Source organism: Anastrepha ludens, chromosome 6 (assembly GCF_028408465.1).
Source record: "Anastrepha ludens isolate Willacy chromosome 6, idAnaLude1.1, whole genome shotgun sequence".
NCBI classification, from domain to species: Eukaryota; Metazoa; Arthropoda; class Insecta; order Diptera; family Tephritidae; genus Anastrepha; species Anastrepha ludens.
The window spans coordinates 70,651,736-70,940,093 of NC_071502.1; the positions used below are offsets into that span (position 1 = coordinate 70,651,736).

A 288,358-nucleotide genomic window follows, 5' to 3' on the forward strand; every position below is an offset into this window, starting at 1 on the left:
TCGTACTTAGTTGCATTAATGTTGATAGCCAATCATTTGTCTATTTAGTTGTATATATACATACATACATAAAGATAGAACTAAGTCGGTCTTATTATATTATTATTATTATATATATATATGTATGTATATATTTTTTAGCTTTATTTGATCTCCGACGGCACAGACCTACTCTTTATAGAGGTTTTCATTAAGAGTGCTCACATTTTGAAATTGTCATTTTGTTAAGAGGAATATACAAATGTAAAAGTTAACATAAAGGGGAGAACAAGCCTCTATAGCTATCGACTTGTTCCCTTAAATACGAAAAATTAAAAATATAAGAAAAAGAAGCCTTAAAATATGCCTTAGTTTATTACAAACAATTATTTCAATGTAGGTGTTTTTGATTATAGCAATAAATGTGTAAAATATTTCAAATTATTCTATCTTATCTAACATAATTCGAGAATGTAATTAAACAATGTTTTAAATTGGCACAGGATACAGCTTTTAACATAGTAAAAATTAGCATTCGTAAAGGAAGTGTTCCATTGATACGATTTGGGAGCAACAGAATTCGCAATCCTTTTTTTTTTTGTCGGGACAACTAACAAGTACAGCACTCAGACACAATTAAGTCCCTTTTACTGCACTCGGATTCCCTTTTAATTTTCTTTAAATCTACCCGATCTACGAAGAAATTTGAGCAGATCTTGTGGTGCCAAAGAGCCAAGGTGGTCGCTTCTTAGCACATCAGTGCCAAAAACCTCAAGCCTTATTCGAGTGAAAGCGGGGCAGACGCACAGGAAATGGTGCGCCGTATCATCCTCCTCTCACAAGCTGGGCAGGGGACACTGTCCGAGATGCCCACCTTTTACATGTGCCACGCCCACAAAAAGTGACCCGTCATCAGTATACGTTGGGTATAACGTATACGTTGGGTATAACGTCTATTGGCGTAACTGAAACTGTTAATTTCAAAATGTCATAACTTTTTTTTAAAAAATCGTACAATAATTTAATAGACCAATAGACCAATAGACGTTATACCCAACGTATACGTAACTGAAACTGTTAATTTCAAAATGTCATAACTTTTTTTTAAAAAATCGTACAATAATTTAAAAAAATGAGCTTTAAAGCTAAAGAGTTGTACCATGCAACCTTTTCGTCGAAAATTGAAAAAAAAATTTTCTATTCCAAAAAAAATTATCAAAAATGGCTAAAATGGCCATTTTTTGACCTTTTAGGCTTCATTTACCAAAAATCCTGACGTGATGGAGCATTTTGAAGGTCAGATTCGTTTTCAGCGCATAAAAAACTACAAGAAACAAGTACAGCCATTCTAGAAACTGAAAAAAGTTAAATTTCGCAGGCCTGTGTTATTTCAACCCTTCCCACAACAACTTGCGATAATGAGAAGTGCGATGTCACAAAAGCGATTGAGTGGAACAGCACATCTATCATATATATCTATAGCGACTTAACTCTCACGGCGCAAAGAATTTTATAAAAAGTTGACGAAAACGAGCGACGAATTCAAATAGTAGTTATTTAATTTATTTATTTGGACCACTAATATTAGGATTTAATTTTTTTTATTAAGAGTTTTTTTTCTTTTATTATTAAGTTTTCTTTCTTATTTCCTTTTATATGCACATACTATATAGTTATGTATGTATCAATATTGCTCGTTGTGTGCAATATATTTATGCATGTACTATACATATACAAACAAAACACAAACAGTTTTTGCCATTCCAGTAGAGTGCCGAAATTTCTCTTTACTCTTAAATAAACTCTTTGTAATGCATTTTAATTATTTTTACCAGAAAATTCTATAAAAAGAAAGTGGAAAATTGGAAAAATTAGTAAACTAGTTAATGATTTTCATATATACACATGCCCCACAAAGTCTGCGTTCACCCGAATAGTCTTCTTAAATTTATTAAAAACAAAATAGAATATCTATATATATAAAAAGAAGTCACATTTCCTTGGTAATCTTATAACTCAAGAACGGGCTTACCTATCCAAACCAAATTTTTAGGCTTTGTTTGGACTATTCAGTAGATGGTTTGTGTTTTCAAATTTTAAGAATCGGATACCAGGGTCTCGAGAAATAGGCCAAAACGTGAAACCGGGTAACCCTAGGATGTGTTTGTACAATATGGGTAGCAAATGGAAGCTGCTGATGATTCTATAGTATAGAGTATTTTTAATGCCCCTCCGTAACTAGGGTCTCGAGATATAGACCAAAACGTGGACCTGGATAACCCTAGGATGTGTTTGAACCACATGAGTATCCATTGTAAGTTGTTGATAAATGCTAATGAAAAGAGGACTTTTCTTTTCGCTGGGTAACTAAGGACTCCAGATATAGACCAATTGGGAACTCGCCTTCAGGTTAAGAGATTGCATTCTTATGTACTACAACCAGTTAAAATGTTTTTAAAAATTCAGATCCGTTATCTACATATATTTCTAGAACTTTACAGATTCAAGGTCAAATATACCATAGAGCTGGGTCTTTGCTACCATTCCCAGATGGTGACCATCAATTTTTGCAAATATATTTTATTGGTGATGAGAATCGTGAATTAAATCAGCGCTGTGCAATTTCGACGAATACGAGAAGATCAATCGTGAATGAATTGCAAACAATGTTCCATCAACACAATGAATTGGTGAAATTGTTCAAAAGGGCACTCGATCTGATGCCCACCGATGGCCACAAAATCATAATAAAAGCCGATAAAACACCAATTGGGAGCACGCCAGACGATTCAATGTACCAACGATTGATGAAGTAGCTATTGTTGTGGTTGGTGAACAGTTTCAGCCACGAGATATTGTTTTGTATCGTAGAAATGAGCAATAACAACGTATTTCAGAACTCCATCGCTGTTATGATGCATTGCAATACCCCATTTTGTGATGAGGTGAGAGGGGACGATGGCTATCATATCAACATCCCAATGATAAATCCAACAACTGGTACATACACATTTTATTTTTGTTTAAATATGATTTTTAAATAATTTTCATACCCTTATTAATTTTTGCATCGCAGGTCAAAAATTAACGAAAACCGTAAGTGCGATGAATTTTTATTCGTATCGATTGATGATTCGCCCTCAAGAAAACAATTTTATTTTGCGATGCAATCAACTTTCGCATAAATTTTTTTTCGAATTGCAAGTCATTTTGGACGCAAATATAATAAAAAATTGAATGCTCCAGGAGGAACTGGAAAAACATTTTTAACTTTATTTATTTTAGCATAATTTATTTAGCGTAAAAAATTGAAATGGAAATTAAAGAATCAAAGTTTAATTACAAGTTTTTATCGGCTCTTTCACCTTACCTGTATATATGTATATATATATATTTTCCCGTGGTTCCTAGGTGGAACAAAGGGCCTCGATAAACAAGTTAAAGTTAAATCTATTAGAAGCTAGGAATTTTATTTGCCGCCAGGAGCGGCCTGCTTGTTGCACTTCTGTTTCTACTAGTCGCCTCCACGTGTTAGATGGTCTGCCAGGTCTGCGGCTGCCTTGGGGGTTCCAATCCAGGGCTGCTCTAGTGATATCACCATATGGCTTTCGAAGTGTGTGACCGATCCATTTCCATTTGCGGCGTCGAATTTCGAGATAGACTGGTATCTGTTTCGTTATAGTCCACAGATCGGAGTTTGATATGACGTTAGGCCAAAAAATGTGCGTGATCTTGCGAAGGCTGCGGTTGATAAATACTTGCATTGCTTGTATGTCGCGTGTTGACGCGTTCCACGTTTCGCATGCATATAAGAGGACAGATTTCACATTGGACTCGAAGATTCTCAGTTTCGTGCGCCTCGTTATATGCGTTGCTCTCCAAACTTTATCAAGCATGCCAAACACTACGCGAGCTTTCGATATCCGGTTACGTATGTCAGCCGCTGAACCGCCGTTTTTATTTATTACACTGCCTAGGTAGCAGAATTCATCTACAGCTTCGATGTTAGTGCCGCGTATCTGAAAGATATGTGAATCGGTGGTGTTGATGCGCATTATCTTTGTCTTCGCAATGTTTATTTTCAGTCCAGCCCTCGCTGCGAATTCGCTCACCGCCTCTATTTTTGCTTGCATATGTGAGTGTTTGTGTGATAGCAGGCAAATATCGTCAGCGTAGTCTAAGTCCTCAAGGTTGCCGCTCAGGCCCCAGGATATGCCTCTGTTCGCCGCTGAGGCTTGTCGCATCACTAAGTCCAGTACCAGATTAAATAAGAGCGGAGATAGCACGCATCCCTGTCTTACTCCTGTTCGAACTCGAATAGCGTTGCTCAGGATGCCCTCATGTCTCACACGGCAGCTTGCTTCACTGTACAGTTCTTTGACAAGTGAAATGATTTTTTCAGGTACTCCTTTGCAGTAAAGTGCTCCCCAGATTGCCTCGTGGTTAAGAGTATCAAAAGCTTTTTCAAAGTCGATGAAGCAGAGATAAAGTGGCGAACGCCACTCGACCGATTGCTCGACAATCATTCTCAGGGTGTTGATTTGATCGACGCAAGAACAGCGTGGTCGGAATCCCGCTTGTTCATTCCGTAGGCCACTTTGCAGTGCGTCGGAAAGCCTTTTATTAATTATATGCGCTATTACTTTATTGACCATGCTTAATAGTGTTATGCCTCTCCAATTCTTGCAATCGGATAAGTTGCCCTTTTTCGGTATGAGCGTGATGACACCCTCCTTAATGTCATTCGGGATCTTCCCGGACATCCAAATGTTTTGCAGTAGAGGGAGTAGCCTTCGAGCGCTCACCTGAGGGTCAGCCTTAAGTAGTTCAGGATTGATGTTGTCTGGTCCTGGCGCTTTATTGGCCTTTAGGGCTTTAATTGAGTTCATAACTTCGATCTCATCAGGCGAGGTGGTGGGGATATCGCGTCTTACCAAGTGACGTGGACATTCACATGGCTGTATTGCTACGGATGGTGTTGGCGCAAGGAGCTTCTCGCAGTATTTTTCCCAAATGCGTACTTGTTTAGTTTTGGACGTCGTCATTTCGCCATGCTCATCCTTAAGCGGCTTACTGGACTTCTGTGACTTGTTGGTTAAATTGCGTATGGCGAGGAAAAGATCACGGGTGCGATGCGTCTCCGCCGCGGACTGCGCGTTGCTGGCTATGTTGTCGTTCCAGATCCTTTTGTCCGTTCTTGCACTTTTCTTAACCTGCTTGTCCATGTCGCTGTATCGCTGCTGCAGGACTGTCTTAGATAGCCTTGTTTTAGCACAGTTTAGTTGGTTTTTGATGTCTCTGCGATCGTTAATTAGGTTCCAGGTTCTGTCTGATATCCAGCACTTGCGCTTGATTGCCTTAAAGCCTAAATGAGTCTCTGCTGAGTTCAGGAAAACTTGCTTGGTTCGCTGCCACTCATTTTCGTGTGGTGTAGTTGGGGCAGTGGTCGAGATTAGTGCTTCGACGAACCTAGTGGAGGCCCTCTCGTCCTTCAATTTTTCCACATTGAAGCGGCGTTGCGACTTTTGTACATATATATATATGTAGGTGACCACAACAATAAAATTTTAAAAAAGTACAGAAAAGGCTATTGTGACATCTTTAGAAAGTATGTTGAATGAAAAAATCAACTAATTCAACTGTTTAAACATTTTACGAGTTCTATAAAGAAAACTTAATATGAAAAATTTCTTGCGATATAAAAAAACATTTTATGTATGGTGGTGCGAAGCCCACTGGGTAATGCTAGTAATGATTAAATTGAAATCTTTACAATTTGTTTATTCACTACATTCCCAGCTTTTAAGGGCAAAAAAAAAAAAACCAAGATTCCCCACTTCACTTTTTAGGTAACGGGAAAATAATTTCAGTAGCACGTACTACTGTGAGCAAAAAGTAAGGTGAATTTATTTGTCAAACTTCGCGGGATTAAAATTTCGCTCTAGTTATTTTTTCATGAGTTGGCAGCACAGTTAATAACATCTGGGCCAACTTTCATGTGAATGTCATTATCAGTAATATATTTACGCTTGTGTTTACCAAACGACCAAGAGTGCATTTTTCGATTTTTACAATGTCTGATTTGATTGAGCAGAGAAGTGCCATCAAATTTTATTTGCGGAATGAAATTTCGGCTGCGGAAACGTTTAGCATATTGCAGAAGACATTTGGTGGTTCGACCATGTCGCAGAAAAATGTTTATAAGTGGTACAAAGACTTCAAAGAGGGTCGAGAACGTGTTGATGATTTGGAGCGCTCCGGACGACCATCGACGTCAACAGATGACCAACACGTCAATAAAGTGAAGGAGTTAGTGCTCAAAAATCGTCGGTTGACTGTTAAACACCTTACTGATATGATCGGAATATCTGAAGGATCTGCGAAAACCATTTTGAAATACCATTTGGGCCTACGAAAAGTCAAATCTCGTTTGGTACCGAAAACTCTCAATTTCTTGGAAAAAAGTCGTCGCGTTGATGTGTGTGAAACAATGCTTTCAGACTATCAGGACGAGCTCAAATGCATCATTACGGGAGATGAGACTTGGATTTATGGCTACGACCCTGAAACAACCGACCAATCAAGCGAATATCGTGCTAAAGGCGAGGCCAGACCGAAAAGAGCACGTCAAAGTCGTTCAAAAATAAAGGTCATGATGACAGTTTTTTTCGATTTTCGTGGTGTGATGCACTATGAATTCCTTCCACCTGGCCAAACTGTTAATAAGGAATATTATTTGAGCGTTATGCGTCGTTTACGTGAAGCAATTCGTCTAAAAAGACCAGAATTAAGGGCCGACCACTCTTGGTTTTTGCATCACGATAATGCACCGTCTCACACTGCACTCGTTCTTCGTGACCATTACGCCAAAAATTCCACGCATATCGTTCCGCAACCACCGTATTCGCCTGATTTGGCTCCGTGTGACTTCTGGCTATTCCCAAAACTCAAGAGAGCACTCCGGGGAACGCGTTTCGAGTCGATTGAGGAGATAAAAGCTGAATCGAAGAAGGTGTTGATGGCTATACCGAAAATGGACTATTTGGCATGTTTCGGGGATTGGAAAAATCGTTGGCATAAGTGTATTTCATCGAGAGGGGATTACGAGTATTTTGAAGGGGATGAAATTGATTTACAAAAAAAAATAAAGATTTTTCATTTTACAACCAAATTCACCTTACTTTTTGCCCACTAGTAAATGTGGCATCAAAAAGTCTGCGTTCAGCCTGTTTATTTTAATGATACCGTTAATTTTAAGATATTTTTCCTTGTTTATATTAACTTTTGATTGCGCATTACTTCGACTGAATGTTAACAAAGCTTAGTTGAACATTTTATTTATAACTGGAGATAATCAAAGAACATAGAAGGAAAGGGAAAAGAAATAAGGGTTTCTGAGAGAAAATAATTATAAATATGTGGAAAGACGGAAAAAGTTTCCGAAATATTTTTATATTCAGCGAGTTGTAACTAATTTTCGGCAAACTGGATTTTTTACATCTAAGCCCAGGTCAGGGCGTCCGAAAAAATTATCGACCCGGGAAAAGCGTTCTATAATCAACTTGGCAAAGGTTAACCCCCGGATTACATCATCAAAATAAGTTGAAAACATAAATCAAACATTTAAAAAAAGTATTTGCGCTGAAACTGCCAGAAAAGTTCTATGCCAAGCTGGATACCAGGGTAGAGTCGCCCGAAGAAAGCCTTTCATTTCCCTTGTGAACAGACGTAAACGCATTCAGTTTGCTAATGAGTACATAAATAAGCCTCCCGAGTTCTGGAAAAAAGTAATATAATATTTTCAGACGAAAGTAAATTTTGTATATTCGGAATAAAAGGCCGTCAAATTGTTTGGCGAAAACCTGGAACTGCTCTTGAAAAGCAAAATCTTGTTGGCACGGTTAAGCACGGAGGTGGCGGGGTTATCATTTGGGGCTGCATGCCGGCAAATGGGGTGGGTCTGTTGGAATTTATTGATTTGACGATGGATAAATGGGGATACTTGAATATACTATAACGGAATTTAAAGCAAAGTGCAGAAAATCTCGGCTTATCAAGAACATTTTGGTTTCAACAAGATAACGACCCGAAGCACACAGCCGAGATCGTTAAGCTTTGGCTCTTGTACAACGACCCGAAATAGCTTAAAACACCGCCACAGTGCCCAGCTCTTAACCCCATCGAGCATCTGTGGGATCTATTGGAAAAAAGAATTCGTCAACAAGTGATTACTAGTAAAGAGGTTTTGCGGAGTGTCATGCAGGCAGAATGGAGAAAGATAATAGCAGAGGAAACAGAGAAACTAGTAAGTTCAATGAAGTCCTGAAACAACGTGGATATCCAACTAAATATTAGATTTAATTTTGCATATAGCATATCATGTTTTTGTATTAGACTTTAAGACTGAACGCAGACTTTATGGTCGTTTTATTTACTTGTTCCAGCCATTATTCACCGTTATCTAAAAACTTATGTGAGGAATCTTGAAATTTAGTTTTGTTTTTGAAACTTTAACATATAATAAACATATAAATATGTACAAATTTATAAAAATAATAAAATCAGGTTGTGTGTTTCATTCACTAAAAAGTTATTGTAGGGTGAACGCAGACTTTGTGAGGCATGTGTATGTCTTTGATACTTAAAAAAAAATGTTAATACTTTTATTTAACTAAAACATAATTTTAATTAATATTTCTATGTCATGAATTTTACTTGCTTTCTAAACACATAAGCTGTTTGAAAAATGTATTTGAGAAAAATATATATTATTTGAAAAAAACGCATATCCTTTGGGATAGCAAATTTCCTAAACATCGAGACACCCATTTATTTCAGCCCCCAGTCCATTTTTTTTTTAATTTGGCGACGTGAAAATAAATACATTGATAATAATTTGACAAGTAATAAAATTCTATAGCGGTACTTGTAAGAATTTGAGGTAATAAACTGCGAGTGGGGTTCATTCGCCCAAGAGCTGCAAATTAAGATGTAAGCCGACGAGTTGCACAAACCCAATGAATAATTAAAACTAATGGCTTTCCATTTATTTTAAGTTGTATCCTCTTCTAATAGTTCAAATCATTCAGACGCAAATAGTTAAAATTGTTTTCCCAATTAGATAATTAGGTAATTCATCGTTCAGAGTTGCATGTTGAGTTAACAAAAGTGGCGGTGTAATGGCAAAACAATGCGAAAAAAAGATTGGCAAAAACACTTTTCTTTTTTAGTTTTGTTTTTAACATGTAAATATAAATACATACATAAGTACAATATAAATAATTTTTAGTTAGTGCGTCTGTGAGTTTACACGAGTACTGTAAGTAATGGTGATGAATTTTGTTTTTGCTTGTATTGGCTTTGTTGTCAGCAAGGCACCACTTTTAATTACAAACACCATTATTGTTGTTGTTTTTTATTCTTTCTTTTCATTCTAGCATGCAACGCTTGAATGCGCACACTAATATTATTATTTAATTTGTATGTCAATGTACACGAACTACCCCGCACCGCCCCTTTCCTGCGCTGACTTACAACCCAACTATTAGTATGACCTTTTGCTGCAAAAAGCTCCTACTGCATTGGGGAAAAAATACAAAAAATTAAGAAGACCACTCAACATAATATTACAGCTATAAGTATATTATGAACACCAACAACAACACTTAATACAATATAATTAAGATAAAATATTATATAGGCAGAGTAATGCTACACAACTCATAAATAACAAATGCCAATGAAAATATAATGCACACACACACACACATATATAAAATGAATACATTAACACACAAAATATCTACTTGAATAGTATTTCCCTTATAAATGTAATTATATTATTATTCGCCTATTTGCAAAGACACTTATTACTATACACACACATACTTACATAGTTTTAAATAGTTATACCTATATCTAAGTGGATTTGCTGAGCCTCCGAGTTGGCTGTTGCATGGGAATTGTAATTCATCTTATGAATGATTAATGATTGTGGTTATTGCAATGTTAAACGAAAATACACACCCAGGCATAAGTACACTGTACTATAGCACATATAAACGAATGGAAATTAGGTCAATAAGCAGATACTTTGTGGCAACTTCATTTTGTGTATTGCTTCAAGTTGTGGGCGGAAGTGCGCTGCTTTCGTTCATTTCTTCATTCATTCATCCATTCACTCATTCATTCAGTGAACCAGTCAGCCAGTAAGCTAGTCAGTTATTTACAAACTGCAAATATATATTTAAATGTACGCACACTCCATACCCACATATACCCAGCAATTGAAAATTGTATTGATTTAGTGTTTTTGAACATTAAGCCAAACATACACATGCAAATTCGGAAATGTTGAAAATATTCGAAGTATACATATACACACACACGTATGTGCAGACACATGTGACTGATTAGGGTCAGTAACATTCGGATAGTGGTCGCAACTAATCTTAATCGGCAAACAGGATACCAGCTTAAGAGGCACATGTATCAACAGGTACTAGGTTGTTCAATAAGTTTTGATATAAGTAAGAACGGGCATTGCTACTGGCGTTTCCTTGTTATGTTGTTACACCTTTCATATGAAAGTCTGGGAAGTTTCATTTCAATCTGCCAATTCATTTTTGAAGTGAAAACTTCTTTAGAATCGTTGGGAGTGATTTGAGACTCGATGAAACGAAAAAGCGACACTAAAAAGAGACATACATATAGATCTTATAGTATATAGCCTGCGTGAGAATGAGATAGAACACAGTTATACAGCGTTCCCTATTCTCCGTATCCTCTTTATGCGGTGCTTCGTAGCCTCCCCACTCTTGGCTACGAAGCGTTATATGTTGATATACGTATATGTGTGTGGCTGCGTACTGCTGAGCCACGCTAGTATAGTGAGTATTGTAGTGTGTACACTACACTACACTGCCTATTCCTTGCTTTGGTGTTTAGTTCAAGCGTCATACGTATGTATGTTTGTATGTATGCTAGTACGTATTCATTCATTCATTCATTCACGAAAATTTAATAAAGTATGCACCAGAAGTATCGCGGATACTTAGAAAAGATTACGATAAAGTTCCCATGATTTTAAGTGGCGATTTTAACGTAAATTTTGCATTGGACACAGCGGTTCATTTAATTGACTTTCTCATTCCATTTAAAAATGTGTAACAATCGCACTGAATCGACAACACGATCAAAAACAACAATTGACGCGGTATTTCGAAGATATGTTGACAACATTGAAACCAAAGCATTTGTATCATATTTTAGCTATCATAAGGCCGGCGGGCCAATTAAAAGGTCAAAAAAATCGATTTTTTTTCCCCCTGAAATCAATAGCTTAGATATTCAAGAACATGAGACACAAATTTTCAGAGTTAAATTCCAAGTATTTGCAGAGCTACAGAGGCGAGCGTAGTGCGGCGTCGAGCAACCGTGCGCTTATTGTTGTAGTTTGAAGCGCGTTTTCTCGGCTTTTCATTTTCACGATTTTACCTAATTTATGTACACGATTGCAAAAAAACTAAACGAACTATCTATTTCATTCAAAATGCGTTATCTTCAGTATTGTTTTCTCTTCTATGTGAACTAAAAAAAACATCCAAAAACTTTTTTTAAGCGACTTTTTCCCCCAGTTGAAGAGTTTTTTTTTTTCCTTGAAAAACCACTTTTTTTTCTACCTTCCCCAAAAATTCGAATTTTACGTGTTTCTCCCAATTTTCTTAGTTCACATCGAAGATAATTACATCAAAATTAATAATCTTTTTCAGATGAAAATTGCAAGCTGTATCTTGTACAGAAGTTGGATACTTCAGTGGCAAGGCACTGTGGGAATCTATTGATAACTCGGCCTACAATATATTGTTGGAGATTGTACAAATTTTTTTTTTTTAGTTCAAATATATATTAAACTATCCCCAAAACTTCATTTGGCTAATTGTTTTTTTCTCATCCTACAACGCTTCGCGAAAACTACTGAATTTAGGACATCTAATTGGCCCGCCGGCCATAAGCCACTCGTATCATTTGTTGAAATTGAAAACATTGAGGATGAATAATAATAAAATGAAGAAAATAAAATATGAACTTTATAGCAATATTATCATGAACCTATAATTATCCCGCTCCTAATGCTGCTTTCGTCTCATTCTCTCTCAGTTTGTTTTACGGAAGGTTTCACTTCTATCGCGTCTAACCGTTAGACTGGTATTTTTTTTTTGTTGACAAACCATTTAGTAACGGCATGTCAGTATTTTCTGCGATAGAAAAAAATAAATACAGTTGCACTCATTGAATTTTTTTTTTGGAAGGTTTAAAAGCAAAGGAAATTTAGGAACGAATGTTGAAAGTGTAAAAGGATTTTTCGCCCCCAATTAGTACAGCAGAAACATGGCAACAACGCCAGAAATCGTAGAAAAAATACAGAGTAACGTATTGGAAAACCGTCGAGTGACTGAAAGAGTTTTAGTAACAGCCTTAGGCATCTTACGAGTATTAGGCAGTGTAAGCAATATTTTGACTGAAGTATTGGGTTTCAGAAAGCTGTGTGAACAATGGGTGCCACATTCACTAACAATGTCACAAAAACACATTCGATTGCGACATCCTCAGCAACATTTAAAGTATTTTTGAAATGATAATGTGGATTGTGTACATCGATTCATCACTATGGATGTGACTTGAGTCTATCAACATGGCCTTAAATCAAAAGAAGAGGCTAAAGAATGCTGTGAACCTGGTTCTTCCGCTCCGAAACAGTTTTTTGGGATGCGAAAGGAATTTTGTGTGAGAATTGCATGCAATAGTAAAACTTTGTACACCTTCTTCTTCTTAGCTTCACAATCCATGGTGGACCATAGCTTCATCAACAATTTTTCTCCATTTTATTCTATCCATGGCTACAACTCTCCAGTTGTGTACGTTCATTTGCTTAAGATCTGATTCGATGTCACCTAACCATCGCTTTCGTGGGCGTCCTCTTTTTCTTCCTCCAATGGGTGTTAAAATAAAAGCTTTCCTAGCATTTCGCTCTACGTGTCCAATCCATCTAATTCGTTGGGCTTTGATAAAACGTATTACATTTTGTCTTTGTAGGCCAGCTGAAGGAAAAAGGTCGTGCAAAAAGTCCCATTTGGCAAAAAAAAATCCTTTTCATCAGGAGAGTGTACCGTGTCACAAGAGCATTTTGACAATGGCTAAAAGCGATGAATTGTCGGAGCATCCACCGTAATCACCAGATTTAGCCAAATGATGAGGTCATAACAGCTGTGGATGCGTGTTTTGCAGCCCTTCAGGGATGGAAGGCATGTGTATTGTTGTTCTAGGAGACTATATTGAATAATAAAGTGTATTTCAAACCATACAATTGTGGTTTTCTTATTAAACTGCAAAATTTGTTGAACAACCTAAATATTATATAATATTATGCCAAATAAAAGGAAATAGACTGCCAAACTATAGCTCGGCGGATTAATATTGGGTTTTATTGTCAACTTAGAGATTTCAACTTTATATTTTGCAAAATATGCTGGGAACTCGTTTGAAATTCTGAGTAGCATCAAAACAGAGCTGTTTATAGTAATTCCCATTACTATTAATAATCAATAATTTTTTGCCATTTTTAATTTTAATGATTATTTTAATTTTCTAACACAACCCAGAAATTAATAATTAAAAATAATCGAAAAGTAAGCCTTGGGCATTTCTATTGTTAACAGGCTCCTGCTAACTTTTAAAAGATAAAGCTTGACATATTTTACCATAAACGTACTTTGAACTTCTTGGTGGACCATTTTGAACATTTTTATGTGTATAAGCAAGGCAAATACGCATCAGTAAACTGAAATTGTTATACCGCGAGTAAGCGCCATCCTTTAGCACCGTAAAAAACGGGTACAGTGATTTTGTATTATATTGTAATTTCCTGTTTATACACCGTGGAAACTTATGAGTTCGTATTAAAGAACTGAAAAGAAGTTCAATATTCGTGTAAATACGTACACTGTAGTACAGGAATGATATGAGGTCTTACATTTCATTTACTTACTTAACACACTCCTCGACAAAATGGCAGCACATCAAAATTTTGAACCATTTAAACTACGTTCCCTTTTTTAATGTTCATTATTTTTGTATGAAATTAAATATTATTTTAGCTTCAACTTTCAAAATGTATACTATACTAGACAAATTCCACAAGCTTTTCATTCCAATTCCATTAGAATTCTTTAAAATATTTTTTATATATTTAATAAATTTTAGATAACTACTATAAAGTGCAAATTTGAAGCTGCTGTTTGTTTCTTATATTTTCTCCATATAACGAATGGCTGATATTTCTTCTCTTTTTTAATAGGTGTTTAATTTAAATTTAAAAGGAAAACTGAAGCCTAGAAGACCCTGCTGATAAAATCTAATTCGCAACAACTTGTGTTTCTCCGTATTTGGTTTTAAATAAATTGATGCTCCATTAAAATTTTAAGTTTTACTTAGTTGAGTAATACATTTGTAGTGTCATGCCCTTCTAAATTGTATTTAATTGTCTTTTAAGTTGACTTTTAATAAAGCTTAAATTAAAGTTTGGTTGTTACTAAATATTTCACAACTAAAAGCTTGGTGTAGTAAACACTTGATTTAGTGCATTATAACCAACCCTGATGACTGACTACAATTCGAGATGTGCCGAGTTCGATACCCATTGGAGGCATGAAACACCAAATGACAGACAATGGCAAGCCTGAGATGGCCTCCGTCATAAAAAGGTGTCTCATTACAACCATATGCCATATTTAAGTATATTCAGAATGTATGTATGTTCCTTTCGACGAAGCCATAGCTTGCCAGCTGAAATAGATTGAGTTTTGTTCATTTTATTTCCGTTTCAAAAGGTTACTTGTGTTGGGAAATATTTGTATAAAAGTTTATATTTGCTTCAAAAGGCGTTACCGCATTAATTTTCTCATAATTTTCTGAACTTTTTAAACAACTTCTAAGCATCTATGCATATTTAGACGTCTTTCAAATATGTAGTAACACCCAAGCTTAAATTAAAGTCAACTTAAAAATCAATTAAATAAAATTTAGAAGGGCATGAAACTACAAATTTATTACTCAACTAAGTCAAATTGAAGATTTTAATGGTGAATCAATTTATTTAAAACCAAATGGAGAGGGGTACAGGTTCGTGTGAAGTAAATTAAATTAACAGGGTCTTCCAGGCTTCAGTTTTAAATTCATATTAAAAACAAATTTTGATGGGAATTTTTTACTTATTTATTGTCCAGACGTATGTCGAGAGGATCTGGAATTTCTGTATAACGAATGATATTTCCTCTCCATTTTGAAGGAATTTCCAAACAAATTTGAATGCAATTGAGGATCAATCTCAAAAATGTCGGTTGTTACTTTAAAAGCTTCAAGATTTTCTGGCTTATACAATTCTTAAAGATTAAGATGGTTCCACAAAATACAGTGCAAAGGGTCGTTTGTCTAGTATTTGAAATTTGGACTAAAGAATTTTTGGCTTTGGCAGCTAATGGATAGGCATTTATAAAATTAGTTGATTCTCTCTTTTACATTGGATAAAAAAAAAGGCGTCCAATGTCTCAAAATTGTAATACATACGGAGCAATGATAACAAGTCTATATTATTAATAGATGAGTTATCCGAGGAAGCCGCAGAGGTAACGAATAAAAATCCATTTTGCGAGAAAATGTTCAAGTGAGCCGCAACTGAGATGCTTTGGATAAATTGTTATTAAGTTCAAACCATTTCTGAGCTCCTATATAAAAACAATTTTTTTTTTTCAAAGAACCTGCCAAGTATATACAAAGATGTTCCCTGCAGTGGTCATGCAGAAGAAGACTCAGACTATAATGCTCAAACTAATTACGGAAGTTAGTTAAAAGTAAGGAAAATTATAAACGCAAATGTGTTTTTATTAAATGATTGGTTATCTTTAATGATATAATTTAGTTTTTATTTAATTGAAATCTCCATATAATCTCTAATAAAAGAAGTAGATAGGAATTCTCCATAGAAGGGAGCAGGCTTTCCATTTTTTTGTATGAATTTTGGCCGTTTGTCGAGGGAAAGGAATGTAGTGATGTAGAATGGACGAGTCCCAATACATCAGACCAAAAAGAATACCATCTAATTCTAGTGACAGTCTGGCAACATCCGAGAAATAGATGAATGGAATTGATGCATTTTCGATGATATCAATAGGTACCGTATGTCATACCCTTTAGACGTCCATCGTTTGCGCACTGTCTTCGAAAATCGAATAATAAGTCGAAATTTGGATGTCAATTGGTCGCACAGAAGCAACAATTTAATTCCAATAGACTATTTTTGGTCGATCATCGGAATGTTACGCCAAACATCAAGAGATGAGTCTGGAGCTCAAATATGAAATCGAAGTTGCCGTTTGTGAGATATGCGTCGAAACTGTTAAAACCCTGCTGAAAAATTGACATCCCACAATTGGCTTCTATAAAACCCGCTTTGGAAGAAACTGTTAAAACCCTGCTGAAAAATTGACATCCCACAATTGGCTTCTATAAAACCCGCTTTGGAAGTAATTTGAATGAATCTGTGTCCCATATTAATGGCAGAAAGAGTTATCTTTCCATTAAAAAATAAAATAGTAGAAAAATAATAAATATTGAAACGGGCCGCCACCGTAGCCGAATGGATTTGAGCGTGATCACCATGCGGTAGAGCCCGGTTGTAAAACCGCAGTGAGTATTAAAAATGAATTAATAGGAACGTGGAATCGCGAACCTTCAAGTGTACTTCCGCCACGAAGAAGCTGCTCATGAAAAACCCTCTGCCGTTCTCAATTTTTTGGAGCAATATGAAAACACATGCAAAAAATTGGAGAGGAAGTTCGGGCAAACATCCAACAAAGGATGTAAGCGTCAAATATTTAATATATATGAGAGAAATATTCATGTGCCATTTATTTTTATATATGTATATAATTGGCGCCTACACCCTCTTAGGGTATTTGGCCGAGCTCCTCCTTCTATTTGTGGCGTGCGTCTTGATGTTGTTCCAAATGTGGAAGGACCTACAGTTTCAAGCCGTCTCCGAACGACAGATATATTTTATGAGGAACTTTTTCATGGCGGAATTACACTCGGAGAAAAAAACGTTTTCTTCTTTGTAGTGTTTCACGGAGATTTGAAACTACGTCTTCCGACTGGTAGTCACGCACCAACCCGTTCGGCTACATCAGCCGCATTTATTTATAGCCCAATAATATTCAAAAACACAAAAATTATTAAAAACTACTTGGAAAATTGTAGTTTACAGTCACCTAAGGATTAGAACCTCATGTCAATTTCGCTATGGGCTGGTTTTAATCTTTGGTGGACTTTGTCGATTAACCTTTTTTATTCCCAGCTCTATTGCACCATTTTAACATAGGAAAATAAACAAAATTTTCCGAAACTTTAAACTTATACAGATCAGCCACTTTCGTAGTAGAGATTAAATATTTATACGCGGTTCTCTAGTAAATCGAAGTTATTTAAGTAAATTGTGGATTTTCTTCTCGACAACTGTCAAAAGGAACGCCATCGATATGTGGCTGCTGTCAAAATAAAACATTGCTAAAAAATAAACGTCAACTTAAAAGACCCTGTACCTATTTGTGTGTGCGATTGTATAACTTTTCATAACAACCATGCGCAACAACATACTCGAATGAGCGAATTAAACAATCAAGTCGCCGCAGAATGCACTTGGGTGTCGCCAAAGCGAATCCGCGAAACGACTTAACGACGAAAGAAGTGATAGGCGCTTTGCAATATGCGCTGTTGCACTTGCAAGCGTTAGGTGCTTTGAATGTGTGCGTGTGTGTGTGCATTGGTGGTAATAGTGGTAACGTCGTCGATGTTAATGTTGGCCAAGTCGCGATTGCCTGCACAGCGTTTTTGTGACTGCCGGGACAGTTCACATTCATTGCCACCAGAAAATGAACTTAGATTGGCTGGCTATGACGACTATTGGCTTCTGTGCTTTTATTGAATTTTTAGTGAGTTTGCTTTTGCTAGACATGCTATTACTTGTTTAGCGCCACGCAGACTATATAACTAAGAGCATATAAAGAGATTTATCCGCTTTTATTACGAGCACTTATGCATTCACATATTTATTTATATATATCTTTGAATGTTCACGAGTTGCTGAGGAAAAACAAGAACGCAAGAGATATGATTTTAATTCATATAATAAAATGTACATACATAAATGAGTTGATATGTAAGTATGAGTCCAGTTAAACCAGAACACGGTCGCCTTCAAAAAGAGTGGTGCGCATGCACAAAACAAGCGCGATACTCGCATAGCAGCCAACAGGCCAAAGTACAAATATTTTTTCGGAGATACGTATGTTATGTACTTACTTGTATATGTTTTGTATGTATGTTTTTTTTCGGGATGACGCCCATGGAGAGGAAACTCTCATGATTACTGCTATACCGGCAAAGCTGTATGCACGACTTGTAACCTCACATCTACACCCACGTACTATACACCTCTCCACTATCTACCACTCTCCCCGCGGAACAGTCCAAAAAAGGAATAACCTCACATGGCTGGTTAGCTCATAGGCTGCTAGTTATTTCGTCTATGAACCTCAGCGCGCCTTAAATCATTGTGAAAATATTTTACATGCGCGAAGATTCGCTTCCAGTTATTACCCGATTTAGCATAAAATCTATAATATTCTCCCGTTAAATATGCCACAGGTTTCAGGGGCATAGCGTGGGCATTGAAACAAGACGTGATCAGCGTCTTCATCACTCTCCTTGTAGATTGGGCAGTTTGGTGAACCATCATGGCCGAATCTATGGAGATGTTTTCGAAACACTCCGTGCCCACAAAGTTTGTTTCCCCCTGATTCCATTCTAACTACGTCGAAAGAATGGGTATCAGCCCATGTGTCCATCTACCTTTCTATGATCTGTTCCACTGGTCGTGCCAGTGGGCGATCGAACGACGCCTTTCATCTTCTGCAGTAGTTTTACGACGATATCGGTATTATGCTCAGCTAATTCCAACTTCATAGATCTTAGCCAAGCCTTGATCATGCTTACTGATTCGGATTTGCGGATTGCTTTCCCACCATATTCCCCGCAATGTCATCAGCGAATCCAGTGACTTTAGGTCTAGGGGGCATAACCAGTCTTAGAACACCATCATACATTAAGTTACATAGCAGTGGACCCAGAACTGATCCCTGAGGAAGCCCTGCTGTCACGATATACTCCTCAGCGTCCGTGAAATAGCTCTCAATTATTTTGATAATATAACTAGGCGACCCTATTTTTGCGAGGGTTTCTAGTATACGTTGTCAGTGTGTCAGCTGTGTTAAAAGCATTTCTAACGTCCAGAGTTACCAAAGCGCAGTATTCTTTTTTCCCGTGGCGCCATCTCTTGCCTTCAATGGCTGTTGCTAAATCTACCACGCATTTGATAGCATCCACTGTTGAGCGGGATTTTCTGAAGCCAAACTGGTATGGGAATAGAATATCTTTATCTTAAGCGAAAGATGGCAACCTGTCGCAAATAATACTCTCTGGAATTTTTCCCATTGTGTCTAGTAGACGACCGACCAATATGGTAAGACTCGGGCTCGCCAGACCTTTAGTTTCCCTTGGGTAAAAGCACCTCTGTTTGCTTCTTCCACATCTTTGGGAAAGTGCCTTCGTTAAGGCAGGTTTGAAATACTACTAGAAATATGTCTAGACGTTTGGAAATCGCTAATTTCAGGGCTCTATTTGGTATACCATCTACACCTGGAGCTTTCTTAGACTTTATTTTATTACACGCCGCTTGGAGTTCTTGTTCGGAGACACGAGGGATATCACCTGCTTCGTGTTGTGTGCAGAATGGCAAAATGTTTTCAGGTCTTTGAGAAAAAAAAGTAGTAACAATTTCGCAAAGCTTTATTGGGCAAGTAATTTGGGATGTGTGTACGCTTTTCACTTTGAATAATACCACCCGGTACGCGGTGCCCCAGGAGTTGATATCAGCTTACTGAAACTTTCTTACTTGCTAGTTTTAGTTGCTTTTTTTAGCGAGTACTTGGCTGATCTAAGATTTTGAACAGTTTCTACAAAATCAGGCCTCCCTCTACTGCGCTGCATCTTGCATCTAGCGCGGAGGCATTGGGATCATAGTAATTTGATGTTTTCGTTCCAACAGTGGCATGGTTATACGTGATGGCGCATAACTCGCCTGGACATGGAGGCATCACAAGCTTCTCTTAGTCCTTCTGCTAGGAGTTTCGTCCTATTCTCGGCGGAACCAGTAGGGAGTTGACCTTTGGAGCTGTCAGCTTAGGTGCAATTTTAAGCCTCCTTTCAGCTCACACTCCATTTGACCTTTTGAGCAAGGGAATCATTTGCCAGGGCAATATCTATGACTGACCCCATTCCCATCTTACAGTAGGTATAAGTTGACCCGCTATTTAGAACACTAATGTGAAGTGGAGCGAATGCTTTAAGAAGCGTCTCTCCTCTTTTGTTCGTGCGCCGGCTGCCCCATTCGGTTGCCCAGACGATTTCCCACTAGCTTCCAGTACAATGTTTTGAAGAAGCTGTTCATATTGCACTGTTGCCAGATTGGGTGTTGCGTAGCAACTGACGAAGTTGATTCCATTTATTTTGGATCGCACGAACCCTTCACCAGCGCTATGATTCTCTTGGAGAGCAAGCCCTCCACAAAGCCAGATAGCCGCGCAGTTTTTCTGTCGGAGGCCCATGTGCTGTGGTTTTCACACTTGTAGGGCTCACTTATAATGTTTGTATGTATGAAAGTATGTATTTATGCATAAATCAGAATGTATGTTCGTATGACGAAAAGAATTCGCAAGAACATACATATGTACACGTACATGGTACACTTCCATGCTATATATAGCCCCCAACAACTACACAGCAACTCTACAAAAGTTACCGTAAGCACCTTAAACGGTTGAATGTTGAAAGCACACCAAGCGACAAGTTGGTCGGAAGGTGCACTGAGTGCGGCAGCGAAATGTTGACAGGCAGGCGTGCAAAGTACGAGAATTGAATGTTCGTATGTATGTAAAAATGCATACATATTTATAAGAGCTAATGGGAATACCGCCACCAAAGATCAGGGAGGTTTGGATTTATGCTGGCCTGGGAGCCGATAGGCGGCAGAACAAAGAACGATGATGAGTGAAAAGTCGCCGAAGCAGAACGCAGAAGCAGAAAAAATAAAATGCTGAGAAAGCAGGAGAATGGGAAAAAATAATAACAAAAAGAAACCGACTGAATAAAATAACTGTTAAGCAAGCAAAAGTTTTCATCAAGTCCAGTGGAAGAAGAGTAGTCAGAATGTTCTTAAAAAATACAGAAATTAAAAAAAAAAGAGAAAAAATAACAGTCAACAAACAACAAACAGTAAAACAAATAATAAATGTGTATAAAATCGAATCAGAAATGAATGAACGAATTGCTAATGGAATGAGGAGGAAGGTGTAACAAATGTGTCCATGCTGACGCTGAAAATTAAAAACGAGATGTAATGCCATGTACTATACACATGCGTACAAACATAACCACATAGCTACATATACCTGTAAACATAAGTATAAATAATATAAAGATTTATTCCCAACAAACATTTTGGCGAACGCTTGGAAATTGCCCTCGCTATTCAACATGAATGCGTCACTGAGAACGAACTCATAACCAAGCCTAGTTTTCGAAGGTTCATATTATATTGGAAATACGATCAAAATGGGCTAAAAAATAGCGCCATAGTAACAAGAGAGAAAGAGAGTATTTTAATATTTTCGGAATTCCACGGTTCTTATTATGTTTTAGTTTTCTTACTAATAGTGTAATTATCCTAGACGTAAACATTACTTAAGTTACGTACGAGTTTGAAGATGTTTACTCAAGCTGCCGAATAAGTTTACCTATACAGAATCATGCCAAATAAATAGGAGCATGCAATTTTTTCATATGTTTTTCTGCTCAGTTCCATTGAGCTCGATACTCCCAAAAATAAATATTCAGTACCCCCGGTAACTCAATCTTAACTCTACACCTGATCTCCAACTCTCCCTCAGATGGACAGTACTTTTAATCCTAGATGACACTTCTTATTTTTATACGCTAAAGCCCATCGCTCGACGACGCATATTTTAATTGGATTGCGAAGCAAATAATTTCTTTATGTGTTTACTCGTAATCAACTACTATATTGCTGGTATATAATAGCTAATTTTTTTCTTCTTTTTGCATACGTTTTTAACCTATACATTAAATAAACAAACAAAACCGTTTTATGCTGCCCTTAAACTCAACAAATTGCGCCGTTGATTCGACGAAGGAATGCCATTAGGACTAAAGCATTCACATTTATGGTAAGCATATACTAGGCCCTAACTAACATTACAACATACAGCATATGCAGCTTTTAAGGATGCCACATCAAATAAATTTAGGAAAAAAATTAATTCCAAAACGGTCAATGATATTGAGTAGATTCAGCTCCCTGCCTAGACTTTGCTTTGCTTGCTCTGGAAACTTGTCTGCTATACTCTGCCTTGCCTTTTCTTGTGTTAGGCGGTTGTTGTGTATTGAAAAAAATTATTTAATAAAATAAAATAAAAGTAACGAAATTCTGACGACTGACACTTTCCATCGCATATGGCATAAAACACTATGAGGGCCTTATATTTTAGATGTATGAGCCATTCATCAGTGCTGTTTAAAAAACAACGGCAAATATTTTTGTGGAATGAGTTCGTGCGTGACTAAAATTCGGAATTCAGAGAGAGAACGTCGGTTCGAATTTTGGGTGGAAGATCAAAATTAAGAAACGGTTTTTTTCTAATAGCGGTCGCCCCTTGGCAGGCCATGGCAAACCCCCGAGTGTATTTCTGCTATGAAAAAGCTCCTCATAAAAAATATCTGCCGTTCGGAATCGGCTTGAAACTGTAGGTCCCTCTGTAACAACATCAATACGCACACCACAAATAGGAGGAGGAGCTAGGCCAAACACCAAAAAAGGGTGTACGCGCTAATTATATATATATATCCCTAATAGGATTTTAATATCTCTATTTGGGCGAAAGTGCAATAAATACTAACAATAGAAGGATATAATGGTTTAGAATGTACCCCAAAAATATTTTTCGTAAGGTTATACAAAAGTGTCTTGATGAACCAAAATTCAAAGTTCAACTTAAATGCCAGAAATAAGTCACAACGGAAAATATGTTTAACAGCTAATTTCGTCAGTGTGTATGACAAAATAGTTTTAGTAAAATTTCATTGTAAATTACCGTACAAAAGAAAGCTTTAGTTATAGTAGAAACTTGGGTATTAAAGAAAGCATTTATGAATTGAATGCTTTAGGCAATGAAAATGATATAGTCTTTTCGGGGCATGCATCAAATTGTGGGCCTAGTCAAGTCGATAAAAACTGCATACTCGGACTTTGGAGTTGACACTTAAAATCTGGAACTAGGGCAATTGGTTTTCAATTTTTCATTATTAAAAACGTTTTAAGCGATTATTTTGTTTAACAGTGTTCGTATATGCATATGGGAGAATGAACTACTTTGAATCCTGTTTTCAACGGACTATAAACTATCCAAATCCATTCTTCGTCGTAACAGGAAAATCCCCATTCATATTCTGAAAAGCATGGAGAAAACTGGGAATTTTTAGATTTATTATGAGGAAGTAATATAGAAAAATTTAATAATTTCTTATGTTTTACTTTTTAGCGCCGGCATTTCTTATACCACTGTAAGTACCTAAATGGTCTCCTTCTCAAGGGCATGTAAAACTGAAGAAATGTATATAAAGTTAAGGCTCTAAGTTCACATTTAGAAGACCATTTTCATATATGCATGCACTTAGCCTGGAAAAAAGTATGTCTACTAAAGAAAAAAATTTGTCACACACCCTCTTACATCATTTTTTAGTATTGAGTACTGAGTTGTTTTTCGAATACATAAAAGAGGTAAAATGTTTTAGATAACGACGCTTCCATTTTGCAGAAGAACTACCTAGTTCTCAAACCTAAGACTAATCATTCATTATCGCAGATGTGACTTGAGAAACAATTTTATTTTCCAATTATGTACGAACTGCTCGCTTAGCTTAATGTTTATTGGGTAGTTACAATTCACAATTTACACGTGTACATACACACGTTTGCATGTACATTGTATTCTTATCTGTATATGCACTTATGCATATGTATGTATTTATCTTTGTAGTTCAAAACTTCCCGCTTTGTTGTGCACCTTTCGCGGCAGCAATTCAAGTCGCATGCATGATTGCAAGAAATTGCAGCATCATCCACTTGCAGTGGTCAGCCGTATGTAGCAGCAACAGAAACAATAGTAAGAACAATAATAAAAATACCAAAAAAGCACAGAAAACAATTCCATAATAACATTAACATCGCTCAGCAAATGGAAACAATAATAACGGCACATCGCAGATGAAATAATAATCTTGATATGCTGCCCAACAGTAAAAGCAACAAACAAACAAATAGGTACATATATAATAGCAGCAACAACCACCACAACAACACGATGTAAGTGCAAAGTTACGATAGTCATTTCGAAAATAATAACAGCGAACAATCATTGAAGGCATTTTACAATATTTTCTTTTGTTAAAGTGCAGACTTTAAGGCGGCTAAACAGGCAGGTGGGCTGAGATGAGTAATTAAAATGGAAGAAATAAGCTAAAGAAAATAATAAGAAATGTTTATAAGCTATTTTTTGTCTACTCTTTCAAAACTAAATACTAGTTTATTCTGTTCGTAGTAGAAAGCGCTCGCAATAATACAAGGGAACTATGTACATGGTATAAATAACTTTTAGAGTACCTTTTCTTCATCTTATCTTTGACATTTCTCAAATACACATGTGTACACTTTTACACTATAGAACAACTTGATAAAGTTATTGCAACTAATTATGAAAATGGACGATCGTAAAAAACAATATATGACAAAATTCGTGATTTTTTGATGAAAATAACCGTCCGAATGATTCGACAATTCAAAAGTTGGTGGTTTATTTTTTATAAAAAACAGGTTTTTCCGTTTTAAAAGTTTTGTATATATATTATAAAGTATATAATTAAATATATTGAAGAAAAGGGCGTTTAATTATATTTATAACAACAGTATTCTTTTTTTTTATAGGTACGTTTTTTTTTTATTTTCGAAGATCTGATCTTTGACCCCTAATATTTTGTGCGTAAAAAGTCTATGCTATTTAAGGAGGTGGAATAAGCGCATCAAGACCACAGACATGTAAAATTTGCTTTTTGAATCGGCTATAAAAAAAAAATAATCAATATTTTTTCAAACCTTTTTTTTTATTTTGAAGATTGAACATTCTCATTTATGAATCAAAAATAATATCGTTCAAATGACTGCCACGACTGGCTTTACAGTAGGCCATTCGATCAACCCAATTTTTAAGCACATTTTCGATTGTTTGGGCTCCAATTTCATGAATGGCAACTTCGATTTCGTGTTTTAAAACATCAATTGTCTCTGGATGGTTCGCATAGCGTTTGTCCTTAACGGCTCCCCACAAAAAATAGTCCAACGGGCTTAAATCACAGCTCCGAGGCGGCCAATTGATATCGGAATTTCGGCTGATTATTTGGTTTCAAAAACAGTATCCAAAAGTTCGAGTGTAACTTTGGCAGTGTGACAGGTTGTACCGCCCTGTTGAAACCAAATTTCGTCCATGTCATCCTCTTCAATTTTTGGAAACAACTCGTTGAGCATGTCACGGTAACGCTCGCCATTTACTGTAACCATGGCTCCTCGCTCATTTTCGAAAAAAAATGGCCCGATGATGCCGCCAGACCAAAAACCGCACCAAACAGTGACTCGTTGTGGATGCATTTGCTTCTCTACAATAACGTGTGGATTTTCTGAGCTCCAAATCCGACAATTTTGCTTATTGACGTAGCCACCGATGTGAAAATGAGCTTCATCAGAAAAGATGATTTTTCGGTAAAAATGCTCATCTTCGGTCAAACGATTTTCTGCCCATTGAGCGAACCGAAAACGCATTGGATGGTCATTACGCTTCAGTTCTTGCACCAATTGAACTTTGTAAGTCTTCATACCGAGGTCTTTATGCAAAATTCTCCGCAAAGGAGCACGTTCTGTAGGAGCACGTTCACGTGTTGTTTTATCCATTAACGAGCCACTTTCACGAACACGATTAACAAATTGATCCACAAACTGTATTGTTGGCAAATCTTTTTTTTTTTTGGAATTTTAAATATACACTCTGTGTCAGACAAAAAGGAGCCGCGATTATTCATCAAGTATAACAGATATATATTTAAAAAAAATTTGACATGAAAGTATGCACAAAACTACGTGTCACAATTACTCAGTAAGCCGTGTAATCTCCATTGTTGTCGAGTATAGCCTGGCGTCTTCTTCATGCTTTGAACCAGCTTTTCTGCGTAGTTCGTCGACAAACAGGACTAGATTTCGCGAACGTGACGCACGATTTGCTTTAAATCATGGACTGGCAAGATGCGTTTTCATAGTTCCCCACACATTTTCAATGGGGTTGGCGTCAGGGGACTGGGAACGCCAGTCCAATACTGTGACGTCATTTTCTTGTTTTGTTGTTTCTCAATATTTTTTTCTGAGAGCAGTGGGTTTGATGATGTGGGACGGTAGGATATGTTCGCCTCCTTCAGTCGGCGTTCGATGGTGTTGGTACTCGTACTCGCATCTATTCTCTCTTTAGTAAAAACTGGCGTAGTCACAAGGACTGGTCACGCTTAAAATGTTGGATGATCACTTTATCCTGCTTTTTTGTACACCTTTACCGCTGATTCCACATCACAACAACCTTTTTTGTGATGTAAGATAATTTTCGCCCCTTCGAATGCGTGCATAAAAATACCGCTTCAAAACTCTTCGTGTACTTCTCACTAATTTTTTTTTATTGCATTTACAGGAAAGTTTCGAACGATTCTAACCTGAGTTAGTACTGGCGTCGTACCCCTTGAGTGGGAGTATTGTGCAGCAAAAGCAGAGCGAAATATATCTTGAAGGTACAAGAAAAAACCGATTCTTTTCTTTTGACACAGACTGTGCAATGCGCGGGCTCATAAATTTTTTTGGACCCGAAATGTTGCCCAAAATATTTATATACCTATACATATCATTGGCGCTTAAACCGTGTTTGGGTGTTTCGCTTAGCTCCTTCTCTTATTTGTGGTGTGCATCTTAAGGTTGTGCCCCAAATGGATGGACCTACAGAAGCTTTTTCATGGCAGAAATACACTCGGAGGTTTGCCATTGCCTGCTATTAGAAAAAAACTTTTTCAATCACGTTGATGCTGTTTCGTGCACGGAGATTCGAGCCTACCCACTTCGAATGGTAGTCTCATACAAATCCATTCAGCTACGGCGAGCGCTACACAAAAATATCCTATCCTATAATTTCCCTAAATTTTATACTCTAATTAAATATTAGTGTCTTATTTCTTCTATGGCAGATGGTCGATAATTACTTTTTTCTCCCGGGCCCGGAGTTTTCAGAGGGGCCCGGACTCGAGGGTAATTCCAAGAAATTTCCTGCTTGAAAAAACAGAGTTCCAAAAGAGTGTTAGAGTAGCAGCAAGGCTTGAGGAACAAGGCAAGCCCGTACTCAAATATTCCGGTCTCATCTCCAATGACTGCCAACTCATCCAGACTCTACGTCGCTCACATCGACTTGTTCCACATTTTCATTATGCCACGGAAAAGTCCTATTAACTTCAAATATTGTCTTACCATAGCTCAGCGTTGTCAGCTTCCGCGTTGGTTATGACCCAAAACTTAATTGGCTCATCACGTACAGTCGCTCACACCTTATTTGATAATATACATATACGATTTTTTGGTAAAGTGTTCAATATTTTGCGAAAGCGAAAAAAAAAGAGTGTGCATTTCTTTTATTTTGTGTTATTTCAATTCTCAACATAAAACACAAAAAAGTGTTCACTCATTTCATTGTAATGCAAAAAAAAAAAAAAAGATGTACAGAAATTCATACCGCAGCTTAAATAATACAGTTAGAAAAGGCAGCTATTTATTTATATTTATAAAATTTGAAGGTATTTAGTGCCTTGCTAGCACGGAGTCAACCAATTTTTTTGTTTAAGATCAGATTTATTATGGATGTCATATTTTCTTATACCGTGACGTATAGAATAAGGTGTGAGTCACTGTATTTGCATTTTCGGGTACACCCTTTTATAGGTGTTTGGCTGGTTTCTCGATATTTTCTATATCATTTGTTGTGCTCAGGAAAACCTCAATAATTCCATGCCTCCAGTGAGTATTAACAGCGCACGCTCGACAACTGAACACTCCAAAACATGAACACCCCAAAACGTTAACAAAATTTTTTGTGCATTGACTACTCGAAACAGGCGAGAAAGCTCTATAACATGAACAATAAGCGTTTCGAAGTTTGCAGTGGACTCAAATAATTCTGAGCTTGGGGAATTCGCTAATAGTACGTTAGGCTCTCTATTTGTAAAGCGCAAAGCAATTCAGTGACAGTTTTGGGCTGGCATGGCGTGTTTTTCTTTATATTTGCTACTTAAAATAGAGTTCTAAGAAACCTGTGGGCTTCACTTTCACAGAAAAGGCTGAAGCCCTCGGTTTTTTACCTAAGGGACGACAGAGTGTTTAAATTTTAACATTTTTTTTATTTACATAAAATGTGAATTTATTTACGTAAATACAGGGTGGCTGATGAATTTTGCTACATTAAGAAACTCAAATAACTTTTTTTTTAGTGTATGGAATTCATTTATTTTTTTTTCAAGTTGAAGGTCATTAAATTTTATTAAATGTAGCTTAACTAGTTTTAAAAATAATTGAATTTAAATGCCCCCCATGCTCGTTGAAACAAGTGCGGCATCTTAGTAAAAAGTTGTTAATTGCTGCTTTGAGAGTTGCGACAGGAATAGCCGCAATTGTTGCCCAAATTGATTGTTTTAGTTCATCCAAATTTGTTGGCTTTGTTTTATAAACTTCTTGTTTACATAAACCCCACAAGAAAAAGTCAGGTGCAGTAAGGTCAGGCGACCTGGGGGGCCAACGAAATTCGGAGTTTCTTGAAATCAGTTTATTGGGAAATTTTCGTCGCAACTCTGTCATAACAGTCTGGGCTATGTGAGAAGTTGCCCCATCTTGTTGAAACCACACAGAGTTGAAAGGAATTCTTTCAGCATTTTCAAATAACGGTCTCCAGTAACCGTAACAGTGTGACCATTTTCTTCAAAAAAATAATGCCCGACAATACAGCGTGAAGAAACCGCACACAACACTGTCACGCGAAGAGGATGCAATTCCGTCTCGTGGAGTATCTGTGGGTTAAAAGTACTCCATATTTGACAATTTTGTTTGTTCACATTGCCGTTTAAATCGAAATGGGCCTTATCAGACATGAAAAGGCAGTTTAACATGTTTTGGTCTTCTTCCACCATTTGCAGGATCTTCTGGCAAAATTCCAAGCAAATCGGCAAGTCTGCTGCATTCAGTTTGTTAACCATTTGAATTTTGTAGGGAAATAAGTCTAAATCTTTGTGCATTATTGTTTGCAAAGACTGTCGGCTGACACCAAGTTGAGCAAATAAGCTTCTTGTTGAAACCCTTGGATTGCTTTGTATAGCTGCAGCTACAGCAGCGATCGATTCCTCCGTCCGAACTGGTGGGTTTCGGTGATAAGGCCTTCTTGCGACTGTTCCTTGCTCAGCAAAATTATTCACCAGTCTCATTATGGTCCATCTGCTCGGGGGATCTCCGCCAAACATCCGCCTGTACTCTCTCTGTACCAAAACTACGGACTCCAGTGCGTGATAGGGGCGGACTATCCAAATTCTTGTTTGCGTGTCCCAGTATCCATTTTAATAAATTTTAAAGATCAATCTGCAAATTAAAACAAAAATGGAACGGATAACTTAAAAAGAAAAAAAGTTATTCAATTTTTTTTTGGTAGCGGCTTTCATCAATGTAATGACTTTATATCTGTTTGGTATTCGAAAAAGTAAACACTTTTGTTGATGTGAACTCTTTGTAATTGGTTCACGTTATCGAGCGTGCACTGTATAGGTTTTTGATTAAAGAAGGTATTCCAACCTTGCCGCATCCACTCAAAAATTCCGATATAGCCCCATGTGACTTTTTCTTATATTCTAAATCTATGAAGAGCACCTCAACTACGAGGGTGGATTGATAAGTCCTTAGAATGAAAAACTAGACATTGGTTTTTTAACAAAATATTGATTTATTTTTCAACATAATCTCATTTTAAGTCAATACATTTTTTCCAACGCTTTCCTAACATATTTATTTCTTCTCTAAAATAAGTTTTTTTCAAAACCTTCAAAATAAGCATTTTTTTCAGCTATAACTTCACTATTTGACACAAATCTTTTTCCGCCGAGCCATTTTTTCATATTTGGAAAAGGAAAAAAGTCACTGGGAGCTAAATCTGACGAATATGGCGGATGAGGAGCAATTCATAGCCTAACTCATTTATTTTTTCCTGCGTTTTCCAAGATGAATGTGAAGGAGCGTTATCATGATGAAAAAGGATTTTCTTCTTCTTCAAATGTGGCCGTTTTTGCTTAATATTTTTGTTCAATGTATCCAACAAAGATGAATAATATTCAGCTGTGATGGTTTTACCCTTTTCAAGATAATCTGTGAAAATTATACCTTGTGCATCCCATAAAATAGATGTCATAACCTTACCAGCTGATGCAACGACCTTTGCCTTCTTTGGAGTATTTGAGCCACGTTCTACCCATTGTTTGGACTGTTCTTTAGACTCTGGTGTATAGTGGTGGATCCACGTTTCATCCATCGTTATGAAACGACGCAAAAATTCCGATGGATTTCTGTTAAACATGTCTAAACCAACTTTTGAAGTCGACATTCGGTTCATTTTTTGCCGGGGAGTTAGCAAACGCGGCACCCATCTTGCTGAAAGCTTTTTCATACCCAATTCATCATGTATTATGTTATGCACACGTTCATAACTAATGTTCAATTTCTCTCAATTTTATTCTTCGATCTTGTCTGACAATTTTGTACACTTTTTCCACCGTTTCTGGAGTCGTTACCTCTTTTGGCCTCCCAGAACGTGGCTCATCTTTGGTGCTTATCCGATCACGTTTAAACTCGTTTACCCAATTGGGCGAACACATAAAGTGATTGGCTAAAATTATTTTATTTATTGTACACTGACGTTCATACTCATTCATTTGATGTTATTTACCCTTTTACATTCTCGACAATTCGGTGGGGTCCATACTTTTCCTTCTGACTGGTAGAGCATCGTGTTGGATTACAAATATCATTCAACTGTAAAATAATTAAATTCTTCTACCACAATTCTCTCCAATAGACAATATAGCTAGAAATACATAGTAAGAACGCAAATAAGTCGGTAGCGCACCCAATAATTAATTACGCAGTAACAGCTCAACTATAGAGAAAATGAAAATAAAGAGATAAACACCGCCAGCAATTTTCTGCAGTAGTTCGCGAATTACTTGCAATAACAACAACAGCTATAAATATCAAACGGGCAAGCCTACAATAGCAGCACAGGTAATAATAAAGTCATTACAACAACACATACTACAAAAAATGTTAATAAATAATTAACGGAAGCGAAGCGATCTCACATTTGAGAATCTATGAATGGATTTTGCAATAATGTACCATGAAAGTATTCTTTATACTTTATATGTATGTATGGATGTATATTTATATGCATATTTATTAGTAGTATATATGTATATCTGTATATTAGTATTAAACATTGTGCATATGTGTGTGTATTGACTAATTTCGTGAGCATTCAAGCAAGCCTATTGCCCAACTCATTCGTCGACTAGCCTTTGACTTAAGGTTAGACGATGCGCTGTACAATCAAATGCTTGCATTTGACCGATCAACCGCTAAAGTGACCAGAGCCAAATCAATTGCTGGTGAACCACGCTGCCTGATAGCAGTAACGTTTACCCATTTACTAGTTAATGTTGCATATTTTTCCATCAATTAATTTTATTTCTTTGAATTTGATACAGCAAAGCTTCAAGCAACGACAATTATACAGCTTCGTTTCATTTTTGGGAGCGTAAATTGGTGGAGATTAATACATGCAAACAACATTTCAGTATCAACTTCGCCTTTTGCGACATCAAAGCCAATATTCACGACTTTCATAATCAGTTGAGTGATTTGTCAAATTGTTGCACTATCGTGAATTTTAGTTAAAAGCTTCCATTCTTTTGCTTAGTTGATTGTGCTATTTAATGGTCTTTTGCACACAATATGAATAAGAATGGATCTTTTTCATTAATATTTGTGTGATAATTAATTTTATTAACAGCAAAATTGTCTTAATTTAATATAAATTTAGATTTAGGTCAAAGGGTGAATGGCAAAGCAAAAGCAATTAGCAGTTTTTGAATTGATACATTTACATACATTTTTAGTTCTCATACCATAAAACCTAATTTTTATGAGGTCTCAAAAAATAATAAGTAAATAAAAAATTAATGCTATCGCCTGCTTCATATAAAAAAGTCAGATATTAATTAAAGTTAGCAAGCATAGATTGAACTACTTTTATTAAGCATTTTAGACAGAGTCTTTCCAGTACGTGTTTATTTTCAAAATGTATACAAATTAAACTCAAATTTTGGAAGACCATTCATTATCTGATAATTGAAGTACACCTGTGCGCAATTCCATGTCCAAATACTTTGGGCATACCCTTACATTTTTCTGAAAATTGGTTTACTTGTAAGTTTGAATATAATAAGAAGTAAAACGAAAATATTTTGAAAACAATTCAATAATTTCGAAATTAGTTCAATGTTGAAGATATTGCCACACAGTTTTTAAAGCAATATAATTTGAAGTTAGCCATGTGGAATGCCAACGGTCTTAGACAGCATACACTAGAAGTTAATGTTTTTGTGAAAGAGAACGATATTGAAATTGTACTGATATCTGAAACTCACTTTAATGACAAAAGCTGTAAGTAGGTATTTCTAACTATATGATATACAGGGCCCGCCATCTATCGTTACGGCTTTGAACTAGGTATTATTTGAAGAATGGTAACACTTATCTGTCATCTGATTTGACAGAAAATTAGTTTTATTCTTCCGCTGAACGAAAATGGTTGTGTATACGCTCAAAGGACCGACCACTCAATGCGTTTTCGCTTCGTTTCATGGGCTTGGGATCGACTTGAAGAAAATGAAGACTTTTACCGAAAAATCATATTTTCGGATGAAGCTCATTTCCATCTCGGCGGGTATGTTAACTAGCAAAATTGCCGCATTTGGGGCTCAGAAAACCCGCACGCGCTCGAAGAAAAACCGATGCATTCACAACGAGTCACTGTTTGGTGCGGATTTTGGTCGAGAGGCATCATTGGTCCATTTTTCTTCGAAAATGAGCGAGGAGTGGCCGTAACCGTCAATGGAGAGCGTTACCGGCCATGTTGAACGAATTTTTGTTCCGAGAAATTGAAGAGGAGGATATCGGTGACATTTGGTTCCAACAAGATGGCTCTACTTGCCACACAGCGAATGCTACGATCAATCTTTTGCGCACTGTCTCCGAAGATCGCATTATCAGCCGAAATTCTGATATCGTTTGGCCGTCTCGGAGCTGCGATTTGACGCCGTTGGATTATTATCTTTGGGGTGCCGTCAAAAACCAGTGTTATGCCAACAAACCAGCAACTATGGACTGAAGACCAACATACGCGATGTCATAACTGAAATACAGCCGCATACAATCGAAAATGTGTTGAAAAATTGGACCGATCATATGGGATGGTGCATGGCTAGCCGAGGCAGCCATATGAATGAAGTTCTGTCCCATCATTAACCGGAAGGATTGTACTTCAAAATAAAAAAAAAACAGTTTGGAAAAATATTGAGTAGTTTCTTTTTTATAGCATTTTTAATTCCGTAAAGTTATATGGCGGACCCTTTATTATACTAATCACCCTGGAAAGAAAGCTTACGGGGAATTGGCTATTATTATTCACCAGAATATAGGTATTATGCGTTGCGAAATAGGAGAGCATAAAAATTATTACTTTATTGACAACTTTGCCCCCATTACTATCTCAGCAATCTACTATCCCCTAAAGCACAACAATTAAAAACTCAGTATAGGGACTGCCTTAAACCCTAGGATATGACATAGATTTATAGTCGGTGGAAACTTCAATGGATGTCTAGGCTAAATAACACCGAAAGCAAAGAATTACTTGACGCAATAAGAGAAAATAATTTTTATTTCTTCGAAGTACTGGAGAGCCCACATACTAGTCATCTAATACTAACTAAGTTCCGGATCTAAGACTTTTTTTTACATTTGAATAATTTGGACGTGACCAAACGAAAATTAAATCTTGCTTCGAGTTTTCATCTGATCGCCCCCCAATGACTCTACAAAGCCCACCACAGCAAAATTTTCATTAAAATGCCGTATAATCGCCACACAGATTGGAAGGCTTCTGTGGATTCCTTGAATAAACTGCTACCGATATCCAGACAGCTATTGCGTTCTTTCATGACACAATAATAAATGCAGTAAACGAATCAGCTGTAATTCTCTCATATAAACAAATAAAATGTTTCATTCTTGACTCTCTTAAAGAGAAAATTCGGCAAAAAAGAAAGCCAAGAAAAAGATGGTAGACAATGAGATCATCAAAAGAACAATCTCAAATTATTGGGATTATAAAACAAATTAAAAATACTTTGATACAAGGGTATAACAGAAAGCTGTAGGCATATTTAAAAAGCATTGACTCACCAGAATTGACAAACTACTTTCTATTGATTGCAATTAGAACATACAACGGAGCTGCGATTTATCAGTCTCCAATCAAAGCAGAGAATGGCAAAGAACTCTTCGGATAAGGCAAACCTACAATCAACTCATTTCAAAACCGCATTCACAGATTAAACCAGTTACCAACCGACCGAAATAACATATTATAAAAACCCGGTTTCCAAATGATAACTACGAAATGCTGAAAAGCTACATATATAGAGGAAGCGTATTAGGAGCATTGTTATTCCTCATATGCAGCAGACATATCGACTCCGACTACCAGAAACAGCACAACTGCTACATTTGCTGACGACACAGTTCTATTACTTTCGGACAGTACCGAGGGACACGCCACTCAGAACCTACAATCAGAGCTAAACAAATAGCTTAGCTGATTTAAAAAGTGGAGAATCGAAATAAATAGTGACAAGACGGGCCAAAATACATATAGCAATAAAAAATGAATAAGGCCCTCATTAGAATAGGTAATACAAACGTGCATATCGGCACTAAGGTCAAATATCTAGGAATCACAATAGACGCAAAGCTAAATTGGAAAGTCCATATTATTAAAAAACGAAATGAGACTAAAACTCGCTTCACACAACTCTAAACAACTCACTAAATAAAGAACTTCTAAAATATAAGACTATAATATTGCAAATATGGAAGTATGGCATCGAAGTTTGGGAAACTCTTGGTTCTATTTAAGTTCCTCCAAAGAAAACACTATCGCGCTTGAAAGACCTTGTACATGTATACATTTAAGGCTCACTTTTTGTTTTTAATATGTTTACAATGGACCTTAGTCACCTCATAAATTCGGGAATGTTTTTTTTTTGTTACTGTGTTATAGTATAATATAATATATATATAACTGAAATATCAACGAGATATGTGTCTACACTAATATTAATTGATGAAAAATACGTCATGGTAATCAAAAATTTGAAGCTAAAAATCGTCAAATGCAATTTGAAGGCGTCGCAGATACTCGTACTTTTAGCTATTTGTGTTAATTTATTTTAAAAAAAGTTTTTGAGTAGTTTTGGGTTTGAAAAAAGTGATATGTTGTTTTCTGCTACAAACACTCAATTCCAAAGCATTTCGCTAAAAATTTAATAAATTTCATTCCAGAGTCACCAACGCCGTTTTCTGACCACCGCATGACTTCTGGTTACTCCCTAAGCTCAAAGAGGCCGCTTCGGGACATTACCTCCATATGCTTGAGGTGATAAAACCGAAACGCGGAGCGCGGAACGCTTTGAAAGCCATTCTGGATCTTGAAAACACACCAAAGTTTGCCATTGACTGCCTGATAATGCCAGGACTCAGTTCTCTTTTCTTCGGTCCCCGCGAACGAGTTTAAACCTATTGGCGCTGAAAAAAGGAACTAGAACCTTAATGAAGATTGGACTGGAGATTCTTCTTGTAAAGGATAAGGGATTCATAAATTTCTCGCCGGAATAATAAAAGGAATGCATTTCAAGCGAAATGCACACTCACTGTCACCTTGAATTAAATTAAACACAAAAGAAAGCGATAGAATCCACCTTCTGCACGTTACCGGATCGACCCGGATTTATATAGGTATGGCCAAGGACTGTCAAGCTTGCAGCATTCCCCGTACATGTAAGTATGTGGTATGTTTATACTGCTACAACAACAAAAACAACCTTCTCCCTCAAGCGACTTTAATCCACTTAATAAAAAGCGGGAACTATAAGAGAGAAATGGGACAGACAAGTTTAAAGAACTTAGCAAATCTTTAGCAGATCTTCACAAATTCAAGAAACTTCTTATCCCGTTATATTCTTGTAATAGCAAATTTGTAATAAGGTCTCCAAATAAATGAAGTACATATATTCCAGTCTAGACTGAACAAACCCAGTAAACAGCAATTTCATCTTCTAAGTGTCTGAGAAGTTTGAACTATTGCGTTTAACAAAGCAAGATCGGATATGATTTTAAGATAATATAACTGATATGGAATGTAAAAGTACTCCAAGCTATTTGATCTCATCCACAGATTGAACGTCATTATTAGGGGCATTATAAGTATGACGATTGGAGTACATCTCGGAATGTAGAGTAAGTGACTTATAAACAGTTTTTAAAATTTAAAGAGATACGTGAATATGTACACCAAGAATCGAGTTCATTAAGGTCAGCCTGGAGCTTAAGCAGATAGGTACTTTGGGTTTCTTGCTTGTATAAATTAGGGGCCCAAAACACTACCTTGTGCTACTAACAATACCATATCTTTCACTTAAATAAGATTTTAACCATAGAAGGAAAGTCGAGTGAAAGCCAAGAGAGCTCAGTATACAGAAAAAATTACATATATGTAGCACAGTGTCAAGAGCCTTGGAGAAATCACTATAGACGTAATCAACTTGAAGAAGGAAGACCACCAAAACGATGAGCAGAAAGTTGGATATTTACTTTAATAGAAACTAAACAACTAAAGAATGATATGAGATTTATCCATTATATTGTACAGGAATGTACAATAATTTATACGTAATTTCTCTAAATATTAAAATGTATTGATGTATCTATGTACGAGGGGTTCCTTTATGTTTCGGGATTTGGCAACCCTGGTGTTGCAATCTGGCAACTGACAGCTGTATCGCAAAGTTTGACATTTTTTGGCTTTTACGTACTCAGAACGTTTTGAAATACCAGCGCTATTTGTGTTGTTTACAGTAACTTAAAAGATTCATCTCGGTCCAAAAATGGAATTAAATCGTGAACATTTTCGTGCGATTATTTTTTACAACTTTCGACGTGGGTTAACTCAGCAACATTGCATGGATGAACTTAATTCATTTTTTGGCGATGAAGCTCCATCAAGGACCAGTGTTTATCGATGGTATGGTGAATTCAATCGTGGTCGTAGTTCACTCCAAGACGAATTTCGTGAAGGTCGTCCAAAATCAGTTGTTGTTCCGAAAACCATTGATGCTGTGCGCGAACTGATATTGCAAGATCGTCATGTGACCTATCGTGAGATTGAGACAATCTTAGGCATTACTGGGACCAGCATACATTCAATATTGCATAAACATTTGACTGTCAAAAATTTTGTTCGGGTTGGATCCCACACAATTTGTCAATCGCTCAAAAAAAGGCTCTTGTCGATTGGTCGAAGGACATGCTCAAAAAATACGATCGCGGGGCTTCGAAATACGTCTATAACATCGTGGCAGGTGATGAATCATAGATTTACGCGTATGAGCCCGAAAGTAAACAGCAGTCGACTGTATCGGTGTTTCAAGATGAGCCAAATCCAACAAAAGTTGTTCGCGCACGAAGCACTTCCAAGCAAATGGTCGCCTGTTTTTTTCGGAAAAACTGGACATGTCGCAACCGCACCACTAGAACATCGCAGAACAGTAAATTATGAGTGGTACACAAACATTTGTTTGCCAGTTGTCTTCCAAGAAATTAGGAAAACCAATCGCCAAAGACGGATCACTCTTCACTAGGACAATGCGAGCTCTCACACATCGGCTCAAACAACTGCATTTTTGAGCACCCAAAACATCGAATTAATGGGTCATCCGCCGTATAGTCCTGACTTGGCACCGAATGAATTCTTTTTATTCCCGTACGTAAAAAACAAACTGAGAGGTCAACGTTTTTCGACACCTGAAGAAGCGGTTGCGGCATTCAGAATGCATGTTTTGGAGTTACCTCATTCAGAGTGGCAAAAGTGCTTCGACAATTGTTTCAAACGCATGCAAAATTGTACAGATCTTCATGGAGAATATTTTGAAAAACAATAAAGTGATTTTCGATGATTAAAATTTGTTTTTGTTCTGTAATCCCGACATATAAAAGGCACCCCTCGTATACATGTAAACTTTAATATAAATAGGTATGTATTCTAATATTTGTGTAAAGAAAAACAGGTAAAGCCTATAATAAAATATAGAAAAGAAGAAGAAATTTCAATTCAAGAAAGCTTTATTGAAAGAGTATTTTCAGTATGATTACACAAGTCTAGGAAATTCATATTTGGTGTCTTGATTTATACTAGACTGGTTTCTATTGTATTTTTGTGCGATGAACACGATTCTGTAGTCCAAAAATTGCGTACTCATCAAAAACTTGTTTTTAGGATGTGTTTGCTTCTCTTTTCTCAAAAACCAGACACTATAGCTACTTCATTCTATTATCAAATTAAAACCTGAATCCTAGACTATTTCAATAATATATTAATTATGAAAATATCAACCGTTTTTAATGATTGGAATTAACCCTTATTACAATAGAATTAATTGCTGCCCTTGCGGGGGCCAACTTGAACAAATTTTCAAAAGAAAGGGAAGGAACCAGACAGGAAGAAGAGGCTGTGGATTAGAGGGTGACGACCAACGGCAGCGCACAAACAAAGAACCAAAGGCCTTATTTGCCGCTTGGCTTTCGAAGTAGAGCTCCTCACAGATTACTCCTTACCAACTCTTCCGTCCAACCTTCGAACCGTAACTGATTAACTAATTGAGTACGATCTAATTCCAAATTATCAAACTCCAATTGAGTTATACTCTTGAAAATGTATACTCGGGTTTTTATGGTCGCTGATTAAAAATCTAATGTATCCATTGATCCAAATCCCAAAATCATATTCGGCGCACAAAAATTCATCAAAAACTCTCAACGGAAAATGGTGAATATTGAACAAAAAATGGTGGCGAAGCATTGTTTTTTGGTGTTTTAATTATTAAAAAACTAGTCTTTATATGCAAGTAAAATGTAATGCAGTGAAATCTATTTTATAAAGGAGTTTTTTTTTAAATGTATACCTATAAAGTTGAAAACATTTTTAAATTTCTTATTTAATTACTTCTTGTCATCAAGTAAAAGTTGCCAAGTTTATATAAAATAATCCGAATCACTTTGGCTTGCGATTTAATACAATTTATTTATCGGAGATTTAACATCATTTATGTACTATAATTAAGATAAAACGTGGAATGTTTTACTTGAGAAGTGCAGCACATTTACTAATTAAGTATTGGATTCATCTTGCCTAGCGACGAAGCAGCTCTGGTTACAATTGTGTTATGAAACAAGAATTTTCATTCCGCCGGTGGAGCTAAGCATCTATCTGTATATTTTTATATTTATGTAATAAAATATACGGCGAAATTTACGTGAATAAACCTAAGTAATGTTGCAATAACCATTGGCAAATGTCATAGTGGCAACAACATTTGCACTCAAACTCAACATTTTGACCTACTGTCAAAACGCGTGGCACGAAAAGCAAACTACATCAACAGCGTCTAGGCGTGAAGCAGCAACAACCCCACTTGGCATTAGAGTGTGATGCGATGCAATTGCGGCAGACAGTTACAATGACAATAACAGCAACAGCAACAACAACTAAGTAAAACACGAGTCACAATTGTCACAACCAATTTTGTTATAATACTCAGTGGTGACTTTGGATATGCTATCAGCCAGGGAGGGCAATGACAAAAGTCACTGATAAACCAACGCTGAGTAGTTCTGATAATTAAAATTGAGTTGAATCTAAGTTTTTTGCATAAAAAACCAAATTTACTTTTCAATAAAACACGTTAGAAACTTTGTATGTTTCCACATTTAATTTGAAAATTAATTTATTTGTATTCGCGCTGCGGGTGTTGCAGCAACTTTTTACTGCATTTATCTGCAGATGAATGAATTAACATTTAAATCTACTATGTAGCATTATGCAATAATTACACATACATACATACATTCATAAGAACATTTGTATATTGCTACATGTCCACCTAACTGGGCCGCTTTGGGCGTCAAGTGGCCGACCGTTCACCACGGCAACAACTATCATCACCTACATACATACATACAAGCACTTGCGTTTAATTCTGTCGTATATATGCATGTATACGTTTGTCTGTTATTGGCTAGTTGACCAGCCTGTCCGCCTCAAGTTGCATGCAATAACACAAGGACGTTCGCTTGTGCCTCTTACACCAGACGAAGTAGCGCGCTGATTAGTTGACGTTGTTTACATTTAGCCTAAGAAGCATTAACGGTTTTTAGCCTATACTAAATTCGCATAATTTAGTCAGCTAATAACTGTTCGCCAGTTGACGTTCGTTGCTGTGTTTATCAGTTTTGTTTTTTTCTTTTTTGTTTTTTCTTCAGATACATATTTTATGTTCTTCGTTCGCAAATGTTGTTGTTGTTGGTAATTAGGCAATTAGCTGATGTTTGCTTGTCTGACTGTTGGATCATTGATTTGAAAAAAAAGATACACAAATTAAGCATAGAACACCTACGTATGTACATACCCATACATACATAACTGTTTAGCTGCGCTGCTCAGATGCGCGGACTTTGATTAATTAACTGAAATGTGTTAATAAACAACAATAGATGAGAATGTTGCAATCTGTTTCATGCCAAACTGTTTTGCAAAGGAGAGTGAAATCGCCTGTTGACAAAATGAGCTGCATTTTTAGAGAGTGTCAGCCATCAAAATTATCGGTAAGAAATCATTCGGATTAAGCAAACTGTGCGGTACACTTTTTGGCACCAACACTACTGCAAGAAAAGAGCTTGACTTGTTTACAGTAGCACAGAAAACAAACTATGTGACATATCACGCTGAAATTTGCCATGTAAGCTTATAACAGTCCTACCAAAAAACAAAAAAAATATTTTTGCCATATGTCATCCGCGGACCGTTTTATTGATAACGTCTCTTTCATATTTGAGCAGAAGGTATGTATAAACATGTGCATATGTTTTTTTTTTTTTTTTTTTTTTTTTTTTTTTTTTTATGGAGGTGGCACAAAGCATTGAAAGCCGAAAAGTGTGAGACTTGCCTTTCGGCTCACCCACTAAAAACTCACCCCAGCTCCGTTTCCCTTCCGCGGGACAACCGTTAAGTAGTACTTCACGGGAGGGGGAGCGGCCTATTGCCTCTTCATGAAGATCTGCGCTGTTGTTCAGCGCGACGCAGGTTGGACATTACTATTTTTGCCATATTACATACAGCGGACCAATGTTCTTCTGACTCTAACATAATATCCACTAGGTTATCAGCCGAAATTGGCTTTGCCACCCTAGTGCCTAATTCCTCCCTTTCGAACACAAATCGCGGACAGACAAAGAAAACATGTTCTGCGTTTTCTACAGCTGGTGCACAATGAGAACAGTACGGGTCGTCTTCGTGCTTAAACCTATATAAGTAGGATTTAAAGCACCCATCTCCCGTCAGTATTTGGGTCAGATAGTAATCTAATTGTCCATGTTCACGGTTAACCCATTTGGAAATTGTGGGAATCAAACGGTACGTCCAGCGTCCGTCGGGGGACAAGCTCCATTTTCCTGCCATGAACATGAACATGTGCATATGTGTGTAGGTAAAAAATTTCTTCGGAAGAGGACCACTCAATAACGACTATCCTGATTAAAACATTTTTATATCATTGAAAAGCTTATAGGTCGTAGATAGTTTTGGTGTACACTCTCTTTAGTACACTCACTTTAGCATGGCGTTGTCACCTGTTTGCATTCCAAAATAAATATTTTTTAGTGTTGCCAGCTGAACTGTATTAGAAAAATAGCAACTTGCCTTAAGTTTACTTTAATATTAAGATTTATTCATTACTCATTTAATTATTCGCGATTTTGCCAATTTCAATGACTTATTACTGGACACCAATCGGGATAATTTATTTGCTGAAATTGACACATCTAGTAGATTTTCTGAATTTAAGTCCATTTTGTCTAAACTCAGCTTAAGTAATATTCAGCTCAGAAAGAAAAAGTCTTAAAATTCAACCTGTTATTCTAAGACTTTGAAAAGGCTTAATAATCTTAAACAAAATTATATTAAGAAATTTAAATCTACGAAGAATTATTTGTATTTCGTTAAAGATAAGCCAACGTAAAAGGATTTCAACGATTTAAATAAATCTCTCTATAATAGCTGTATTAACAGCATGGAGTTAAACATTAAGGCAAATCCCAAAGCCTTCTGGAAATACATAAAATCTAGAAGCAGTAGTGCCAGTATTCCAACTGGTATCTTTGTCGATAATAATCAAGCGCGAAGCCCAAATGAAGCGGCAAACTGATTTGCTGAGTTTTTTAAATCAAATTTTGTTGACGAAGAACCTCCTCCGTCTAAAATTTCATCTGACCTAGTTTATGCCTTGAACTTTGGAGCTCTTTGCCTTTCTGCTGGGGATATTGGAAATGCTTTATTTAAATTGAAATCATCCTCTCAAAATGATGGTAATGGACTTTCAGCGGTTTTGTTAAAAAATTATTTTCAACAAATCTTTTTCATCGGGATGTTTTATTGACGCATGGAAGCTCTCTTTCATTACGCCCTTCTTTAGAGTGGCAATAAAAATTACATTAGAAATTATAGGCCTATTTAAAAGCTATCGACTATTTCCAAAATTTTTGAGCACGCGGTCAATGCAAAGCTGAGCCTTGCGGTTAAATATTTAATTTGCCTAAATCAGCATGGGTTTGTTACTGACAGATCTACAGTATCTGATCTGGCTGTTTTTAGTGAATACTGCATTGATTCTTTCTCGGCTGGTTTACATGTCGACTGTATTTACACTGACTTTTCGAAAGCCTTCGACAAAGTTTTTTATAGGATCTTAGTAAAAAAAATTAGCTTGTTTTGGTTTTTATTCTGCATTTCTGCAATGGATAAACTCTTATTGCAGCAATAGACGTTGTGTTGTAAAAATTGATGATATTTCATCTACTCCCTTTGCTGCCACCTCTGGTGTTCGGCAAGAAAGTATCTTGGGAACGCTTTTATTTGTGTCATTTATTAATGATATCAAAAGTTGTTTCTCATTTGCTAAGTTTTTGCTTTATGCTAATGGTCTTAAGATCTTCTTAGCGATCAAGACTGAAGAGGATGCCATTAAACTTCAAGCAGATCTCGATAGGCTTAACTTGTGCTGACAGAATTCACGTCTTTCTCTGAACTTATCTTAATGCTTTCAAATATCTAAATATCTACCAATTTGTGCACTAAGTACACGCCACTAAGTTCTCTGATCCCTATGCCATTAAGTTACTGTTTACATATTTTGTTAGGTCTCATTTAGAACATCCTGTTTTTATTTGGAGATCTTGTAGTCGAGCTATTAATAGAATCGAATGTAGGCAAAAAATATTTCTCAAATATGCCCTTCGCTCTTTCAATTTTATTGATGCCATGGCATCATATTCCGCTCTTCTCGCGCTCAAGTACTTAGAAATTCTTAGGTCTATACTGTGCCTGACTTTCACTCATAATATTACTACTGGAGTAATTGATTGTCCCTACTTATTGGAAAGGATTCGATTTAATGTTCCCCAGCGATCCCTTAAGAACTTCTACCCTTTTTATGAGGAAAACTTTAAAACTAAGTATGCCAGTAATGCTCCCATTACTCGATTTTTCGCTTTCGAGAGTAGCATTTTTAAACCTCTTGAATTCTATGTCATAGCTGTTTTTAAACACATGTAATACATCAGTAGTTTAATCTAAGCAACTGCTGTGTCCTAGTCTGTAAGGCTTGCAAATTCATAGACTTAATTAAATAATTAAATTTGGTTTCGTTGGTGCGTATTGGTATTGTTCCACAAATGAAGGGAGCTATAGTGTTATGCCGCCTCCGATTGGCAAATATTTTTTATGAGTTGCTCTTTCACGACAGAAATACCCTCGGAGGTTTGAAATTGCTTGTTGAGCGGTGATCTCTATTTGATTAAACTTTTCCTACCATGTCGTGTTTCCAACAGCTCAAGATAGACCGCTTTGGAGGAGCATTTTGAAGGAAGCTTTAACGCACCCCGCTATGAAAGAAGAAGAAGAAGATATAACTGCATTTAAATAGAATTTAAAAATAATGAAAAAAAGAAAAAAAAACTGTAGGAACTATTTTGCGGAACATTATGGAAAAGGTTCGCTTACTGATGAATTGGTTGAATGCACGAATAACCAGGCCCAATCGAAATAAATAGGTTACTCCACGTGCATTCATACATATGTCCGATATTTTAAGCATCCTGCATGACACTGACTACAAGGCCTACTTAAACCTTCGTTTAGTCCCATTGTACTCAGCCCGTTTCCAGACCATTCTATTCCTGGGTAAACAAAACTAACAACCAACCCAAATTGTATAAATTTCGATCACTTTCAGACCAATTTCATTACTTATTTTCATGTAACTATACTAAAGTTTCTATAGATATGTACTTTGGGTATTATAAATGAGAAAAAAAATATTTTTTCAAAAATCGGTTTGGTTTTTATTTCTTAAATAATGGAATATGAATAAGTTCGTGCGGTTTTACAACAGATGGCGTAACTTGATTATTATTCCATCGATCCACATTTCCAAACATTCATTGGAGAGCTACTGTCGTAAGGCACAAACGTCAGTATAAGTTTTTTATTTGAAGCGTAAACAACAATATTTTTACCACACTTGAAAATGTCGAATTTCGTGCCAAATAATGTGTTTTTGCGGGGAACTCTTCTTCATTATTTTAATATGAAGAAAAAAGCAGCCGAAAGTCATCGTATCTTGGTGGAAGTTTATGGTGAGCATGCTCTATCTGAGCGAACGTGCCAGAAGTGGTTTGCACGCTTTAAAAGTGGTGATTTTGGCTTGGAAGACGAAGAACGCGAGGGTGCGCCGCCAAAGTTCATGGATACCGAATTGGAGGAATTGCTCGATCAAGATCCGGCTCAAACGCAAGAAGAGGTTGCAAAAACTTTGGGAGTTGATCAATCAACCATTTCCAAACGTTTAAAAGCCATGGGAATGATCCGAAAGGTAGGCCATTGGGTGCCGTATGAATTGAAGCCAAGAGACGTTGAACGCCGTTTTATGGCATGCGAACAACTGCTTCAACGGCACAAAAGAAAGGGTTTTTTGCATCGAATTGTGACTGGCGATGAAAAGTGGGTCCATTACGACAATCCAAAACGTCGGGCAACGTATGGATACCCTGGCCATGCTTCAACATCGACGTCGGCGCAGAATATTCATGGCCTGAAGGTTATGCTGTGTATCTGGTGGGACCAGCTGGGTGTTGTGTATTATGAGCTACTGAAACCGAATGAAACGATTACGGGGGATGTCTACCGACGACAATTGATGCGTTTGAGCCGAGCACTGCGAGAAAAACGGCCGCAATACGCCGATAGACACGACAAAGTTATTTTGCAGCATGACAATGCTCGGCCACATGTTGCACAAGTGGTCAAAACATACTTAGAAACGCTCAAATGGGATGTCCTACCCCACCCGCCGTATAGTCCAGACCTTGCGCCATCCGATTACTATCTCTTCCGATCGATGCAACATGGCCTGGCTGACCAGCACTTCCGTAATTACGATGAAGTCAAAAAATGGATCGATTCGTGGATTGCGGCAAAACCGACCGAATTTTTCACAAAGGGAATCCGTGAATTGCCAGAAAGATGGGAAAAAGTAGTAGTAAGCGATGGACAATATTTTGAATATTAAATTTGTAACCATTTTACGTCAATAAAGTTTCAAATTTCGAAAAAAACCCCACGAACTTATTCATAGTCCTATTATAAATAGAAAACTTTCATATTTTTGCAAAGCAAGCACTTTTTTAACCTTTTGTAAATATATATATTGAGAGAATAATTAGATACAAAAGAAAACTTTTCTTGCTTTGAACAGTTAACGGTTTCTTAAAATTATTTTTCTTTAATCCAAAACCGACCGAAAAGAATTCATATGTGATAGATTATCGGCTACAATAACCGACTTTTTTTGCTGAAAGCTATAGACTTTGATAACTGAACTGCTTTAAGCAGATCCGCTTTTACAACAACAAAAACCCAATCAAACTAGACGCATTGGACCCTTTTCTTCCAACCTTGGTGGTAAGCCGTTTAGAATCAAAAATCAATTAAAATATATACGTTTCGTGATTTTATTTAACGAAAAAAAGTATTTTTGAAACAAAACTGCTAAAGATATTTCTGCTAAAAGAGTGCTGATTACTTAAGCTTTTTTTCTAATTAATATTAATAAGATTAATATATTTGTTAATTTGATCATTTGCAGAAGCAGTTGAACTTCTTCTTCTTCACATATTCCACTCAAACCATTAAAGTAACGTTTCACTCAAAACAAATAACAAGCCGAGTTTTGTGGCGTAGCCAGTTTGCACAGCTCTGCCAACAATCACTTAAGGCGTGATCATACTGCTGTCGTCTCTTACACGCTTTCGATTTAAAGAGCTTCATTCGGTTGCTCTCGAAGTCATGCTCTTTGAGCTGAAAGCTTTACACTTGCGCTTTATCACGAATCTTGCCGGTCTCTCGAGCATCTTGACCATTCTCAGCTACCACACCACAGTCAGCTCAGTAGTAACGTGCTCTTTTATTATTTCGCTCTCTGTGTGATTGAGTGCGCGCAACCTCACTTCCTGCCTGCCACAGATGGCAATTTGGCTACTAGTTCTTTTGTGGTCATTTGGTTATGACCATTTAAGAAACAGAAACTCTTCGGTAGCTGCACTTTCTTGTCTCACTTTGCTCATTAACTTCATGGCTTTTCTCAATTTTTTTGTTTATATTTCTTTTACTTTACTTGCTCGCTTTGGCTTTGACTTTTAGTTACATTTCTTATAGCTTATTTTGCCGCTGCACATAACACATACATACAAATGTACTAACTTGACTCGCTAGCTGTAAAAGATAGTGTCTTATAGAAGAGTCCAAGTCCAAACCGCAGCAATTGTTGTAGGCCGTTGTTGATCGTCTTTGCCGTTGTGGCTGTTTGGTTTTTGCTGCTTAAATACGACGTCGGCGCCAGCGTCTTGGTCCGTTGCATGTCTACGAATCAACTTTAATGTGGTTAAAAGTCTTTTAAGCCAAACGAACCACATGAATCAGTTTGTCTTATTCGCTGAAAGCGTTTGGTGCTTGTCCACGGAAAATGCGGCATCTGCAAGTGATAATTAAGTGCAGCTAACCCAAAACGCAAGGATATTACACTGCTGGCAATTAATCGAACTTGAAGTTTTCGCTGCTTATCAAAGTGTTCAAAGAGAGGTTGAAAAAATTATTTTTTGTGTAAATTAAAAAAAAAAACAAAGATAGAATAAAATTTCGAAGAAAAAATTAATTTCACGAACAAGAAATATAAACAAATAATTTGTGTGAATAACGGCACATACATTGATAGAAAACCCGAAACGGGGAAAATGGTTTTTTTCTAAACAAAAAAATGTTTTATCATAATTGAATTGAAGGCAAAACTACAAAAAACACAAGAAAATAAAATAAAAAGCAATAATCCAAGTGACTAACTAGTTTGTTGACGTACAGAAAAATAAATAACTCGCTGTACTTATTTACAAATTTCTGTTTTCTTCGTTATCCTTGCCGCCGCGCATACGAGTACTCGCCCGTCACAGCGCGGAAACTAGCCAACTACGTCGACTACGGCCGCCTAGCTTATGCTAAGCACATTTCGAGAAAAATTCTCAATAGCAAACTAAAAGAAAAAACTAAAAGATAAAATTAAATAAACACAAGAAAAAACAAAAAAATTATATGCAACGATAAACTTGAAGCGAAAGACAAATTCCAAAGTGTACTCTGTGGATGCTGTTTTCCTATGAAAGCAACAGAAAAACAAGAGCAAAAATTTGATACAGCTTTGAAATACACAAGCAGAGGCACTACGGCCAACAGAGCAACAGGTGAGTTTTGCTGAAGGCTACATTTCTACTCACGTACTCGTGCGTCTTCGTCCCTTTGCCATTGCAGTTTGTTAGAGTATTGAAAATTTGCTATGCCAACAATGCAATTACAGCAGCTGCTGTAGCAGAGCAAACAAAAATAACTACATATAACTGCAATAACTGCAAAAACAAGAACAACAACCACAACTAAGCAGCTTGTTGGTGGCGCAATGTTGACTTTATACGGGTTTTATTCTTTGTTATTGTTACCGCCAGCATATTGCAACAAAAATATTTGCCGATGGATTTGAAAAGGATAACAACTAAAAATGTTAATCTAAAATAATATTTAAGTAATTCTCTCTTCAAATATCTAAAGCTAATAAATGCAGCAGTAATATGTTGCAAATTGTTGGCATAAAAATAAAAAATATACAAATTAAATAAATTTTAACAGAAAGCTGAGGGGAATAAATTGGTGAAATACCGAATCAAAATGTTTTAGAATTGTGATGAAATATCAACTAAATTCTTAGCCGCATTTCAATTTTCATGTTTAGGTGCTAAGCGATTAAGGCTTTCATGATTTTTAAATTTTTAAATTTTCAAATATTGAATTTCTTGTTTGTCAAACATCTGGCTGCTAAATCGCGAATGCTATTTTTTATTGCTTTTTACTTCTTTATTTTTTGCTTTTGATTGAATGATAATGGAGGATAGTTGGATTGAGGTTTGTGGCACTTCGTTTGTGGGACATTTTAAGCCTTAAAAAATTTATAACTTTTTCTCTGGAAAATATTTATTTAAAAGAGTTAAAAAAAACACGAATGATTCAAAAAATTAAGAACCAGAAAATCATATACATTTTTTTAATACTCAACATTTTTTATTTTTGCAATCAAGGATTTAAATAAATTTGTTTTTATTTACATTTTTTTATGGATATTTAAATCTACAAAAAATAAATAAAAAACATGATGGCTGAACTTATAATTTAAGCGGTTACATGGGTTTCATTGGTTCAAAAAATCGATTTATTTTTTTGGGTTATTAATTTCTACAATATCTCAGGAATATTATCCTAAATTTTCAAGTCGATCCGAATAATAAATTCAGAGATACAGCCTTTGGAATGTGTGCGCTCCAAGCCACTTTTATTGTTACTCAAAACTTTAAACGCGTTTTTCTCGGAACCGTGTTTTCAAAGTCGGTTGTCAAATGTTCTCGAAAACTACTCAACCGATCTTGATGAAATTTCACAGGTGTTCGAAACACAATTTACTCGTGCTTCAACCAAGGATTTTGTTTTTTTTTCAATTACAACTATTTAAAAAAAAACAAAATGTCAAGCGAATTTTACCGAAATTTTCATTTTTTTGGAAAAATGTTTGCCAAAATTCCAATTTTTACTTTTTTTTCTTTCCTTCGTTCAAGCACGAGTTTATGGTCTTAACTAAAGCACTAATTTTTTTTGTTTTTTCATTTTTGATGAGTCTGTCAGGAGTTATGCTGACAACGCGGACGCACCTTTTTTTCGAGGGGTCACCGGAAATGACGTCACAATGGAGGAGTTTTCATTTTTTTTTGTTGAAAATTTCAGATATTATTCTTTAAATATGTATCTATAAGACAGAAAAAAGTTTGAATTAAATAAATAATTTTTTTCATAGAAAAAAAAAATATTGAAAATAGGCCTTGTTTTACCCGACGAAACCCATGTAACCCCTTAATAAATCAATAACTAAAAATTGAATATTTAGTAAAATCTGTATTCATTTAAGTTAATTTATTTCAAATTGAATATTTAAATTTATTTGAAGTTTGAAATTTATATAAATTTATAATTTTCTTCACTGAAATGTCCTTTAAATAGGAAACGATTGCGAACTTATCCAAAAAAATTATAAATGAATCTTTAAGCCTCAATAAATCCAGAACCATAGAAATCTATAAATTTATTTAAAAGTAAGGACTTAAATTTATTTGATATTAAAGATTACAGTAAATTTATAACTTCCATCATTTACATAAATTTACTATTGTAGTTCTTACTGGATAATATTTCCAGCAAGTAAAGATCATATTAAGAGAAAACGAACAATAAAACCATTTAAAAATATATGCATTACCCTTTTTTTATCTACTCAGAAAATTTTAATCACCAATTCGATAATATTTATGTAAGTCGATTTAAGTTAATATGTAATAAAATAAAATTTAAAAAACTTGAAAAATATTTGCAAAAATTTTTAACTATAAATTTGAAACAGATTTAAGTAGAACACACTTTTGAGAAAATTTTAGTTAAAATATGCAGATATTTGTCAAATAAAAATTCGTATTTAATAAGGATAAGTAAGGGATATTAAGCCAAGATGAGATTTTATAAAATATTTTTTCATAAACCCATTTTAAAAGTTTAATATCTACTCATTTCAAGACTTGAAAAATATGGAAAAGCGCATAAAATTTTTGAATTGTATTAGATAATGTTTAGGTCAATAAAGAGCATACATATTTTATAAAATAAACACACACTTAATGAGGAGAAATAGGTAATTAAAGCAACTGGAATAATTTTTTTATACAAATTTAGAACCACTTAAGAGTAAAATCTCCAAAAAATCTAATCCAAATTGGCTAATATTTCAGTCCGATAAAGATGATAATGAGAGAGAGAGAACATTACAAAAACATATTTGACGTGGTCTATGAAAAGGTACCTTACGTGACAAAAAATCATTTTTCACTTTTTGTTGATTCGAATAGTGTGTGGAAGGCTCTTTAAAATTTTGAAAGCCAGAAAGTCATAATTTGTTTAAAAGTTTGTTAAAAGTAAAAAAAAAGAAAAGTACAAATACGAAAATACAAAAGCTAACTTATTTTTTAAAACGATTTCTGCGATTTGCATTAACTTTTTCTTATTCATTTATATATGTATACAAAAAATGTTTTTCACTGCTTCTTTGATTTTATTGATACTGTGATCTATGCTGAAGAAAATAAGCCAAACCGGATTGAAAAATATTAATATTTAAAAAAGTTATAAGGATTTTTAAAAGTTTAAACTTTAACTGCTGTTTTCTCGAAAACTTGTTTTCGCACGTAAGGTACCTTTTGGTAGACCAGGTTTCATATAATAATATTTCCTATAATTTTTTTATATGCACTTAAAAAATGTGAAGTATAAAAAATCCCATAAAATTGTTTCATAGAAATTGCTTTAAATATAGTTAATAATATTCAAATTTCATGAAAGCTAAATAAAAACTAGGATTTGCGCACATGCAAAACTTTGCCTTGAAGTAGAAATCAGAATTCCAACCTTTAAACTGACTTTCTAATTAATGGTCACTTCACGGTGCTTTTTTATAGAAATATCGGTCAGTCCATAAGTTCGTGCGCATTTTACCCATAATTTCACTTTTGTACGATGCATACAAAAAAGACGATAACTGCTGATTATTATTCCCAGCAGCTATCAAACCTGAATGAGGCACTTAAAAAGAATCGACCGTCTTTAGTGAATAGACGCAAAGTTTTGTTTCACCGCGACAACGCAAGACCTCATACCGCAAAGCAAACATTAGGCAAGCTGAACGAGCTCGGATGGGAGCTAATGCCACATCCACCATACTCTCCGGATATTGCACCCTGTTATTATCACCTTTTCCGTGGACTTCAATCCCATATGAGTAACAAGAACTACTCCTCAGAAGAAGCTATGAAAAGGGATATCGAAGCGTATTTTGGCTCCTAGAACGAACAATTTTTTGAGCAGAGAATTAAAAATTTGCCTAAACGTTGGAAAGACATTGTAAATAATGAAGGAAAATATATTATTGATTAATAAATACTTAAAACATCTATTTTATTAATTTTAAAACCACCTTTAAAAAACGCACGAACTTATGGGCTGATCTGATATATTTGTTAGCCTAGGAAATCACAGAAAAGTTTTGGGCACGTCCAGATCAGACGTGTACATTTCCTTAAGTGATGGAAGTGATTTTACGCCAAATCCTAAACGAATGCGCAACATTCGGGTATCGTCTGATTCCATTTCTGACGATGTAAATTTATTTTTCGATTCTGACGTTTCCTTAATAAAGATATAATTTTCAAAAATACAATTTTTTGCTCATGCGATTTTATTTAATTATTTCAGATTCATGCAGTTCTTAGCACTTTTGAAACGTATCTATAGTTTTACTATAGAACTGGTAGCTTTTTTTATGCTGTTTTTTTTTTATGCTGTTTCTTGCGGAACGTCCATATATACCCCATAAAAACAGAATCTACTGTATATAGTAATTGGCGCGTACACCCTTTTTGGGTGTTTGGCCGAGCTCCTCCTCCTACTTGTGGTGTGCGTCTTGATGTTCTTCCACAAATGGAGGGACCTACAGTTCCAAGCCGAATCCGAACGGCAGATATTTTTATGAGGATATTTTTCATGGCAGAAATACACTCGGAAATTTGCCATTGTCTGCCGAGGGGCGACCGCTATTAGAAAAATCTAGTTACAGAAAATTACTACAATATGTTTGTATCGAAACAAGGATGTACCAGAATTTCAAACCAAAAGTCCCAAAAAATATGATCCATTTTTTATAAGAAAAAATAAGCATCACTAAAACCAAATAGTATATAAAATTCTGCCTGATACTGAATCTCCTTACACCAACCTTTTTGCGTCGACGCCGTGCACGTCAGTTGTGTACCGAACAAAGTTTTGCAACAACAACATATTAAAAGAAGTATTCGTGAATACATAGAGGCCAATTGCCGCCAATAATTTTAGTTTAATCAAAGCAGTTGCAGTTACACCCAGCAAATCAATACGAATGGAGTGATTTTAAGAAATGAAAAAACCTCATAGAGTTTTCATTGCCAGACGCCTGCGTAGGAGCCAGTAAGGAGCAGCCAATTAGTATTGTCAATACTTCCACTTAGGCACCAGCCAGGTGCTGCCACTGCATATTTTTCCCCTGTTTTTAGTACAACATTTTTCTTATTTCTTTTAATGATGTTTTTCGTTCCTTGTCTGTGTTTTATATATGTATAAGTATAAGATCATACACATACTTACACATATATTTCCTTTACCATTTCTATTCTGTCATTTCTTGTGTAAAATCTTTTCCGCACACCAACTGAAAATCGGGTGGGGATTTAGCAAATATGTACTGCAAGAGCTTTCTAAATAAACACTCTTTAATTGAAGAAGGGGGTGGCAGCCTGCAGGCGGGCAAACTAGAGTGGCCGACATTGAGCGGAACGGATGTGCTTACTTCATAAAAATCTTTACGGCGGAACAGTGCTAACAAATGTATAAAACGATAAAAATAGAAATACGAGCGTACTTACATACATCCGTATGTTTATATGCAATTACATACAGGGTGACTGATGAATTCGAATTGCTTTTCCTAATTCATAATTCATTTTTCTTAAGTTCAAAGTATCCACAAATAAACTTTGCCATAAGATGTTTTCTATTCTCTAGAGTCTACTATTTTCTAAATTGGTATAGTCATTTTGATGGAGCCAAAATTCGCGATTTTTTCGCGTTTGAAATAACCCTTTTGTAACAAAATCTTCAAGGAAATATCATAATGTTCGCTTCGAGATTAACAGCATGCCTTTACTGAAATTTGAGAATGGCGTCATGAAATTGGCCGCCAAATAAATTATATGTAGATCCTAAAGAAAATACATAAGTTTGTGAGAATAATTTTCTTTTTAACTTTTAATTTTTTTAACACATATATGGAATTTGAATGATTGATTTGTTTTCCAGACAACTTTTTTCACTTACCTTTGGTTTATTTTTATTGGCTGATGAGTAATGAATTTATATGCAAAATCCAAGTCTAAATGTGCGAGAAAAAAGAAAATTCGGTCTAAAGTGCGTTGAATTTCCCCCATGCTGAGCGACGTATTTGTGGAATATCGCCATAAAATTATATATAACTTTCCGCGCAGTTGAAGTTGAAATCACCCAAATTATTTATAGAGTATATTATTGTAAATCATTAAGATTTGAAGGTTTGGTTAAGTGAACTTCTGTTTGTAATAGTCTTAATAGTTTAATCAGGTTTAGAGGTAAGGGAGGTAAACTAAAAGTGCCATTTCATAGTAGAAACTCTGCCAATAACAAGCCTAAATTCTGTTGTGCGCTTAAATACCGCTCTCCAATGACTAATGCAGTGCAGCCGTTTTCGGCAAAAAAGTATGGCTCGTAGAGGGTTTGATGTAACTGCATGCCACATTGTGACTCGAGCAGCGTGCAAATACATTTCATACATTTTGTGGGTTAGAGTAAGTCAATTTTCGACGACTTTGCTTACTTTCATGGCCGTTTAGGACTAAATGAGCTTTTGTCTGACACAAGAATGGGGTTGAGCTTGATTTCATCCTGTTCCTCTTGTGAAATGGCAAATGTTTTTTAAGTTCATTTTCCGTGTAATTTGAGCTTTCATGTGAAATAAATGACGCTCCTGATATAATATTGGTCAGATAAGTTCCTTGTCCGAAGACCTGAACTGAACTGTAATTGTGCAGCAATTGTATTCAACTTTCACGCTATGAGATTACGGTGATAAGGACACCGGGGAGCAAATATCCCACGCTAGAGTTGAAATATTTTCAGTTTACTTCCTCTTATATCAGGCCTACAACTAAGCCAAGAAAACTTGAAGACCACGTCCAAAATACTTAGAACACTTGACTAGGAATCGATAACCTCCGTTCATATTAGCCCGTGGGCTGTCACTTTAGCAGCATTCTCCAGAAAAGTAAGTAGGTATGTATTACACTCTTAAGTACAATGGCAGCAACACTTACGTGTCTATTGTTTTGTTAGCGCACTTCGTCAGCAACCCTCTACAGATAAATATGAATGAGGAAGTTTTGGTTATGAATTAATGACCGCAGCTCATTTTTTTTTTGCACTCGTATGTATGTTTCAACTTGAAGTTAATGTTGGCTTCAGTTTTCGAAGTTTTTCGGGCATTTCTCAATTAAGTCAAACTTGGTTTATATTGCTATTTAAATAATTTTTGTGAGTTTGTTTAGTTTTTGACTTCCAAATTTTTAGCAATTAGTTCTAATAGCTGCATAAATTCTTTTGAAAAATCCACAAACAATGTGGTTTACAGTAACTCGCACAACGCAGAAAATTTATTAAAAAGTATGTGGCCAAAAATTGAAAGGGCGTTCTCCTTGCCACCGGAAAATTCAGCCTGCACAACAAAACATCCGGTAACGGATAGAGGCTGATCGACTTCACCGGGGCTCGAAACATGGTAGTCTGCAGCACCAGATTCCAGCATAAAAATATCCACCAAGCTACCTGGCTGTCCCCTGATCGAAAAACGCGATGATGTGCGTACGAGGACCCAATAACGACTCGCATCATTACTTTGTTGCAGCCAAACTGCGCATACACCTCTGTGCAGCAAAAAACGTGCATCTACCTACGCAAAGAATGTTCGATATCGAAAAGCTGCAATCACAACAGACAGCCAGAAGATTCGCCACTCGACTCTCACTCCTGCTCTCAGAGAGCACTGCCCAACAAACCGGCATGCATGAGCAATGGAGCAACATTTCTCGTTCTCTACGTACCGCCGCCGAAGAAGAAATCGGATTCCGGCGAGCCCGAAAAAACAATTGGTACGACGAGGAATGTCATGCTGCCGCAGAAAGAAAGGATGCCCCCTATAGAGCCAAGCTGTGATCGGGCGCAACGTGAGCCATGTGGGATCGCAACAGAGAGCTAAATAAGGAAGAGAGACGTATTATTCGACAGAAGAAACGAGAAGCCGAAATACGTGAGTGCGAGGAGCTTGAGATGCTGGCCAATAGGAACAACGCCCGAGAATTCTACCAGAAAGTTCGGTGGCTTGTGCTCTGCCCAATCCATATGAAGGGGATCCTGCAATATGTGCCAATTACCGTGGGATTAGTCTTCTAAATATCACCTATAAGGTTCTAGCGAGCGTATTGTGTGAAAGACTGAAGCCCACCGTCAACCAACTGATCGGACCTTATCAGTGTGGATTTATACCTGAAAAGTCTACCATCGACCAAATATTCACAATACGCCAAATCTGGGAAAATACCCATGAAAGGAAAATCGACACACACCATCTTTTCGTCGATTTCAAAGTTGCATTCGACAGTACGGAAAGGAGTTACTTGTATGCCGCGATGTCTGAATTTGGTATCCCCACGAAACTAATACGGCTATGCAAGATGACGTTGCTCAACACCAGCAGCGCCATCAGAATTGGGAATGACCTCTCCGAGCCGTTTGATACCAAATGAGGTTTCAGACAGGGTGACTTGCTGTCGTGTGACCTGATGTTGGAGAGCATCGTACGAGCCGCAGAACTTAATTTCTCAGGCACAATTTTTTATAAGAGCGTACAATTGTTGGTGTATGCCGAAGATATTGACATCATCGGCCTTAACAACCGCGCTGTTAGTTCTGCATTCTCCAAACTGGATAAAGAGGCAAAGCGAATGGGGACTGGTGGTGAACGAGGACAAAACGAAGTACCTCCTGTCTTCACACAAACAGTCGGCGTACTCGCGTATCGGCACCCATGTCACCGTTGACAGTTATAGTTTTGAGGTTGTAAAAGACTTCGCGTACTTAGGAACCAGCATTAACACCGCTAACAATGTCAGCCTTGAAATCCAACTTAGAATCTCTCTTACCAACAAGTGCTACTTTGGACTAAGTAGGCAACTGAGTAGTAAAGTCCTCTCTCGACCAACAAAACATACACTCTACAAGGCTCTCATCATGCCCGTCCTAACGTATGGCGCAGAAGCGTGGACGATGACAACATCCGATGAAGCGACGCTTGGAGTGTTCGAGAGAAAGATTCTGCGTAAGGTTTTTGGACCGTAACGGCGAATATCGCAGACGATGGAACGATGAGCTGTATGAGCTTTACGGCGACATAGACATAGCGCAGCGAATAAGGATCCAGCGGCTTCGTTGGCTGGGTCATGGCGTCCGAATGGATACAAACGCTCCGGCTTTGAAAGTATTCGATGCGGTACCAGCTGGTGGTAGCAGAGCAAGAGGAAGGCCTCTTTGGACTTCATCAAGGACTTGGCTTTACTTGTTGTGTCCAATTGGCGCTGGTTAATACGAGAAAGAAACGACTTGTGCGCTTTGTTAAACTCGACCAAAATCACGTAAACGGTTATCGCGCCAATTAGGGAGAAGAAGAAGTAATTTAAGGAAAATGTTCTTGAATTTATTGCTGCTTTTATCTCAGTAGCCTTTTCACTTCCTCAATTTGCACAAACATTAACGGTTTATTACGTCTTTTGCTGACCCGTGTGTGAATTTGATTCACATTCTCTAGCACAATCGACTTCTGCAGCTAATTTTTGCCATAAAAAAGTTCGCTATTTTTCTTCCTTTTTCACGCGCATTTTTGTGCTTCCTCTTTTGTGCCACAATTCTTGTCATTGCTGCAGCAGTTGTTGTTGGCCCCTTACGCTTTTCATTTTTCCTGTTGAATGTTTTAATTAAAGACAAGTTTTCATTTCATTCTTCTTTCACTTGTAAATCTGTTAAACGCGGCCAGTTTTAGCAAATACCAGCAGCAGCGCACCGGCAGCGACTCCAGTAGCAGAAGTTAGCAGTGAAGTCACCACCAGTGATGGGTGTAGTTGGTCTTGTGGTTTGAGAATTCTTTTTGTTGATGTTGTTGTTGTTTGTGTACTGTTGTTGCCGTGCTTGCACAGTAGCATATGTGTAGTCTTTTCAAGCCGGGTATTTGCTGAGCTTGTTCTTGGACACTGGCACTACCACCTCCTCTACCGCTTCTTCCCCTACCAATTCTGCCTTTGCCACTTTGACTTGAGCTGCAATGCACAATCGTTGATGCATGCTGTTCTAGCTGTTCTAGCTTGCTCGCTTGCTGGCTGTTTTGCGTATGCCATTGTTTGCAGCACATAACTAGTTATGTTTGCAAGAAGAAAATGAGCACAAATAAACCAAAGAATAAAATGAACAAGTAATTTGGTATGAATTGGCGTATTAAAGTACGATTTTTGCTTAGTGAATGCTGCAGCCGTTGTTTATTTTCTGCTGTTAATTGTATTTTTTCCTTCTAGAATGCTCTTATTCCACTTTGAAAATAATTGACATGAAAACGTATTTATTACTTACACACATACGCACAAGCACGTACACAGTTAAATAGTGTCAATGGAGCGAAGCTAAAAGCCAGATAATGGTGACTTGAAGAAAACGCACACACATGCACACGTATATTACTTACCTACATATATGAATTTGAAAGAAGTATTAGAAAATAGAAAACTAGCTAAACAAAAATGAGTCTTCAGTTTTTCCATAGATGGATTTCTTGACTAAACGTTTGCCCCATCTTTCGATTTGCTCTTTCTCCCATATCCATTTTTTGTTCTTTTTCTTTTTCTTTTACGAGTGTCTTTTTCAATCAGCCAACCTCATTTGTGCAGCTTCAGTATTGTTTCGCCAGTTTTTTCGTTCGCTTTCTGCTATACATAACTCTATCATTCTATTAACTCGCAATAAGTGTAGAGCAATTTCATAAAAACACGAGGCCCAACAATGAATTGGACAAATGCGTAGAAATTCTTATATGTTTGTTTGAATGTGTATTTTATGAGCAGCATCATTCCTAGAAATCCTTTTAATTATTGCTTTAAGAAGTTGGCAATGCATGAGTGAGTGAATGCCAGCAACAAAAATCAATAACAAGAATCTGCAATTGCAACATCTACACACACACACATACAAACTCGTACATACTTGCGCAGCAAAGCTGCCTAACATTGAGAAGACACAATGATGCTATGAAACTCCATTGCGTTCTAATGCCATCGGCCTGGGTAAGATAACGAAAAAAAACAACAATTCATTACATGCTTTGCTGTATTCTTTACGATCTTTACGATCTTCAACTAAATAGTATTTTCACTTCACTGAGGCCATATACACATCTATGCACGCGCGCGAAGACGAACGAATTCTACATTCTTCACCTGTATGAATGCACATCTTCCATCTGTTCTACTGCTATCTGTGTTAATGTCTATTTGTTCTGCCGCTTTTACCGGATTTCGCCTTTGATTGAGTACTCGTTACTATTTACCAATAAACGTAGAATAACGACGTACTGCTAGAAATATGTACTAACTACTCTGCTTTTAGTACAGTTGCAAGTAGCACATTAAATTGTGGCAATATACACTTATGATCTATATAATAGGACTATGAATAAGTTCGTTTCGGTTTTACAACAGATGGCGTAACTTGATTATTATTCCATCGATCCACATTTCCAAACATTCATTGGAGAGCTACTGTCGTAAGGCACAAACGTCAGTATAAGTTTTTTATTTGAAGCGTAAACAACAATATTTTTACCACACTTGAAAATGTCGAATTTCGTGCCAAATAATGTGTTTTTGCGGGGAATTCTTCTTCATTATTTTAATATGAAGAAAAAAGCAGCCGAAAGTCATCATATCTTGGTGGAAGTTTATGGTGAGCATGCTCTATCTGAGCGAACGTGCCAGAAGTGGTTTGCACGCTTTAAAAGTGGTGATTTTGGCTTGGAAGACGAAGAACGCGAGGGTGCGCCGCCAAAGTTCATGGATACCGAATTGGAGGAATTGCTCGATCAAGATCCGGCTCAAACGCAAGAAGAGGTTGCAAAAACTTTGGGAGTTGATCAATCAACCATTTCCAAACGTTTAAAAGCCATGGGAATGATCCGAAAGGTAGGCCAGTGGGTGCCGTATGAATTGAAGCCAAGAGACGTTGAACGCCGTTTTATGGCATGCGAACAACTGCTTCAACGGCACAAAAGAAAGGGTTTTTTGCATCGAATTGTGACTGGCGATGAAAAGTGGGTCCATTACGACAATCCAAAACGTCGGGCAACGTATGGATACCCTGGCCATGCTTCAACATCGACGTCGGCGCAGAATATTCATGGCCTGAAGGTTATGCTGTGTATCTGGTGGGACCAGCTGGGTGTTGTGTATTATGAGCTACTGAAACCGAATGAAATGATTACGGGGGATGTCTACCGACGACAATTGATGCGTTTGAGCCGAGCACTGCGAGAAAAACGGCCGCAATACGCCGATAGACACGACAAAGTTATTTTGCAACATGACAATGCTCGGCCACATGTTGCACAAGTGGTCAAAACATACTTAGAAACGCTCAAATGGGATGTCCTACCCCACCCGCCGTATAGTCCAGACCTTGCGCCATCCGATTACTATCTCTTCCGATCGATGCAACATGGCCTGGCTGACCAGCACTTCCGTAATTACGATGAAGTCAAAAAATGGATCGATTCGTGGATTGCGGCAAAACCGACCGAATTTTTCACAAAGGGAATCCGTGAATTGCCAGAAAGATGGGAAAAAGTAGTAGTAAGCGATGGACAATATTTTGAATATTAAATTTGTAACCATTTTACGTCAATAAAGTTTCAAATTTCGAAAAAAAACCGCACGAACTTATTCATAGTCCTATTATATGTATGTGAATGGATGAACGTGTGTCGATATGTATGTATATAGAGATATGCGCATACCTAGTTTTTATGAAAAGTAAGTGGACTTCAATGCTAGTAAGATTAACCAACTTAAGTTTAATTAATTTCCTGCACACATAAAATTAAGTACAAGAAGACGTTTCCGTGAGTATGTATGGTGGGACCTCAGTATATGTCAATACCTTGCAATGAAGAATCAATATACTTACCTAACATTGTAGTTCCTGAGCTGGTATTTTAGAAAGACTAGTACCGCCCTAGTTCCAAAATAGACAGCGCTACTCACATTCGAGTTTAGAAATTGGTATTTTATGGAATACATGATAGTAGTTGGAGGGAAACTAGAACTGAACGAGTGCCAAAATAACAAATTAGAGATACTTACCTTTTAGTTCATGAGCTGATAAGCTGGTGGAATTGGCCATACTAGTTCAAGAGAGACTAGCGTAGAATCAGACCAAGAATAACCAATTGAAGAGCGGGTATTTGGTGTAACCAGTTACACTAGCTCGAACGGGACTGGAATTGCATTAGCCCCAAAGTGACCAGTTAGAGATATCGGCAAAACAAATATTCTTCTATCAGTATATAAAGAATTCATCGAACTTTAAGAATAACTGAAAAGAAGAATATCCAAGAATATGCACTTTGCTTGAAAAATAAACGTTAATTGAAGATGAGAAATTTTTTAAAGAAACTAAAGGGTGATTTTTTAAGATCTATAGGAAAGTGTTTCAAAAAAACACACTTAAAATTCAGAAAAATTCATGAAATTTTTATTTAAATTTATAGTACAGTCCATATAATTTAATGTTTGAAGATTATTTCATGCAAATGTTGACCGCGACTTTGCTTCTAATGGTCCATACGCTTAGTCCAATTTTGGCATACTCTTTCCAATGTTTCGGCCGGTATCTCACATATTAATGCATTAATGTTGTCTTCCAATACGTTAATTGAAGTAGGCTTGTCTGAATAGACATGAGCTTTACCATAGCCCCACAAAAAATAATATAAAGGCGTTATATCGCACGATCTGGGTGGCCAATTGACAGGTTTCGAACGTGAAATAAAATGTTCACCGAACTCACCTCTCAACAGGTGCATTGTTACGCGTGCTGTGTGGCATGTGGCACCGTCTTGCTGAAACCACATGTCATGCAAGTCAAGCTCTTGCATTTTGGGCAAAAAAAAGTTGGATATCATTTCACGGTCGCGCTCACCATTCACAGTTACGTTACGATTCGCAGCATCTTTGAAGAAGTGCGGTCCAATGATACCTCCAGCCCATAAACCGCACCAAACTGTGACCTTTTCTTGATACATTGGTAGCTCTTGCAATTCTTCTGGCTGATCTTTACTCCAAAATCGACAATTCTGCTGTTGTTATCAATGTTGTCAATGATAATATTGATCCCAAAATCCCATTGATCCAAAAATGAGCTTCGTCGTTGAACATAATTTTTCAATAAAAATGTGAATCTTCGGCCAACTTTCCAAGAGCCCATTCACCAAAAATTCTGCGTTGCGGTAGGTTGTTCGACTTCAATTCTTGCACCAGCTGTATTTTGAAAGGCTTCACACGTAAATACTTTCACAAAATTTTCCACATTGTTGAGTAACAGAGGCCCAATTGCTGCGAACGGCGACGAATTGAAAATTGGCACTGGCCGATACAGCTGCGATATTTTCTTCAGTTCGCACTCTACGTAATCGTGTTGGTGGTTTGATGTCCAATAATGTAAATTTGGTTCTAAATTTAGTCACAATAGGTCGAATAGCCGCTTCAGTGGGTCGATTAAACTGACCATAAAATGGAAGAAGCGCGCGATAAACTTTCTTAATAGAACACGCATTTTTATAATAAAATTCAATGACTGGCAAGCGTTGTTCGTTTGTAAGACGATTCATGGTTAAATTATAGACCAAACTGAAGATGCTGGACAGTGAAACAAATCACGAAATGTGAGTCAGCTGTTTAAAAAGATAATAGCTAAAAAGACACCCTTTAGTTAAAATATGGAGTACTCCCACACTTGAAATGCCTTTGGCACTAGTAATTTCAGGAAAGAAAGGGTCTTTGAAAGATGTGCCTAGATGTTGTTTTAAAATAAAATTGTAAACTTAGATTATTTCAGGTTTCACTATTCAAATTGCGGCTCTTAGAAATTATATGTGAAAAATTAAACAATTTAAATATTAACCATGAGCAGTCATACGAGAGTTAAAATTTTGTAGGAGTCGTTCGCACATTATCGGATTGGAATTCAGCAATTTTGATCCGAATGTTGTGTTTCAGCTCTGGAATCTTCGAGGGGTTATTCAAATAGGCGTTACTTTTCGACTGCAACAAAAAGTAGTCTATATCTAGAGCAGTGCTGTCCAGAAAGAAAAATGTGAGTGCATAAGTGGGAACGAGAGAATGGGAGCAGCCCAGTAGGAAATTTAAACCAAAATAAATTAATATTGGATTGGAGTAGAAAATTTGGAACGTTATGTAACTCCTTATATATATTTGGGCTTGTAAATCTATATTATATCTCTAATAAAATCTTTAATATGAATACTTTCGTGGCAGACAAATGTTTTTAACAAAAACACCATCTATAAAAGACCGGCCTTGTTTAGCAATATATAAGCTGATCTTGGATGATAGCTCAGCTTTAATTTTTATATTTGATTGCTTAACAACTTCCCCATTTTCAACTTTAGCCAACCACCCTTTGAAGTTTCTAAAAGTCTAACTTTTTTTCTTCATATAATCCCTGACTAGCTTTTTTGTCTAAAATTTGTATATTTTTGTGGGAGGAATCGAAATGCCTTTTGATATTACATCTATAGTCTCCTTTGAATGACTTGTAACATAAAAGGCATTGCAAGTCGCCAAAGGCATTTTCTAGCATAAAAAGTTCTCACAGGCCATTGTATTGCATACACTAAGCGTCGCGGACAAACTTGGTGTTTATTCGTTGCTGGTTTGCTAACGACTGAACGATGGAGAGTAAGAATACGCGTGATCAATTGATCTATGGGATGGACAGCACTGATCTAGAGTTAGATCAGATGTTCTAGGTGGCCAGTTTACATCACCAATACAAGAAATTAACTTAGATAACCGGGAAATTTGTATCGTCATTATTCATCCTGTGCATTGCGTGTATCCTGTTGAACCAATTCTCGAAATTGCATTGATAATGATCTGTTCGCTTCAGTTCTTGTGCTAATTGAATTTTGTAAGGATACAAATGTGAATCCTTATATAAAATCCATTGATTCATGAATACCTAATTGTTGAAAACGGTGAGACATCGATATTGAATGTTGTTCAGCAAAATTTTACGCTACAGCAGCAAAATTCGCAACTGAATGTCCAGTTTTTGGTCAGTAACTCCTTTTTCTGTTCTTCAACAGAACCAGTTGAAATTTTTTGAAATTTTTTCAGCAAATGAAGCAGCAGTTTTCTCTTATACTTTTACCATTTTTCTCGCAAGCTGTTGCTGCTGATAATTCTTCCCCAAAAAATGATGTTATCACTGCATTCAATTTTTTCCAATGTGAAAAAGTATACATGAATTGTGAGAATTAATTGACAGATCAAAGTAAACTTGTGTGTGTATTTAAATGAAATATGAGATATTAAAATGGTGTATACATGTTAATGGTTAATACTTTTCAACCAACCTGTTTGTACAATGATGATAAACTCAATTATCTGCGCACTGAATCTTAAAAATCTTACTTATCGTTATTTCTAATATCGTAGCGCGTGCATTCATCAAACTATAGGATAACAGAATTTAAATTTAAATTGAATAAGATGTAGCATTTTTAAATATAAAGTCGTCTTAGGACAAAAAGATATTTCAAGGTGATCATAAATTTAGTTTGTCACTTATTCAATTGGTGATATTCGCAATAAATTGGACTAGACTTTTTTGTACTTTTAATGAACCATTTCCCTAATTGATATATCTATGTTAAAAATACTAGTAAGTGGCACTGAAAAATTAGAAGACGAACTCTTTTAGCTGCAAAGCAAATGGCTTTTAAGATGGGTATTTAGTGCCGAATTAGCAGACTTTTGACGTCACGAGGTATCAAGCTTTCTTACTTTTACATATACATACTTATTATTTCAAATAATTACTTTTAGACATTTAGAAATTGCTGCTTGTGTTGATCTAACTTATTTTGCAAGTTCTAATTGATTTTGGCATAAGTTTCATTGATTTATGCCTGCAAGTCTTCATCTGCGAAAATTTCCGTGTTGCAATATAGTTTTTTTCTTCGTTGTCCAAATTACTAATTTTATAGCGTCAAAACCAAATATACCTTCTGCTCAAATATGAACGAGACTGATTTAATAAAACACAAACGGTTAATTATTGTTCAATTTTTATTTTATCTCCTTCAAAGTAATCACCATTGGAGGCGATACACATATGCCAACGTTTTTTCCAATCATCATAGCATTTCTGGAAGGCCGATTTCGGTATGGATTTCAGTTCCTTCTTCGAATTCTCTTTTATGACTTCAATTGTCTCAAAATGTTTTCCACGGAGCGGCAACTTGAGCTTGGGAAACAGGAAAAAGTCACATGGAGCCATATCAGGCGAATACGGTGCTTGCGGAACGATATTAACATTATTTTTGTTCAAATAATCGCGAACAAGACGTGATGTGTGAGCTGGTGCATTATCGTGATGCAAGAACCATGACTTGTTGTCCCACAATTCCTTCCTTTTAAGACAAATGTTCTCGCGCAAACGCTTTAAAACGTCTAAATAATATTCAGCGTTAACCGATCGGTCTTGCGGAAGGAACTCCGAGTGCACCACACCTTCGTAATCGAATAAAACAGTCAGCATAACCTTAATTTTTGAGCGACTTTGGCGTGGTTTTTGGGTTGATGTACGGCCCTCTTTGAACGATTTGTACCACTGGAAAACACGTGCACGCGACAGAGCAGAGTCCCCATAGGTTGTCTGCAACATTTTTAAGGCGTCTTGTTGGAATAACAAAATTTCAAACAAATTCTTTGTTCAACTTGAATTTCCATCGTTAAATTCGAAGAACACACTCGAGCTTGACTTGTTTACAGTAGCACAGAAAACAAACTATGTGACATATCACGCTGAAATTTGCCATGTAAGCTTATAACAGTACTACCAAAAAACAAAAAATGTATTTTTGCCATATGTCATTCGCGGACCGTTTTATTGATAACGGCTCGTTCATATTTGAGCAGAAGGTATTTTTATGTATTTACTTACATACGAAGTGTGTTAAAAAAATAAGGCGAATTTTCAAATTTTGCGGGCTACGTACATTCGTCATTGTACTGCGACGTTATTTTTAGTACAAATTCAGCAATTTTGGAACGAACTTCGCTGCCACACGCTTCATGGCCAAAATTTTCGAAAAGTTTGGATGACATGAGCCAACCGATATTCGGACAACGTCAGTAACTTCTCCAATTGTGATTAGACGATTTTCCATAACAATTTTCTTTACTTTCGCAACATTTTCATTGGTGGTTGATGTGCTAGAGCGTCGAATTCGAATCTTCTCGACCTTCTGTGAAAAGTTTGCACCACTTGTAGACATCTTTTTGACTCAAAGTGCTCTCTCCGTGTGCCACTATCAACATTTCAAGTGTTTTTGAGCACTTAATTCCATTTTTACACAAAATTGTATGCAACTTCTTTGATACACTTTTTTCGATAGCAGAAAAAAACCGAACACGCAAATCACTTGTTTCATGTATGTCTCTCCCAAACAAACTAAAAATCTTATAATGATAAAACCGTGAACATATCTTCGAGACGAGTGTATCAACATAAAAATAATAATAATCTAAAGTCGAATGTTGGAACAACGTGGAGGGTCTTAGACACTACAAAAAGTTCCTAAGTTTCAACGCTAAAAGAGCTAACATGGCCCTCACGTTAAACAAAAAGAGCATTCGCACTCTCATAGGCGCCCTCACGGGTCACTTCACCTGCAACAAACACTTACATAAATTAGGCATCACTAACACCAGCACCTGCAGATTTTGCTGCGAAGATGAGGAGTCTATAGAACATCTCATTATCGAATGTCCGTGGTTGACGCATAGAAGGAAAAGGTTTTTAAACAAGTTCATGCTTACAGATGAAGACCTTCAATCACTCCCTCAGAAGGAGCTGGTACAATTCATAAGCACACTTAACAGTCAATAGACAGCATAGGGTGCACAATAGATCAATATGGTCGCAGTGCTAAAGGGCCATACCTTAACCCTTTACAACCATTAACCATTAACCAAAGTCGAATGTACGTAGCCCGCGAAATTGTAAACCTTCACCTTATTTTTTGAACAAACCTCGTATGCGTACGCTAATAACTATTTACAGATTGCTTCGATTTGCTCCGAATTCTTTGTATTTTGAAGACAGTCCGTTTAGAAGGACATAAAATATTAAAACTTACAAAATGAGCCTGAATGGAACCCGAAATGTGTTAACAATCATTAAACTAATTTTCAAACTGCCGGAAATTAAAAATTACTCTTTAAATTTTCGAGCTGTTTTTCCTTTAAAATTCCGGAATGCTTACTAACCCTCTACATTAGCCAAATTTATGACTTATTGAACTACTTATGATTTTGTTACCTACTATTAAAATTTTTAAAGCAATTAAAAATGTGTGTCAAAAATTTGTTTCTATGGGTTCCTTCGCTGTATACCAAAGATGAAAATCGTATGCGCTCTGATTTCTGTAGCCATATATGTATATATAATTGGCGCTAAGCCCTTTATTGGATATTTGGCCGAGCTCTTCACCTTCTTTGTAGTGTGCGTCTTGATGTTTTATACACCCACACTTTCAAGCCGATTCCGAATGGTTTTTTATAAGAAGCTTTTTAATGGTAGAAATACACTCGGAGGTTTGCCATTGCCTGCCGACATCCGATGAAGCGACGCTTGGAGTGTTCGAGAGAAAGATTCTGCGCAAAATTTTTGGACCTTTGCACGTTGGCAACGGCGAATATCGCAGACGATAGAACGATGAGCTGTATGAGCTTTACGACGACATAGACATAGCGCTGTGAATAAAGATCCAGCGGCTTCGTTGGCTGGGTCATGTCGTCCGAATGGATACAAACGCTCCGGCTTTGAAAGTATTCGATGCGGTACCAGCTGGTGGTAGCAGAGGAAGAGGAAGGTCTCCTCTGCGTTGGAAAGATCAGGTGGAGAAGGACTTGGCTTCACTTGGTGTGTCCAACTGGCGCCGGTTAGCACGAGAAAGAAACGACTGGCGCGCTTTGTTAAACTCGGCCAAAATCGCATAAGCGGTTATAGCGCCAATTAAGAAGAAGGAGTTTCATACACAGAGATTAGAACCTACGCACTCCCGAATGGTAGTCACGCACCAACCCATTCGGCTTCGGCGGCCGCTGCTGATTTCTGAATCTACTGATTTGTTATTATCTCGCTCTAGCAGCTCATGCCAGGTGATTGCTAGTAATACCTACTATAAATTTATGTTAAAAAAACAGTCTAATTTAAATTTACAACCATAAACTATTCAGCTATTCAGTTTTTATGGCAGCTTGTGAATAGCGGCTCATAGCTTATTTCGCAAAATTCAATAGCATTTCACGAAAAACTTGATTGAATACTCTTAACCTCAATTCAATCAAAGAGGTTTTGCGATGTAAAACACAATAGCAAATTCGATTCAAAGTTGGACATAAACTTTACTACACCTTCACAGACATTACATGGCGCTCCTTTTTGTGTTTCTTTTTTTTTTTTTTACTTTTTTATAAAAAATTCTACATCGCTTTTATAACATACTTTTATTAACAATTTGCGTCGTCGCAATAGGGCAATAAATAAAGTCAACTTCCTGGTGTCATCCCCCGATTTGTGGACACTCACACTACCAACAGCGTGACATTCTTTTCATCTGAGCCACCCTTTTATTTGCGGGCTGCATACTGTGGTTGATTTTTATTACAAATTCTGTTGCTTTTTGTTGGTTGCAGATGCTAGAGTGACCAGCATGTGATTATGAAAATTTCAAATACAAAACTATTCGAAAACAAGTGAATAAAAACAGTTATAAAAAAATGTACAATGCTAAAAAATATTTGCGCTGTGCAAAGGGAAAGGGATTGGACGCGTTCGAGTGGACGAACAGTTGCAATGTGCAGTTGTTGTTGTGGTTGTAGCAGCTATTTAATAGTTTTGCAGTTTTAGAAAACTTTGCTGCTGTAATGTAAGTTTGTTTAAATTTTTTGTTTTCTTTTTTTTTTTTATTTGCATGTGCGCTTCTCAAATTTGGCTGCGATAATTAAGTAAAAAGCAGGCGACAAACTCAAATTTTAAAATTTTATACATGCAAACACATATGTGCATATCTAGGTATCTATCTGTGAATGCATATGTGTTTGTGTCGCACAAAATTTGGTGCGCTCTTTTGTTATGCTCTTGCAACACAGATATAAAAATAAACTATAAAACAATAAAAACTTAAGGCATACATATAATATAAACTATAGTATAAAAGCTTCACAAGAAGTGACGAATTTGGCTGCCTTAAATTTGCACACTTCATGGCGTTAAGATGCATATGTTTTCTATGTGTGCGTATTTTTCTTATGCTCTTAAAAACGTAATGAAGTACACTTTTATGAAGCATTTTTATGCGACTCAATCTCTCTATTTATTTAATAATTATAGACTATTTTTTCTCCACTTACTTTGCAATGGCGCAGCTTGCGCAAAATTACTTTTGTTTTGAGCTGATGAAGTAATTAGTTGGCTTTTTCACAGAAAATTTCTGAAAAGCCAAGTGGAGACAAAAAACTTAAAATAAAATTAAAAAAATGTAAATAAAATGAGGCAAAAATATAAAATTAAAACTATTATAAATAAAAAAAAAAAGTATCAACACGCCCATGGAGTCACGTTTCTTTGTATGCCCCATACAAAGAATGTTGCGCATGCTTGAAATGTTGAACAGTGAAGCCGTTGCCGAACTATTAGTTCCCACATGTTATAATTACTAGAAAACAAGTTTGGTATAACAGGGGCATACTACTGCCTACTTCATATCTAAGGCACATTTAGACTACTTTAGAAAAAGTACACGTTCTTCAACCTTTTTTCGGAATATTTTATTGAAATTTTTGAACATATCAAAGATAAATATTCGATAAATATTTTGTGCAATTTTCATCTCACAGCTTTGAGGGTTGAGACAGAAAAAAGAAGAAGAACAAGAAAAATATGCACAATTGGCGCGGACAATCTTAGTTAAGAGTTCGGCCGGGACCCTCCTCCAAATGTAGAGGCCAACGGTTTTACATGGCTTTTACATATACTCAGAGGATTACCATTGCCAGCTGAGACGTCACAGCTTCGAAAATAAATAATTTCCATAATCTCATGTCCACAATGGGACCCGAACTCAGACCAGTCGCATGATCGGAACTCCATCAAAATCCTACTCTGCTACGGCAGCTACCAGAATTGTTTCATACAGATTCCCCAAAAACAGCGTCATACCATCAATCCAGTGAGTGTCGTCTCTATGCGATATGACGAAGTTCTCGAACCTCTTTTCTATGATTAAATATCAAGACTAAATAAGTAGTAGCGCCAAATTTAACAGTTATAGCTTAGCCAAGGCGGCTGCTATGCATTATCAAAGTTCGTACTGGAAAACTTTTATTATTAGAACTGCTTACTGAACGAATGCAAATAATTTAAAACGAAACTGATTCGCAATTTATATTATTTGAAATAAGCAGAAACATTTGAAAAGGTAAATTTAAAGCCCGGTGTGCGACTCAAGTAAAGAAAGCGGAACGATCCTGATTTATATCGGGCCAAGATCTGTCACTTCAGCAGCATTCCCCTTACATGTACAGAGAATGTGTATGCTACTACAACAACAATAACTGAAATCTAGAGGGTTCTCCGATCAGAAGATATGCTGATATGAGAAATTGAACAATTCCAGAATTTGTGGCGTTAAAGCTTTTGAAGTTGTTAAGAGTTGGCAAGATTTCTAGCTTGCAAAAATGGCAATTCCATATGATAATTCACGCGCTGAATGCTTATCCGTATATAGAAATGTAGGTGCGTGTCTGGTGGCTACAGAAGCATAGAGTTGAGTTTTCCCAAGTCATACATTATTGACTAAAAAATCTGAAAGCGTTATAATAAAATTTTTTATGTAATACAATTTTTTTTTTGTTTAGTGTGTAAATTATTAAAATCAAAATTCACTACCAACAGAAATAATAAAAATAATTTTAAATATTAATTTTCTTCGGATCAGTTTCTTTGCTAAATTTCTGTGAAGTCCTGGTTTTTCCAAAAAATTACATTTTTGCTTTCAACGTCTCTTATATATATATATATATATATTAGGCCGGGTCGATTTGTGGGGAGGTAAAAAAATCGCCCATTGCTCTGTGAAAATCATATTCTAGGGATCAGAATAAGAAACTTTGCCGAAAGAACCATACCTCTAAAACGAATTCTGATGTCCCCCAATTTGGGTCGAACTTTTTAGTTTCTTTTCTCATGTAAAGGCCAAAAATGGTGATATTTTGAAATGATTGTATGGGGAACCCCCCAGGGGAGTTCCAGGGGGTGTGCCACTGGCTTGGGTGGATCGGCCGTCCAAAGTTAGTGGGGGTCGGTCATACATTTGGATCAAAGTGGGATTTTTCGTTCGACCCGAATTGGGGGACATCAGAATTCGTTTTAGAGGTATGGTTCCTTCGGCAAAGTTACTTATTTTGATCCCCAGAATACGATTTTCACAGAGCAATGAGCGATTTTTAAATAGACCCGCCGAGCTCCTCTTCCTATTTCCACAAATGAAATTCTCTTATAATATTAGAAATAACATTTGAAGAATTTTGACCCAGAAAAATATCTATATATTTTACTTTCAAGGTTTCGTGCAAGGCTACATGGCAGCGAAATTTAAGCGCGCTTTTCACAGCATTACTTTTAGCTGAACCAATATCTCGTACTTTTTCAACCAGCTAGGTTCAAACTTTACACACATCTTTAAGATTTTTTAAGGTATGACCTAAGATTGTTTTTTGTATTTTTGTTATTAACAATTTACTTACGCTTTGCCGTCACAAGCTATTCTAGCTATTCTAATATATTATAAAAAATTAGGCATTCGACTTCACTCAATAACGCCATTTCATTAAAAGTTATTAATTTTTTTTGAGATAAATATATTTTTTCATGAATATTAATTTCTTACAGCCTTTCTCGGGCACAACGAAAATTTTTCAGTTTATTTTAAAATATATCTTCTTTTAGTATTTCAAATTATTCCCCCACAATTAAGATACTATTTGACGCTTTAAAGCGGATTTACCTCTTTGGTTCCTTATTCAAACTTTTTTACAACAGACGACTGCTCAAAGAGAACTTTTTAGTCTTAACTAATTAATAGATTAGCTGTCAAATCATTTCATCATAAATATTCCAATGGCTTGCAAGCCATTCCCATGCCACTGTGCACAGTTTCTCACTCTCCTTCTGTTTCAGCATCTTTACATCTGCTGCTGTTGCTGCTGCTTCGGCCACTTGCTGCAGCAGATAATTTATGCGCTTGCATAAACTGGCCATAATTTTCATTTGACACACTTTTAAGGTTTTATCTGCTACTTCGTTCACAACACCTGGCAATCAACTTCCCCAACTTTCCCAGAAGCTTCTGACTCTTCAACACTTGTTTCCCTTCTCTCTTCATACACCTCTTCTTAGTATAAACATTGCCGCTGGTTTTTCAATTGTTTGCTTGCCTCTTTAGTTGTTGGCTGTTGGTTGTTGGTTATTGGCTTATTGGTGTACTGTCAACACATTCTCATCGCTCGTTGACCATCTGCAATGCGATGATCATTGCTTTCAGCTACTAGAAATTTCCACACGATGCTCTGACTTTTTCTTATTAGTTTTCTCAAATTATTGTTTTTTTGTTTTGTTTATAATATTATTCTTTTACTTTTTGCGCTTTTCCCAGCGCATAGTAATGGCACTTGCTTGAAGATCGTGGCTTGTGAAACCTGTATACTCCTTTCTATTTAATAACCGGCTGTCAGTTGTTCTGGGAAATGTTTTTTTTTTTGTTGCTTTTGTAGTTGATTGTTGTTATTGCTGCTATTGTTGCTTCTTTTGATAATGCTGTACGAAAAACATAAAAAATAAGAATGTGCACTTGCTAGCGACTGGTATTAAATTTATTCTACTTAAATATGACTTAGTTGGGTTGGGGTTACTGTAAAAAGTCACAGCTACTTTCTAAATTAAAAAGTACACATTTCTTGCTTTTGTTGCTCACCTATGTAGTATGCAAGTAAGAATGTGTACAGCGTGAAGCGCTTAGTTTTTGAAATCGCTTTTCTTTCCTTCTAAATACAAATAAGTACATACATACCTAAGTTGCTGCAGGATTTTTTTTCTATTTTTTTATGTATTTCTGACACATGACTTCGACGTGGTCAGTTTAAAAATGAACAAACGCATTGAACCTTTTATTAAGCATTTTTTTATAATTAATTAAAGTTGGTGCTTTATCAATTGCTAAGTCTCTGAAAGCAATTGTAGTTGACCTACTAAACAATGATATTAAATTTTATGAATTTTTCTAACAATGATCACGAATTGTTGACAAAATAAATAGTATGAGGTGGTTTGTTCATTAAAATATACTTGGACTCTCTTTAGTAATAGATTACCATGAAGTAAGGTTACTAAGTTCAAACAACAATACAAATATTACAGGATTTGCCAAAGCAGACTTGCACATATCTTGAATTTTCTGCCATTTTATTTATTATTCAGCAAATCTTTTAAGATATTTCATATATTCCTCATATACGAAGTGCTTTGAAAACTTTAGCACAATTTTTAGCTTAGCTAAAAATACCAACTGAAGAACTACGAAAGTCATGTGCAAGGGTTGCGATGCAGGACATGCTTAGTAATTTCTTGTTACCTTGTACTCAATATTTCTTTCATGAAGCAACTAGTTTTTTACTCGGTACTTTTTTGCCGTATTTGCTATATGACAACGCAATAACTATCATTCATCTTAAATTCATTCCATTAACTCCAATAAACTTGCAGCCTGTAGTAAAATATAAAGTATTCAGACTCTTACAGAAGACTTTTCTCCAAACGGGGAATATCAGACTAAGTTAGAGAAATTGTATTGTAGTTTTAATGCAAAACCAAAAGCAAAAAATTTAATTTTTGGGCATTTCGCATTTAAACAAAACCTGAACAATGAATTTGTTGTTCAATAATAAAATTAAAAACAAAATCCCTGGTTTTTATAATTTGAAATTTTGGTCGATACTTGAATAGACGCGATACTTTTTACCGATATTTCTTCAGTACTCGACAATTTGACTCCATATCAGAAACAAGCCGTGTGGTATCAGGCCTGATTCCTATTATGTTGGTGTAAGACTGAAAATTCTGCAATATAAGAAACGAAATTTAAGTACACTCAGTTATATATATATATAATTGGCGCGTACACCCTTTTTGGGTATTTGGCCGAGCTCTTCCTCCTATTTGTGGTGTGCGTTTTGATGCTGTTCCACAAATGGAAAGTACACACAATTACTTTATAAAAAATGTATATTTATAGTGATAATAGGAAAAGAAATGTAGCCACTTGATTCGTTGCTGTCTGGACGCCCGGATTTTTCTTATGAGACCCACCATCAAGTTTTGTACAAGGATTTTGTGCGTTGTTAGTTAAGTTGCCCGTTCCATTCTTTATATTTCTAAAATAATTTTTGTTGGTTTCAAAAGTTTGGCCTTCATCAGAGCCAATTATTGCTCAATTTGTTGAAACTGGGGATTCCAGTTTTTCCTTATGTAATACACATTGTTATCTTCGAACTATTTTTGTGTGACATTAGCGTAATGTACCGGAGCCAAATCGTGCCAAAACATAGTTGAACCATTATGATGCCCAGGATGAGCAAAAATCATCTGAATGTATGCCTGAATTCGCAAATGGCCTGCCAAATTAAAAGTTGTTTGCCAACCTTTTCTATTTGGATGTTTTTTCTGAATAGAAATATTATACTCTTCTCCAACTGGGTACCTGCTAATCCATTTGATGGGCCACTGCTTTATTCATCCACCAAAAACTTGTCAAATTGTTGAATTTGAAATTATGTTTCAGTTCTTAAGGTTGGAGGTTCGTGAAAATCTTTCTGTACAATATCGACTATACAAAGGCGGACAATTTTTTTCGAATTCCGCACAAATTATTTCATGAAACATCAGCCAGCTATGATAAGAATATCAAAATAAAAAAGAATAAACTAAATTATACAAAGGACTAAAACAAGAATAAACTACCACATCTCCGAAACTGCTTTGGTCATGCAATTAAACATTTTACATTCTTTTTAACATCCTTTATAAACAGCTGCTGAGCCCGAATGAGTACAGAATGAGTCTTGAACGACATGCACCATCATGTGTTCACGAAAACGCCGCTTAAGTCCCGTCACGTTGCGCACGTAAGCCTTCACAACAACTACCAACTCGGTTTGAATGAATACGAGGGCGGGTCAATAAGTCCGTGACTTTTTGTATTTCTAACCTCTTTACTGAAAAACAAAATACTGCTCCTGTCAACAGGCACCTGTCAGTTGACTCCTGTCAAAATTTGAACGTGTTGCGTCAGTTAGTTTGAGTTTTACAGCTACTTTTATCAGACTACCCAGTAATTTGAGGAGAAAATGGAAAAAACTGAATTTCGTGTGCTTATTAAGCCGATTCACCCTTAGAAACCCACTGTTTCGACTGTTGTTTGGTCTCTGGTGTGTGGTGATGGATCCATGTTTCGTCCACGGTTATAAAATGACGTAGAAAGGCCTCCATATTGCGATTAAACAACGCCAAACCTTCCTGTGAAGTTGTTACACGATTGCGTTGGTGGTCGACTGTGAATTACTGGGTAGTCTTTATATTACCTGTTTCGAAAGTATTTGTTTATTTTTTTTTTTTAATTTGGAATAATTATTAACAATACATTTTTAATCTAACGATTTATAGTAATAAACTTAATATTTATTGGGGTCTTTATGAATGTAAAATAATTTCGAATTTCAAAAAAATGTAAAGAAAGGTTTTGTTTTTAATTAAAATTATTTCAGAAGAATATAAATTCTTTATTAGAACAAAAAGATGAATGAAAATATTTTTTTTTGTTTTTGGTTTATATAATAGCACTCTCCAAAATGTGGTTACTCAACAAGAACAAGTACTAATAATTATGAAAGAGGAATAGAGCAGCTTTGCCTAAGACGGTAATAGATCGGATCTTCTTTTCAAAAAGGGTTAAAGTTTTAAAATTTGAGCCGAAAGAGCTGTTAGTTTATTGACAAAATCATGTATAAGACGACTTCAAATAAAATTTCTGTTTTCAGACTTCTGCAGCAGAATTTAACGAGACATGTTTTGTATTAGATTCTAACCCTCCGATTTCTGAAAGGTCGTAAAAAACGGCAATTAGAGAGTTTAAATATTTCACGAAATTGTAGGTACGTATCTATGCCAAATGTGTAAACATTAGCTTGAAATAAGCTTTGTGACGCACTTATCTTAAACCGTATACCGCATTGCGGGTTCTAACTGAGGTCTTTCAGACCTGCATATATAGCTTTTTACAAAACATTCCTAATTATTACCGCGACACATACCTCGGTTAAGGACTAAGACGGTTTTTAACAAAACGACAAATTTTTGCAAAAATATAATAGGACTATGAATAAGTTCGTTACGGTTTTACAACAGATGGCGTAACTTGATTATTATTCCATCGATCCACATTTCCAAACATTCATTGGAGAGCTACTGTCGTAAGGCACAAACGTCAGTATAAGTTTTTTATTTGAAGCGTAAACAACAATATTTTTACCACACTTGAAAATGTCGAATTTCGTGCCAAATAATGTGTTTTTGCGGGGAATTCTTCTTCATTATTTTAATATGAAGAAAAAAGCAGCCGAAAGTCATCGTATCTTGGTGGAAGTTTATGGTGAGCATGCTCTATCTGAGCGAACGTGCCAGAAGTGGTTTGCACGCTTTAAAAGTGGTGATTTTGGCTTGGAAGACGAAGAACGCGAGGGTGCGCCGCCAAAGTTCATGGATACCGAATTGGAGGAATTGCTCGATCAAGATCCGGCTCAAACGCAAGAAGAGGTTGCAAAAACTTTGGGAGTTGATCAATCAACCATTTCCAAACGTTTAAAAGCCATGGGAATGATCCGAAAGGTAGGCCATTGGGTGCCGTATGAATTGAAGCCAAGAGACGTTGAACGCCGTTTTATGGCATGCGAACAACTGCTTCAACGGCACAAAAGAAAGGGTTTTTTGCATCGAATTGTGACTGGCGATGAAAAGTGGGTCCATTACGACAATCCAAAACGTCGGGCAACGTATGGATACCCTGGCCATACTTCAACATCGACGTCGGCGCAGAATATTCATGGCCTGAAGGTTATGCTGTGTATCTGGTGGGACCAGCTGGGTGTTGTGTATTATGAGCTACTGAAACCGAATGAAACGATTACGGGGGATGTCTACCGACGACAATTGATGCGTTTGAGCCGAGCACTGCGAGAAAAACGGCCGCAATACGCCGATAGACACGACAAAGTTATTTTGCAACATGACAATGCTCGGCCACATGTTGCACAAGTGGTCAAAACATACTTAGAAACGCTCAAATGGGATGTCCTACCCCACCCGCCGTATAGTCCAGACCTTGCGCCATCCGATTACTATCTCTTCCGATCGATGCAACATGGCCTGGCTGACCAGCACTTCCGTAATTACGATGAAGTCAAAAAATGGATCGATTCGTGGATTGCGGCAAAACCGACCGAATTTTTCACAAAGGGAATCCGTGAATTGCCAGAAAGATGGGAAAAAGTAGTAGTAAGCGATGGACAATATTTTGAATATTAAATTTGTAACCATTTTACGTCAATAAAGTTTCAAATTTGGAAAAAAACCGCACGAACTTATTCATAGTCCTATTAGATACGAGTTTTTTGCGAGATTTTTCCAAGTCTCCAGTCAGATTTCATAAACTCAAAAGAGGTGAGATTTTTTTTAAAACAAAACTTGCGAATTCGAATGAAACTCATTCATTGCTTAAGTGTTTTGTGGATAAAAAAACGTGTATTGTTCTAGAGTTGACGCAACCAACCAAGAAAGCGTAAGTTTTCTCAGAATGGAAACAAATGCTTGAACTGAGCGAAGTTGGTGTAGTTGGCCGCCATTTAGCAACAAAAGAAACAACTGGCGCACTTTGTTCAACTCGACAAAATTGCGAACAAGAAATTTGTACTCTGCCTAGCTAAGTATGTTTTAAGATAATCAAAATAATTAAATACTGCCTTTTTAACATTTACCGACTGAGGGGTCCCCTTAAGCCCATTAACAACTATAATCCAATTCGATTTTTTCAAAATATTTGGAAAATGTTAAAAAATGCGCCATTGAAAAAATTCACTGTGGCAAAAAATAAAAAATGCTGCAACACTCAACGCCCAACCACAGTTTCTTAAAAAAACAAAGAAGAACAATAACAAACAGTCGGTCTTTTATTCATTTACCTTTTTAACATTTACCGACTGAGGGGTCCCCTTGAGACCATTAACAACTATAATCTAATTCAATTTTTTTGAAAAATTTGGAAAATGTTAAAAAATGCGCCATAAAAAAACTCACTGTGGCAAATATAAAAAATGCCCAACCACAGTTTCTTAAAAAAACAAAGAAAAACAATAACAAACAGTCGCTCTTTTATTCTAGAGCATAGCGAAATAACCCAGAATTGGAATTTACAGTAAAACGTGTAAATTACACACTAAAAATGTGAAGCAATTATATAAAATCTCAATCTCTTTAGGGTCGCAATCACATACCCACACAATCTGAGCCAGCACAGTCAAAAGCCACATGCCACAATCAAATGTTTCACATACGAGCACATTTGACCTGCTCTATGGGGCGTTTGCGTCAAACGAGCGCGCCTGCTTGCGGTTTGCAAAAGTTGGAGCAGTAAGACGGCAAAATAGAAAAAGCAACAGCAGCAGCGACAACAACAGCACCCAACAACAATAGTCAGTGTTGCAAGTGCGACGTGTGAGAATTAACATTCAACTAAAAATTAAGTTGCAGCGCACACAATTAAGTTGTCATACATTGTGGCAGAGCGCAGGGGGATAGAAGGATGCTACGAGAAGCATGAAAGGCATGAAAAGCGGAAAATGCGAAGTTTTATTGTATTACAATTAGAAGAGCATCAAAGTGTTAACGAAAACCGCTCGATTGTAGCATCTCCGAATGGCAGCGCTGTGCTGCAAACTTTTTATGCAACACAAACTATTTTGAAGCACACAACTCGTACTTAACTATTGTAGACATGTATGCTTGTATGCGGATGTACATATGAGGTTGAATACATTTATATGTGAATGTGTGTATGTGTGCATGGATATACATATGTAGGTTTGTGGAGTGAATATCTATTTATGCTCAAACTGTTATAACGGCAAAGTGCTTGCGGAAAGTTTGAATGAATTGGAGCTTGTTAATGTTAATGCGGCCGCATTGTTCGAGCCAGCCTTCAAATTCCATTGCTTCAGCCAACGCATCATCCATTATACAATCGCTAAATTGTTACACCAGCCAATTTGTATTTAAATAAAATATGTATTGCAAATTTTTGCGTCCATCTACATGTGTTTGTTGGTGTGCGAGTGTGCGCATGCTCGCATATTTAATGAATGGCTTGCCGTAAAAGCCAGTGTGCGTGCATTTCAGAAAACCGCCTATCTACACTTCCTCAACTTGCTACAACTTGCTGATGCAAAACCAATTGCAGGAGTGATGCTTTTGTTGCTTGCGTCCAATCACTCATTCGTTCATTCATTCTGCCAGAGATGCTGAAAATGGGAATAAATTTTAATGCAGTTTTTAATTAATGAAGATTTTCTGCACTTCACGCCACAAATTAAGATGATACAGATACCAACCAATGCATTGAATGCACCACAATACGCATACATATTTACAAACGATGAATACAGTTACATACTACATATCGAATACTATTTGAAAATTAATGGATAGCTGGTGGTTTCTGAGTGGTTGGCAGTGAACTGCGTCTGCTATAAAAATTATGTACAAAGCCTACTTTTATCGGCGTATAACATTTTTAGCAGGAATTGGTGTACCTCAACTGTTTACAATTTATTTTTTTTTAGTATCCAGCTGTATATTTAGTATTCAGTCCATTTCTGGTATACCACTTATATTATAATAAGGAGCCGTAGGAGAATGGTTCCATATGTAGAAGTCCACGCAAGTGGGGAAAGTTACTGATCACCATTAACTTGGGAGTAGCCAGGATGATTCTTCTGCACAAGGTTCAAACAGCTCACAACTCCCGGGATTAGCCTGACATCACTGCCATTCAAGAGATGCGATGGACGGGTCAAGGCAAGAAAAACATAGGACCTTGCGACATCTACTACAGCTGTCATGTAAAGGAGGGCAAATTCGATGTCGGATTTGTTGTGGGATAGAGACTTCGTCGCCAAGTACTGTCGTTCACTCCGGTGTACGAGCGTCTCGCAGTACTCCGCATTAAAGCGCCATTTTTTAACATCTCGCTGATTTGCGTCCACGCCTCAACGGAAGAGAAGGTCGATGCGACCAAAGATTCCTTCTATGAGCGCTTGGAACGTTCCTATGAGCGCTGCCCCCGCCACGACATAAAAATCGTGCTTGGCGACTTCAACGCCTGGGTGGGCAAGGAGGGAGTTTTTGGTCCCACAGTCGGAAAATTTATCCTACACAACGAAACATCTGGTAACGGACAGAGGCTGATCGACTTCGTCGGAGCCCGAAACATAGTAGTCTGCAGTACCATATTCCAGAAAATACACCAAGCAACATGGCTGTCTCTTGATCCGAAAACGCGAAACCAAATCGATCAAGTTGTGATAGACGGAAGACACGCTTCTAATGTTTTAGACAAACGTATAATCCGAGGACCCAACATCGACTCGGATCATAACCTTGTTGCAGCCAAAATACGGACACGCCTCTGTGTAGCAAAAAGCGTACAGCTACCTTCGCAAAGAATGCTCGAAGATTCGTCACTCGACACTCACTCCTGCTCTCAGCGAGTACTGCCCAACAAACCGGCATGCACGAGCAATGGAGCAACATTTCTCGTACCGCCGCTGAAGAAGAAATTGGAATTGGATTCCGGCGAGCCCGAAAAAACAGTTGGTACGGCGAGAAATGTCATGCTGCCGCCGAAACAAACGATGCCGCCTATAGAGCCAAGCTGTGATCGGGCGCAACGCGAGCCATGTGGTATCGCTACAGAGAGCTAAGAAAGGAAGAGAGACGTATTATCCGCCAGAAGAAACGAGAGGCCGAAATACGTGAGTGCGAGGAGCTTGAGATGCTGGCCAATAGGAACAACGCCCGAAAATTCTACCAGAAAGTTCGGCGGCTTACAGAAGGTTTCAAGATCGGGGCGTTTTCCTGTAAGAACAAAGACGGCGATCTGGTGACTGACCTCCACAGCATTCTTAAATTATAGAGGGAACACTTCTCGAACCTATTAAATAGTGATAGCTGCGCAAGTCACAGAGAATGTGACGATCCCGATATCCCAATCGTTGACGACGGATCCGCTAACCGACCATGACGAGGTGAGAATAGCGAGAACGCGGCTAAAGAACAACAAAGCCGCGGGTGCCGACGGACTGCCGGCTGAGCTATTCAAACATGGCGCGAGGAGCTGGTAAGGTGCATGCATCAGCTTCTATGCAAAATATGGTCTGATGAAAGTGTGTTCTGCCCAAATTGTCAATTGTGTTCTGCCTAAAACTTAGTGACTTTAGACTGGTAAAAATTACTATACAGCATAAGAAGGATCTAGCGGGAATAATATGAAATTTAATATGAATATAATATTAAAAATGCTTCTCTTTATATATTCTATATCTGCTGATTTGATACTGTGTTGTTCGCTAGTCTGGTGGGAATTTACTAATTTTGCAATATTGTGAAGATGGTTACGATAAATGACCGTGTTTGAATAAGCGAGGATCCTCTTTTAATGGCGGTGGGATGTATAAAAAAATGTTACCTTCCTCTTAAACTAATTCCTATACAAAATGTACCCATGGTTTTTAAAATTGTTTTCGAGAAGGCGTTTCCTCAACAGCATCGGTGAAATATCGATGTATTAACCTTTCCGTTTATTGTGTGAAAATACCTAAAAGCTACTTTAATAATTTTCAAAAAAATTGGCATGATTTTTCGGTCTTCCACCATCTTGCGGTTATTGTCACATTTTCTGCGTTCATGCGCTCCTTCAAACAATTATTCGTCAGTAGTTTATTGGTGTGGAATATAAGGGTGAGAGAGTTGGCATACTATTGGGAGGTTGAATTAGTTTTAAAGGTTTTTTTCGAAGATTTGGGGCTTTATTGTGAAAAAACGGTACAAAATATTTTATTTGAAGTATTGGCCATCGCTAGCTACAACTTTCGCCCATCTTTCGGGCAATTTCCGGATGCCGTTTCTCCAAAATTCTGGCCGCTGCTTGGCTATCCATGACTCAACCCATATTTTGGTAGCCTCGTACGAGGAGAACCGCTGGTCCGCCAAATCGAGACTCATATGCCGGAACAAATGATAATCGGAGGGAGCTATGTCTGGACTATACGGCGGGTGGGGTAACACTTCCCAGCCAAGCGTTCCAAGGTATTTTTTGACAGGTTGAGCAACATGCGGCCGAGCGTTGTCATGTTGCAAAATAACCTTGTCGTGCCTTTTTACCGTTTCCGGCCGTTTTTCTTTCAATGCCCGGCTTAAACGCATCAATTGCAGTCGATAACGATCCACCGTGATTGTTTCGCCCGGTTGGAGCAGCTCAAAATATACGACGCCGACCTGATCCCACCAAATGCAGAGCATGATTTTCTTGCCGTGAATATTCTGCTTGGCCGTCGACGTTGATGCGTGGCCGGGCAAACCCCATGATTTTTTGCGTTTTGGGTTATCGTAGTGGATCCATTTTTCGTCGCCAGTCACCACCCGATGCAAAAAACCCTTCCGATTTTGTCGCTCGATCAGCAATTCGCACGTAAAAAGTCGCCGTTCGACGTCGCGCAGCTTCAACTCGTACGGGACCCAATGTCCTTGCTTTTGGATCATTCCCATCGCTTTTAGACGCTTGCAAACGGTTGATTTATCAACGCCCAATGATTCAGCAAGCTCTTCTTGGGTTTGGCACGAGTCCTCGTTTACCAATTCCCCCAATTCCGCGTCCTCGAACTTTTTGGGCTGGCCAAGACGCTCCTTGTCTTCGGTGTGAAAATCACCACTTTTGAATCGTCGAAACCAGTACTCACATGTTGAAATCGACGGAGTATGGTCTGTGTAGGCCTCCTGCAGCAATTCACGGGCTTGGGCTGTATTTTTTTTCAAATTGAAGCAGAAAAGCAAAGCTTCCCGCAAATTGCGTTTCGACGGCACGAAAGTTGACATACTCGGAGCACGAAAACATTGCGTTGTTTATACTTCAGCGAAATGACAGATACTGATAAACAAAGCCTAGGGATGAGGCTTTGTCATGAATATACATTCAGTATTGCCAACGCGATAAAGTGATAAATAGCGCCATCTGTGTGTCACCTTTAAAACTAATTCAACCTCCCGATATTTTTCGAGCTTTTAGAATTTGACACAGAAAAGTGTTCCTTTAGTTTCAATTCCCTTCAAGTTTTCAATTTAGTATGCCTCCCTAAGTGAAAAAAACGACAAACACCCACGGACAAACCAAATCGGACACGATTTGATTGATACACTCCTTAGGTGTATTTTTTCAAGTAAAATTTACAATATTCATTACCCAATTCAGTGGCTTCATTTCAACCGCCCCCAGGCTTCTTCTTCTTCTTTCAGTAGCCTTTTTCCGCGTGTTGCCTACATTTTTTTCCATTTGTCTGCACGACCTTTGTTATAAAACTCATTAACCAAATTAAAACTACTCAACTTTCGATGCGTAAGTTGCGCGAAAGATGCTGTCGACGTAACTGCATATAAAAACTGCGCATAAAGGAAATGTGGAGAAGAAAATAAGAAAAAAAGAACAACAATAACAAACTCGATGTATGGAGTACAGCTGGAAAATTGATCTCATACTCAAACGCGTTGACGGTCGTAAAATTGTAAGTGATTGTGGTAGAGAAAGATTTTTCGCAGTAAATTGCCACAATGCTCGATATGCGAAGCGCGTGCGAGGCGCGTAAAACAGTAGGGGCGTGATGTAATGAAATAATGCCATGAAGTTTTATTGTCTGAGGCATTTCGAAGCTGCAACACGTCGCTGCCACACCGGGAGTTTTGTGATGTGCTTCGGTTGGTCTGTGATAGTGTGCCACAGCGAGCAAAAAATAAAACTAAAAACAGATTCGTACATACTCGTACATGGTATTTGTTTACACGATTAGAGCGCAGGCGTACAAGCCTCAAGAAACCACAAAGGATAAGCATTATTAGCACTTACTGGCTGCGGCAAAAAATAGTGACTGCAAACTATGGTTATGAATTTACAACAACTTCGTTGCATTGACTGCAATTTCTGGTTTTCTTGACTTTTGCAGATTTTAGATATATTTAACGTTTTTTTTTTTCACTATGCAATGGTTTTGTATAAGTATTTATTTAAAAAATTGTAAGCTAAAGATGGAAGCATTTGGTGAAATTGTAGTTAAACTCTAATATAAATGTTACGTAAATGAAAGGCTTGGCTCTGCTTCACAGCAAGTTCGAAAGGTCAAATTACTATTTGATAGGAAAATCACGGACTTGTTCAACGAACGGAGTATCTAGAGGGGCCTCAGAAAATACTTTCTCGAGACAGCAAACAGTTATTTATTCATCGTTCGCTAATTTTTTTAAATTTTGTGTGTCTCTTTGTATACACTAATCTCCGAAATGGAGAAGCAAATTTCCCAGCACTTTCACTGATAGGTAGAAACATCTTCTGGGCAGGTTATAGGGTACTTTTTATTCCGAGTATATCACTCTCCCGGTGGCGTTGGCATCGAAAAATTTATATGAATCGTGCTTCTGATCTGATTTGACTCATATTCAAAACCCGCAAAGACTTTTGCGAAATACAAAATCGGATATTTAGTTTGATTTAGTTCAACTTCAGAATATATTAATTTTAATATTGTAATAATAATATTTAAATTTAATTTTGCTTTAAAGCCAAAATATAGGCTACTTATGTAGAAAACTATAATAAATACCAGCTGAATATTAATCTGGCGGGAAGTTTCTGTATATGTATTATATAATAGTTGGAAAAATTATATTTATGACTAGTTGTAGTAAAAAATCTTAATCGTGCATGTGCTGCATAATCTGGAGAGTTTACAGAATACTTTCCATTGATAGAATCGAACGTATTTGTTTTCTACAGATAATCCCTATTTTGGCCTTAGTTCCTTAAAACAAAGTGAGCTTCGAACCCGTTCACTACGAATCGTAGACACTCAAGAAAACCATTCCACTACGACAGCCGCTCTTATTATTATTTTTAACATCAAAAACATCAGTGCGTATAATGAAATGGGTGTTCCAATAACGCCTTCACTTCGAGAACTAAACAAGGTTTCATATTCTATTATGCTCGATTTCTCTTTGCCGAAAAATATGTATTCAAAGCCACTAAACTCAGTCTTTAATAAATCTTCGTGGATTTTTGATAAGAAAAACATATGCAATCCCTATAAAACTACAATACGTACCAAAAATTCTAAAATACCAAATTTCAATTGAGACCCGTAAAATCGGGATGCAATAAAATAAAATAAAAAAAATCATTCCGCTGCTCTGGCGGCATCATTCGGTCTTATTTCTTTCGAAATGAGGAAGGAGCTGCAGTTATGGCGAATGACGAGCACTATCGAGCTATGCTGACTGGATTTTTGTTTCCACAAAATAATCAGCTAAACATCGACGACAACAACAAAATGTCGCAACTTGAGATACAGCGTGCTTAACAATCTATTTATTGTAATATTCAAGCCACCAAGACTTCGTTTATTTAGGAACCAGCATTAACACCGATAAGAATGTCAGCCTTGAAATCCAACGTAGAATATCTCTTGCGAACAAGTGTTGCTTTGGTCAAGTAGGTAATCGAGTAGAAAAGTACTCACTCAACGAACAATACTCCCAATTTATAAGGCTCTAATCACGCCCATCCAAAATCGCGTAAGTGGTTATCGCGCCAATTAAGAAGAAGAGGAAGTCACCATTGACGCCATACGACCAGATTTATTGAAAACTGTAATCAAAAATTGGACTAACCAAATGAACTATTTAGTTGGTAGTCGCGCCGGACATGAAACTATTTACCACCATAAACTAAATAACAACTTAATTCCAACAATATTTCTGGTTTGTCTTTGTTCTCAACCTCTTCAAAAACACCCTTTACTTATGTAATATGTTAATTAAATAATACAATCCAGAATTATACAAGACATATCTTTGACAGATATGCTCCTTTATTTCGTAACATCCAACTTAAACTGAAATTTACAATATATTTTCCCCACCTACTCGAAGGAGTGGAGTGCTAACATATTTAATATTGGGTAGTCGAAAAAGTCTTTTCGTATTTCTAATCAAACTTCAACTCATTTTTTTTATATTTATAATGAACTCTATTAAACCAAATATGTACCATTTTGGTCGACCACCTTTTGCCATTTTTCTTCTAGAGACATTATTCCATCAGTGTAAAACTTGTGTGGCTTCTCGGCGAAAAACTGTATCAGTTTTTTCACAGGCTTCTCTTAAAGCCAACTTTACTCCATTAAGGAGTTCTGCATTGACCGAAACAAATGGTAGTCCGATGGTGCAAGGTCAGGGCTATATGGTGGATGCATCAAAACTTTCTAGCCAAGCTCTCCCAGTTTTTGCCGAGTCATCAAAGATGTGTGTGGCCTGGCCTAGCGTTGTCCTGATGAAAGACGACGCCCTTTCTGCTGATCAGTTCTGGCCGTTTTTTTTCGATTGCTTGCTTCAATCTCATCAGTTGTTGACAGTAAAGAGTAGAATCAATCGTTCGAGCAGGCTGGAGCAGCTCATAGTGGATGATTCCTTTCCAATCCCACCAAACACACAGCATAATCTTTCGAGGCGTCAATCCTGGCTTTGCGACTATTTGTTGAGCTTCACCACCCTTGCACCATGATCTTTTTCGCACATTATTGTCGTATTTGATCCACTTTTCGTCTCCTGTTACCATTCGCTTCAGAAATGGTTCGATTTCATTTCGTTTCAGCAAAGAACCGCAGATGTTAATTTGGTCCATTAAATTTTTCACAGATAATTCATGTGGTACCCAAACATTGAGCTTCTTTTTGTAACCAGCCTTTTTTAAATGGTTCAAAACCGTTTGATGATGAATGTTTACTGCCTTGGCGATGTCATGGCAGCTTATGTGACGGTCCTGGTCAGTCTTTTCCATAATTTCATCGACTTTTTCAACCATAGGTCGACCGGAGCGAGGTGCATCTTTCACATCGAAATTTCCAGAAAGGAAGAGAGCGAACTATTGTTGTGCTACACGAACTGATACAGCATCACAAATTTCATTGGTGGCGTGCGTGGCATTCTTCCCTTTTTTATACAAAAATTTCAAAATATAGCGAATTTCTTCATTATTTTCACTCATTTTTGAACAGCTATAACTTTTTTTCAACTTCTCTGATTTTAATTTTTTTTTGGTTAAATGAAGCTTAAAATGTCACCTTTGTAACACCATATGATATGACACAATGTGATTGGTAGCAGTGGAGATAGATGACTCCAACGACATCTATTGACAAAATACGAAAAGACTTTTTCGACTACCCAATATATACACATATGGATTTAGGATACTCTTACAAAAAATTATGAATTCATATATGTCAAAGTTGTCAACTTTGATTATAATAAAAATGATATATTTCTGGTCAAATTAAAAATTAATTTTTTGTTGATTCAAAATTTTAACCTTATATTTGCTATTTGCTTAACTGAATCAAAAAAAAAAAATAAGAAATTAGTTATTACGTAATTTTAAGTTGTTTAGATATACTAATTTTATTTAGCTTCCAAATAAACTATGCAGCAACTTTTTTTATAAAATAAATAATTTTTTTTTCATAATATTAAATTATACAATTGCATATTTTATTCAAGTAGAATTACAACAATATGCCGCGTAGTGGTCAACACGTGCTTCACGAATACATTACAACATACACGAATATATATTCATACATACTTACATACATTTACATTGAAATATACCCACAGATATACACACATGCATACATAAGTAAATACATAAATGAGTTTATACATACATACAAACCCTTTTGTCAATTACATTCGTGTTAAGTCACAAAAGTAATTAAATTAAGTTTCTCATAATTGAAATTTTCTTAAATATTTAAAGTCATTGTAACCAATTTTCGTTGGAAATAAGTATTCCAATTATTTTTGCTCTGAATTTTATTGTATCTTTTTTCGGCCGAACAATACAAAATGTTACAATGAATTTTATTAGCAATTCATTTATTGTGTCCAATTGGAAAACTGTTTTTTTAATTGAATTGATTGCACAAACAAACAATACCGCTATTTATATTTCAGCTGGCCAATCAATTGTTTGACAATTTCACCAAAAACAAAACAAAAATACAAAACCCAAAACGTACAATAATTTTAAGAAATTATGTTCAAGTTATGAAAAATAGCATTTGTATTTGTATGTGTGGGTGGGCGCGAAAAATTTCGAAGTAATTGTTATAAATTTGTACTAACGCATAGAAATACGCATACATACGGGCATGTGGGACAATAACACATATATATATATTTATTTTAGAAATTCTTTCTCGCGAATTTCAATTTCAGTACACTTGAAAAATAGGCTGTGAAAATTAAAGGAGTAGAAGGCCTTATGAAGCGCATTTGTATCTGCAACGCACATAAATATGGAGCAAAACTCATCAAGCGTACCCGCCCTACAATTTGGTGAAGATGCTCTACTGCATTTGTTTATTTATTTAGTTTATTTAACCCTTAACTGGTATCGTAAATTTGACTAACGAAACTAGTATCGTGGGGGCCGCGCGGCCTCCTATTAAAATTAGATTCTAGGATACAAATGTCTACAATTTTTTTCAAGAATTATTTTGATAGGACAAATAACAAGCTTGTTTTATGAAATTAATAAGTTTTTATTCATATACTTCTTTTAACTTATTTACTACAAGAGATCACAAAATTTGGACAATTTTTTGGTATTTTTTTCTCACCACTATAAAAATAAAAAAAAAACTATTATTTCGAAAGTCTTTAGCTAACATATGTATGTTTTCTTATTTCTTATAAAATAAACTTTGAAAAAATAAACTAAAACATAAGTATTTCAACGTATTAGAAAAAAATCAACACAAAATTAAAAACCGAAGTGTTTAGGAACATTATAAGTGGACTAATTTCAGTCTTGACAACTATCACACAGTACTTTTGTGCCACTGTGCAATTTGCAAATGAAATGCTTGCAATTATTGCATTTTGTAACAAATTTCCCGTCTTTTTTTCTATCACATAAGTAACAGCGCCCTCTTTTTAGATCATTTCGGCTCGAGGTGGCAACTTCAGGCGTGGAATTAGTCACAGATGTTGCAGTTATATTATAAGATGCTACTAAACGATCAATCTTTTCTCGCAGTTCTCGTGGGTACATTGAATACTCAGCTTTCCGATTTATGACATGTTCTTTTATTAATTCCATCCCTGCTGATTTAATGTAGTTCTTCCCTTTCATTTTTTTTTTCAGTATTTGAACTTTTCCATAACACATAGCCGTTCGCACAAGCAATATTTAGCATTCCAGCAAACACTACACTTGGCCAACGTCGTGTTCTGCGAGCTACAGAGTAATTAGCGCACTTTTGGTCTAAAGCATCAACTCCACCTTTTGTGGAATTGTAAAACCCTATTATTTCAGGTTTCCCAGATCTTTCATTGACAGTTTGGTCGTGGTGCATTGAAGAAATCATTATTGCACTCTGATTCTTTTTCGGTACAAAAGAAGCTAGTGTTTTGCTCGCCGTAAATCCAAAGATAGTTCTTCCAGGTTGACGTTGTTTAGTTGGTTGAAATTGGGAGGGGATTTCACGTTTATTTTTTCTCAATGTCCCAACATAAGTCAAACTCTTTTCCAGCAATGTATCTACCAGCTCCACTGAAGAAAACCAAATATCTGCTGTTATATTTCTGTTTGATCCAAAAATTGGAGTAGCTAACTGTAGTATGGATTGTGTTGGTATGGATTGTTGACACCTGGTACGATCATGCTGTTTCCCAGTATATATGAAAGCATTATATAAATAGTGAGTCTTAGCATCACATAGGCATAATATTTTGATGCCATATTTAGCTGGCTTTGATTTCATGCAAACCCGGAACAAACATCGGCCTCGAAATGGACATAACATTTCGTCAATGGTTATATATTCCGAACAACTGTAATTCTTCTGACAATTTTCTATAAATCTGTCAAACACTTCAGAAATCAATGCCGTCCGATTTACAGCCTTTCGTTCCTCCCTTGATGCAATATCATCAAACCGTAGATTTGCCAAAATGAACAAAAATCTTTTCAATGTGATGCTTGTTCTAAAAATTTCACGACCAGTTCCGTCTATGGCCCACAAAGGTTCTACATCTTCATGTCCAGATTTGAATACTCCGGCCAGTAACATAAGACCTATAAAAGCTTTCATCTCCGTTTCAGAAACATGATTTGTCCAAAACGCCACTGTGGAATACTTTTTCTGAACACTCTGTAATATTTTCGCTTGTATAGTAAGTATAATTTGTATAATATTACCATCTATAAGTAGTTCAAATGATTCTTTGGTAATCATCTCATTTTTTGACGCGGCTGGACCAATCAATCAAGGTCTTTGTCTAACGATGTTATGTTGACGAGTTCGTGAAGCTGTTGGTGGATTTTTAGACCATTTGTATTTATTTTTTCCATAGTAACTGCTCTGACTCGGTCCTGCAACAGGTTCATCTTCACTCTTTGAAGAACATGCTTCAATTTCTGGACCCAGATCCTCACTGCTATCTGAGTCTTGTGTTGGCGGCTCCTCACAATCGCTAATTCCATCATTGTCACTGATTTGTTCTTCTAGATGGCCACCGAGTACTGATTCGGAGTCAGAATCCTCGTTCAGTATTTCTTCTATAGTCCTATTACTCAAAGGTCTCGCCATCTTAGCAAAATAACTGTAAAACAAACAAATAAGTTAAATAAAATATTTACTAAAAACTTACGGAACTGGTATAGTGGGGCCCACACGGCCCCCGCAACGTACGTAGCTCCGCTTTGGTAAAAGCTTCAGCGCCAAATGTCCGACACCCGCCGCGTGTCGCGACGTAATGAGATTACTCAAAATGGCAGCCGCGTACTATGCGTAGTTTTTAAGAAATTCAAAAAAATAAAACGCTTGGGGTCTGCGCGGCCCCCACGATACCGGTTAAGGGTTAACTTAGGAATAAAATTATATTCTTACCAGCTAAGCACTTATAAATAGGATCTCTGAATTTGAATACAACTTGGGACTAAGTTTTTAAATGCCACTCCAGTAAATAACTTGTCGATATCTTTAAAAATATTGAGTTCAAAGCTCAATAAGTTTGTTCAATTACCTACGAAATATATTAGCACAAGTTTCTAACAAGTATATTGAGAGATAATCTTCTCAAGGTATCAGTACAATCAAACTCACTTTTTAGAACAGAGGGGAAATAAATTTCTAAAGGGGATGGCTGCAAGCTAGAAAATAAAGTAGGCTATGGAGTTTTTTCAAAAGGGTTAGAATTAAAAGTCTTAGTCATAAAGAAGGTAACTGTGTACATTAATACACACGCCGTTACAAGAACTACGGTAAATATCTTCTCGGACAGGCAGGCGGCCATCAAATCAATGTAGGTAGTTATACTAAGATCAAAGGTTGCTCAGGAATGCCTGGCAGTTCTAAATGATATTAATACCGTCTTCAAGGTCAGCCTTACCTGAATTCCGGAACATGGAGATATTGAAGGAAATTGCAAGGCGGATGAGTTAGTCAGAAAGGGCACTAATCTTCCACCGCTTGAAAACAGAGGCAATATTGGAATCCCTTAAAGGAGATCAGGAGAATTGCTTAACCTCTCAATAGAGATCATCTCGAAGGTCGTGGCTTGTCGTACCGGTCATTTGCTATTGTCTCTGGCACTCTTCTAGGCTAGGAGAATCATTGAAGGCAAATCAAACGAAGAGGCTAAAGAGTGGTGTGAGCCTAGTTCTTCGGCTCCGAAATAAGTTCATGTGCAGAAATTGACCACGAAGTTGTTAGCATAATTTTTTTGGGATGCGAAAGAAATTTCGTTTGTGGATTACTTGCAAACTGGTGAAACAATAAATCCTAAATATTATTGTAACCTTTCAAACCACCTGAAGGAAAAAAATTTAATAATAAAGGGTATTTCAAACCATAAAACTGCATTTCTCTTATCGAGTCCCAAAACTTATTGAAGAACCCAGTAATTGCACATTTTTATTTCGGCACTCTTCAGTCAGTCTTCACTCACCTGCCATGCCAATGCATCCACAAAGAATGACAGTTCAGTGGGAATTCGGTGTGTAGCAGCCATGTTCCAAATGGCTGTTGCAAATTCTGAGAATATTTTGGGTATCTACTTCACTTTCGTGAAATGCACAAAAGCTTATTTCGCTCGCGAACTGAGGGCTGGGCATAATTGGTGTAGAGGCTTCATGAAGTCAAGCAAAATATTGTTCCCGCTATAACTAAAACGTAGGCAGGTGAATTTACCTTTCTACCTTTGAGGCAGCTAATTAAATGAAATTATATACCAAAATATAAAAGTATATTGTAAAATATCTTTAAATAAAATAAGTGAGGAAGTGCTAAACTCGGTCCGTGCCGAAGTTTATATACATCCGCGCGAACCTTATATACATCCGATTGTTAATTTCTCGAATCAAGCTCAATGACATTTATGTCGGACCTAACTTAGGTAGGGTGCCAAGTTTGGGCCGAGTTTTATTGGAATATATTAATGTTTCTCGTGTTGTCTAGCATACAGATGGACGGTCGGACAAGCAAGGCCATTTTAGTGCAAGTTTGAAGTTGTAAAAATCCTTAAATTTTTATTAATTTTTTTCGTATAATTTTCCCCATGTAACGATTACGCGAGATTTTTTTATGATATTCTAATTAAAATACTTGGAATTGAGATAAAGAGTTAGTGATTTTTTTCTAATTTTTGCATAAAATTTTACACTTGAATTTATATGGTTTTTGGTAGATAGTGAGATATACTACATTCAAAAATTATGAACAAGAACAACCGTTATGTGAACAAAATTATAATACCCCTGTGCACGAGCTCGCGCAGGTACAAAAATGTATGGCCATTGATTTGTTATTGTGTTATCCATCTTTCGTATACAAAAGATTAGATGTTGTTTTAAAATAAAATATGTAAAAATTTATATTCTTTCGGGTTTCACTATTTTTATTCAAAATACGGCTCTTTACAGTTATACGTCTACAAGTAAAATCCGCCAAACATTGGATTCATATATATAAATGAATGTCTAATTGAATTCGGCCGCCGTAGCCGAATGGGTTGGTGCGTGATTACCATTCGGAATTCACAGAGAGAACGTAGGTTCGAATCTCGGTGAAACACCAAAATTAAGAAAAACATTTTTCTAATAGCGGTCGCCCCTCGGCAGGCAATGGCAAACCTCCGAGTGTATTTCTGCCATGAAAAAGCTCCTCATAAAAATATCTGCCGGTCGGAGTCGGCTTGAAACTGTAGGTCCCTCCATTTGGGGAACAACATCACGACGCACACCACAAATAGGAGAAGGAGCTCGGACAAACACATAAAAAGGGTGTACGCGCCATTATATATATATATAATATAATTGTTGGAAACGTCAAGATGCCGATGCTGAAGGTTGTTCAGCAGCACTTTGTACTACAGGAGCAATATTCTCAACAGAACGTCAGTTTTTGGTCTGTCAGTCCTTTTTTTATCCTCGATAGAACCTTCTTTTTCAAAATTTTCACCAACCTTTGAATTGTCGACTTATGCGGATAACTATTTCCCCCCAAAAAAATCACGAATTTTGCGATATGTTGTTCTTAATGATCGATTATTTTCATAACAAGTTTCAATAACTTTTACGCGTTGTTCTATTGTGCAAATGTCAGAAATACAGAAGGGCACTGTCTAGGGAATATTCGGTACTTAAATCTAGGGCCAAATATTTGCGTAGTTCAAAGTAGTGATGATTGAAAGTAGTCATGATTAAAAATTAGTACTTCATTCTGTCTTAACTGCACAAATAGTTACTTAAGAAGATAAGGAACTAAAAACTCAAATCGGAAAAAGTTTCCGATATTTTTGTAATTTGATATACAGTAGGTTCTGTTTTTATGCGACTTTTTTTTATGCGGTTTTGAAATAGTGCGGTTTTTTTTTAAATTACAAAATGCATGTCGACCTATCGGGAATTGTACATATAAACAAGATTCTAAACCACCTAAGCAAAAACTCATCACAGATTACATCAGAAATGCTAACCCTACAAGTATGGAACCGCCTGCATAACTATCTAGATCAGACGTGTACATTTCCTAAAGTGACGAAAGTGATTTTACGCCAAATCCTAAACGAACGCGCAACATGTGGGTATTGTCTGATTCCATTTCTGACTTAAATTTATTTTTCGATTCTGACGTTTCTTAAATAAAGACATAATTTTCAAAAATACAATATTTTGTTTATGGGATTTTATTTAATTATTTCAGATTCATGCGGTCTATGGAACGTATCTATAGTTATAATATAGGACTAGTACCCTTTTTTATGCGATTTTATTACATTATTTCAGATTTATGCGGTTTTAGCATTTGAAACGTATCTATAGTTTTACTATAGAACTAGTAGCTTTTTTATGCTGTTTTTTTTTATGCTGTTTCTTGCGGAACGTATCTACCGCATAAAAACAGAACCTACTGTAATTTGAAAGAAGTGTTATTATTATACGGAAAAATCATGACAATTAACACCGATTGATGTAAATTCTTAAATTCCTTTAAATTACATTTTTTTTTAAATATTTGCAAATGCAAACAGTTCCATGTTTATTTACTTTTTTATACATAAAGTTTAAATTGCAGTAATTGTATTCGTTATTAAAGTCTAGTATCGATGAGAAAAATAGCCAAAACAATGGAAAGAACAGAGCTCCGAAAACATAAGCAAATCCCTGAAAACATTCACATTTGAACTTGATTTGTTTCAATTTTAAATTTTTATACTATTAGTCGTCAGTATGCTTTAATTTAGAAAACTCCGATGTTCAGTGAAACTTTTTTCTGATTGTATTTCATAACAAAATTATGGAAAAATATTTTTCTTTTATATTTCAAAAATATTTTAGCTTATTATTTTTAATAAAAACGTAAAACAATTCGAATTTGGCATTCAGAAACCAGACCCAAAATCTTGTGAACCAATGCAATTTATAATTAATATGTCGAAACTTCAGATATACTTTCTCGTGCAATAAAATACAAAATGTGCTAAAATTCCAAATGAAGCAAAGATTTTGAATTCGTGAATTTGGCAGGGATTTCAAAACAAACATAACAAAATTATCACAACTCTTTTATTTTCAATGTGAATTGAAATTGAAAATTGCTATATTGTATAATTAGCAGATTGAATGAAAAATATTGATGTGATTAGCTAACTTTTCCCCTTGGCTCTGAAATTTCATGTGTGATACCTAATCGGCTTAAACCACTGGATTTGCCGCATTTCAAACTGAACTCAATATTTGTGCACATCCACTACACCCTCATGCATATTTGTGCGAAATTTCTAAAATTACATATTACAATAACAACAACCACTCAACTATTCTGCTTTTGGCATAATTTTAATGATATTTACCATAGCCAGATTATTTCAATGCTAATTAGTGGCATAGACGTGGCATTGGAAATATGCTTTTTCGCATTAAAATTCAATATCAAAACAATTACTTTGCATCCATGTAATCATAGCAGTTGTCATGTATGCACGCACGTGATCGTAACAAATCTCACAGCTTATGTATTCGTGTGGTCAATTTGGGTGCATGGCATAAAAATAAAGAGAAAATTGCTTTGCTGAAAATGCAAACACTTTAAAGCACATATATCCATACATATGTATATGTAAGTGAAATCCACGCTCACGTAAGTGAAGAAAAATTTGGAGCGAGGATATGGAATCAGTGTTATTTTTATGCCACCCATTTGCAAGTATTTATTATTAGTTATTATTTCATGCAAAATTAATAAAAATTTAAAGTTTTTAATTAACCAAATATGCTGGCGAATATTTATTGAGAAAGGCATGGAAATTAACGGTCTTTTTTACATATTTTACATCCGGTATTCATTAATGATTTATTTTCCATGCCCATGATTTTTTACTTCGTCTTCGAACAGCCCAGGGAATACAAATATGAAAATAATTAGTTAATTTTAGGCAAAAATTCAGCGGCGCTCAAAAGACACTGCAAGTTTTATTGTTACTAAATAATGTCAAGTTTTCAATTGGGACTTAAAAAGAAACTAAATAATAATTATAAAAAACCAGCCGCCATTTGGAGGCCGTATAAAAGTGTACGTACCTCAATTTATGGAAAAAACATCAATATGCGCACTAAAATATAACTTAAAGATATAGGGTGAGCCATGTAAAATTTGCTTTTTGAATCGGCTATAATATTTTTTTCAACTTTTTTTTTTATTTTGAAGATTGAACATTGTCATTTATGAACGAAAAATAACATCGTTCAAATGACTGCCACGACTGGCTTTACAGTAGGTCATTCGATCAACCCAATTTTTAAGCACATTTTCGTTTGTTTGGGCTCCAGTTTCATGAATGGGAACTTCGATTTCGTGTTTTAAAGCATCAATCGTCTCTGGATGGTTCGCATAGCATTTGTCCTTAACGGCTCCCCACAAAAAATAGTCCAACGGGCTTAAATCACAGCTCCGAGGCGGCCAATTGATATCGGAGTTCAAAAACGGTAGCCAAAAGTTCGAGTGTAACTTTGGCAGTGTGACAAGTTGCACCGTCCTGTTGAAACCAAATTTCGTCCATGTCATCCTCTTAAATTTTTGGAAACAACTCATTGAGCATGTCACGGTAACGCTCGCCATTTACTGTAACCGCGGCTCCTCGCTCATTTTCCGCACCAAACAGTGACTCGTTATGGATGCATTTGCTTCTCTACAGTAACGTGTGGATTTCCTGAGCCCCAAATCCGACAATTTTGCTTATTGACGTAGCCACCGATGTGAAAATCAGAAAATAAGAAGAAGACTCACCACTTTGGAAATAGGTTTTCAATATTACCCAATTTTGTTCAAGCGTATAGCGTCCCATTTCGTAAATATCAAACCTTTAAGTAAATTATGAATACATTTGACATGTCATTTGTGTTATCATTCTCAAAAAAATAGGTGGTTCAAAAAGCAAACGCTATATGGCCCACCCTGTATATGCCTTGACACTTTTTCATTTTTACCGCCTTAAAAATTGAAAAGTTTTATTCTCAAAATAAAGCCATAATACATTTTTATGGATTCAATTTTATTATGAGAAATCACATTTTATTTAAATCACTCCACTTAAGAAACAATATTATTTGAAAAGTATACAGACTCTAGTATTCGCGAGCAAATGGCTGCATAAGATGGTAAATGTTTTTTATAGGTATTATTGGTTTACGAGTATATTGAGGAAGTAAAAAATTGTGCGCGTTTTTTATCCCTAGCTACCTTAAATGAGCCATATCTCTTCATAAGATCGGCGTTATAAAAGGTTTTCTGGCCAATCTTCAATTCCTGTGCACGACTTCCATGATCTCATCGATTTTATTAGTGATTAGCCAAGAATGATAAAAAATGTAATCGTTTCTTCCGGTCATCAATGCTTAGTGGGACATAGGGCATTAAGACTGTGTATTCATAGTATAAATAAGCAAAAAGATACCAGAAAATACTAAAGAATCCATAATAAAGTTTTTACAAAAAGACTACCTTATCTAGTTACATAAACTCAAATATAGCAAAAAAGTCGTTCTTTTAACAAAAGAGTTTCGCTTAAAATCAAACTCATAAATTAAATTGTACATAACCATAACACACTTATTTAAAAAAACGCACATTTTAAAGACAATTTGTCACACATAGAAAGATCTTTACGTAATTCAATAAAAATTTGGTGTTTCATTTTCTTTAAATGGGTATTTTATTGCGTTTTTATATCCAAAGCTAGGCAACACTGCAGTAGCGAGAGACCCGACTAGATTTACAGTAAGGCATGCCGAAGAATCAGTTAGGCCCGAATTAGGCAGGCCTTACTGATGAACGCCTCACTATTACCTTACCAGGCCACGTAAGGCAAGGCAAAGATTGGCATGCCAGAACAATACCAAATTTTGTTGGGGTCACGAAAATCTGTGGCAGTGTCTCACTTAGGCATAAATTGGAATCCCTAACTGATTTGTAGAAGGCCATCCGGAGTATTACCGAAGTTCGGTTTTTCGAACCTGCGCCTAATAAGGCAGATGTGTGGCGATACCTTTCGGGACTTGGGCCTAGTTTGACTGCCTTATGAGGCGCAAATTTGGAATGCGGTCTGCCTTATTTGTGCCTAATCACCGCCTTACCAAAATTTCTAGACGGGAGAGATTTGACTGCTAAAAGCAGAAGAACACCAACAACAACTGCAATCGCGGGCAATGCTACCAGATGTTAAAAAAAGTAAAGCTAAATAAAACTGAGTGAATTATTGAACTATTTTTTTAAAAAATTTTACAAAATTATAAACATTAGGTACTTTTAACTCAAACAGGCTAGAAAAATGGCATGAAGAAAGAACTAAAACTCCGAGACTATATAACAAAAACAAATGTTAAATCAAGCTACGAAAATGGTACTCTGGCCATACACGTACTAGCGCAAAATAACGGTACCATGATAGCTGCATCTCATTATTCTTTCCATCATGGTGATTAGTATACTAGAGCACCTATTTAGCAGCAATTACATATTTTTATAACGGAACTCTACTTAAGTATCTAAATTCGTGTTTTGATAAATTGTATGTAAGTAAGCACAAAACTCGTTTAGCTGCAATTTAAAACATTTTTAAAAGTTTCGAATCAATTTCTTCAGGCTATGCCAAGATTTAAGCACGCATTCCAGCCTATCTGTGAAGTTGGATTCACTCTACGCCATCGTAGTGAAAGCGATAGACGATTGTGTATCTCTAATTTTTGTAGTCCGCTAATGCATTTTTTCTATAGCTACCCGGTTTAAGATCACGACGCTTAAAAATCTATCGCCTTTCTTGGCTCAGCGGCAAAACAAAAATGTTCTGTACGTCATGCAGACTGCGCCCTGTAAAATCCATGTATCCAAAAATTCTCTTATTGTTGGTATAACACCGCACATTCTCTGCTGATTGTAGCTTGTATGGTTAGATAGGTAGATTGATGCTTTAGTAATAATAGGCATTGTTCTCCTTTCTCTGAACACCAAATCTAAATACTTAGTAAAAAAAAATATAAAGGATACGTTGAAAGACGCGCCTAGATGGTTTTTTTTAAATGAAGTATCAGATGTTTTGAGGTTTCACTATTTTTATTCAAAATATGGCTCTTCACAATTAAGTGTGAAGGATGGCATCATTTAAATGTCCATTTTCAGCACGTCTACTGCTAAAATCCGCCAAACAGTCGATTCATGAATGTCTAATGGTTGAGATATCGATGTTAAAGGTTGTTCAGCAACACTTTGCGCTACAATATTCTCAACACAATGTCTGCTTTTGGTCAGTCAATCCTTTTTTTTTCGACAGAACCAGTTTCTTGAAATTTTTTCGTCGACTTGTTCGGGCTGTTATTTCCACCAAAAAAAATTACGAATTTTGCGAAATGTTGTTCTTAAGGAGCGATTATTTTCATAATAAGTTTCAATCATTTTTACGCGTTGTTTTATCATGTAAAATTGTACATCTGCCTTGATAAAGTAGACATAGGGAAAAGCAATTCATGTTTTCTATTTAATAAAAATTCCAGTTTGAAAAATTGTTGGATGCACGCAACACATTTTCGTTAATATATTGTTTGCTGCTTTGGAGCAAATGACAAACCAATTTTCATTGACTCAAATCATGAAATTCATAAAGCTTTCTACCTATACCCCATGAATGTCTTCCTTTTAGCTAACTGCGCGATGCCATCGCTCCTGTTATAACTGTCAACAACACCTGAGTGATCTGTTCAGGATTATTTGATGTTTACATCGCGAGTATATCAAAGGGATAAAGTCCTGCGCAATACTCCGCTCATTCTACTCATAAGGCTTAAGGCAGAGCCCTGAAAATAATAAGCAAATAAACCTACATACGTATCCTCTTCTCCATTGATTTAATTTTATGTAATTTATATATTAGAATTCCAGTGCAGCATTTAATGTTAGACTTTTTAATTTTTATCGTTTCATGGCCTAATTATCGAAACACTTTTATGTTAAATGGAGCATTTAATTGATACGAAAGGCACAAATCACCAAATCAAAGCTGAATTGATTAGTCACAAATTTTTCCACCAGTAAATATGTAGTAACAGTTGAAACTTTAATTAATCATTTCAGTAAAAGGTGTAATATATTTACTTGTACATACCTACATGCACGCTAGGCCGGGTCGATTTGTGGGGAGGCAAAAAAGTCGCCCATTGCTCTGTGAAAATCATATTCTAGGGATCAAAATAAGAAACTTTGCCGAAGGAACCATACCTCTAAAACGAATTCTGATGTCCCCCAATTTAGGTCGAACTTTTTAGTTTCTTTTCTCATGTAAAGGTGGTGATATTTTGAAATGATTGTATGGGGAACCCCCCAGGAGAGTTCCAGGGGGTGTGCCACTGGCATGGGTGGATCGGCAAAGTTAGCGGGGGTCGGTCATACATACGGTCGATTGGAGCACTCCAAATGGGTCAAAGTGCGATTTTTCGTTCGACCCAAATTGGGGGACATCAGAATTCATTTTAGAGATATGGTTCCTTCGGCAAAGTTTCTTATTTTGATCCCAAGAATACGATTTTCACAGAGCAATGAGCGATTTTTAAATCGACCCGCCCTAATGCACACATATATACATTAAAATATGCTTGTATGTCATTTAAAATTTAGACTGCTTAATGTGTTGTATTATAGAAATACTTTCAACTGATAAGCAATTAAAATTAATTTATTTTATTTATTTCAGAATTTGCTTAGTTACGCGATTTAGCAGCCATTCGTCATTAAATGTAGCAGTTAATAAATTTTGGTAAGCCAATTAGCTTTTGTAAAAATAAATTTATTTTACTAGATATTTAATAGCATATTTTAGCAGAATTAAATTTCATAAGCAAAAATAATTAGTAGATAACTCGCATGTTCGTATATGCAGCAACAATTGAAATGTGGCTTAAAACGATACAACAAACAGGATAGACTGAAGATAATAGAAATATAGGTGGTATGGTGATAATTTTCAATAAAATAGCTGGTTATAACTAAAACTAAACAGGCGTTTTTTTCTTTTGTTTTCTTGGAAACAGTAGGTTTTAAGACCTTTGAATCAAGCTGTTAAAAACCACTTAAATATAGTATCGAGAAGACCTTTTCCTTTTCAAGACTCTACCTTCTACCTTAATGGATATTTTTAATCCTTTACTTTCTATGATATTTAAATGCACATTTTTGACTCTCAGAAAGGCAGTCAGAGGGTTATATTGTTCCGCAGAAATGTTAAGCAGGCGATTATAATGGGAGTACGGCCAGGAGACGAAGAGCTCGGAGTGGTTAATATGACTGAATCGAATTTGAAGACGATCGATTTATGTGAAAATACAATTTTTGACTTACTGTCTCGCATGGGTTGATCTAAAAAATAATTTAAAGAAATGTTTCCAAGGCAATACAACTTTATGCTTTGAATTTCTGCAGAACAGAATTAGTTTTAATGAGCTCACTTTATGGATGATTTAAATTACCTTTCAATTCTCACACACCTTTCATAAATTTGGCATAAAGGGTTCGTACATACATACATACTGCAAATACAATTGTCTTTGGAGTTTCATGCCTGGAGATTCGAACTGCACATGAAGCTAAGGTCAGCTAACTTAACTTGACTCCTGTTTAAACTGTGGTTTGATTCTTTAGGTTCCTGCTTTTGGGGAAGATAAGCCCAATAATTTTACTGCTAGGTCAGTTGCAAAGATCTTTGCTTGGTAATGTAATGGCCTGAAACCCAGAGTGTTGTTGAGCTTTGATAGCGCGTTGCATAAAGACAACACCAGATTCTATCTAAATACTTATTTTACGTCTATCCGTTAAGATTGGAATCTTGCCATGGCCTTGAATAGGCACAACTACAGTTAATCAATGATTTATTCAGCAGGTAAGCTCTGCATTAAATTTTACGGAATATGATTTGTTAAAGTCTTCATCAGGGATATATTTTATTAAAGTTCAACGACTCGACAAGGAAATCGAGCTTTCGCGCGTTTTTATAAAACACTATCTTCTATCATGTATATATGTACAATATATAATATATAATTGGCGCGTACACCCTTTTTCGTTGTTTGGCCGAGCTCCTCCTCGTATTTGTGGTGTGCGTCTAGATATTTTTCACAAATGGAGGGACCTACAGTTTCAAGCGGACTCCGAGGGGCGACCGCTATTAGAAAAATGTTTTTCTTAATTTTGGTGTTTCACCGAGATGAATTCCGAATGGTAGTCACGCACCAACCCATTCGGCTACGGCGGCCGGCCATGTGTAGGTAGCTAATATTTCTGGGATGACGGATTATATCTACCATTTAGGTATTATTTAAATTATATTTATCGTGTATGTTAAATCAAAATATAATTAAATATAGAAGAATCAAAATCTTCGATACCACTTGCCCTCAAATTAAATTGCAACACAACAGTTAGCAGCCAACCACCCACTCAATATCCACAGCGCAGCTAGACAAAAATGCCTTCGTTAAGCGAAAAGTGTCATTGACCAATGCGCTCAAGTGGCTCGAATGTCATTAGCGCACACCAAGCACTGAAGCGGAGACGAGTGGTAACTCAACCAGGCGGGAATGACATTAATTATTATATTTTCAGCCATTTCGTTGGCATTTTTTGGTTTTATTACTTTTGAGACTCTTTGTCGGATTAACCAAGTGAATGATGATTTATTGTTTTTTAACCTTTTTTTGTCGTTTTTGTGCTTTTGCTGTCTTAATTATATGTTGCACTAACTGAAAACATTGAGTTTAAGGTCATTGAAGTTTAAGGTCACAAATTGCAGTTGCGTGTTTATTAAAGAAGGCACAAGGTACGATTGTGGAGAAGAGCGTATGAACGGCAGCGATGCAGGAGAGAGAAGAGAGAGAGAGGAAATTAGTGGAAAGCGTAATCATTTTTGAGAGCCACTAGTAACTGCGTAGTACTATTTATATAAACAGCGATATCTTATGATTCCTCTAAAAAAGATTTCGACATTTGGTTAAGAAATAAAATGGCAAATCTGAGAAAATAAACAATTTTATCTTAGATTAGGTTAAAAGGACTAGGTTTGACAAACTGCTCTTGAAAAGGGTTCAGTGACTGCTATAGCAATAGTTATACTTGGATCGTAAAAGAGCAATTATACAGCAACACAGACCCATGCGCACGGGAGGGGGAGGGGCGGTTAGTAGGATTCAAAAACAGCCCCGACCCCCCCCAGACGAAGTTTTAAAAAAAATTTTGACATGAATTGATATGAAAAAAAAAACATAAATAATAGGCACTGCAACAAAAGTTGGAACCCCCTCCCCTAAATCTGAGGGTCTGCGCACGGGCCTGCAGCAAAAGTCCAATGCCCAACGATTATAGTGATATGTCACTTGATCGTTTTGAAGATCCTCAGTAACTTGCATATTTCTAATTTGCCATGTACTGGCTTGGTTATGTTTAAGTTAGGTTGAGTGATCGCCCCCTAGGAGGCTCACTTGGCATCCAGGTCTTTTGTAATACATCTGTCGACTAAAATTCATTCGTACTCAAAATGCGTTTCTCATATTCCTAATATTCTTGGAACTGTAATCTTCATGTTCGTTAAGGGCATACTCACTAAGCGTTTGAGCACTTCGCCTAAAAACTGTATGCTATGGAATAATCCCAGTCTTATCCACAACTTTTAAAGGAGTCCTTACAACGATAACACAATCTTGCAAGCTAATCAAGTAGTGTTCAATAAAAACCACAGTTATGAAAGTTCTTGTCGATTGAAGTTGAGTAGATATTTCGTGCGTTAGGCAGAAATTCTGGTTCAAAGTCACCGAGCTACTTGAAAAGTGGTCTCTACAAGTCAACTTTGCTCCGCAGAGGCGGAAGTTTGCTGATTTGTAGCGGAGCATCTGATGTGTGCCTGTCCAAAGAGGGGATGGTATTCTGCAAGGTCCTAAGTCAGCCTACCATCTGTTAGCCATCTATTCTTATTAACTTATGAAAACAGAGGGATCAGTGTGCTTGAACTCGATTTATCCGTTTATGCAGGCATCAATATCCTGGATGTATCCTATCAATAGGCTGTAGAGATCTTTGACGTTATTAAACATAGTTCGAGTTAACCTTTACCAAGTCAAGTATTTTCTTCTTTATTAAGGGCAAAATATTATTTTATTATTGCTGTAAATGATCAGATCGAACTAAAGCTTTTGAAGATATCTCTACTACTATAAAACGGCCACCGTAGCCAAGTGGATTTGCTCGTGACTACTCTTTGGCTCACTCAGTTTTGAAACACAGTTGACATGAAACATCAAATATTATAAATTTTATTTTATTTTTTCAAAGAGCGACCACCTCTAGCCAGGTAATGGCAAGCCTTTGAATGCATTCAAAATATTATTATAAAACCAACCAATAATTCGAAGGCGACATAGAACTGTGTGCGCCTAAATTTGTAAAATAAAGCACAGACCCTCATCAGAAAAGGAAAGAAAACGCCCACAAAACACCTAGCAGAACAGATTCGAGTTTACAGAAAATATGAAACAACGATTTTTTAAATTATAATTATGTCCCTTTGAATGATATTGAATTCGATCGGTGGGAGAATGTTTGGTTTGGGGTTAGCCAAATTTGAATTTAAAGCAGCCGATGATGCTTTTGAGAAAAGCAAATTAATCGATTTCTCAATAATGGCATTTTCAATTGTTTTTCCATTCATATATAATAAATAGAAGACAACATGCTGGATATCACAACTCTTTGGCCGAGTTTAACAAAGCGCGCCAGTCGTTTCTTTCTCGTGCTAACCGGCGCCAGTTGGGCACACCAAGTGAAGCCAAGTCCTTCTCCACTTGTTCTTTCCAAAGCAGAGGAGGCCTTCTTCTTCCTCTGCTACCACCAGTTGGTACCAACTCGAGCTGGAGCGTTTTTATCTATTTGAACGACATGACCCAGCCGGCGTATCCGCTGGATCTTTATTTGATGCGCTATGTCTATGTCGTCGTAAAGCTCATACAGCTCATCGTTCTATCGGCTGCGATATTCGCCGCTGCCAACGTGCAAAGGACCAAGAATCTTACGCAGCACCTTTCTCTCAAACACTCCAAGCGTCGCTTCATCGTCCACGCTTCTGCGCCATACGTTAGAATGGAGATGATGAGAGCCTTGTAAAGTGTTAGTTTTGTTCGTCGAGAGAGGACTTTACTACTCAGTTGCCTACTTAGTCCAAAGTAGCACTTGTTGGGAAAAGAGATTCTACGTTGGATTTCCAGGCTGACATTGTTATCGGTGTTAATGCTGGTTCCTAAATACGCGAATATAACTGTCAACAGTGACGTGGGTGCCGGTATGCGAGTGCGCCGACTGTTTGTTTGTTGACAGGAGATACTTCGTCTTGTCCTCGTTCACCACCAGACCCATTCGCTTTGCCTCTTTATCCAGTTTGTAGAAGGCAGAACTAATAGCGCGGTTGTTAAGGCCGATGATGTCAATACCAATTCTACGCTTTCTCATATGGTACAAATTCCGACTAACCCTTCAAAATGGCAATGGAGTCCGAGAAGATGTTTTTTAATTTAAATAAATTACAATAATAATGGAACAACTTTCCTTCTTTTTTCTTGGATGGATAGTATATTTTGGAACGAGTAGTAAATACATTTATTTGTGCATGAAAAGGTTAACAAGAGTTAAAGATTTACCGACTGTATAGTAAAACCAAATTTGGCAACCATGTTGTGGCAGTTTTGTTTTCGGTTTTACCGCCAGCGGAATTTTCATAGCGCAGGCAATTTAATGAGCATAAAATGAAGACTTAACTAGCAATTAGGGTTGGTTTAATTATCTGTTGGTTACAAAAACTTTATCAACGAGCTTAAACTCTTTGGGTCAGATTGCCCATTTTTATGGAGCAGTAAAATGTACATGTATACATGCTGATTATACATCTACTTACATACACATATTACATTACTAAATATTTGCTAAGCAATGTGAGTCCAATTTACTTCAAGCCACCATCAATTTGGGAAAAACTAACTATTTTGTGATGAATATTCACAAATATATTACAACAATACATACTATAAGTGTATGGATATGCACACATATATAAGTACAGTATCTATGTATCTGCAGTTCAACGTACAAGTTTTGCACTACCCATTTCGTAATCAGTTTGATTTGCCTACAGTAGTTCGTAGTTTGTCTTTTTTCAATGCTAGCAACTCATATTTTCAATACGACGATGCCCTACGAAATGCCAGTTGTCAGCCTCTGCATCAGTGTTATATCATTTACTAGTTTATTATAGACACAAATAGTTCTAGTCCATTATTGCACCACCTGAAGTAAATAAAAATTCATAAACGAAAATCTCAAAAATATTTTATTTCGAAACATTTTTTCCCCTTTAGATTCACAATCATATAATTTAATTCTCAAATATTATACAAGAGTTCATATTTATATTCTGGGCAATGGAAAAATTAACATTGGGGTTGAAAACGATTTTATTGTTTTTCAAAGAATTCTTCATGAGGATCAAAATACTTTGCATTCGTTTGAATGAATTTTTGAAACACCTTTTGAGTCTTTGTATAATAAAATTTGGGAACCCTAGAAGTTCCCAAGTTCAGAAATAAGGCGTTTTTCAATAGGTGCGCTTCAACTTTTTTCCGATAGGGAGGGCGAACAACGCAATATGTTTTATTTTTTGCTAGTCATTTGTAAACTTCATTTGTATACATATCATCATGGAACGCTACACACTTGAGCAACGATTGCAAATCGTGCAAATTTTTTATGAAAATAATCGTGCAAATTTTTTATGAAAATTTATAAATTTTCCAAAAAATCATCTTCAGTGATGAAGCTCACTTTTGGCTCAATGGCTTTGTCAACAAGCAAAATATGCATTACTGGGCAGAAGGCAATCCACACGTGATTCATGAGGCACCGTTGCATCCCGAAAAAATCACTGTTTGGTGCGGCTTACATACCGGCGGCGTAATTGGCCCATATTTTTTCGTTGACGAGAACGATCGCCACGTTACTGTGAATGGAAATCGATACCGCGACATGATAAACGATTATTTTTGGCCTCAATTGAATGGTATGGACTTAGACGACATGTGGTTTCAACAGGACGGAGCCACAAGCCACACAGCACACGCTACAATTGATTTGTTGAAGAGTAAGTTCGATGAGCGCATTATTTCCAGAAATGGACCGGTCGAATGGCCGCCGCGCTCGTGTGATTTGACGCCTCTAGACTATCTTCTTTGGGGTTATGTGAAATGATTGGTCTACAGTAACAAGCCGGCGACGATTTGAGAGCTCAGATCCAATATTGAACACGAAATTGCTGGAATTTCGGCCGATTTATGCAAAAGAGTGGTCGAAAATTGGGTTCAACGATTGGACTTCGTAAAACGTGCACGCGGTGGTCATGCAAAAGAAATCGAATTTCATACTTAAATGTATATGTTCAAACTCGATAATAAAAAAAAAAAATAGTTAAAAAAGTCAAACCGTTTGTGTTTTATTCAAAAAAAAGTTGAAGCGCTCTTACTGAAAAACGCTTTATAAATACGAGTCGTCGCATATTTCAAAATTTTATTTATTCTAAAAGTAAATCAAGTTTTCGTAAACTTTGTTTATTTAAACTATTTAAAAACATAACAAAAACAGCGAGTTAAAACAAAAAAACTACAAACACAACATATTTGTGTTTGCATATCGCTCGAACTGGTCGCTTTGCTACTAGTCCAATTCTAGTCTCTCTAGAACTTGTATAACTTCTTCCATCATGTGAGGTATATGATGGATTGCTTTGATTTTGTACAGCAGCGGACATGTATGATATGTAGATAAATTTCCATGTGTGTGGTTTATGTCTTCAACAGTGACAGCAAGGCTAGGAATGCAAATTTAAATGACTTTTGTTAAGTCACTTTAGTCATTTGGAAATGTTGTTGTCCAATACGGTATATAAAATGTATACATTTGTATATTACAGTTGTTGTTTTACGATAAATATGATATTCTTCTATCGCATAAGCAAATAAAAAATGTATTTGTAGAATTTTGGGCAAACCTTGCATTCAACTTGATTTTTGGTATAAATTCTTTATATTCCATCTCTAAGTAAATATTTTTGAATTAGCTGTTCTTTGATATTTTGTAGTTCTTAGAAAGAAAACATAACAATAGCAATTTTCACAAAATACTCCCCGAAGCAATAACACAAACTAAATTTCTATGCGAAAATGTTTATATACTGGGTCTGTATAAAATGTAGTGAAAGTCCTTTGATGACAATATATTACTATATTTATTTCATATATTACCATAAGACTTTAAATTTATCCTTTCAAGTAAATCTCTTGAGCGTCGATACAGACGCGGCTTTTCCACTTCTCAAAGGTTCTCCGAAAGGTTATTGAGGGAATGCGTGCAAGCTTCTTTGCCACAGCATTCTTTGAGAGCGCATTTTACTTTTAGGCGCTCGCGAGTTATTGGCGCATTTTGAGGTTCAGAAAGTCCGCCACCAAGTCCACTCGATGTGCTCGTACTGTGTACTCTCACATTAGGAAAACATTTTTGCTGACGCTGTTCTCACAAACCCTGTTTCTCGTTTATATTATCAGTGTATGGATGTTGGGGGAGTCACTGCCAAATAACTATTTTGTAATTTCTTTAAAAGTGTAGTATTTTTTAATTTATTTGCGTCAAAGCTGTCTCGTTTCCTTTGATAGATCAACATTTCATTGTTAATCTTTTTCTACTAAATTGAAATGAACATATACATATGAATTTTGCATATGATGAACATTTAGTAAACCGCTTTTCTTGCTACTGAGCTTTTCTTTATACATTTTTGTGAATTGCATACTTTTAGTTTGTTTTATCTGTGCTCAGTATATATTTGTTTTGTATTAAATTAGTGCCCAAGGCCTCTAGCAATACCTTTTGTTGTTTATCATATTTATGTCAAAGCACGCTTTTTTTTATTCTTTGACTTTGCAGAAGCATATTACCCTTTGGAGCTCCAATAATAACCTGTATAAATCAATTTTCTTTCCACAGCCCTAGGAATTCCTCCTAAGCAATATATTGTATGGACAAAGGGCGAAAAAAATTCAAAATTCAAAATGCATAGTTACAGCCAGGAAATGCATTACTGTTCTATCAACATCAGTGATACTAATGATACAGAACTACAGAATTGTTACTCGGTTTACTCCTTGAGCTGATAAATCAGAGGCATGTCAAGCCGGTCTGCAGTTATCGCTTATCCGATTCCAAATATAGCTATAAAGCAGCCATAGCAGCCAATAAGTTGGGTCTCCTTGCTTTGTATATGTTGAGCAATACGTCGTTGTGAAGATTGAGTTAACTGTAATTTTTACATTACGCCTATACCTGTGATACACTACGTAGCCTCATTGCATTTTTGAGTGTATGACACGTACACCTCCCAAGCTAATAAATTGAGTGAGGAAACCATTATTATGATCAAGATCACGGTTCCAAAAACTATTCTGTATAGTTTGAGAGCAAAAATGCAATATGTAGCAGTAATACTCCGAATATTGGTGCAAAAGACACGTTTTAATGCTTTTAACGTAAAATAGTTTAGATGTAATTGTAGATGAGGACTGTGAGAGAACTCAAAATATCCAGCGTCGGATATATAAGGGAGAAAAGTCGTATTCACTAGAAACCGAGCGGCGGTAGAGCGATATGCGTAATTTTATGAACTCTATCAATCGCTATATTAGGTAATCGCCAAGAATGATAGAAAGAAGATTGAGCCCGTCAGAGAGTATGTGACGTCACGTTTTTCCAAGTTGTGCAGTATTGCCAACTATTTGCTCTTCGCAATAAATTTAAAAACCAAAAATGCGAAAATTTTGAAGTTTCGTGTTTGTTTTTTTTTTTAATTTAAAGCTATCGAAACTTTAAGTTAAAAAAAAACTATATTAATATATTATACAAAAGAAGGTTAAAAAAGGCCACTCTGAGAAGATTTTAGTGATAATGGAAAGTAGTTGGTTCTTATAAAATTTTATATTTTGAAAGTGTGAATTTAATGTTTTGCTCCTTTTAAGGTTATGCAAAAAAATTAAATGCCTTCTCTCAACTCTTCTTAAGATTAAAAACATTTTTACACCTTTTAAAAGGCGTTTGAATTTACTGAATGTGGATTAAAACCATAGATGTGTAATCGTTCCTCCCGGCCATCAATCCTTAGTCGGACATAGGGCATCAACAGGTGTATTCATTGTAAAAATAAGCCTCAAAATACCAGAAAATACTAAAGAAACCAAAAAAGAGTACCTTTCCTAGTTACATAAGCTCGAATAAAGCAAATAAGTCGTTCCCTTAACAAAATAGTCTCGCTTAACAAAAAAACCTCATAAATTAAATTGTACATTAGCATAACACATTTATTTAAAAAAAAAAATCATATTTTAAAGACAATTTGTCACGCATACAAAGTTCTTTAAGTGATTCAATAAAAATTTGGTGTTTTATTTGGGCATTTTAGAGCGTCTTTATATCCAAAGCTACGCAACACTGCAGTAGCGAGAGAGAGATTTGACTGCCGAAAGCAGAAGAACAACAACAGCACCAGAAATCGCGGGCAATGCCACCAGATGTTAAAAAAAAGTAAAGCTAAATAAAACTGAGTGAATTATTCAAATAATTATTAAAAAATGTATATTATACAAAATTATAAACATTACATTTTAATTAGAACAGGCTAGAAAAATGTCATGAAGAAAGAACTAAAACTCCGACACGAAATAACAAAAGAAATGCTAAATCAAGTTACGAAAATGGCAATCTGGCCATACTGGAGCTAAAATCGCGTAACTCGTTGTCAAATTCGCTGAAAGCAAAGTAACGGGATCACGATAGGCGCCATCTCATTATTCTTTCCATCATGGGTAATAACAAGGCTGTAAATATCAGAGTATTTAAAGATAAAATGTTCTCTTAAGCTCCTTAACCAATAGCGTAAAACCAGCAATATTTTACTTTTCCTCTTTCCTATTTAGCAAAGAATTAGAATTGAAGAGCATTTACTCAAAATGGATTATCAGTTTCAAAATAAAACTATTGTTTTACTAGTTATAAATGTAATGAAGTCAAATATTTTTTTTTCGTTTGGTTTTCTGTGGCTTTTTGATATTTTTTTGTTAAATAATCCTTTTTTATAAAATTTTTAAAATTTAAAAAATTGGACTTTCTTCTGTTTTTTATAAAATTCGTCAATCACTGTTTTTATATAATTTGTATTCAAGATAAGACGACGCAGCGTCGAGTGTCCGTGCCAATTATTTTTTTTATTTTTTATTTTTAACTAAATAAAATAATATTCGATGTTTTCTTCGGCTTTCAAAAAAAATTGTAAAACATAATTTTTTTTATAAATTTTTGTACCACATGCATAGTTTTATTATAAACAGTTTTATCTAAAAAGTTTTGTGTAGAGTCCTCTAAAAATAAATATAGTAGTAAGCCAAAAAAACATATTATTTTAATGAAAAGAAATAGAATTCAATTCACAATGGAAAAAAGACATTTAGAAGCAAGAAAAAAACTATTATAACATTTCGTCTCTCCGCTTGTGTTCAAAAATTTAGCATTCATTTTCATTTCATTTTCTAGCATTCATTATCACCTATAAAGGTGTTCTTAACCGTAAAATAATTCAAATCCTTTAAATCCATCAAAAAATATATATTGAGCAATACATAGTAAACCTACAAAATTTGTCTATGTTTTATGACATTTCGAAATAATCTCACACAATAACCTTGCATAAAAGTGGGTGAAAAAGCAGAATTGAAGTACAAGTAACTCATTTTCAAAAAACGATAACAGCGTAAAATGTAAGCACCTTTTGATAAAACAAAATATTTTCAGGGAGTTCACATACTCATCTTTCTCGACGGATAATAATTTTCTACAAAACCACGTTTGTCAATTCTGCAACGAAAAGACACTTTCTATCCAACACATCGTTACAAATTGTGAAGCATTACATTCAATAAGACAATCAATATCAAGCCACACAATAGAAGAACTTCTGTCCGAAGCTAACGCAGAAAACATTAAAAGTTTAATACACTTTATTTACAAAATTAATTTGTATTTTGAAGTCTAAATTATACACGAATATTATTATATAAATACTTATGTTACGTAAAGCTGATGGCCTAGTCGCTAATGCTTTTTAATTTCATTGTGATTGTAATTCATTACTTTTCCAATTTTCAAATAAACAAAAAAAAAAAAAAAATAATTTTCTAGCTTTTCAACTGTTTTCTATACTTTACAACTAGTTTTTATATATGGTGCCGTAAATCAACCAAAATATAGAACTCTTTTACTCAATTTTTTAATAAATTTATTGATAATTAAATAAAGGTATTTCCATGCGAAACATCTTAATACTGTGCATGACCACCATTCTTTACAATAAGTAAAAAAATGTGATTTAGTACAGAGTCATAAAACGATTTAATGTGAACTTCATTATAGGGCGCCAATCTTGCAATTGCATGAACTGATAAAGTTTTATTTCTAAATTTGTTTCTTTCTCATACCAATTTGCTTCCATTTTCGCAAGTTTTTATGGGAATAGGTGCTGGTATAGTTAATAACTTATATGCATATATTCGGAATTGTATGTTTTCACACACTTCACTGAATCAGAAGTTTGTTTTAACCTCAAACCAACATTAAATTTTACCCAATTTCTGTAATAGGCAACTTTAAGAGCGCTGTCAGGATCAGGCGGCAGGCCCAAATATATCTTTAAACATACTTATATGTACATATATAAGCTTGTTCACGTGTCTACTTCTTATTAATTACAACTCTTTGCTTAAAACAAAAAAAAAAAAAAAACAGCATTTTAAAAATCTTTTCACAAAAACATGCCACCAGAAATTAATTAAATCTGCTTTCCTTTTTAATTCTTAATGAATGTGTTTTTTTTTTTGTTTGAATGTGTCACTCCACCTCCTCCCTTAATGAATGTATCACTCCACCTCCTCCGAGCACTCATAGTGGCACCTCATATCGTTCGGCAGGTTGGAATTCAAAACCAAACGATAATTTGACATCTTAATCGCCTCTGCCATTTGCTGCCTTTCCATTTCGGTGCCACAACTGAGCCGTCCCAATTCAATGGCATGCCCTTCTTTTCACCGCCAAATTTTGCTTCCTCAACGACGTGTACTCGTATCACACACTACTTATATATATATACGTTTGCCTAATACTCACTCACTCAGCTCATTCGTATGTGCAGTTGATTGTTTTATGTTGTTTTTTGCTTTGATTTGAGAAAACCTCCCGTTTTATATTTTTGCACCTTTTGTGATGCTAATAAATTTCCTCACCTACAACCAGTTGAGCACCAGCTTAGGGCTTAGGAACAACGGTGGCTGGAATTTTTGTAAAGTTGCTAAAAAGCATCATAAATCATAATTTGTTGCCGCTTTGCTAATGGATTATGAAAAAATTACAACCGTAACATTGGAAGCACACACACACACACAAAATATGAAAATATATAGAAATCTTTTAACCCAAAAATCGGCAGGGCTGATATTAAAGGCTGCTTGCTTTGTTGAACGACCATTTGTTGTTGTAACATAGTATATATTCATGTACATTTAAACATATTTATTGCACATACATGCATGCATATATAACATACATATATATGCAATACATATACAATGCCACAGCACTAACGGTAGTATTGGGAAGAGCACAGGAAGCAAACTCAGCGCACATCCTGAGGAGAGAGAGATGATTACAAATAAGGCTTCGCCGATTAATACTCAAAAGTTCATACTATAGTATGCACATAGACACACATACACAAATATACATACTTACAAATTGAAGCGCCCAGTAGTATTAAGTGAATGAATGAATAAAATATGGTAAATTACACTTTGGGGATTCATGTTGGCCATCAGCGAACTGACCGGCTCACTACAGCACTGGTTGGCTGGCAGCAGCGATAGCATCGGAAACAGCAACAGTGGTAGCGACAGCTCTCTCGTGATCTGCTTTCAAATATTTCAATTTCAACTTTTTCAGTTTTGCATAAAACTTCACGCAAATTTTGATTAGTGAATAATTACGCACATGTGTATGTGTATGTGTTGCACATTTTGCATACCAAATAGGTTTCGCGCTTATAGCGAGCTGGGAATTGGTGCGTTGTGAGGAATTAAAACTAATTTGTTATATACAATATTATATACACATAAAATCATTAATATTACAGCCATGTTTGGCTTAAACTTTCTCATTAGCACGTATGTACGTACGTTCATGTTCACGCATACATACATAAGTAAATGTTTATTGTTTTTGAATGAATTTTTATTTTCATTTTTAAACTGTTTAAATACCCAAGATTTTGAAGGTCTACTTAAAATTCTAAGTATGTAGCTTTTTTCTGCTGGACTAGATCTACTATTGAGTGTATATGCCGAAAAAAGTACATTGTCATTCTCACACAGTGTAATTATTCAGAAATAAAGTTTAAAAAATGTGAGCCGTCATGGGACGCCTGGCAGATATGAAACATCGTGTGTGTACAAGTAACATGCATGAAAGATAATATTATTACAGGAATTAAATATAGCCTAATGAAAAAATGAAGTATTACGAATTTCTTACAGAAAATGGTAACTTTATTTAATAAACATTTATTTACATGTGATATCAAAATTCGATAATAATATCAAGCCACAATTTAAATATTTTCATCTGTGACTTCAGTAATAGTTATATTCGATGTTTCCTCTGCCGGTATTACTGTGACGATTGGTCGATGATAACTAAAGTACGTTACAAAGGTATTGGATGAAATATTATCAAGATATCTCACAAATACAGCTTCTATTGTTGTTCCATATTTGGTAGTAGATTCTCTTGGATTGTTGTTGACTTCCAATTGAAATTCTTTTTGAAGTGTGCTTGGAGTGCTGAAATTTTTTGAATTTTCAGGTGGCGCAAAATTAATCATCCAGTTTTGTATTTGAAAATTATTAAATAAATTTAAGAAAAAAAAATTAAATAAAAAAATGACTTTGAGTGCTGAAATTTTTTGAATTTTCAGGTGGCGCAAAATTAATCATCCAGTTTTGTATTTGAAAATTATTAAATACAATTAAAAAAAATTAAATAAAAAAATGACTTTGAGTGATGAAATTTTTTGACGTTTCTGGTGACGCAAAATTAATTATCCAGTTTTGTACTTGAAAATTATTAAATAAACTTAAAAAAATATTAAATAAAAAAATTATTTTGAGTGATGGAATTTTTGAATTTTCAGAATATAGAATAAAATAAAGAAATTATATTGAGTGATGACTGTTGACCTTTACGCCCGCCATTGCTTGTCTGTTTTTATACAGCAGCTCTACACTTCACAAATTTCAATTATGATTGACGCACTGCACTATTTGTAAAAAATATAAATAATCCGATAGCATGATTAATTTTGTGTCACTTTGTATGATAATCAAAATGTGTCTTTAAAATATGCCTTCCTCCATAGGCTTAAACTTTTTATTCAAATTCAACTTTTGCTCATTACGAGCTGGCATATCTCGAATTTGCCATTAAATAAGTTTGCACTTTTCATTTCGAATTAATAAAGCAATAAATTTGGCATTGCAAAATAGTTCCACTTGGTTTAAATAATTGAGTAATGAAACTTCTTTCCACTGTGGCTCTGCTTTCTGTGACCTTTTGATATTTTTCAACTCAAACACTGACCTTCGTCATTTCTTCGCACAGAGAGCGCGCCTCAAAAGTGCCCACTCTAGCCAGCCTTCCAGTTTCCCATGAATTTTCTGTAATCGAATTCCTATTATCTACATAGCAAATTACCGAACACATTCAAAAACACATAATGCACCAACATTTATTAAGCACTCACGAGCATCCAACTTGCCGCTCTTTAGCAACTCTACATTTGTCTCTCTAACATGGCACACATAAGTACTAACACACTTTAACCCACATCATTTGTGAGTTGTCCCTTTGAAATTGGCTTAGCACTTCTCATACTACTATACATAAAATATATATATGTATACCTTAGTATAGCGTGGCGACCCGTCGCCACGGCAAGCGTCGCCACGTCAACGATTCGGTTTACAAGTGAGCCTATAGATGTTTCACATCAAAAAGCAAGAAATTTCAAAGATCTTTTACAAATCCTGTAACAAAGTACCGGACTCCCGTACTTCGATTCTTGAACTTTTATTACGCCAAATATTTAGTTAATATCGCTGAAGTTTCAAGATGAGAGTACTTTTCTTTTTTTTAACGCAACGATTGCTCTCTTACCGACAACCGGCACGTCAGCAGCAGGAGCTTATTACTGCTTCATTTGAGAACTATCGACCAATTTAACCCATGTGTAGCAAAGCTATTGAGAACTCAAACAATTTCTAACGTAATATAGATATGGCCTCATCTTCGTTGTTCACTGTACATTTTAAAGAAGCAACGAGTGTAAGCACATTTTTTTATGATACATACATACATATGTATATATTATGTATCTATCTTGTCTGTCAGTCTGGGCTTAGGAGACAGCCTAAATGTGTTGGTCTAAATTATTTGAGCATCTCATTTTCATAATTCCTCTTGAGGTAAGTTTTGTTTTGCGGGTTTTAGCCATTCTTGATTCACCCGAGTTTTGTGAGACGGTGCCGAGTCCTGTTGAAACGTCCATGGTCTGCCATCGAAATCTTTGTCTGCCCACGGCTCCAAAGCAACCTCCAAAATACTTTGCCGATAATATTTCGCATTTACCTTGACGCCAGGCTCGATATAAACGATTGGAGAGCGCCCATCTGCGGACCGCTGTCCAAACCATTACCTGCGCGGGTACTGCCTCCTGATAGCCAATCGATGACTCAAATTCTCGTATGAACGGTTGGCGAAATAAATCAGAAGGCACAAAGTTTGAAATTTGGCCACTTTCGGCCAAGCGAAGCAACTTCTGTGCTCTCTCAAGTCTGACTAGTTGCTGCTTTAGTGTGAAATAATGCGCCTTTTGCATCTTGTAAGGCTTTACGTTGAGATCAAATTTCAGTAAGTGGCGGATGCCATGGTCAGATAATTTCATTTCTTTCGTCATTTGATTGGCACTTCGTCGGGTATTACGCTCAAGTAGCTTCTTCACTTTTTGACCATTTCACTAGACGTTGCAGTGTTTTAATGACCACCTCTATGACGTTTAGCGATGCTACTGGTAGTAGTATCATTGTATCGAGTAGTGGTACGATAAACAAAAACTTTATTTACTTTAAGGTGCTCTAGCTCACGAACAATCGCTGATTGTGATTCTCCAGCCAAATATAATGCAATCGAACTACATATTACGTTTGAAATCCATTACTGATGTTCTTTTTTCGCATTTACTCTCTGCAAAATGCGTCCGCCTTGTAAACAATACTCTGGACCTCACTAACAAACAGCTCATACACGGGCATCAGCTACGCGAGCGGTCTGGAGTTGGTTATACTTGGAGTACCGGACCCTGTAGGCTAGATGACAGACACGGTGAAACCTTCCATCCAAGCCCACATAGCTTCTGACGTTTCGTATTAGTTATATGTGTGACCCGACATTGTTGTAATGGAACACTACATATTCCCTATTCGCCTATTCTGGATATTTCTGGTCGATGTTTTGCTTTACTATGATTCAACAGTTGAGAGTGGAGGCTCGAATTGGGTGTTTGGTTCGATGTGAGTAGCTCATAGTAGATAAAAAAACATCCCAAGGTCGGTCGTTAGCTCGGGCTTGACGGTTACTTGAACCGGCCTAGCAGATTTGATCACAAATCTATTGTTCTCGGATGTGACTCAATTTTCATCAACAGTTGCTACATTCTTCAAAACTAAAACCTTCGTTAGAGGGAGACTTCTCGAAAATAGTAGTTTTATGGTGTAACTCGCAAACAATTTAACTGTAAGTATCCCTGGGCATGGTTTTTCCTCACCAATTTTTCACCAAAAAATTCACCTTCGTTAAAAAAAAGGGTTAATATGTTATTCTAGGTTAATGATTGTTATTAAGAAAGCACACCATCTGCTGAATTATGCGAAGAAGTGCTGTGCAATATGCCTTCATTTAAGAAATAAAATAAAAAAATTAAAAAAAATTCTTAAATACTTAATCCCTTCTTCAATCAATTGGGTTATAATACACTTTTGCATAAATTCGTGTACCACTAGTATGTCGACCTTCTTTTTGAGCCGAGTCTTAAAAAAATGTGTGGTTCTCAAAGGACTCTCCGGCTAATTTGCAGTTTCTTGGCTATTTAAGAAGTGCTCATATGCCTGTTCCACCTTCCGATTTCCACAATTTTCTCGACATTTGAATGATTTTTGTCATTACTACCGTTCGTTGAAGCTACCGCACTGTTTCATTCAACACTGTATAATCAGATACCTGCGGATATGATAATAAAGCCTCCAAATGCTGTTTTTATCCTTGCTTCCGCTTATTCTTCCTCTTTATTTGGTTTGAGTGTGACCTGATATGGCCCATATAGCCCACTAAAGACACCTACCAGAAAATGGTTAGAACTGTTTACTTGACCAGAAATATTTTGTTTGGCGTCCCTTTGCAAACTTTTTGTTTCCTTTCATATTTCGATTTTTTTTTTTTTTTGCAAAACTGAAACCCACCCGTTTTCAGTTAGGCGAATATAAAATTCGTATATGCGCTGTGTGAAAGTTTCGAAAAAGGTGCTTAACACACTGTGTAGTAAAAATCTATCTTAGGAAAATTTTCAATTTTAATTTACAATAAATTTTAAAATAGGAAAAACCGAATTTCTTTGCTACAGAAAGTTGTGTGAAAGTTTCAATTACCAGCTTCTTGTGACAAGCGACAAGAAGCCATGACTCGCGCAATTTCAAAACTGCACAGCAGTGAAACAAAAAAACTTCAATCATACTGCGAAACCTTAGATTGAATTTTATTTATTTCTTTTCCCTAGGCTCAAAAAAGTTCTTTCTTCTTTCTTTTACTCTTAAAATTGCATATCATTCTCATTCATGCTTGCTTTCGCTAATTGTAAAAATACATTTTCGCATAAAGGCATAAAACTCTCACTTTTACACTCGGTACACAGATACATATGAATATAATATGAGATATATGTGTGCGGCAACACCCTCGCACTTAGCTTCGGACCCACTTTCGTAGTGGCCGATGAAATTTTATATAGGATGACTGATTAAAATTCGCATTTTAAGTGCCAAGCCATAAAATCAAAAGCGGATTTTTTTTTCGTTTTTATCGATTATCATTTGCACATTTACGACAAAAAGCCGTAGAATAATGTCGAAAGAAAAATAACGAAAATCAGAGTTAAATTCAAAGGCAAAAGCAAAGTATACGTAAACTGTGAATCAAGTGAAATGTGCAAATTGACCTAAATGATCAAAAATTGGGCTAACAGACATATTTACCTTACTTTATATTTCGATTTATGGACAGCAGAACAGCGCGCGACCACGTCAGTAAGCACTTAACTATACACACATAAGTAGATACACCCGCACACAGTCATACAAGCGTAGCAGTAAAAAATTTACTTTCGCAACTAAATTCTAGGTAGATAGATGTGAGAGCGCTACCGCTGGTATTGAGGATGGAAAAATGGCCGCAAAATAGTGTAAGTGGCCAGAAAGAAGCGTTTTTTTGCCAAAGTGAAATCTGTCACACAATAAAATTCTTTAAAAGCTTTTTTCTCTTTGTTTGCCCAAGCATTGATCAGCTGCCGGATGGAATGGCTCATTTCCTTACACTATTTCAAAGCGATGGCGAGTTGAACGCACAAAACGCTCACGGCAACATGTTAATGACCTTAAAGTTATTAAAAAAGTTTTGAATTTATAATTCCACTGTGAAAGTGAATGAATAATAATCATTGCAATGAGTAGGTTAGTCAAAGAAAAAAGAAAAAGAAAGAAAAGCAAAAAAAGTCCCAAATAAGTGTAAATAAAGTGGCTGCTCAGCACGTGGGATGTATTTCAAGTAGCTCTTACAAACAGACCGTTGGTAAATAATAATTTGCTATTTGAATAACAGATTATAATAAATATATGTGTGTATTTACTCTATCTCTCTTAATGTCAGACAAATCAACAGGTTGTTACGATGAGTCAATGACTTTGCATATTTACATGCTAAATTCTTACTTATCTACATACATTATAATGTATGATAGATATGAAATAGGAATTGTTAACGCCTTTGGCTAGCAGACATGCAAGAAGAAACCTAGACGCGGCCGTAAGCTTTGTTTGAAATACTGGCCCACTGCTGGGTAACTGTAAAGCTATGGGCAAAATGTGAGAGAAAAGAAACGCGGATCATTTTTCATATACATATAAGCACAAGTTTGCTAAAAAAAAAAATAAGAGGTGACTTTTCAAATTTCGTTCTTCATTCTTTGTTTTCCGATTTCTTTAATACTGGTGGTATGTTGACATTAAGCCTCTTCTATTCGCACCTTCTATGCTTGCCATCTCGCTGCTCGACTAACTTGACGAAACATTTGCATGTGAAAGCAACAACAAAGTTATCGAACACGATTCGCCGCTAACGAGTATGGTTATACCTCATCAAACTGGTATAACTCAGAATCTTACAAACAAATGTAATTTAAGGCAGCTGTATTAAAGATTTGCCAAGATATGTTCATTTATACCTGTTGCTTTATCTATTCACCACTCGATAACGCTTGGCGAAAAGAAGAGGCATCTTATCAACCAATTCGCATCTTTTGCTTGCTTTTGACAGATTTAAAGATTGTACTTATTTTGGTCTGCTTGGTGATTGTTTCTCTTTGGAAAAAAAAGCATCAAAGATTCTGAATTTTTTTTTACCAAAAGCAACGCAGTTTGTATGTCTCAGCCACAATATTCACCGAGCTTGGCTTGGAAGAGCTTAGGGTCTGAAAAGGTGAATATTAAAAGCTCATCAAGAATTAAACCAAAAATTCGCACAAGTGGCGGGCGACCTACGCGGTATAATATTACTTTGGAAAGGACAAAATAAATATTGATAAATAATTCGGTTATTTTTCTACAAATATAGAAAGCCATTTTGGTAAGCTTAAATGTGCAGTGTGGAATATACATTTATATACTAAATATAAGTATATGTGTAACTGGTAGTGCCGCATTCAGAACCACTGTGCACTTGTATAAAGGATTAGGAGGCTACTGTAGCGGCAGAAAAAACGAGGATTTTTTGGGAACGTTAGGGAAAAAGAAACTGATATCTGATGACTACCTGAGGCAAATGAACTTTGAAAGAAAACAAATTTTATTGGCGAGACAAAAACATCGATATATCATGCTTTAAGGCCCTACTCTAAATGCCGAATGCCTAAATTTAAAATGGCAACATTTATTTTCGGCCAAAGACGAACAAATGCGTTTTTTAAATTGCATTGCAAAACTACCTTCTGCTCAAATATGAACGAGACTGATTTAATAAAACACAAACGGTTAATTATTGTTCAATTTTTATTTTATCTCCTTCAAAGTAATCACCATTGGAGGCGATACAAAAAATGCCAACGTTTTTTTCCAATCATCATAGCATTTCTGTAAGGCCGATTTCGGTATGGATTTCAGTTCCTTCTTCGAATTCTCTTTTATGACTTCAATTGTCTCAAAATCTTTTTCACGGAGCGGCAACTTGAGCTTGGGAAACAGGAAAAAGTCACATGGAGCCTTATCAGGCGAATAAGGTGCTTGCGGAACGATATTAACATTATTTTTGTTCAAATAATCGCGAACAAGACGTGATGTGTGAGCTGGTGCATTATCGTGTCCCACAATTCCTTCCTTTTAAGACGAATGTTCTCGCGCAAACGCTTTAAAACGTCTAAATAATTTTCAGCGTTAACCGATTGGCCTTGCGGAAGGAACTTCACACCTTCGTAATCGAAAAAAACAGTCAGCATAACCTTAATTTTTGAGCGACTTTGGCGTGGTTTTTTGGGTTGATGTACCGATCTCTTTGAACGATTTGTACCACTGGAAAACACGTGTATGCCATAGAGCAGAGTCACCATAGGTTGTCTGCAACATTTTTAAGGCGTCTGAAGCCGAAATTTTGTTGGAATATCAAAATTTCAAACCAATTCTTTGTTCAACTTGAATTTCCATCGTTAAATTCGAAAAACACACTCGAGCTTGTCTTGTTTACAGTAGCAGAGAAAATAAACTATGTGACATATCACGCTGAAATTTGCCATATACGCTTATAACAGCCCTACCATCCAACAAAAAATTTATTTTTGCCTTATGTCATCCGCGGACCGTTTTATTGATAAAGTCTCGTTCAAATTTGAGCAGAAGGTATTTTAGACTCATATATATTTTTTTCTTATCTTCATGTGCAGTGTGTCTTCGATGGAGTTTGTTTTTTTTGATTTTATATATTATATAATTGATACTTTGAACAAATTTCTTTTTTCGATAATATGAGTAATCTTAAGATCATTTCAATGTGTGAGATACTTTGTGAATTCATTGAAAGTTATTTATTATTAATTACAAATTTTTAATATAGTATAATATCCAGTTTTCATAAATTAATAAAATTTGTTTTAAAAGTATTTTTCCCCAAAAACTCATTTCAGATAAGAGAAGAGTTTATTCTTTCAAGGTCGGCATAAAGATAGTTAAAGATTTTATCAAAGGAATCAAAATAATGTGAATATTTGATCGCATTTCAATCATGATTCGTTTAATGTCAGAACAACGCTTCTCAATTGTGTAAATTTACTTAAAAAAAAAAAAATATTTTCCCGAAGTTCACAAAGTGGCGGTACATCGCTGTTGTTGCATTTGCATGCAAAAATTTATCCGGCTCCCGATCATTGTCCACTGGAATACAGCTAATGTTATTACTTGTTTTATTTTAAGTACAATGACAATTTTGAAATTTCCATACAAAAGGGTAAAGTGCACTGTTACGGTTAGTTCAGTCATAATTTACAGTAACAGTAGCATTAAACGAACAGAAAGGAACAAGCACAAAACTTACTGAAAGTCGTTAATATTATATGCAGTTTGGTTAAATAGATATGGTTTTTTAAAGCACGGGTTGTTAATTTGAATTTTTCTTTTAAATTCACTTCACGCTTTCCCTAAAACCTAAAGTATTTCTTTTGACCCTTTTACAACTTTTAATATTTAAGCGCAACGAATGCAATTATTGATGATTTCAAAATCAATAATCAAAAAGTAAGACAAATTACCAACTAACATAAAGGAAATAAAAAAAATGACGAGACTCTTTTAACAGATAATTCGCTACGCATGATTTTTCTACCTTCTCAATATACTTACTTGTGCTCATGCATTGCCAGTTACTCGAAAATAAATCCCAAATAAGAAATGTATTATTAAGAAAGCATAATAAAAGAAAGGAGAAGAAAATAATTGATGGCAGCCGTTTGTAAAAGTGTGCGGCTCATTATGCGGTCACTTGAAAGTGGATCAATTAAATTCAATTACTTGGAGGGCGCTTTTAACAAACAAGCCAACAATAATTTAAATGTAGTGGAAATAAACTATGCTTGAAAAGTTGTGAACAAAATCGCTGAAGTAAATAACAGAGAATGAGAGGAAATAAGCATACAACTGAGACGAAAAACTTGCAGAAACAAAAAAAAAACAAAAAAAAACAAATTAGCGACACCTTAACGCTGTTCAAATTCTGCATTACACCGGAACTTTCTGCGCCCGAAATTTAACAGTTGGGTGTGCACATTTCCAGATAGCCAAGTTCTGACAGTGGAGATCGCTAACTGCTCCTGTGGACGCACCTCTGGCACTCAGCTAACCTGTTAAAGCCCATGGACGTGACTTGCCTTAAGCAGTAAGATCAACTATGTTATGGCAAATATGCCAGGAAGGCAGTGCCAGCTAGCAAATGAAATAGTGTTGCAAACATCACTTCATTTTGAGGCAGAAAAAGTAACAAACAAAAAATGGCAACACAAAAAAATTACAAAAACCAAAAATACAAATAGTAAAAGTACTGGCACTTTGTTGACTAGAATACGAGTGCATAGCAAATACACCTAATTTAAACCCGCCGGTTTCTCACTATCTCTCCTACTTTTAACTGCTTTTGTCACCTTTCTTTGCGCCACTGCGCCAATTTTCCTCTGTGCTAACTGGCTTAAGTCACTTTACGTTAAACGGCAACGCACGCACGCATACCCACACACACACACATATGTAAGTATAAATATAGCACGCCTCTAACCAAAATATTCACTGCCTGTAACTTACCACATCAGGAAGTCAAGACATTCGACTTTCGTTGACTTTACGACGCTTTAAAATTCAGCACTCATCGTCGCGACGGCATTGAAAGATTGCATGTCGTGAATGTAATACTGGTTATGAACTCCTTATTTTTCTTTACACCCAGTTCACAGTGAGGCGGGGTGCTATGATTTTCATTAGCTTTGTAGGCTAAGAGTGTTTCATTTTTGATTTCGGAAACAACTTTGACTAGCATTTATACAACTAAATAAATAGCAATAAATAAATTAAATGAAACAATGAAAATCAATTTACACTGCTTTGTTAAAGTTTTTATTTGCTAATTTTCGAATACAAATACAAATACATGTGTATGATTCTTTTTAATCAAATTGTGGCCGCGTAGAGTTCTTACTGCTTATACAAATTTTTTGAAAGTGATCTGCTTATTTCTCCCGCTTGTATGCGATTCTTGAGAGTAGTTTGCGTTCATCTTATGATATTACAATCCCTGCAAGACAATTGAGTATCAAATAAAAGCTTATATTGGGTAGTCGAAAAAGCCTTTTCGTATTTCGAATTAAACTTCAACTTATTTTTTTTTATATTTATAATGAACTTTATTAAACCAAATATGTAACATTTTGATCGACCACCTTTTGCCATTTTTCTTCTAGAGACATTATTCCATCAGTGTAAAACTTTTGTGGTTTCTTGGCGAAAAAACTGCGACAAATAGTTTTCACAGGCTTCTCTTGAAGCCAACTTTACTCCATTAAGGGAGTTCTGCATTGGCCGAAACAAATGGTAGTCCGATGGTGCAAGGTCAGAGCTATATGGTGGATGCATCAAAACTTCCCAGCCAAGCTCTCCCAGTTTTACCGAGTCATCAAAGATGTGTGTGGCCCAGCGTTGTCCTGATGGAAGACGACGCCCTTTCTGCTGATCAGTTCTGGCCGGTTTTTTTCGATTGCTTGCTTCAATCTCATCAGTTGTTGACAGTAAAGTGTAGGATCAATCGTTCGAGCAGCCTGGAGGAGCTCATAGTGGGTGATTCCTTTCCAATCCCACCAAACACACAGTATAACCTTTCGAGGCGTCAATCCTGGCTTTGCGACCATTTGTTGAGCTTCTATTTCCTCCGTTTAAGATTTTAAAGGCTTCGGGAACATAGCGCAGATATTGGAACAAGACGTGATAAACATCTTCTTCCCTCCGTGCCGATTCCGCCGTTTGGTGAACTATCATGTCCAAATCTATGGAGCTATTTTCAAAATACTCCGTGCCCTCAAAGGAATTGAGTTAGGTATAAAAAGAAATATACATATATATACAGGTCTCCCTCGTATAACGCGATAGTTACGTTCCAGAAGAATTGCGCGTTATGTAATTCCGCGTTATCTAAAACATAGTTTTCATATAAATTTGGGAGTTATGTTCCAATAGATTTTTTTTAAATAAAATACATACAAAATAACAGATGCACATATATTTCAACACAATACTAAAGTTCATACTTTCTTATACAATTAAAAACACAAGATATGAATAATAACACATATCTACATACATATTTCAAAATTCAAAAAACAAAATTTAAATAATTATGTGCACATTAAAAAATTTAAAAACAAACTAAAACAAATTAAAGGTTTATTAAAAACTTTATTGTTATTCTTCAAACTTCTTATGGTAATTAATCTGTTTCACTGTCTTCAAAGATCTTTGCACGTGGGCGTTTTGGGGGAGCAATAGCTTCATCAGAAGATATTTCTTCAACATAGTTTTCGCTATTGGATAAGAAACTAGTTGTGGGACCTTGTGGTTCTTCTACTGGTTTTATAATTGCAAAATCTGTTATCAGTTTTTGGTGGGTGGTTTTTTTAAGCTCCTTTTCTGGTAAACTCACACATGTTGTGAAGGCAAAAAAGGGTAATTCCCGGTTTACATTAAAATTACATTACATATTATATATATGTGGTACACAAATTAGTGTTACCAGATTTTATAATTATGTATTTTCCCCTTAGCGTTATAAAAGGCTAAATTTCGCGTTGTACTGAAACCTAATTTTTCCAAATCGCGTTATATCGAAACCGCGTTGTATAAGACCGCGTTATACAAGGGATACCTGTATTACATATTTTTACATAATTGGCGTTTACAGCCAAAAATATCAAGTCAGTCCATAAGTTCGTGCGTTTTTTAAAGGTGTTTTTATTTATAAATATTTATTAATCAATAATATATGTTCCTTCATTATTTACAATGTCTTCCCAACGTTTAGGCAAATTTTTAATTCCCCGCTCAAAAAATTGTTTGTCCTTGGGGCCAAAATACGCTTCGATATCACTTTTTATAGCTTCTTTTGAGGACTTGTTCTTGTTACTCATATGGGATTGAAGTCCACGGAAAAGGTGATAATCACAGGTGGTTTGGTTCCAGAAGTTCATAGTAAACAATACCGGCCATATCCCACCAAATAGACAGGAGAATCTTCTTAGAGTGAAGGCCATCTCTAGGGGTTGGTTCTGGTGTTTCATCTTTATTTAACCATTGGCGTTTGCAAACAGGATTATTGTAAGGGACCCTTTTTGCATCACCAGTAACGATACGGTTCAAAAAACTATCATTTTCAAGCCGTTACAGCAGCTGAGAACACACATTCACTCTCTGCTCAAAGTTGGCGACGGAAAGTCTATGCGGAACCGATTTTCCCAGCTTTGGCACCTTTCCCAACTGAACCAGGTGCCTGTGAACAATTCCATGCGATGAATTTATCCTCTCAGCAATCATATCGACTGTCAAATTTGACTCAGCTTCCACGAGTTCAAGCAAGGCGTGGGAGTTAAAGACGACCAGCGCGCGAAGCATCTTTCACGTTGCAGTTACCACTTCGGAATTTTGAAAACCACTTTTGCGCAGTCCTTACACTCACGGTATCCTCTCCGTGAACAGTGTTTATTTCTGCAGCAGCAGTGGTTGCATTTTTAGCCCTTTTATAAGAAAAATACAAAATATGCCTCTTATACGCGTTCGAAGATTCCATTTTATTTTTTAACATCACGTGCTTCTATATGCGATTAAAATCACTCATGTAGATAAAAAAACATATAGGAAACTTTAGGCATGGAACATTAAATATAACCTTATAGTGATTAAATCTGTTTTAATGCTTCGCAAACATTTAGTATAGCAAATAAAAATATTTGTATTATTTATTTTTCATTAATTCGACTTCACCCAGCACCAGGCTGTGCTTAGTCGGCCACGAAAAATTACATTACGAAGATTTCTTTTTAAAGTGGCAGGTAAAATGAGACCCTATAATCGTCAATTTTCTACGAAAATTGAATTAATTTCTTCACGAACTAGTGTCCATATCATCACTTTTGTAGCCACTGCTTACTCGAACATTCGTATAACACCTCTTCAGATTATGCAGCAGCTTCGTGACCCAGTTTTTGTTTATAAATACAAACATGAATGCAATTACATACATATATATTTACGTGTCAACAAAGAATATTTTTAGTATGTAAATTAAAGCTATTAGTATGTTAGCGCAATGGCTTAAGAAACATGTCGCTATCTCCGCTGACGCTGATAAAATCGAAGCTGGGGCTGATACACCACAGCCGCAACAACAATATGAAAAAAACTTGTTTGGCCGAATTTTTTCTGACATTGTCATTTCGAATGACCAGCCATGAATATGCCAGTGACAGCGACAACATCGGCGCCACCGGCTTCACCTTTCAATCGCAACAACAGCTATGTTAACTGCTACCGCTTACATACACATATGTATGCTGCAAGTAAATATACATTTTCATTGTCATTGCCATGGTACAGCTAAGAAATATTTCTTCACTGCCAACTTTCGACAATTTCATTATCATCTGTCTGTTATCTGTCATCATCATCATCATCATCGTCATCGTCAATACTTTTGCATTCAGCATTCCATAGCATGCATTCATAGACGAGTAACTATTGCAATTATTGGCTTTTTAGAAAATTGGTGAGATATTTTTCAAGAATTGGAAGGACCACATAATATATAATTAATAATATGTATTATATTGTTATATGTAAGAGCGATATAAACTCAGAAAAACATTTTGTTGGATAAGTATGCAGTCTTTTCCACTGGCTCTTATTTCACGACATGTCTTTACTTTTGCTTAGGAAGGCATAGTAAATTGAAAACTTTGAGCTACACACCTACGAACTTATGAACTACACAACTACGAATAGTGAACAAAATGATTTTGGCTCTAATAAAGGATAGGTCTGTCTAATGAAGACTACAAGGAATACATTTTTTGAAGAAAACCAAAGTTGGCCATTCACATGGAGCTTATAGCGACATCTCGTTGTCGACATGGTCTCTTCGTAGCGACTCACATTCGGTAAGATGCGAACCTAATCGATTATGGCCAGTGAATTAACTTACAAACAACCTTAAGTCGGCTTTAGCATGAGGAACAACTCTCAAGCGCTTACCACTGCATGAAAATTATGCTTCAGAATATGAAAAATTGATAACTGGAGTCTCTTTGGGAAGAAAGAGCTTATATTTATTTATTAATGTAATTAAAATTAAAATTACCAAAAAATGATTAACTAATTTTTTTTTTTTTATTATCGAGTTTGAACATATACATTTAAGTATGAAATTCGATTGCTTTTGCATGACCACCGCGTGCACGTTTTACGAAGTCCAATCGTTGAACCCAATTTTCGACCACTCTTTTGCATAAATCGGCCGAAATTCCAGCAATTTCGCGTTCAATATTGGCTCTGAGCTCACAAATCGTCGCCGGCTTGTTACTGTAGACCAATGACTTCACATAACCCCAAAACGGGACGGCTTGTTAAATGGACCGTAAAATGGCCGTAATGCTCTTAAAGTAGCAGCAACAGAACGATTATTTTCATAAAAAATTTGCACGATTTGCAATCGTTGCTCAAGTGTGTAGCGTTCCATGACGAAATGTATACTAATGAAGTTTACAAATGACAAGCGAAAAATAAAAAATATTGCGTCGTTCGCCCTCCCTATCGGAAAAAAGTTGAAGCGCACCTATTGAATAACCCTATACTTCATAGCCGCAGAAGATTGCTCGTCTTTATTTGTATGCCATAATTGTTTTCAAACCACCGTAATAGAAAATAGCAGCCGCTTGCTTTTTCCTTCGACTAAACAAGTTTTTTTTAAGGGCACTTTTGAACTTGCAATTTTTATTGTAAAAAATTTTTTTTGGATAATGCATGGGTATAGTTAGGAAGGACTAAACTCTTTTTCAATGTATTGATGTTTGCAAAAACAGCGGGTTTAATTTTAAAATTAAAAACAATTGTTAACAAAAACAAATTTTGAGTATACAGTTAAAGCTTTAAGCCAATCTGGAAATATTTGTTCAAGTTATTAGCGTGCTTGACTTGAAGTCTGTAGTTTCGAAGAGAAAGCGTTTCAAACTGTCGATCTTAGGACACCTTTCAAGTAAAAAAAAAATATCATAAAAAATACATTTTTCATTTCTGAAATATTATATATACATTTACATCTACATACATACATATGTACTGCATTTGGTTGGTCTCTGCCTCAGAGTTTAAAAATTTTTCTAGTTTGCTCAGATTAACTAGTTTTTTTATCTATTGGCATAGCTTAGTCAGACAAATTTTTCGAAATATTTATGAATAAATAAACAACTTTCTTCTTTCGCCATAAAAAACATATTTTGGCTAATATATCTATGCTTAGTAATTTTATTTGTTTATGTGGGTTTCTCTTTTCTTCTGATTCACCAAAAATATTTAATAAATATAACTGAGGGCATTGCATCAAAAATGATTTATCGAATGTAAACAAAAGTAAAATGCGAAATCACTTTAATCGGTTGGTATCGTAAACGGAAAGAGAAAAACAAACTTAGCACAGAATATAAGGTTATAAGCATAAGTGGAGTAATACGTTTATATTTATGCAGATATTTAATAAAAGACAAAACAAAATTAGAGAAAACTAACATGGTAGAAAAAGTCTGCGTTCACCCACTGTTATAAAGTATTAAAATAATTTAACGTGTTTATCTTAAAACTCTCAGTTATTTCTTTTCACTTATTTCAAAGAAAATTATTCGTAGAGGGTATGCACAAAATTTTTTGGAGTTTGGGCTGCGTCGTGTTCAGATAACGGGATTGTAGTACAGTTACTTAAATAGGCTGAGCAGAAAAAGTGTGCGTTCATTTTGAATAGTGACGATTATTTGCATGGCAATTACGTTAAATTTAATTTTAAATTATTCATGTAGTTGTCGCGGTTAAGAACAAATCTAAAGAGGGAAAATTTATATTAGAAATACATTTTTTGTTACTATGGACCAAAGGCGAAAAGAAATAAATATAGGTCAAAGGAAAATCATTGTAAGTTTGTGGCAAAATAATAAGAGCTATCGGGAAATCGCGAAAATTGTTGGGAGGCAATACTCCTCGGTCCAAAGAGTGATAAACAACTTCAAGCAAACGAATTGTTTGGAGACTAAGCCTCGTTCTGGGCGTCCAAAAAAACTGACGGAAAGAGAAGAACGCAACATAACTATTCTTGTGAAGTCTAATCCACAACTAACAGCAAGCCAAATTTCAAAAGACATAGAAGTAAAATACCAAAAGAAAGTACATCCAGATACAGTAAGAAAAATTCTAAAAAGAATCGGATTTCACGGCAGAGTGGCCCGAAAAAAACCCTCTTCATATCGCGAGTAAATCGACTTAAGCGGATGGCTTTCGCCAAGGAATACGTAAACAAGCCACCTGTGTTTTGGAATAGTGTGATTTTTTCAGATGAGAGCAAGTTTTGCATTTTCGGGATAAAAGGTCGTAAAATTATTTGGAGGAAAAACGGAAGGGCACTTGGAGAGCAAAATCTGGTACCTACGGTAAAGCATGGGGAGGAGGTGCCATGATATGGGGGTGTATGGCTAGTTCGGGCGTTGGAAATATACAGTTTATTGAGCCGATAATGAACAGACATGATTATCTCGATATTTTAAAAACGAATTTGAGAGAAAGTGCAATCAAACTGGGACTCGGTGAAAGATTTGTTTTCCAACAGGACAACGACCCGAAACACACAGCAGAGATTGTTAGGTTGTGGTTGTTGTATAATGTTCCAAAACAACTTCGCACACCCCCGCAAACACCTGACCTTAACCCCATTGAGCACTTATGGGACGTTCTAGAAAAAAAAGTACGAGAGCGTATAATAACTAGCAAGGAAATGCTTAAGAACGCGCTTAATGAGGAATGGGAAGTCATAAGTCCAGAAATAACAGCGAAACTAGTTGGATCAATGAGAAGACGCCTTCTAGAAGTCATAAAAAGGCTATCCAACTAGCTATTAATTTTAAAACATTTCTATGATCTTAAGCCTTGTTGGGCCACCAAGCTTTTTTGGCAGCTATTAATTTTGAAATAAATTAAACACTTTAATTTTCAAACCACTTTATAATTTTATTTTTCACAGAGTTTACGCGTTCGTGTGTTTGTTACAAATGTTTAAGTTCACCGGCCTCAGCTGATGTCGAGCTTCAAGTCTCGAAATATTTGCTTAGCACGGCTTATATACAATGTATGTACATAGAATGCGTTGATACGAACGTTAGGAAAATGACAAATATAGGATAATGTGTATTAATATAATTCAAGGACAAGTACAAGGATTAGGGTGACCAGGTGTTACGAGTTAAAAATATTACAATCTTATAAGTTAGACTACAATACTAAATTATTAAATAAAACTATACAATTAACTCTATACTTAAATTAGGTCATGTAAATTAGGTGCTGCTTCCAACATCCTCCCCTCCGTTGAAAGTTCAGGGCTTTCAACTGATTCCTTAGTCGGAAGGAGGCACAATTTAGTAACAGCTCGACGTGTAAGGCCAGTGGATGTACGTAGAACAGCTACTCGTGCAACACCGTCCTCACCAGTAATGACTTCGATGACGCGCGCAAGAGGCCACTTAAGAGGTGCTGAATTTTCATCTTTAATGCATACAATATCGTTGATTTGCACATTGGGGTGAGGGGTGCGCCATTTTGCTCTTTGTTGAAGAAGAGTGAGGTATTCTTCGCTCCATCGTTTCCAAAATAATTGTTGGAAGTATGTGACACGCTGCCAGTGACCGAGTCGATTGTAGTTCAAATGAGTGATGTTAGGCTCAGGAGCAGCTGTAAGCGGGCCGCCAATAAGAAAATGACCTGGAGTTAAAACATCAAGGTCTTCTGGATTTTCTGAAAGAGGTACAAGAGGTCGAGAGTTAATTATAGCAGAGATTTGACATACCAAAGTACGTAGTTCATCGAAACTAAGAATTGCAGAGCCAAGAGTGCGGTACAGGTGCTGTTTAGCCATTTTTACTGCGGCTTCCCACAAGCCGCCGAAATGTGGTGAACGAGGTGGTATGAATCGCCAGTCGAAGCCATTGTTGAGGCAGTGAACGTGAACCTTGCTGCGGTGCTCTTCGCTTAGGAGTAAGCGTTTTAGGTCCCTCAACTCGTTCTTAGCGCCTACGAAATTGGTTGCGTTGTCTGACCAAATACAGCTTGGCATGCCGCGTGTTGCCGTAAATCGCTTGAGAGCTTCCAAGAAAGCACCTGTTGAAAAGTCCCTCACTAGCTCCATCCACACGGCCTTGGTTGCGAAACAGATGAAGACGCTGATGTAACATTTCTGGGGTGACTTGTTGCGGGTTTCGGGTTTGAAATAAAATGGACCGCAGTAGTCCACTCCTGTGACGATGAAGGCTCGTGAGGCCTGAATGCGCTCCTTAGGCAAATCTGCCATGATGTGCTCAAAAAGTTTTGGTTTTGACCTGCAGCATATAACACATTTTTGTAGGGTACGCGCAGTAGTTTTCCTACCACCGATAGGCCAGAACTGCATTCGAATTGCCGCAAGTGATGACTGTGGGCCTGCGTGGCAATTCTTTCTATGAAAATGCATGATTATGGCTGATGTTAATGGGTGATCTTTCGGAAGGATGATCGGATGCCGCGCTTCGAAACTAAGGGTTGAATTTCTTAGGCGACCACCAACTCGAACTACACCAAAATCATCTAGAAACGGCGATAGAGACGAAATGCTACTCGACGAATGTACGCATTGATTTTGTTTCAAGGCAAAGTATTCTGGCCAAAGCTGAGCTCTTTGAACAATGCGAATTAGCAGTTGAGTTCCAAGATGTATATTTTCGGATGTAAGATGTGATGATTTTAACGATCTTGCAGTGGTGATGAACTTATGTACGTATCCAAATATGCGTTGCATCTTGGTGAAGGAGTTGATGTACTTAAAGGAAAGCGAGATGTCGATTCGATTATTCATGGATACCAGGACCTTTTGACGAACTTCCGGGAGTTTAGTTTGAGGCACAATAGACTTCGGCCAATTACACATTTCTTCTTGCAGGAACGGGGGTCCATGCTTCCACAAATTTGATTGTGAGAGTTCTCGGGGAGCGGCTCCCCTAGATAAGATGTCAGCAGGATTCAAAGAGGTGGGGACGTAACGCCACTGCATACCTTCTGTAAGTTGTTGTATGGCACATACTCGGTTGGCGACAAATACGTTAAATTTTGACGGCTCTTCTTGTAACCAGGATAATACCACAGATGAATCTGACCAGCAATAACAACGACTCGCGAAAAGCTTCAATTTTGTTATTTCGTTAATTAATTGTGCGAGTAAGGCGGCGGCACAAAGCTCCAGTTTAGGTACTGTTAGCGTCTTCAAAGGGGCAACACGAGCCTTTGAACAAAGAAGATGAACTTGAGCGTTGTCATCTCTGACTGAACGCGCATAGACACAAACACCGAATGCTTCGAGACTAGCATCGCAAAATGCATGTAGTTCATGAGTGGCTCCAGGCTGCAATATGTAACGCGGAAATGATAAATACTGCACATCTGTGAATTCTTTGCAAAAGGCCGACCAATCTGTGTCCAGTGAGAGCGGTAAACTCTCGTCCCATTCGAGCTTGTCTCTCCACATTCGCTGCAACAGAATTTTCGCCCTAGTCAGGGTGGGGCCGATTAAACCTAGCGGGTCGTAACAGCGAGCTATTGTTGATAGTGCAGACCGTTTAGAATTTCTGGTGCCTCCAAGGTGTCGCGCTAAGGAAAACAACAAATTATCTTTAAAAGGATCCCATGTGAGTCCCAACGTTTTCGTAATATTGCTACCGTCATCGAATTTAAGGAAGGTTTCCCTTTCTGCATCAGAAATGTGATGAAGAACGTCTGGGTTGTTGGAGCACCATTTCCGGAGATGAAACTTTCCACGGGCAAGGAGACTGGTGGTTTGATGCATCATCTCGCGTACTTCTTCAACTGAATTTCCTCCGGAGATCAGGTCATCTACGTAAAAATCGCGTTTGACAATTTGTAAACCCAAGGGGTAAGACGAGGACTCATCGGAGGCTAGTTGATGCATTGCTCTTATAGCTAGGAATGCTGCGGGCTTCGTTCCATACGTAACCGTATCCAGCTTGTAAACCTTGATGTCTGACTCAGGGGAGTCCCGCCACAAAATGCACTGCAACATGTTGTCGGGTGCAGAGACGCGAACGCAACGATACATCTTGCAAATGTCTCCAGTAAGTGCAACGGGAAACGTACGAAAGCGAATAAGAATATCAAAAAGTTTGGGTTGTATGGTCGGCCCCGCCATTAGAATCTCGTTTAATGAAAGGCCCGAGGTTGTGACAGCAGAACCATCAAAAACGACCCTGAGCTTTGTTGTGGAGCTATCTTCCTTGACGACGCAGTGATGTGGTAAAAAATATTTGCATTCATGGGCCTCAGCGCTGGTGACCAGTGACATGTGATTCAGCTCAAGGTACTCCTTTATAAATGCCGAGTACTTTAGCTTTAAATCGATATTGTTAGTTAACTTCCGCTCAAGGCTCTGAAATCGTCGCTTTGCTTGTGTGTATGATTCGCCTAATGATTCTGTGCCGAGTTTCAAAGGTAAGCGAACCGAGTACTCGCCTGAAGGTAAACGCGAAACATTTTGCTGAAAATGCGCCTCGCAGTCGAGCTCCTCCCTTGTTATTTTAGTGATTGGCTCAAAAACGTGATCTACTTCCCAGAAGCGACGTACCAAATCGTCTAGTCGGGTATCAGAGTCGATGTCTCTCGAAGACCTTTGATTGGCCACAAATGACGAAAGCTTAGAAGTCTGTTGACCACCACCTGATATCACCCAACCGAGAAGAGTTTTTTGAAGAACTGGAAATCCGGGCGCCAACTGTATCTGCCCAACGCAGAGAAGTTCGAAAAATAGTCCTGCTCCGATAAGCAAGTCAATAGGCTGAGGTATGTTGAAATTGGGATCAGCTAGTTGGATGTTCGAAGGGATGTTCCAGTCCGCGATGCTCACTGAAAAACCAGGCTGATTGTCAGTGATTGTTTGAACAACGACGGAAGTGATGTGCGTTGAGAAATCTGAAGTCCGCGACTTCAGTACGACATTGACCGAATAGCCTTCAGTTGACAAGTTGGCATCCCCGATGCCCGAAACTGCCGAAGAATATTTGGTCCTACGAAGTTGTAATTGATTAGTAAAACGATTTGTAATAAAGTGAAGCTGGGAACCCGAATCCAAAAGCGCCCGACATTGCACGAAGGTACCAGCACGATTTTTGACAAAAATGACTGCAGTGGCTAGAAGCACAGCATCAGATGGAGATCTCGAAGTGAGGGCATGGCCAGGGACAGATGATATTGCAGCTATGGTGTTTGATTTCAATGTGGGTGGTTGCGTGACTGGGCCTGATATAGAAGTTGAAGCAGAAGATGTGCGGTCAAAATGCAAAAGCGTATGGTGTTTCAATTGACAAGCTCTACAGGATCCAGATTTGCAATCTCTCATTTGATGGCCACCCTTTAGACAGTTAAGGCAAAGCGAGAGCTTCTTGGCTTCCTTTTGGCGAAGATTTGGAGAAAGAGTGGAAAATTGCTGACAGTGGTAAATTCTATGATCAGGGCACCGACAAAACGCGCAACCACCTACTGAGGCATTCGAAACGACAAATGATTTTCTTTTATTTGTACTTACAGTTTTACCGTTTCTGTCAACTTGATCCGTTTGGGTTTGTATGGCATGCTCCACATTTTCGAGGGTACGACACCGCTTTTCCAAAAATGCAGCTAACTGATCCCACGACGGCAGTTCGTTGCTTGATGAATTTTCTTCCCACTTGGATTGAGTAGCCTTGTCCAACTTCTGGATTAGTAGTTCAACTATAATGCAGTCAGCGATTTGTTCTTGTGATCCAAGCGACTGCAACGCGCGTATGTGTGATGTAACCTTGTCCGTCAACTCCCGCAACTTGCTTGCGGATGCATCTGCCCTGTCCAGCCCAAAGATCTGTCTGATGTGTGCCTGAAATATAATTCGCTTGTTATCAAAACGTTTTTTGAGTAAATCTAATGCATTTTTATAATTCGTTTCATTTATCTCCAGAGATTGGATAGTATCCAAAGCAGCACCACTCAAGCAGGAACGCAGGTATTGCAGCTTATCGCTTTGCGTCAGGTCGCCATCGTTGTCAATGACGGAGGTGAACATCGAGAAAAAGTTGCTCCACTCGGTATACGCGCCACTAAATTTAGGTAGCATTAGCAAAGGCAAGCGAGAACGATTGGCATTCACGATGATCGACTGCGAGTCACCAGTGTTCGCTCTGAATGTCGAGCAGTGCTGACCTGTGCTACGTCTCCCAATCTCTCGTTGCAGGTTCGCCTTAAGTTTCACCAATGTAGCATCGAATTTGCAGGGCAGGTCACTGGCAATAGACTCAAAGTCCATTTCCTCCAAACTGGTGTGAGCGGCGGTGAATGTTGCTTTCAAATCTCCCACTGATTCCATGATTGCTGCCAACCCGTACTCATCCTGCTGTATGCTCAAGTCGATTAAAGACTGACATTGTTTTCAGCTTTAAATACGACACGCGATCTGAAGACGGTTGCCCACTCGATGGTACAGTATGTGGTGAATCGCTTCTAATGAAGGTACCATTACCTGGACTGAGCGACATCTTCAACGTTTGACTTTTAAAATTGACTGACCGGTTATATCGATAGCAAACGAATTTATAGACACGGTTCTATGTACACGGAAACCGTTGAAAAAGTTAGTAAATAGAAAACGGTGCAAGTTAATTTTTAGCCGTAAATATAGGTTGCGGTTTTAACTGCTTTGTTTTACAAGTCCCGCACAAAGTTAACAAACGGTTTTATTTATTGGGTAGGTATTAGAAACGACTACGCGACAATAATTAACTACCGTAACAATATTTTCGAAGGGTTAACAAAATTATTATATCGAATAATAATTTCTATTTTACACAAATAGAACACACGAATATCACGTCGGGGTCACCAAAAATGTTGGGCCACCAAGCTTTTTTGGCAGCTATTAATTTTGAAATAAATTAAACACTTTAATTTTCAAACCACTTTATAATTTTATTTTTCACAGAGTTTACGCGTTCGTGTGTTTGTTACAAATGTTTAAGTTCACCGGCCTCAGCTGATGTCGAGCTTCAAGTCTCGAAATATTTGCTTAGCACGGCTTATATACAATGTATGTACATAGAATGCGTTGATACGAACGTTAGGAAAATGACAAATATAGGATAATGTGTATTAATATAATTCAAGGACAAGTACAAGGATTAGGGTGACCAGGTGTTACGAGTTAAAAATATTACAATCTTATAAGTTAGACTACAATACTAAATTATTAAATAAAACTATACAATTAACTCTATACTTAAATTAGGTCATGTAAATTAGGTGCTGCTCCCAACAAGCCTTTTATTTTATTATTATTGAAGTGAACGCAAACTTTTTCCGTTTAGTTTGAATGGCCTTTTTAATTTTATGTGATCTCATTTTAAATTTGATTTTGTTATTGGTAGCGAAATATGTGTGATAGTTACGTTTAAGTGAACTAAATAAAACTCATTAAAAAAAATTTCTGAAATATTTATTGTTTTGAACTTTTTCTAATGCAAAGAATATTTGCATAGGTGAACGCAGACTTTTTCTACTATGTGTATATAAAAGCCCTACAAATATGTCACTGCTTGTTCATACAAATTTATACATTATTTTTTATTGTTTTTTTTTTTTTCATTTTTAAGAAATTTATCACAAGTGCCCATAAACTAATAATTGAATAAAATCCGTAATTTCCGTACATCATCATGGACAACATAATTACGAGCATGACTTGTTCGAAGGGAAATACAATGAAAGTAAAAAATTACAGAAACAATAATATCGTTAAGCAAAAGTAAAAATTGCAAGTCAATAAATAGTGAGTGGCATAAACATTTTTCTGTTTTTTTTTTTTTTGCTTTTTTGTATCTTTTCATTTGATTTGCGAAAGTAAAAACAATTATTTACAGCATGAATCCACGCCACTAGCTCCACAACAAAAAACGTAAAAATAATAAAAATTTATTTGGAATAAAATAATGAAAGTAAACAAGCAAGCAAACATATTGGTTCAGGCTCCAAGCTGCTGGGCGATACCAAGTACTACATATTTACATATGTATAAATACATACATAAATGCATAAAAGCATTAGTAGATGTTGTCCCTGCTTCTTTCACACCTCTATATCTGCTACATCTTTTTCTTCCTCTAGTTTTTGTTGGATACTTAGGCTTTTGAGAGCTAACGTGTCGGCCATGTTCTAGTCATCCCGTTACTTCCTTTCATTTTTGCCAATTTTTGGACAACTGTTACAGTTGTTGCTTGTTGCCACACAAAAATGTGGGTCAACTAAATTGGCTCATGAGTTGGACTACCTGTTTGCTCATTCACAATTTTCTGTTTTTTTACTATTTTTTCACTTTTTTCACTACATTTTGATCCAGCTACCGGCCTGGTTTCTGTTGCTTTTGTCTTTTTATTTCGCTTTAAACTCGCACTCTTTAATGCTTCTTGATTGCGTGTAATTTGTTGCAGCTTTGTGATTCGCGATTATTTTTTTCAACCGGTATTTTACTTTCTGAAGTGTACCTATTCGTTCTTTTCAAGCACATTTGGTTTGTCCGATTTAATTGGTTAATTGTATACATTTAAGCGCTATGCGGCGTTCGCTTGCGATGATTTTTTTTGGTTATTTCTTATGCTGATATAAATTATTTTCAAAGGTAAAATAATCTGCAAAGTCATAGTAAGCTAAGCACATAGTGTTGAAAGTAATGTCTATATTTTGTTGATTTATTCACATTTTTTCTCTCTTTTTCAGTTGGTGTGAACAACATACATACATATATGGATTTATAAGCCAACGTCTCCTAAATGATGTTCGAATAGGTAATTTTCATTATTTACGTATTCCACCCCATACTACAAACATCATTTATATCATCAACATTCATGAATGTTATTATTATTATTATTAGAAGGCCATTACGCACTGCGACCAGAGCTGATCTATTGTGAAAGGCCTATTTTTGTAACCCTAGAGTTTTAGGCTTTTGAAAATTTTAGCACACTTTTGGGTTTGTTGTTCCAAATATTGCATGGAGATACTACGATACTACCAAGGTGATGAAGTCGCTGTCTGCCCAACGCAGGACATTCACAAAGCACATGTTCTGAGCTTTCTATGTCCATTTCGCAAAAGCGGCAGACATTGGTCTCAGATAGACCAATATAATTAGATGATACTTGAAGCTTGTCAGATATTCCTTTGTTGGGACTTAGGAATAGTTTGGCTTGACGCTGACCGGCACTGTTTAGCCAGTGTGCAGCACATTTTCTTTCCTCCCATTTCCTAAGGAATTCATTAATGTGGCCGTTTGTGAGTCCACAGAAAGGCTCAGGACCAGTAAGTTGCATATTTCCTCCTTGTTTTGCAAGGTCATCAGCCATTTCATTTTCCTCATGTCCTTCATGTCCCGGAATCCAGCCTAGTGTTACTATGTTGAGCTTCCCTAACGTGTTGAGAAGGTTTAGGCAATCATTTACCAATTGGAGGTGATAGTTGTTGATAGAAGGGCTTTTAGAGCCGCTTGACTATCTGAAAGTATGTAGATGTGAGTACCTCTCATTTTCCTGCTAAGGCATTCTCTCACACATATTTCGATGGCATGTATTTCTGCCTGGAATATTGTTGGGTAGAATCCCATCGGAATCGATTTTTTGAATTTAGGCCCATTGATTCCTGCCCCTGTTCTACCATTTTCCAATTTGGACCCATCAGTAAACCATAGCTGGGAGCCAGGTTTAAAAGTGATAGAATTAGTTCTCCAGTCTGTGCGTTCACTAATTATATATATATATGAATGTTATATATATGAATGTTACTATAATTTGATTTTCTCAAACTAAAAAAAATGGCAACCAATATACTTACGTAATTACTTATATAAAGGGTTTTTTAATAAGAGAAGTTATTTTGATATTTAAAGAAAAACGCTATTTTTAATATAAATGATCGGATGTTTATTTCATTGTAAAGTTGAAGGTATGTGGTTAATAGTGGAAAATAGCATCGGGCAAATAACCACTACGAGCAGGCTTACAGAACAATATCCTTTTCATGAAATTTTCCATAACCGAATTGCAAAGTGGCTGCTCTATGTCCTCGATAGCCTCACGAATTCCGTCTTTGAGGTCTTGAATCGACCCTGGGCTGTTGGCGTAGACCTTCTCTTTGACGTGGCGCCAAAGAAAAAAGTCACAAGGTGTTAACTCACAAGATCCCGGTGGCCACCGAAAAGATAACACAATCCGGAAACTTTTCCCGTAAAAGATGAATGTTTTCGTTGCTTGTTTGGAACGTAACGCCGTCTTGTTGAACATAAACGTTGTCCAGATCAATAACATCCAATTCCGGCTATAAAATAATCGTTAATCATCTCTCGATAGCGCAATCCATTCACCTGTAACACCTTTTATTGGAAAACCCTTTACTTTTCAAAGTTTTTAATTCCTTATTCGAAAGTTTTTTATTCCTTCTTCTGAGAATTAGAAAATGGGTCGCCGGAATAGGAAAAAGTATATTGGCGCCGTGTTAGGTAAATACAGAGCTCCCAGAATTATATTTGCTTGCGTTGCTTTTGATCAACTAGTTAATCGTGTACAAGAAACGTTGTGTGAGCCTGGGCATTGAAGTAATAAAAAAGTCACGAGATATTTTTGTATAATTTAGCCCTTTTACAAGTTACATTCGCCCTTAATTGCATAAAAGCAAAAATCATGGATAACTTGGTGGATTAACAATGATCATCATAGCCTATAACTGACCCCTAGTGGCCAAGGGAGTGTGTGTTCTACTATTTGGCAAGCATTAGTAGATTGCATCCACTGATTTGCAATACTCGTACATCTCAAAGAAGCAAGGAACCCAGTATTAAATCAGCTTATTCGCGATCTTCAAAATGGTGATCCATGATGCATTTAACCATATATTTGTTACAAGTTAGGCATACTTTACTTTACCAGATCTATTAAATAACTCAGAAACACAATTAACATAGTTTTGTGGAGCAGAAAGAGTTCTATCGAATGAATACTAACGCTTCGCCAAACAGCAAACAAATCGTTGCAAAATAAAAGAAAATATAAAAACGCTACGAACTTATTCCCCAACGCAATATTTTTGCAGTATGTGATGACATATATTCTAGTCTGGAATCCATACTTGGGAGATTTTACTGGCAGTCAGTAATACGAGTATTCCCGCTGAATGAGCAAAGCATGATGTAAATGCCTTCGACATCATTGCAATGTCTAAATAGTTGAGAGAGAGCAAATAGACTGATGAAGTTTGTAGTTTCTAAAATAATCTATTATTTTTTTCTGATTTTCAAAAATCTATTTTTCATTTCCAGCGAAATTCTTAATAAGTAATTCTTAGAAAGTAACGAAGTAAAATAAATTAATAATTTATATTTTGCAAAAGTGCTACAACATCAAATTGATTTGTCTTTTTATGATAGTTGGGAGAGGGATGGATGTGTCACACGTTGAGTGATGATATAACAGATACTCGTATATACTGTGGGCAAAAAGTAAGGTGAATTTGGTTGTGAAATGAAAAATCTTTATTAATTCTTGTAAATCAATTTCATCCCTTTCAAAATAATCCCCTCTCGATGAAATACACGTATGCCAACGATTTTTCCAATACCCGAAACATGCCAAATAGTCCATTTCCGGTATAGCCATCAGCACCTTCTTCGATTCAGCTTTTATCTCCTCAATCGACTCAAAACGCGTTCCCCGGAGTGGCCTCTTGAGTTTTGGGAATAGCCAGAAGTCACACGGAGTCAAATCAGGCGAATACGGTGGTTGCGGAACGATATGCGTGGAATTTTTGGCGAAATGGTCACGAAGAACGAGTGCAGTGTGAGACGGTGCATTATCGTGATGCAAAAACCAAGAGTTGTTGGCCCATAATTCTGGTCTTTTTAGACGAACTGCTTTACGTAAACGGCGCATAACGCTCAAATAATATTCTTTATTAACAGTTTAGCCAGGTGGAAGGAATTCATAGTGCACCACACCACGAAAATCGAAAAAAACTGTCATCATGACCTTTATTTTTGAATCTTTTCGGTCTGGCCTCGCCTTTAGCACGATATTCGCTTGATTGGTCGGTTGTTTCAGGGTCGTAAGCATAAATCCAAGTCTCATCTCCCGTAATGATGCATTTGAGCTTGTCCTGATAGTCTGAAAGCATTGTTTCACACACATCAACGCGACGACTTTTTTCCAAGAAATTGAGAGTTTTCGGTACCAAAAGAGATTTGACTTTTCGTAGGCCCAAATGGTATTTCAAAATGGTTTTCACAGATCCTTCTTATATTTCGATCATATCAGTAAGGTCTTTAACAGTCAACCGACGATTTTTGAGCACTAGCTCTTTCACTTTATTGACGTGTTGGTCATCTGTTGACGTCGATGGTCGTCCGGAGCGCTCCAAGTCATCAACACGTTCTCGACCCTCTTTGAAGTCTTTGTACCACTTATAAACATTTTTCTGCGACATGGTCGAATCACCAAATGCCTTCTGCAATATGCTAAACGTTTCCGCAGCCGAAATTTCATTCCGCAAACAAAATTTGATGACACTTCTCTGCTCAATCAAATCAGACATTGTAAAAATCGAAAAATGCACTCTTGGTCGTTTGGTAAACACGAGCGTAAATATATTACTGATAATGACATGCACATGAAAGTTGGCCCAGATGTTATTAACAGTGCTGCCAACTCATGAAAAAAATAACTAGAGCGAAATTTTAATCCCGCGAAGTTTGACAAATAAATTCACCTTACTTTCATTCACCCTTTGTTGAGTTTTTGGCCGAGCTGTTCCTCCTATTTGTAGTATGGAAATTGTGTGACCTACAGTTTTATGTCGCCTCCATAAGGCAGATGATTTTTTATGAGAAACTTTTTTTCATAGCAGAAATATACTCGCACGTTTGCCATTGCCTGTCGAGAGGCGACCACTATAAGAAACATCTTTTTCTATCCTTTGGTGTTTCATGACTTATAAGCGATATAAGCCTAGTGGGTAATATGGATTAAAATTAGTTATTTACCAGCCAGTACCGGTAATTTTAGCTACGGGAAAATAACTGATGACAATATAATATCACTGCAATTGCAAAGAAAGGAAATTTCCTGTTATCTGCTCTTTCTGAAGTATATACTATCCCTAATTGCTCTGAGTAAATTAACACATTCTCTTCAGCTTCTCTTACCTTCCACTTGCTCGAATAACTACTCAATGGTTTACACACTTCAGTTAACTTTCCTGCTTGAATCCACTTCCTTCACGTCTCCATCTAATTTTTGCAAACCAATTCTAATCGCAAGTTAAGTAGCGCATTAAACATCATGGCTGCAGCATTTAACGACAGCATTCAAGACATCAACAGCCAACTCAACAAACTGCCAGCGGTCAATAGACAACTGAAACTGCGCGAATGAGTAGAGTTACAATACACAAAAAAAGAAACAAAATCATTTCAAAAAACTTAAAAATAATAATACATATTTTCAAATGAAGAAGTTTTGAAAGTTTTCACGAACATGTGTTGTTGCTTGGTAATTTGGCGGTTAGACGGTTAGTCGCTTTGGTGGATATTTGGTTTGCGGCGTGGCCATTGGTAGCTGATTGCCAGTTTGCGGCTATTGTTGCTGCATCTAGCGCTGTTAGCCGTTATGTACCTGAGTAAATGGCGCAAGAAGATTGCAGCAGTAGTCGGTAGTGGAAGTGCCTATTATTATTTTTTCCACATTTACAGTTTTGTTTTGATTCCTCTTTGTTGTTTAAAACCGCCAAAGCACAGCAGTAGATAAGATGCGGACAAGGAAAAAAACTCAAAAACAAAAACGAAAGAAAGAGAAAAAATCAACCACACAACAAACAGCGAAATTTTCAGCTGTTTACCGCTTCGTCGCCTGCTGTGCCGTTGCAGCTATTAACTATGCAGCAGAAATTCCGACATTAGTTGTATTTGTTGGTGTGTGGGTGTGTGCTCGGATGTGCATCTCATGTAACCGCAAAGGCGTGCAAGAATTGTGCGGCAATAATAACAAACATCCGCTTCCCTTCTAGCCACGTTGAATACTCGCATTTGGCCAAATTTAACCACATTTTTACTGAGCATTGCCATGAAGTAAACAAAAACCGTTTTGCCATTACTGTTGCATTGTAACAACAAAACTATAACGGTATATTAGCAGTCAAATAGTGTAAACGTGCATAAACGCGGCATTAGTGCAACAAAATGTGGCAGCTAACATCTTGCAACGTTTTACTATTATTGCTAATGTGGTTATTTGGTGTTTTAGCTTTACTTCACGCTTTCAAATTGTCTTTGCGAATAGCGGTTACTTTGCGAGCAGTAAAATTGTTGTCGGTGCTGAGCTTGGAGTAAGAATGTATAGACATTATTTTGTTTTTGTAGGTTAGTTTATATTGCTCGTACTTATTTACTTATTTGGTAACAAATTTGAATGAAGTTAAAACAATTTGTATGTTACTTTTTACTGCATTTGTCAAACCAAATATGTGTACGTTAGGCCGGGTCGATTTGTGGGGAGGCAAAAAAATCGCCCATTGTTCTGTGAAAATCATATTCTAGGGATCAAAATAAGAAACTTTGCCGAAGGAACCATACCTCTAAAACGAATTCTGATGTCCCCCAATTTGGGTCGAACTTTATATTTTTTTTTCTCATGTAAGGGCCAAAAATGGTGATATTTTGAAATGATGGCATGGGTGGATCGGCCGTCCAAAGTTAGTTGGGGTCGGTCATACATTTGGACTCGATTGGAGCACTCTAAATGGGTCAAAGTGAGATTTTTCGTTCGACCCAAATTTTAGGGGCATCAGAATTCATTTTAGAGGTATGGTTTCTTCGGCAAAGTTTCTTATTTTGATCCCTAGAATACGATTTTCACAAAGCAGTGAGCGATTTTTAAATCGACCTGCCCTAGTGTACGTATTTATGTATGCCATTTAAGTAGCCATTTTGATGGAGAACATGCGACATCCTTCGGGTACGGCCAATATTTCTTCAATTTAGAATTTCTGTGGTTTCTAAGTGGAAGGCTGGCATAAGTGCATTTTGCAGGTCTCTATTGAAGTAAGGTTTAAGTTGGTAGCTACCCAAAAACAGTGACAGGCTATTTTTAGTTTGACGCCAATTATGAAAATAGAAGCTCCGTTGCATTCCATACATAGCTAAAGCTTCCATTCCGCTATAGTCGGAAATAAAGTTGTAAACTCTTCAAACCCAATTAATAAGCAACAAAATCGATTGCCTGCATTTGGAAATTCGGTCCAATATATTTTTCAGAAACAGTGCTCCACGCAGGACTGTCATGCTAAGAAAGAACAAGATATTTTTCGCTGTTATTTTTATTGGACTTACATATCCAGCCTCTGATTTTTTAATAGTTTAGTATGCCCATACCTTTGTATTTATATTCATATTCCGTGTTCAGTAGTCATTAAATATTGATCATAGCCATCATTAAAAACTAATATTGGGTAGTCGAAGAAGCCTTTTCGTTTTTTGTCATCAATAGATGTCGTTGGAGTCATCTATCTCCAGTGCTACCAATCACATTGTGTCATATCATATGGTGTTAGAAAGGTGACATTTTAAGCTTCATCCACCCAAAAAAAAAATTAAATTCGGAGAAGTTGAAAAAAAGTTATAGTTGTTCAAAAATGAGTGAAAATAATGAAGAAAATCGCTATATTTTGAAGTTTTTGTATAAAAAAGGGAAGAATGCCACGCAAGCCACCAATGAAATTTGTGATGCTGTATCAGTTCGTGTAGCACAACAATGGTTCGCTCGCTTCCGTTCTGGAAATTTCGATGTGAAAGATGCACCTCGCTCCGGTCGACCTATCGTTGAAAAAGTCGATGAAATTATGGAAAAGATTGACCAGGACCGTCACATAAGCTGCTATGACATCGCCAAGACACTAAACATTCATCATCAAACGGTTTTGAACCAATTAAAAAAAGGCTGGTTTCAAAAAGAAGCTCGATGTTTGGGTACCACATGAATTATCTGTGAAAAATTTAATGGACCGAATTAACATCTGCGGTTCTTTGTTGAAACTAAATGAAATCGAACCATTTCTGAAGCGAATGGTAACAGGAGACGAAAAGTGGATCAAATACGACAATAATGTGCGAAAAAGATCATGGAGCAAGTGTGGTGAAGCTCAACAAATGGTCGCAAAGACAGGATTGACGCCTCGAAAGATTATGCTGTGTGTTTGGTGGGATTCGAAAGGAATCATCCACTATGAGCTACTCCGGCCTGCTCGAACGATTGATTCTACACTTTACTGTCAACAACTGATGAGATTGAAGCAAGCAATCGAAAAAATCGTCTTCCATCAGGACAACGCTAGGCCACACACATCTTTGATGACTCGGCAAAAGTAGACTTAGCTCTGTTTAGTAATATAAGACTCAAAACCTTAGATTTTCTTAGTATCTATGTAGTAATTTCGTATAAACTAAAGAAACACTTTGTACGAATGTAACGTAAAACCAGCATTAGAACTAGAATTAGCCGTAGAATTGGTCATATTTACTTGCATATTTATATAAATAATTCCTATATCTACTAATATATACCGTCTATGCTATATTTTAGCCTGCCACCCGTGTATGTTATTGCCTGTGTAGTGCAAGTTCTATTTTACTAACCATATCAATTATATAATTAACTGCGAAGTCCTATTGCACATCGAGTTTTGTAAGACGTAAGCCCTACAGCTTTTTTATTTATTAGGCCACATCTTTATTATACGGTTTTTATATGGAGACTGGCCAATCAGTTTAGTCTATATTATAATGGAACAATTTAAAAGTATCGTCCAAGTGAATCAGTTCCTTAACCTTGGGGCCGGCCCTCATATAAGCTAACCTTGGTTATTTATTGTCTATGGAAAAAAATTGCACATAAAAGAAGTTTTTCAACATAATATTAGTGATACACCTTCCGCATTATGTGGGGATAAAGTTTTTTTTTCTTAATTTTGATATTGGACTTAATAAGCCAGAACTAGTCAAAAGGCAGTGACAAATATGAGTTACTAAGTGGTGGTTCCAAGGAATTTTTCAACTTAATTTCTATAATTTTGCGAATCCTCTGAGAATGAGTTTTTCGAAAAGACTGTGAATTCAATAATGTAAGCTTCGTGGTAGAGAATTTTGTGAACTGAATCAGAAAGATATAGTGTTATGGTTGGCCCAAAAGACTTGGAACAACACTCCCAGAATTTGATGGTTTCAACTGTTCGGAGGGGACAAATTACTACTAGATTTACTCACAGTCCTTTTCATAAACTTTCTTCTCATAGAGTGTTTGCAGCTGTTAGTAAGGAATTAAAAGAATTTCGAGAGGTATCCTCATCACTTGTTCTTCCTCTTCCTTGTTTACTGCAACGAACACGGATAATCCAACACCGCACAGATCTGCACATTTATTGAATGCATTAATTGATTTTTCAAATTGGGTAAAAGTTTTCTAAGACAATTTTTCCGCAAGTGACTTAAAGAATGGAAAGATCTTTGCTATATCTGGTATATGGTTTTTATGAAACCTCTTACTATATCGCCCATATCCATATACATACATATATTTACATCTACGCAAATACGCATCCACACATCTGCGCACCTAAAAACATCCATTATACTCCCAATCCCCTTACTCGAGCTATAGAAAATTTCCAACACTGCAACACATCAAGAAAACAGTGTAAACAAATACGCAATGCATTTCCTGTCAGCAGCAATAAGAAGACTTAAAACTAAGACAAAGGAGAAGCACAAACCAAATGCAACAACAATAAGGCGCGATTTGTACCAGCTACACAAGTAATATTTGTGTAGGCATGCAATTTACGTGATGAAATTTTATTCTATTTCTTACGCCTTCGCCTCTCCTCGTTTTCAAAACTATCCTGGAAAACATTTTCTGAGAAAGCAATCAAGAAAATCTTCATACGCATCACCTGCATTTGGCAACATTAGACAAGGTGAGCGAGCGTATATTTATTAATGTGTCTCTGTGTGCGTATATATGTGCATACGTATGTAAGAGTGTGCATTAAGCAACGTTCTCGTGCGTGTAATTTGCAGAAAATTTGCAATTGAAAGCGCTCATTAAATGCGTACGCAACTTAAACAGAGACCACCGAGGGAGCAAGCTTTCAGGAGTTTTCGTTGTAGGAAACTTTAACTTTGTGCTGCTGTAGCTGCTGCGGCTGAAACTTTTCGACAGAAGGAAGGTGAATGCAACTTTGGTGAATTTCAATCAACATCCAATACAAATGCACGTTTGTACGTAGATGTAGGTTAAATGCAGAGAAGCTCGTGTGGTTTTAAGTTCAAAACTTCAACATGCACGCACATACTCGTACATGCAATCATACACGCATCCATGTCTGCTTACATTTCTGTTTTAATTTGCTGTTAACTAGTGATTATACGTGTACCTGGACGCGTGAATACATTTCCAAGGAATTAGTGTTTTTCCCCTTTCGATTGATAATTCAGTTGTTGGGTTTTGTGGGAAAAGTGAAGGCTCAGGCTTTCAAAAAGATTACGCAGATGCTGCTAAATCCAAAAAAACAATTATTCGAACTTTCTAAAGGATCTGATAGAGGTTGTAATTTTGCTCGAGTAGTGCGCAAACGATTCTTGTAGAGGATCGAACAATGAGCTGCATAAGCTTTACGACGGCATAGACATAGTGCAGCGAATACAGATCCAGCTGCTACGTTAGTGCGAGGAGAGGAAGACGAAGGCTTCCTCTGCGTTGGAAAGATCAGGTGGAGAAGGACTTGGCTTCACTTGATGTGTCCAACTGGCGCCTCTTAGCATGAGAAACGACTTACGCGCTTTGTTTAACTCGGCCAAAATCAGCGGCAATTAGGAAGAAGAATATGTGCCCGAAAACGTGTCTGAAAATCTTCCAACAACCTCAAATTCTCACATAATCATGAAAGCTTATTTGGCATGACTCCGCCTACAAAACAGGTTACAAACAAACAAGCCTAAATTTGTTTAGCAATTTTAAGTTCATTATAGTATTTTTAGAAAGATGCATTATGGTATTTCCTTATTCGCTTTTGCGAAAATAATTTCAGTATGAGGAAAAAATTTGCAATCAATAGTAAATATTACACCATTTTTTATATTTTCGACTTTCCTAGCTTATTTTCAAAAATTGTACAAGAACCTATTTACATTTATATTTTTTCTATTAGCACGAAAAAGGTCCTTATAAAAAACTATCAGGCTTTCGTCAATAGCGCTTTTAAAAGCCTTCAGAACTATGAAGAAAATGCGCACTACATTCGGCAAAAAATTACACTGGCACACAAAAAAAAAGTTGTCTATACACCGGCCGCCACCTATCTACGGCCGTGTTTTTCGACCCGCTGAATACGAATTTCAAGTCAGTTTGGGCCGTCCAACCTTCAATTACGAGTAAATTGCAAAAAACCCCAAAAAATAGCGAAAATTCGAATAAAATAGCAAAAAATGGATGGAATAGCAGAAAATTGCTGCAGAAAAAATTGAAAAAAAAAAATCTTTTAAACACAATTAAATAAATTTTATTGTATTGTTTATTAACAAAATACAAGATTAAAACGGAAAATGCACAAAACTTGTAAAATCTATGAAAATGACGTATAAAAATAATTAGAAGAATGATTTTCCTAACTTTCAAACTGTTGTCCGATACCACCGGACTCTTTTCTCTTTTATTTTCAAATGATCTACGGAGAGGATTTCTCTTTCGTTTGTTATTATCTTTTAGTATACCTCTTTTGAGTGTCCAGCAATAGTCTGCCGTCATGTTGATATTCCAATTTCCTTGATACCTAGTCTCCATTTCACTTATGTCTTGATGAAAGCGTTCTCCCTATTCTTCACTGTACTCCCCAAGATTCTCAGGAAAGTAATCGATGTGAGAATCTAGGAAGTGTAATTTTAGATTCATTAAGCATCCTAAGTTTTTGTAATTTGTCACTAATTCTTCGTCTATTGCCCTGTAATTTTCACTTTTATTATTTCCTAAAAAGTTATGCCACACATTTTTTTAACTTCCCCAAGCCGCTCTCTCCGTATCATTCATTTTACCTATAAAATTAACATCCTGAAATAGAGTTCTAATTTGGGGTCCATTAAGAATTCCCTCTTTTAATTTGGCATCACTTATCGCCGGAAACTTTTCTCTCAAGTACTGAAAACAATAACCACCCTTGTCCAAAGCTTTGACATATTCTTTCATGAGACCTAATTTGATGTGAAGTGGCGGTAGCAGATAGCTTGAAGGCTGAATTAATGGTGTTCGCATTACATTTTGAGTACCGATATTTAATTGCACTCTCGTAGGCCATTCTTTTTTCACATAGTGATTCTTACTGTCTCTGCTATCCCACAAACATAGTTAGCAGGGATATTTTGTGAATCCTGATTGTTGGCCTAAAAGAAGTTGTGCTATTTTGAGATCCCCGCAAATTTGCCATTGGTATTCTGAATAATTTATCTTATCCAATACAATTTCCAAATTTTCATAGGTCTCCTTAAGCTTCGTCGAATGAGCTATTGGAATTGGCGCTAATATGTTTCCAATGTGAAGCAAGACAGCTTTGAGGCTTCTAGTTGATGAATCTATAAAGAGTCTCCACTCATCGTCTTTATAGATTTTAGGTTTTAATTCATCAACCAAGCTTTTAATATTGGAACAGTACACCACCGAGTTCTCATCGTCCTTTGTGAAAAACTTCCGGAACTCCTTTTCTCTATTCCGATAAAAGTAAGCCGTTACCTTTTTAGCTAACATATTTTGTTTTTTTAGTCTTGATGCCAGTAATTCAGCTCCATCCTTAGGCAAATTTAAATCTCGTGTGGGATCATTTAGTTCTTCTCTAGTAAATGTTTCAGGGTTTTTCGTTTTCCCATTTGGCATGAAATTTTCGTCTTTCAGATTTTCATCTTCAGAAATTTCTTCTTCCTCCATTGGCTCTTCTTCTTTTTCTACTTCCATCTCTTCAAGAGCTTCGAATTCATCAACAATAATGAAAATCTTCGTCAATCCGGATCCACAAAATTTTTTATACCAAAATAATCCTAAATTTCTCCGATTTTTGCAATTTTTAAGGACATTTTACAATTTTTTTAGAATTAAAAAAGTTTATTATTAAAGTACGATCGAAATTAGTAAATAACGGATCAAAATACATAAAAATTACGCTTTCCTTAGATCTCAAAATTTGTTTTTTTGCCAAAAGCATCGAATTTTCGCTATTTTTTGGATTTTTTTGCAATTTACTCGAAATTGAAGGCTGAACGGCCCAAACTGGCTTGAAATTCGTATTCAGCGGATCGAAAAACATGCCCGTAGATAGGTGGCGCCCGGTATACAGACAATTCTTTTTTTTTTTTTTTTTGTGCCGGTGTTATCTAAAATAACTAGAATTTTAACCCACTTCAAATTTGCTTCTTTTAATACCAAAAGTTAATGAGTTTTGTGTACGCAAACTTTTTGATTTTAATTAAATTTTCGTACAATAAAGCTCAAGTTTGGTCACTAATTTTGACCTCCATAAGCCCGAGACTGTTGCTGGGAGCTGATGTGCTTCATTTTAAAATAATTCAATACATATCGCTTTTATTTAGAACATAAGAAATAAAAATGTTTTAAGAAATATTCTGAAAATACCACGTTAGGGTGGTCGAAATATTAAAATTTATTGGGAAAGATGCAGTGGTCAAATCGCAGTCTAAATACCTTCATAATAACACTAATTTGGTGGTAGGAACTGCGATGGTGGATAAGTAACAGAACGAGGTACTCGTATTTGAGAACAGTGAATTGGAAACAAAAACAAATGTCTATTAGACAGGGGCAAGGACATCGATATATTATACTCTAAAATCGGACTTTTGACCAAAATAACTAAAAATTTATTTCGAAATTACCGTAGCTTAGTGAAAAGAATTATATTTTCTTTTTCATCAAAAACAGAAAATCCGTGGTGCTCTTTATCAAAGTCGGCTAAATAATATATTTATTTGGTACCAGGGACAAAGAAATAGAGGGAAATGAAAGACTTTACGCGCTTGCTCAGGCAAGCACTCGCTTGCTAGTTAAGTGTTTGTGGACATTTCATATCTGTTAGCTGATGTATTCTTGTATTCTATTTGAATTGTCGGTTAACAGAAATAACCACAACCTATCACCACAAGAACGTTGGCACAGAGATGGATGGAACGAAATGGATCGCTTGGCATGCATTATCTGCAAGGTCAGGTTCTGTCAAGGGTATTATTTCAAATATTTTTTATATGCTACAAAAGCTGTAAAAAAGATGAGAAAAGGAACCACCAGCAAATCTACAGCTTTACATATTAGGTTGGAAAAAACTTTGATTAAACCTTCAATCGCAACTAAAGTATCTACCTACTGCTTAGTACATGAATATTCTCCCAGACCAATATAATATTATCAATAAGCATCCCCCGGCTTTGCACGATCTTATGTTGAGCTCTACGTTTTTACCATCTTACCTTTGTATAATTTATACATTTTTATTTAGGCTCTTTTATGCACCTAATTTTGTAATCACTATCGCTCCGTCAAAGAAAAGCATACTTCTAGGCATAACTAGTAGCATTTGACCAAAAATAATGATCTGGGTATATTCGTGATAGCCAAACTTTTTTCTGACATTCCTAGTTAACATTTAAGTACAATAGGGGTGAATTGGGAGAAGAACGCATAAAAACAAACATACCAAAATCGGTCAAAGTTAATATGGCAGTGTATTCGCACTCCTTTACTAATTTAGGAACTCTGTTATTTTCTGTTTCAATATTCATTATACGTTGGCATATATTTTACTAGACTAGCGCATACATCCTTAAACGGTGCTTAAGCCAAGCTTCGCTTCCAATTTATGGCACGTGCGTGAAAGAAAATGTTTAATCTGCCCTATTTCTCTCTTTATTTATTCAATTTTCAATTATGTGTTTTCTCAACTAACAAAAACTAACAGCAAAGAAGAGGTTACTGTTGGAATCCAAGCGCATCACTTACTATTCTTTCTTTTAAATGTCCAACTAAAAAGTGGTGGAAGGAAATGGCAAAAAATAGAAGAAAAAGTTGCCTGAAAAAAGCAACAACAATGGTCATAAAACATCCCAGCTCGTCGGTTTATACCCTCCATCTGTTTGATTAAACGTGTGCGTGTAAAGTCATTGACATTTTAACCCAAACTAAGAGAGGGTCAGGGTAGGCTATTGTTTGACACTCTTTGTTGATAATTCTTTCTTATAGCTTTTAGCATGTTTCTGTGAATACTGGTGAATTCCGACTTCAATCTGGTGACCATCAGCTGGACCCCTTAGGGTTTTTTGTTATTCTTTATTCATTTTTTCAATGCTCTCATTAAAATAACCTTTTTTCACTTCAGGTTTTATTTGTGTTTGTTTAACTACACGGAGGCTTAGAAAATATTGCGATTTCTGTTTTATTTCAAAAATTTATATTTGTAATTTAAATTCTTTCTAAAATGGTTTTACTAACAACGTTACTATATATTGAACAATTAAATATAAACCAAATGTGAATGAATTTAAAAGCAGAAGTTTACTACTTGTTTAAAACGAATACTAATACTTTTGTACGAAAAAACTTACGTGTATCTAAAAAGTAACTACATCCGATTTATATCAAATTCGACAAGTCTCATCCCGTGTCCATTGGGGTATAAAAATCAAACGTAAGTTATGTGTTTTAAATTTCGTATCCGATATGTGTACGAGTAAAAGTCAAGCGGTCTCTTTTCTTCAGGTTTGGGTATTAACAGAACAGTCGATTTTATTTAAAGTGCATTTTGTTGTAATTAAATGAGATTACGGAGGTTCTGGGATTGCATTCTGTCCTTTCAAAAGTATTCACTACAAATAATTTCTATTGTATAAATCTAGGCTTTAAAATTTTTTGCACACGTATTCTTTTTTAATTTTGGCTCAAATATATTCCAGCCTCAGGTTTCTTATTATCAACTTTTGATCCATAAATGAACCACACTTATATCGATATGCTATTCTGTTCTATCAATATTCTATTCAATTTATATTTGGGGCTCTAGTCAAGTTATTTGACTACAAATTTGCATTAAATTGTACAAATAAAAAAATAAGTAATTTGCGCGCACACTTCTGTTAGGTGTTTGGCCGAGCTCCTCCTCCTGTTTGTGGTCTGCGTCTTCATTTTGTGCCACAAATGGAGGGACCTACAGTTTTAAGCCGGCTCCGAACGATAGATATTTTTTATGAAGAGCTTTTACTTGGCAGAAATACCCGTACAATCGGAGGTTTTTCATTGCCTGCCGAGGAGCGACCTCTATTAGGAAAAACGTTTCTTCATTTTGATGCTTCACGAAAATTCGAACCTACGTTCTCTTCGAGTTCCGAATGGTAGTCACGCACCAATCCATTCGGCAAAATACGGTCTTAAAATCAAGCGAGAAATCAATGGAAGGAAACTCGTTTATGTTTAAGAGTTCATTTTTTGTAAGCAAACCTACCCGTTACAAGTAGGAAAAAATAGTGTGCACTGAAAATAATTAACTGTAAAGATTTCTTAGTTTTACAGAAGTTCGTTTTCATTTTGCCGGCACAAATAAACAAATACAATAGTTGCTAACACTAAGTTCCCTATTATATTTTTAGAGCCTCCTTAAAAAATTTCATTATCTGCAGCGGTATTCATTTTCTTAAACACTGCATCCCTTGCATACTTCATACTTCTCACCTACAATTTTTAACTGCCGACAAAATTTCACTATTTTATTAGAAAAATTACCTTCCATCTCGGCTCGTTCTTCAAACAAAGACCCTGCGGCGCCAGTTCTGGCATGCTTCATTTTGGCCAACTAATCCTGCTTAAGACTGAATCTCATCAGTCTCTTTAACAATACATTTACCACCTGATATAAAGTGTCTAAGGATGCAATCTCGAGATGTCGTAACCTATTTCTGCTCAGTACAGACGACAAGCTGTTATCTGTTCCTCATCGTTTTTGCAACTTCCACGTCATCTGTGGCCTAGCCTTATTGCAGACTTGCCTATTAAGCAATGGTCAGCGCTCACACCGAAGACAGTAGATATAGTATGTATATGTATGTTCATTCATCTGCTTTACGGTATTGGGAGACTCTTTGACACTTAGAGTTGGAGTCTAACAAAACTCGAACGGAAGATTTTCGCTCCGCACATAAAAACTGTAATCAGAGTTTCAATTTTTAACCGATTAGTTTTTTCTATGATGAATCTAACTGATTCTTAAATTTTGGAGTACACTACATTGCCTGCGAAACAATTATGAATCAAGATACGAACAGTTTTGCCGAAAGCATGAGTTGAATTTTTTTCACCGAATGTTTCTACATAAGAAAAAGTGAAACCAATATTAGTATGAACTCTGAACATTTTATTATCGCGGCCTCTGCTTACCTTTCGGTAGTGCCCGAGTTTGAAAACTTTGTGATAAAGCTATATAATATTTATGTTTCTAAATTACATTGATAACTACTTTCGTTTGGAGAAACTGATATAAAATGCTCAGAAGAAGAACATTGAATGCTGTAACTGAACGGAAAAATATCAGTCCAATAAACGAAGTCATACAAGCCAGCGGTGCTAAACAAGAAGTATAGTACATAAAAAGGCATTCATAATATAAGATTGTGAAATTGTAAATTGCAGACTACTATTTTCAGTAAAAAAGTAATAACAAGCCAGAGCTTAAACCTAGTAAAAAATAAAAACAAAATTATTATTTTGAATTTCAATTTATAAAACAATCCTGCAAATATTAAATAAATATAAACCCCTATTTATACAAATGTAATTCAGAAAAATGTCCTAATTTAAGTTCCACAACCACACAAAATTTGTATACCTCTCTAATAACTGTACCAAAAACACCTTACGGCATATTCCGCACGACCTCACCCAGTAAGTTTTTGTTTGTTTATTTTGGCGCTGTTTACCCAACATTCTCTCAATTACCAGTTTAACAATATACTTGCTTCATTTCTTACAAAAGCTACTTAACAAAGAAACAACCAGCGAAAAAGCAAACATAAAATTGTCCCTTTTACTTTGGTGTAGTAGCAAAGGAAATATACCGCAATATTATTACTTATACTTATTAAATTTACAAGCAACTTCCATAATTCACAATCATTTCTTCAATACAAAAACAAAAATGTGCTCTTGTTCCGTAAGCCTGTCGCTTACTCCTCCCGCTCGCTCCTCATTTGTTTTTCTTCCATTCTTATATGTACATACTCGTATATATATTAATAACTATGTATATATAATAAGTATGTACATATATACGAGTATGTACGTTTCCTCTCAATATGCTGCCACAGTTATTCAGCCACTTTCTTCTGCCAACCATTTTCACCATTCATCGCACTTTGATTCTACGAATTTTTCTTTTCTCATCAATTTTCTAAACAAATTTTAATGGCTGGGAAATTGGATAAGTTTCACATTGGCTGCGAAAAAATATGATTTTAATGTGAACGCAAAGATAAAGCAAAAAATCAGCGCCCACAATGTCTATCTGTGTATGTATATTAGATGTATATAAATTCACGTAAGTGTGTATGTGTATCATGAAATGATGTCGTTTTATGGTAAATGTGTGCAATTTAATAATTTAAATGTTTGCGTTTTTCCGGTATTTAGACTTAAAAGTGTTCCAAACTTTGAGATCCTCAAAAATATTTTTTTTTCTTTTTGCCAACTTTGGGTTATTTTTTGTCTGATAATCTCTGTATAGTATTTATTTGTTGTGCATAATTTAGCTGGCAAATTGATTTTTAATAGCACTTCCCAAACAAATTCTTGACCACAAATTTGTATAGCCGCTTTTGCCACTTAAATAAACTACTTTTGAAATGAGGCAAAGTTGTTGGCTTCTTATGATAAAGAGTAATTGAGTTGAGAGGGAGTGCAAGGTTATAAAATGCCTAATGGGCTTATACTCGTATGTATGTATGCATTTAAGTACGTGACACGGAAAATGATTTAATGTAATTTCAAAGAATAAAAGTATTTGTAGATAAGAAGTTTTAATGTAGCTACTTAATTTAACTATGGAATCTAAATCGGTTTATTCCTTGAAGATACGATTTCTGATTCGCAAATACTGCTTTATGATGATTAAGAGCGTAATTCTAATCAATTTTTTATTGAACTTAAGAATAATATTCAATTTTGAACTCTATGCATTGTTGTTCCTAATAGTTACACTCAATTAAAAGCCCTAAAGCAAATCCCTCCAAATGTTAAATCTTTAGTGTAAAACTGAGCATACGCCAATATTTTCTCAAAATTTACTCCGTTATTTTTAGAGAGTCATAAGGTTTGAAAGCAATATCAGTCTGTCCGTCTCTATTTCCCTCAGCTCTCGCATGAACTCTAACCTGGAAGAACTCTTCATCTTTTGAGGCGAACCGTTGACGCCTTCATACAGGTGAAAAAGCTGTTCAAAAAATAGCATGTGCCACCACTTGGAGAGTATGAAGGGTGGGATAAGATCTCTGATTTTAGTATTTCTAAGTAGCATACATTTTTCTTTACCCCTCTTGTGACGTAAGGCCGAGCGTTTTCATATTTGACAGTAACACTGTCGTATTTCTCTTGATACTGTGGCAAGCTTTCCGCCATTCTGAAATAATTTGCGGTGTTTGGAAACGGCTTACTGAGTAAATTCCAATGATTTTATGAATTCATTTTTCGTTTGATACGAGTCTTTCTCAAATATTGCCACCTATTCTGAAACTAAACAATGGCGTACATTGGCGTAGATTTGTGTTATTATGATTTTTATTGAAGTATAGTTCCCACAATGGCGGCCACCGTAGCCCAATGGGATGGTGCGTGTTATCATTCGGAGAACGTAGATTGGAATCTCCGTGAAACACCAAAAGCTCCTCATAAAAAATATCTGCCATACATAGTCGGCTTAAAACTGTAGGTCCCTCCATTTGTGAAACAACACCAAGACGCATGCCACAAATAGGAGGAGAAGCTTGGCCAAACACCCAAAAAAGCGCGAATTATATATATCATAGATTCCACAATTTTTACGTAAGTCTCTGACTAAACCAATTACTTTGTATTTCCCATCCTTTCTTTTATTGATAACCCCGCGGAACGAATATAAATTTTTACTATTATGCAAAATATTTGGCTCCCATATTTATCATGGTTAACGAGGAACTTTTAAAAACCAACTGTCATCCTAAATCCTAAACTGGAAAGTGCTTCTGCTTCTGCTCTTTAACGAAGTATACTTTTCACATTAACTTCTTAATGCCTTCTGAGCTTTCCCATCACTCATCGGGTCATGGAATGTGACAGTGCACAAAATAAAATCGGAAAAAAATTAAAAAACAATCTGTATAATATTTCCCAAACGAATATGTTAATATAACCAGAGGGGCTCGAAAGACAGTGGCATCAAACTTACTCGTTTTTCACGTATAAGACCCGGACCAACAAGAAAGGATCTTACGGTATTCGACCTAAAGTCACTAAAATATCAATATCAAAGTTCAAACAGCCAATTAACTAATATTTTCATTATTTAGCAATATTTCAATAACCTCTATCAGATTTACAAATTAATTAAAAGTAAAAACCATATTTTAATATTCCTGTATAGCGTAAATTTGTATTACATATGGAAGTACTTCACACTTTTAAAAGCAGCAAAAAACAGAAAACATTTTTTTGTTCTCCTTGAAAATTTCAATTTTCTAAATAGAATGTATTGGATATGCGATATTAGATATAGTAATCAAAAAAAGTTCTAAAAGCTCAATTTTAAAAATAAGGTGGAAATCATATGGAAAAATTTGTTCGAGCTAAAGCTTACAGCTAATAATTTTTAATCGTGTACCCATGCTGGGCCACTGTTTTTTGTTTCATTTTTAAATTATTCAAAATGAAATTATGCAGTGATACATCTATCTGAATAAATTTGGAAGGTAAAACATTATGTAAATAAATTATTTTGTTAGAACTGTCACAGCCAGTTCCGTGAATATACCAAATGTATATGTATATGAGCACATCTCTACTTCTAATGTAACAAAGTATAAAATATGTATATATTTTTGTATTTTAAAGCCACACTCTCCTGGAAAATTTGTTTCAACATTTTTGGCTTAAACTTACAAAAAAAAAATGTTTATCAGACAGAATGTGTTAAAAAATACTAAAATAAATTTTCCAACAGAAATAAATCAAAAAAACCCTCTCCCGATTGTAATACTGTACCTTTGCTATGAAACTTTCAAATCAAATTTATCAATTAATTACTATTTATATATTACTATTAAAATTTGGAAAACAACAGGACATTTTTTTTAAAAACTGATATTTGTGTTTGGTTGCTGTGCGTCAAACTCCACTAGACGGGATGAGCTGAACTGAGCAAAATCTATATACTAAGAGTATATTTATTAGTTGCTCTGTTGCTCACTACTCTTTGGTTTATTTTTTTATTTGTAATCATTGCTACTTAAAAAAAATATTACATGTTATTTGTAAGATATTTTCTCGGACACGAATTTTTTGAAATTTTCACGGAACAACACATTTTTGTGTAAGGTTTGCAGGCATACTAAATGAAGTTCTGAATGCGTTCCGCTAGCAGTGTCGATATACCTATACGCATGGTATCGGGTCACGCTGTACAGCTATTTAGAGGCGATATTGCGTCCAAAGACAGTATTGTGCTTAGTGGACCCTGTTGTTGTTACAAAGTTTCAAAATAAAAGTAAAAATTCAGTATATTCTTCAGTACCACTGCGAACAACGTGATATGTCTAAGCAGATTGCCAAAAAAGAATGTGCGGCTTATGAACTCAATAGAGTATTGAATGCTATATCAATCTAGAATAATCTGGTAATAATGACGCCGTATATAAGGCAGGCCAATCGTTAAAAATATCGACAGAATCGTGAAAATAATTGAGTAAGAGCTATTTCAATTGACCAGGAATTAAAAAAAACAACATCTGCCGTTCGGAGTCGACTTGAAACTGTAGGTCCCTCCATTTGTGGAACAACCTCAAGACGCACACCACAAATAGGAGGAGGAGCTCGGCCAAACACCCGAAAAGGGTGTACGCGCCAGTTATATATAGGGTTTTTCAGTAAGAGCGCTTCAACTTTTGAACTTTTTTGAATAAAACACAAACGGGTTGACTTTTTAAACTAATTTTTTTTTATTATCGAGTTTGAACATATACATTTAAGTATGAAATTCGATTTCTTTTGCATGACCACCGCGTGCACGTTTTACGAAGTCCAATCGTTGAACCCAATTTTCGACCACTCTTTTGCATAAATCGGCCGAAATTCCAACAATTTCGCGTTCAATATTGGCTCTGAGCTCACAAATCGTCGCCGGCTTGTTACTGTAGACCAATGACTTCACATAACCCCAAAACGGGACGGCTTGTTAAATGGACAGTAAAATGGCCGTAATGCTCTTAAAGTAGCAGCAACAGAACGATTATTTTCATAAAAAATTTGCACGATTTGCAGTCGTTGTTCAAGTGTGTAGCGTTCCATGACGAAATGTATACTAATGAAGTTTACAAATGACAAGCGAAAAATAAAAAATATTGCATCGTAAAAAGTTGAAGCGCACCTATTGAACAACCCTATATATATATATATATATATATTTGTATACATATAGGAATTCAAAACTATTCGCAAAATGATTTACATTCGTTTGCATACGCCAATTTACACCTAAGTAAATTTTTTCATCGAAATAAAGCGGAAAAACATTACGTAATATATTTGATTTGTATTCACAAATTTATATCCTCTCAAACTATTACTTGTTGGCCTTCATAAACTACCAGCGGGAAGTACGATATGCACCATTTTAAATTAATCCTTTTTATAGCGAAGCATTAAAGTTATTGTAGTAAAATCAAAATTACGACATACGCGGTTTTTTAATACACAAAGAATACAATAGTGGCAACAAGAACCACACAACCGATTGCAACTTTCAAATCTGTATGCTATGAGCGTAGAAAATGTGGTTGATCGGTCAGCATTAAATTTAAGGGTACTTGGCGCTGTATATCTAAAGTGAACCAGACAGACTTAGGGAAATTTGCAGATTTGTGTAAGAGCATAAGACTGTAAATGATGATGACTTATGAGGAGAAGAGTTTTGTTATTAAACATAAGAACGTTTGTATGTGCCTACGTGTGTGAACGTGAATAAATTTCTCTAAATAAAATATATATACATATATGTGTGTGTGTCAAAGATCATACTAATGCAAAGTGACAAAATACCCACATTTTTTCCTTCTTTCTGGCTGTTTTTTTTTCTTTTTTGGCTCACCACAGTATCTTCAAGAAAAGTGATGCGCAAATGCAATTTGTTGGCGTCTTGCGGAAATACAATAAAACAACAACCACTACAAATATGACAATGACTTGCGAGGCAATAAAAAAGATTGAGTACAAAGCTGAAAATAGAAGTGTAGAAACATGGAAACTGAGTTGGTGAAGAACTATTGAAGTGGCGGCTATATTACATGGAAAGGAGGTTAATCTACTAAACAATTGCAATAAAATGTCAGATGAAAAATAAGAAGAAGAAGGAGCAATTGCTGGTGCTGCTAGCAAAAGAAAAACAGAATAAGTAAATCTCCTCTATCGGTCAAAAAGGGGTAATTGAAAAAACAAAAAAAAAAAAAAATTCACTAACAGACGACAAGTACAATTTGAATAGCTCAAGAGCGCGTTTTTTCATTCACACAAAGCCACCAAAATAATATTCAAAATAAGTACGTTAAATAAATGAAAACATTTTAGTCTTGACAGCAGCATCATCAAGAGCAGCATGCAGTCTTTATTATCTGCCACTTACGTTCAGCGCAACAAACGAACTAACCAACTATAGAAAAGCAGCTAGTTGATACAGGCATTAGCGGTGGCATGCAACATGCGTTCAGCACAACGGCCGGTCGACCATCGGGCTATTCAAGAACAGCGTTTTTGTAATAGTTTTCAGTGTTGTGCTTGCTCGTTTTGTTTTTGTGTTTGCTTTTGCTTTTGCCTTTTCTTTCTCTCGTTTTTTTTTCGCATCACAAACGACTGTAAGAATTGTCAGTTAGCGCTCTACTCGTAGTGGTGGCGGATGCGGTGTTGGCGTTGCGGCAGCAGATGCCGCAACTATCAACATAATGTCGAAAAGATGAACAACAGTGGTCAAAAAATTATGTTAAATAGGTAAAGCGGCTTTGTAATGCTTAAACTGAGCGCTAAAGTGGAAAATAGTGAATTATGGAAATTACCCAACAACACAAGCAAAAGCAAAAGCAAAAGCTTTACAGGAGCGGCCAAAATAGTGGTGTTTGTTGTTACTTGGTTGTAGTAGTAGTTAGTTAGTTTTAGCAGTGTTAGTTTTTGTTGCTGTCTACAACGAGTTGACGTGTCAACATGCAGCATAAGCGCCTGCAGCTAGATTTCCTATACGAAAGTAGTTCTGAGTTCCACGAATATTAGTTATAATTTGCACAGTGGTGCGATTTACAACAATTTGCATTCATTTTAGCTTAGCACTACAGTGATTTAAATAATACCAACTGCAAAGTAATTGATTGGACAAGGAAATATTAAATAAGACATTAGAAGGTAAGTTCAAGCAAAATAAATATTGATAAAATTCTTCTATTCCAAAGTTATCATAACTTCGGAAATTATTTGTGCAAAGGAGATAAGCTGTAAGTGAGTGGGATGACATGCAATTTTTCTGCTATCCCACTCAAAAAAATCTAAAAAAAACGTACACGTAGACTCAAGAGCTCAACTGCAGTAAATTTATGTTTCTAGTTTTTCAGGATTTATTTTAAAGTCTTCGAATTTCACTTAAGCCCTATGATTGAAAAATTCCACTGAAAAGCAAACTGATTTGGGGCATTCGGTGCACGTAGGTACCTACCAAAGATATGCCTAAATGTGATCAAAATAACAGTAGCGCGGCGGATTGCATTCCACAGTAAAGTCTTATAAGTTCCACAAATTTTGCGCAAAATTTTAAACTTTTCTAAAAATTCTGGGTATACGCAAGTGCAAGTTACGAAGGGCTCAAAGTTATTGTTGATTATTGAGAATTTCTTTTCGCTGAGGGGTTGATCATTTATTTCCGAAGATGGGCCTTATGTGGAAGAATTGTCATAAATTAACGCGACTCCTCACTTACACCTCATTTTACAAAACTTTTATGACAGTTTTTTTTTTTAATTTGCAAATTTTTGTGAATTTTGTACAAAGTTGAGAGCTTTGAGTTATATGTCTTTTTTTATATTTATAATGCTCTATACTTTTATAAAAAATTTAAAATAAAATAAAATAAAGTACAAAGAAAAGAAAATAGTTGAGGCTTGGTGATTGGTGGTGCTACTATTATTATGAAAATAAGTGTATATATAAGGGCTTCTTAGTACGAAAGTGGTACTCATTCTTCTATAATGGCTCAAGAAGATTGCCTTGGAATGAATGTAAGATTATATCAAATTTCTAACTTATATTATATTTGGCGTAATTCTTACGAAAGAATAGATGTACAATCGGCTTACATCGACATCAAATCAGTAATTTTTATGATATGAAATATCATTTGACGTGACATTTGGCATTTAAAATTGATTGGGCCAGAAATAAGTGAATATCTATGTTGAGCATTAAGAAAAAGCCGTTAGCCCTACTGCAGGCACTGATGAAGTAGACTAGACTAGAAATTTAGGTAAGGCGGTGATTAGGCGCAAATAAGGCACATTCCAAATTTGCGCCTCATAAGGCAGCCAAACTAGGCCCAAGTCCCGAAAAGTATCGCCAAACATCTGCCTCATTAGGCGCAGGTTCGGAAAACCGAACACCGGTAATACCCCGGATGCCCTTCTACAAATCAGTTAGGGATTCCAATTTATGCCTAGATGAGACACTGCCACAGATTTTCGTGACCACAACCAAATTTGGTATTGTTCTGGCATGCCAATCTTTGCCTTGCCTAACGTGGGCCTGGTAAGGTAATAGTGAGGCGTGCCTCAGTAAGGCCTGCCTAATTCGGGCCTAACTGATTCTTCGGCATGGCTCACTGTAATTCTAGTCGGGTTGGAAACCGCCCTGAGTATGATGAATATATTATTCCAGTTACACCAGAAGAAGTTGGTGAAGAAATAAACAAAATGAAGCTTAAGAGTTCCATGGATTCGATTTAATTGGAAATTTTCCGGAGTTATCATCATACCTTTGCTTGGTAAATCACCCAACAAAGTGTTCTCTGTTACCAGTAATGTCAAAGCTTTTTGAAAAAATTATTTTTAAATGTCCACAGTCACTCATTGAAAATAAACATATGATTCACATTCACCCATTCGGTTTCGTAAAACATCATCCAACGTTCGATCAAATACACAGATTTTTCTATAGCAAGCTTTCGACGAAGAATGTCACGAAGGACTCCTCCAAACACTCAAGTCCATGCTGCCAATACCGCGAGTTGCTGTTATCATATCTGAATTATATGTAGATACTTTTGTGTAAATTACAAAAGCGCATATTCGTCTGTATATCTCCTTTATACCCACGACCAGTCATCGGCAAATCAGCAAGTAACTGCAACATTTGCAGATGACACTGTCATACTTGCAGTCGATAACACTATCGAAATCGCAACGAATAAGCTACAAAGAGCAGTTACCCTCATGGGCTAAGAAATAGAGAGTAAACCGAAATAAAAGCCAGTCAACACATATAGTGTTTTCGCTGAAAAGCGCTACATACAAGTTAATGTCATCGACCACATATCTGGGCATAACACTTCATGCGAAACTGCGCTGGAAAGCTCATGTAAAGAAAAGCGAGAAGAGCTTGACTTGAAATATGCTATACTATCTCATTGGTAATTGCTCAAGCTTATGAATCTCTGATAAATTACTTATTTACAAACAAACACTAAGACCGGATTCGACTTAACTGCTCCTTCAAACAAGTTAAATTTTCAAACGAAAATTGCTTTTCTTATCCTTTTATATATACTAGGCGCAAAACGCTTCTAAAAGAATTCTAAAAATAGTTAATACAAAAAATATTTAATAAAATAACATAAAATAAAAATAAGTAAATAACTGGCGCGTACACTTCTGTTAAGTGTTTGGCCGAACTCCCCCTCCTTTTAGTGGCGTGCGTCTTGAGGCTGTTCCACAAATGGAGGGATCTACAGATTTATGTAAGTCGACTCCGAACGCCAAATGCTTTTTTAACTTGCCGAGGGGCGACCGCTATTAGACACATCTCTTTCTTTCGTTTGGTGTTTCATGCACGGAAATTCAAACCTACGCTTACTTATGCATACATATAATGAGATAATTTATGTTTCACATATGTATGTAGATGCGTGTACTATTTTTTAGACACTTTTTTGGTATTTTTTAAGCAATCAGTCATATAGTGAGTCCACATTTTGCGATCATATGATGTAATAATATGGTGAGATCATTAATGTGATGATATAGTGACATCACATGATGTGATAATGTGATGAGATCACATGATGTGATCATACGATGATGTAGTCATATGATGAGAACCAAAGTACCCACTTTGTGAATACCATAGCTTTCATATTTGCTATGTGGACATAAACAACCACTTTTATATGAATAGAGTAACTCCGAAAGTGATCCGTCCGGTTCCACTTCGACCAACTTTTCCTGCCTAACCTTATAATGCTAATAACGTACGAATGTCGCCTCAAAGTCCCAAAAGGGTGCTCGTTTATTAGAAAATACCACTCTTTTGATGTAATCTGACAAAAAGTAAAATATGCTACGAAATGAATAGCGAATTTCTTGGTTGTCAAGAAAAAAGAATTGTCACACTGCACGCCAAATTTTACAAAAAAAAAATATTACACCAAGTTTTTCGCGCTGCTAATAATCTCCGCCGGATGCACTCAGAACTTACCGGTCGTGGACAAAGTATGCAACAGGAATGCATATATCTCCATACGCCTACCGCTCTCTACCGAGCTCATGGCCAGACCAACTGTAATACAAAACAAGCACTGAGTTGCTGCAACTCTCTCCAGCGCGCCATTAAAAAATCATTTAAATCTTAACATGCCGGCATCGGAAGTCAAAAAAGCGAATACAGACAAAACAAAAAAAGGAATATTAGTATTGCAGTTTGCGGCGAAAACGGGAAAAGCCATGAACCATTAGGTTTAAAATAGCAAATGCGGCAGTAAGTAACTTCTGTAAATTGTATGAACATACAGCGGTTAAGATGAGGTGAGCTGAGGGGTTCACTACATCAGGTTTGGTGAATTTAGCAAGCAGCAAGTGGGGGTGAAATTCAAAGAAAGAGAGGAGCTCCAGAAGATGAGATATATAGAGAAAAGGAGTAAGAGAAATGAAACGTTAAAGGAAAAGGGGATTACCGCTTCCTTGACTAACTGCTCATTTTTAGAGTAGCCACGTTAAGTCAGCCATAAAATGCCACCCCACAATAAAAATACAAATGCATACAAACATATATTTACCTTTAAATAGAGAACAGAAAGTACTTCAGTCAGCTCATTTAGGAAGTATTTAGGCACTGGAAAGCTTGGTGCCGTAAATTACCAGCCGAGCATAATTGCAGGCCTACATAATCATTATATTCTAAACCTACCCAGCAGAGAAAATATCCACTATTAAGCTAAGGCTTACATAATCATTATATTCTAAACCTACCCAGCAGAGAAAATATCCACTATTAAGCTAAAAAATCAGTTTAAAACTAATGCCACTTGGTAAAATATTGCCAGTTAAATAAGACAATCGTGAAGAAGCCATCAACTTTGACACCTGAGTTTTGACTGTCATAAAGTTCTTTATTTAGCAAAGAAATATATCTAAAGTCAAAATTAAAAAGGTTGAATTAAATGGTGTAATCCATTCAAGCGAAGTAGAGTCAATGGAAGACGATCAACGCTCAGGGTGATCGATTAAGAGACGTCCTCAGACATTGTAGATCAATTAGAAAAACATTTCTCAAAAGCTCAGGTTTGAAAAAGTATAAATTATTTAACACTCTAAATCTCATTCAAAACTGTTTTTATGTGTGTATCTAAAGTCAGCGTAAGATTGGTACCGAAGTTGTTCATACCGCATCACATTTCGAGAAGAAGAAACCAAACATGGGCTCTTTACTATGCACATATGTAAAAGGAGGAGTTTCCACAGTAGCACAGAGAGGGTACAATACCACTTAAATAGTTCCGAGTACCGCAATCAGCTCTGTTACAGTATTTTTTTGTTCTTTGAGGTTTCGAAGGTATCTTAATTGGCAGATATAAAGAAACGGGTTTGGAGAATAAGGAATACTGCTCTGGGCTTATAAAGCAAAAAACAAGAAAAATAATCTCAAGTTGTGCTTCCTGTGGGCATTAGGGCTTTTCACAAAGGTTATGTTGCGATAGCTAACACAAAAAGTTTGACTTGGAAGTATTTAGTCACCCAACATTTAATCTACATATATTTAATTCCTTCAGATAATTATTTATTTCCAAATGTAGAAAAGGAGATTTATGGAGGAAAACTCAGAGGTGACGAAGAGAAATCTTCTACTTCTACCTAAAAAAAATAATAAAAATATTTTGTTTAACAATTATTATCATAACGGTATGAAAAGTGTACAAAAGATCGTAATTATTTATTTAATTACACCTCTTCTTCTATATTCCTTTTTGATTTCCTCACTTGTGCAGCCTTCAATTGGATAACCTTAGGTTAAAGATTGGGTAAGATGATTATTTCTTTAAGATCCAGATCAATAAATAAATGCAACGTGCTTTCTGTGCACCCTTTATTAGCATAACATTTGACACTTTGGGACTGAGTATGTCTGATAAGCCATACCACCTTCTAATCCTTACTGTTTGAATGTCGTAATGCAAAGACTGGCATACGCCCGATCAGTATAAGTTTAATTATGAGTATAAGTACGAATGTAAGCATAGTTATAAGTATATGTAGAAGTGGAGGTATAAGCATAAGTATATCTATTCGTATTAGTCTAAATATAATTATTCATAAAAGCGTAAGTATCAAATATAAGTGTAAGTATGTGAACTGTTGTATGTGGAGCGATTCTAATTAGCAAATGACTGATTAACTACTTGTGCGACGGGACTGTACTGCAAAAGTGGTACACTAAAATCAAATGTAAAATCTTCAGATTCAGGAACTCGGTGCCACGTGCTGCGCTACCCACTATCACCACCGATTTATAATAGCAATATAAAAGTTTACTAATAAGATTGCCTTTATTTTTGACCTACCATCAGGATTCTGTAATTTTACCACTTCTGACTATTTTTATTATTTACGTGCCTTAAAAACATCCTTTGAATACTTACAAGTAAGCAATGAAGTGTGATACCAGTGTAGTGCCCAACAAGATAAATATAAGTGCCAGCACCCTTAAATAACCACACATATAAGTTCATATTAGCTGGAAAGCGCCAAAAAAGGCAACAACACCAATTACTAACAAACAAACTAACTAAAAAGACACACCTCCCCAAGGTATTTAGTGGCATCCAAAGTACCCATTTATTTTCTAAGCACACAGATGCACTTGCATGCACCGACACATATGCAGCCATATCTTGAGTCAAGTTGTGGTTCACACTTTGCTGCAGTGCTTTTGCTTAAGATTTGTTAGTTGCGGGTATTGCAACTGCTCCATGTACGACGATGATGTCACTAACGGCGCCATTACCCCACCGCCAAATTGTAAATTATCCTAAATATCAGACGCTTTGGGCCTCCATAAGAGTCGCAATTTTAGTAGGTGCTGACAGGTCACGGCATTTGTGTTTATATACATTTATATAAATATGAGCGTATGTGGGACTATTTTAAAGCTGAGTGGAATATTCCGTTGTTCTCATGCAATAAAAATATATTCAGGGGTGCGTGTACGTAACATGCATTTATGTACAAGTTTGTGCATCCTTTGCAGGAAAATCAAATAGTGTCGAACTGGTTCACTTCTAGCGAATTAAGGACCTTAACTAGTACGTGTTCCATCTCTTTTCCATATAACCAATTTGTGAATTTTACACGGCAATAAGAAAGGAATTGCGAATTGTCCCTTGCTACATCCGGTTTTCACTAGATCGGAACTAGTATTAAATTCGTAACATAATTGTGTCAATAGTCGTTAGGAAAGAGTATTGGTGTATCAGTCAGTTACAAGGACCAACAAAATTGAACTTTAAATTTGTTACAAGAAATACTTTATCAGCCTGACTGGTTTTTTTTCTGTAGATCCAAATTTTCAGGAAAAAAAAAAACTTTAAACCTAAAATATACTACAGGTTAAATCAAAGCTTGAACACTGAGCTTAAAGCCTCAGAAAGTAATATTTTTACCATTCAACGGCCGTTTTCTTTTCAGTCCTGACTCGGTCACACCCTGAATACAGGTGTCACTAACCGCAAATTCACGAAGTCTTATTAGATCTAAGCCAGAAATTTGTTTACGATTTCCTGTGAAGCGTCATATCACTCATCGACCTCAAATTATGTTCAAAAACTAACAAAAAATCACTACAATACGCAATTGCAGGCCTTCGAAACTTATCTGATGTGGTATTTTAATAATTTTATTTTTCTCAAAAAGGAAAGATTGATTTGCGTGCATATGTGTATTTGTTTTTTTTTTTCATATCACATCAAAAAGTCTAACGCTAGTCCTTCCGAAGTTCTCGTAAGCATGAAAAATACATCAAGCCCTCTATTTTTACGTGGCATTCTCAGAGGCATGCGAGCATAGTTTGTAAAATAAGTAAATTTATATATGTGTGTGTACACTCTTGCGAGCAACATCCTGCGGCTAGGCTAATGCTCATAAGCTCTTTAAAGTTATATTTTGGTGTTAATTTTATAATTACTTTACACACTTACATACATAGGTGCGCGCCTTCTCCGCTGATATCACCAAGAGCGATGATTGCTGCAGAGCTTCAGAAATATGTTTTGGCGTTGGAAAGAAAATTTGTCTTACTAAGTTTTTAATGAAAATACATATTGGACTCTTTCGTGATCAAACACTTGGCGCACTTTCAGTTAAAATTTCATTTATTTAATTTAATTGAAAAATTATTGCAATGAAGTACTATCAGCAGCAGAAGTTAAATCTTCCTATGGAAACATCTTAAAATTAGCTAGTTTTTCAGCTTAGGTTAGGTTAGCCTGGTTGGCAATAAGCCACGCATAGACCTTTTGGTCCCTAGCGATACCAGATGGAGACCGACCTCTATGAATACCTAAAGTAGACATCATGTAGGATGTCAGCGCTTTTGGCGAATCTAAGTAGGGCTGGGAGCTCCGCTTTTGAGACGTCTTCCAGACCCTCAAACAGTGGGGCTCCCAGGCATCTTAGTCGCGTTTTTGATAATGCCGGACAAACGCACAGAAGGTGTTCTAAAGTCTCCTCAACCTCCTCTCTGCATTTTCTGCATTTGTCCGTGCTAGCAATCCCTATCTTATACGCATGTGCAGCCAATAGTTGTGACCTGTTAGCATACCTATGATAGTTCTGCACTCTTTTCGCGAGAGCGTAAGTACGAATTGAGTCAGTTTTTTGTCGTTAGTTCTACACATGACTTTTGCTGTTTTGCATGTGGTCCGGTAGCTTTTCAGCTTACTAAAAATAAAATTTATTCGGCCGCCTGTTTCGTAGGTAGAAGCCATATTGGAAGAAAAACGATTTGTTTAAACATCAATATGGTCTGTACAGTACCATGAGGTGGAATAAGGGTTGAGTCATCTCAATAAAGTTCATGAATAGATTCTCTTCAACACTATAAAAGTTATTAAATAACTGATGGACATCATATAAATCCTCTGAAAATTTATTCAAAGTGATCAAGTTAATCAGATGCATATTTTCCTCTTTCTCTGCTATTTTTGCAAACGTGAAATATTTATTATATTTTTTAACCTTTTTAGGTAATTAGAGGTCTTTACGGTTACAGGTTCTAAAGAAAGAAATTGCATATTTTATAAATTGCTCGCGGTTAAATTTCATGGCATTGTAGGCACAGAATGTACTCGAATGCAGCTATGAACGCCTTTGAAGCATAAATTGGCTTCAAATTACTTTTCTTTTTTTTTTCACGCTCATAAATATAAAATGCATTGAAGCACAAATCAATATGCAAAATAGACCGGAGGCACTTTTAAGTACTTGCACGCACAATGCGCACGTATGTGCGGGGATAGAGAACGATATGGTGAATCGAGTCACACACACATACACAACGTTATTGACCACATAAATGACACAAAAAAATATGGCAATAAATAAAAATGCAAATATTTTAAAATAGTTTCGCGTTTAACGCATCCGCACTAAAGATACGCACGTGCGCATGTATGCGTAAGAGATTTTGTACGTGTAATCGATGTACGTCAAGCAGTAACAACTAGTTACATACAATGAAATATTCACGCACGCCAATGAAAAGCAATTAGCACTAAAGTAAATCGCACTGGATTGTTTAATTTACGCGCACATACACGCACAAATATGTATATGCATGTACATTTCCACTCATACGAAGATAATCATATTTATAAATAATGTTTGCCGCTGGCTGCTGGAGCTAAGGACTCGCCTTTACTGCGACATCACTTATCAGCAATCGACCGACGTCAACATTCAGCAGCCTTCTGCCAATCCGATAAAGTCGTGTTGAGTAGGTCACGCATTTTATGCTCGTATACACGCACAACTACGCAATTGTTACTATCCTGCATAGACAGCTTGAACCAGTGAAATGAACTTTCAGCTCATCAGTAGCTATTGGTAATGACTAGAGAAAGGAGAAAAGAGTCGAACTATGAATTATGGAATTTAAAATTATTTCACGCCATTTATATTTTCTTATGTTGCAATTGATTGAATTGATATAACTTTGGTTAATTTGTGTTGGCGAATCCGCTTGAGAATCTACCACACCCTATCAGGCGCTCAGTTCGCTTAGTTTAAAAACTCTGTCTAAAAATTTTTGGTTACTTTCTCTCCACGGTGCTGGGCAATCACAGAGTATATATCCAAAAATTAGAAAAAATTTTTCCGAAAATCCCATTTGGATCAAAAAACTATTTTTTAACGAAATTTTATTACGAAGTATATTTTGTTAAAAAAAGGGAGTTTATAAAAATGTTAAGAAGATATCTAATTTTAAAAGAATGTTAGGAATATATGAAATAAATCAATTTTTAGAATTCACGACAATATCAAAGCACTTGGATCACTTGACATCGAATCACTCTCGCACTAAATCTTGTGTAGTTATTACGATTTTCATATACAATATTTGACCCCTGCCTCCAATTTGGCTCTGTTGTATTATAAATACCAACGTGTTTCTATCTAAATAGTAATCGTTTCTTGATTCTGGAGGCCCCAGCCATTACCCAAGTCTCTCAGCTCTATGAGCGAGAGCGCATCCTGGAGGAGACAGGGGTTGCTATCGCAATCTCCTCTCCTTCAGAGTCTGAGAAATGTTTCCCTGTTTCGGAGGGCCTGAGTTGTGAGGTCTCTTCGGTGGCTGCACAACCTCCCAAAGAAGCCGGGAAATCGAAGAGCATGGCAAGGAGGAAGACAGGTTGTTGCAGGAAAGCGGCGGGCAAGGCTCATGCGGGAGAAATCCTCATGTGGCTCTGCCGGCCCTTCTGCGTCTGTGTCTTCCAAAAGACCTCAGTCAGCGGAAGTGACACCCACGAAACTACCGAATACTCGGTGGGCACGGGCACTCTCAAGTTGTCTCGCTCTCGAGGTAAGCGGAGAAGGACGGTGGCTGAAAGCAGCACACCTCCCTGCCCTGCGGTTGACCCCAGTGGCCGAGCCAGGACCCCCCAAGGTACGAGCGCGGTCTTGGCGCCAGTCAATGTGGCGGGAAAAGGTTCTGCTGAGCCACGTCCCTAGCGGCGCCTCGACAAAATGTCCAGCACAGCTGTCTGCCTGGCGAAATCTTCGTCAGTGGAGGAACGGGAGCTGGACCTTCGACCAAGCACATCCAAGGGTGCGGCCAAGCCATCCTATAGCGAGAAGGCTACTGGTCCACGACCTGTGGCTGTGATTGGAAAACTGGGTCCTGACCATCAGCTGACGGATGCAGAAATCAAATACTGCAAAAGTCAACTGATACGTCAGGTTGTTACCTCCGGTCCTGAAGCCAACGCGAAGGGCTATGAGACAAAGGACGGCACCATAAAGATAACGTGCGCATCTCTGGCCAACTTCGAGTGGATCAGGACCGTAGTCAATATCGTGCCCCCATGGGGACCACTCGCTTCGCAGTCTACAGCGAGGAGAGTGTACTCCTCAGGAAGGCCATTTGCTGGATTCCGGATCCAAACCTGTCTACGGTGAATGTCCTATCCTGTTTACGTGCTCAGAATCCGGGCATCAACATGAGACTTTGGCGAGTCCTCTCGTACACCAAGAGCAAAAACCGGGAAGGAAGGGAAGGAGCTGCTCTTGTGGTGCGAGTGGACGAGGCCAATGTTGATGTCATGGGCTCACGGTACGGGAACCGTCTGAGTCTCTTCTTTGGGGCGGTCAGCTTCCATGTCTTTCCCAAATGCTTGGCTCGGACGGTTCCTGTAGCTACCGTCCCTTGACGGTGACGCAAATTAACCTGCAGCATTCCAAAGCCGCTACTGCACTACTAAGTAGAAGGATTTCCCAGCTGCACACATTACCCCACATAACAGCAGTGCAAGAGCCCTGGGTCTTTAGAGGCCGTCTCTGTGGCTTAAGTGTGCTGAAAGGGGCCACGACATTATATGACAGGAGTTCGAGTAGACCTAAGACCGGTCTTATAGTATCATCCTTGAGCAATTCTGTTGCCAAGACCTGGAAGCGGCTGAGGTGTGTTACAGAGGTAGACGCGGATGGTCGAAGTTTGTGATTGCATCTGCTTATTTTCCTTACGATGCTCTGTAAGGGCCACCACCCGGGAAGGCCACTAGTCGCGTGAGGTTCTGTGAGCGGCGCAGTCTGGGCCTCATCCTATGTTGCGATGCTAATGCCCAGCATACAATCTGGGGCAGCAGCAAGTGCAATGGACGGGGCTCTCGACTATTTGAATTTATCGCGTCCTCTTGCCTAGACATACATAACAAGGGCTCACAGCCAACGTTTGTAACAGCTAGAAGGCTGGAGGTGATTGATCTAACCCTATCAAACTCAAAACTTGGGTAGTCAATCAAGAACTGGAGAGTCCTTGCCGAAGATTCGTGCTCGGACCACAGGTACACTGAGTTTCAGTGTGGCGAGGAGGCACAAATGCCATTGCCCTCTAGAAACCCCAGAAAAACAGACTGGCAGAAGTTTAGGGAGGCGGTGCGAGACCTTGACGTTACGCCACCAAGACTTCGAAAAGAACAGGCCATTGAGGCGGCTGTTGAGAAACTCAACGCTGCCCTAACCGAATGTTTTGAGTCAGCCTGTCCAATTCGACCTCTCCCTAACCGGACTCCCGTTCCTTGGTGGAATCGAGAGCTCCAGATGTTGAGGCGTGAGTCGAGAAAATTTCTAAACCGGGCCCTCAAGACCGTGATGTTCAGAAGAACTACAAGAGGCTTATTCGGGAATCGAAAAGAGCCTCATATAGGGAATTCTGCAGCGGTATTGAATCTCTGAGTGGCAAGGCGAAATTGGTTAGAATCCTGAAAAGGGACCCAACTGCTAAGCTGGGGTCACTTAGGAAATCTGATGGCTCCTTCACGGAGCGGCAAAGTGAGACATTCAGCGTGCTGATGGAATCTCACTTTCCTGGTAATCAGATAAACGTCAGCCGGCAACAGCCCTTATTGATAGGGTCAGTTGTCAGAGCTGCTACACCTTCTCGGCATGACTGGTTCGTTGCCAGATCTGTGGCGCATGAGGCTGCCATTCGATTTACCATCAAATCTTTTGGCAGCTACAAGTCGCCCGGACCAGATGGCATATATCTTGCCATGCTGAAGGAAGGTGCAGAGTCCGTGACAGCAGTCCTGAAGAAAATCTTCTCGGCATGCCTGGCACTGGCTTACATATCACGCTCTTGGAGGATAGTGAGGGTCGCTTTCATCCCAAAAGTTCGAAAAGACGACTACACCAGCCCCAAAAGCTTTAGACCCATCAGCATGACCTCTTTCATGCTGAAAAGTCTCGAACGACTGGTGGAGTTGCGCATACGTCAGAAGTCGCTGAAGGCTCACCCTCTGTCTCCATTTCAGCATGCCTATCAAAGTGGAAAATCCTGCTAGTCGGCACTGCAAAACCTTGTTGCTAGGGTAGAGCTGGCCATCGACAGGAGGGACTCCCTATGGGCATATTTTTAGACATAGAGGGGGCGTTTGACAATGCCACTTTTCACAGTATGTGTAACTCTGCTAATAGGCACGGCGTAGACCGGGTGCTAGTAAATTGGATTCGTTCGATGCTGGCCCAAAGAATCGTTTCGGTGCGAGCAGAGGAAGATCTGCTGGTGTCATCTGGGGTTAATAGAGGCTGCCTCCAAGGCGGTGTGCTATCTCCATTGCTCTGGTGCATGGTAATCAACCCTCTACTCACCACCTTAAACGATTCGGGAGTCTACGCACAAGCATATGCGGACGATGTTGCTTGTTTGGTAACAGACCCTTCGCTTATGAACATCTACAGGAAAGTGCCCAAAACTCTGGATCGGATTGACACTTGGTGCTGTGCGAATAAGCTATCGGCAAATCCCGCCAAGACTGGTATTGTGCTCTTTACCAGAAGGAGGAAGCTTGATGGACTCGTTCTGCAAAAGTTAAAAGGAGTCGCAATCCAGCTATCCAAGGAAATTATATCTTGGAGTAATCCTCGATAGTAAGCTCCTATGGAAATCACACGTTGAAACAAAGACATCCAAAGCACTGACAGCTTTCTGGCCCTTATCGAGACTACAACGCACTGTGGCCATCTGTTGCATCGGATCTTTTCCGACTTCTTCAGGCCCGGCACTAGATGCTCTGATTGGTTTACCACCACTTGATGCTTTCATCCAAGGAGAGGCCTTGAAGGCCATCTGCAGACTGAAATACAATGGGAACTGGTACGGCCCTTGTCCGGCATTGGAATACAGAGAAGGCATGGACATCGATCCAACGATTCTCTCCATGCCCCTTGACTCCATGCCATCAAGAATCGTACAATACTTGAAAAGAGATACAGTGTAGTGCTACCAGAGGCTCAGTTGTGGGAAGACTCAGAAAATGAGCCCGGCAAACACTGCATTATTATCTAGTATTAATTTGCTGCCTTTAATAAATAAGTTAATTGTTACAAAATGAGGTCCCGAAAGTGCCGGGATTAATAAAATCCCGAAAACTAACTTAAGTAAATACTTAGCTGTATAATTCTCTTACTTTTCACACTACTGTGGTTAGTCCATTGCCTTTACATTTACCAGTCGATGCATGAATGTTTATGCAATCATTTCATATTAATAGAAGCGTGCTCATGTGTGCGAAAGGCGCAATAATACATTTCAGTTTAATTGTAATTTTAAATATTATTCTGTTGAACTTACACAATATTATCTCACATTTCCATCGGTAAATAATAATGAAATTTAATACAATCTATAATTTTTCGATATGAAGAAAAGAAATAATAAGCTGCAGAATACTGTAGTAGGAAAATTATTATTGTTCGATGTATTTACAATATTTAATACCGTTTTTTTTCTCTTTATCAAGTCATTGATATCGCTCATTTGCTTTTAGTTATACCTACGAACATATAAACCTACTTTTTGATGCTTAATGAGCATTTATTAAGTAATCATCAATTCATTTTTTCTCATGCTCTCAAAAGGACCATTCAACAATTATTTAAAGCCGCACGTGCATATATTCCAAGCCTCAATAACGTACATTCTGTTTTTTGCAGGTATCTGCTTATGGAAAAAAATCAATAAAAAGGTATATAAAATAATTTTTTTACTTCTTGTTCATTAAATAATTATTACCGCTTTTGTTATTTTATTTTTCTATTTATGGCATATAAACCCATTATCCAAATTATGGAAAAGCGTTCTTTTAAACACTTTATACTATTTCTTCTTCTTTTAAATTTTTCTAGGAATTCTGACAAAATTTTTTTTTTTTTTTTTTTTTTTTGATTTGTACAAAACGTGGATTTATGGGCATATATGGGACCTGAAAGAAAATTATTAAAATTGTATAAAAAAGTTAGTTATCAGACGTGCTGTGTATATAATTCCCTTCTACTCCAATTTACCTGTATATATATATATATGTAAAGCAATCCAGAAAAACAGTTACTGATAAATTCGAGTAGAAGGGACTTATATACACAGCACGTCTGATAACTATTGCATACATAATACATATATATTCACTAATTATTTTTATATTAGCTTTTGTTTTTCATAATCACAGCCGTCGCTGATTGAAATGCTTCATCCTGAGTTTGCCTTTCGTATTTGACGCTACATATTTCCCAAGTATTTTTCTCCACTTTGAGCTCTAATTAAGAGAATTTGTCAAACGTCACAACACTAATCCGTGCACAATTCGCATTCATCTGTAGCGGCATCACATACTTCCATGACTACTTGGCACAACACACCCTGGCACAGCGAGCTGCAATGAATTCGCTAAGCGGTTGTAAAATCAAATCTCCAGCTGCACATCTATGCAAGTTCGTCATCTTTGACATATTAATGACAGCAATGGCAACCGCAACAACAACAAGAAGGGCACAAGAACACTAAAGACAAATGCGACGACTAAGCCACTCAACCGCATATCTGCCGTCGCATTCACAAATGAATTGCTCATACGCCCCGTGTTCACGCATTCACTATCATAATCACAGTCGCTGTCACTCTAGCATACGGATGATGGCAGACGCATGTGCATGAAATGTGTTGTGCATCCTTGTACGTGTATTGACGTTTAGTTTCTGATGTATTTAATGTGAATACATTTATTTAAAGAGTGAGTTTGAAATGTTTGAAGTGTTCACACGGAAAAATTTTATCTAAACCATTGCGACGTAGAGTGTAGAGAAATGGGTCTGCTAGTAACAAATATCAGTTTAATTATGCGTAGATAAGAAGAGGACTTCATTTTCCTTTGCTACCATTAAATTTTACCCCGATGAATACTTTTAGGGCTGAAATAAAATTCAATGGACTATAAATATATCTGATTAAAAAGTGTGAAATTTCGATGAGAATTTATTAAATTTTTTTTGAATTTGTACAAAGTTTGAAACTAGAGTTTTCTGATTTCTGTAGCAAAATTAACTGTGGTTTCTTAAAAAAATTATTAGAACTAAATTATATTAAATTCTATTTATATCATAGTATCATTGTCCTTATAGGACATTTGCTATTTAATTATATGAATTCGAGGTGGTAATTTATGTTTCAGAAAGACATAAATTTCAATTAGCTGGAGCCATATCAGGTGAATACTGTGTTGCTCGATGATATTTGATAATTTATTGGCCAGGAATTTGGTTACAGTGATAGCATTGAAAACTGGTGCATTATTAGGGATTCATGAAAATCTGGACGATTTTTCTCTCTAAAACACCACATAATCATCTGACCTTTTAGAGTTTTTACATCCAATACCGCCAGCACTGCTGCTTTGTAAGATTATAAACTAAAACGCTCACTATCAACGCAACAGTTTTAAACATTGTTTTTCATATCAAAATTGAGTTTATATATTCTTTCGATTTTCGAAAACAGTTGATAGCCTTTTTCCCCTTTTTATTTTAGTATTTCTATTTTGTGAATTCAAGGCTAGTTCGAACTCTAGTTTTAGAATTCAAGGCTAATAAAACAACAAATTAATTTTGGGTTGGTGTGTGGCCAAATGGGTTGGTACGTGACTACTATTCGGTGTCCACAGAGAACGTAGGTTCGGATCTCGATGAAACACCAAAATGAAGAACAATTTCTTCTTTTAGCGGTCGCCCCTCGGCAGTCAATGGCAAACCTCCGAGTGTATGTATTTCTGCCATAAAAAGGCTCTTCATAAAAATATCTGCCGTTCGGAGTCGGCATGAAATTGTAGGTCCCTCCATTTGTGGAACAACATCAGAACGCACGCCGCAAATAGGAAGAGGAGCTCGGCCAAACACCCAAAAAATAGTATACGCGCCATTTATGTATGTATATATATTGGTCGATATTTCAATCTCTGTTAGAAGTCATCTTCAGGAGCTATTGGTTGTGCCTAATTGAAAATGTGGAAGCGCCTTTAAAAAAACGGAAGATATACATACTTATATAAAACGGTTGTACCGATTGAATCATTCAAATACATAAAATTTCCTCCAGGAATTTTGGAACAATAAATCCTTATTCTGCCTCCTTATTAGCCATGCACCTGGGTATAAGATTCAAGAATAAACGTAGAAAAAGTCCCGGGTAAAAATTTTGCTGTGAGTTTTCATTAATGTTTTTGTAATTCAACTCATATAAAAGCCAACTTTAAGCCGTGGCAGTGGACTAACAGCGGCAGATTGAGCTGAATTGAGCTCGACTCACTTGGTAGTTGAAGCATATTCTGGCCCACGTACACAGAAACACTTATATATATATATATATATATTGTATGTACCATTAAATGAATATGTTAGTGCTGCCAGCTCACTTGGATGCATGCATACATGTCCTCCGCTATGCGTGCGCCAGCTCCATTGCCATTGGCAGCAAGCACATGCAATAATTGTTGAAACTAATGCCGTGAAAATTGCAAAAGTTAAAGTTACACATGCTGAAAGTTCAGTCCATGGCAAGTAGCAAACGAACAGCAAACAAACAAAATATGCAGTTACAAGGAAATGCGCATGAGAGTTGAAAACAAGAGGCTGCACAAATTAAGTTAGTATGTAGTCATGTGGGTGTTTATATGAAATCTGCGAATGTGTCTGGAGATATTTTTGTTAATTAAATGTGTCGCACTGAGTGGCAAATGTGTGTGTGTTGCAGTTACGATGCTAGATTACTATGATTGCTTGTGCCTTGATATGCAGCGTATGCCGAACGCCACCTGCACACATTAGCGCAAAAAAAAAAAATGGCGGAATACACACACACACACACACGAAAGTAGTATGCTAACATTTGTCGGTTGCATTTTACAGAAGACTATAATTGCGAAGCGCCAGAAAATTCGTTAAATGCCTTTTAATAGCCTTGCGCCACCAAAAATTTTGGCGACATAAATGTTTTCGGGGTTAAAGCTGTCAGAAAAATTGTCAAGAGTAAAATGTAATGTGCGACGTGAAAATAAATTAATTCTAACATATTTGCAACACATAAATAAAAGTGTGTGTGGCATGCAATGGCAAGCCTTCGAGTGTAACTCTTTATACAAAAAACTCTGCCGTTCAGAGTCGGCTTATAACTGCAGGTCCCTCGATTTGTGAAACAACATCAAGACGCACGTCACAAATAAGAGGAGGGGCTCGGCCCCTTCGGGTGTAAGCGCGTTTATATATATATTGTGCATTAGCAAAATTTTTTAATTGGCAATGCAACAGATGATTTGAATTTTAGTTTATATGGTTTTTCTGACAATTGCAGCATATGCTTCAATTCTGTTTGATAAGTGAACGTTGATTGTGTAAGAAGCCCGTGCAAATACAATTCAAATATTAGGCCTAATTTTTTGTGTGTAGGTACTATTTTGTTCAAAAAAACAATGACTTAAAATACTCGACCGGAATTTTAGCAGTGATTTTTATTAATGACTGGCAACAGCGTTACATAATGATTTTGATCATGGCAAGGTGGCCGAGGAACTTGAAGAAAGTAATCAACCTATAAATCTAGATTTAGACAATGGCGAGCATATGATTTGGATTGTATTCCTGATGGTGATGCATCAGACAACGAGAATCAAGATCAGAAACAATCGGCAATGAATTGTCGTTGGTAATAAAGTTGAAGAAGACACACATTGTGAAATCCAAAGACAAGCGACGTCAATGAATACTTTTATGGTACTGATAGCAAAAAGTGGAGCGAAAACGAACTAGCGCCGTTCATATCGAAGTATACAATACTATGCGATGTTATGCATAACCAAGAGTCCAAAATACTACTTTTTACTCAAAACATTTTCTTTATTACCATAAAATAGACCAGGCGATACTCCAAATACACAGCTGAAAAATGAAATACGTCCAATTTGGACGGGTTTTATCTAAGCAGAATTGGATTTTTTCTGTGGTGGTTCTTCTTGCAACTTTAGGCGTTCAGATAGTCTACCAATATTTAGAGCTGCCACGTCTTACCATCGTTCTGTTGTATTAGCGCGATATATTCGTTTTGAAAACAGTCGCACTCGCAAACGGTATCAAAATCATTACATGATATTTGGCATTTTTCCAACCAAAATTTTTTTAATAACTATGAAGCCTCAGGTGATGTTTTTAGTTGATGAGCAATTATTTTCATATCGAGGCAAAACCAAGTTCACACAAAATATACCATCAATGTCAGCAAAATATGGCATTAAAATATGGAAGATTTGTGACTCTAAAGCAAGCAATTAGAAATTTCTAGTACACACTACACAAACGAATGTGTAACCAAGCAAAAAAACATAAAGGAATGTTGTTCTATAACAGAAATAAAGTTAGTGTTGGTGGTGCGGACAACGAAACGTTGGACATTTACCTTTTTTGGAATATGTTGCATATTAGGGAATTAGCATCTCCCCGCATTTATAAAGAAGTCAAAAATATTAAAATAGGTGAATCTAAGCACAAATTCTTATGGCCATTAGTTAATACATTGGTTTTATCAAATTGGAAGAAGGAAGCAGGAACGTGCATATCGAAACCTTTTGTACAAACACATATAAATACTTTTCCTCGAGGCACTATTTCAGAAGTTTTAAATCGATCCCCATTTACTTACTGTGGGCAAAAAGTACAGTGAATTTGGTTGTAAAATGAAAAATCTTTATTTATTCTTGTAAATCAATTTCATTCCCTTCACAATAATCCCCTCTCGATGAAATACACTTATGCCAACGATTTTTCCAATCCCCGAAACATGCCAAATAGTCCATTTCCGGTATAGCCATCAGCACCTTCTTCGATTCAGCTTTTATCTCTTCAATCGACTCGAGTTTTGGGAATAGTCAGAAGTCACTCGGAGCCAAATCAGGCGAATACGGTGGTTGCGGAACGATATGCGTGGAATTTTTGGCGAAATGGCCACGAAGAACGAGTGCAGTGTGAGACGGTGCATTATCGCGTGATGCAAAAACCAAAAGTTGTTGGCGCATAATTCTGGTCTTTTTAGACGAATTGCTTCACGTAAACGACGCATAACGCTCAAATAATATTCCTTATTAACAGTTTGGCCAGATGAAACTTGACCTTTATTTTTGAACGACTTTGACGTGCTCTTTTCGGTCTGGCCTCACCTTTAGCACGATATTCGCTTGATTGGTCGGTTGTTTCAGGGTCGTAAGCATAAATCCAAGTCTCATCTCCCGTAATGATGCATTTGAGCTTGTCTTGATAGTCTGAAAGCATTGTTTCACACACATCAACGCGACGACTTTTATCCAAGAAATTGAGAGTTTTCGGTACCAAACGAGATTTGACTTTTCGTAGGCCCAAATGGTCTTTCAAAATGGTTTTCACATATCCTTCTGATATTCCGATCATATCAGTAAGGTCTTTAACAGTCAACCGACGATTTTTGAGCACTAACTCCTTCACTTTATTGACGTGTTGGTCATCTGTTGACGTCGATGGTCGTCCGGAGCGCTCCAAGTTGTCAACACGTTCTCGACCCTCTTTGATGTCTTTGTATCACTTATAAACATTTTTCTGCGACATGGTCGAATCACCAAATGCCTTTTGCAACATGCTAAATGTTTCCGCAGCCGAAATTTCATTCCTCAAACAAAATTTGATGGCACTTCTCTGCTCAATCAAATCAGACATTGTAAAAATCGAAAAATGCACTCTTGGTCGTTTGGTAAACACAAGCGTAAATATATTACTGATAATGACATTCACATGAAAGTTGGCCAAGATGTTATTAACAGTGCTGCAAACTCATGAAAAAATAACTAGAGCGAAATTTTAATTCCGCGAAGATTGACAAATAAATTCACCTTACTTTTTGCCCACAGTAGTATATCAAAAATAATAGATTTACAAAATATACAAGTTGCCAATTCCTTTCTAATTGCTTTTTTTATCCGAAACTTCCTTTCAATTCCACATTGAGTTTGAATATTCCTTTAACATTTCTTTTTTATATTGAAAAAATTAAATTAAATTAAAATGTTAGGAAATATATGTGGTGAACTGCTTCAGCTCCCACTTTTCTATAATATAACACAAATAATAAGTTACCATACATTAAATATACTGCCTACGCTAACATGATAACACATTAATCACAAATTTATATTTTATGGATTTTTTTATTTATTTTATTTGTGTTTCAACAGTCGAGAAACAAATTATAAAAAATCGGCGAGATTTTTCAGCAGTTTCAAAGTAGCACTTGATTGTAATAGAAGGAAATAGGCCATAAAACTGTATACAAAAAATATTTTTCTGGAATTTCTAATTAAAAACTGTGTAATTGGGATGAAATTGATAGTTTTAGATTTGTCTGGAATTATTATTTTTTTTGTATAAAATTTGAAATTTAGATTTGCACAGTTTTTGTTGGACAGTGATCTATAATTTTATAAAAATAATGAACATTAAAGCAAAAAGAAAAAATGGTCGAAACTGATGAAAATATTAATGTGCTGGCGTTTTATCGCGGGTGAACATATAAAAGTTAAATAATTCTTGAGGCATACTTTTTGAAGCCAAAGTTGTTAAACTCATAATTGAAACTTAAAAATCTAGGCACAGAATACACTCCTCTTTGCTTTGACCACCTACTTCCTTCTTTTAGAGATGTAGGTGTATTTCCGATTTTTTAGATTATTTCTTCATACTCTGCTTGCTTGGGTATAATATTTACGACTTTGATTTATATTCATTCACTTTCTCTTGCCTATTAAGTACGCGTCGCACATTGCTTGTTTGCTTATCTTCTGCTCGTAAATGCTGACACTAGAAATTATATAATGTAACTCAAACAACGGCTGAAAGGACACAAAAGGCCGGCGGAGAAGCTCAGTAAAAAAATATTTTTCGAATATTATCTACGAATTGTCGAAAGACAAAAATATGCACACACGTGTCGAACAAAGCAAAGGATTTCTGATACGTGACAAGAATAGATAGTGTATTTATGTTTAGCAAAATTGTTTTCTTTTTGTGTTTTTGTTGCACACTTTTGCTTGCGTGGCTATTGTAGTGGTGCCTTTGCTCACACTTCAGATTTTAGTTCCTCTTTATTATTTTTCAGTTGCTCAAAGTATTGGTTGAATTTGCATGATATTTTCAAACATAATGCTTATAAAGGGTTTTTGAAAAGGTGTGCAATAACTTCGTGAAAAGAGCCATTTTCAGTGGTGGCTACAAGCGAAAACATATATGGAAATAAAACATGAGCCCAACAATTTTTGCGTTAAAAATAATAACCAGCTATAGCGACTATAATGTTTTGGCGGTCGTTGGCAAATCTGATGGTTATCGTTCAGTCACTGATGCGAATCTTGCCATGGTGAACGTTTTTACGTTACGAGTAATAACATTTTATTATGGAAATTTTGAAGGTACAAGAATTGTTTACCAAAATTGTGTTATCTTACACCTCTAAATTTTTCTTCTAAGGATTACTAAAGTCTTATGAACCGGCCGATGCCGAAAAATATACTCATGCAAAATTAGAAACACAACGATATTGTTTTTTTTACTGAAATATAGTTCATACTACAAAAAAAAACCAAAATTTTAAGAATGACTAAAAAATGCTATTGGCCTTAAGCAAATTGTTTCTTTTATTTTTGCCGGCGGTGCTAAAAATTTTCTTCCATATAAAAAAATTCCAACATAGGGTACACTTTGTGTGGAAGAAAAGGCGTCACACCTAAAACAAAAAAAAAAATATTTAAATCAACGATATTTTGTAGCTGCTTGCATTTGTTATAGTTAGCTACAGATTTTCATAGTAGTCATACATTTTGTGTAGTAGTAAATTGTAATTAGCTATAAAACTGTATGCCCAGAAAAATTCTAAAAATCCGGGTTAAAAGTTTTAGTGCAGTTTTGAAAAATTTGGATAAACTCTGTAGAAAGTTTGTAACTTTGTATAGTATAAATTATATATTTATTATATTTTTATTAAAAATTATGACGTCTTTATAATTTGGCAATGGAGTGTATACGAAGTGTGTTCAAAAAGTTTCGCGAATTTCGTGTTTTTTTTTTGAAAAATTATTTATTTATTTATTTATTAATATCTATTTTGTCTCCTTCAAAGTAATTCCCATGAGATATTATGCACTTGGGTCAACGTTTTTTCCAATCTTCGAAGCACTTCAAAAAATCTTTTTTTTATCTTGTTCAGCTCCTCCTTCGATGCCGTCTTTATCTCGTCAATCGTAGCGTAGCGTCGATCTTTCATGGGCTTCTTCAGTTTCAGGAACAAGAAAAAGTCACAGGGGGCCAGATCTGGGGAATACGGTAGCTGAGGCATCATTAGTGTGTTATTTTTGGCCAATTCGCGCACAAGTAACGATGTGTGAGCAGGGGCGTTGTCGTGATGCAAGAGCCAATTTTGGTTCTTCCACAAAACCGGGCGTTTCTGGCGGATTACTTCGCGCAACTTGCACATAACTTGCAGGTAATATTCCTTATTGACAGTTTTACCATGTGGCAAGAATGCATGATGCACAACGCCCCTGCAATCGAAGAAAACGGTAAGCAAAACTTTTACATTCGGCCGAACTTGGCGTGCTTTTTTCAGTCTTAGTACGTGCGGCAGCTACCATTGAGATGATTGAGCTTTGGTTTCCACGCCATAACCATAAACCCACGATTCGTCACCAGTTATGACCCTCTGGAGCAAATTTGGATCGTCGCGGACAGAGTCCAAAATCTCATTAGCAATATTCATGCGATGCTGCTTTTGGTCGAAATTGAGAAATTTTGGTACGAATTTTGAGGCGACCCGTCTCATGCCCAAATTATTGGAAAAAATCGAATGGCACGAGCCAATCGATATGTCTAGGTCCTCAGCAACTTCTCTAACGGTGATTCGACGATTGGCCAATACTTACCATTTTCTTCACTTCCACAATTTTCTCGTCTGCTTTTGAAGTACTCGGGCGTCCGGCACGCTTTTCGTCGTTCACATTTTCTGGGGCTTCTGAGAACGTTTTGTACCACAATCAACATTTGGAATGCATCCGCGTACTAAATTTCGTTTTTCACACAAAGTTTGATACAGGTTCTTTGATCCATCTTTGTGAATAGGTAAAGATCGAAGACGAGCCGAAACACGTGCAAGCAAAGCAGCTGTCAACATTTAACTTAACATTCAAAATTACCGAACTTGTCCGCATTAGTGAGAGACACGAGTACCAACACACCGGCACAAAAGAAATTCGAATATACGCCTTCGAAAATTCAAAATTCGCGAAACTTTTTGAACACACCTCGTATTGGGAAAAGTCGTAGAGGCACGCATTAATAGTGGTTAGGCCTAGCACGTAATGAAGAACCCTTGTGGGCATTTGAACGATGTGATATGCCCAATATAATTATTTACATGGGCTCTTGAAATAACAAGAACATCACTTGTACTAATTCATTGCGATGCGTTCCTTTCAGTATATAAAAAACTAATAGCTCTGAAAACTTTTAAAGTTCAATAAATGGTTGAATATACATATTTAAATATTATAATATACCTTATAATAAAAGCCCAGCATACCAACCGCTTCATTTTGTTAAAAGCGTCCACTTCTTCTAAACCTTTTCCACAAAGCTCAAAATATTAGGAGGAGTGTATCCACCCACATTAATAATAGTGGGGGTACACTTTTTATTTATATATCATTTACTGTTGATTTTAACAATGTATGGCTGTTTCGACTTGTCGACTGTCAAAGTATTGATATGCCAAAAAGCGCTCAATTTCTATGGTGTAATATGAAAATAAACGTCTAAAGTATGCGAACAACTATAAAAGTCGACAACAATATAGAGCTCATAAGCAAAACGATGAAATCAAAAACGCTAACAATGTATGGAATCGGAAGAAATACCCAAACGGTAGAAGAAAAACTGCTAACAATAAAATACCTATTGAGGCAAAGTATAAAAAAAACGAGAAAGTTTTTATGAAGCTACATGTACATATATTTATATAGACATATACTCACATACGTTGAGGGTTAAATACACAATTGTATGTGCAAGAAGATGAGTAGCAGCAGATTAGTCGCAGAACTCTAGGAAGGGAGGTAGAAGAAAATATGCACATGTACATATACATATGTCTTTACGGTGTATGTGATGACCTTTTCAGAATTACAATGCAAGTGACTGAAACAAAATCAACCACAAGTAGATACTTTAAGACACCAACATATGAGGGTAGCAGACAATCATATATGTACGTGATTGGAATATGACAGTGAACTGTAGTGGCCTATACAAACAGTGACCAAGGCTAACAACGACGAAGTGGGGTAGAGTTGATGGTAAAACACAAAGCGGAATTAGAGCAAGGCCCGTAAATATAGATTTAAGTGTTAAAAAACGATTTGATGCTAAATATCCCAAAAAATCCAAGTAGCCAGCAGTATTGCACTTTTAGCCAAGTTCAAACGGCAAATGAAATTCACATTAGAATGGAAGTGACAAAAGTAATGGCAAATTTGAGCGCACAGATAAAAACAGGAAACCGAATGAAGGACACAAAAGGTGAAGTGAATAGAAGCAGTGGAACATAAAGCTTAGAGAAGAGAATATCAAGCGGGTAAGGAATTAAAGAAAGAGCATGTGAAGAGTGAGGGCAAGGACAAATAAAGGAAGGAAACTGATATAAGCACGTTCACTTTGTGCTCGCAAGAGTGAATTGCTAAAAAAGCAAATGATCAAAGTAGGAATTAAGCAAATAAGGAAATTTAAGTTTCAACTTTTAAGTTTTATTACATAGTGCATATTCATAGGTATATATGTATCATTTCCTTGCATTCAGATAAAAGAATATTTGCTATAGCACTGGGACATAAGAATACGTGTTTTGAGAGAATAAAGTACTAATTGCACAATTAACTTTACAACTGATAAATTGAGCCCATTGAGGTTCTGTTTAAGGGGGGAGCCTGGTTTATAAGGTCAAAAAAATCAATTTATTTTTTTTTTTCGTTTTAAGCGATTCCTAATATATTTCAGAATATTCACACAAAGTTACAGAGCCTAATTCTCAATACTTCCGTAGATACAAAGCCAAAGGTAGGCGAACGTTAGATAGTTACGCTGTGACCGGACAGCTATACTCGTAGTACAAACTTTATCTTCTTTTCTCTACTTTTCAGTTTTATGATTTCTTTGAATTGGCGTACATGAATGAAAAAAAAGTAATGAACCTTTTGAAATGAATCATAGCTTGTTCCCTTCAGTATTAATCTCTTTTCTATTTGAACTAACAAAATAGATAAAAAAAAAAAAATTTCAAGATTTTTATACCAAGTTGAAGTGAATTTTTTTTTTATGGAAAGGCATTTTTTTTCTTTAAAACCTCCAAAAAGTTGAAATTTTGGAATTTTTCTGAGTTTTCTTAGTTTATCTAGAATACAAAATCATAATAATTAGAAATCCATTTGAATTTTTTGCATTAGATAATAATTACGAGCTGTATCTTGTACGCCAGTTGAAAACTTCAGCGTTGCAGCGCTCTACTAATTTCTATGTAAAACATTTTTTTCAACTTATTTTAACCAGTACAAACATTTTTTATACTTTTTAAATGTCCATTAAAAGATAGAAAAAACTTTGGAGTGCTAAATTAATTTTTTCCTTAAAAAAAAATCGCAAAGAGATGCAACTTTTAGACTTCATAAACCAGGCTCCCCCCTTAAATTAATGGGCGATCCAGAAATGGAACAGCCTTTTAAGATGGATTTCGGCCAATCTGTAGCCTTATAAATCCTGAACCCATCAACATAGATTTTGAAAATTAGGTTAATTCATAGAATGAGCAACTGAAAGGCTAGCCAAAAACCATTTGAGTGGTGAATTTCTCAATAGAGCCAAAATGATGGAGATTATTACTATCGCATCAAATATTGAAACGAGCCAATTTAAGAATTTTTATTCATTTAGAATTCTAATATATTTTCTTCAAAATGAGCTGGATAGTGGCTAAACTATGACAGTTTTACTGTATCCACGTTATATTAGTTCTTCATGGTTGATGACTCTTCTAACACAAAAAGCTAGATTTAAGCATAACAATACATCAGTTACACTTCGGCCTTGAAAAGATGCTCAAGATAAAATTATACCATATACCACAAATGAGTGATCCAAGTATTTTTAGCATTCCCGTCCATGCTTCTCAAAATCAATTTATTTGTAGACTTTGAATGGAATAAAAAGTAAACTGAGAATATTTAAAAAAAATTTATAATTTTGAGACTAATTCAATGTCGGAGATATTTCGGTTCTTTTTCTCATTTTTAAACCATTTTTTTTTTGTTTTTTTGGATAAAACATGCTTAGTAAAAATGTTCGAGAGAAATATTTCAACTTTTACTTTTGATTTTGGAAAACAAATAATTTTGCTCATTTCTGAAAAAACACCTCCTCAAATTTTTTGTGAGTATAATAAAAAGCAAGCTAAAAATATTTTGAAAAAAAAGTGTATAATTTTGAGGTATTTTCAGTATTTCAAATTTTAGTATAAAGATTTTTGAATTGAAAAGTACTAAACTTTTTAGCATTTTAACAAATTTGTTTTTAGATGTTTGGATAAAATGTAGCAAAAACAACTTAAATTATTATTATTATTTTTTTTTTAATTAAGAACTTGGCCATAGGCACATTTCAAGACAACAGTAGAAGGAGCCTAGCTGTAATGTTAAATTCGTTTGCTTGTTTTTAAGTTTTTTCGTTACGTATACGTCACGTGGCACGCAAATTTACTACCAATTCAGACAAAGAACAGTAGTTGCATATATAAGCAAGAAAACTACATTTTATGAGTATTTGGAAGCTACACCTTCGAGACTAAGAAGTAAATATAGAGTATTGAAGAAAAGGAAACTTTTTTAATACCGTGAAGCCGTTGAAGAAAAAATTGCAAATCAAAGCCGATGAGAGAAAGGCGAGAAAGCGCTACGTAAGAGACCAATACTACGAAAAAGGGCTTAAAATGTGGGTGGGGAGGCAAGTGAGGAAGTGTAAAATTGTAGATATGTTGGAGCTCTGCCAAAATACACCAGTTTGCACAAAGAGAAAATAATGAGTTCAGTAAGGCATACATATCGACAATAGCAAGAACAATAAATAAAAAAAAACTACGAGTATTACCAAACTATTGAAAACAAATAAAAAAACGGTTTAACAAAGCAGCCATATCACTCCACAAGAACGTGCGCCACTGCAGCAGCAGCACAAGTCAACAATGTAAACACTTTAGTGCCAAGTTGCAATGGAAATCCGGAAACATTTTGTGGAGTGTAAATTTCGACCAGCATTCGTTCAATGTTTCCGGCCACAATTGACGCAATAGCAATCGCACGACAGCAATAGCAACAACAACAGTTGCTGTAGTAATGGTTGCAACTGCAATCGAGTGTACTTGCAATGCCTACAACGGGTCGATTCATTCATGGCGAATGCGATTCCATTAGCACTGCTGATAGTCAAGTCAGTAGCGATGGCATAGCAGCATTTTCTGAAGTGTGAATTTACGGAAATCGTTTGCACGAGTTCCTTCTCTCGTTCCAGTCGCCCTTAACATGAAACATGCTGCTATATATTTGTGTTTGGATGCGCATTTATTTTCGCGAATCTATTTGTTGTTCTTTTACACACATTTATTAGTATCTTGTACAGATACTTGTACTTACTTTTTCTTTTCCCCTTTTCCATTGTGCGAGTTTTTGTTTTCGCTACAATGCACACACACTGACTTAGGCATGCTCTTCTCCCTGCTGGCTTGCTTGCCGCTTCGTACATTCGGCTCTTTATAAACTCCATTGCCAGCAGTTCGGTTCTTGCATTTGTTATTTGAAGTTACTTGCCCTCCGAATTTTCCAAAACTTTACAAGCATTTATCGATAACTCACGCCTTTCTTTTTCCCTTTTGTGTTTGCCTTTCTGCACTCTTGTCTGAACTGCATTGCAAATTTTCTGCGCTGCTGCTATTTTTGCTTTTTTATCTTTTTACTTTTTCACTATATATAAAAAATGGTACCGTTTTTTTCCACCTTTCAGCACATACTCACGTTTGTGTTTTTGCTTACATTTCCTCTTTTAGAATTATATACCGTCAGAAAGGATATGCGATCCCTTCGCGCTCGAGTGAAGCTGCTGGAAAGCTTCTGCCATACAAAGTTATAATCCTCCAACTTCGATTTAGCGATACATTCGGTGTATAAAAGTAGGCAACATTTGTACTCAATTTTTTCGTAAAAACTAAAGTGGTTTCTATGGGCACCACATGTAGGTACATATCGTCCCCTTAGTATTAAAATAGCCTATACATTTTTTGATGTTTTGAGAAAATGAATTTCAAACTTTTTGTCGAAAGTAGCTCTCACTCAAATCTCGTTATGTCTGTAAATATTTATTATTTTTTGACTGACGTTTTGACCCACTTTGTGGAACTAGAATTTGACAAAATTTTGGCCACATATAAAATCGATGATGGAGAATCCAAAAATTCAATAAAAAAATAATAGCCTATGAACACATAGGCTATTGTTATACTAAGGGGACGATATACGTTTTTGGATATTTGTAATTGCTGAACAAAAAATTGTGTATTATCTAAATCAATGCTAATATAAGCTTCATTTTGTAAAGTCATCTGCGTTTATATTTATGAATAGTATGAGCTCGGCTATGATTTTACAAATACTTACTTACAATACTTCCTTTATTTTTGGTGAGAATGAACAGTCATTAATAAAGGAAACATAGAGATAAGGAGCTACACTAGTGGAAAAAATTAAGTGATTAAAAATATTTTAAATTTTTTTGCCACAAGTAGTTAATTCATGATATTGCATGATGTCCGTTGCTTTGAAAATGTTTCGATCAAAAATTCTCAAAACTAGACACTTCAAGCAAATTTTTTTTAAACTTAAGTAATACTATTGACTGTGATGCAGCATTTGAAAAATTGCAAATAATTAAAAATTGTTCGACATTTTTAATTTTCCCATTATTTCATATGAAAGATGTCAGAATTCCTTCCAAAATCATGAAAATACCTTTATATATAGACAAAGACATGTAGGCAAAATTATAAAAGTACCCTAAAGGCAAGCTTTGGCTATTCACTTTCCAATTTTTTTATTAAATACACTCCTCACAAAAAACAAGGGAACCGTAAAATGTCCTAAATTTCTTAGTGATTTTTGAAAAACTTTATCTCGGTGAAAAATGGTTGCACGGAGTTCCGACAAAAAGAAATTTGAAGCTTTAAACTTCTAGTTTTAAGATCTTTGAGCAAAAATTTTTTTATTTATCGGTTATTTTGTAATCGTCAGTTAAAGGGCGACACAAAAATTTTCGAAATTTTTTCCTTTTTTTTTGATTGCACGGGCTTGGCAAATTTTTTCCGACTAAAGCTAGCCATACAGTCAGCTAGCTTGCTTATTAAGCTTCAATTTGAATTCTCGCTGCGATCATTTCTCTCTGAGATATTCACATTTTACGAAAACACAGCACTTTATCTTTGATCATTGAAATCTCAGCAACTAATAACCCCACATGTAAGTGAGCGATAGATTTTCTGAAAAATCGTAAACAGGCATTTTTTTGTGTTCACTGCAAACCAACGTTAAGGGCAAAAAACAAATTTTTTCTCAAAAAATCAAATTAGGATTTTTTAGGAAATTTGTTCCACTTTTCAAAATCATTGTCCAATTTATTGTGGGCTTATTAATTGCTGAGATATCAACGATCAAAAATAAAATGGTCTTTTTTTTGTAAAATGCGGATATCTCAGAGGGAAATAATCGTAGCGAGAATTCAAATTCAAGCTTAATAATCAAGCTAGCTGACTGTATGGCTAGTTTTAGTCGGAAAAATTTTGCCAAGCCCGTGCAATCAACAAAAAAAATTTTGTGTCTCCCTTTAACTGACGATTACAAAATGACCGTTAAATATAAAAAACATTTTGCTCAAAGATCTTAAAACTAGAAGTTTAGGGCTTCATTTCTTTTTCTCAGCACTCCGTGCGGCCATTTTTCACCGAGATACAGCTTTCCAAAAATCACTAAGAAATTTAGCAAATTTTACTGTTCCCTTAATTTTTGTGAGAAGAGTATATTTTGTTTTAAGAAATACAGTTCGTTTTACAACAAAGGCCATACTAATTCACGTACCAAACTTTTTAAAAAACCTTTTAAAATCTAAAATTGTTGATCGAAATTTCAAAACCTCTTAAAGAAACCTTAAAAACCGGAATTAGATATATAGTTTTATATGTCATATAATTCTGATATAACAAAGTGTCAGTGTGAGGTGACTCAATATTCCAATTGGTTTGAATTTGGTTTGAAAGGTTTCTATTAACAGTGTTATGGATTTTCTCATATAAATAATGTCGTGCATTCGTTATATGAAGAAAATGCGCAACACCGCAAAAACAATTATCCAAATTCAACGGAAATATTGAGTTATTTCTGTGGAATTAAAAGGTACATAAAATTTTGTTAGAATTCTGTACCAAAATGTGAAATTTTTATGGTAATTGGATGAATACTTCAAATTTTACAAAAACGTTGAAGTGAAAATTTAGGAAAAAAATAGTTTGAATTAATTTGAAAAAAACCAAAATTTTGTCACAACTTAAAACTATGAACCACTGAACCAGTTCTAAAGTTGTTTTTTTGGAGTTGTTGCGAATGTGAAGTGAAATTTTATCAGTTCGTTTTTTCGGGTAGGTGACGTTGGGGTCGAAAAGTTTACATTATATTACAAGAATCGTGTTTGCAGTGCGATTATTCTCATATTTAGAATGTCTCATATATCTGCAGTAACAGGGAAATACTGATTCCACAGACTTTAACACAACGTCCTAGTTATTTCTATTTTTTCTGCGGCTCTACAACTATTATGTAATGGATCTTCGCCGGCTGCCTCTCGTCTTGACAAAATTGCGTTAATTGTTTCAATTGTTTCTTTTGAGGCATCGAGACATAGATCCATGATGTAAAAGACTGCTGTTGATCTTGAAATACTGTTTTTACGCTTTAAATACTTTAGGAACACTTCGTTAACAATATCATATTAAAACTAAGACTCAAACATATTTGGTAATATTGACAAAAATAATGGTTTAGAAAGTCTTCTAATGGATCCTCTAAAAGAAACAGTCTATACTTCCCAGACTTCGAGAAACGGCGGGTAATCGCCTTCCTTCTCCGCGAAGTAATAATTGACGGTAGTCTCGCGACGAGAGTTGATGGAAATTATGATTGGTGATGGAAATAATGGATGGTTCCAGAAGGCCACGTGGAGGTAGCGCGCTGTCACAACGTAAATAAAAATAAAAAAATCCTGGTTTCGAATCCGTGCACGTCCGAATGGTAGTCCCTCACTAACCCATTCGATTTCTCCGCCTGCAAATTATATTATTATATTTTGGCTCTTTTGGTATTATGAAACGTTTTCTACATATGAGGTACTTACATCTTTAATAATTCTTAATAGGTTCAAGAGATATTTAATGATACGACCTGAATAGATCTTTGAGCTTAACTTTAAAATAAGATCATTCAAAGCGTTAGACTATAAGAGAAAAAAGCATGTTAGATATTAAAGATATTATAAATCAAAAAAAAATGTTTAAGCCTTGCTTGCTTGCCTTGACTTGCTCTAGACAAAAATGGGATTATTCTCTTCTTCTTAATAATTCTCTCTTGACGTCGATTTACAGGAGCCTAAGGCTTTTGAAACAGCCTACCTGTTTGATATAATGAAAATTCTGATTCCATTCGTCGACAACAACATTCCCTCACAGAGAACTTTATTGCAAAAATCATCATCCTGTTATGATTTATCAATATATTAAGCTTAGTTCTAGCCTGGTCATAGTTTTTGTTAAAATTTCGGTCGCATAATAGGAGATGTTTATAAAGTATCGTTGAGGATTTTTTTAGGATTGATTGTAAATGAGTGTCACGATATGAAATAAAATGTTACTAGAGTCGAAATGAATCCAATGAAGCGTGTGTTTGAGAGAAAGATTCTGCGAAAGATTTTTGAACCTTTGCACGTTGATGACGGCGAGATGGAACGATGAGCTGTATGAGCTTTACGTCAGCATAGACATATCGCAGCGAATAAAGATCCAGCAGCTACGTGGGCTATGTCATGTCGAAGAGGAAGGCATCCTCTGCGTTGGAAAGATCAAGCGGAGAAGGACTTGGCTTCACTTGGTGTGTCCAACTGGCGCCGGTCAACACGAGGAAGAAACGACTGGTGCACTTAGTTAAACTCGGCCAAAATCGCGTAAGCGGTTATCGCTCCAATTAAGAAGAAGAAGAAGAAGAGAAGAGTAAAAAATATTATTTTTTATGCCTAAATAAAATAAATATAGTTATAAACATAGTTGGAACCAAGAACATAAACACTCCAAACATGACATTTTAGCGCAAGCATAACTGTCAACGCACTCGTTGGGTGTGTGTGTAGGTACGGGTGGTTGTGTACTTGTATACAACTTTTTTGGCACTTACGTGTTACGAGTTACACACTTGCATAGTTACATACATACAAGTTTATTGTACGAGTATCAGCAACAATGTATACTTCATTCTTCATCAATATACCATCAACACAAAACTTTGAGAATGCTACACATACCTACGAACATAAACTTGTAAATACAAGCAGAAAATAGAAAAGCGTGCGGGAAAAGTTCTGACTGCGCATAGGAATGGCAGATACAAAGTTGCAGATTTTCGAAAATCCATACAAATCCCTAAAAAGTAAAACAAGAAACCAAGCCAATAATAATAATAATCATCATAGTAATATAACAGCGGGCTGTGCGAGCGTTGCAAAGTATAAGAAAGATTGTGAGCAGTATTACATCAGACAGAAAAATATGAAAGCTACAATGCTGTGTTGAATATTTTTGGATGATCTGCATCCCAAAGGAATGTCAAGAGCTCTAATAGTTCAATACCCATTTGAAGGGTTTCGAGCAGTGATGAAAGGGGAAGATTTCAATGGAAAAAGTATAACATATAAGAAAAAATGTGCAACACTTCAATGAACAACGACAAACAGTAGTAAATGTCACGTATTTTATTTATATAAGTTGCACGCAACACAAAGCCAATGCCAAAGCATGAGCTTAGAAATGGATATTTGTGCAAGTGTTCGTTGAAGAAAGTCGACGCAGCAACTTGAAAAGATTTGTAATAATGCGAAAGCTTACAAGTATGTTGAAAATCGTGTGGAATGCGTAGCATAAAATACTACTTAAAAATGTTAAATTTGAGAAAAAGAAGGGAAGCTTTTAAGTACTTTTATTTTATTTTTTATATCTTAAGTTGAACTTCTTACTTACTTTTCAATATATAGGTATATAATTGGCGCGTACACCCTTTTTGTGTGTTTGGCCGAGCTCCTCCTCCTATTTGTGGTGTGCGTCTTGATGTTGTTCCACAAATGGAGGGACCTACAGTTTCAAGCTGACTCCGAATGGCAGATATTTTTATGAGGAGCTTTTTCATGGCAGAAATACACTCGGAGGTTTGCCATTCCCTGTCGAGGGGCGACCGCTATTAGAAAAATGTTTTTTTTATTAATTTTGGTTTCACCGAGATTCGAACCAACCTTCTCTCTGTGAATTCCGAATGGTAATCACGCATCAACCCATCCGGCTACGGCGGCCGCCTTTTCAATATACTTATAAAATATCGCTCCAGTTTTATAGCGATTTGTATTTATAAAATCTTTGAGTTAATTCTATGAAAAATGCATATCTTTAAGAATTTATTTCGGCAGTACAGATAGCGTTAGTTTATTCAGTCAATATCCGTATAGTAATGGAACACTTATGTAAAAATTTTCTAAATTTTAACAGTGGGCGAGAAATATTGAATCTCTGAAGGCGGCCCGAAAAAAATTGTTTTTTTTTCGTTTTGTCTGAAACAATTTCTCATGGCCCATATTGAACCATATGGACCTAGACGACATGTGGTTCCAGCAGGACGGCGCTACGTGCCACACAGCAAACGCCATTTTATTCCATTTCAACATCTACCCGCCCTTATTGAAAAACCCTATATTATAGAAATTTTTGTGTGGTACTAGAAACACAGGTGCAGTTCCGCAGAGGAAAGACCAAATCTAATTTAGTTATTGTTATTTATTTGTCAAAACGAAAATATACGGACTAAAAAATGAATGTAGAGCATATAATAAAATAACAATTGGTAATGAAAAAGATTTTATAGAAATAAATAATAATAGCTGTATTAGTAATCTTATAAACAGTAGACGCCCAAATTGCACGCTTATCAACGCTGACCACATTAGCAACCTAGAAGAAGCACAACCCGGAATACTACTTTTGAACAATTATAATGGTTTAATCGAAATAGATGGCAAATCAATAGAACTGAATGGAACATTCATAATCCAACACCACAACTCCACTATCAACGTGCAAAACAAAAATTTCTACGTACATGAAATTAGTAATTTACAACCTCTTCCACCTGTTCTACAGAAACGAAACCCGAAGACGCCATTCGAAGAAATATTATCCTTGCAGATGATGAAAGGTCTCTAAATACAATACTTGAAGAAGCTGGAGACGATCAATAAAATCAATAAAGTGGGTTTAACCTCCAATACAGCACTCACAATATCCATAATAATAGCTGTCATACTACTCGCACTTAAAATTTCCGGAAAAAGAGAGCCGAAGGACTTTCAAGGGAATTGTAATAAACCAAACGCCCTTGGTACTCCTGAATCTACAGAGGTGCGAACAGGGACGTCCGCACTTGAGGAGGGAGGAGCTAACGCAACAGTTCACACACCTCAACCAAAATATGATGGTAACCCAACACTCCACACGCGCAACGCTTTTGAGGAGATACCAGAGCAGCGATTGGCGTTCCCGTGGGAAACGCCTACTCAGCAAAGAATTGGTCACGTTGCTGGCACACGGGCTTAGCTTTAGTATTAGAATTAAAAATACTTTTAAGTTAGTTGTAAAATAAGTTTCAACGAAAAAAGACCGGTCTCCGGAATAAAATTGTTTTTTTTATAACAACCATGACCGAGTAATTTAACTTATATAAGTAGTATGGCTCGGTACTATACTCCGCAGGTAGCTTCGGTCTTAGTGTCTGTTTGTAAATAAGCAATTTGTTGCAGATCGATCAGCTTGAACGTCTACTAATGAGCTGGCAGTGTCATCCGCAAATGTTACAGTTACTTTCAGAGCTGTCGATGGTTGGTCGTGGTATACAGGAGATACCAAGAGGATCCAAAATGCTTCTATGTGAAAAGCCTGAGTTTTTTTTTTCTTTCATCATTCCAGGCATAAGTGTGATTTGAAAGCCGTAGTTTTGAAAGCAATATTTTCGAGAAAAGCTGCGCCAAATTTAAAATAAAAGTATTTGAACATTTTATTCTACTGAATTTTTTCAGTATGTTATTTTAAAGATATAAGGGATCTTTTAAGCAACAATAAATAGCTTGACCCATTAAGAACTTTTGGCGATCTCTCTCTGCCAACTACAAAGTAATTCCAAAAAAGTAGTTGGCTGAGAAAGTTCATCAGATATTTTTTATTAAATTCTTGGAATAATTGCTCCGGCATCATATAAAATATGACTCAGTTAACAAATTTTTCAACTAAGCGAAATTAGCCATTCCATTTACAAGAAGTAGGCAATAATAACTTTTGTTGTTTGTGAATTCATTCATCGTGATGTAACTGTTATTGCAATTAATCCGTTATTGAAATTAATCCAAAAAATCTATGCCAACGGTTTCACATACTACCAACTACTCATATTAGAATTTCATAAAAGCCTTCATCCCTCTTCTCAATTGCTTTAGAGCAAAATTTATTCAGGTTTTCGAACTATTCCGCTTGTTTTCAATCTCTTTGATTCACAAGCATTTCATTATTTGACATATTTCCATTAGGATAAGGAATGGCGTCGTTTTTTTTTTTTTTTTTGGTTTGAATGACTTTATTATCGCAAACGCAGCGCCTTGGGATTGTGATAAAGTGCACAGCAATATTCTCACATTTACAAACCCAAGCGCAAAGTAAACATACCTGCCGAGCAAACTATAAACCCACATTTTCCAACACTCTGTGCATAAAACAAAAGTAATTTTCTTATACTCCTCAATGCGATCTGACATTTTATTCACCTATGTAAACTAACTTATATTTTTTCCAGCACAGAATGCAAACAGTAATTTTAGTTTGGCTGAAAGAAAAAAGATATTTGTGGGCACACTTGTGCACGCGCTCGTACACATCCACACATACTGTCAATCAGTCATTTAGTCAATCACTTTGTTCAACCATCGCTCTGTTATACATATGTATGTTGGTACGTTTTCCTTGCTGTTTGCTTCTTGTTCCTTCATTTGCATTGCTTGTGTCTCAAAGGCACTCTAAATACCTTACGCTCTCTGGCACACCAAATGTTTGACTTTCTTTTTGTAACCATTGTAATATGGCTGACATATTAGTTTTGTTTGTATGCTGCCTTGGTGCTAAGTATTTTGTCGACTCACTTTCTTTTGCATATACACATTTAGGTACGTATGTGCATGTATGCCGATCTCGTCTGTTTACAACTGTTTGATTTGTAATTTATTGCTTAAAGCTTTGGAATGTAATATCTACTTTTCCGAATAATTCAATTGTTACAAACACTCAGTTCCCATGCGGCTGATGGCCTGACCTACACATGCGGCTCCCCTCCTCTACATTCGCTCTTATCCCTGCAGTAAAATGTCCTTTATATTGCTTGAAGTGTAATTTCATTATTGTTAATACCTTTAACTACTTGTGGTTTTCTTCACCTTATAATATGATAATATAGCATTAGATATCTGATAAACTCCCTACGCCTGCAGTATGAATACTCAGACACATCCCAAGAATTTTACTGCAAAACTATTTAAATACACAAGCCTTACGTAGTCTCCAAGCAACACTTGTCTGCAGCTGTCACACGTGTTCCGAGCAAAACAAGGGTTGTCAAGAAGTTAGACTTGTACTTCCAATCCACTCTTCTACGCATACTACCCTAACAATTTATTCAATTATCCCATTTTAATCATTTCATTTATCCTTAAAGCATTTCATGACATGAATACGCTTTTTATTCCTTCTATCTCTTCGATTTTTCCCTTCTCTTATTTTCTTTGTTTGTGTTTGCATTGATTGTGATATTACATCATTGTCCCTGACAAGAAGTCATTCGTTGGCATTTGTAATTTTGTAAATCAAATGTCAAGTAGATAATTGTCACAGACACTTTTGCTTCAATGGTACCTTGTTTCGATTTTATAATGGCTTTCACTTCTCTCTTGTCATTTGGTGTGTTAATAACTTAAAGGTGCAAGTGACAGGGAGCATTAAGAAGGATTTAAAAGGATCGAGAATAAAGACTTCTATTAGTAATAAAAGTAACAGATTAGAAATAAAAATAACTTAAGAGATTTGTTCAACAACAAAATTGTATACTTGAAAGTTCTCATTTATACCCGAAACTTCTTTTTGGCTTTAGAAATAGTCGAACGAGTAGCATAAGAAACAATTTTCACCAAAGCAAATTAGCCGCCGTAGCCGAATGGGTTGGTGCATGACTAAGATTCGGAATTCACAGAGAGAATGTAGGTTCGAGTCTCGGTGAAACACCAAAATTAAGAAAAAGTTTTTTTCTTTTTCCCCATTTGTGGAACAACATCAAGACGCACGCCACAAATATAAATACGAGGGATGCCTTTTCTACGTCGGAATTAGAGAACAAAAACAAATTTTAATCATCGAAAATCACTTTATTGTTTTTCAAAATATTCTCCATGGAAATCTATACACTTTTGCATGCGTTTGAACTAATTGTCGAAGCACTTTTGCCACTCTGAATAAGGTACCTCCAAAATATGCATTCTGAATGCCGCAACCGCTTCTTCAGGTGTCGAAAAACGTTGACCTCTCAGTTTGTTTTTTACGTACGGGAATAAAAAGAAGTCAATCGGTGCCAAGTCAGGACTATACGGCGGATGACTCATTAATTCGATGTTTTGGGTGCTCAAAAATGCAGTTGTTTGAGGCGATGTGTGAGAGCTCGTATTGTCCTGGTGAAGAGTGATCCGTCTTTGGCGATTGGTTTTCCTAATTTCTTGGAAGACAACTGGCAAACAAATGGTTGTGTACCACTCAGAATTTACTATTCTGCGTTGTTCTAGTGGTACGGTTGCGGCATGTCCAGTTTTTCCGAAAAAACAGGCGACCCTTTGCTTGGAAGTGCTTCGTGCGAGAACAACTTTTGTTGGATTTGGCTTATCTTGAAACACCCATACAGTCGACTGCTGTTAACTTTCGGGCTCATACGCGTAAATCTATGATTCATCATCACCTGTCACGATGTCATAGACGTGTTTCGAAGCCCCGCGATCGTATTTTTTGAACATTTCCTTCGACCAATCGACACGAGCCTTTTTTTGAGTGATTGACAAATTGTGTGGGATCAAACGCGAACAAATTTTTTTGACAGTCAAATGTTTATGCAATATTGAATGTATGCTGCTCCCACTAATGCCTAAGATTGTCTCAATCTCACGATAGGTCACATGACGATCTTGCAATATCAGTTCGCGCACAGCATCAATGGTTTTCGGAACAACAACTGAATTTGGACGACCTTCACGAAATTCGTCTTGGAGTGAACTACGACCACGATTGAATTCACCATACCATCGATAAACACTGGTCCTTGATGGAGCTGCATCGCCAAAAAATTAGTTAAGTTCATCCATGCAATGTTACTGAGTTAATCTACGTCGAAAGTTGTAAAAAATAATCGCACGAAAATGTTCACGATTTAATTTCATTTTTGGACCGAGATGAATCTTTTAAGTTGCTGTAAACAACACAAATAGCGCTGGTATTTCAAAACGTTCTGAGTACGTAAAAGCCAAAAAATGTCAAACTTTGCGATACAGCTGTCAGTTGCCAGATTGCAACACCAGGGTTGCCAAGTCCCGACATATAAAAGGCACCCCTCGTATATATATAATATGCCCTTTCCGTTAAAAGTCCGCCCTGTTTTTAATAAAAGTAGAAATAGCGCAGATACTCTTTACATGTTTGTGAACAGTTGGAATAAATCTACGAAAATATAAAAACTTAAAATATGAAGACATTTTTATATAAAGGCAAGCACTGTTCCGCCGTTAAGGCAAAGTATACACGAAAGAGTAATGAGCAGCACAATTACAAATCTCTTAATTGGAAATCAGAGAGAATACATAAATTTGAAGTAGTAAGCATACCCATAGGTACGCAATGATATTAATGTGAACATCAAACGAAGAAGAGTATACCTAACAAATAAATAATTTGTTTATTTTTCGCCCGGACAAAACAGATTTTTGAAAGCACCAAAGCGCATACTTTATTTCACACATTTTTTGTTTGTTGGATGATGATGGATTTTTGTTTGATATTCGTATTAATATAACATACCGAGTGTAGTATTTAAAACCATTTTTTGAAAATTTAGCACTTTGAACTTTAAAAGAGTGTTAACTGAATCATATTTGGGGTTCAGTTTCAACATCTTAAATTTCATTGCAGAAAACTTTTTAAGGTATTTTACATCAATCACATAATTCGAAGACCTTCAAGCGAACCGAAAACATAGAGTAAATACAGATCCCTTGACGCTCCTTACGAATTCAATTGTACGATTTGAACACCCCACAAGCTGGCACTGAATATTTTAGTCTTTATTTACTTTTGTCAAATGTATAATATTACAAGCAACATTGTCACGTTTCCCACAAATCCCAAAACTAGCCACAAATTTCGCCACACACAAAAGCTCAAAAAGTGACAAAGCTTACAGCGCATAACTTTGGTTTCTTACCATTGACTATTTAGTATCGATATGTTTATCCCCATGCAAGTATGAATATACAAGTATGTGTATGTAGATATATACATTTTTGCGTGAGATGCGCAGCGGGCATGTCTATGCTTAGGGAATATTAATAATGTGTTTTCAAAAACCCAGCAGTATTCATTGCGTAGAACTTTTAGGGAGGACGGGTTGGGTTGTATAACTCTGCTGTATGCATGTAAGTAGTACTTTAAAAATATTACTACATTTATTATATTCGCTAATGATCAAATAGAACTAGAATAGATATTAATCATTTTTTACCTTTTTTAAATATCACGACAAATTCAAAAAGTCGGAAGACATGGAACTAATCCTCGCTTGCCCGTTTTTCTCCAGTAGGTCAAATTCTTTTTATAGCTTTGAACTTTCACAAGGTTTCATAAGGTTGTAAAATCATTGAAATCATATGAAATTCTCTCATACCAAACGAAAGAAGAAGGTCTTGGAAAATTAAAAAAAAAATGTGCTTAATAATATTTTCAGGAGAAAAAAGACTGCAGAAGCAAAATTAAAAATGTATCCTTGAATATTCTTGAAATGATTAGGAGTTAGTTTTCCTACAACAATTTGTTAACAACTTCTTGTACCCTTTCTCCCAAATATTCAAGTTAAAATTTCTGGAAATATTGGCGGCTTTAAAGCAAAATTATAACTAACATCCTTATAAAAAAATTCAACTACGTTCATACGTTTCGTTTTTCATGAGGATTAAAACGGTCACAATCAAATGTACAATATTTAAAAAGTGTGCCGCAAGTTTTGGTTGCCAATGTTCATATTAAAACTCAATCTGGCCTATAGTAAATATTTTTTGGTATATAGTCGTACAAAAGTGACATTTATGTGGTTGACTAGACTTTATCTAACTGAGCTATATTCTGTGAAAATACAGTAGTCTTGTACTTAGATTATTTTGGGTGTGATTCTATCTAAAACGTGGTCGATACGTTGTGCTGAGTGAAGCTTTCAATTTGGCACCCACGGCATGCAGTCAAACTTACAGTAGGCCATTTTTGGTAACGGTTGGTTGGTTGAAGCTGGTGATTCACACAGAATTCAATTAATGCTTCGGTACCATTTTGTTGCCACATCGTCGCTACCAACAAGCTATACGGTGATTCCTTCACGACTATATCCAGTCTGCGCGACTGAGAAACTTTATAAGCTGGCTTACGTCTATACCAGTCAGCTCTGCTAGGTTTTCAAAAAGCGGTCTGCTAAGGGTTAACATTCTCGCCTTATATAGGGTAGGGCATTCACAGAAGAAATGGCAAATAGTTTCCTTTTTCTCCGGTTGATTCCAACTATGGCAGTATATATTGTAAGGCATACTCAATTTGGCTGCCTGCTCTCCTATGGGTCATACTGCATTTTACAAACTGCTACTGAAAACCGGCGTCCCACACTAGTGACATGAAAGCCCAGCTGGCTCATATATATATAATTATGACGCCTGATGGCGAACTTATTAAGGCAGTATGGCCATCGAAGAATGCCGAATTTCATGCTTTCAAATTTTTTAGAAAAAAAAAAAACTTGCAGAAATTTGAAATTAACCCTTTAATGCCCGATTTTGTCAATAGACAACAATGAAAAAGAAAAACAGTCAGGAGACCCGCTATTCGAAGTTTTTTTCAATAACTTAAGGAAAAAACTGCGTGTATACTTAAAAAAAAACCGCTTGTTTAGCAGAATTTTATGAAATATACGTCACTGGTGGTCATGTACATGCGGATCAGAGAGGTGCTTGCACATGATAGAAATGAGCTGCAAGTAACTGATGATCTGGGTTAGGTTAGGTTAGGTTGGTATGGTTGCGCAGGGAGTGAGCGCACTTGGACGAAGAGAGATTCGTCCTTTGTGATACCATTGTGAGGTGAGGTGAAAGGAAGAGACCGATGGGATGCAGGGAGAGGGCGGGGAGAGGTGGTTATGGGATGGTTAGGAGCTTGCGGATTACGAACGATGACTATGTTTGCGTCAACCGCTTTGTACTGCTGATGAAATTCATCAGATTTTTAATGTCAGTGCCAGCTATATCAGCTGGCGTGGCAAAGAAGTAAGAGCCAAGATGTCTGGATCTTAGCCCCGCCAGAGCAGGGCAGCTAAGGAGAAGGTGTTGAGATGATTCCACCTCATCCTCCATACATCCGCGCAAAAAGGACTCGAACTGATGATCTCATTGTAAGGTAAGCTTTTCCTCAAACAAAAAAAGAATTTTTTTTGTGCCTTAAGGCACCTAAGTTTCAATCAAACTAAATAGAAGATATAAAAAAAACAAGATTTTTGGGTTTAAAAACTTACTACTTTTCAACATTTCATGACGGCTAATCCAGAAAATATGGAGCTTTGATATTGATTCCTATTCTTATTCAAGGCGAGGTCAATATCTGCGTAACTTTAGACACACCACAATTGATGAGGGCATTAAAGGGTTAATTCTTATTAAAATAAAAATAATTTGGAACTAAAATAAAATTTAAATAAAAAATAAATAAATTCTCCTCTGGGTAGTGCTACACATTTCCAAGCCAAAATAAATAAAATATAGTATGATACACAATACACAAACACAGAAGATATTAATCGACATACTTCGCAATTTTTTTCTGCCAAACTACTTTTTACCACCGCGTAGGTGGTAGTTGAAAAGTATTTTTGACAGCGACCGATTTCAACTGTCATTTGGGTATTTTAAATGTGAATCCCAGCGCCGATATTAACATATTGCTTTGCAGTTAATACCCAAATGACAAACCGAGTGATATAATGCACGAGTAGGCAGGCGAGACACACGAATATACCTATTACCACAAGGAAAGAAACCAAGAAAAGTAAGCAAACAACAGTTACGGTACGCAAATAATCACCGAATTCCATACAAAAAATTTTTTCGTTTTTGCTCGGAATTTCTAAAATTTTCTTCTTACTCTCTTTTTATATCTGTCAATCGTAAGACTATGAACTCAGGTCGGCACTTCCTCTCTTAATTCGCACAAACTTTGCCCGACTTTTCATTTGCCCGTATGTACGTATATACATAAAAGTATGTACACATGTAAGCAAATGGAAAATAATAAGAAAGTACTTAAATGAAGATATACCACTTTGCGTTAAAAAAACAGGCATGTACAGTACGTGTCCTACAAATTATAAACGATGTATGTAAAAAACGATAACAAATCCAATAACCATAATTTGATATGATGATAAGGCTTCAAAGCGTTAATCATCACTAAATATTATATTCAATAAAGTAAATGTACAAAATGCAAGGACCTTTAAAAATATTTCGCAGCAATCATATCATAACTGAAATTGCTCTGTATGCCTGCAAGCGTATGCGTGGAAGAAGATGGGGTATTCAACTTAAGTTTTTATTTTATCAAACGGATGGGTAGTTTGGTGGAAAGCTCTTGGAACAGATTACAATATCAAACCACTCAAAGATCAATCTGTGTAATTACGGTCGGCGCATCTAGCTCATATCCTACGGAGGCTTTTAATACACTGACAGAAGTTATTCCGGTAGATCTCCATATCAAGAAGATGGTAACCATTAGTGCATTTGGATTAAATGAAGCGGATCGCTATAAAGAAAACACGTATGGTCATTCCAGTCTACTATTGAGACAAACTCAGTCCACCTCAGGGAGGGCTTACTACATAGTCCCGACGGTAACATTCAATAGGAATTTTTCGACTCACTTTGCATCTTGGGAGGAATGGAGTAAGAGACCTTTACTCGTACTAAAATAGTTCGGCACTACAATCTACATAGATGGTCCAAAAATGAATCGTGGTGTTAGAGCTCAAAGACTTAGAATACTTGCAGTTTCTTCCAGGCGGAAGTACTGGCAATTTGGGAAAGGATACTAATTGCAGACTTCCCTTATAAGTGCAATATCGCTATTCTTTCGGATAGCCAAGCTGCAACCTAGGTACTGGATTCAGTTAAAACATCCAGGAGGACGTCGGAACATTGAATGAAATGCAAAAGCGGACGAGCTGTGAAGTGGGGGATCTGCCATAAGTGACATTCTTGCAGAATTGGTATTCACACCACTGAGTGCAATCAAGAATGCAGTTTCCTTAAGGCAACATGCAAAGTTAGCAAAACGTTATGGCCCACCTACAACCACAAAAAACGTCAATACTGACAAATATTAAACGAAAGGATACCTGCATACTCACAGCAGTGATAACTGGCTTCTGGTCTATCGGAGAACAAGCAGCCAACACAAACTGTCACAGTTGTAAACAACCAGACAAAAAGGAAACGATTTTCCATTTCCTCTGCGAATGCCCTGCCCTATGGAAGGACAGAATGTTAACCCTGGGTAAACCGCCGTTCGAGAGTTTCGAACAACTGTCTGGCTTCAGCCAACTAGTATGGTTCTTAAACCGCACGGACTGGATATATAATATTAATGTTATAAATAACTATTGAACAAGTTGGTAGCGAGGATGTGGCAACAATATGGTATGATGGACCAACTTTAACCTAACAACTATATCATTATTACGCTGAATAGTTAGTAGCCTTTAAACAACTAGGCCCTAATAAATGTTTCGCAACAAATCTGTTAGTTTTAACTTTCGAGCTGACCTGCAAAGTTCTATATGAAAGAAACCCTTACCGTTCGCATGTCATTGAACAGATACTGTAGTTGCCTGTAGACAAAGTGCCATATACGTTTGCGTTTATGTATATACGAAGGTCAGAATAGAAAGTATGCTAATCAAATGCCGCTTGAATGTATCATTCTTTCCTCTTTTCTCTGCCAAACGGCTGGTTTTATTGGAATTTCTTAGATGCCGACCATTACGCCAACCCATTTTCATTTCCATATGAATAAAATAGACTAGACAATTGGAGTGCTGATCCTTAAGAGGAATATAATTGAATGCGGAGTATAAAAGGTTGTAATGTAGTTAAAATTTTTAAACTAGATTTTACTTTCCTTTCAAAAAACAGAACAAATCTTCTCTTTGCTTCCATTCAGGAAAAGTTATTTCTTATTTTATATTGAACAAATGTGTTCGATTTCCTGAAAAGCAAAACTTATTATATTATATTTCTTATTTAAGGAGTTGGCCAAATTATATGCCGACAACAGCTTGCCTTGAGTATAACACCGTGCGACAATAAGGGTTCACGATGCTTTTAATATGCCGCAAGTAAAAACAACTTCTTAATAGTTCAATACATATTTCCTTTTTCATTTCGTGTCTCTATTAACCCATTAATGCTCACACATAAAACGAGTTAAGAAAGGTGACTGAAATTTTCATCAAATATTTGTGTTGATGTTAAACGGCTCATTTCCATTTTTCAAAAAATTATCTCAAAAGATGTAGGCGTGGCAAAGCGTATGATATATCATACATAAGCGCATTCGGAGAGCTACTTCTATGAAAATAAAATTACAATATATACATAGGGTTTGAATTCAAATCAACATTTTATTTAAAAATTGACATATTATACATCCATACATTTTTAAATGTCTTAGTTATTTGATGAGTCAGTTACATGATGTTTGTAAAAACAGTTATCTGGGTGCAATCCGAAATTTTATTTCATGCATATAAATTTTGTACACTGGTCACAAAATTTGCATTGGCGCTGAGTTCTTGAATAATTTACGTAGTGCTCGACTACATCGTATCGAGTTTCGTCTTCTCGTTTCCTCTTTCGTGCTGAAACTGGATGAAGTTCTATTGGTTTTGAAAGAATGTTTCTGCAAGACGTCGAGAAGAGTTACTTTTTACATCTACAAGTTTACAATAGCTCCATTTAGACAAAATTTGAAAATGGGCCAATACCATTTCCTTGATCTAATCCGAGTTCGGTAAGCTGCCGTTTACTGATCGAAGAGATCAACTCCACCATTCCGCAATTATACTCCTTGATGATTACTGGTTGCTTTACGTCTTGTCTACGTTTTTATTGCTGACCATATCTTTTGCATAGTCCTGTTATGTTATCGTTTTTACAGTTTGTTGCAATAGTGACGTTATTATTATCATTCCACCATTGAACCTGCCACTAAATGGTTGTACACATCACTTTCGGTCTCCCAGTACATCCGAGAAGCTGGTACCTAAAAATGCAACTAATAAATTTATCAGGTAATCAAGCGAAATTATGGTTGAGAATAGTCACTTTGTTGTACCCACTTAGTATAAGGATGCCTAGATAAGTATACAATTCCTTAAGATTTAGGGTGAACGCTTCATCTCCTTAGATTACAGCGTATTTTAGAGTATGTGCTTGTATATATTTCATAAAATCATCTTCAAAAAAAAGTTTAAAAAGTTGTAGTGGACTTAAATCGTTATTCAAAATATCTGCCATAATATCCGGAGTGTGAACGCGTGCCTTATCTTGTTTTTAGTTCTATTTTTGGACCACTTTCGACGAATTGTGGGTTTTCTTTTTCCTTTGAGTGGAAGTCACTGACCGCGAGGTTTTTGAATTGCTCACATCATTAAAAACTGTGCATTACCCACTTCTGAATTGGCCATTTTTTATCTCGCATAGCCTTTTTAGAACCCCACAGCCCAAATCGCCCAGTGTACCTTCATCGTCCTCATCTGCATCATCGCAAACGGATAACTCTTGTTCTTCAGGTGGAAGTAAAGTCACATCGATTGAATTGGCATTTCTGATGTCGTCTATAATGTCTGCATTATCGTCCTCATTCAGATCTTCGAGCCATCCAATCATCTTCTCAGTTGTTGTTTGTCTATAAAAAGGTATTGTATATGAATGCCCGTAGAGCCAAACTGGTAGCGTTCACGTATGATAAGACATACGCAATGATTTACAAGAAGGTAAAACACATTTCGGGGCAAATTTTTCACTGCATTTTATATGTATTCGATGCCTCATGGTTTCACCTTTGAGTAAATGCACGTTTTTATGTACCTATATAATACTGGTGCTTGGTTTTTCTTAAGATATAAAACTCACTGCGTGACATTATTCACTTTTTCGAAAAACACAGCATGTATTGGCGTGAAAATTGTCAACAAAAGAGCTTTAAATGACAACTAAAAACTTTTTTTTTTTCAAATTACTCTTTTATCTCACTCGCCCTGTAAATATAAAAAGCTTATATGTAATAGTGGATTTTTGGTGAATTTTTGAAAAAAGCTCTTTTTGCGTATGATATATCATACTTTGTCATTAATGGGTTAAGATCATAGAGTAGGCATATTTTTTGAAAATTTTGCTCCTTGAAACTTTAAAGTCTTTTAAAAATTCAAATTGATGAGAAAAGGAAGAACTAATTATGCCGTGCTACCTCGTAAATTCTGTAGTTTCTGAAAAACTCTTCTTGGATAGCAAAAATGTAGATTTTTGTCACAATATTAGTCGTGAAATATTAGTCTTTTACCATGCATATGTACTGAAGGAAGGATGTTCTCTCATTGTTGACAGAAAATAATCGTTTAGCCTGTGCCGAAAAGAAAGAAATCGCTTGCCCCCCCACGATTTTGAATTTGAATTTTGAATTTATTTATTACTAGTATAACACTGTGGAACAAATTCAGGTTAGCAAAAATTAGGCCCATTCTGAGAGTGGCGGGTGAAAATAGAGGCGAAATTAGAAGACCCGTATCGTGCCGTTTTTTTATGTTAGTTCGAATTTTTTTTTTAATCGGCCTTCGAAGTTTGCAGTCAAATGCCGAGATTCAGTATATTGTTTCATAAGTACCACAAAAATTTTCGAAATCAATTTTTTCAAAAATTGTAATTGTTGCACAGGTCTCTAGCAATAATTTGGGTTTTACAGATTGAAAAAATATCAATTAGTCGACGAGTTATAGCCAAAAAACCATATAAACAATTTTGCTCCGATTTCGAACTTCGAAGGCCGATTAAAAAAAAATTCGAACTAACATAAAAAAACGGCGCGATGCGGGTCTTCTAATTTCGCCTCTATTTCCACCCGCCACTCTCAGAATGGACCTAATTTTTGCTAACCTGAATTTGTTCCACAGTGTAATAATACATTATAATTTACAATAAACTGTAAGTCCTACAGAGGCTATTAAAAGTCTGTTCGTAGGCTAGTAGCATTTATAATGACAATCTTACAAACAAAATATTATCCAATTACTCCACTACTTGACAAGCGTTTACTTCGCTTAGGGTATCACGTAAACGTCGAATATTGTAACGTAAGCAAAATCTATGACGAGCAGGAGCACTCGAATAACGAAGCTAACGTGGTCCCCTCTCCGCTCATTTTCTGATTGATTAGGGAGAAACTTTAAATTGAAAACCTAATTTTGCCACTGGACACCGTGTATAATATAGAGACCTATAAAAATTTTAAAATTTAAAAATAAGTTTTTGGTAGCGACCAAGATTTAAAAAGAAGCTTCTTGCATATTTTGTAATGTGAATTCGAGTAATAATTTGATTTTAAGGTTTAAAGCCTAAAACTCGCTTTTTTAGAACTCGTATAAGTTTTTTAAAATTTCATGTAATTTTTAGATATTTACAAACGTTTTTCTGATTTTTTTACTGTCACATAAGAAAATATTCCCATGTTTGAATCATTGCTGGAAGTGAGAGAGAGAGTTTAATTTTCAGTTTAAAATTTCAGTTGAGAGTTTATATTTCAACACTTTGATTTCTAAAACTTAACAGCACTCGTGAATTCGTAGTGATTTTTTGAAATACGTTTTTTTATACCGAAATATTTTTTAATGCCTTGTGCATTCAAAGCACCCCAACTGTACTCAAACAGACTCTCCAAAATCTCGCCCAGTGTAGACGCTTGCTTAAACGGTACAAGCAGCAGCAGAAGAGAAAAAGAAAAAAAAAACCAACATGTGGAAAATCAATCGCAAAGCTTTAATAAAAACGCAAGCAGCGCGTGATTGCATAGTCTAACGCATGAACTAGCAAAATTACACACATATGCATGTATGTATGTTCGTATGAATGTATGGATGTGGGTATGCAAAAACAAACAAATAAGTAGAATCGACATTACCACCCATTCAATGCTTAAGCTGGGGTTGCGAAATTATGCTAATAAGGCTTTTACCAACACCACCAAATCCACTGGCCCAGCAACACCAGCATCACTACTTTAATTGCACACACCCACACTAACCCGCATTGCACACAAAGCTTCCTCTGCCTGCACTTAATTGCCTACAGTGAATGCATTGCAAGCGTTTCAAAAACAATTGGGAACAGCTGCGGCAACAACAACAACAGTGAACGCATAAGTATATCGTTAGCGGTTTCAGAGAGCGCTAAGTGTCGAAATTGGGGGGAATTTGTTTTGATTGTTGCAAATCGAAAGAGAAAAGTAGTGAATGGAGATAATGTGTCATTCCCCTGTTACGCTGTTCCTTCCAAGCTTCTCGACAATTCTTGTGGCTTTCTTAAATGTTGCCGTCAAAAGTTTTTAAGTTGTTGACAAGAGTGTTGGCAGAGGCAGTGCAGGCGCCTTCGGTGGCTTAAAGCATCCTTCAACAAGTAAAATTAGTTGCTTTTTAGTCAAAATTCTACAATCACACCTGCAGTGTACAGCAGTGCAGGGTAAATATTTTTTCTGCGATTTATATTAGTATTTGTTTCTTTTGCGTAGTTCTTGTAAAACCAAATATTTAAAAACTCATTTAGTCCAAAGTTCAAAAAAAGCTTTATTTTCTCTTTAACGCCTCAGGCCAAATAATTAAAATCTTATTAGAACTGTTGTTCTTATGTTGTTAGAAAATATCAAAATAAACTGTTTTCAAAGCAATACAGTATCCAAATATGAAAGCATTAAAAAACTTAATAATACCAAAATTTTAGAAGAGCGATTTTTAAAATGTTGAAAGCGCATTTCTTCTTCATGATTGGCGCGATAGCCGCTTAAGCGATTTTGGGCGAGCTTAACAAAGGACGCTAGTCATTCCTTTCTCGTGCTAACTGACGCCAGTTGGAAACACCAAATAAAGCAAAGTTCTTCTCCACCCGACCTTCTCAACGCAGAGGAGGCCTTCCTCTCCTACCACCAGCTGGTACCACATCGAATACTTTCAGAGCCGCAGCGTTTGTATCCATTCCGACGAAATGACCCAGCCAACGTAGCCGCTGGATCTTTATTCAGTTTATATCTCTACGTCGTCGCAAAGCTCATACAGCTCATTATTCCAAAAATCTTCTTTAATATCTTTCTCTCAAACACTCAAAGGGACGCCTCATTGGATATTATCATCTTTCAAGCTTCTGCGCCATACAATAGGACGGCCATGAAAGAGCACTTACTCAAAACATTTAAGTACAAGTTTAAAAAAAACTATAAATACACATTTTTCAAACAATAGAGAATTTGAAAGCAGAATAAAAATAAAAATAAAAAAATTTTGAAGTACTATAATAAAAATTTTAGAAATATTAAATAACAAATCGTCGAAACACTAAAATAACTAATTTTCATAATATTAAAATAAAAACTTCAAACTATTATTGTAAAAGAGCAAATATGGAAAAATTAAAATAGCAACTATTCCCAATAATTTAAAAAAAAAACTAAAATACAAAATTCAAGTTTTAAAATAAAAAGTTCTTAAAACAAAATTTTAAAATGTAGAAAAAAACATATTTTAGTGTATGGAAAATATCAAATTTAAAAAATTTCATAATATTATATTAATGTAACAAATTTTCAAAATATTAATAGGACTATGAATAAGTTCGTGCGGTTTTTTTTCGAAATTTGAAACTTTATTGACGTAAAATGGTTACAAATTTAATATTCAAAATATTGTCCATCGCTTACTACTACTTTTTCCCATCTTTCTGGCAATTCACGGATTCCCTTTGTGAAAAATTCGGTCGGTTTTGCCGCAACCCACGAATCGATCCATTTTTTGACTTCATCGTAATTACGGAAGTGCTGGTCAGCCAGGCCATGTTGCATCGATCGGAAGAGATAGTAATCGGATGGCGCAAGGTCTGGACTATACGGCGGGTGGGGTAGGACATCCCATTTGAGCGTTTCTAAGTATGTTTTGACCACTTGTGCAACATGTGGCCGAGCATTGTCATGTTGCAAAATAACTTTGTCGTGTCTATCGGCGTATTGCGGCCGTTTTTCTCGCAGTGCTCGGCTCAAACGCATCAATTGTCGTCGGTAGACATCCCCCGTAATCGTTTCATTCGGTTTCAGTAGCTCATAATACACAACACCCAGCTGGTCCCACCAGATACACAGCATAACCTTCAGGCCATGAATATTCTGCGCCGACGTCGATGTTGAAGCATGGCCAGGGTATCCATACGTTGCCCGACGTTTTGGATTGTCGTAATGGACCCACTTTTCATCGCCAGTCACAATTCGATGCAAAAAACCCTTTCTTTTGTGCCGTTGAAGCAGTTGTTCGCATGCCATAAAACGGCGTTCAACGTCTCTTGGCTTCAATTCATACGGCACCCAATGGCCTACCTTTCGGATCATTCCCATGGCTTTTAAACGTTTGGAAATGGTTGATTGATCAACTCCCAAAGTTTTTGCAACCTCTTCTTGCGTTTGAGCCGGATCTTGATCGAGCAATTCCTCCAATTCGGTATCCATGAACTTTGGCGGCGCACCCTCGCGTTCTTCGTCTTCCAAGCCAAAATCACCACTTTTAAAGCGTGCAAACCACTTCTGGCACGTTCGCTCAGATAGAGCATGCTCACCATAAACTTCCACCAAGATACGATGACTTTCGGCTGCTTTTTTCTTCATATTAAAATAATGAAGAAGAATTCCCCGCAAAAACACATTATTTGGCACGAAATTCGACATTTTCAAGTGTGGTAAAAATATTGTTGTTTACGCTTCAAATAAAAAACTTATACTGACGTTTGTGCCTTACGACAGTAGCTCTCCAATGAATGTTTGGAAATGTGGATCGATGGAATAATAATCAAGTTACGCCATCTGTTGTAAAACCGCACGAACTTATTCATAGCCCTATTACAAGGAAGTTTCTGATATTTTTAATCTTTTAAGTCACCTCTTCTTTTATGCCTCTTTCGAATGACAGATGGTATTTTATGAGGCGGTTTGTCATAGCAGAAATATACTCGCCGATTTGTCATTATATGCCGAGGAGCGACAGCCATTAGAAAAAACTTGTGAATCAATTTTTATTTCGTGCTCGAGGTTTCGAACTTACGTACTTCTAGGTGGTAGTCTCACACCAATCCATTCGGCTACGACGGCCTTCTTAGTCATTTTATCATTTCTTTTAAGTTATTCATTCAAATCTGTGAATCCTTAGACTTTTAAATTCTATTTGTTTGTTACTTTTTTGCTTATTTTTCAGCATTATTTGATTCACACTCATTTACTACCGCACTTGATAAGCTGGAGCCTAGTCAGCGCTGATAAATTTTCAGGATATACTGGCAAAGAAGGAGAGTGCATTGACATGCAATTGAAAAAAGAAAAGGAGGCGGGGAAATCATAGGAAGCAGAAGTCGAGATGTTTACCACACAAATCAGTTATGATAAATACCTTATTGTCAATCAAAAAGATTATCACTTCAAGAATAATAGCAGTAAGCCAATGAAGGCAGCAGAAATATTGAACCATCTTATCGGTGCTTCACTAGGCAACCAATGTGGCGCGGTTGTTTAAGAGCCAAATCTTTTAAGACCCAAAATTGTATGCATAGGTTTTTTCTTGTGGGCTTGGTGTTAATGACTTGCTAAGTGTTTTTAGCACTCCTTATGTTATCTTTTTTTTCAGCTTATTTTTATTTCGCTTTTTGCCATACTAATTAATTTCGAAATTTTTTCTTCTCTTATTTATAGATTTTTCATTATTTTCTACGTGCTAAGTGGACCCAAATCAAATACAGCAACGAGGAATTGACACAAAAGTTACACAAAATAATACATAAATTAATATTTTAGTAGAAAGGCGAGAAATCTACTCCGAATTGTGGTGGTAGAATTTTAAAATCAGCTAACAACACAACCACAAACGGGAACACGCAAAGTCGCAACCCAACGGAAATTTTGTGTACGGTTCATACGAACTGAGTTAAAGGTTTTGTAAGCGAGGTCGACCACTCGCTACCGCAGCAACGATGCGTTTGTACGTGTTGTGGCTGCTGACAGCTGCCGCGCTGCTAACGGCAACCACTCGAGCGGCGCACGTGCGAGAAGCGAGCAGTGGCAGCTTGGTTAGCAACTATGCAAATGATCCGCGACCTGATGCTGTGAACGAGGAAACAAGTGACATTTTGGGCACTGGTGGTGCCTACGAATTTCGTTTACCACAACCGCAGCTAAACAAACAGCAACAGCATCAACATCAACATAAAACAAAGCGGCCCAACACTACCGCCACTTATGTAACCACAACAAAAACGAGCAGCACCAGCAGCAGTAGCAGCACTAGTAGTACTAGCAGCAGTAGCGGTGGCAGCGGTATTGCCAATCACATTTCAACAAAAGGGACTACCACACGCCCGGCCGGCTCCACTACCGCCATAAGTGGCAACAAAGCTGCCAATGTCACTTCCTCTGTCACGAGGCCTGCATCAACCACTCAACAGTCGGTCTTTGCTTATAATGTATCGATGACACCACAGCAGCCGCCAATCCATACAGCAGCGCCAGATGTTGCTAATGACGAAACGGCAGTGACCTTCAGTTCTGAGAAGGATGGTGATTCATCAAAGAAAATTATCGGCTCCAGGTGAGTGTGATTCGCGTAATGGAAAAACCCAAATTAATGAGACATTCTTTTCACATTTGCACATTGCTGCTTACCCATCCATTAAGATTTAAAAGGCTACTCACTCTATTTTCACGCCTATTTAACCGCTGCCCGTTTGATGGAAGTTGGTGTATTTGATTTATATGAATTTTATGCCATACTCTTTACTTACACATCTCTTTTTTATTTTATTGAAGTGGCACACGTTTTGAGTGTTTTCGGGACGCCAATATTGAGGTATTGACCTTACAAGATGGGTTTGCAAACAGGGCTTTCAAACCGGGGTTACTTCTTTAATCAATGCAGTGGAAATAAAACGAAAAATTGTTAGGAGGTAGCGCAGATACCAAAACAATGTCTGCCCAACTAGTCGGGCTGCCCTAAAGATTCTACAAAATGTTCGCACCACCTCAAAAATTATTTTGGAATGTAAGTTAAAGCTTACTTTCGGCGCAAGGGAAATAAGCTTAAGCTTATGTAGGTACCAGGATGCTGTGTTGTTCAGTAACGAACTGGCTGCTGAATTGGTGAACAGTGCATCGGCAGTTCCTTTCATGGAACCAGAAGCAGTTGTCAGTCTAGGTGTTGCAGGAATCGGCTTATGGATCCGGGACCTCATGTGCAAAATACACATCGATCGGTCGTGCGCTTTCAGCACTTGAGTAACAAATAAATGCTTCTTAAAAAGCCGTACTTAGTTCCTTACTCAGCTGAGAAGGAGTGTGGTACGATTATGGTTACATTTATATGAAATACAAGCAATTTGGTCAATTTGGCCACCATAGGTTTCATAGACAACTAAATGTGTATTTTCTGTGGTAGTGAGAATAACAATACTTTTATTTGGAATTTCTTGTTTTTGTCCATCATTCGCTAGACTAACTAAGGAGGTGCGTATTTGAGTCAGGTGTATCAAGAATGGATGAGCTGTATTCTTTATACCCCAAAAGATTTATAAGATTTATTTAGAAATCAGAAAAGTTTGAAAAGGAGTTGGCCTTATAATATCCACCCCTTTTCGCTATTTTTGCATCTATTCTTCCTGCCTTAGGCCTTTTAGAACAAGTTCAAAGGATATCTCTGCCTAAGTACTTGAGCTTTTAGTTATATACTCCGGCTAATTCAATTTTGTTCATCCTGAGATCCAAGATCAAGAGCCGATGGAATTGCTTAAGATTGAATTTGGAAATGATCTCTTCAATTTTCTTATATTACTTCAGTAATGAATATACCTTTTATAATTGAATATTCCCACCCGCGAACATTTGTGCTTCTTTTGGTACTTAACATTACCTTCTCTTGGCAATAGTCGTGCGTTTTTTCTTCCGAGCAGCAATACAATTTTTTGTTTTTTAGTCAATTTTTTAGTCAAAGGGAGACTCCTGCTCGAGTTCTTAGGCCAAGGGAGTCGACGGTAAAATTCCAATGCATATAAGCACTTAAATTAATTTTGATTGCGTAAAATATGAGTGGGAGTAAAGCATTCAAGTAACAGGAGTTAATTGGTTTCAAAATTTGTTTAATTTCCTAAAAACACGAGCCATGTTGTTCTGAAGTATAAACGGTTCCGATGTTTTCCTTACTTAAACCGATGCGTTGTCTATTCACAACGAAACATTCAATGATGAATATATTGACTCGCACGGCCTGTCTCTGCTACTACAATAAAAATTGAAATAAGCGATTTTAAAGTTGCCGCCAACGATTCGGTACTCCGGTAAACGTTTATAACAATTCCCTTAAGTTGCTAAACATAATAAAAACTCAAACCTTGAGTGCAATTTCTTCTTCAAAAACAGAAAATAAGAGCATGTTTGCATTTAAATAAAAAATGTTGTATGCTCCCATTTACAAATTTGCTAAACAACTAAATTCTTCTTAAACTCCACACAACTCACTTTACTGCACATTTCCACAAAGCTTCTTTAATACTAAATGTAGACCTCCATGGTGTGCCGTTATTCGCTTGCACTCACAAAAGAGTTAGGCATAAGAAATTCTAAGCAACATGACTGTGCACTTTTCCATAAAGTAATTAGCGCCTGCTTCGTTTCCCACACTTCCTATTTGTTTTTGAATTTCTATTATCACAAAATTTTCCAATTCCTTTTTTTTTTCCGCAACAATATTTTCCAGCTCCTTTCTTCAATTATTTTTAACGCCCTTCTTCTAAGTCAGCTTCTTAAGTACACAACTACATTTCTCACACCCACTTTATCGGTTTACTAAATACTTGGTTGTTGTGGCAACCTTTTGTAATGAATTTATTACCTTTTTGCCATTTGTTTTTGAGTATCCAACAAAAAAATTTAGGTAGATGAAAAGTAATTGGCAAAAATTTAAGGAAGTTTTTAATAATACATCCTTATGAAGTTAACAAAATATTTATATTTTAATTAAGGACAAGAATTCTTACAAGAACGTGGGTAGATTAAATTAACTTTAATTTAATTTTACTGCCTTGTTTGTTGAAGAGAAATTTTATTCATTACTAAAGTCAAAGTGAGTTAGCAAACACCATTGTAAGAAAAATTTAAGTGTTTAGCTTTTATCAATATTAATGGGTTGTTCGGTTGTTTTTGTTCGTGTTTTTGTACAATCAGTTGATTGTCAAACAGAATAAACATAAATGCTAGCCTAGCAAATGTTAAATATATTTTATCTGTATATGATATCACTTAGATGTTAAAGAACCTTGGCTACAGACTCAGCTTTTTTTTTTTGTTTTGTTTTTTTTTTTTTGTCGGGACAACTAGCAAGTGCAGCACTCAGACATTAAGTGAGTCCATTGTACTACACTTGGATTCCCTTTTAATTTTCTTTAAATCTACCCGATCTCCGAAGAAATCTGAGTAGATCTTGTGGTGCCAAGGAGCCAACATGGTCGCTTCTTAACACATCAGTGTCAAAGACCTCAAACCTGATTCGGGCGAAGGCGGGGCAGACACACAGGAAGTGGTACGCCGTCTCATCCTCCTCTTCACAAGCTGGGCAGAGTACACTGTTTGAGATGCCCAACCTCTCCATGTGCTTTGCCCACAGAAAGTGGCCCGTCATCAGTCCAACCAGCTGTCTGCACTCCCCTCTGCTTAATGACAGAAGGGTTTGCAACAGTCGATCGGACATGACAGGTAACATCAGTTTTGTCCATCTGCAGCCTCTCTCAGCCTGCCAGGCTCGCTTGTGGGTAGTAGTTACCCATTTGCTAACCGTGGCCGTGATGGCCGCAGAGGGGAGTGGCAAAGCGGGCTCTGGGCCAAAGAAGTTGGCTTCAGAGCCCATCTTAGCTAAGGAGTCAGAGGTCTCGTTACCCGCGATACCCACGTGTCCCGGGACCCATGTTAGCATCAGGCTATTATGTCTACCGACATAGTTCAGCCTGGATTTACAGGACTTCACTACCCCTGATGTGGTTTGAGGGCTGTCTAAGGCCATAAGCGCTGCTTGGCTGTCGCTGCAGACACATATAGATCTACCTCTCCATCGTTTTTCCACAACAAAGCTCATCGCTTCTTGAACTGCATACACCTCCGCTTGAAACACAGATGCATGCATTCCAAGAGCAAAGTGCAGTTTTGTCCCGCTGGATTCCACGTAGACCCCAGGGCCGGAGCCATGCTCGGTCCTGGAGCCATCCATAAAAATGCGAAAACAGTGTTTGCCGGGCTCATTTTCTGAGTCTCCCCACAACTGAGCCTCTGGTAGCACTACACTGTATCTCTTTTCAAGTACGACTCTTGATGGCATTGAGTCAAGGGGCATGGAGAGAATCGTTGGATCGATGTCCATGCCTTCTCTGTGTTCCAATGCCGGACAAGGGCCGTACCAGTTCCCCCTGTGTTTCTGTCGTGGCTCGGCCATTGGCGGCAACCGCAGGGCAGGGAGGTGTGCTGCTTTCAGCCACCGTCTTTCTCTGCTTGCCTCGAGAGCGAGACAACTTGGGAGTGTCTGTGCCCACCGTAGATTCGGTAGCTTCCGTGGGTGTCACTTCCGCTGACCGAGGTCGTTTGGAAGACACAGACGCAGAAGGGCCGGCAGAGCCACATGAGGATTTCTCCCGCATGAGCCTTGCCCGTCGCTTTCTTCTCTTCCTCCTTGCCGCGCTCTTCGATTTCCCTGCTTCTTTGGGAGGTCGTGCAGACACCGAAGAGACCTCACAACTCAGGCCCTCAGAAGCAGGGAAACGTTTTTCAGACTCTGAAGGAGAGGGGGTTGCTATCGCAATCTCCTCTCCAGGATGCGCTCTCACTCGTAGAGCTGAGAGACTTGGGTAATGGTTGGGGCCTCCAGAATCCATGCCCCTGCCGCCGAAGCGGGTGGATTGCCACTTGTGTGGATTCCACCTGGAGTAATACTACCATTGTTTTCCATTACCATTGGTTTTTTTCGGGACTCCTCCCTAGCCAGTTTGGTTCGCGGATGGCACCCTGATTCTATGCCAGCTTTGAGTCATCACACGAGCGTTGAACCCACCCCATCAGGGAAGGCCACTCTTGTGATGCCAGGGCTCCCTATCCACCACCTGGGACGCGCCCGATGGGAGATCAGGCAACTCCACACGGGCTTAGTTTACGGATAGTCATAAATAATCAGGAGCCTCGCATTCATGCAGACACTAGATAGAACTTAGAAGGAAGGGAAGCTTGAAATAGTGGAATATTTAATTTAAAGGCGTTTAAATAGGCGTTTATAAGGACTGCGTCGACCTCGCTCTTCAGTGATATGATCACAAACAACTAAGAAGACAAACACCTCCCCTGATACTTTAATCGCATTCATCTTTTAGTACTTTTTTAAGTATTTCTTGAGATTTACTTAAGCTTAAGAGAAGCTATTTATATTTCTATAAATATTAGTATTTTTTACAGACAGGTAAAATTTAAAAGGAGATGAAAAATAAAAAAAAAAAATAGAAAAAATATATTACTTTTTTTAGTAAAAACTGGAAATGACATAAATAACCCAAACAAACTTTCATTTTAAATTAAACATAAATGTATATGTGTATGTGTAGATAGTTGAAAACTAAAATTGAAAATTGAACAAACACTGATCGGCACTCTAAACACTCATATTTAATGCTGCGCTCATCTTGTTGTCAGTACCAATCAAAGTTTGTGTGCATGTATGTGTATGTTCATTGCATACATAAGCCGCACAATGGCAGCACATTTCTAGCTCGCAGAGTCCAACTATGTGCATGCCTATGATTTAGCAATGGCAGTCCAGGGCAAACTAAATTCATGAATATGCAAAATGTTTGAGGAAATTACGCTTGTGGTGCCAGCGATCTAATAGCATGCACGCGTACACGTATTGGATTTCGCCGAAAGCGCAGGATTCAGATCAGTACACCAGCAACACAATACACATTTGTGAACAGCGATGATTACAAACATTCATATAAACGAAAGTGTCACAAGCCATGCCATAGTCCGTGACTGTGGTTGGACACAAATGGGTAAGGCTGCAATTGAAATTGGAATGATAGCAGGTGTATACAGAAAAGGAGTAGTGTTTGGTAAATGAAAATCAATGCATGCCAAAAAAGTGCACTTTGGGAAATACACTGAAATCAGCTATTGCCGGAGATTAAAAAAGTTTCTGCATCGTCGCTTATGTAGCCAATTCAATTGAAGGCACTTTCAGCTTTTCGAAGAATTAGAAGAAATTTTCATCAATGCCATAAATTACTGAGCTAAAAATAAGCCTTAATGAAAATGTATTGAATGCATTTCAGACTTTAAGTTAACGATAGAAAAAAATTACACTATTCTTTTCGCGCCTTAAAAGTCAATTTCACATCTTATGTATAAAGTTCGTTTTACTTATTTACCGTTAAATTATAACACACTTTAAATACTCAGCTAATAAGCTATTCCTAACATTGAAACCCATTTTCACGTCTTTCCTTTTCTGATCTCGCCCTTTAAATTAACTTTAATATCTGAGTTGATAAACTATGACTAAGGCTAGTCATAATACACTTTTATTTTCTTAACTGGCCAATAAAATAAGTTTTCAGAAACTTATGAGTTTTCATAACAATTGCTTATTTTAAAATACCCTTTAACCCTTTCATTTTCTGATCTCACTGAGTCTGAGACCAGTTCTTACTTTAAAGTTAATATTTTTCGTTTGCTCAACTGCGTACAAAAATAAGTTTTCTTATCAAAATAACTAAAATCAATTTCTTTGTTCGATTGTTTTCATGTCTGGTAATGCCAAGAAATAAAGCCTGCTGTTCATTGTCTAGTAATTTTCACTTTACTTCATTTAATAGGCTATAAATGTGCATATAGCCCCGTAGGCTTTTAAGCAGCGAAAGTGAGTTTATAGACATATTGAGTTGACTCATAATGCTATTAATGTTTACTTGGTAAAACGGCTCTTAAAGTGATAAAATTAACAAAATAAATTGCTTACGAAAATATTTCTAGAAAAATCTAACAAACTATAGCACATTTTTCTGTAGTGCCTTAATAAATATAACGCAGGAACTAATTGAAAAGTGTTGACATTTTATATGTATCTTATTGATTTTAATACTTTTTTAATGAAAATATTAAAAAAAAAGAAGTTATTAAAAATCAATCAAATTGACTTACTTCAAGCAGTCCATTGCGTGAAACTCGAGATTTTGAGATTTTTAGCAACATTTGTTGATTTAGGTTTTTATTTGCTCAAAGCTTGAAAAATGTATTTATATGTTTTTGGAGGAGAATTAACTATAAAAATTTATTAAAAAAAAGAAGTTATTAAAAAATATTTTTTTTTTTTAAATGGAAATACTTTATTTGCAATCTATCTTAGAATACAGATATTCAGCAAAAGAGATCTTATTACCTAATGACAGCATAGAAAACTACATAGAAAACTATAGAATTTTTTCTTTTTACAATTCTTATGCATATTTTATGTTATTAGATTTAATTTTTACTCGAAAATTGTATAACTTACTTCATGTATACCTTATATTAAAATTTAATGGAGCATTTTAACAATTTCCTATTTAGCTCTTTTTTTTTTTTTGTTTTTTTATTATTATTATTAAATTGACAAATTTAAAGGAATGGCAAGTCTAAGACATGATTGCGCTTTAATTGTCTAATTTCATTGGTTGTGTCCAACAAGCAAATAGCATTTGTGTCTACATGATTTGACAATCGTTCAATGTATCTCTTAGAATATACTGAGATTTCTCTCTTAACAAATGGAATACCTAGATCCATGTGTATGGCTTCGTTTGTGATAAAGCAAGGTGCATTAACAAGTGTTCGTAAGGTCTTTGACTGGTAGCGTTGCAAAATCTTCACATTGGACTTACTAGCAGTTCCCCAAAGCTGTATACCGTAGGTCCATATAGGCTTCAATATAGCTTTATACAATCTAACCTTGTTTTCTAGACTAAGTTGAGATTTGCCACCAAGTAGCCAGTACATTCTTTTGGTTTTATTTTTAAGCTGTTGATGCTTAGCTTTGATATGATTTTTCCATGTGAGGCGTCGATCAAGATGCATTCCTAAGTACTTGACTGTGTCGCTAGTAGGAATTTGATGACCATTTAAATACACTGGAGGACATTGTTCTCTTCTTAGTGTAAATGTAACATGAATAGACTTTTCATGATTAATATTAATTTTCCATTTATTGAGCCAAGTTTCCAAAGTGTGTAAGTGATTTTGTAGCAGCGAGGAGGCCTCTGCTGGGGACTCACTAGATGTGATGAAGGCTGTATCATCAGCAAAAGTCGCCACTTCTACCTTTTCTGTTGTCGGCATGTCGTAAGTAAATATCGTATACAAGACTGGGCCTAAAACACTACCCTGAGGCACACCTGCGTTGATACTGTATATTTCAGATGACGCATCTTGGTGCTTTACATAAAAGTGCCTGCCGCTTAGATAAGATTTAAGCACTAAGTAAAAATGTGCTGGTAACAGTTTTTTAATTTTAAAGAGTAGTCCCATATGCCAAACTCTGTCGAATGCTTGTTGTACGTCAAGAAAGGTTGCAGAACAGTATTCTTTTCTTTCAATCGCATCTGTAATAACATTCACAATTCTATGGCATTGTTCTGGTGTGCCATGCCCAACTCTAAACTCAAACTGATGTTCAGGAATGATATTTTGATCCTCAATTACAGGTAAAATTCTTTTCAAAAATATTCTTTCGAATATCTTCGAGAATGTTATGAGCAAACTAATGGGGCGGTAGGACTTGACGTTATTTTCAGGTTTGTTTGGTTTTGGGACCATTACTACGACAGCACACTTCCACTGTGTGGGGTAATGATTTACATTCAAGATACCATTATATATTTGTGTGAGTAAGTTTATAGCATTTTGTGGTAAAGGCTTCACAACTCTACTATCAATACAGTCATATCCAGGACTTTTACAGTTATTCAGTCGGGAAACTTAAAAATATCAAGCAAAGAAATGGTCAGAACTCATCAAAAAGCTCCTGTACTATATGAAGGTACAGTACTTAACTCTCAAATTCTCGAAAAAGTGAATTAAAAAATTTTAAGAAATTAAAAAAAACTTGTTTACCCAAGTTTTATCATGAAAAAGCTAAGAATATAATTGCGTATGCATTTTACTTAAACGGGAAGACTATTTTTTAATAATAAAACAAAACAGAACATTTATTCACTTTTTTCATTGCAAAGAAATGTGAGAATCACCATTTTTGAATGAAATTTATCAGCTAAGATCAAATGCAGCTCCAATTCGAAAAGACCAAACAAAAAATGGGAATTTTTTATTCTAAGCATTTGAGTGGTAACTGTTAAGAAATTGCAATCAAATTCAATAACTTAAAAATGAGCCAACAGCTGTTAGTTTATGCTTAAATATTCCATGCTTCATAACTTGCAACCCTAACAATTTGTTATCTCAGTTCAGTTCATAAAAAAATATGCAGATAACTCATAAATTGTATGTCCGAACATAGCCATTGCCAAATACTTGCATGCATTTCAGAGTAATAGCAGCAACGTAAAGTGCGTCAAACCTGTCAAATAATTCAATAAAAATCATTTTTTGTAACATTGATAGTAAAAATATATATCATGATGTTTTCACTCATACATACAAGCAGTTACGTTTATGCCACAAAGTGAATGCTCCTGCATTTGTTTTCCTTCTCCTTTGCTTTTGCATTGGATGTTACCAAACGAACATGGATGTATGCGTGCCTTACGAAGTCAATGGAATTGTGTGTGGTGATGCAGCAGTATATATTTACTATTTGTAGCTTTTAAATTGCCACTTATACGAAAATTGGTACTGCATCACTAGCGCTTAAAAGTATGCAATGATATGCAATGTGAAATCACCTAAAAGGGGATAACAGTTGAGCAATAATCAGGGTGAATCATTGGTACATATTAAAAACTGAATATATAGGGTGGGCCATGTAAAATTTGCTTTTTGAATCGGGTATAAAAAAGAAACTAAAGAATATATTTTCAAACTTTTTTTTTATTTTGAAGATAGAACATTGTCATTTATGAATAAAAAATAACATCATTCAAAGGACTGCCACGACTGGCTTTACAGTAGGCCATTCGATCAACCCAATTTTTAGGCACATTTTCGATTGTTTGGGCTCCAATTTCATGAATGGCGACTTCGATTTCGTGTTTTAAAGCATCAATCGTATCTGGATGGTGCGCATAGCATTTGCCCTTAACGGCTCCCCACAAAAAATAGTCCAACGGGCTTAAATCACAGCTCCGAGGCGGCCAATTGATATCGGAATTCAAAAACGGTAGCCAAAAGTTCGAGTGTAACTTTGGCAGTGTGACAAGTTGCACCGTCCTGTTGAAACCAAATGTCGTCCATGTCATCCTCTTCAATTTTCGGAAACAAAAACTCGTTGAGCATGTCACGGTAACGCTCACCATTTACTATAACGGCGGAGGAAGAAGAAGACTCACCTCTTTGGGAATAGGTTTTCAATATTTCCCAATTTTATTCAAGCGTATAGCGTCCCATTTCGTAAATGTTAAACCTTTAAGTAAATTATGAACACATTTGACATGTAATTTGTGTTACCATTCTCAAAAAAATAGGTGGTTCAAAAAGTAAACGCTATATGGCCCACCCTGTATTTAGTGATACTAGAAGTCATGTGCACTATTTAATTGAATCTGAGTGCTAAATTATCGAAATGCTCCCAGCAGTTATTTTATCTGAATTTCCATAAAACTCTCAACTCTCTCTTTACTGATGATTCAATTTCTTCCGAATGCAATTAATAATAATAATTTTGGAATTTTATTTTTTAAATATATTTATTTAATACGCTTACCTTTTCTTTTTGCTACCCTTACAGCGTGGTAACCTCCGTTTCGGTAATACTCAATGGTGATGAGCCAGAATTCACTGATGCCCTTGGCCACAAAGTGCCGAAGCCGCAGCCATCTCTTCAAGTAGCCAGCCCCATCGATCTTCTCAACCCTGATCGCTATGAATTCTACACATTCGATGAGAATGGTGAGCTGGTGAAACGCCTAATGACAATGGAAGAAATACAGAGTATTGTGGCAAACGGAGATGGTGAAAACTCATCCATTATACAGCATGTGCCCATAGATGATCGTGAACCGGAAAAGAATGTCCAAGACATAGTTGATAGTGTGCAGAATGTTTTGAATAAGGAAGTGGAATCGAACAAGAATATATCTAAAGATGCATTGCCTATTTTGGATACACCCGATGTGTCCTCATCGTGGTCAATGATTTTACCGGCGATTTTTGGTAATGGCGGCGGCAGTGATATTTTCCCACAACAGAAACCCCAACAAATCGTCATGACACCAGACTCAGAACTGCTTGAGACCTCAACGAGTGTAGTGTCCAACACGCATGTGACGAAACGTCCGAAGCCGAACAAACGTAAGCCAGGTCAAAAACGTAAGCCAACTACACCGGCGCCCACCACTACATCCACAGCAATCACACCACAAGTTGTGCAAGAGGAATTAGATCCTCATGACTCTGTCTATACCGGAATGCAACAGTATCAAAATGTGGCTGCAAATATGCAACACTTTGACGGCTTCTCGCAGCTTCAAATGCAACCTATCTATCACAAGCTACCCGAATATACACAAATGGACACCACCACACGACGTGTTTTCGTCAACAATCAAGAAATAATACAAAGTGTAGCTACAATACGTCCCATAGTGGCAGAAGATAAGGTCGAATTGGATGAAAGCTATGGCAAGAGACCACCTGTGGTCGTGCACAAGCGTCCAGTGGCACCGCATCGTCATAAGACGCCGAACGGCGGTGATGGTTCAAGTACGACCAAGAAGCCAGCAGGTGCGCACAATAAGCAGAAGATAAAGAAGAAGCCGTCTACAACGACAACAACAACAACAACACCGGTACCGACCACCACCTCAACTACGACAACAACCACGACACCTGAGCCGACCACCACAACATCTACCACTACAACAACTACAACTACCACAACAACTACAACTACACCAGCACCTACCACAACAACAACCACTACAACTACACCAGCGCCCACAACTACGACACCTGCACCCACTACAACAACCACGACCACACAGAAGCCAACCGCACCTAAAAAGAAAAAGAAGAAGCCGACACGTCAGCCTGCACCAGGCACTGGCAAACCACATCCAGCTGGTGAGAAACGTAAACCAGCTACTGGCAAGCCACGCCCTACTAGTGTTACCCAGCACAACGCACACAAGCACCAACAAGCCGGCAATGGAGAGCATACTGGCGACAAGCATCATCCAGCCGCCGACGTGCCCGAGCCCGCACCCACGACCATCGAGCCAACGATCAGTAAACACAATAACACGCTGAGCCACAAACCGAATAGAACGCGTCCACGTCCACACAAAAAACCAATTCCCTCAACTACTACCACTACAACCACCACACCAGTACCAACAACAACCACAACTTCAACTACTACTACAACAACTACGACTACTCCAGCGCCCACTACCACTACAACGACTACAACAACAGAAGCACCTACCACCACTACAAGTACAGAAAATACATTGGTCGTAGAACATTTCCCAGGTTATCATCCAATACACGTCAAACCTTCACATGCCAATAAGCGTCCTGGTGTATCCGTTTATCCAGTGCCCGACTACAAACCCGAAACGCTTGAAGCGCAAGAGGCCGCTGTTGAGTCTGACACTGCTGATTATGGGCAATTCAAGCGCAAACCTTTACCATCACTTGCACAAATTCAGCAGCAGCACCACAAACCGGCTGACAAACCAATATTATTAGAAGATCAAAATACAATGTCTTCATTCGATCAAATTATGGAGTCTCTTAAAGAGGAGCTGACGCAAAAGACGGAAACAGATATAAATGAGTCAAGCGCTTCCGAATCGCGACCTGTGACGGACATACCTTTGGAGGCACCAATAACTGAAGCACCATTATTCGCGTCCGCCGATAGTAGCTCAGTCCCACATTCAGGCGCAAACGTAGAGCAAGCAGAAAACATAACAATACACCCGCAATTCGCCAATACAATGAGGCCACTAACCGTGGTGGCAACAGCTGAAGAGGCAACGAAGAAAACTACTACACAGGCTATATTAGATCAAGATGCAAGTCAAGAGCAGATCGAACAGGAGATATCAGATAGCACAAATATTTCAGAGTATTCAATCGAAGAAAAAGAACCTGTTGAAAGTGAACCAGGTACAGTGGGCAATCTTGAAAACCAGGAAACTGATAAGAATGGTGGAGATTTGTCACATGTAGTTAAATTTGAACCACTTTACGCTGATGTTCAGGAACCAATTGTTACGGAAGTAACAACAGTTTCGTCCCTCGTTGAAGATGACACAACTGTAGTGGAAGTGATCGATGAAGTGGACGTGCAAACGGTACATTCTAGTACGCCATTGGCAGGAGGCAGTAGCACTGAATACCACGCACCACCAATAATGCATTCGCCAGTTACACAGAAGGTTGCGGGTATGATTGCAGAAGATAGTTTATCTACAGAACCGCCGCCACAGGTAGCGGATCTAAAGCCACACTTGAACATGGATGTACTTAAACCGATGGATCAAATAAACATGTCTGACTTCCAAACGCAGGCGGCCACAGTGGCTTCGACGCTGGTGGATGGCACAAACACAGTTGCTTCCGATCCACTTATGAACACCAATGAAACGCGCAGTGAAATTGATTTTCTGATGTCCGATGTTATACAACAAATGACTGGGCAAAAAATTGATTCAGATCGGCCTGATCCCATAGAAGATGGCAACCGATTAACGAACTTTGCGCAATTAAACTCATCCTTCTTGCTAAAACCATCTCAGTCAGCGATGGAACAAAGTAATGTAGACGACAGTTTACCGGTTTATGGAGGCATAACAATTACTAGTAGTGCAACAATTCCATCCCCTGCTAAAGTGTCTGCGGAAGTGGCCAGTGTAAAACCGATGTTGGTACCAACAACAGAACCACTCAGCCAAGCAGAATATGAACAGACAACTGAGATCGACACTACAACAGAATATACTGAGACATATACTTCACAAGAAGATGTTAAAATAGAGGCGGAGAAAACGGATGACAAACTAGATAGTACAGAAAACCTCGAGAAGGAACACAAGGCTGAACTATCAATGGAAAACACAGAAAAAGAGGAGACTGAGCATACGCCTGAAATACAACAAGAAATACTCGATAAGAATGAAGCGAAATATAGTGACCAAACACAACTCGATGCTTCCGAGAAATACGAAGTAGAACATAACGTCCCAACACAAGCGAACAGTATCGAAAAGGAAGAAATGGGACATAACACGCAAAAGCAAGACATAGTGGAACATAAAACTGAGCTTCAACCGGAGAGTTCCGAAAAATACAAAGTGGTAGATAAGCCTTTAATACAAATTGTTAGTCCAGAAGAAGACAAAGTTGTGGCGCCTATATCGGAAGGAGTTGCGCAAGAAACCACTACAGTGGAAGTTCTAATACCGTCTTTGTCACATATTTATGAATCACAACAACAAGAATTCGAAGATAAAGAAGCCTTATATAGTGCAGAGAAGGGAAAAGAGCCTACCCAATCCGACGTAACTCAAACACAACAAAGTAATATATCTTCGGAGCCACTTAATGAATCAGAGACTATTTTAATGGAAGAACAGATGAGTGCCGAAGGAAGTAAGGAAGAGAAGAAAGAAGAAATGACAAGTGCCGAAGTGATTATTACGGAAATAGAGAAGACGAATGAAACAGAAATGGAAAAGCCTAGCAAACAGAACGGTAGCGGGGAAAACCCTACGCAAGCGGAATTTGCTGAAACGACGGAAGAGTTTACTGTACAAACTGAGACCAATTTAATGGATGAAGTAACAGAAAAATTTATGACTGAGAAGGAAGAACCCAGTGAGGAACACAGCTCGGCTGAGGCACTTGAAGAAACGACTAGTGAAGTGGGGGTAGATAATAAACTCGAAATGCAGGCAATGCAATCTACAGAGGTGCCCAATGAAACTAAAGAAACACAGACAAGTCATTCAAAGGAAGAAGTAGAGGAGCAAGCCAATCTTCAAAACGAAAGTACTGAAGAAGATGCCAGTGAGTCGAATAAAAGTGACACAGTAGAGGCTGTTAGTCTTGCAAGTGAAAATAATTTCAGCGAAAAAGATGACAGTGAAAAAGGGCCGACCGAAAGTTTCACAAATGAAACCACTAAAACAGACTCAGAAGATACTAATGAAAAAGAAAGCAAAGAGAAAGAGTCCTTAGAAAAGGATCAAACCAGCGATCACATTGTCACAATCACTGCGGATATTAACGATATTGTTGCTGAGGAAACCAATTATTCTGTAACAAAACCAGATTCCACGGAATCATACGACAGTTCAACAGAAAAAGAAACTACTGCTATGGAAGAAGATAATGTGACGAATGCTGCAAATTTGCAACTTCAATACACCAACGTACCAACAACAGAAAAGTACGTAACAACTGAAGAAGAAGAAGGAAGCAGTGAAGCAATTGAAATTGAAGTGACAACAAACCAGTCAGTCGATCAAAGTATTACATCTGAAAAGGTTACGTCAGCAGATGAGAATGAAGATGCAGAACCAGAAACTGCTACAGATGTTACCATTATGATTTCAGATGAGATAGATAGTACGGAATCTGATGAAGATCCTTATATTAAACTTGGGGAGTCTACCACAAAATACACTGAAAAGCCAATTAAGGAAGATGATAATGGTATGGATGCAGAAGAAGACTCATCAAGTGCTGAAGAAACCGACATTGAGGTTACATCGCCAACTTTACCACAGGTAATACAGTTAGCTGTGTCGGAGCCGCCAAAGGCTGCCGAAGTGGCACCACCAAAATTAGCTGACGCAGAGAGCGAAAAAGCGGTGGAAGTCATTACAACCAAACCAGAAATTGACATAAATACATCCCAGGAGGCGGAATTGCCTGAAACCACTGAACATATACCAATCGAACAAACAAGCAAACCTATTCAAACATCTGTTACACAACAACGCCCGCAAATATCACAACTCAACTACAACTACCGTCCTGATCCACAAAATCCGCTGGATGCAGGCGACCAAACCACTTATATCATACCGAGATTCCCCACAATTCCAGTTCTCGCTGCATTATCAACACCCATGGGAGGTGTGGCTTCTTCCACATCCACCAGTTCCACCACTTCGACTTCCACTACTACTACAACTACAACTTCTACCCCCAAACCCACACCCACAACCACAACCACAAAGCGCGTACACACGCTGAAACCCGTCTCGTACTATAATAAACAATCAGGCATAAATGCGGCAAAACCAGCCGAACCCACGAAAATTATACCCTACGCAGCCAGTACTACCCAGCAGCGTCCTATGCAGCGACCAGCACAACTGAACAACTTGATGGCCACCTCTACGCAGGCAACCCGACCACCAGTTAAAATGGAACCCAGTCCTTCAAACTCGAAGGGACTCGAAGCATCTATAACCAACTTAGACGAAGATCTGCAATCCTTTGTCAAACTCTGCAATGAATTGGCATTTAGTTATTGGAAGTCCATTACATCGGAAAAGATTAGTTCTGCACGCAGTTTGGTGGTATCACCATTTGCGCTAACCTCGATGCTTTCAATGGTTTTCCTGGGTGCACGTGGCAGCACATCTGGCGAAATGAATGAAGTACTCAAATTGGATGACATGGTCACCTTCAATCCACATTTAGTTTTCAGAAATATTACCGATTCAGTAGAACATGCCACTGATAGCGACATTGCGACAACAGCATTCGTGCGCGAGATATTCAGCGATCGCGCAAATGGCAAAATACTGCAATTCTTCAAGGAGAAGACCCAACAATTCTATTCGGGCCATGTAGAGGAAGTGAATTTCCATGTGGTAAACGATGTAATACGTCGCCGTACAAATTTGCTCGTTAAACGCCATACAATGGGCAAAGTGTTGGAATATTTACGCACAAATAGTCTTTGGGTTAACGGACCGCTGGCGACCATTTCTGCTAATCTTTTCCAAACAGACTGCAAACGCGGCTCTACACAATTGACGGATGGCGAAATGTTCTTCCAAGTGCATCCATCGGTGCGGCAACGTCGTCTAATACCTATTCCTGCTGTTTTGTACAAGAGCGGTTTCACCGCTGGCTATGAGCCCAATTTGGATTCAACAATTGTAGCATTCGGCAGCATTCAAGATACCGTAAGCATAGTTTATGTTATGCCCGGCCATCAGAGCACACTTTCGCCAGCAGAGAGTTTGGAGCGGCTTGAGCGAGAGCTTGTGGAACAGGCCTTTAGCAAGAATGCTTGGAGTAAAATACTCACTTCGTTGATGGACCGTCCAGGCATGGAGGTGCAACTGCCACGTTTCTCGCATAGATCTTTCGTAAATGCTTCACTAGGCTTACAGAAAATGGGGCTGAAAGGACTTTTTAAGTCAGATTACGCCGACTTGCGTGGCCTTACTGGCTCTTCCAATCGTGACATTTATCTCTCCGATGTCATACAAATCAATACCTTCAGCACTTGTGGTGAGGAGAAGATTGCTGATCATCATCACGTGGAAATGTATCCAGCACCACCGCTGCGTAAACGAAACAAAGACCTCGGAGCTAATGACGATGGTGCCTACGATTCATCCGAGGCTGTTATCGATTTTGGCTCGCTGGTACATGACTCTGCGCTGGGACGTGGATTCTATGACGATCTACTAGATCCCAAATATCTTGAGCTGCCACTTTCGTTGCGACCACGACAAGCACGTGTACCCGATGCGCCACGACTACGTTTCGACAAACCATTCCTGTATTTTGTGCGCCACAACCCAACCGGTATTATACTCTTCATGGGACGATTCAACCCACGACTACTGCCATGAAGGATTTATGCTGATAGCAGCCATTCGTCAAGCTGTAGGCGCATGCGCGAATTTTTACGACTCAGAAGACTAAAAGAACGTTAAAAGAAAAAAAAAACCAAATTGAAAATGCTATGCAATTAATTTTATTTTATGGCATTTCAATATGATTCGTATGAAAATTTTAATGCCCGCGTGTCTGGTAACGTCATATTCGCATTTTGTTTGCCTATATGCGAAGATAAGCCAAACTAACATTTTTGTTTAGCGAATATTTTCGTAAGTTGAACGAATTTTTAGTGAATTTTTTTTTTTTTTTTTAATATTTCGAATATTTTATTTTATTTTGAACAGTTAGCATTTAGATTCAAATAAATTATATTTAATTCGAATGTAGTACCGCACGACGAAGGTACCGTTGGCGAGAATTGTTTTTGTTGTGCCTTAATCACGAATCACCCACACCCGCAACCGCTCCCGCAACAGCATCCACACTACTTGTACACGTGCACACATACACACACCCACACACGAGTGATGGTTTTTGTGCACGGGTCATTTGGATTCGAGATTGATGCGCTACATGCAACTTGAGATATTTGTACGCTATGCTAAATATTACTTTTAGGTTACGAAATATAATAATTTTTCTATGCACTTACTGTTAACATAAACTCTGTTTTTTTGTTTTTATTTTTACTTCTGCATTTTATTATTTTTATAGTATTTGTATTATCGAAACCCACACACTAAACTAACTACTTTCATTTCATTAACTCAAACTTATTGCATGAATTACAAAAATGCGAACACATAAAAATATTTTATTATTTACAAAACGATGAAGTACGAAATAATGGTTTCTGTTTCGCTGATATACGTAGTAAAAGTTATAGCATATACATACATACATATATACACACGCATATGTATATACATACATTTAAGAGGCATATTTGAGAGTGTTTGTCCATAAGTAATCATATAGTTATTTAAATACGAAATTAAATGTACGTCGTTAAAAGAAGTTACAAATAAACAACAAATATTATTTAAAATAATTATGGAAGGTTTAATTATTTTTGTAAAGCGTTTTTTTATTTTTTATTTAGGGAGGTTGAATTAGTTTTAAAGGTGGCACACAGATGGCGCTATTTATCACTTTATCGCGTTGGCAATACTGAATATATATTCATGACAAAGCCTCATCCCTAGGCTTTGTTTATCAGTATCTGTCATTTCGCTGAAGTATAAACAACGCAGTGTTTTCGTGCTCCGAGTATGCCAACTTTCGTGCCGTCGAAACGCAATTTGCGGGAAGCTTTGCTTTTCTGCTTCAATTTGAAAAAAAATACAGCCCAAGCCCGTGAATTGCTGCAGGAGGCCTACCCAGACCATACTCCGTCGATTTCAACATGTGAGTACTGGTTTCGACGATTCAAAAGTGGTGATTTTCACACCGAAGACAAGGAGCGTCTTGGCCAGCCCAAAAAGTTCAAGGACGCGGAATTGGGGGAATTGGTAAACGAGGACTCGTGCCAAACCCAAGAAGAGCTTGCTGAATCATTGGGGGTTGATAAATCAACCGTTTGCAAGCGTCTAAAAGCGATGGGAATGATCCAAAAGCAAGGACATTGGGTCCCGTACGAGTTGAAGCTGCGCGACGTCGAACGGCGATTTTTTACGTGCGAATTGCTGATCGAGCGACAAAATCGGAAGGGTTTTTTGCATCGGGTGGGGACTGGCGACGAAAAATGGATCCACTACGATAACCCAAAACGCAAAAAATCATGGGATTTGCCCGGCCACGCATCAACGTCGACGGCCAAGCAGAATATTCACGGCAAGAAAATCATGCTCTGCATTTGGTGGGATCAGGTCGGCGTCGTATATTTTGAGCTGCTCCAACCGGGCGAAACAATCACGGGGGATCGTTACCGACTGCAATTGATGCGTTTAAGCCGGGCATTGAAAGAAAAACGGCCGGAAACGGTAAAAAGGCACGACAAGGTTATTTTGCAACATGACAACGCTCGGCCGCATGTTGCTCAACCTGTCAAAAAATACCTTGGAGCGTTTGACTGGGAAGTGTTACCCCACCCGCCGTATAGTCCAGACATAGCTCCCTCCGATTATCATTTGTTCCGGCATATGAGTCTCGATTTGGCGGACCAGCGGTTCTCCTCGTACGAGGCTACCAAAATATGGGTTGAGTCATGGATAGCCAAGCAGCGGCCAGAATTTTGGAGAAACGGCATCCGGAAATTGCCCGAAAGATGGGCGAAAGTTGTAGCTAGCGATGGCCAATACTTCGAATAAAATATTTTGTACCGTTTTTTCACAATAAAGCCCCAAATCTTCGAAAAAAAAACCTTTAAAACTAATTCAACCTCCAATTTTTTTTTTTTTTTTCATAGGCGTTGTGGTAGCCTCAAGTGACCTTCTGAAACTAGGCTGAGTCCGCGAAACATGTGTGGTGAACGGCCCCTAAAACGTTTCCGTCGTAGTAGTCGCAATAGGGATTGTCGTCGCGGTTAAACCTCTATAAATATGCTTTGAATCATCCATGACCACTCAAAAACTGGGTTAGGTAGAAATCCACTTCTCCATGTGGCCTCCCAGCCAAAGCTTTAGAATGTATTTGTGCGTCCAACGCTCTCTTGCAGAGTTATCCCACCTTGTTTTCCACTCATCGATGCAATTCTCTCGTAACGCCCCACTAGTAGATGAGCTTATAGGCGTCTGTGTTCTCACTATTTGGGCAGCTTCTAATGCTAATATGTCCAGCGGGTACATGCCAGATATTACTAAGGCTGCATCTTCGGACACCGGTAGGTAGACTGTAGACCTCGAAAGCATGATTCGTTTTATTCATCCAAATTGGTGCACCATACAAGCTTTTCATGACATTAGCCAGAAATTGACGCCGATTTTGTTTTGATCCTCGTACATTTAACATCGTATTCGAATGTGCTTTGAAAGACAGCTTTTTATATATCATTATTCCCAAGTATTTGATTGCGGGAACGGTCGATATGTTGAAGTCTCCGAATCTAAAAGAGGCTTCTGGTTCATAAAAAATATCTGCCATTTGAAGTCGGCTTAGAAGTGTAGGCGCCTCCGTTTGGGAAACAGCAACAAAACGCACACCACAAATTGGAGGAGGAGCAGGGCCGAACATCCAAGAAGGGTATACGCGCTAATTATATATATAAGTATATAAACCGTGGAAATATGGAGCTTAAAATCAAAGTCGTACTCTTCATAATTAGTATGGCAATGCACTTGCATAATATTCTTGCTTTATAGTTGTCTTCCTTTACATGAAGCTTATCCGCCTTTGTTTATGGAAATGGCATGTACACGGATGAGTCTATTAAAATACCAAACCATTAATGTCAATCTCATGTGAAAGCACTTTAACTTCACTTCTTTGAACTCTTTTTCAATTTAAATTGTGGTTTCGAAAAAATTGTACGCTGTAGGGTGGGTCCTATAAAAGAGATTTGCCTTTTGGTTTGCAATTTTCCAGATTATAAATAGCAATCAGAAACAAAAACAAAAACTGAACATCATAGCAAAAGCTTACACGACCCATAAACATTCTCCCGGCCGTATGGCACGTGTTGCAACTTCACACGCCATATGAGTGAATATTTATGTATTTGCATACATAAAAACAGCCGGGTAAAGTGGCAATAATAAAAATTGCTTCTTAAATGTTATTTGAGGCTCAACGAATGGTGAGTGATCCTTCTTTTTTTCTTCTTTGTTATTTGGCTTGCCCCAAATATCCATTTTGCTGGATACATTTTGTACACATTTGCCGCTGTTAGCGGTTTTTATTGGTGCAATCTGTTGCTGGCAGCTATGTACCCTGCATATTGTGGTTTTGCACTTGTTGGCCATGTATGCCCTACTTTTTGTGTTTTTTCGTTTTTAACTAACCACAGACTCAACGCAAAGGTATAGAGATGTATAAGTACTGGGTTATTTTCGTGTGTTGCGGAAATTAGCATTTCAAATTAAATGCTAAAACATATTCTTAGGCGTAAAAACCTGTATCTAGCTCAACAAGCAACGCACACTGAAGCGAAAACAAAGAGTTTGTTTTGTAATGCGTGTGTATGTGCGCGAATGTATGTGTAACGTTTTTTTCATTTTTTCGAGTTTTTTTTTTCTGGATTTAGTTTAGAGGTGGCACGAAGCATTCTAAGAAAAAAATTGTGCGTTTTGCCTTTAAAATCACCAAAATAAAGTTTCACAAGCTCGTTCCGTAGAACTCGCTCCAGGTGTAACCCCACAGAGAGGGAATATTCTAGGTTGTTAAATAAGTTTTGCGGTTCGACAAGAAAAATATAATTTTATGTTTCAAAATACACTTCATTATTCAGTATAGTCCCCCTGATCATCAATACACTTGTTCCAAGGAGATTCCAATTTATGAATTCCATCCCTGAAAGGAGAATCTGGAAGGGCCGCAAAATACGCTTCCACAAGAGTTAAGACCTCATCATTTGATGAAAACCCCTTTCCACGCATACTGTTTTTTATGTCAGGAATCAGATGAAAGTCGCTAGGGGCCAAATCTGGTGAATGATTTCAAGCTTTAATTCATGATTTTAGCCATTGTCAAAATGCTCAAAAACTGACACTAACACCTGCTTGGAGCATTTCTGAACACGAACTCTTTTCGGAGCCGCAGAACTAGGTTCACACCACTCTTTAGCCTCTTCTTTCGATTTATTGTAGAATCGGGTTGATAGACCCAAATCTCATCCATAGTGTTGAATCCACGCACCAAACGCCCTTTGCCCTTTCGAAAACATTCTAAATGTGGCGGTGAAAGTCCATTCGAATGTGTTTTTGTTTCATTGTTAGCGAATGAGCATCCGTTGTCCACATAGCTTTCTGAAACCCAAAACTTCAGTCAAATATTACTTAGACTGTCCAATGAGATGTCTAGGACTTCCACTAAATCTTTTTCAGTCACATAACGTTTTTCCAATATTGTTGCTGTTTTGGACGTCCTTAAATTTAATTTAAATTCAGCAACCCATCTTTGAACTGTACTAATTGATGGCGAAAAGTCTTGATACACTTTCAACATTCGTTCATAAATTTCCGTTACTTTGAAACCTTCTAAAAATAAAAATTCAATCACCGCACGATACTTGAAATAGAAACAGTTTTTATGATTTTATTGGGTATGGGTGGGGCTGCCAGACGTCCAGGACATGTCCCGGTTTTAGGCCATTTGTTTCGGTGTCCCGTTCCAACCCTAAAATGTCCCAGTTTTCGTTTAGGTGCCCCGGTTTTTAAATCTAATCGATTGTAAAGAGCTATGAAATCTATCAACTATTTGGATTGCTGGAACCTGTCTAAATAAAAGTACCAACTACCGGCTTTAATTGTGAAATTCTAGCATCGCTTCTTTTTTTGAGAAAAAAACACCAAAAAAAAGGGGCAACTGTTCTCCGCCGCTGAGCTAACAAATGCATTTAAGATTATTAATCACCATCAGTCCTTCAGCTCAATAGATTCGCTACAAAACTAAATGGGCTCATGCATCGTGGTTCGGAAATAGCAGCAAAGCAATCAGTTTGCAGGGCCAAGCCCACAGCTTCAATCAAATGTTTTGGCTTCGCATTCAGTTGCAAACTTTGTAGATATTTTAACATACATATATACTATTTATGTACGGCCGCCGTAGCCGAATGGGTTGGTGCGTGATTACTATTCGGAATTCACAGAGAGAACGCTGGTTCGAATCTCGGTGAAACCAAAATTAAAAAAAACATGTTTCTAATAGGGGTCGCCCCTCGGCAGGCAATGGCAAACCTACGAGTGTATTTCTGCCATGAAAAAGCTCCTCATAAAAATATCTGCCGTTCGGAGTCGGCTTGAAACTGTAGATTCCTCCATTTGTGGAACAACATCACGACGCACACCACAAATAGGATGAGGAGCTTGGGTGTACCAAAAAGGATGTACCCGCCAATTATATATATATACTGTGTATATTTCTTGAATTTTCAAAGTGTCCCGGTTTTGCCCCGGGGGGGCCTGGCAGCCCTAGGTATGGGAATAAGTTTCCGTCCTTTCTTAGCCAAAGTTTGGAATTATTCAATTAATAATACGTGGTATTATGTGCCATTGAAGCTACAACTTCACTCCATCTTTCAAGCAGCATACAAATTCCTCTGACGAAAAGTTTGAGTTCTTTTAACCTGATCCATCCATAGATCGGGACAGATGGTAATCGGAAGGTGCAATGTCTGGGATAAGCTTTGAGGCACGAATATTTTGTTCGCTGTTGATGGACCTGGGTCACCTGGCTGGCTCAAACTTTTTCTACGCTTAGGCTTATCATATCACTTCAATTTTCTATCGCCAGTGACGATGCGGTGCAGAAAGCCTTTTCTTTTATGCTGTTCAAGAAGCATCTCACACGTCACCAAATGTCTCTCGATACACCTCTTCTTCAATTAACTACCTGCTCTCTGGAATATTCCCATCGCGTGCAAACGTTCACCGATAGTGCATCTGTCAACATACAACTTTTTAGACATATCACCAAGGGTTCGACAAGCGTCTCCATTCAATAATTGTTGTATTTGAGTATCTTCGATTTTTTCGGTGCTCCTTCGCGATTTTTATCACTCACGTCGAAATTGCCATTTTGGTAGTGCCGAAAACACTCTTCACAAGTTGAGTTGATGGAGCGTAATTACCGTAAATATTCATCAATATACGACACGTTTTTGCTACACTTTTCTTTAAAAGGTAATAGTGCAGCATGACTTCCCGCAATTGCTGTTTTTTCGGGACGAAAGTAGACAATTTTGACGTCCGATAAAAGGGGATATTTACGCTTCAAACGAATGCCAACTGCTGCGATCGAGACCTCACAATCACCAGTATATTACTAGAGCGAACACAAAAATAGTATCAGCAGCTACATCTCTTTTACGAGGGCGGAAACTTAAAACACCAACTTATTTCATTTAAAGAAGAGCATAGCGCAATTCAACAGATGCAAAGCGATTATAAAAAAATATTAAAATTGTTTTTACAACAAATCACCCTGTACCGATAAAAAAACGTTCTACCACCCTATTCCCATACCAATTACAAACTTTATGGCATTTCAAGTGATTTAACTGTGATACAACAACTATGAAGCTGAAATCGTTTACACCTTTTATAAAACTCAATGAAACCTGAAGCTAAAGATTGAAGTACAGGCGAGGTTTGAACTATGCGGAAAGTTTGCGTCTCTTGCTCATCGTTAAGTTGCTTAAAAAGCGCGTTGATATAAACGTGGAGAAATAATATTAAAGAATGAAAAGTATTTAATTATTCAAATGTGTTAAAAAATAGGCGAGCCACCTCCCCCTCTTATTTAGAAATGTATTTTTGAAGGAGGTTTTAGTTAGTATCAGGAATAGGAGCAGAGATGGCCGCCCCTGTTTATAACGAATTATCAGCAATAAAAAAGTTTAAATTATTAAGCTATTTTTTATTCACGTATTTTTCCACCCATTTCCATTTATTCTACCTGATACAATTTTGCCTCCACTCGTTATTATTATTATTATTATTATTAGAAGGCCATTACGCACTGCGACCAGAGCTGATCTATTGTGAAAGGCCTATTTTGTAACCCTAGAGTCTTAGGCTTTTTAAAAATGTTAGCACAATTTTGGGTTTGTTGTTCCAAATATTGCATGGAGATACTACGATACTACCAAGGTGATGAAGGCTCTGTCTGCCCAATGCAGGACATTCACAAAGCACATGTTCTGGGCTTTCTATGTCCATTTCGCAAAAGCTGCAGACATTGGTCTCAGATAGACCAATATTATTTAGACGATACCTCAGGCTGCAGTGACCTGTAAGATATCCTGTTAAAAGACGCAGATCTACTCTGATAAGTGAGAGAAGCTTGACGCTGACCGGCACAGTTTAGCCAGTGTGCAGCAAATTTTTTTTCTTCCCATTTCCTAAGGAATTCATTAATGTGGCCTTTTGTGAGTCCACAGAAAGGCTCAGGAGCAGTAAGTTGCATATTTGCTCCTCGTTTTGCAAGTTCGTCAGCCATTTCATTTTCCCTCATGTCCTTCATGTCCCGGAATCCAGCCTAGTGTTACTATGTTGAGGTTGCCTAACGTGTTGAGAAGGTTTAGGCAATCATTTACCAATTTGGAGGTGATAGTTGTTGATAGAAGGGCTTTTAGAGCCGCTTGGCTATCTGAAAGTATGTAGATGTGAGTACCTCTCATTTTCCTGCTAAGGCATTCTCTCACACATATTTCGATGGCATGTATTTCTGCCTGGAATATTGTTGGGTAGAATCCCATCGGAATCGATTTTTTGAATTTAGGCCCATTGATTCCTGCCCCTGTTCTACCATTTTCCAATTTGGACCCATCAGTAAACCATAGCTGGGAGCCAGGTTTGAAAGTGATAGGGTTAGTTCTCCAGTCTGTGCGTTCATTGATTATAACTTGGAAGTTCCTGAAGAGTATTGGTTTGGGTGATAGTATATCATCCCTATGAAAAATGGGACTATGGAGGAAATCTTCTAAGATCTTTAAATGTCCTTTCATATCCTCACTTTTAAGTTCAGATATACCTTTTAATCTTAAGGCACTCGAGCGAGCTTCCCTTTCAATTAGAATTGGAAGCGGTGGTATGTTCAGAAGCACACCCAATGCATCCGTGGGACATGTTTTCATAACCCCTGTAATACCAACACATATCAGGCGATGCAGTTTGTTTAGTTCGTTTGCTGCATTTCTTTGCTTGACCTTGGGCCACCATGGTAAGGATGCATAAGTGATTATGGGTTTCACAACTGTGGTGAATGTCCAGAAGGTCATTCTAGGGTTTAGTCCCCATGTCTTACCAAAAAGCCTTGTGATATCGCAATCCACCTACGGGTTACCTTTCTCCAAATAATTTGTAGAATAGTGACTATACAAAATCTTTTTTTAATGACATGAAATATGACACAAACAAAAAAATTAAAATGATTTTCGAATATATCGAAAATCGCTAAGTTTTGGGTATTATGTCACATAACTCAAACAATCAGATATCATGTAAGTAATAATGTTTCGAAGTATCTAAAACGATTTTCTCTATAATCCTGTAGAAGAGCGACAACATTTATTCTTAAATCTTATCATTTAAATACTACTATGAAAGTTAACAAAATTACACAGCTAACACACCCACATTCTGTACAAAATAAAATTTTGGTTTCCATACGTCCGACTGTGCATGAGTTAAACTGAATAATGATTGAGATGCCTTAAAGAAACTTGATACTTTGCCGGCTGTTTCTAAAGATTATTGTACACGCGAAAACATCACATTTGATTAGTTAAATACTATTGTAATAAAGGCACATAATATATGGGCATTTCTCCAATGTCGAATGCGACATTCGTACGCATTCAAACTGAAAAAAAACATATACCAATACATTATTTTATTTTGACAAAAGCCGAAAGCTATAGCACTTGATTAGCACTATGATTGGTGCCAAGGTTGATTTTGGGAAATTGTTCGTTTTCAAGATAATTACTAAAAATCAAGCCATTCGCATGCCGCAAAAACAGGAGTCGCTTTCAAAGCAAAAAAATCAAACACTTTTTTCAGCGAAACCTGAAGAAATATATTAATGTGACTAATTTTTAAATGTTATGCATTGATGTATCTTAATAATGCTTTTTATTTTATTCAAAAATATTAAGTAGTTTATTTTTTATTTAATTTTAATCACTGTCGCACGTGACATGTCGCATGCGACATTTGGTTCCATCATACTTTTTATGTTTATTTTTTTACTTTTTATGTAATTAGACATGCAAAAGATGATTATAAATGATTTTTAATATATTCAATATATTTATTTTAACAACCAAAATTATAAACTTAACAAAATATCTTCAATAAAGAAAAACAAAAATAAGTATATTAATCTTATATACTATTGTATGTAAAAGCAAAGAACGGAAACTAACTTAACTGAGAATAGTATTACTAATGTCAAATAAAGTTCTTTTAATGGAATATGCAGTCCTAGCTGCTTCTAACTGTTGGCCATCGCAACAAAACGAATGCAACAGGATATACCTGGAATATTTTTCACTTCCTTCCATTTTTCGTCCAACTTATAATGAAGAGACAAATTTTCAATTTGAGCAGATGGCATAAAATACATTTTAATTCCATTTCTGTTGTTTTGTGCACATTGATAAAACGATAGTGCATCTGGTAAAACAACGTTTTTAGATTTTGTTATTTGCCACACTTTTCTTTTAATGACGGCTCCAACTCCATCAACGGCTCCCTTTCCGTGAGAACTGGCATTACTAGTCATTAACATAAAGCGCTTAGCTACTAATTTGCCTTCAATTATAATGGCGTCTTTCTTTCCTGAAGCTTGCACACTAATATTATCATTCTGATAAAAAGCATTGATGGCATTAATTAGGCTTTCTGGTACGGTTCTGTTGGATTGGTTAACGTTTTTCTTTTCTTCAAACTGCTTATATTTTTTACCAGGACTTCAAGAACTTTTAGCCTTCTGTGCATGCCTTTTGGCATCGCTTACTCCACTTTTTTAACAGCTTTCGCCAAGGTTTGTCTACATTCGTAGATGCGTTTCGGCTTTGACGTGCATATGACATTCCATTTTCTAAGAGTTTTTAGCGCCTCTCTCGTTGTCGTATGCGATTATATTTCCGTTTTTCTTGAATTATATCTTCTTTGCCTTCAGCCAGTGCTCTCCACGTTTGTCTAGCTTTCCGCATTCTTTCCTTGTTTCTTAATTTATAGTTTTGTAATTTTGTTTCATCATCCTTTAACCTTTCTCTCCACCGTTTACAGTTCGCCTTATTTTTCTCGCCACCGTTTTTACTCATCTACATTCAAAAATTTTATATTTTGTACTTACATATACTAATAAAGATATTTTCGAACGAAAATTTATTTTGAATCTGTACATTTTACACTTACGATGTCGCACGCTACAAGTTTTAAATAAGTTAAAAGAGCAAAGGGCTGATTATTTTCCAGCAAAGTTTTGTTTCTTTAATTAGCAATAAAAATATCTATTTGCTACTAATATTTGATGCAAATTGTACAACTACCTTCGACTCACTGATAACAAATGTTCTTTTTCAATGTCGCACGCGACATCGAGTTATACGGTAAATCAAAGAAAAAATTTACCATAATTGGCAATCGCATCGTTCCTTTTATATTTTTCTTACATTCTTTACATATAAACCGAGATTTAGAAAAGTAAATGTCACGGCATAATATATCTTATCAAGATCATTAATCAAAACAAAACATGCAACAGAAATGTTTAAAATGGAACTTTTGCACTGGTTCGACTTTGCATTCGAATATTTCAAAATGTGTTTTGTACAAATGTAAAATTTGTTTACATTAGTTACATTTGATAGATTCCCTATAAAAATATGTTAAAACAACATAATTTTATAGACTTTGAATTTTTTGGCTTCGGTTGACATTTCTGTGGAAATGCCCATATATAAAATTCCTCACCACCCGGATTCATATACTTCTTTATTTAATGCAAAAATATTTTTATATGACTTTTAGTTTTTATGTTTTTTTTAGCACTCTGTTGTCATTTCGGCATTCTTTGTATTGACCTTTTAGTATCCAAGTTTCACATCCCTCACTACCTGCTAAACCATTTCAGCCACCAGTGATGCGGAAATTTATGTGATAGGCGAGAAGAAGAAGCACAGGAGTATTACTTCAACATGAGAGAATAAAAATAAGATCTTAATAAAGCATTGGTGTGCGAATATCTGCTCGACAGTTTGTGAAAGCAACAGCCGAAAAAAACAGACCAAAGTTAGAAAATCCGAAAACACAACAGAACGGAAAGAAGTAAAATAAATCGCAATAAAATGCTAAGATTAAAGCCAACCAAGAAATAAGTGATTGAAGGAAATGTAAACTCAAGTAGACAACCAACAAAAAACATCGGTCACTGAAATCACAGCCAAGATGAAAATTCTTCAATTGACATGACTTTTATTTTGCCATCGTCTTTATATGAATGTTTTTTGTTTACCTTTTCATGAGATATTTTGTTGCTTTACTAAATTCGTTACAAATCTTCATTTCTCATTTATGTCACTTAAAAGTCATTCACCTTTGTACCACTTAAATGGGGAAATTGTAAGCGTTAGTCAGGTAAAATGAGATTTTTAAATTTTTTAGCGCCGGTTTTTCTTCATCTTTTGTTTTGATCACTACTGCTGTGGCAATGATGACGTAATACTTCAAATGACAGAAAATCTCTTTATTCCCAGAAATCACGTTTTACAGGACAGCTGTTAAATCGTATAATAAACTTTTGAGTGAATATCCCCTAATATATATTCATATCCGTATAAAACAACTGGAAAATAAATTTAAATAAAGCAAGTAAGGAAGGCATATGTTAGTAAAATTTAATTTGAGCTGACTTCTAATTTTTGGAATAAAGAAATATCAATTTTTGTTCGACATATCGTGCATTCGGACAGAGAAACGGACGGACGGGCAGACTGGCTAAAACGACTCCACTCATAATTTTGACCATTTGGTATATATGGACACAAATGTCTATCTAGATTCTAATTTGCTGTTATATATAACCGTTATATAAGTAAAATTCCGGCGGCCACCGTAGCCGAAAGAATGACTACCATTCGAAAGTGCGCAGGTTCCAATCTCCGTGCAGGAAACATCAAACACCAAATGATAGAAAAAGTTGTTTATAATAGCGGTCGGCCCCAGGCAGTTAATGGCAAAGCTCCGAGTGTTCGGCCAAAAACTGTAGGACCCTCCATCACCAATACACACAACACAAATGGAAAAAGAGGCTCGGCCAAACACCCAAAAAGGTTGGAAACGGCAATTACAATTATATAAAAAAAAAAAAATTACAATTATATATATAAATAAAATTATAGTAGTTTCGGGCACAAATGCGTGGGTATAACAGCATCGGTGCTATTATATGTATAAAAAATAGCATACCATTTAAATGGCTGTCTTCACTTCGCTGGTGGTGTTTCAAGCGGTTGGTCCTATTTCGGCGGCATTAGTCTACTATCTACTATCTCTCGAATGTTAACCTGAAACAGTGCTGGGTTGCCAACGTAGACTAAGGACTACAGAAAATAATCGAGAGGTATCAATTCACATCGCATTCACATCATAAGGTGACTATTCGCTGCGACATGACCCAGCTGTACAATTTTACCTTCGCCACATCGAGTGCCATTTGTTGGAACCACAACTTGAAGGCATCGACATTGTTGAAGTCTGGCTACAGAAACTTAGTTGAAATATTTCTAAGTATAATGAGGACCATTGATAATGACGGTATTTGCTTCTTAATCTCGAAAGAAATAGGGTCCGATGATGCCGTCATACCATAAACAGTCGGCCTTTGTGGAACTATGGATATTTAGCTACACATTTGTGAATTATACACATCCCGCCAATGGCAACTTCACTTTTTGGAATGGCCGCTAAGCCAAAAATGGGCCGCGCTCGAGAAAATGATTTTTCAGCCAAAGTCTGCATTTGAGTATTAACAATTGAGCCGGAATTCCGATAATATTTTTAAAATAATTTTCGGCTCAAGGGCGAAACGATGTTAAATGAAATGACAATCCTTACTAAATATCCTTACTACTGAATGCGATTGTTAACATTAACTACTGGTAGCACATAACAAATGGCAAAAGTATCATTGCTATCGGGTCACCCTACAGTTATGCTTATCCTTATGTCCATAGCTTCCAATAGTTTTCAAGATAAACTTCAAAGTTAGAAATAGGACCAAAAACTGGATGTTATATTGAGAATATTGCGAGTCTAAATTTGTACATGTTTTATTTTAAAACAACATGTAAGAGCGTCTTTTGAAGGGCCCCTTATTTGTATTTGCTATTACCTTACACAAAATGAAGGATGTAGTTTTACACTTCCATGCGCGCATAAAGTAAAACATGTATTTGAATTATCAAACGCTATTATAATTCGGTACAGGTAATAAATTTTATTTGTTCATTCTGACTTCACACACATTTCGCTCTAACGCCATCACTCTACCTTTCAATTTCAATCTATTTCTTCGTTTGGGCGAAAAATGCAAGAAAAATTTAACAAAGAAAATTACTACAGAAAAGGTTTTCTAACCAGCAACCCTGTTTTAAACTCAGTTAACGCAGACATTTGTTTTTAAAAAATCCACCTTTCGACTCTTAAAAATAAAATATTACATATTTAGGGTGTGTAAATAATCCTTTACAATTGACTAGGTACTTCTGCTGTAATCCCAAGCAAAAGCAAAAAACAAAACCTCCTTCAACTGTCTAACCTTCAAGTGAAGAAGATGAATTCTTACTGCCGCATTTGCTCCTCCCACAATTGTGACCTTTTCAAGATTATTGCAATTATACAAAAGAGTGACAATGTCTGTGGATGTCCTTGTTTATCTGTGTTTATGCGCCAAGCACAGCTGTGTTCTGCTATAGCAGTTGACCTCAAATGCCAGTTTTTGCTCTACAACTTCTTCATCTTCTAATTTATTCATTGCTATCGCCCTTTGACCAGTCTCAGCCGGGGTTTGGATGCCACAATAAAATATTACCGCTTCCTTGGTTAAATTACAATGGTGTGCCTTTATGTGTATACTAAACACATAGAATAGCTGTATTGTTTTTATTTCCTATTCTACTTTTCTAACAGGAGAGTTTTCTTGCTCCGTTTTTTGACTTTGCATTGTACACAGTTTTTTCATCTCAAAGTAATTTTTTGCCTACTTTCAGTCCACTAAACTCATTAATTTTCTATTTTATTTCATGCATGTCTTCCTACAGATACGTAATTAGGCATATCGTTATGTGTGTGTGCAATAGAATTTTTATTGTTACCTTTTGCATACAATTCCTTATTTCATGTGATCGCTCACACCACATACATACATACATAGTTAATATGTGAGTATGTTAGACGTGTTACAATTGATGGTGTTTTTAAAAAGCATTCGACACTTTCTTGATAGGTCTTAAGAGAACTAATGCATACGTACGATGTATCTACTATCTCTTAGAATTTGAATATATCAGTTTGGAGAAGAGGAAATGCATTATTTTTGCGTAAAATTTTTGCGCGAATGGCTTGAAACTGTTTTATGGACGAACCCGGTATGCCTGTCATGCTTGAAGGAGCCGGATAGCACTGAGCACTTTCTCTGTGAGTGTCCTACCTTTCCTAGAGCAAGGCTACGAGTATTGGGTTCCGATGTCATGAGAATGAGTAATATTCGTTCTCTAAAACTGGAGGATATTTACAGATTTGCCAAAGAATCTGGAAAATTCTCACAGGACTAACTATCTCTATCTCTGTCTCTATTCTTTCCTATCTCTTTCTCTGATACTTTTCTCCTTCCCTCCTTGACTATCTACCCCCTTTCCAGAGCTTTAAATACAATGGGCTCTTTAGCCTGACTCGTCCTTGGCTCGACCTTTTCAAATTCAATTCAATTGTATTATTTAATATTTCAGTAATCAGTATGGAGAAATTGCTCAATGTTGGTACAAGAAATTATTTTAAATCGACTCGTTGAAATCCAATAAGTCATAGAATATTATAATATTGTCAGGGCTTTTATAAAACAACAGCATTTAGTTGTAATTTATACGGATTTCTGAAAAGCATTCGATCAATCGACCATTTCATCCTAACACTTTTAAGGTTATTTAGCTACTCAATTGAAAAGAAATTTGTTTGTTTAAGTTATGTCTTCTAACTCTAAAGTAATGGTTAACGCAGCGACCCTCTTCTTCTCTCACTTCTTACAAACGAAAACCAAATATCTTCCAATCAGCTAAATGTTTAAAGTTGATGAAGGTGATGTTGAACTATTTTTGAAAATCCGTCTTATTGTTATGAATGCATTAACTTTTAAAAGGTTCTTAAGCATTTTCTGCAATTGTATATGCGCAATCATCTAAAGAAAAAATCCTGAAATATGCAGCGTGGCTTTATAAAAAGAGTCACTGCAGCCATAAAAAATTCAACATTTTTGCTCAATCGGTTACACATATTTGCCATAATACTCGTAGGTATGGTAGTTTAAGGTTGATATAAGGCGGATCTGCTTATTTCTAGACTAAAAAAGGGCTTCTTTAATAAATAAATAAACACTGAAGTAATCCAGATCGTTATTAGAAATTAGTTCACAAAATTAATTTAAAAGTACAACGAAGTTTTTAGTACCAAATCAGACTTAAACAAATCTACCTCACCGTGTAAACAAATATTTGACCAAAAATTTGCCGTTGATGATTTAAAATTTCATATTTCCAAGCTCTTTCTTACTTTTGTTTATAGATATAATTGAAATAGCAAAGAATCCATTTTGTTCAGGCGTTTTGGAAAACAGTGATTATCTTTCATTTTAATGTGGTAGGTATTTTATTTATTTTTTTTTTCGGAAAACGTTAAAATATTTATTTTATTATATACGTGAACATATAATATCATATATTTGTGAAGTAAGTAGAGTTAAGCAAAAGCATTTTCATTTTCATAAACCATCAATATTCTAATTGTATTCTGGTGTGGCTGCGCACTTTTTTCTGTGCATCGAATACTTAATACGAGTATAACCTCGCTGCTCAAAATACACGAATTACTCGAGCGAAAACAAAACCTAATATAATAAGTGCAAACTAGCAAAGAAAATATATTGTTCTTGTATTGATAATCAACCAAAACCTGAATATGGAAATACAGAATAAACTATTTGAAAATATTTCAATAATTCACTTTTGTGAAAAAAGTACAGGGTGGGCCAGATAGCGTTTGCTTTCTGAACCACCTATTTTTTTGAGAATGGTAGCGCAAATGACATGTCAAATGTATTCATAATTTACTTAAAGATTTGACATTTACGAAATGGGACGCTATATGCTTGAACAAAATTGGGAAATATTGAAAACCTATTTCCAAAGAGGTGAGTCTTCTTCTTCTTCCGCGGTTACAGTAAATGGCGAGCGTTACCGTGACATGCTCAACGAGTTTTTGTTTCCAAAAATTGAAGAGGATGACATGGACGACATTTGGTTTCAACAGGACGGTGCAACTGTCGGACAGTCACACTGTCAAAGTTACACTCGAACTTTTGGCTACCGTTTTTGAAAACCGAATAATCAGCCGAAATTCCGATATCAATTGGCCGCCTTGGAGCTGTGATTTAAGCCCGTTGGACTATTTTTTGTGGCGAGCCGTTAAGGACAAATGCTATGCGAACCATCCAGATACGATTGATACTTTAAAACACGAAAACGAAGTTGCCATTCATGAAATTGGAGCCCAAACAATCGAAAATGTGCTTAAAAATTGGGTTGATCGAATGGCCTACTGTAATGCCAGTCGTGGCAGTCATTTGAACGATATTATTTTTCATTCATAAATGACAATGTTCAATCTTCAAAATAAAAAAAAAGTTTGAAAAAATATTTATTAGTTTTTTCATAGCCGATTCAAAAAGCAATATATATATATATAATATTTTACAAGAGTCGTAAAATTTTTTTTCTGGTTTTCTATTTAAGTAATGAATTCTGATGCTAGGCATCGAAAGGCAGAGTTTATTCTATACTTGGTCTTTATGCTTATAGTTAGCTTTTGTGTGATTTATGTCGAGAAAGGGTTTAATAGGAGAACATCCATACAAACATAAGAATGTTCACTTTTGAACTTACTTCCCCATTATTTAATTTTTTTTATATCACTTAATCTTCAATTAAAACGACTCCGATATTCAGAAATAATCACTTTCTAGCAAAAGCAAAAATAAAAAAAGTGTTACCTTTATTAAAAACTTTAAAGAAATAAAAACACCAAAGCCTGACCCGGGTGTTTTTCTCTGGTTATGAAGTAAATATTCAAATATATTGTTGCGTCCCCATTCACAAAATTATCCAGCAGATATTTTAAGCGATGTTTTCCATGTTTACATGACTCCAACTTCATATGAGTCAATTATCGGAAGAAGTGCAGGACGCCCGAAATAAAGGTTTTGAAAACTGCAGACAGTTTTTTCCTGGAATATTAGTCGAGTAAATGTAATGAAGAAGAACGCGCCGTGGCCAAATGGGTTGGTGCGTGACTACCATTCGGAATTCAGAGAGTGAACGTCGGTTCGAACCTCGGTGAAAGAACATTGGAACATTGGTTATAACGATATATTCAATGTATAAATGCCCGATAGTACCTTTCTAATCGGATACGCAGATACGCGAGTTACAAATAAAGTCGACGAACTTGACTTAACAAGAAAAGCAAACGCAACTATAGACAAGTTCGACGACTTCTTAAATAAGATAGGGCAAGCAAAATAAATGTTTACATTGGAAATTGCGAAATTAGTTTAATAAAATATTAAAATTGACAATTTGCGAATAAAATATAAATTTCCAATGTATTGCGAAATAAGCGAAATTAGTTAATGCTGATAGTTAAGTTTAGTAAGAAATTGTAAAATTCGCATTTATTGCATTTCCGTCCCCATTACGAAAATGCAATGCTGAATTACCCTATAAAAGCACAAAATGTAAATAGTTTTAAGTCAGTCTGGCAGGCAGAAGACTGGACCCAAGACTTACTTTCTGAGCCCAAAGACCCGATTTACACGAGGAGACATCTGGAAGGGAGACACTGGAAATTCTCTTTTGAAGTTTCATTCGCGTTCACACGGGCAAAAATGTTTCCGCGACATTTTGACATTTAACACTTTAGCATCGTCTGGTTCGGATGTATTCTAGCACGCGCTTACATGTAAAGCAGAGAGCGTTCGACAACAGTTTCTTAAATATATGAATGAAAAATGCAAACTGGTTAAATAATAAATAATTTGTTGTTTTTTTATTGAAATATATTTATAAATTCTTATACTTGAATAAAAAAAATTAAATTAAAAATACTTCATATGTAAATAATTAACTTAAAATTAACTTGAGTAACTAGAAATGCGAGGAAAATTAGAATTCAACATAAACATGCCCCATAATATATTTTAAATTATACCTACTTTACTAGCAAAAATAATCTTGCATTTCCCAAGCAGTGTTCGGATGTTTGTCATCTTTGTTATCTTCCGTTTGCTTGAAAACCAACACATAACTCAGAACCTTCTCCCACAAAAGAAAAAAACGAATGAAGCAACTGTCAAAAATTGGAAAGATTGGAAATACGAATAAGAAGAGCAAAGCGTGTCGCCGAGTACGGGAGACAAAATCCCTTCTCTCTTCCCCGACCGTCCTTCGCCACCGAACAAAATGTTTCCCTTCCAGATGTCTCCTCGTTTAAATCGGGTCAAATGAAACACGCAGCAGGGAGAGCCTCTAAGATGGCATCCCTACTTAGTAGACTGATGGCAAACATAGGGAGACCAATTCAAAAGAAACGGAAATAATCATGGATACCACGCTCTGCGTTCTCTTATACGGAGCTGAACTGTGGGCGAATACGCCAAAGGTAAACCATCGATACAAGCTCTTAACATGACTACAACGAACGGCAGCCCTGAGAGTTGTGTCCGCCTACCGCACAGTATCAGGGCCAGCTGGTCAAGAATAAGCGGTGCAATGCCGATAGACTTACTAACTTTTGAGAGGAAAAAGTTATGGGCTTTAAAGATAGAAGGAATGGAAGAAAGAGTTAGCAAACCTGCAGAGTGCGAAATAAGGGATGAAACGCTAAGGAGATGGCAAGATCGCTGGATTAATGAAACACGCGGCAGATGGACGAGTAGGCTTATAAAAGACGTCGCCACAGGGAGCAACTCAAAAGCTTTCGGGGTACGCGTATTTACCTGTTCAAAATAAGGAAAAACGAACACCCCACATGTACATACGGGGATGCCACCGAAGATATCACTGAACACACATTCTTCCAATGCATGTGTTGAAAACAAGAACGGCAAACGCTGGAGAATGCAGTCGATCACTAAACCACTGCAAATGTAATCGACAAGATGCTAAGTAGCGAGAAAACGTGGAAGATCATCAGTGGTTTCGCGGAAAGAATTATCCGTATTAGACAGCGGGAACTCGAGAGGGAGTTTCGGGAGTTCCCGGACATACAATGCGACGGCAGCTTTGATGATGCATTAGGCATTTTAAACCACCTCACCCGCAAAAAAAACCAATGATAGTAGTTAAGATGATTTATTTATAACTAGTGATGACAAGCGTTGTAACAAATTCGTACTAAAAATAAAAGTTATTTATAAAAACAACAAGTAAAGTTTTATATTACTCGCTCTTTGGCAATACCATGAAACAATAATAGAAATAAAATTTCCAAGCAAACTCCTTTCAGATTTGTATTTTTTACTTTATTTAATTACAGTTGTATAAATTAAGCAAAATATTTTAAATTCACATGCACACTTAGAATTGATCTACAGTTTTAAGGTCCATGGTAAAGTGTAAGTCGCATTCGATTTCGCATTAATTACACTAACTTAGGCTCTACTCCTAGTTTATCTAACTAAAAGCAACAACTATTTGCATTTTCTAAATAATTGCTCCGGCCGCCGTAGTCGAATGGGTTGGTGTGTGACTACCATTCGCAATTCGGTTCGAATCTCGGTGAAACACCAAAATTAAGAGAAACTTTTTTCTAATAGCGGTCGCCCTCGGCAGACAATGGCAAACCTCCGAGTGTATTTCTGCCATGAAAGAGCTCCTCATAAAAATATCTGCCGTTCGGAGTCGACTTGAAACTATAGGTCCCTCTATTTGTGGAACAACATCAAGGCGCACACCTCAAATAGGAGGAGGAACTCGGCCAAACAGCCAAAAATGGTGTAAGCCCCAATTATATATATATATATTATATATAATTAATTGCTCCAAATATATTTCCTATATAAGTATGTGAAATGTATATAAAAGCCAGAATACATGAATTACAATTTATATATTGTATAATTTCAAATATACTTCAAAATGTAAATATCTTCCTAACAAATGACTAACACATTTCACAAAAAACGTGCGTGGGGTATATAAAATTGTGTTTCGCCTAAAAATGTATACATCTCTTTACTTGTTTCTAATGTTGATTTATTTCTATTCTACTGAATCGTGACCTTTTTTAAAACGCCTTGTGACGCATACAAAAGAAAGAGAACCTTTTCGTTCCTGCTGTTCATTTTCTTTCCCTGTTTTATTTTCTTTCAAGTTCTGCCCAATTAAGCGGCACTAATTGTGCTTTTCGTCTTCAATTATATTGATTTAAACTATAATATTACTGCTGGAAGCAAACAAGGCGTTTCCATTCAATCGTCAGCATAAAAGAATTGAGTAAAGTTTATTGTATGAGCATTCACTAGTGGAATTTTTTGGGCTCTAAGGGGTTTATTGGGTGATAAATATTAATAGATATTAATAGCGTGCTTTTCCCTAACAAATTATTTACTCAATACGAGTGTGGGCGTTTCTTACTAAATATATTTCATGACTTGAGAGTCAATTTAAGAGGAGTTAATTTACAAATTTCCATAGCAAATTGATGCAGTTATTACTCTGAAGATTATGGGTTTAAACAACAGTTTGCAAAAACGCATCAATGACTTTTTTTGTAACTTATATTCTCTTAAACACATTTTCGTTTTCCGAGTTATCTCTCATGTCTTCCAGCAGCAGAAGTCTGAGTGCATTGAATATTTCTAAAGTAATCACAATGGTTTGTTTGTTAAATATTTTTCGTTATGTATTATATGAATACAGTTTACTCCAACAACTGTTGGTTTAACTGGAGGCAAGTTTGAAATTCATGTCTATACTTCTTAACTGTTATGTTTGATATTTTGAACATGAACATATGCATTGATATAAGTAGGGTTGCATTTCATCAGCCCACCTCAACGCAGTTGTTCTTACAACAACATCTATTCATAACAATTTCAAGAGTTCATTGAGTTTGTTTTTTGTCAAATTCTTCGTTAATACGTCTGCTATCCTTTCATTAGTTTATACATGATGGCATTTAATGTCGCCTCTTTCAACATCTCTCACGACGTGGTATCTAATATCAATGTGTTTCGTCCTTGCATAGTGCACAGGATTCTCTGCAAGGTGTTGAGATAACCTCAGTGGTCTCCAAATAAGACAGTTACGCGGATCGCTACAATCAATTTCGCTGAGAATTCGACGCAGGTGGAACGCCTATTTCGCTGCAGATGACATAGATAAATACTTCGCCTCGGTACTACTTTAGGCGGCGCAGTTCTGATTTTCCGACTTCCAGGATATCGCACAATCAGCCAGTTGCAAACAATTCAACCCCTTTTTCAAGTGTGACGTGAACGGAATATAACCTGAAAGCTTATGTATCTGTAATCAGAGAATGAGGGCCTACTCAACACTTCCCATTCCTGTACCGTAACATCTTTGCCTGTGTAGAGTGTTAAATCAAGTACATTCTTCGAGGTTGGTCCAACATATCTTGGTTCTTCACCTCTATTAGCTATTTCTAGGCTACTTTGAAGAATATATTTAAATAGTGACTCACCTCGGTCGTTGATGTCTGCACTACCCCAGACCGTGTGATGTGCGTTTGCGTCCGTTCCTATCACCAGAGCGTGCTTCTCTCTGCCAGCTGTTTCTACCACCTTGCGAACTCCGTCTGTGGTGCTTCTTCATCATGTGGCATATAGCAAGACCCAAAGAGTTACGTCTCATCCTTGCAGCCCTCCAGCGCCACCACTGTCAGATCGACTGAAGAGAGATTATGATCAATATAAGCACAAATACTTTTTTTAACCATTATCGCTGTTCTTACCTTGTTTTTTTGCAATCGAGATATAGGTGTTGTAGTTGTGTGACTTTAGAACGAAGACTATGTTGCCCGATGCTATCCATGGTTTCTGGACTAGAGCCTCATCGTAGCCGACTCCCTCTATTTTGAGCAGGAGCTCGGCTGAGGCGTTCTTACTTTTGTGGAGGTTTATCTGAAGGACCTTCAGCATCTGGCCTCAGTACCTTCTCGGGGTTGAAAACTTTCTCCAGTTCACCATTCTCCATTTCCTGTATATTGAGGGGGAGCTTCCAGGATCTCTTCTATACCGAGATCCTTTTCCACCTTCTCCGCAGCGAGCGTGTTGTGGTTGTCGTCTGCCGGGTTGCGCTTTTTGAAGTGCACGCTACCAACTCCCCAAGCCAACCTCCCGAATCGCGCGTAAAGCATGTCCTCTGCCGGTTTGTTGATCTGGATAAAGTAGTCTTGCTCTCCATCAGCAGTTGCTGGGTTTTGCCACGCTCAACACTTTCCTGTAATCTGTCGGCACGTCCGTGTTTTGTCTCTGTAGTAGTCGCAGCGCATTTTCCGGCTTTAACACTCGCGGAATGAAAACCTTTGCCTCCAGTATTGAGGGAATGCAGCTGCGATCAACAATTTCAAGCGATGCCCCTCCCAGAGGACATAAATCAAACAAAATTATTACCAAAAATATACCCTTCCATTTAAATAACATATATTGCTTTAGGCCCTGCAATGTGGAGAAAATAAAAAAACACTCATGTGAATACCTCTGTGAAACCTTGCAAAATAATAAGAAGCTTCCAGGCATGAGTTCCAAATATGGATATGATCAGAACTTTCTGCCTGACGACTTCGAATAGATGAGCAATGGTGTTGAAAGAAAATTACTGTGGCATAGAGTTGTGGATCCGGGAGAATTATCCTTGTTAGACTGTAATGTTTCCACCAAGGAGAAACTAGAGCTGAATATGTTCCGTCTCAAAAAATATTTCAGCTTCATGGCTAAGACTAATAGACTAATCGCGGTGCATAAAGAAAGCATCGGTTTGCCACCTATCCACACCATAACAATGCTACGAGTCCCAATAAAGAGGTTGGATATCGCATTATTATCTCTCTGGAGTAAGTAAGAGTCCTTCTACCACTCCATCTTGGCTAGCATTGAGAACTAATAAGTATTCGGGGTATTTCTGCAGAGTATCTATTAACGACAACTACAAAGGCTTCTGCCAATTTTCGAGGAAAACTGATATACTAGAATTATACCAGTCTCACAGCTTTAAATGTATGTAATTATCGCGCGTTAAATAAAATCAAGTTTTGAGTGAAGCGTGGCCATAAAAAAAGTTTCTAAGCATCTTCCTAAAAGTGTTCACCTACAGTTGGTATACAAAACTTATTTCAAATGCAGCTGAGAAGGTTTTCTCTTCAAAACTGGAATATAGAGCTTCAATCAGCGTAAATTACACGAAAGTTAGCAACAAACTTCTCAATGCGAAAAGGTAATTCGGCCTTGCAGAGGTGAACCAGTGAAATACACGCGTATATACTCGTACCTACAGCAGATATACCTAAAACACTGAGGTATTTATTTGTTTATGTGTAAAATTTCACAAATTACTAACACAAACCAAATAGTGTAGATATGTATGCATTTTAATGTGCGGAAACTCTTTCACTCAACACCGTGATAAACTTCGAAATGCTACAACTGGGAGTAATTTTTTTAGATAGAAAAAGAAAGGAAATAAAATCAAAGTTATTTGTTGAAATCTCAATGCAGTGGGTCAAACTTAACGGATTTTATTCTTTCTGAACTATTTGGCAAATTGACATGGTTCATGACCAAATCACACAACAGCAATAAAATAAATGAGGAAATCGTTTGGTGGGATGGGCTGAATCAGCGCACACAGATGATATTGATGAGCTCATGCAGGATGGTGGAAATAGCAAAGGGCTTAACGAAAACATTTCAGTAGAAAAATAGTTAGTTAAAAATTTGCAAATGCATTGAACACACCAAAATGTTAGCTGGTGATCTGTTCTTATTTTTTGATCCCCTTTTCTCTGGAAGCTGAGTATAAAAAATGAAAAGAACGGAAGCTTAAATGCATTTTGAATGTATTAAAAAATAAAGCTAACCCTTCTACTGCCCGCGTACCATTTTACTAGCTTACGTGACGATTAATGATTCCACGGACCACAGCCTAATCACACTGTACAACACAAATAAAAAATATTAAAGTACCGACAACAGTATGTGAGATAAAGGGCAAAACCAAAAATATGTGCGTATCGATACCAATGACCAAAATACGGCCACACAAAAAATGTTCGTTTCAAAACACCTGTGTCCTTCATATGTGCTAGAAGTCATAAAGCCATAGAATGTCCAGTAAAGGACATCAACGAAATAAAATGTGCTCTCTGTGGTAAAAACCACACAGCCAATTACAAGGGCTGTATGATATACAAATCATTAAAAATACAGCAATTTCCAAGTCTCAGACAGAAAAATCCCACCACAATTACAAACACAGAAGAAAATGTTGCATCACAAACTACACTAGACAATATGACAGCCCAACACAGTACTAGAACACCAAATTTATCTTACGCCCTAGTAACAGCCGTAAACGCTAAAAATGATGCTCAAACTATTGAAGCAACTATAACAGAAAACAAAGAAATTTCAGAGATGAAAGATATGACGAAACAATTAATCTCACAAATGTCTGCAATGATAAACATGATCACGTTACTTTTCGCTAAATTTAATGAACAAACAAGATAAATTAAGAATTGTCCTGTGGAACGCTAATGGTCTAAGCCAACATGCATTCTAAAAACAAACACATAGACGCAGCTCTAATATATGAAACACATTTCACAGATAGAAATTTCTAACTATACTATTTATCACACCAATCACCCTGATGACAAGGTACATGATAGAACGGCAGTAATTAACAGGTGGCGCTAAAGTAATCCTCCTATCAGAAAATGCTATAAATTTTGCGATTGGCCCCTAATGTCAGTTCTGTTTTGACATTTTTGTAGTAAACACATGCGAAATACACGTTGATAAACAATGTTACGCTACACTGCTCCAGAACGCGGAATATTGCTGACTATTTATTTGACCAATAATCGGTCGGTGACTTTGGCACAACGTGAATTTCGTCGCAGATTTCCTCGCCGTCCAACGCCTACTGGTGAAACACTGCGACGTTTAGCCGCTCGCCTCGAAGAGACTGGCACAACACGAGATGCTGCCAGGCGTGGTAGACCTCGGAGTAGCCGTTCTGCTGCTGCTGTAGCCGAGGATGTCATGGAAGCGCCGTCGACATCGACCAGACGACGTGCCACGCAAATGGGTATCAGTCGACGGTCTTCACAGCGAATTTTGGTGCAAGATTTGAAGATGTTTCCGTACAAAGTCCAGACGGTGCATCAGCTGTTAGCTGCTGACCGCTAATCGTGTCTAACATACGCTCAAGCCATCCTTAATCACCACCAAGAGGAAGATGATTTTTCATCAAAAATAATCATGAGTGATGAGGCCCATTTCCATTTTAGCGGTTACGTAAATAGGCAAAATTTACGCTTCTGGGGCACTGAAAATCCGCGTGTAACCCACGAAGAGCCACTACACCCGCTCAAAGTCACTGTATGGTGCGCTGTATTCGCTGGAGGAGTCATCGGACCTTTTTTCTTCGAAGACGTCGCGGGCTAAACGGTTACTGTGAATGGTGAGCACTACAGAGCAATGATCAACAAGTTGTTTTTGCCGCAACTTGATGAATTGGGATTGGAAAACATGTGGTTTCAACAGGACGGTGCAACGGCACACACTGGACGTGCCACAACAGATATGCTGAAGGATGCATTTCCCGGGCGCCTAATCTCCCGTTTTGGCGAATTGCACTGGCCAGCAAGGTCGCCTGATTTGACCGCTCCAGACCTCTTTTTGTGGGGCTTTTTGAAGTCGTGGGCTTATGTCAACAAGCCTCAGACTCTTGCAGCTCTTAAAGACAATATCCGTCAAGAATGTGATCAACAAAGATCGGCCACTGGCCTTTAGAAGATCATGAGAGGTGCTTTTATTTCGCTAAAAAAAATTTGTATTTTCTAACTTATTTTGCTTGTGTGTTTTTGAAGCATATTATATAAAAAGAATTTTTTTAGTAATTGCAATGTTTGCAATTCAAAGCAATTCAAAGCCAAGTGGGCTAGATCACTTTCGTCTGATGAACAACAAGAATTCCTATAACACCCAGAAAAAAATGCTAGGACTACCATTTACAGATTTTCAATCAGACTTTCGGGAGCTACAAATTCTTGGCAATCACAAGCAAATATGCAAGGCAAGGACCTCGGACTAGGGACTGCGGACTCTGTAGCGAAATTATTTACAATTTACGGGTTATAATTGTTCCAACAATAGAAAACCGAGAATAGTTTTTATAGTTTTGGTCCACTTAAGAAGATTTTGATGCACTGCGTGCGAGCGGCAAGTTAAAAATTCTGCAGTGGTAAGGTTCGATATGTTGTTTGCAGAATCGAATACATTCTTCCATTTACGAGTACAGTAGTAGTAATTCTTTATTTATTTATAAATATTTCATCTTACATTTCAATAATTTTTACAATAATTCGTTTAAATATATAAATACATAAAGAAAGAAATAACAAATTTGAGGCAATAACAATGTTGTCTGTCACAACTCAAAAATTAAACTCTGCAATAAGAGAATTTCTATAGCGTAAGGCTGAGTATATAAAGCAAGTTAGTCTTTTCCAGTTATGGCCTCCTTCAGTACCGGACATCTTCCTAAGAAGTGCTGCATATTTTCTTCCCCGTTTAAATTTCAGAGGGTGCAGTACGAGTATATAGAAAACTTAATGTCTCACAACCACATTTCTTTCCACAGCTGCCTGCCCCTGTGATTTCGAAAATGTAAGATAATGTCTAAAGAGAGCAAGAATTTCCCAAATAAGTACGTGCATACACATACATAAAGGGTGTTTTTTTTAGAGGTTAGGTTTTCAAGTTGGCACTACTTTTTTCGTAGATGGTCTTTTTGACAGCTGTCACTTGATTTATGCTCAGTTTGGTTTGCCATTTCATAATGAATAGACTTACACCTGAACAACGTTTGCAAATCGTGCAAATTTGGGCCCAAAACGAGATGGCCACCGATCCCGATTTTCACAAGAAAATTTTGTTCAGCGATGAAGCTCACTTTTGGTTGAATGGGTATGTCAATAAGCAAAATTGTCGCATTTGGAGTGAACATAATCCACAAGCCATTGCTGAGACGCCGTTACATCCTCAAAAGTCACTGTTTGGTGTGCTCTATGGGCAGAGGGAATCATTGGTCCATATTTCTTTAAAAATGAAGCCGGCCATAATGTTACAGTAAATGGAGAGCGCTATAGAGCCATGATTAATGACTTTTTCGTGCCTGAATTGGACGATGTTGATGTGGACGACCTTTGGTTCCAACAAGACGGCGCTATTTGCCATACAGCCAACGCAACAATCGATTTATTGAAGGAAACTTTTGGTGAGCGCATTATCTCGCGCCGTGGACCTGTGGCGTGGCCTCCAAGATCGTGCGATATAACACCGCTGGACTATTTCTTGTGGGACTATGTGAAGTCGCTTGTCTACGCAGATAAGCCCGAGACGATTGACGTTTTGGAAGAGAATATTCGGCGAGTTATTGCTGACATACGGCCCCAATTGCTGCAAAAAGTGGTCGAAAATTGGGCCTCTCGGCTGGAATTTATTCGAGCCAGCCGCGGCGGCCACTTGCCCGAAATCATTTTTAAAACATAATGGCAAACCCTTATCTTTATAATAAAGCTAAATTCTTGGCCATAACATTAAATTATATATGTTTTATTTCATCTTGAAAACCTAACCTCTAAAAAAACACCCTTTATATCTGCACGGTACTTTCACAAAAGTCGAACACTCAAACAGCAAGCGAAAGAACGGAAAAATTGCTTCAATAGGAAATCAAACACAAGAAACTTTTAACGCAAACTCAAGTAAGAAATTATTGCCTTGTAATTTTCTGCAGTTAGTTGCTGTTGTTGCATTCGAATGTAGGGCACAATCACGTCGAAAGTGATTACAAAGTAGCGATTTGTTTTGTTGCCACACGAGCTAATACCGTTAATGATTGCCAAATAGCAAAACAACGCACAAATATTTACTTTCCAATTTTCCCATACACATATAGTTGCATGCCTATGAGCGCATTCGCAAATACATAGATATGTACACTTTACTGAATGCAGGAATGCTATAGTTAAGTTTGCGAGTGACTTCTGGGGTGACTGTTCAGATTGCAGGGATGCATTTTTCTGTTTTGTGGTTTTCTTTTGTGCTGATTTCAGCAACGGTAATGGCAAAATCATTCACTTTGGCACTATTTGCAATTGATGATAGTCACACCAGCAATAAGATGCATTAGAGAAAGCGCAAACTACGATCGAGTTAAAGTCACATACCAAAATACATATAAATTTTCCAAGAAAACATTGCAATAGAAATAGATATTTTATTCTCTTTTATTGGCTGTATGACCACCTAAGCAAGTTTGACTGAGTTCTTAGAGAATATTGTTTATTCGAGATTCAGTTGTGCGGCCAGAACTAAATATCTTTTTTGAAATCACTGAAAAGCAAATGATGGAGAATCGATCTGCCTCATTTACTCTCCAACAGCTCATAAATTTTCACTTCTAAAGCAATTGATGAAGCTATCTAAGCCTTTTTAACATAGCCAGACAAGTTTTAAGTAGATTTTGGAAATTATTTTATATTGTGTCTATATCCGTGTTGAAATTTTATTTAAATAATTATTAGATTTTCCCGACCATTTTGTAATAATCCATTGCAAAAGTCAATTATTTTTGTTGTTTGCCCTTTTGAAACTTAATGTCCGTCAAAATACTAGCTTGATGAGAAAATAAGAAACTTAGTATGCGTCAATCTACAATTCCACGACCATTTGAAATTTTTCCTGGATAACTTTTACTGTTGCACGGTGTAATCTATCAATCAATGCCTTCGCACTTACAGCAATCATAGTCTATTGCGTTCAGTGGTGCAGCCTCTAAAATAATCCCTCCTCCTCTTTGCGGGAGACTCCCTTCCCGGAACTACTTTCTGCATTACTTCGAGAGGGCTCAGAATGGCGTCCATAAAATGTACCAGTTCTATTCACCCACGTCTGGGTCCATCATATTTGCTTCTTATGTTTATGTCTGTGAGTTTTAGCTGTGTCAAAGTTTATCGTTTTTTTCCGTAATAAGTCTTTAATGTATCTTTTAACCGCCATCCAGCTGTCCTCGCGTTTAATCATTTTACTGATTATATTGGTCGCCGATCTGCTCCTCGAGCTATCTGTCGTGTGTTCGGCATCATCGCCCGGTGATTCGCAGTATATGCACCTGGGGTCGCTTACCTTATCTTACCAATAGTGCACTTACCCGAAATTCTTTTGAATATATTTGGAATGTGTTGCGCTGTCCATCTTCCACTTGGTTCAGTGTCTCATCGGCTTTGCCACTGCTACATGGCTTGGCATCTCCGTTCCGTGGCACTAGTGGTGGCGTGTTTTTTCTTGGAATCCCACACATCTATTTATCTGGAGCCATGAGTTCGACAGTTATCTCCCCGCTGATCACAAAAACGGCTGCTCCTGAAACAGTGCAGTAGGCTAAAATATCTCAGAGTGCCGCTGTTCGTTGTACAGCCTCTACTGCCTTTTTCAGCATTTCATCTTATTAACTTTGATTGTAAGTAGCGTCATTAGCTTCCACATTTCGTTTTACTTAAATGACGGTAAGTCTACTATTCATTAGAATGCTTTATAGCGTTATTGGATTAGGAAACCGTATGCAAATTTTAGATTCCTCATGAAATGTACCCAAAGTCCTTTGCAATGGTTATCAGCGAAAATGGAAGGCCTCTCATAGGTTTTGAAAATGTTTCATTCGATAAAGTTCACATGGCTGGCGAGTTTTAGGCTGAAAGGAATCCACCACAAAATAAACAATTTCACAATTCATAAAACATAGTTCCAAACCATAAGCTAATAAACATTATTATTATTATTATTATTAGAAGGTCATTACGCACTGCGAAATTTAAGATTTATGTTCCTTCTCCTATTAAACGGTACACGAGCGGTTTTGGATGGGTTAATGGAAAGCGTTTTTTTTTTCGTGCACCATTTCTTTATTATTGTCAGGGCTTGCTGCATGCGATCCGAAATGGTAGTTTAATATATAAACTACTAGGTCATCATCGTAACCCTGAGTGTGAAAACCTAGGCTCTTCAGTTTGTGGAGAAGTTCATCTATAACTATAGTACACGAAAGAGGAGAGAGTACGCCTCCGTGGGGGAACACCTTGTAGCCTTGATCGATTTGATTGTTCTTCCTAGTTCAGTGCTGATTGTCCTAGACTTCAACATGTATATTATCCTTCTAGTGATGGGTTCAGGTACCACCTTTAGATATAGAGCATTATAGATTGCCTCATAGGAAGTTTTATCAAAAACTCCTGATATGTCAATAACTGCACATAGAGGTATCTGTTTGGACTCAAAAGCCTTTTCAATAACTGTTACCAGACTGTGTACTGCAGTCTCAGTGGATTTTCCCTGTTGATAGGCAAATTGAAGTCGATGCAGTGGGAAGTTGGCTAAGTTGTTTTCCCTTATATACTAATCTAATATACTATCTTTTCCATTGTTTTAAGGAATGAGTTGAAACTAATTAGTCTGTATTATTTTGGCAATTGTTCGGGTTTTTCCCTACCTTTGGAATAAATACAACCTTGACCTCAGCCCATTTTATAGGTAAATATCCTAGCAGTAAGCTTGCTAGGATAATGTGCTTTGCACTCTTCCCTTCAGGTCCAGGAGATTTGAATGTTGATATCGCCCATTGTGCCCGCTTTTCATGGAATAGCTTGTTTGCTAGTTTTAAGTTATCGACGCTCACAGATGTAGAAGTTTCTGCCGGCGCAGAGACCTCGTCTAGCACTAGTGATCCAAGGAAGTGAGGGTCCAGCAGAAGTTGACTGGTTTCCTCTGAATTTCTTGTGTAGCTAACATCTGGCTTTTTCAGGGGTTCCTGTAAGTTGTCATTTGTGGTTTGGTCGCACCTACGTCAAACCTATTATGTATGTAATCCGACATAGATTTTTTTTCTGACACATGCCAATTTGAGACTTCGGACAAAGCTTTATGACTCGAGAGAGGATGTCAAGGACTTCTCCTCTAATTGCATTAATGAAAGTCGGTGCGTTGCCTCGATTTAGGGTAGATATATTATACCTAAGCACAAATTCAAGAAGGTATTCCGCCACGCTGTGTGGTGTCCATTTGCATCCCAACAGAGGATCCACGGGAGATATTTTTTTTGTTAGTATTCCACTAGGGATATAACCTCCCTTGTTGGTGTAGTAACCTCATATCCTGGAAGGTAAGTGAAGGCAAGTACTACCTCATGATCACCTTTGCTCGTTGGCACTTTTACCTGAATCGCCATCAGATCTTCTGTAATAAACTGTGAAATTGGGATAAAAGTTAGTTGATTATTTATTATGAACGTTACTCTGGGGTGGTCATTGTTGGCAGCATATAAACGTTCTGGAGTCCCACAAAGACTCCTTTACATACCCATGCTTCTTGAATGAACGCTACATCCAAGAGTTCTTGGTTAAATCTCCTCGTAAGCACATCCGAGACTGCTTTTGTGTGATGGAGATTTATTTGAAGGTATCCGAGTTGCCTTCTGCTGTTACAAGGGTTTTGGATTGACCAGGTCATTTAGTGATCCTTCATTTGGGAATGGCTGCCTTTTTCTTGCCTCGGTTGCTTTTCAGCAAGACTACTTCCTCAGCAGACATCTGGTCTCCTTTTCGCGCCTTGTTATGGCTGTGCGCTTTTTCATCGGTCTGCAGCGGGGGATGCATGTGAAAGCTAATAACCATTGACTGGGAACTCAGATTTGTACAAGATTTTTGTGTTTTGTTTCTGATACTTTCTGAAAAGTTTTTTTCGACAAAAATTGTATAGATTGACAAAAGAAGCGTGTATATCGTCCCCTTAGTATAACAATAGCCTATGTGCTCATAGGCTATTATTTTTTTATTGAATTTTTGGATTCTCCATCGTCGATTTTATATGTGGTCAAAATTTTGTCAAATTCTAGTTCCACAAAGTGGGTCAAAACGTCAGTCAAAAAATAATAAATATTTACAGACATAACGAGATTTGAGTGAGATCTACTTTCGACAAAAAGTTTGAAATTCATTTTCTCAAAACATCAAAAAATGTATAAGCTATTTTAATACTAAGGGGACGATATATGCCAACATATAAAAAAAAAATTGTAAAAATAATTTTCCAATTGCGACAAATCAAACATGAGTGAAATAATTATGAATCTTAATACAAATTTTTATAGAAAAATTAATTAAACAAAACATAGTCAAAACTTATCAGTATGTGGCGTCCTTATAATCCTGTCACTCACTTTATATGTTATTTATAATTTGATGGCTACTTTATATTACAAGTATATCCCTAGCTCCGCGGTGGACAATCTGGTAAAGATGTGCCCTCTAGTGGGTTCGGAAATACAGTGGAAAGTTCGGCAATATAACCAAATATACGAAAACTTTCCAATTTTTAGAAATAACAAACAACAAATTAAAATTTCCAGTAACCAAAAATTTCTTGATTTCAAAAAAGTTTCAGCTTAAGCAAACACATGAAAGCTAGAAATTGTGTCAATGAATATGCACACAAAATTGTATTTTTAGGAACACCATCAACCGCATTTTGGTTGTTTTGTAAATCGTAAATTGAACATTTATTTATACTCAGATAAACTGAGCCGCATGCGACCGCAAAATGAATATAGTTTTATTTTAACTTTTACATTTGTATGCACATACATTGGTATGTAAAAGCTGCATGTGCTGGAAAGTATGAATCAACGTGCAGGCATGTGGAAGCTGATCGAATAAAATCAGTATGAAAGCCATTAACCAAAAACGTAACGCGTTAGATATCTCTCTATGCAGAAAAGTAAGCATGTAGCGATTATGTATCTAAGTGTGTACGTACATTTGCAGGCATGTATCATTCACGCTGCTGCTGCTACTGGTCGTAAGCGTAAGAGCGCCATAACGCGTATGCCGCCAAATGTCGTAAAACTATATGAGGAATTGTGGTTGGCAGGCGCATGTATCATGTGTGTTTGTGTATGAGTGTAGATGTGCTACACACGTTACAAAATTTAGTCGATGAACGAAATTAGATTCATTGCACTGTGTTCCCTTACAAAACAATTTGTGAGATTGTACACATTTGATAAATGTATGTGAGCGAGGACTTATTCTTGTTTGGCTGCTACTAAATCCTAGACAGTTTCTTCATATACAGTTTTTACATGTATATATGAATTGTCCAAAAATTCTTGAAAGAGTTTTGTGGCAAAGAGTTGCCTACTACTCAGACGTCTACTAGCAAAACCTTTGCCAGATGTCCTGTGCCGCCAATGTTTGGAAATTAAGAGAGCCCAGCACTACCTATTAGGTGTTTCCATGCATGTCTCTCATACGTATCTCTGTTTATGTCCTCAATATAAATTCCGAATGGGAGTCATAGCATACTGTGGGTATAATGCCCTTGCGGATCTAAAAAAGTTTATAAGTTTCGAAGGGCGTATTCACAATAACTCACCAGAATAAATCGCAATTGAGTAAACTGTTTGTGAGTTCATATCGGGAGTGCATTAGTTATACCCTGTCGGGAATTTCGTAGTCGACTACGGAAATAGCTAACTTTTAGCTCATCGCGATACCGTTAACTCTTTTGGTTTCAAAATCTTTCAGAAATCATGATGAATTCACCCAAATACAATAAATATACAATACTGCCGACTGTCCCCAAAATGCACCTTCATCATCTAAATTTAGAAATGTGATTAGTAATAAATAATATTTAGCGAAGCGATGTTTGTCTTAAAACTAGTGTATATATTTAAAGCTAGGCTGATATCAAAGAACCAATATAGCATTATAACAGAGATATTTTTACTTACTTTACATTCTGTTAAGAGAGAGAGGCATTTAGTTGGAAGGGCATCGGACAAATTTCTCAAATTCCAATATATTTAGCAAATGAGGCCTTACATTTATAGGTGATTTCATGGCAATCTACGTAAGTTATGGGTCAGAGTACAGCAGAGGACAGTGCAATTATAGATCCGCAAGAGAAAATGATGCTGGATCGGCTATGTTCTCTTCGCAGAGAATGGCGACATAACAAAAGTCACGATTGATTGGAACCCTCAAGGAAACCGCAAACGGAGAAGACCAGCGAACATCAGGCGAAGACTGCTGGAGTCGAAAATCCGCGGCATGCGCTTTAGGTGGCATGAAGTTAAGAGATTATCGCAAAACAAAACCGAATGGAAAAAATTGGATTTATATTCCACACAGTAACTCTAAGAATTTATGAACGTAAGTTATATATATGAAATTAGCTATACCGTTCAGATTTAGAGGACTTACGCATAGACCTAACAGCGTAAATATATAAAAACTGCGAGTTCTGAAACAGGCTCTGAAACGCAAACTATGTGTTTCAGATAAAGTTTGAACAAATATATTGTATTATTAAGCCCAAATCTTAAAATTCATATGGTTGCATTAAAAAGAAACAGTGAAATATGTAGAGTAAAATAAGGAATCTCAGACCGCCATCAGAAAACAATTTTTCTATCATTTTGGTGGTTCAATCGGCTACGACGGCCCCCAAATTCAAAACAGAAATATTGATAATACAAAACAAAGATATTATTATATACTAGTTGACCCGGCGAACTTTGTTCCGCCCTAGAGGTAATAAAAAAGCAGACTTTTGATTTTATTAAGTTAATTTTTTTATTAATCAAGTATTTCAATGAAGCTTTAATAGATGCACTCTTCAGTTAAGCACCTTGTGGTCACGACATTTTTTGTTTTATTATCAGGTACAAGAACAAACAACGCAAATGGTTTTCCGACCCGTGAACAAGCAGTTTATCTGCTCTGATCACGACTTTGCGTTCCAAAGCACTCTTGCATTGATCCCTTGACGTCGATCATGTTGTTTTTCCATGTTGCCCATGAAGTATATTTGTAGAAATTTATGCTGTGCATCTTCGAGAGGTTGCAATGATCCAATTCGATGGTGAATCTGTCCTTGTATCTACAATATAAAAAGCAAAGTCGGTATTTTTTATTTATAAGCACTTTTTCTTATAATCAGCAAACATCATACATATAAATAATTATAGTAAGTTCAAAAATAAATCAATAAATACCTTGAATGTCGGATTAAATCCTCGTTCTTCGATTATGTCTGCCCCAAATGAGGTCATTTGGAAACAACCATTGTATTTTTGAGTGTTTGCAAGAAAATTACGTGATTCTGGTATTTCGCCACAATGAATGCTATGGCTCAGGTGGCGGATTCAATAATGGCAATATCACTCTTCCACTAAGGCAGCCCAATCCGGGCGTTTCTCCTGAAAACTTCAATGCGCCACAATACTCGCAAACAACGTTCATTGGCGCAATGCAAACGCTAGGATGCAAGCAGTAATCGGTGTTGCAATCATATCGAAACGCTGCTCGATTCATATCAACACTTGTTAATTCTCTTCTTAAGCGTCGAAAATTATCTACTTGTTGATCTCTGCTATTCCCTCGACGATTTCGCATTGCCAACCGAGCCGTTTCACGGGCTGCCTCGCTTTGTTCTTGTGATTGAAAAGAACGAAGTCGAGCCATACTAACGCGACGCTCTTCACGGGCAATTCCATGTGCTTCAGTCGTTCCATTCGCAATGTTTCGTATCCTTCTTGCATTATGGCTTTGTCGGGAAACATTCGATCGTCTTGGTCGCGGCATTGATAATGATGATTCAAGGAGAATACAAATTACTGTGATTATATATTTCTGACAAAATTTATATTATCAAATTTTCTACTTAACCATAGACAAAATTACGTTTAGCTGTCATTTGCGTTTTGTTATTCCATATCAGATGCGTTTTTGTTATACCACATTTAATAGTGACTTCATGGAAACGCGTTCGAATGGGATAAAAAGTAACCTATGTCCGTCTCCTAGTTCTAGCCTACCTCTCCACTAATTTTCAGCCAAATCGGTTCAGCCGTTCTCGAGTTATAAATAGTGTAACTAACATGACTTTCTTTTATATAAATAGATTATATGGAATAAGTTTTTTTATCATAACATGGTAGATAATTTCATGACAATTATTTTATGAATATGGTATCCGAAACATGTCCGCCGCGGCTATGAGCCGATCCAATTTTTGACCACTTTTTCGAATAAATCTGGTCTTATGGCGTCAATATTGGCTTCCAATGCTATTTTGTCGGCATACGCCAATGACTGAACAAAGCGTCATGAAAATATATCCAGAGGAGTTAAGTCTCACAAACGAGGGGCCAGGGAACAGGACAACTTCTGAAAAGAAAGTTGTAACCAAATTGGTTTTGCAATAAATTGATTATTATGCGCGCTGTATGGCAAGTGATTTATGACCTTCGCGAACACGATGAGAAATGATGCCTATATATTAATATGAAGCAAAGAAAGGAGTGGGTGGCTCCGGGAGATACGCCAAAGCCGGTAGCCAAGCCGGACCTTTATCCAAAGAAGATGTTGATATGTGTTTGGTTTTCGACTGAAAGGAACTGATCGACGTATTCAAACCAAACACCTTCACAACAACGCCATTCCTCATGATGCACAAGTCGTACCTTTGATAAATATATACTATATGAATGAGGTTTGCACTGACCGATTACCATCTTTCCCGCACCCTACCAAGCCATATGACGGGCGTTACCTTCGATAGATAGACAGATATATGAATGAGGTTTGCACTTCCATCTCATGGCCTTTTGTGCCCTCCACTCATCACAATACCGCATCCAAGCCTAGTTCCCTTATTAAACTCAAGATAGAGCTGGGTTAGATTGAGCGTATGTACGTTTCCTCTGGCTGTAATTGGCCAATATTTTTCAATCTTATCCGCGCTATAACGCTGCATTCTAGGAGAAGGTGCCTTCGATAACAAAAACCCTTAGAAACTTGCCCAACAACTTCTTTGACAGACCAGGAGATTTTTGGCGGAACGGCAACAACCAACTGGTCGAGAGGTGGAAAGAGGTTGTAAAGAGCAACGGCGAAAAATAAATGATTAACTTATTGATATAATTATTGTTTTTTGTTAAAATAAAAGTCTTCGGTAAAAACGCTACGATCCCCAATCCAATATAAAGTGAGTGACATAATAATAAGGACAACCTCTACTTATATCTTTAACTGTATTATTTTTTCAAATTAATTAAAACAAATTTTTTTATAAAAAATCGATTTTATTCTAACAAAAACCACATAAATCCAAGTTTCAGCTTTTGTGTAAAATTTTTAAACATTCAGCCACATTCTAGAACATTTTTGTGTATGCAGTTTTGTAACACGGTACAATTAAGAGTGATGAAGGGTAAGTTTAAGATTCAAAATTTTCGTTGATTTTAGATAATTATTTTCTTTGGCGATGTTACGCATTTTCTTCATGTAAAACAATACTGCGCATCCGTTATCTCAAAAAATGGGCAACACTGTCAGAAAGAGAAATTGTCAAAAATAAATGAAAATTTTGAGAAAATTCAAACTTACACTTTCTTACTTAAATTGTTTTCCTATAAAACAGCATATCCAAATTTTTGTTCGGTACTTCCATTAAAAAGATTGAAATGTTAATGAAAAATCGATTTTTAATAAATTTTATACAAATTTGAAATCTCGGTCTAAAATGATCTTTGTTTTAGAAGAAAATATATTTTTATAAGGAATAATTTTTGTTATAAAATAAATACAGAAAAAGTTAAAGCTTCTTATTATATGTAGAGCTTATCACTAGTAGTTCACACACACCTTTTGTAGTTCACTTGTTCACAAAAAAGTAAAGAATAGAAAAAGCACCAAAAGCAAATATAAGTTCGCTCTATTCAACAGAATAAAATTTTAATCATAGCAACCACATACAAAGGGCGGTCGCCGTAGTCGAATGGGTTGGGGCGTGACTACCATTCGGAATTCACAGAGAGAACGTAGGTTCAAATCTCGGTGAAACACCAAAATTAAGAAAAACATTTTTCTAATAGCGGTCGCCCCTCGGCAGGCAATGGCAAACCTCTGAGTGTATTTCTGCCATGAAAAAGCTCCTCATAAAAATATCTGCCGTTCGGAGTCGGCATGAAACTGTAGGTCCCTCCATTTGTGGAACAACATCTAAACGCGCACCACAAATAGGAGGAGGAGCTCGGCCAACCACCCAAAAAGGGTGTACGCGCCAATTATATATAATATATATAACCACATACAAAGAAAACATGTTCAAAAGCACCTTTTAAGTTTTTGTCAAGCGACTGTAAGTCACTTACATTACTAACTTCTGAAATGTTCCATACTATATAGAATTCAGAGTGGTCGCGAATTGGGCGCACTCTTCCTGCGGGCATCACTGCATTTCTGTTTGCCTGTTCAGCACTGCTTGCCATCACCACGTCACATACACACCATACATATACCAACATACCAGTATAATTGCGCTTGTGCTTGTGTGCAAGTAGTTAACAGTCCGGCACACGCGCTGGCCATGCAAGTTAGCTTGGCTATCTGTCGTTCTATTTCGCGTAGATTTGCTTTGCGCTTGTTGAAAGTTTTTCTACACACAAATCGGTATTGTGTGCACCATGGATTAGGGAAAATATACAAAATTTACTAGCATCCGCAAGTGGTGAGAGGAACTCCCTGTGGCCAATGTGGAAGTGTGTAAAGTTGCACCGTATTCAGCATACGAGTATTCAGTTCACTAACTTCAATATCAGTATTTTATGGCGAGTTTTATATGTTACGTATGTGTGCGGGCACGTGTGTGTGGATTGTATACAGCAGTATCGGTATTTACATTTTGGTTTACATTTCACAACCACTATCGTTTTGGCAACTACTGCATGCGTGCATACATGTATACACACATACATATGCACGTGCATCCAGTCGTACGCTTCCTTCCACTCTTAACTATGCTCCAATGTACGAGTATTGCTCTTTGTGTTGGCGTTATTAAAAGCTATCTGCTATCTTGTCTGTTTGCTTATACAAACACACTTATGTTTTAGAGCGCTCATAACTTTTTCAATTTCAATACGCTTTCGATGGAATTTTAGAAAGTTTATCCCGAATAACAGCGTGCATAAGTAATGTTGTTGTATTTTTCTTCTCTTTGCGATTTTGATTTTACATACGCATACCGAAGTTGCTGGTATTACGAAACACTTCTGTCCGGAGAAGCGAATTTTTTTGAGTATAAGTGAACTCAACTAAAAGCTTGATTTGATCAGTTTTTGAATGATTTCGTTTTTTTATTTACCATAGCCAGATTCATATTAAATTTAATTTTTTCTACCAGCCATATATTTGAAGGCTTTCACTAGCCTAGCAGCTAAATAAAAAAGTTTAGGCAATTTTTTACGATAGATATAAAATAGCGGAATAAAATTATTATGTGATAATACATCAACTAGGTTTTTCACCCGGCATTAATTGGATATTACCACTAATCGGTAATATGTACCAAAATATTTCAGACACAAGGGCTCGTGGAAGATTGAATAAATATAAATACAAAGCGCTTCTTTTTCAATGAACTACATTTTTTTTCCTTGCTCACTCCTCTTGCGAGCACAGGGCCTCGTTGGTTTCTTTAATCTATTTGGTTTCTGACAGGGTAGCAGAATAGCCCACCGCTATCAGTCCTAAGTAGTGGGAATGCCCATCTGTTGTTGCTTAGAACAACGCCTTTTTACTGCTTGGAGCACGATCTGTGTGTCACATTTTTCACATTTTTTATGTGTTTCACATTTTATTTTGCGTATCATCCTTGCGCAGGGGCCATGCTAATCGTTCCAATTTTAGTATATATTCACCGAAGCGAGAAAAATTTTAGTATATGTTCTGCCGAAGCAAGAATGTTCTGCAGAAGCAATGAACATAATAAGGAATATACTCGGAATCAGAAGCACTAAGATTACTGAGATCAGAATAGCTGCAACAATTATGTCTTTCATCAAATTTCCACCTTTTGTCGCCGTCTTTTTAAAACCATGAGCTTAGATTTCCGACATTAAAAAGTCGTTTATCATAGCGCGATAGCTTTCGCCATTTACTGTTACAGTGGCGCCAGCCACGTCTTTGACGAAATATGGGCCGAGGATTTCTCCACCTCAACGATTGGCTTTCATGGATGTAATGGCTGTTCCTTAATTCTTTTCAGTTTCTCTTCTGCCCGAATACGGAAATACGTAGCGATTAATCCAAAAATAAGCCTCATCGCTGAACATAATTCGGGTCCCAAAATGGGAATCTTCGGTGAGTTTTTCAAGAGCCCAACGAATGAAATTATCACTCTTTGGTAGATCGGCTGGCTTCAAATCTTGGACCAGCTGTAATTTTTAAGCTTTCAAACTACGATCTTTGCGTAAAAACGCCCAAGTAGTGCCATAAGATAGGCCAACTTGCTGAGATCGACACCCCATCGATTCTTTCAGTCTTCAGCAAAACTCTCATTTACGACCGGAATATTCTGTTTATTTCGGACTGTACGTGATCTAATCGTCGAGTATCTTCCAATACTGTAGAAATAATACCAATTTTGCGGGTGGTTTGCAATCGGTAGGACGGTTATGTACACCATAAGTTGGCCTGAGTAATGAAAACTTTTCACAGAGCGTCGAGTTTCGTAATATTTGTACGACTTGTAAACGTTGTGAGGCGTAAGTCTTTCCATGATGAAATGTCAACGAATACTGAAAAGGATTATGTGTTTAGCTTGACAGCAGTCGCGTGTGATCTGTCAAAAAAACACCTATTGGAAAAGTGCCTCCAATCTGATCACCCTTAATATTTTGTCCAGAAAACTACTACTGCTGTTTCCCAAAATGTCCTACCAATTTTTTTACAATAAGTTCAGCTGAGTCCGCTGATGAAAATCCAAGTCAAGAAAATTTGAATGCAGCTTTTTAGAAAATTTAACGAACAACTGCTCATACCTGTACTTACCATACCATACTTTTCGGAAAATTTTCTAATTAATTTTTTTTCTTATCCTCCTACAAGTAGAACCACTAAATGTGCGACCAGACTTAAAATATTAAGATGATTTTTATTTTTTTTAATGACAGGATAATGTCTCAAAAATATTGTGTTAAAATTTCAAACCAATCGGAGCAAAATTGACGAAGTTTCGACTACTTGAGCGATCGTTGCTCCCATAACTGTTCGACTTTAAATCGTTTTTCTGAAACTTACTATTTTTGAGGCCCGTGTATACTAGAACTCAAAATCCTACTGAACAATAGTTTTGTTATTTTGCACAGTGCTTCTTTATTTTTCTTGTTCAATTTGCCATTGTTCAGCAAGAAAGCCAAATACATTCGGTCACGAAAGTACCGGGAATTCTGCAATAAAACGGAAAATAATTATTTAATCCTCAAAATTTATTTTTTTGCCTTTAAAATAGGCTTCATTCGAAGCGAATTCTCCTTAATGGTCTCTATCGACTCAAAGCGGCGTCCGCGGAGTTTTTTTATGTTTTGGAAACAGGAAAAAGACAGTTTTTGGTGAAAAGCCTTGTGAGAAGGTGCGTTATCATGGTGCAAGATCCATGACTTTTCTTTCCCCAAATTGGGTCGTTTCCTACGCACAAATGCCGCATAACTTTCAACTAATATTCTTTATCAACAGAATTTACCGTAGAACCATTTGGAATGAATACCGAGTACACAACACCATGATTATCAAAGAAAACGAGTAGAATGACTTTCATTTTTGTCCGACTTTGACGTGGCTTTTTGTTTTTTGGGTTTTGGCTCACGTGGATGGCGCCATTCAGCCGCCTGTTGAGTGGTTTGCATATCAAACTCATGTACCCACGTCTTATCACCTGTGTTGACTCGCTGGATAAACGTGTCTTCAGCCACCTTCTTCCCAATTGATCGTATAAAATGTTTCGAATTGATTCGAGAGCCACACTGAGGTCACGAGCTACCTCCCTCAAACTTAAATGATGGTATGATGGTTTTCCTGCACCATTTCCTCACTTTGGTCGACGTTTTCATTCATTGAGAACGTTGATGGACGACCAAATTGGGCAAATCTTTCACGAGTTCTCGGCCCTCTGCAAAAGCCTTATACCGCTCATAGACCCGTGTTTTTGACACAGCACTCTCGCCACAGGCTTTCTGCAACATTTGCAATGATTCGGCACACGAAATCCCGTTCAAAACACAAAATCTAAGACAAATTCTTTGTTCAATATTTTTACCCATAGTGAAAATCACAGAGCACACCTGTGGTTGACTGATATAATTAAATGCCAAAAATAAACTAATTGACAAACAGGGTCAAACTCTGCGACACTATAAAAGGCAGTTGTACCAGCACAAAAATTTAGGCATATAAGTAACGCGCGATTTTTTAATGAACAATTCCCGATAGTTTTTGGACAGAATGAAGTTCCACTTAATCACATATATCATACGAACCAGTTGAACACTCCTAATACGAATTTCTCCGCATTAAAAACTTCGCACAACATCAACGAAAAAATTATAAAAAGTAGACAGGATTTTTCAGCATCTTGAAATCTGCACTTTAAAACAGACTAAAATTTAATAAACTATGAAAGTGCATGTCAAAATTTTTTCTAGAAATTCTAATTAAAAATCTTGGAATTGAAAGGAACAATTTTTGGAATGCTTCTGATTTTTCTATAACCGAAATCTAATTTTGCACGTATCCCTACAAATAAATTTCCCTTCGGATTTCGTAAAGGAAAATAAACAATCCAATTAGCCAAATGTTAAGAAACTCTTTCGAATATGGGTTAAATGTTCATTGCCTAATCGTTGCTTGCAAACAAGCCATCCACAGTTTTAAAAGGTATAGGATCCACCATGTATTGATTAGGCCTGGAATCAGTAATGGAAAATGATTTTTTGAAAAATCCCTACACACCCCAAAAAAATTCCCTACTTTTCCCTACGCTTACAAAAAATTTTCCCCACAAAATTCCCTACATTTTTTTCTCCTGTGTTTACACTATAATGAGACACTTGCAACGTCGAAACTGAATTATTTGTAAAAGTTTTGGACTTGGTGCTGATTTGACACTTTATAATAAAAACAAATTTTATTTCAAATATATACGACTATAAATACACATATTTATTATATTATAAACACATATTCATATAAAAAAAAAATCAGGAAAAAGACTAAAAATTAGACTTTTTCATTACATTTAATTCTGTTTAAAACAAGACAAACTTAAAAAGAAAACATACCTGTAACAGAGTTTTTAAACTAAGATCACAAAAATTACTTTCAGTTCATTTTCTAAAGCTAAGTTACTAATAAAAACAATACAAAGGTTTGTATTTTGTACTCATTTGCGTTTGGCTAAGGCAATATTAAGAATTCCTGAGTTACTGCACGTGATCATAGAGTTCTGCAGATACCATTTTCTTGAAAAGAGATTCATTGCATTGAAATTTGCAGCAATCTTGACTTTCGTCTTGCAAAAAAGAACGAATAATGCAGACCGAAGTTAAAATTGGATGACTGAGCTTATTCCTTTTTTCTGTGAGAACATTTGTTACGATGGAAAAAATTCTCTCGGAGTCTGCATTAGGGAAAGAGAAAACGAACTTTGCTACTTTAGCCAAAATAGGAAAAACAAAATTGTCATTGAAATTTTTAAGTGTACAGACTTCGCTCCAAACCTTTTCAACTCCCATCTTTAAAAGGTTAGATTTTTCGTCTTCAGAGAAATTGAACTCAAACGTTCTCCACTCTTGTAGGAGAGAGTTGACATCCACACATACTATTTTACAAATGTTCTCAAATGTGAGATCATTTTTGTTTCCCTTTACTGCCAATGCAACTTCTAGATTTAAAAACTGAATTTCTTTGAATAGCTCAGTTTTGAGCGGTAATCTCCTTTGTATCTATTCCAAAGCAGTAATATAAAACTGTAGACAATCTGTTATAATTTTGTTTGCAGCCGTTTTTGGAACAGTTTTTAGGAGCTCGTTACATTCAAATCCGAGAAAAACTTCCTCAAGCGATAGAGAAATATGTGGCGATCTAACAGCACAAGTAATGTTAAGCTCAGACTTTTTAATAAAATTTTGACCTAAGCCTAAAAATATTTTGATCGATTCTCGTTGGAGTACCTGTATTAAAGGTGCTTTCCACTGAAAAAGTGCGTTAAGAGTATTGAAGTAATTGAGTACATACTTGAGAAAAAATAAATAAATTTTATTGCACTGGTTGTTGAGCTCAAATAAAATCGCCTCGGTTGATTTTAATTTGTCCTGCGTGACAGCTTGGTTGAAAAATGCCAACAACACATCCCAGTTTTGTAAAACACTTTCGACGCATTTGTGATGAGAGAGCCACCTGGTTGTAGAAGTCCGAAGGATTTTCTTTTTCTTCTCGTTTAGCATTTTCTGCAGAGCTTTGAATTGCGCATATCTTTTGGAACTTCCCGAAACGTACGAACCGATTTGCCGCAAAAGATCCTCAGGTCCTCTGGGTAGCGTTAAACAAGCCTTACTTGCAATAATTGCTGCAGAATGACAGATGCACTCTACAACTATAGCATTTGGTATGTCCCTAATTAATCTTGATGCAAAGGAATTATGCTGTCCGATGATTACACTGGCACCATCGCTGCACATACGTTAAATGTAATAAAATATTTCATTAGAAATGCTTGCGTATGCTGAAAAAATGTTCTTTAATTGCATATTATGTTGTTGAATGGAATTCCAAGAGATAAAATGGATTATTTAAAAATTCCGTACAGAGCTTCTGCAGTGCAATCAGTTCTTATTGGAATTAGATCCAACAGCTTGTGGTTAAGCTGCTCGCTTTCCTCGTCGAAAAATCTCACCAGGAGACACATATGCTTATTGAGTCCGATGTCTGTGCTCTCATCGACCATTATGGAAATTTTGTTTACTTTTAATTTTTGTACTAAATTGTCTTGTTCCACTTTTGCCAATACATTTTTTACTATGCTGGTGCACTTCTTTCTTCCGAGCTTACAGTTTTTCATTATTTCCGAGTCCGGCACGATTTATTTTAAGAGTGGGATTAAGCCACTTGTTATTGAACTTTTTTTCCCCATATTTGCATTGTTTTTCTTGGTGTTCCTCCAAAGAGTCAGTCGAAGAGGAGAAGCTCATTTCAGTAAAATATATGCATTTTAAATATAAAAATAGCTAAAACTAAAATAATTACAAACTTACTTTAAAAGTGAAAAGCGGCAGAAAACGTAGGACAAGTAACAATTTTCGCGCGAAGAAAAAATTGCGTTAGCGTTAACGAAGAAAAAAATGGCAATGCTGCCGTATTAACGCTTTTAAAAGTATGCTGCCATAAGGAAAAAAGTCTGGCATGAAATCTTACTGCGGATTTTTATTTCAAATGAACTTTTTTAATTTTTTTAACAATTTTAAATGATTTTCTGTTTTTCTTGAAAATTCCCTATATTTACAGAATTAAAACAAAATTCGTCCTTGTTTTCCCTACACCCACATTTTTCGACAAAAATCCCTACATGTAGGGAATTTTCCCTTCATTTACCATCACTGCCTGAAATACCAGCCAAACTAATAATCTCGTTATGGCAAGGCTCACACAACATCGAAAGTTATCATTCAAGGGAAGTAAATGGGGTCATTCCCTATTCCAACAGGTGTGAAACAATGTGATGCCCTATCCACTGTTATATTTAATTTCGTGCTGCACTTCGTCGTAGAACAAGTCAACAAAGGTGGTTGTTAATTAAAGAAAACCAAATATGTGCTTACGCTCATGGCATTGGAATGAGGTGTGAAGTCTGACAAACTTAGGCTTAAAATGTAGGTGACGAAATTGTCTTGCAGAAAACTTATCTTATGTCGGTGTAAACAAATTTTTTGTTCCAGAAAAAAGTTAATAAACTTTGATAGTTTAGTAAAAAACGTCAAAAATGCCTTTTTTAACTTTCAACAGCTGTTTTGCGAAAACTACGACTTCCATTGACACGAATTATATATTGCCATGTAGGTTATATGTGTGCACTTCAAAGAATGGCGCGCACTGTTTTCGAGATTGCAGGTAATAACTGCACTATTGCACAAAAAAAAGGTTTTTTGGAAGAATCTCGGAAACCGTTCTTTCAAAAAAACAATAAACAACCACTTCTCAAGCTGCGAATCCAAGAAGACAGCTCTACATGCGAAGAGAAGATTTCACGGTAGTGACGCCTCATTGTGAGCTCTCATCAATTGACTACTGAGATCATGCGACTTGACACCACTGGATTTTCTCTAGAGCTACGTTAAATTTTTGGTCCACGCTAACAAGCTCATCACTTTGCACGAGCTCGAGGTGCTATTGCTGGAATAACGGTACACATATTGGAACGGGGCATTAAAAAATACAGCGGCCGCTTAAAGCCATTTGGTTAATGTGCACATACATTTCAATTCAAATTGATATCTCACACCGTTGTTGTTTTATTTGAATTTGTTCTTCTACCATTCTTATCTGGCCACCCTATATGTATTTCATTACGAGAAGCATCCTTCAAGACCCAGGCTTTGTTAAATTCCTTTTCTTCTTATTAAAACGGCCATTGAACAGAAACCGAACTAAAGCAATAAATAAATAATGAAAAGAAATTTTACGCCTATAGATAGGGAAGATTTGTGCCGTAAGCAAAAATAAAAGAAGAGATAAATGCACGCACACATAAAAACTCACCAATAAAGCAAACTCCTCAAATGCAAATAATAATAAAATGCTGGCCTTTCTAAGAAAATCGACTTGTTTTATGAACTTCATTGTTCAGACACCTTTACAACCATTTTCTAACAGGAATTTGCTGACCATTGAACAAGGAAAATTTTTACATAAATATGAGCAAAGAACAACTCAAGCAAAAAGGAAGAAAACAAGTCTTGAGATAGTATAAAATGTTGTAAATATTGGTATGAATTTCAAAATTGAACACCAAAGGTGCCAAGGTTGAAAAGTTGTTTGAACAACAACAATATTTTCGATACGAACTCGAAGGGTATTGTTGTTTTTATTGTTTTATTTCATTTTTATTAAATTATTGTTTTCTTCTCCCATTCTCTGCTGAACAAATCTTTAAAGTTTACTAACGCAACTTGATTGTACCTGGAGCAGCTATAAACCAAATGTTCAAACATGGCTCCAGTTAAAACAACAAAAACATAAACTCACTCGATTGTAAGTGGGAGAAACCGAAACAAAGCCACACTATTGAAATACGTACAAACAACCAACAAATATTATGAATATTTCGAACAAAGCTATTGTGCCTGCCGCATACTTCTGACAAAAATTCATTGCAAATGAGGCTTCATAAATAATAAAAAAATTATAATAAAGGCACTCGATTAGGAATACAGAGAGAGGAGGAAGGTAATTGCAAGCACATACATAAATGGTTGGATGCCCCAGCCTGGCATCATTTTAAATATAACAACAACAACTTCAAAGCAACATATTAATCATAACAACAACAACAAAGTAGAAACAAAAAATAAAGTGCAGCAGCACAATTAATAAGCGCCGCCACACACAAAATCGAGCCACAAAATCGAGGCACAACCAGGAGAAGGGTGCAAAATATGTGCGATTGTGTGCACGAGTGTGTTTAAACGGGAGAAAATTTTAAAATCACTTACACAAATGTGCAAATTGGTTCAAACGGACTACCAGCATTACTTCCCCCACTTCACTATTGACCTTCGCCAGTGCCGCAAGCACACAAACAACGAAGTAGAAATCATTGCAAAACTGGCGCAATGGCACAGCTTTATTGGCGCTATTTTCGAATGCGGCAGTTCTTTTTGTTTTTGTTTTTGTAAACTACAGCGTGACGAAATTTCGTTAATTGCACTCACTAAGGCTCTGAATGCGATTTTTCACAGCGCATACCGCATTTCAATACGCATACACGTAGTCCACACTGCCATGGGTAGTAGTGCCATCGCAGTTTAGCTGCTGTGCGCCTAAATTCACTCCTCTTTGCTGCTATTGTTGGCAATTAATTTGCTACTGCTTGGCGCAGCTGTTCAATTTTGTTCAATGAATGCTGTTATCTGTTATAAAAGGCTATAATCCGTTTCATTCCATATCGCAATTAAAGAAAATTTTTTTAATAATACTACCACAAAAACAAAATAGGCTACTTTTCTTGGGAATTATATGATTTTGTGTGCAAATGAAATTTCGGAGTGTAACTACAATTAGGTGCTATATTAAAATGCCAAAGGTCAAAATAAAGGACGTCAGCAATGACTGTAAAGATGCCGAATTCATGCGACACCGGATGGAAAGTCGTCAATTTTCTATCAAGAGAGCTGTATTTGCATATTTTGTGAAAATAACTCCAACATTAAATGATAGAAAAAGTTGTTTCTAATAGCGGCCGCACCTCGGTTGGTAATGGCAAACGGCCAAGTGTATGTATTTCTGCTATGGAAAATCTGCTCATAAAAATCAAATTGCGTTCAGAGTCGGCTTAAAACTGTAAGTCTCTACCTTTTAGTGGACCAATAACAAGACGCACACCACAAAAAAACAAACACCCAATTACGAAATATTCAAAATTTTAAAATATACTTTAAACAATACTCACTTATAAAATAAGAAAGGCTTGCAGAGTGGAAATTCATGTGGAAAAAAACTCTAGTTTGGATGGCACTCGTTATTAATTCAACAATTTTAAGCTTATTTTAATTTAATTTAAGCTTATGGATCACTGATGCAGCATACCGTCCAGCTACCAGGTAGTCAAACTTTCTTTGTCAGAGAGTTAATTTGAAAGCATATTCAGCATAAGCGAAGTGTTTTTCCGTTTTTACCCATTCCACCTGTTTGCATGGCCGTTATAAAGGATTAATAGCACAAATGCACAGAAATTCTGCGCAGATCATTACCTTTAACTTTTTTTTTATTTTTTATTTTTTTTTTTTATTTTAATTTTTTATTGCAACTAGTTCATAAATATTTACAAATGACTAAAAAGCAACTTAATTATGATAACATTATACAATTTTCACTCTACATGACATAAAGCATTTCTATGGAGGTATGAGATCGCTAGGTTTAGTGCATCTGAGCATTCGTATTAATCCGTTGGTTTCACTTAAATTAAGTGATTCTTCATTGATGTGGTTTATTAGTCTTTCTTTATGGGCAACTGCAATCTTTGCGATTTCAGTGTTGACGGAGTTTATTGTAAGGTCGCGCTCAATGTCGGAACTTCTGCGCACCCTAACTCCATACTGGCCTTAGTATCTGCTTGTAAATTAACAGGTTGTTTTCTATCGTGAGAGCTGATCTGCTACTCATGAGCCATTGCATGCTTTTGAGTTTGATGTCCAATTCTTGCCTCTTTTTCTTGACATGCTCTTTCCATCGAAGCTTGCAGTCAAGTGTAATACCTAGGCACTTCGCATAGTTTGAGTATGGGAGTATATATGTATAGGGGTATATGTTGTATTTTAGTGTTTGTGAAAACTACGTGTAAGATTATTATGCTTAATTGTCCATGTATTAGTCCACTGGCAGATCTTATTTAACGCGGTTTGTAATGTGGCTGGATGTGTTGGAAGTATTTTTTTTTCGTTCTATTATTTTATTTAGTATTTTAATATCAACAGCTTTGAGATCACTGGTAAGAGTGGTATAGGTCTATACGATGAAACTTCGTGTCCTGGTTTGCCTGGTTTTTGGAGCATAATAACCTCCGCAGTTTTCCAGAGAATAGGAACGTAATGAAACTTAAAAGATGCATTCATTATGCTAGTAAGAATTTGGATGCTTTTAAGTGGAAGCTGCTTGAGTATTTCTGCAGTGATTATATCGAAACCAGGGGATTTTTTTATTTTTTAGCATTTTAATTTCTCTTTTAGTTCGGCGCTCGTGACTCGTGGAATTTCTTCAAACTCTTGGAGCACGGATGTAGACTGGCTTTCGGATGTTGCCTCATGAGGTGTAAAAATATCAGCTAGATAATCTGCATATAGTTCTGCTTTCTGGGAATTGTTATTAGCCCATTTTCCTTCTTTTATCTTGAGAGGAGGACAGTGCATTTGTGGCCTTTTTAAGTGCTTTGTGCATTTCCATAAAGAGTAATCCACACGACGATCGTTGGACAATGAATGCAAGTAACGAGAAAAACCGTCATTTTTAAATTTCTTTATTTTCCGACTTAGGTCTTTGGTCATTTTGTTTAGCCTAGTTTTATCTATTGGTGCTCGTGTTTGATGCCACTTACTGCGAAGTTTTCTCTTTAGTGAAATAATATCTTTGTGTCCTTTGGGTATTGAGTAATCCCTG

General features: G+C 36.7%; 2 protein-coding genes and 1 pseudogene across 3 annotated transcripts; 1 reads left to right on the plus strand and 2 right to left on the minus strand.

Annotated features, from left to right (window-relative positions):
• Positions 1 to 47,879: 47,879 nt before the first annotated feature.
• Positions 47,880 to 237,870, plus strand: LOC128866435 (mucin-2). 2 transcript variants are annotated; one of them, XM_054107155.1, is made up of 6 exons: positions 47,880 to 48,676; positions 101,877 to 101,939; positions 140,878 to 140,945; positions 179,252 to 179,283; positions 218,496 to 219,387; positions 229,753 to 237,870. In XM_054107155.1, the coding sequence occupies exons 5-6, from the start codon at positions 218,774 to 218,776 to the stop codon at positions 236,855 to 236,857; spliced, it is 7,719 nt and encodes a 2,572-aa protein (XP_053963130.1). In that variant the 5' UTR covers positions 47,880 to 48,676; positions 101,877 to 101,939; positions 140,878 to 140,945; positions 179,252 to 179,283; positions 218,496 to 218,773; the 3' UTR covers positions 236,858 to 237,870. The 2 variants fall into 2 exon arrangements, with proteins under 2 accessions (XP_053963130.1, XP_053963131.1); XM_054107156.1 differs by lacking the exons at positions 47,880 to 48,676; positions 101,877 to 101,939; positions 140,878 to 140,945; positions 179,252 to 179,283 and having other exon boundaries at positions 218,425 to 219,387.
• Positions 133,364 to 138,478, minus strand: LOC128867103 (uncharacterized). The gene has a single exon (XM_054108203.1). The coding sequence runs from the start codon at positions 138,476 to 138,478 to the stop codon at positions 133,364 to 133,366; it is 5,115 nt and encodes a 1,704-aa protein (XP_053964178.1).
• A 39,897-nt stretch (positions 237,871 to 277,767) lies between the features above and the next one.
• Positions 277,768 to 277,864, minus strand: LOC128868994 (U6 spliceosomal RNA; annotated as a pseudogene).
• Positions 277,865 to 288,358: the final 10,494 nt, after the last annotated feature.

Coding starts and splice junctions, on each gene's coding strand:
- LOC128866435 (XM_054107155.1), top strand. CDS start 218,774: ATGCGTTTGTACGTGTTGTGGCTGCTGACAGCTGCCGCGCTGCTAACG. Junction 219,388..229,752: donor AAGAAAATTATCGGCTCCAG/GTGAGTGTGATT, acceptor CTACCCTTACAG/CGTGGTAACCTCCGTTTCGG.
- LOC128867103 (XM_054108203.1), bottom strand. CDS start 138,478: ATGGAATCAGTGGGAGATTTGAAAGCAACATTCACCGCCGCTCACACC.